This window comes from Zootermopsis nevadensis, unplaced genomic scaffold (assembly GCF_977971745.1).
Source record: "Zootermopsis nevadensis isolate Lab colony 2312 unplaced genomic scaffold, Znev_1.0 Znev_ptg000025l, whole genome shotgun sequence".
Taxonomy (NCBI): Eukaryota; Metazoa; Arthropoda; class Insecta; order Blattodea; family Termopsidae; genus Zootermopsis; species Zootermopsis nevadensis.
This window is the reverse complement of record NW_028259157.1, coordinates 1,508,403-1,752,195: the sequence shown is the minus strand read 5'-3', so window position 1 is coordinate 1,752,195 and position 243,793 is coordinate 1,508,403. Positions and strand designations below refer to the sequence as shown.

General features: G+C 38.4%; 2 protein-coding genes and 3 long non-coding RNA genes across 9 annotated transcripts; 1 reads left to right on the top strand and 4 right to left on the bottom strand.

The window, feature by feature from the left end:
• Nucleotides 1–1,972: 1,972 nt before the first annotated feature.
• Nucleotides 1,973–6,031, bottom strand: LOC147872620 (uncharacterized). 2 transcript variants are annotated; one of them, XR_015537135.1, is made up of 4 exons: nt 5,884–6,031; nt 5,654–5,706; nt 5,388–5,453; nt 1,973–3,515 (listed from the first exon to the last, which is right to left on the bottom strand). It is a non-coding gene; the product is annotated as an uncharacterized LOC147872620 (long non-coding RNA). The 2 variants fall into 2 exon arrangements; XR_015537136.1 differs by having other exon boundaries at nt 1,973–3,511.
• An 853-nt stretch (nt 6,032–6,884) lies between these two features.
• LOC147872619 (uncharacterized) lies at nt 6,885–9,312 on the bottom strand. The gene is made up of 2 exons (XR_015537073.1): nt 8,597–9,312; nt 6,885–8,495 (listed from the first exon to the last, which is right to left on the bottom strand). It is a non-coding gene; the product is annotated as an uncharacterized LOC147872619 (long non-coding RNA).
• Nucleotides 9,313–13,957: 4,645 nt separating this feature from the next.
• Nucleotides 13,958–204,988, bottom strand: LOC147872618 (disheveled-associated activator of morphogenesis 1-like). 4 transcript variants are annotated; one of them, XM_087356182.1, is made up of 22 exons: nt 204,726–204,988; nt 132,822–132,896; nt 67,619–67,762; nt 65,074–65,202; nt 62,168–62,257; nt 57,981–58,052; nt 55,289–55,516; nt 52,814–53,011; nt 51,546–51,760; nt 51,128–51,194; nt 48,093–48,210; nt 45,763–45,895; nt 44,472–44,598; nt 43,554–43,751; nt 41,613–41,999; nt 38,655–38,791; nt 36,581–36,742; nt 35,184–35,487; nt 29,696–29,757; nt 26,414–26,606; nt 24,749–24,919; nt 13,958–20,985 (listed from the first exon to the last, which is right to left on the bottom strand). In XM_087356182.1, the coding sequence occupies exons 3-22, from the start codon at nt 67,661–67,663 to the stop codon at nt 20,647–20,649; spliced, it is 3,375 nt and encodes a 1,124-aa protein (XP_087212308.1). In that variant the 5' UTR covers nt 67,664–67,762; nt 132,822–132,896; nt 204,726–204,988; the 3' UTR covers nt 13,958–20,646. The 4 variants fall into 4 exon arrangements, with proteins under 4 accessions (XP_087212308.1, XP_087212306.1, XP_087212307.1 ...); XM_087356180.1 differs by lacking the exons at nt 132,822–132,896; nt 204,726–204,988 and adding an exon at nt 126,548–126,615; XM_087356181.1 differs by lacking the exons at nt 132,822–132,896; nt 204,726–204,988 and adding an exon at nt 78,861–79,039.
• Nucleotides 191,505–205,351, top strand: LOC147872617 (uncharacterized). Its single transcript, XR_015537134.1, has 3 exons — nt 191,505–191,724; nt 192,020–192,116; nt 204,328–205,351. It is a non-coding gene; the product is annotated as an uncharacterized LOC147872617 (long non-coding RNA).
• Nucleotides 205,352–207,753: 2,402 nt separating this feature from the next.
• On the bottom strand, nt 207,754–223,777 carry LOC110834251 (uncharacterized). The gene is made up of 2 exons (XM_022073203.2): nt 223,649–223,777; nt 207,754–212,449 (listed from the first exon to the last, which is right to left on the bottom strand). Exons 1-2 carry the CDS (start codon nt 223,649–223,651, stop codon nt 209,657–209,659), a joined length of 2,796 nt encoding a protein of 931 aa, XP_021928895.2. The 5' UTR covers nt 223,652–223,777; the 3' UTR covers nt 207,754–209,656.
• Nucleotides 223,778–243,793: the final 20,016 nt, after the last annotated feature.

Sequence of the window (243,793 nt, the reverse complement as noted above, 5' to 3'; positions counted from 1 at the left end):
TTGGCCTGGGAAACCAACGAGTGCCCAAAGGATTCAGTGGAGGTCATAATCAAAATAAAGCAGGCAGCACATCTGTGTCGTTCGCAGAACACGATGGATGAGATATATATATATATATATATGACTGTCCTGGAGTACTTCGGATCAAAAGCCACACCCAGTACCGCCTCCGGTCGATCAAAGCCCAAAGCCAATAAGGACCATAGACCTCTATAACAAAAATCCCGGTCTCCTAGCAAAACACGTAAGAATGGGCGGAGCTAGATCGAGGAGAAATCAAACTCCTATACGACAGATTGTGGGGAACCAAGCCCTGTCTGCGACTAGCTGATCCTGCCACGTCCCAGGAACCAATTTCGTTGGAAATATTCCTGGGAGCCTTAAAACCGGATTAAGTGCGCAAACGGGTGGGCAGGTCAAAGAGGTCGACCGCTCCAGGCCCCGACGGCATAAGAGTGGCTACACTAGCCACTTTGTGCCCTCTACAATCTGATCCTAATAACTGGCATCCTACCAACAGCATTGAGCCACAACCGCACCACCCTCATCCCCAAAGAGGGGAAGGTGACAAACTATCGCCCGATTACAATTAGTTCCCTCCTCAGTCGCCTCTTTTGGGGAATTAGAGGCTGAGGTCGGTGGTGCGGCAGATCTCGAGACAAAGAGGGTTCGTAGCGGAGGCGGGTTACTTCGCTAATGTACAAATTCTGAGGGAGCTAGGGAGGAGAATGAATTCCAACAACGGAGGCGCAGCAATCCAGTTGGATGTCTCTGTCCCTCACGAAGCCTTAGGTCCTTCCCTTGCCAGGAAGGGCATACCGAAATTCTTTGTGGACCTATGAAGGGGTTGAGACCTCCATCTCACACCCCAAGGGTGATATTAAGATTTCCCTCCAGAGAGGTGTCAAACAGGGGGACCCTCTATCACCAATCCTCTTCAACCTGGTAATGGAGGCATATTGGAGGATCTGGAGGCCAAGCCAGGCTACGCCATTAATGACGAGAATATCTCATGTCTTGCCTTCGCGGACGACAACGCCCCGAAGGCCCAAGATCTACTAGACCACACCGTGGAATATCTCGGTGCACTGGGGATGACTATATCCGCCAGCAAGAGTTTAGCATTTCAAATTCAAAAGCTCAAAGACTCCTGGGGTCTAGTAGACTAGACGAGTCTAAACAGAGCTGTGCCACAGGCTGATCTGTCGTGTCGCAAACGTGGAGCCAGAAAGGAGACACTGGTGCCACATGGCAGTGCTTTATGTTACTACTAATCTCATTATGGCGTCGGGATTCTTGCCACTTGGTTGGGTCAGACGTACGCTTCTGAAATTCCGCGTCCATACTGTTTTATGTAATAAAGATCTAGAAGCAAAGGGTTGTGTGAGCATCCCTCAAGAACTGTGCACATTCATTACACTGTTAAAACTGTACTTCAAAGCAGCAGAATTTTTTAAACTTAATTTTTTTTCTTCTAATACAAACTCATTCATTACTGCTTTTTTGCTGGAAATTAGTAAGTTTATTTCTTTTTTTCTGTTAATATTGTTTCCAGTACACACACTGACTTTTGCGCCTGCATTTTTAGGTGAATGGTCGGGTTTTTAAAGGGAATGGACTATCTGAGGACTTAGCCAAGAAAGCTGTAGCTAGGGGATGCTCTCCGTTTTCTTGTGCAGTCAGTCCAAGAATGCTTCAGTTCAGAGTGGTGTGTGTGTGTGGGGGGATATGCATCTTGTAGGCAACTGCTCACTTCAGCCCTGAAGATGGAGGAGGCATGTTCTTCTGAAGCACTGGTGCCTATCATGGCATCACAACCACAAAAACCAACACACACTTCCATACTCTACGTCCACAAATCAAATCTGAATACAAACGGACGTGGCTCACATTAACTACTAATCAATCAAATGAGGTAAATATTAATAATTCCTAGAGTAATTAATAAATTATGAAACACAATTCCATGGTCTCATTTTATAACCTTTATTCCGGACCCAGAATAAAATTCAAATTACTGAATTTGTGTAAGAGACGGTAAACGACACAAGATCAGCGTATAAAGCAGAGATTACTGAAAAGAATGCAACCCAAGTTCCCCTTCTGAGAAAAGTCAGCAAACCAGAAGGGCACGCCCCTCTAAGACATACTCCAAGAACTTCAACAAGCAACAAATAAAACCACTTCATTATTTCTGATTAAATCAATTTCTCTTCACCATTTTAGTAATATTCTCATCAAAATTACTGAACACCGTATTTCTGATAAGTTCAATGTAATAGGACTCTTGTACATATTTAATAACATCATCCTCAGTATAGACAGACTATTCGGTGGGGGTGGGGGGGGTTTAAAGATGATGACAAAAATCAAACTATTCATGAAAATTACTTTCTTGTTGCTGCATGAACGTTATTCCTTCATCCTCTCAGTTGGTACACTGGGGTCAAGTGGTTTTGCGTCAGCAACAGAAATTTGTCAGAATAACAAAGAAGTTTCAGTTTAAATAATAAATCCAAATGAACAAAAAAGGCAGAATATAAGTTTTGGCATTTTTCAATATTCATTTACTGGTACACGAATCAACACCAACAAATGGGAAAATGTTTCATTACAAAATTATGAAAACGCTCGTTACTTTCCCGCTTCAAACCTGATCAACAAAAGCCAGCAGTTGGATGTCGCAGTTTTACGGCGTGTAAAAGGACCTTACGACCATGAACGAGGCGCTTCATAAGCAAGCCGTGGTGACAGTATTACCCATCACATTCCAGTCAGACAACGCAACCACGGCTCACCGTAGACCAACAACGGAAACCCCAACTTAGGCCAGCGTACATTGTTGTTTCTTATTGTTTTTGTTGTCTTACTGTTTTGTTGTGTTTCATTGTTCTGTTGTTTCTTATTGTTTTTGTTGTCTTATGTTTTTTTGTGTTATTGTTTTGTTCTGTCTCATTGTTCTGTTTCTTATTGTTTTTGTTGTCTTACTGTTTTGTTGTGTTTCATTGTTCTGTTGTTTCTTATTGTTTTTGTTGTCTTATGTTTTTTTGTGTTATTGTTTTGTTCTGTCTCATTGTTCTGTTTCTTATTGTTTTTGTTGTCTTACTGTTTTGTTGTGTTTCATTGTTCTGTTGTTTCTTATTGTTTTTGTTGTCTTATGTTTTTTTGTGTTATTGTTTTGTTCTGTCTCATTGTTCTGTTTCTTATTGTTTTTGTTGTCTTACTGTTTTGTTGTGTTTCATTGTTCTGTTGTTTCTTATTGTTTTTGTTGTCTTATGTTTTTTTGTGTTATTGTTTTGTTCTGTCTCATTGTAGGACCACTGCCACCGGGTAAAAACCCATTTGCAGTAAATAAATAATAATAATAATAATTTCTGCTTTAAGGATACATTTCTGTGTCACTCACCTCGGGCGGACGAGCGGAGAGTAAAAGCGATCCAACTCCTGGATATGCAGCATTTTCAACACATTCACCATCCTCGAGAGATGACGGAGAGACTCGCTGCGAGGGCTACCTGCCACCAGGGGCTACACGTTAGAGGGCACCTACCTTCTACACACACTCCTAATTGTTTGTTACATTCTTTCGGGATCTTAACACAGACTAACTAACTACATGGCTTACGGAACTCGAAGGTTCATCACCGAAAGCAACAAACTTTTAAGAGTTTTTGTAATTCAAGGACGAATTGTCATTTGCGAATACATTATCAATATGTACATATATGTTGATAGTTCTTATACTATTTTATTATTACGTAAAAGGCTAATATCAGTTGTTCATATTTTCAAAATTATATGGTTCTTACTAATGAGAGAACAGTTTTGATAAAGCTGGGTGACTTCACGCGTATCATCAAAACTTTTAGTGTTGAACAGTACACAGATAAGTAACCTAACCTAATCTTACCTAAACGTGCATGAGACCGAATGGCGCATTTGTGTGTATTGAAGGAAAATAAAAACATAACAAGCTAAAGAAATACTAAATGTGCATTGCATTTGAGATTTCTTTCAAATTTTTTTTAATTTTTTTTAGTTTATTTAATGAACCTTAAAGCAGAAATGGTTTACTTATTTCTTCGAAAACTCGTAGAAATAAAAGGCAAAGAGGATAAACTCGCACTGTCAGACAAATGTGGTCTCAATAACTGACTTGTTGGTGCAGGCACATTTCAATAACCGCAAACCTAAGCACTTTAACAACTTTCATGATATAACTTAAAAGGCAGTAGACCTAAAATTGCTCAGCGCAGAAAGAGACTGTTTTCAAAGTCACCAATTCAATAAATCATTTCTAGCATTTTATTTTGTCAAATCAAAATCTTGTAGAAATAACTGCAGTGTACTGAGCACTTTAGCACCGAGGACGAGAACAAAGCCTCAAAAGGAAAAATTCTCAGACATTTTAGAAAAATCCCATAAATACAAAACTAGCAAACACCAAAATATCATAAATGAACATAAGGCCTATGACTCCGATGTGACTTTTAAGCTCATCATTATGCAGTTTTCTTAAGACCCCATCGTCTTCTCTCCTAGGCCCAAATATCCTCCTCAACACTCGATTCTCAAACACCTGCAATCCGTGTTCCTCCCTCTGAGTGAGAGACCATGTTTCGCACGAACTTTGTAACTCTTTCAAAGGACTTATTAGCCACCCTAAGATAATTTTGCCCGCCTGTCTTCTGACGACGAGATACGAACATGTACTTAGTTCTAGCCCCACCTGTCCACTAGCCTCTAGTAAAACTTCTGCGTTCCTCTTTATTGTATTCATGTCGTCCCCCAATAAATTAACATCATCAACAAATGCCAATAGCTGATGTGTCCCGTTCAATTGCAAACCCTCCTGCCTATCTTGGACTTTCTTGATGGCATATTCTAGCGCAAAGTTAAAGAGCAAGAGAGACAAAGCATCTCCTTGTTTTAGACCATTCTTGAAGACTCTGATAAATATTTAAGCACACGAATTTTGCTACAGGTTTCATTTAAGCACATTTTTATTAGACTCACTAGCTTCTTTGGTTTACCAAATTCAATGAGAATATTGTGTAACACTTTTCTTTTAAACAGAGTGGTAGGCTTATCTGTAACTTTTAATTGATGTACTGTCCCATCTTTTCTCTAGTATCTGACAAATGCAGAACATCTGATCAATAATTATTGTTGATCTGTTACATCTGAACCCACACTGATCATCCACAAACTCATCAATAACTGACAGGAATTTGTGTATGTAAATTTTTATTTTAATGGCCTTTTATATCAGTTATATATAATTCATATACTTCATTATGAACAATTGTATTCTTTATTCCATTGAATTTGGTGAAATAGTTCCTAAGATATTATATAATTGTAAAAGTTTGCATATAAAAACTCACCATTCTGCATACTCAAAGCAGCTTCCTCCTACACAGGCAAGCACACAGGATAACTGCTGCACCAAACTGAAAAGGAAAACAGATATAGCAAGATAATTCATTATTTTAACATGAAGGAGTTATATTATTTTAATGGTCCCTTATAACAGTTATATATAACACTTTTACTTCATTATGTCGTAAATGACCTCTCTATTCTGTTGAACTTGGTGATATAGTACCTGAAATATTAATTTTATTGCAAAAGCCTACAAATAAAAAATCACCTTTCTGAATACTCAAAGCTGCTTCCTCCCACACACAGGACAGCTGCACCGCACTGGAAACCAGATATATGAAGATAATTAATTATTGTAACAAGACGCTTTTATGCATAAAAGGAATATTAAGTTACAAGTGTGCCAATCAGATTTTCCAGCACTTATGGCGTTCTCTACATATTCACTTTACATAATTCATCAATTCTTAACAATAACAAATGTACGTAAATTCTTACATCAGTTAAATGTAACACTGTTGTTCCTTGATTGGGCGTATGTCCCACTACAGCGCACTATTTCTTTATTAAAACACACTTCAAACTCGCACAGAACTTGCATCCACCTTTCCTCGACGAAGGCACAAGGCAGAAGTGGCCAAGACTACAGTACCAACATTATACACCTAACAACAGCTAAGGTTACAGTCACACCAACTTTAAAACATCGAACATTAGCTAAGGTTACAGTCCTGCCAACATGAACACCGAACATTCCGTCTACTTTGACGGATGTCAACACTTACTACAAATTACATTACTTGTAAATCCAAATTGTTGAAATGTAAACAAAACAAAAAATGATGTGTAAGTTGAACGATATTCGTATTCATTGGTCACTAAAACAAAAACTTATTCACACTTAATTTGTTTAAAGCCCGTTTCACTAGTAATATGGAAGTGGACACAGTTTATTTATGTCTTTTCACCTGACCCCTTGCAACTTTAACTGTCGCCAACTCTTCCTATGACCTTGCCCATTCTCCAGGTAAGGGGTGGCAGCCCGTCCTCTCGCAGAAGCAGGATGAGCCCCACTTTGATGTTACGTTTTTCAAATTTCCATTTTCCTCGTTGTGAAGCTCATTGAGGTACTCCTTGGACCAACAATGCCAGAAATGCTGCCATCTGCTTAGGCGATTTACTGATACTGTCGTTAGATCAGTTTCTGGCAAAGCTATGAGGGAGTCTCCAATTAGGAAGTGACCTGGGGTGATTGGAGATGGGTCAGAATGTTCACTGGGAAACATTGTCAAAGGTGTGGAGTTGAAACAAGATTAAATTTGAGTTGTCAAGGTAATGAGCTCTTCCAGGGTCAAAGCAGTGTTCCCAACCACTCTTCTGTAAAGGCCTCCCATAGCCCACCAACATGTGGAGAACGCAGAGACAGATTTTTGTACCATGGTACATGATACTGGGTTGCGTATTCAATGTTATACCTGTATTTTAGTAAAGTTCTGTGATGTACAAAAAAGCTAGCAAGAAATTTATTTCAAAATACATTTTATAATACAAGAAAGCCTTCTGCATTATCTTAAGTTTATCTCACGTTCTCTTTAGATGTTTTGTACTGTATACTAGAACTGAATTTTCTACTTCCACACTTTGTAAATCTTTAATGTCAACAGAAATATTTGAATTTGAGCCTGCAATTGGTATCACGTTAGTAGGAGTACCACTTCCCCATTCATCCATAGAGGAGTCTTCAAATGTACTAAGAAAAACAACACATTCACTTTCATATTTCATAAACACAAAATAATACATCACTCTGTGATCACTACATTAAAAAAGGAATATATACATTTATCTGCATATAACACACACCTTTATTTTTGGATTTGAAAATTAAAAAATGAAGTATTTGTGTATAACATATTTATGAACAAAATGTTTTTTAGTATAAGATGTCTGAAGATTATGCAGACAGTGTCAGCATTCATTGTTATGGCTGGTATCTCATGAAACCTACGTAGATGCAGTCAGCTGATGGCCTTTCTTTTACAGCAACAGAAAATGCAAAACTCAAAAAAAAAATTGCTGACACACTCCGTTTATCTGCATCCTTCTTGTAGTTTGTTGGTTTTTGTGAGCTGCAGTAACAAATGCACCCTAGTTAGAGGTAACAACATAAGTTTTAAGCTACAAGCTGTACAAATATGCAGAGAAACAAGGCAAAAGACCTGCAGGTCATAAGTTTGATGTGAAGAAACAGAGTGTTAGAGAATGGTGTAAACATAATGAGAAGTCTAGACAATTCAATGACAGAAAGCAGACATTTCACAGTAAGCAAATCAGCTTCTTTCAAATTGAAGACGAACTCTGCTTATGCCGTGCCATGGGGAACGCATGCAGTTTCTACTTAAATTCTGTAGCTGGAAGTTTATAAAATAGCACAAACATTTAACATTCCTGTAACTAAATTCAAGGCCAGTTATGGATGGGTACAGCAAGGCTTGAATCATTGGCAGCTATCAATTTGTAGGATTACAATTTCTCAAAACCTACCTAAAGAGTATGAAGAACTAATTAATTTTCAGAAATCTGTTATTTTATCAAGAAATATGGCTACCTTCTTTCTCAGATCAGAAATGCAGGATGTACAATAGGTTACTAATGTCTTAAGTGCTATTAAGAAACATCAAATCCATATTTTGCCCGACATCTCAGGATAACTACAAGTTAGTTTTCCAATGCAAGAATAATTGTAGACACTGAAAATGATATGATGATGATAAAGTTCCTCCAGCCATTGATGGTTTTCATAACTGGATTATGCTACCCATTGTAGCTTCCCAATTTCCTCGCGATGCTGGGTTGGCACCGGTCCCATACACTGGTCGAAAATCTCATGAGAAATTCCTTTCCCTGAGACTCGAACCAGAGCGCATTCCGTATCACCGGTCCGAAGCATGATGCCTCAGACCGCGCGGCTACGGCGCGGGACTTTGAACAAAATAATTAATTTGAACAAAACAATCACACAGAGCAAAAACAAATGGACAATCCATTAACCAGCTTCTGCAGATTCTTCATCGGATGCTGGTGAAGAGGTCCAGGACTGATTTCTTCTCCTGAAATGAGATGAAAATCACATCAATCATTCTTATAAATGTCTACAAATGTAACCTTAGGAAATGCTAACATTACAAGATATATGTCTCCCCCATCTTACCTTCTTTAAACGAGCTACGCTGAACACATTCCAGGCGCTGGTTACGATGGCTTTTCCATCTGTAGATATGGCCAGGGAGTTTTGCAAGCTTGTCTCAGGCTAGGATACTTCCACATTTGTATGAGGTTCTGAGGGTAGCCATGGGTGCTAACCTAAAACAAACAAACCAATTTCCATAAGAAATGGAATTAAAAGTAACAATCTGGAATAACCTCCAATGACATGACATCCACACCAAATTCCATGAAAATTTGTCAGCCATTCTCGTTTAACAAGTAATGATGCAAACAGTGACACAGTCAATGATGGCATAAGAGGTGATGACATCAGCTACTGGAGAGGATCATGGATATTGGCATCACTGTGGATTGTAATCCAGCTACCTCACAACCTTATCATGTTGTGTTGCTTACCACCATTTTAAAGGTACATACTGCCTCCATCTTCACATTCCTAGAAACAATGGCACTGATAGGATTGAATACTAGATGAATTGCTTAAAAAGCAGAGTCAAAATCTACACCAGCACAGTTCTCCTGAAATAAAGCACTCCACAGACTATAAAGTAAATATAATCTACAAAAACAAATAGATGTTCCACAGGATGTAACAAGCTGTTCCATCACTGTGTACCATCATAGGTTAGCTGGTGTGGGGAACCCCTTAGTCCGGCAACTCGGGAGGCACTCGTGCCGAACGAGGGCTGCCAGAGGTCGCCCAAGGGCAACCGAGGGCGACCGATGTTCAGCAGGCCAGCCGAGGCCGTCCCCAAACGTCGGCCAAGTCGGCACAACGAGTGGTTAGACTACTCGGCTACCCTGACTGAGGTTTTCCGTTCTTTTCCTCAGTTGTAAAGCGAATGCCAGGGTATAACTTAATAGGGGCACGGCCCGCCACCCTCCCCCCCCCCCCGATCATGGAGGCCATCAGCTGAAGTGATCTTCCCCCCATGCCGCAGAGGCCTTCAGCCGAAACGGCCCCTCCCTCTCTGGGTTCAAACCCCAGAGATCCAACCAACCAAATTCCTTTGGACAACTTGCCTGACGGGATAACCTCCCAGCAGCAGCAACAGATCCCAGTTTGAATGGTCGAGGCTCCCGCCACGACGAAACCCCGTTAGCGGTAGCAAAATTTCCGTTTTTTTTATATTAAGACCGTTTACCATTTCCAGCAATGCGCCTTGAGCGCAGGAATGGTTTCACGTAGGTAGGGACGATGCTTGCGCTTGCGCAGGACTCCGCCCTCAGTTAGCTTTTTGGTTGGTTGGTTGGTTTCTAGGTTTTACACTAGCCATTAATCTAATAATATTCTTTTGTAAAGTGAATATCTTTTTGATGTTTGATGAATTACCCCCAAAAATTATTACACAATTCATTATAGCGTGTAAATAGGCAAAATATATTGATCTGAGTGTGTCAGTGTTGCTGACATGCAACATAGATCTGACTGCAAAACATGCTCCACTTAACTTCGAATATACGAAAATTTTTCTAATATTTCAGGTTTTGAACATTTTTTAAAAACATTATTTTAAAAAACATCGACATTTTTTTAAAGTTCTCTCCGCACATCCTCTCTGCCTGAACCGGTCTATGGAGGCCGTTCTGTACCTTATACGGTCTGTGTGTGACACGGTCCGTGAGGCTGGTGGAACGACTTTCAAATTGCAACACTTTTCGAAATTTTGAAAATATTTAAAAAAATCTTAAATGCTATAAAAATGAAGAAAGGGAAGATTTTCGAAATTTTTAAAAATATTTTTGAATTTGAAGTTTTTCAAAAATTTTCAGTTTTGTACTCATTTTTAACATATTTCAACATTTATTTATTTTTCGGAAATTTTGTAAAATTTCGATTTTTTTTTAAATTCTACGCATCCAGTCTGTGTCGGTCCCAGTCTCTGCTGCACCCAGTCTCAAGTGGACGCGGTCTCCATAATACCTTTATTTCTACAAAACACGAAGGAAATAAATAAAATTTAAATTTTTTCGAATATTTTGATTTTTCTCTGCTTTTTTTTAACATTTTCAAACGTATTAGCATTTTTGAAAATTTGTTAAAATTTCGATAGGTTTAAAAAAAAATTCACTGCCAAACAAGTTCTGCGCCCGACTCAGCCTCTGCTCGCTGTGATTTAAGGGCATAAATACTATGCCAAGAGTCTCGGTATCTGAATACAAACTGTACCTCTGGTAAAATATGGGCTGAGGCAGTTTCAGTATGTATTTCACTGACATCTTTTCCAGAAAATGAAAATGTCCATATGTAACAATATCCTGTAATATGTTTCACACTGAATGCCTTGCCTTCATTTTCTCTACTCCTCCAACATAGACGTATAAAAATAAACATATATTGTTCAGACTCTTCAACTTCCACGATGAGAATAAATGCTGAATTTCCGTGTCATATACTTCTTTAATTGTCACATATCCTACACAATTATTATTATGTACAAAAATACAAAAAGCTTTTGTGTAAGATATTTAAATACAAAGAGGCAAATTAAAAAGCAAGAGACACTAAAATTATTCACAAAATTTACTCATTTTCTGTATCTCTTCAGCATGGTTACCATCATTTACAAACTTTACACTACATACGAGTAGACAGTATCAGTCAGAAAGACAACTCTCCATCACACACACGATCGGCCAAAACAGCTTATTACCGAAATTCCAGTTTAACATCAAATTGCTTTTAATCTCTAGAGTTTTAATGTTCATGTACATTTATTCCAAGATCTTCACTTCCGCACATACTCATGTCCCATGGACTACAAGTATTGAATATGGCTATCTTCAGAGGTTCATGCTGCCTCCATCATCAGACCAGCAAGGACCTCTGAAGCATCAGTAAACTTCTACCACATTGCATGGCTCTACAGCTTGGAAGACAGCCATCTTCATCCTCACCGTGTGAAAACCTCAAACCTGACTATAAGAACTGTTTCAAGACAACATAAAGATGAAATAAGTGACTTTATAAATTGGTAGAACTGTACACTGGGTTTTCCAGTAAGTATAAGTACTGTAACCACCATGTGTCACACGAAACACAATAAAAATGCACTAACTTAGCCTTAAATAAAGAAGAAATGTCACAAAATTTATTATGAAGCCTACAAATTAAGGTATAAATGTCAGTTTCTTTATAAAATAAGAATCAGTTTCTGAAATAGTGACTTTAAAACATATAAATATAACTTTCAACGTCTAAAGGACAAAAATGATCAGTTAAATTTTATCCCATAATATCAGTGTTATATAAGAATAGGAAATACAAAGTCAGAGAAGAAAAACTCAAAGTCAGAGATAGCAGTCACTCCATTTCCTTCATGCACTCTTCATACTGCATCAACTAACACATGCAATTGTCTTTTATTAATACTAATGGCACAGATGTCACTACAACAAATTCAGTCTAAAATTTTGCTCCTTTGCAAAACACAGAAATCCATTTATTGCACAAGTCAATAAACACATTTACTTAGAAAGAGATTCTCAAAAAGCCTGAAAATACGATGGACCTCCCTGTCAAATCTAAGATGCCTTTGAAGTGCCCTGAAACATTGTTTGGATAATGTTGCAAACACAACCACAATAACAAATACTGGAGGACGCTACTTTATAACAAATCATGAGATATTATTTGAATTTTTTGTTCTCACTATATGTGACTTTTAGTAAAAAATTAACTATTATACAATCAGAAACTAATTCTCACTTTGATGTGAACAACCCAGAAACCTACTCATGTGAATTTATGTTGACTGCTATTCATCTTGCAAAGTATTAGCATTAAATATGAAAGAAACACAACATTTTTCTCTATCTAATATATACTAGCTACTTTAAATGTTAACCTAAAGTTCTGATCTTGAAGCAGTAACTAATGTTCCGTGTTATTCTGGATTTGAGCAAGAATTATTCTTGTACATGAACAACTACAAGACAATCCTGTATTAAAACTACCAGCTAAATAACCCTGCCTTTTTTGTTCAAGAAATTCTGTGTTATTCTGCATTTTTACACAAATCATTCTAGTAAGACAACTCAATTTATCGAACCATGAAAATTTATACCTGTTTTTCAAATTATGAACATTATTTTCGCTACCACGAAGAACCAACCTTTGTCTGACAGCCAAACGTCCACTTCTTAAGTAATGAAAGTACAGTATGTAGCACACGCAAAATATGAGGTTAATACTTTATGATTATTATATGTACAATAATTAATTTTTCATAAAGAAAATTGTTTATTCTTAGTTTTCGTTGGTTCTGTAGTTTGTACTGTACCTACACTAACTGCTGCATAATATAAAAATGTCATTTAACACTTTAACAGTGCTTTACAGCAGGATGGTCCAACTTTTTTTCTCGCTCAGGCCAGTATAGTTTTCCTATTGGACTCAAGGGCCAAGAAACCCCTGTCACTATTTTTGCATTATTGTTATCTTTAATAATACTTATTCAGAAATGACAACTTACCACTGCGTATGCTGAAGTATAAATTTTATTTAAATGTGCACGAACTACTACTGATTTGTGTATTATTTTAAATTTGCTCCTGGAACAGTTTGTATGTATACAATTTTTACCTGGGAAACTAACACAAATTATTTGAATTCTGCTATTTTAACAGCTTGTACCTGATACAATAACAATTTGTACCAGTAGAACATGCACCTTATTCTTTAATATCAGTGGCTTTAGTGAGAGCAGAATGTTCTTTTACCAGTGACGGAATATCAACTTCAAAAAAAAATGGGTTTGTGCGAACTAGTAACAAATTAACAAACACTTTTGTGGGCCGGATACGGCCCGACAGTTGGACCACACTGCGTTACGAGATTAATCAGGTAGTAATTATAATAAAAAAGAACACTGTTCTTATTTTTATGACTGTACTGTGTTGTAACTTATGTGAGAAAGATACTAGGCAATTTATCTTGGAGTAAGAAACAAATCTGAATTTTCTGCACTGAAATTAATGTGAACTTCATGTTTATTGTTGCCATCACATAAATAATTCATATCTTTTTGTAACTTTTAATATTTAATGTGTAAGTTATTGTAAACTTTATGATTTTAATCAGACAAGGACCTACATTTCAACCGAAACATGACTAACTTGTTCACTGTCAAATAAAGAAATATGAATATAATTTTATACCTTTTACTTTTTTAACTTAAATAGAAGCAATGGCGTCGTAATTTCAGCCCTGATTTAAGAGAAACCAGTGAAATATAATGGGAATTTCATTTATGATTTACAAATTTTCACCTTCTGAACAGTTTTCATTGAACATTCATAAATTGGAGGGTGGTTGCACTACAAATTAATACCAGAAGAAAACTGCCAGTTAAATAACACTATAATTATGTTGTAGTTCAAACCTGTAACACAATCTTGAATATGAAATATGGTCTGTATATCAGTTGGATACCTGACATTTTTTAACTAAATACAGAATCCAGACTGTAGTCAACATTTCGGTGATTTATAATACATTTGGTACATATCAAATCATTTTCTCTCTCATTCATACAAATGCTAATGAAAGTAGATGATTCGTATTCTTTACAAGTCTTCAACATTTTAATATAAATTACATATGGTAACATAACCTGTAAGAAAGAACTGCATCACAGAACGTGAGACAGTCATGATTCTGAACTGGTTTAAAGATTTAAATGTGTATTCAAGTACTTCTCCAATGAAAGCAGTGATAATGCATGTGCCTGTTCAACATTTTTCAAATTAAATTATAAAATGTGAATCATTTTCTTAACATCTTCCTCTGAAATGAAGTTTTAGTCTGAATTTTCTTAGTCAATAATGCCTCTGAGTCAAATACAATAAAAATTCTTGTTGCTGAGAAACATCAGTTGCCCTTTTGTCTAATGACATATTCATTTAATTTCTTCACTCCTTCCTTGTATCATCTATGAATTTTAGGATTTTTAAAACATTTCAACTTAAGATGACGAACTGTCAAATACATATCCTCCTTTATTCTTTATTTTTTGAATAAAGTGTGCACTTTGCGATTTATCAGATATATCTGAGAAAAATTAAAAGAAGAAATGTTTAATTTTGAAAAGAAAACAAAAAAATACTTGGAGAGTATAAATGTGTATTTACTTCTAATAACTTCTTAGTCAACACTGAAATATTACATTTTAAAACACTTTAACCTCACAAAGAGCTTTCACGGCATGCTGAAGATCTGGCATTTTCAACATATCTCACACTTGACAATGATGAACATGGTACAAGGTTTTAAAACCTTATGAAAGAAATGGGAATGATATTGTATCTTCCCAAGTCAAACTTTATAGACGATGCATCACAGCGTATGCACAGCCTAGCACACTGTGGCGCATCAGCAGCATACAGCTGATGTGTTAACACGAATTAAAGTCCACCTGGTAACATTTTTGTATGAGGTAATGATATCCATTTTCCTGTATGATAGATGTTAAGAGACTTGTAACAACACATCATTCCCAATACTTTTGTGTACGCAGAACGTCAGAAGCTGTGTAGTGACACTTAATTGCCAACAGACTGTTCAAGAGTAAAATAAACACAAGTATTCACATTACATCAGCTACATGGACAACAGTAAAGCAGGGATGCACTGCAAAATTGTTACAAGGGGTTTGCACCAGCCAAGCTATATATCTTTTTCATTTTGGCACATAGAATTATGCATAGGAAATACATATATCAGTACATGGATGTATGTGTACTGATACAATGATATTGACATACTGCCTGCATAATATATTTTATATGTCTACAACGGAGGGTTCAGATAATTAATTGAAAATTAACAAGAAACTTGTAGGGGCCCCCCTGCAGTCCACCATTGCAAGTAAGTGTCAAATTTTTAAAAGAGGATGAGAATGCCAAGTACAGAAGCAACTTTATATAACACAAATCTTACCTTAAAATTTGTTTCCTTAAACTAACTTTAAGTACTTGATAGATTCCACTAAAAGTCACAATGTCCAATATGTTAGTATTTGTGGTTAATACAGACATTATGTACATGTCTAGGTAAAAATGATGACAAATACATAATTCTTATTATTTTTATTTCATCATAATTTCCAGGATGCCTCCCAAATGTTCTCTCCTTTATCAATACTTTTATTTCATTCCAGCTGTTACTTTACTGTTATAATAGTAAAATTATCACCAATGTATTTCTGTTAAAAATTTCAGTGGATTTAAACATGAGGTAAAATGAGGGGAAAACAGAAATGGGAACGTGTAAGAATGGTAATAATAAACATTCCAGTTTAACTTACTATTTGTTTATATGACACTGCATTCAAAATATCTGTGTTAACAGGTCAAATCTATGTTTCGTGTTGAAACTCACACCAATAAACAGGAATTTTTTTTAGTTAAAATAAACATTTGTTTACTGTGAGCGGTTGGGAGTGTTTCATCATGTACTACAAGCAATTCTCTTTCCTTTATAAGATTATTCAAAAGCTAGATAATACCTAATAAAATTCAATATACAACGGAAGCACAAAACACAGACTATAATTTGTTATGGCAGTCTAATTACGTTTCAGCTTTAGTGGGTACGTAACACTCGTAACTCTGTGAACATGTGGTAAGAATCAACTGGCACACAATTAATGACTAATAACTTGTCTTTATGAAAAGTCCCTGATGTGTAAATACATTTGTGACTTCACGTAATTTCAAACACATTCTTTGTTTTACAAAATATCTCCAAGTTAAACACATACAAAATGACATAAATAAAAGCTACTGTTTCATTACTTAACTTTTTTATAAATACTTTCCTTACTAACAGAAAAAATGCAGTCTTGTAATTAGCGACACTCCTACCCTTTTTTAAATGCATCAAGTTATTCGAGACAGTGATTCAATTATGGGCTGTGCAGATTCACATATTTCCCCCAGGGATAAACAAAGTTCTATAATCAATCACACATTTGCAATGTACGTATGCATTCTCAAGTGAAACAATAGCAGTAAAATGTAAAAACTCAGGGTTAATTGTAAGTTCACTGTAACAGCAGTATTTTAATGCACCGGGAAAAGGTCCGTAAGCCTAATGTGGAAAGTGGAGCTTTCTGATACGCAAGTGACAAAGTATTTCAGCGGCGAAAGAGTTACAGGGAAGCAAACAGCTGGTGGTGTATGTCTGCGAGATGATTTGCCCGAGAGAGGGCTGAACTATTGGTAACAATTAGCGGAGAGATGGCAGTGTCCTTTCGTGTTCTTTTACTCTCCTTTTTGAAAACATTGTTACAAAACAGACTGTGGGATACCACATAGTGACTCACTGTAGTTCCTCAATTTTAAGATGCCGTTGACTTAGTGATAGGTTTTCTGTAATAAAAGATGTTACAGCGATTCTAAGACACCATGGAATGCAACATGAACCCTGATTTCAGAAATTTTAAAATGTGAAAAAGTGTGTCTTAAATTTGAGGGAATACAGAATATTTTGAAAGAATAAAATAAGTTGTAACATACTCAGAACCATTAATGAAGAGCATATATAGAACACCTTACACGGTGGTCTAGCGCTGGCCTTGTAATCCTGGGGTCTCAGGTTCGATTCCTGGCGGTGCCCGAATTTATAACTTGTGTTGGGCAAGGCCGTGGTCTAGGCAACACGGAGTTTTCCTCCGGGGGCTTCCCCGGTTTCTCCGTGGCATCCCAACAATTACACAGAAGGCAATGGCAAACAATTTCTGGATCATCTGCCAAGAACGTATATGAACAGGTCCCAGTCCGAGAAAAGGATCGAAGGATCCTGTTCATATGGACCTGTCGTCAGACAGAACACTAAATAAATAAATATAAATATATAGAACAAAGTCAGAGGAATGAAAACTAAACTAAGTTAAACTAAAGTGCACAGACATTTGAAATTTAAAAGTTATAAGTACCAACTGTTACAAAATGTTACTGCACAAGACAAAGTAGTTCCCTACACATTTTTATCTGACTTGCTTCCAAGACAGTGCACACTGGACATCTGAAAATGTAGGTTACAGCAACTTTATCTTATAACCTACTCAAATGTGCTTAGTTTTCATCCCTGTGCCTTGTAGTTCATGAGTAATGTTACAGTAAAATGGCATACATTTCATATGTACACTGTTTTTTACATACACATATGTATAAGCATACATATAGTCAAATTAATTATGATGTACATGTTCTTGAAGGTGGCTCTGTCTTCTGAAATACAGCACTGCATATACTGACAAATGTTTCAGTATAACTTACTGCTTCCATCATCATATCACCACCCTGATGATGGAGGTAGCAATTTCCTCTGGAAAGTCCGTCAATATCTACCGGACTACACAGCGTAACAACCCAGAAGACAGCCATCTTCATACCCATCAAGATGAGAACCTCAAATGTCACTTACATGTTTTTGGATCGCAGTACTGTGTCTTACTAATGTGTAGGCTAGATCACGACTGATCAAACACCGAAGGTGGCTGTCTTCTGGGTTTATGTGTTATACAGTCTGGTAGAAGTTTACCGACATTTAAGAAGTGCTTGCTGCCTCCATCATCACCCTGATGATGGAGGCAGCAAGGACCTCTGAAACATCTGTCAACTCCTACCAGACTACATGGTGCAACAACCCAGAAGACGGACATTTTCAAACTAATGACTGTGAAAACCTCAAATCCTACATGATTTGACACCCTTATAGTAGAACTCTTCCAGTGAGTTGTTCTTGAAATTCCAAAATGTATTTCTGCACATAAGCCATCATTTCTTGCTTTGTAGTTTACAAACTTATATTTTTTACATACTAAGTAAACTGCTTCCTATTGGTGACAGCGCAGTTATTGTACAAAACAAATCTGCAACACTTATTATTGATCTCTTTGACTGAGTGGTATGAAGTACTCGCTATGAATTTCTGCCATTATCCTTCTATTTAAAGGAATGTTTTTGCAGATCTGAAAATAATTTGTTTTGTGTTCAGAAACTTAAAGTTTTTTGACTAGCATTAAAGACAGCAAAACTGGCACAAATGCACTCAACTTGTTTGATAAAACAACGTTTTTCTTACTGTAAGTGTCAGATGATAGAAATTTAAAAAAAATTTAAAACTTAAAACACAGAGTTGCTAGTGGTAACGAAGAGAAAATCTAAACATGGAGCAAAGACTCAATATCCACTATCGTTCTTAGAGAGAAATACCGATTAGGCCATATTTGTACATATCTTTAACTGTGAAATATACTGGCATTTCTCAATCTTCTCCAGGTTTCAGCATGCTAAAATATAGTTCAATACCTTACAGCTCAAACTGTTTAAAACTGTGTTTGGATAAAGTACACATTACAGTTCATTTAAAAATGCAGCATGTTAGCTTTGTTACAAACAAGAAATTATGAATGTGGCAGCAAAAATACTTTGGTTAAAAGACGATTATTACGAGGAAGTGCGTGATCAAATATACAGGGCAGCAACAATTCATCAAGGACACTGCCAAATTATGAAACAGGGATGAACAAGATTTTGCTGTTATTATCACAATTTGATAACTAGTGTTACATGTGTAGAATCACATTTTGATTCGCTGTCGTGAGAACCTCAAATCCCACATTTTAATTTAAACGTTCGCAGAAAGCTCGTATACAAGTCACAGCACCTGGTCGAGAGACACTAACGTATACATATATTAATTCGATATCTACTGGCAAATTTTCAAAGGAATATTTTACAGAAATGCATAAGCAACTCGAAGTAATATTTGACTATTGTTGACATTTGAGGTTTCCATTACAGTTACAGTAATTTATGTCTGATAATCATGACTTTTTTATTTTCATAAAAAATATAAAAGTGAAAATGAAAACCATGATAAAGGGAATAAATTGGCACCCACAGCACCACCGCTGAAGAACAGTGTGCAGCGGAGAATCTGCACACACTACATCCATACGACCTTACGTGGTATTTAACTCACTTCAGTGAATAATAAATACTTGGTGCCCTAATAAAGTGTTTGTACATTCATATCAACAAGTACAGAAGATAAATACATTATACTAATTTAGGAGGGGTTGTATATGTACATTTATATAACATATATATATCTAATAATATGAAAACAGTAAGAAAAAGCACAGAACTTATTTTAATAAATAAAATTTTGTTTTCTTATGTAAGGAGGACAATATTTGAAATGAGATTGCAGTTTTCAAATAAATAAGTTCTTCAAACTTAATTTAGTTAGTGAACTACATATGAAATGCACACTGTGGTGATAATATAAGAGATTTCTTAACACTGAAATGCTATCAGATGGTTTTTACATTCTTAGTTTTTGATTACGACCTCCTGGTATGTTGCTCGATGGCGTGTGCGAATGTTGAAGAGAAACTTGCAGCTCCATCTTCGTGATTCACGGCTGAACAACAAAGACAGAGCTAGCATGTTCCTTTGAAAAGTCGGTACACACTCGGCTACGTTATGTTGTACCCCAGAACACGGTAATCTCAATTCATGCAGCCTTGAAAACTTCAAATCATACAAGTGTTAAATTCTTAAATTTTATTATAAATATAATAAAATGAATCAAGAGAATAGCGAAGAACATGTTACATCAGTATAAACCCCTGTAACTATTGACATTAGTCTGAATGTAATAACTGTGTACGTGAAATTAAAAATTCTTGACCACTTTTGTATCTCTTGTTGGAAACTGATGCATTTCAAATGTAGCTTAGGTCTTGGTAGAAATTCAGAACACTAACAAAGCATGCAAATACTGCACTCTGCTCAGAAAAAACATGTTTCGTAAACCAACAGAATATCACATGAATACGAACACTGAACAAACAGCATCTCCATGGAGCTATAATGTGGAGAGTACAATTCAAACGTCCCCACCTGTCGCCTTCATCAATTAGCTAAATATAAGCCAGTATGAAACTATGAAACTAGCAAAATGACAAACTGTCTATAAAATTCAGATACACTGCACTCTGCATGTCACTCCTAAAATTACTGTTCTCTCCTGTTATTAAGAACTCTCTCTCGGCTATCCTCCCGGTTCAGGCTGTTCATCCGGGGAGGTGAATTCCCATTACTCGTGATTCTGGACTTGCGACTACGTTTGAACTTTGCCATGTCCTCCCCAAACACATCCCCTGTGCGCAGAGCTGAGATGAGATCATCAAATTCTCCCTTGGCATCACCACTGTTCTCATGCCTTCCACTGCCAAAACCGACTCCCCCTCCACCAGCTGAAAGTCCATTGGTTAATCCATTCTTAAGGTTGTTCCCCACTTTGGCAAGTATTCCATCCCTGCTGTTTTTCCGCTCCATCGTCCGCTTCTTCAGCTGCACATACGTACACAGAAAAATATTGACACAAGGATATATGTTATGGTTAAGGTTATGTAGCTTTCTTGTTCTTTATTATAGCCTCAGTTTCCAGACCGGCTCTGGGGCCCACCCAGGCTCCTGTCAAACAGGTAGTGAGGTCCTTTCCCAGGTTAAAGCTCACCCCCATCTATTGCCGAGGTCAAGAATGAGTAGGAGCTATACCTCCTCTCCTCTAAGTGCCAACATCGGTACATAATGGGATGACTTTACTTTACTTTTTTACCTTTCTTGTTACATCACATGCAATGTTTAACTTGACTCTGCTTCTTGTCGTTGCAGACTAGGAAATTTAATGCCTATATCAGTGATTCTTAACCCAAAATTGGATCACCATATTATCTCACCAGGTCACCGCAAGTCTGTGTAAAATCTTAATGACAAAAATTGTTTTCTGACAAAGTAGTGAAGGTAGAGAGGTGACATTTGAAATAACAGGCACGTGAGGACAGAGACAGAAATGTGCACACTAAATCTAACAATCTCACAGTCCTGTGGCCCAATCTGCTGATGAAGTAGGGATGGGCATGATCAGAGAAGAACAGAGGAGAGTACAGGGGAAGGGGAAGGGGAAGGCGACGTTCGGAAACAGGCTTCAGCCAGAACATTACCTGTGATGAAACCACGATCGAAAAATATTTTCAAGCAAATACAGAGCCAAGGTTCACACTAAGTTTGTTGTCTATTTTTATTTTTTAAAAGTCATATACTCCTTATGTTTTATTAAATAACTTTTATATTTTATGTTATTTAGCTGCTCAGCAGGTGGTACCAACCTATGTTAAATGTTTAATATTTGCGTCTACTCTGAAAGCTCCATAATCACATCTGAAACAGCTACTATTACAAATGCATATTATTATTAATTGTTAACTGGTTCTGCTGAAAATGACTACCTTACTTTAATTCAACAAATATAATTAACGATTGTGTTGCAAAAGCTGTAAGTTAGGTCATGGCTAACAAAGGTTGGTTTTCCTCTTACTCTTTGCCTGAAACTTTGCAACCTGTAACTATGGATAATATTCATCCATGTGTCTTATCCACCTGGCCAAGTCACACAGAAACCTGTGTTCTATTCACAGTTCACGCCCAAGAGAGCTGCTCTAACATTTTGTAACTGTCTGTGGTATCCCCCCCCCCCCCCTACAGTTTTACCGAACATTCAACGGTGACTTTTTGTTCTAACAATATAGCACAATAACATTTTCTCAAGTGATCAGCTGCATCACCATCTGACAGGGCTGATCACCCAAGAAAATTTTATTGAGTTATGTCACCATGAAAGCTTCAAATCATAAATGTAGCACAAATATATTTGAAACACAAACAGAACACTGTGCCATTGAAACACGTGCTGCAAGCTTGAAACATACTGAATTCCAACACGCAACACAAAGTACTCAATCACGCAGTTGACGCACAAGAATATCGTTCTGGTTATTTATATTCCACATTTTGTTCATCGATTCAGATGCTTTTCTACAGCCTGCCACACTTTTCCACATGCAACAACTTAATAATCAATTAAAGGTCACATAACCATCCCATTTTGTGTGGAGAATATAACCAGAACTTATTTAATTTTTCATTTCGATTCGTTAAGCCCATTTTGAAATTATGACTCACGGCAGTAAAACCTCTGAAGCCTGTCTAAGTAAAATGAAAAATTTCAGTCCATACCACAATCCATCACATACAAAAATTAAATAGTTAATGATTATATAATTTCTGTAGATTCTAATAATAATACAACACCCATAATTACAGTCTATAGGCAAAATACAGAGTTGCTGGATATTAATGCAAGTGGTTGGTCTTGAAAGTTTGACAACATTTTGTCAGCTGTTTATGCTTCAATGAGTAGTGCCAGGACGGACATAAAATTCACAAGAAACTTCTCGAAACATCTAGCCTCCAAAATTAGATTTTAAACCAAAATATGAGGGATAAGCACCGCTACATGATAATCAGAGCAGGTGATGAGGTAAAAATAGGTTCATTTAAACCTATTAACTCAGAAGTCTATATTTGTTAGCCCTGTGTTTGAAATTAATGTGATGTCAGCGTAATGAATCGATAATGTACGATTACAACTTTAAAATAATTTGATTAAGCACGTAAAACAATTTACCTATTCTGAGAGAGGTACTTCAAATTTCTTTACAAATGTGATGACACACACGTCATCACTTTCAAATGCAATGCGGCTGTACTAATGGACAGGCTATCTCTTAAAAACAAAATTAAATTAATTTATTCATGGTTTATTTAATGACACTTTCATATCTCAGACTACAAAGTGTCAAATAAGAGAATGACAGCGAATAATAAATCGGAAAGAACGTGGAAGGAAGCAGTCATGGCCTAATTCATGATACTATCCTGGCATTTGTCTGGACCATGAAAAACCTGTCAGAATAACCAGTCTCTGGGCTGAGATTTGAACCCCGGACCTCCTGAATATGAAGCAGTTACATAATTTTAATGATACAGGTCGCCAACTTGCTGCAGCCAAGAGGGATAGAATAAATTCTGCTACTCAAGCACTGTAAAACTGTCATGAATCTGAACAAAGTGGCTCGTTGAATTGGATAAGATATGGCTGTCTTTTGAATTGTAGTGCTGTGTAGTCTGGTAGAAGTTTACTAATGTTTCAGAAGTCCCTGCTGCCTCCAACATCAGAGCAATGAGTAATGATGTTAGTAAACTTCTACCGGACTACATGGCGCCACAATTCAAAAGACAGCCATCTTCGGACTCACTGCCGTGAAAACCTTAAAAAATGTGAAGTAAAACAGTAGGGCACAACAAATTTATTTTGTATAAGAACAGATAATTAAAATATGTTGATATTCATCGCCCTGATGACGGAGGCAGTATGACCTCTGAAACGTTGGTAAACATCGACCAGACTACACAGCGCAACAACCCAGAAGACAGAAATCTTCATACTCTGATGACGGAGGCAGTATGACCTCTGAAACGTTGGTAAACATCGACCAGACTACACAGCGCAACAACCCAGAAGACAGAAATCTTCATACTCATCGCCCTGCTGACGGAGGCAGTATGAGTTCTGCAACGTTGGTAAACATCGACCAGACTACACAGCGCAACAACCCAGAAGACAGAAATCTTCATACTCATCGCCCTGATGACGGAGGCAGTATGAGTTCTGAAACGTTGGTAAACATCGGCCAGACTACGCAGCGCAACAACCCAGAAGACAGAAATCTTCATACTCATCGCCCTGATGACGGAGGCAGTATGACCTCTGAAACGTTGGTAAACATCGACCAGACTACACAGCGCAACAACCCAGAAGACAAAAATCTTCATACTCACCGCTGTGAGAACCTCAAGTCTTACATGTTGATATCTCTTAAGTTATGGGAATTACACCATATAAATCTCAAGAATATTAACAGGATAACACACTCTAATAAAACAATATTTTTGAGCATATAATTGAAATTCTACAAAATGATGGTGAAACCACTTGTAGGTAATGAGACATGGCAATAGCGAGAAAAGGATAAAAGTGGCAAAAGTGAGAATTTTAAGATTCTCAGCACATGCGCACGTACACGGTGTGCACACACCTTAAAAAAGTCAGAATCATAAGAAATGCTTGTCACAAACAGCCCTGTAAGTGCCTAATTTGTGGAGATGTGAAGACAAGAAGAGAAGAGAATTATCAGAATAAGCGGAGCCTTACCTCCGCCTCCTGAGCAGCACGCTTTTCCTCTTCTTCTCGGCGGCGCCTCATGTTCTCATTGTCTTGGCGAGCCTCGTTGAAAGCTGTGAGGAATGCATCAAAGATTCCATAGAAATCATCTGGCTGAATTGTTGAGTTGTCCTCACCAAACAGTCTTACAGCTCGATCAAACTGAAACAGTTGAATGGAACAAACTTCACAATAACAGTGTTCTACACAGAAGAAACGTTTATGCTGTCAAGTCAAGAAGTTATGACATAATAAAAGTAGGGGTTCAGCTGGTTAGTTATAGTGTTCTTTGCTAGAACTGTTGGATACATTCTTCTCTTTGTTACTGACCAATCAGAACAAGCAGCAGCAAGAATTCAGTATGTTCAGAAACTCTCACAGAAGCGTCGACAGCTGAACTGTGTTACTGCAAGTTAACTCCAGTTCCTTGCGTAATGTTGTAATATTCTTTCCTGGTGGAAAAGAGGGGTGTTCATTTGTTTCGCTAAGATCACACAGTATTAACGAGTCCTTGATCCTATACATGCAAAAACACATAAAAAATAAATCACATTTATTTAAAACCAGCGTTGTACAATGCCACATCTGGCACCAATGTATGTTCTGTTTCCTTGCTTCCCCCCCACCATTACTTCCTTCAAAGACACAGTATGTGTGATTGGTGCATGCTTCAGCTACCAGTTCTAATGAAACGTGCTATAGGCTTGTACTCAATAACAATGCTAAGTTGTAGGCATCAACAATTGGCTTAAAAATAAATATGACAGCTAAGTAAATTTACACAATATTAGTCTGATTTCACCAAAAACAATGAGTCCCTTCTCACATTCCTGCTTATATTTGTAATCTGTACTCTCCATCTTCGTGATACAACACGGCACAAAAACTGTCCCACTTACACGTCCACAGCTTTTAACTTAAACTATGTAAATAACACAAGCTTTTTAATATCTGTTCTTCTTTCTCATATCTGGAGGCAGTGGAATATCTATCAGAACTGTGGCAAAACACTGCCAGCTGACTGATGCTTCATAGACCTACTTGTTTCTGTGTAGGATTTGAGGTTTTCATGGCAGTGAATCTGAAGATGGCTGTCTTCTGGGTTGTTGTGCTGATGATGGAGGCAGCAGTAACCTCTTAAACGTCGGTAAACTTCTACCAGACTACATGGCGCAACGACCCAGAAGACAGCAATCTTCTAATTGTTTATCTTCATTTGTTAATCCTTTAAAGCCAAAGCTCATCTAAATTAGATTACAAATTCAATCTATATCACAAACTGAACACGACATTTCACCATTACGAAGATCAACTGGTTTATGCCGTTTAAGGAAATAATCGCTGTTTACAGTGAGAAAAATACAAAACCCATAAATACAAAATGAAAAGTTACTGCTTGTTGAAGTACATGGGACCATTGCGCTTTAATGGGCTAATACAGTTATTTATTAAGAAACATATTCTATGCAACAATTTGAAAGGGACAAATGATAATCTTGGCCACCTCCAACTGGAACTGTTGGGGGGGGGGGGGATTTTTCCACTTCTGCCACTCCCCCCCCCCCAACTTCAAACATTCCTGTCAAACAGATAAGAAAATATCAAGCTTTGAACTTATCCTAAGAAGCATAAAGAAGAGATAAATAAACAACCAACCCTAGTTTTCATGTCCTGGAAAAGATCCTCCAGCTCAGAGAAACGGCACGTTGCTGACGAGAGAAATTCCTTCATCACGGGCAGGAACCGATCTCCCAGAGCCACTGGCTGCGACCGGTGGAACTCGATCTCCCGCTCCACCTCTTTAAGCCCATTGCGCAGGACACCCATGTCCTTCTCCAGCTCACCCATGCTGCACAGATCACTCGATTATAACATTTACAGACGTTTTAGCCAAAGAGACAAGTTTCTGAAACACAGCTTTAATATTTCTTTACATGTCGCTTATCCATCAGTGAATGTCTTTGATGATGGTATAACATTACTAACTCTTTATTATTTTGAACTTCATCCATCATCAGTTAAAACACAAATTATTCTCAAAAAGCGTAGGATTTCCGTACCATGTGACTTGTTTTGTCTGTGACAGAGTAGCTTAGTTTACTGGATCAAATGGAAGTTAATTTCTTACAGAATGAATTACCATGTAACAATACAATCACAAGACAACAACCGTCTTCTGAGGTGTTGTCCCACATAGTCTGGTAGAAGTTTACCAACACTTTGGAGGTGTTTGCTACTTCCATCATCACCACCCTGATGATGGAGGCAGCAAGCACCTATGAAACACTGGCAAACACCTATCAGGCTACGTGGAACAACAACCCATAAGGTCATCTTAATACATGCCATCATAAAAACCTCAAATCTCACGAAGTATGAACGCAGTTTCAGTGAGAGACTCCGAAGTTTGCATGCCACTGGGAACGAGGACAGTTGTTTACAAATGCAATGCAGCTTGCACTGTGCAACACTGTTTACATTCATTCGACTGAATTCTGTTCGGAAAGCACCTCGTGCCCTTTTATTTAGAATACATGCGTCTACGTCTCACTGGACTAAATGAACACATATGAATACAGTACAACCCCGCTACAATGCGGTTCCGGATATAAAGCAGGTACAGTCATGTCCCCCGTTGTGCAGAAAGAAAAAAAAAAGAAAAAAGTGTGTCAATTATCCTTCACACAGAACTCAAGATTCATTTCTTTACATGTACTGTTACATTACCTACGAAGCAGCGATAATTTTTGTGCATACTGTACTTTTATTCAGAAGCCTTTATTTATATACCATACGTTGTACTGACTCATAACGTAGGGAAGTGTACTGAACTAATTAGGCCTAACAGACCTACTATAAACAGGATGTTTATTTTACAATAGCCATCGTTTTGGGTAGTTCCTGGAAATACTGGTTGGCAAAAATAGTTTATTGCTAAATTTACACCTAAATTTTGATATATAAAAAGTATGTAATAGAGTATAAATAGTGTGTACATAGTGTCTGTTTGTAAATAAAAAATACAGTACAGTAGTATAATATATTTTAGTACAGTATATTAAAATGCAAGCCAAATTAATTATTTATTACTTTTTCCGTAAAAATCAATCGTAACATAGTCAAATAAGTATGTATACTCTTAAATGGCGATAGTCTATCAATACTGTACGTACTGTACAGTACGTCCAGTACTTGTACCGAATTTTCCGATACACTCCCATAATAACGCTGTTTCTCTATAACGCGGGTTTACCCGTCCCCCGCGACCCGCGTTATTGCGGGGTTGTACTGTACTTATATTTAGTTTGGTCTCGCTGTAACTGAAAAGCCACAGTTTTGGTTGTACGTAACTAGCTCTTAATTACTCACATTTCAATAATTGTTTGGTAGTCTTATTTCTATTCTAAACGTTTGTGATGATGGTGCGTTGTTGAAGTAAACAGTTTTCTGGATATTAACCATCCTCCAACACTAAATAAAATCAATAAAAACCCACGACGTTTCGGAGATGGAGTCCAATCTCTGAAATGTCGAGGGTTTTTATTGATTTCATTTAGTATTGGGCGATGGACAATATCCAGAAAACTGTTTACATCAGCAGTCTTATTTGATTAGCAGACAGTTATTAACTCTGCGAAAGAACATTGTATTTAGAAGAACAGGCGATTAAATTCCTGTATTACAGAGCAAAGAACTAGATTTAGTTAAAAGTTTAGTGTAATGCTTCTAAACCTCTCGGCAGTGACCTAAAACTGAGTTACTAATGATCTTAGTAATATTCTAATACTGTTTGAGTTGAGATGTTTTGACAAGGTAGTGGAAACAAAGTGAGAGGAGGAACTTGAGCCTTATTTAAGAGGCTATAGTGAGCGTTGAGATAGGTAGAGGTGTAAGACAGGGATGCTGCTTATCACCAATTCTTTTTAACCTGTACGGGGAATGGCTTGCCAAGGAAGCTCTGGAGGGAACAGGAGACTTCAAAATTGGAGGAAGAGTGATAACGACTGTAAAGTATGCAGACGACTTAGTAGTATTGGCGAAGGAAGAGGAGGAATTACAGAACATGATGGACAAGTTAGTGGAAACAGGTAGAGAGTATGGAATGGGAATCAACATTGAAAAATCATAGTTAATGAGGATAGCACCGAGAAAAGAACCATTGAACGTTGTAATTCTAAACCAACAGCTGGAGAATGTGGAGCATTTCAAGTACTTGGAAAGCATAGTCACGACGGACGCCCTATGCACCAATGAAGTAAAAGCAAGGATAGCCATGGCCAAGGCAGCTTTCGTCAACAAGAGGATACTTCTCACTAGCAAGTTGGGCTTGGAGATGAAGAAGAAACTAGTGAAGTGTTACGTATGGAGCAGAGACTTGGACACTCAGGAAGAAGGAACAGAAATACTTGGAGAGTTTTGAAATGTGGTGTTGGAGAAGAATAGAGAAGATCAGGTGGACGGATCGAGTGACCAACGAAGAAGTATTGAGGAGAGTCAACGAGCAAAGAAACATTCTGCAGGCGATTACACGAAGGAAAGCTAACTGGCTGGGACATATTATGAGCAGGAATGGACTAATGAGTGATATCATCGAAGGCCAGGTTGAAGGAAAGAGAGGACTGGGAAGAAGACTGATACAGCTAACCGACGACCTTAAACAAGGAAAGAAGATGACGTTCCAGGAATTAAAGCGAGAAGCCGAGAATAGGGACAACTGGAGAGCTCTTTTTGGGCAGAGCAATGGACCTGTCGTAAGACAGAACACTTAATAATAATAATAAGTGAATGGTCACACAGTTGTTATGGCATTTTTTCAGTAGCTCTGTTTTCCGAGGTACGTCATTTATCATTTAAACTACAACACAAAGCGATGGATACAAAAGAAAACTCCGTAACAAGAGCTTTATTAAACAGAATTTGATTTTATGTTAGACTTACTTTACTTTGGCAGCTTCTCTCACATGAGGAATGTCTTCCTCCAGCTTCAGAGTATCTTTGAACTGAAACAAACCAGAACCATTTAAATTAACTTCATTTTTTAAAAAAATAATATCAAGATGTAGCATATTTTACTGTGGTCTATATACTGCCTCTGAACAGATGCTGATGTTCAAACACTCATTATATGAGGTGAGTTAAAAAAAACTGAACTCTTGCTATAAAGACTTTAATGCTAATTTTACAACATTTTAAGCTCTGTCCCCTTCAAAGTAGTCCCCTCTACTGGTGACACACCATTCCCAACGTTTCTTCCATTGTTGGAATGCTTCCTGGAACACACTTTCTGTGATGGCACGCAGTTCTCTTATCGCATTTTCCTGAATCTCCTCTATGGTTTGGAAACGACATCCTTTCAAAGTGCTTTTAAGTTTGGGAAACAGGAAAAAGTCTGCTGGAGCTAAGTCTGAAGAATAGGGTGGAAGGGGCACAATGGTTTTCTGATGTTTTGCCAGATAACTGCCGATGAGGAGCAACCCGTGAGCTGACGCATTGTCGTGGTGCAACATCCAAGTCTGGCTTTCCCACAATTCAGGCCTCTTCCTGTGCAAAGCATCCCTCAAATGCGCTAAAACTTCCTGGTAGAACTGTTTGTTTACCATCTGACCACGTGGTACAAATTCATGATGGACAATGCCTTTCCAATCAAAAAACACAACCAACATCACCTTGACATTTGACAGACTCATCCGTGCTTTTTTTGGTCGAGGAGACCATTTCCCCATCCACTGCGAAGATTGCATCTTGGTTTCAACATCATAGCCATAAACCCATGTCTCATCTCCTGTTATGTGTGATGTTCTTAAGAAAGTTTTCATTACCATTTGCATTGACAACCAGTTCCTGACTGATTTCAACAAATTTTGCACTGAAGTTTTTCAGTCAAAATTTGATGGCAAGATCCTATGCTGATGCTCACTTCGTCAGCAACTTCTCGGATAGTTAAACGATGATTTCCACGAATCACAGCACGAACTCTGACGACATGATCGTCGTCTGTTGATGTGGAAGGTCGTCCAGGCCTGGGATCTTCACCGACCTATGTTTTGCCCTCTTTAAAACGTTTAAACGACTCATAGCACTGCGTTCAGCTCATACAGTCCTCCCCGTATGCTTGGTTAAGCAATTGAAATATCTCTGTAAAATTTTTACCAAGTTTGCAGCAAAATTTCACACACACACAAGCTGTTCTTCAAGCCCTTTCATTGTCACTTTGTCACTAATCCGACGAACAGCTTGTGCACGTGCTCAGTTCAGCGGATGTAGCAAATGGCACTTTGTCGTCAAAAACTGCTGCTAGGTGCGCTCAGTAGCCGCAGCACACTCTCTGTCCCGGTTGGCACACTATTTACAAATTTCGGTCTTTTTTTGAATACACCTCTTGTATATATATATATGGATAAAACTACAAACAGTGTCATGGTCTGTTAAAGGAACAAAGTCAGTAATTGATTGCATACGAGGTGCGATCGGAAAGTTTCAAGACTGTGTCAATAGAGGGCGAACCGGATCTAGTACGAGCTTCTGCCTTTAGGGGGTGCGGCCTACATTCATAGTGAATCAGTGTGCCAGCCGGCAACATCGAATTAGGATTTGTTTCTTAGTTACGGGCGTTTTGGTAGTGCATTACACCGACCCTCCTGCGATTTCGGAAAGGCGTGTGCATCAAATTTTGCCAAAGACTCGCCAAAACGGCTACGGAAACCTATGAAATGCTAAAGCAAGCATTTGGGGAGTCCGCAATGGGTCGTGCACAAACTTTTGTGTGGCATTCACGTTTTAAAAATGGCCGAACCTCTGTCGATGATGACGAGCGTTCTGGACGACCATCTTCGAGCATAACGCCCGAAAATGTTACGAAGATTCGGCAGGCCATTCACGAAGATAGACGTCGTACCATCAACGACTTGTGCGACATTGTTGGGATAGGTTATGGGACCTGTCAGCTGATTCTAAAGGAAGAACTCCATATGCGACGCATCATGACAACGAGCCAGCGCACACCGCCCTCAAAGTTCGGCAGTTTTTGGCCTCAAACACCATGGCCGTCATCCCGCACCCTCCTTATTCGCCGTGTGACTTCTTCCTCTTCCCAAAGATGAAAATTCAGCTAAAGGGAAGGAGATTTGAGACGATAGAAGAGATTCAGGCAGAATCGCAGATGGTGCTTGACAGGCTGACAAAGAAAGATTTCCAGGGATGCTTCCAGGCTTGGCAGCGGCGCTAGGATCGTTGTGTTCACTCCCAGGGGAACTACTTCGAGGGTGATGGATGAATTTAATACCTGAGATAAGTGTACGGGTTTTTATAGGCTCAGTCTTGAAACTTTCCGATCGCACCTCGTATTAGATAATCAGAAAACAGGATCAATAATTACAGATGTTATGATAATTGGAGGATATGACACATTACTTGAGATTTGATTTTCTGAAAGCACCTAGTATGAAGATGGTCGTTTTCCACATAATCTGACAAATTTACTGACATTTCAGAGTTGCTTGCAGTCTCCGTCATCGGGTCAATGACTCCATCATGTTATGACATTCTAGTTTACAATGTAACAGTGTGATTGTATGAATGACAGTTTATGCTCAAAAATATCACAATAAGTGAGTGATATATCATGTACTTAACAAAATTTCATATCCTTTATAAAAACAATAAATCTTAGTTTTTTTTTTCCATTACAACAACATTTAATCGTAATGAATACTATTTGACATCCACAAACAAAATAATATTTTTTGAGATGTTACTATACAGAGAAAGCACAACAGAATTTATGGGGGGAAAAAACTTGGGGAGTAATGGTGGGAAGTAAGGGGGAAGGATAAAAACACATATATGCAAATGTAGTGATAATTATATATAACTAGACGACTTACGGAACCTTAAGGTTCATCACCGAATTAACCTAATCCCACCTGAGATTATTCTCCCATCTACGTCTAGGTCTCCCCAGCGGTCTCTTCCCCTCAGGCTTCCCAACCAATACCAGGTGAACACATCTTGCCCCATCTATGCTCGCCACAGGCCCCACCCATCTCATTCTTCTTGACTTAATCACTCTGACAATACTGGGGGAGGAGTACAAATTTTTAAGCTCATCATTATGGAGTTTTCTCCATGTCCCTTCGTCTTCTCTCCTAGGCCCAAATATCCTCTTCGACACCCTTTCTCAAACTGTGTTCCTCCCTCTGAGTGAGAGACCATGTTTCACATCCATACAAAACAATTACAAATAAAAATCACCTGCCCGAGATACAGTAACAAGTTTAATTAAAAATCGCTTATATCTGAAGTTTCAGGTGGCTCTGAGAGCGTATATCTCTTTATCATTCAATAATAACCCTAAGTATGAATCATGTGAAGAAAAACTTTCAGAGTGTAATCCAGAGATTCAGAAAACTGACAACCAGTTACTCTCCAGTCCTTCATACTTCAAACCCCTTCTAATTCTCTATTGTCAATTACTTTTGTTACTACTCATATGAGCCATATCAGCAACAGGGACGAAACATTCGTGACCTGTTTGACTCTGTAACCAAATGTTAAAGCCCAATATTTAAAATACTGACACTTGCAAAGCCTCAGCCAATAAAAAATAACATCCTAACAAATTATTTCAATTGAAAGAAACAAAAAACACCTCATGCGTTTAAAATTCTGAAGCTATGGTAGTGTGTTAGGAAATTGCTACCACTCTAACTTACCATTTTCCAGTACTTCAAAGAATAAACAAAAAATTAGGAACCAAAATGGGAAAAGTATTAAACTAAACTGATAGTCTAAAAGTTTTAAAATTTTGCTATAAGGAAAAACTGATTCATTGTCAATAGTACAAATTTTATTTGAAGATTCACGATTAAAAATTGCAAAAAGCACACTCTGCCCTTACTTTAAAGCATTTAAATGTCAATTTACTCCAACCACAACGATGAGCAAGGAATATTAATTTCCTATAACCTAAAGGTTAATTACTGGTGTAAAGTTATGGCTTTCAATTGACTAAAGTCTTCATATTTGTAACTGAATATGCTTGATTTCACAGTCAAGTGGAAATGTCTGACACTTTACTGTCCTACTGTGTTGATTACATTTATTCTAAAATTTATCCATATAATTTAGTCATATTTTGGAAATAGTTTTTAATTGTATCCATTCATATTTTTGCCCCGGTGCATTGCACAAGTAAAAATCTGTAGCTACAATCTGTTTCCATCAACTTCTTACTTGAATTTTGGGATCCATAAAACACGCATGATTCTTTCTAAGTAAAATTATTATAGACTCCTTGGAGAAAGTAGTTAACATGTCATTTTTCATGAAATATAGTGAATGTAAATAAATATATGTGATTTATCAGGTAACATATCAGAAACACTAAAAATGATTCAACACAGAACGAGTCACGCTGCAGAAAAATGTTCCTTAAAAAAGACTCACTTATTAACCTTTAACGTGCAACATTTACGAGGTGCGATCGGAAAGTTTCAAGACTGTGTCAATAGCGGGCGAACCGGATGTAGTACGAGCTTCTGCCTTTAGGGGGTGCGGCCTACATTCATAGTGAATCAGTGTGCCAGCCGGCATCATCGAATTAGCATTTGTTTCTTAGTTACGGGCGTTTTGGTAGTGCATTACACCGACCTTCCTGCGATTTTGGAATGGCGTGTGCATCAAATTTTGCCAAAGACTCGCCAAAACGGCTACGGAAACCTATGAAATGCTAAAGCAAGCATTTGGGGAGTCCGCAATGGGTCGTGCACAAACGTTTGTGTGGCATTCACATTTTAAAAATGGCCGAACCTCTGTCGATGATGACGAGCGTTCTGGACGACCATCTTCGAGCACAACGCCCGAAAATGTTACGAAGATTCGGCAGGCCATTCACGAAGATCGACGTCGTACCATCAACGACTTGTGCGACATTGTTGGGATAGGCTATGGGACCTGTCAGCTGATTCTAAAGGAAGAACTCCACATGTGACGCATCATGACAACGTGCCAGCGCACACCGCCCTCAAGGTTCGGCAGTTTTTGGCCTCAAACACCATGGCCGTCATCCCGCACCCTCCTTATTCGCCGTGTGACTTCTTCCTCTTCCCAAAGATGAAAATTCAGCTAAAGGGAAGGAGATTTGAGACGATAGAAGAGATTCAGGCAGAATCGCAGATGGTGCTTGACAGGCTGACAAAGAAAGATTTCCAGGGATGCTTCCAGGCTTGGCAGCGGCGCTGGGATCATTGTGTTCACTCCCAGGGGAACTACTTCGAGGGTGATGGATGAATTTAATACCTGAGATAAGTGTACGGGTTTTTATAGGCGCAGTCTAGAAACTTTCCGATCGCACCTTGTACACAACAGAACATGCTAGCCTACAAAGCAGTCAGAGATAGAAGAATGAAGTGAATAAAACAGACAGTACCTTTTTCTCTAAGATCTCGACTAGATAATGCAGTAAGGTGGTGCCCTTTGCTGCGCTGGACTTGGTGTCTGCGAGGCGGTTCAGTGAAGTGAGCCTGAAGCCAGAGGCATTACCTCGGGCTCCCCTGTTCATATAATTACCGAGTGCCAGCACAAATTCTAGCAGCCGCCGCAGTCGACGCGAACGGGCCACTTCCCGAGACGCTTCCATTACAGATTTAATGCGAGGTTGAACTTCCCCAATCCACACACTAAACCGTTTCTTGTAATGTAAACTACGCAGTCTCTGTTCATAATGTGGAATCCTAGCAAACAGAAAGGGCAGGATATTAATAAATGTTCTAAAGACTGAGACATCGATCAACTTAACAAATTTGATTATCTTTCTTTGATCAAAGAAAACTGAAAAAATTCATCAACACTAATGAAGATCTGAGTTTATCTAAATTAACTGCTTATAGTTTAACTGATTCGACTGGGAGACGGTATATCAATAAGGCTGAGATCGTGAATGGGAACATAAATTTATTAAAACTGTTAAAGACCAAAGTTTCTCTACATTTTGACCTTACCTCATAGAATTTTTCTTTTCTTTTGTAATAATACAGCTACTCAGTTGGCACTTCACACATATCTTAGTGTGCATAATCATAATGTGGTAATGTGGTTAATCTCATAGCAAACACAGCTCTAGAATAATTTATATTAATTTATTTTCTGCCATGTACACCTTGAAATCCTTCTGTGTACCACTGGCATACACGTACCACACTCTGATAAATGCTGGTTTAGTGGTATGATACTGCAATGCATGGTCAGCTGGACTGTACATTATCTGATGCAAGTTAAATTAACTGTATCCTGATGCTATGAAACCACTTAATAGAAATTGGTTAAACCCAGCAGGTTATATCTGCATTGGCTACAGAAGAGGGTGAAATTTAAAATTACAGACACTAAGATATGTGTGAAGTGCCAACTGAGCAGCTGTATTATTGACTGGTGTCATGAAACCAGAACTTTATTATGGCACAGAAGAAATCATTTATAACCAGATAATCAGGACTGTGATTTGTAAAGCATCAGGAATTAATTGATAATATTGTTGAATAAATCTATTTCGTGTTAAAAATCCACGGTGAAGTAAAAGTAAAGCTGTCCCACTATATGCCATGTAGGCGCTCGGGGGAGAGCAGTGTAGCTCCTAGTCATTCTTAACCTCAGCACTAGACGGGGGTGAGTGGTCAGCGTCATGCTCCAGCTGCGCTTTAGCCCCAGGAAAAGACCCCAGTGCCCACTGGATAGGAGGCTGGGTGGGCCCCAGAGGCGGTCTGGACGCAGAGAAGAAACCACGGCATATTCACCAATTACGTAACAACATGTTATTAACGTACTCACTTGGAAATCTCATAAAGAAACCTGTCTGCTCTCGCCAGGCTATCAATTTCCTCGCTGTGCTCCTCCAATAGAGCTGCTTCCTCTACACTCGGAGTGAACTTCAGCAGTTGCTCTACCATGTCAATGGGCAGCTGGTCTTTACTGTCCATACTCAAAATTGCTCTGAAAAATCATACATGAGTATGAAAACCTGCAGAAGACAACATTTTACAGTACCGCCAACACAGCAAATCACATGACTCCACTAACACTCTGTATCTTCAAATACCCGCAACTTCATGTCTGCATGGAGCAAATACAGTACACACTGGAATGCATTTCTTTAAATTAACATACAATGTTATTTCTCTGTCACATTTCAACTGTATTTTCAGTGTTCCAATCCCAAGATATAGTAGCGTTTGAGATACTGGTATCTTCTGAATCACACTTCCTTACATAGAGGTACCAACTATCCTACTTGCTATAACTATCAGAAATAAGAACATATTTGACGATGGCTGTCTCCAGGGTTGTTGCAGTACATAATCTGGTAGAAGATTACTGACATTTCAGAGGTCCTTGCCACCTTCATCATCAGGGCAATGAGTAATCAGTGATGAGTCATCGCCCCTATGATAATCATCTCTAAAACACCAACAAACTTCTACCAGACTATTTACCAAACAGTGACATCTTTAATATTACAAAGTATATAAAATCTAAGGTCTGCATGGCAGTCAAGTTGGCACTTCAGCCTTGAAGATGGGCATAGTATGTTCCTCTGAAATGTTGGGTTCAACCTAAGTCCACATGGCATAACAAACCAGAAGACGAGCATCAACATTAGAAATCATGTGACAATCATCTGAAAGAGGACAGGAATGTATCAGACGGTCAATTTTAAATATGTCGCACGAATTACATAGTGAGCACAACAGAATATTATACTTTCAAAATGATATAAAAAACAAATGTGGTGTACGAGGCTCGTCCACAAAGTAAGTTTCCCTGGGGCCGTTTACAGAAACAAAACACAATTTCATGGAAATATTTATTGCAACAGATACAGCAAGTGTCCAGCTATTTTTCAACATATTCGCCACCGGAATTGAGACATTTGTCATACCGTGGGACCAACTTTTGAATACCTGCGTCGTAGAAGTCTGCCGCCTGGGATTGGAACCACTGTGTGACAACCATCTCCGCCTCTCTGTCATTCTCAAAACGCTGACGCTGACCGGACAGGAATTTCTTGAGGTGTAGGAAAAGATGGAAATCACTGGGAACGAGGTCCGGGCTGTAGGGTGGATGATTAAACACCTCCCAGCTGAACTCCTGCAGGAGACTTGCTGTCCGTCGAGCCGTGTGCGGCCTAGCGTTATCACTGACCGCACTTCACAGTCGGCGGGAGCTGGAATAAGAACCTCCATCTTCAACAGCTGCAACGATGCTACTGTGAGAACGCGGGAAGTGCCGTTAGTGCATGTGCCATGCTACATCATTGCTCTATCACGTACGCACAGTCGCTTCGCGCAATATAAGGTTTGCTAGCTGTGGGATGAGTGGGAAACTTACTTTGTGGACGCGCCTCGTACTTAGAATTTCATACCAACACCAGATTATGAAAAGGCTCTAGAGATTTTGTTTCAAATGACCTGGGTGACTGTTGTTGTCATGTGCCTCCACTAGATGCCACTAGCTTTTAAAATGGCTACTCCACAACAGAGGAGTTGGTGTGTTCTGAACTTAGCAAAGGAGGAGTCTGTAACAGATGTGCATCAAGCATTTCACACGGAACCACCCAGGCGAGTATCCATTTACTCTTGGTACAAGAAATTCAAATCACAATTACCACAGCTTGCATCACTAGGGACACACTGCACAAAGTTTGGGATTAGCTGGATTATCATCTCAACATCTGCCATGTGACTTGCAGGGTACATATCGAGTCCCTGTAAGGTGTGTACAAACTTTCATAGTTTTTCTATCAACTGGTGTAGGTGTGAAGTTCTAAGTATACTGCATTTGCTTTCTGTGCAATTTTCAAAGTGCAAAGTTCTTTTGTGCTCACCCTGTATTTTGTAACCCTTACTTGGAAATATCCTCATCTGACATCTTCAACTTGGAGAGAAGGATTGTACAGTTCTGTGCTCTCCTTCCGTCTATTACAGATAAAATTTTGGTTCGGTGTTTTCCGATCTGGCGCAAGTCTTCTATAGATCCATCATTCTGAAGAAAGAAAGAAAAATTGTAAGTAAGCACTGTGAGAGGTATTAGTCGTTCGCTCAGAGATGAGCTGTGGAATGCGCATGAGGAAGGGTACTGACGCTGTCTGCTAGCGGTAGTAAGGCACGGAGGGGAACCGCTTTCTCTGTACTACTGAACATAAAAACATCAGTGCAGATTGAATTACTAACAGCGGCTGACGAACATTTTACAAAGCTTCAATTCCACTTAATTCCCCATCATCTTCTTCTGCATCTTCTTCCTCCCTCTCCTCTTCCTCACTACTGCTACAACTGTTGGTATCACTGTCGTCTCATTTCTGTAACGACTTATATTTCTCAAATAAGACAGTCTTGCTGCACGAATATCATCCTTTTCGATGAGAACTTTTCTATTACTTTCCGATTTCCTCCACCTGAAGCCTAAATCTCTAATTATTTTCTAAAGAGCCCACTTCCTGCCACTGAAGTTAATCTTTTTCTTAATTACTGCCAACAACGATTTTAAAGTAGTGTAGTGTGAAATTCGTTAATCGTTCTTCGAATTACACACTTGTCAAAATCATCTACATCAGTTTCAATTTTCCTTCTTGGCCGTTTCTTGTGAGGTGTGCCGAATTCTTTTCCCACTCGTTTATTATGTTCGTACTCTTTTAAAATGCGTTTCAGAGTACTTATGGACACACCAGTAGCTTCAGAAACACGATTTTGTATTTGATTAACGTTAATCACATTGCCGCTGTCAGCTTCTTTCTTCATAAAACTTTAAACACTTATCACCATTTCTCTACTTTGGCTGTGTATTACTCTACGTCCCCTTATAGTCTTTGCACCTCTGCCCACGTTTTGCATTCTGTTCGTGCTGAGTAGAAACAACAGCGATGAATATGACAGACCTATTATAAATGGGTCAATGTTATTGAAATGCAATTTACCACACGAAGTGAACTCGGTGGAGACTGCCTTGTAACTGAGCTCCGACTTCACCCCACCCACTGTTCGAGTTGCAGATACACTGCACATCTTAAGGCCATAGCTCATGTCCCACCGAACGGCCTATAACAGCCTTTAACATTACACTTGATTCTGCCACATCACCATGAAGTAGCATAAAGCCGACTGAAATTATCTACTCTTTGTAAGGTTTCTAGCCATATCTAGGATACATTTTTACAATTTCAAAACCTAACTCCATGCAGAAGAGTCCTTGAAAAACTGATAATTGCTCAGCTAGTCAAGAAATTATCTGCCTTCATGGAACTTACAGGTTCACTATCATGTTCACAAGAACCTACTGCATGTCGCCATCCTGAATCAGATGAATCCAGTCCACAACAATCACTCTCCTTCCTTTCATTTTAATATTATTCTCTCCTTCCTTTCATTTTAATATTATTCTCTCCTTCAGCCTAACCTTTCAGTACTAGCAGTCATTTAAATGGTGTCCTAGGCAGTTGACAAAGATTTAAACTCCATACACTCAGTGCATTCCACATATCAAAGTTTGCATCATGCGACAAGAGGTTTATCTCGGATATGGAAGCCCATATTGCAGGCTTAAGAATTAGGAGTGCCTGCAACATGCATGCATCCTTTTTGTCATCAATCAATTCTTCCTCATCTTACGACGAAACCTTGTCCATTCATCTCTACCCACTTTCATTTCTCCTGTACCTGCTCCCATTCTTTCCTTAAGCTCATTCTGTCTGTCTTAACCATGGTCTCTGCAATGGCGATTTATCGAACATAATTTCAAGTAACCTAAAGAGGCTCCTATCTCCCTAAGGTCCATCTTAACATTATCCTCCCACCTACGCCTAGGTCATCCCAGCAGTCTTCTCTCTTCAGGCCTCCCAACCAACACTTTGTAAACACCCATCCTCTCCCCCATGTGTGCTGCATGTCCCACCCACCTCATCCTCCTCAATTTAATCACCCTGACAACAGCAGGTGAGGAGTACAGGTTGTGAAGCTCATCATTATGCAATTTTCCCAATGATCTGGCTCCATCCCTTTTAGGTCCAAATATCCTCCTCAACACTCTGTTCTCAAAGACCCTCAATCTATGTTCCTCCCTCAATGTGAGAGATCAAGTTTTGCACCCGTACAGGACACAGTTTTTTGATATGAGACGGGAAGGACAAAGGAATTTGTACCGATTTATAGCAAGCAATCTGCTCTTGATTTCATCATGAATGTCATTATGACTTGTTAGTGTCATCCCCAAGTACCTGAATTTTTTCACATTTTCGAACGATTCATTAGCTATCCTTATACTCTGCTCCTGTCCTGAATTCTGATGCTGAGATTAATATCATCAGCATAGACCAAAAACTGATGTGCCCCATTCAGTTCCATGCAGCCCTGATTCCGTTCGAATTTCCTGGTGGCAACTTATAAGGTAAAATTAAAAAGCATCGGTGATAAAGCATCTCCCTGTTTCAGGTCATTCTGAATAGGAAATGTATCAGACAAATGTTTACCCACATGAATTTTGCTAGAGTTTTCACTTAAACACGTTTAAATTTGCCAGACTAGCTTCTTAGGTACACCAAATTCAAGCAAAGTATTGTAAAGAACTTCTCTTTTAACTGAGTCATAGGCATTCTTGACGTCTGTAAATAGTTTATGGACTGTCCCACTTGTTCTGTAGTATCTGGTGAATGTAAAACATACCTGAGCTATTGATACTGTCATTAAATAAGCCATAAAATAATGTCCACTGGCTTCATACACTGCATCTGAAACTGGTGAGCAAATGATACAACGAATTTTGGAAAACAGTGTTCTTTGACACTGAAGTACAACCAGAAAACCATACTTACTGCTACTCCATTTTTCTGATAGGCACAGAAGAGCTTGTCAATATTCTCTAGCTCCATGGCAGTATACAGCTTTGTGTCATCAAGTTCTGACCATATTGTACCCGTCACCTTAGCATCTGGAAGCTTGGACCAGTTGAAAGACTTGAGGGGATTAGAAGGCTGTGGCACATTCTTCTTGGGCACTTCTGGACGGTTTGGTGCAGACACTGGGACCGAAGGCGGTGCTTGGGGTGGGGGAGGGGGACAACAGCCGGGGGCTGGAGGTGGAAGTGGGGGAGCATGAGACATTGGAGGGGGAGGGGGTGGCACCGGACCATTGGAGAATTCAGATGATCGGTTAAGATCTACACAGGCTGACTCTGCAACGCCTGCCCTCAAGCCAACGGCCTGTAAGGAAAAGAGAAATAAATAAACATGTGAATAAAACACTAGACGTGAACAGAGTTTGCACTGCGATGCTGGCTACTGACATGGAAATGAACATCATGTTTTACATCATCAAATTACTGCTTAATTTTTTAACAGATGCCATACACAATGAAATCTTGGACAATCACCTGCATCAGCTGGTTACACAATGAGACAATTTCAGGAACCACATTTTTCCCTAACATCATGGTTCTGATGTTGAAATCAGACAGAGACAGTTCCCAAAATAAAGGATTTGAGACTTTCGCGCCGAGTACAATCAATAAAATCTTCTCGGTCAATCAGCCACGTTAACTGGTTACCGTAGTAAACCGACGTTTCGGGAACAAACTCTGTCCCCATCAGAACCCTGAAGATGGGACAGAGTTTGTTCCCAAAACGTCGGTTTACTACGGTAACCAGTTAACACGTCTGATTGACCGAGAAGATTTTATTGATTAGTTCCCAAAATGTTGGTCTCTTTTTGAGTTTAGTCGCTGCAAAAACTTCAAATCATATAGATGCCATCCAACTGCCGTAAAACCAACACTTTTAAAAAATGAATGCATGTAACAATATATATATTTCATAGACACCTTTGTTTTCAAATAACATACTTTTTGCTTATCACACAGAGTTACATTTGTATGTCCAACAGTGAATGTGTTATAATTCACTTTCTTTGACTAATATAAATCACGAATAATAAGAGATTCTCCAGCAGTTGCATAACATTACATTCCAGAGGTGTTTGAATACTTCTTCTGAAAAGAGGCAAATACACACATATAAACACAATTCTGTATGTCAGATGTCCGCAGGACAAAAATTTGAAGTATTAACAAAATCCCTACAAATTATCCTTTTCTTCAACCTTAATGTTAAGTATTTGTGTCTGGCCCATGACACAACATTCTCATCCTGTGCGATGTAGTGCAAAACGATAAAGCCACATTCGGCAATTTTTAATACTTTCCACACTGTAAAATTTTAAATTCTTTCAGTTATGTCAACTTTTCATGCAGCATATAGTTTGATATACACTTCAAACTATGGATTGAAATTTTGTAATTTGAGCTGTTGCGTGTTTTAAGAACTACCACTACAAATGAGGAAATTGCTTTATTCTCTCTGTAAATTTTGCAATAAATCAAAGCAGGAACATTCATTACATATACCACTTAGGGAACTTCTGGGAAGTGCCAAGTGCTGCTACGATCTTGACCTATCACTTACAACACAAAGATAAACTTGGCTCTGACAGGGTTATTTCAATAATCACAAAGGTTTTTAAAATAACCTAAAAATTCAAACAGTGAAACAGAAACAGAGAACTGGTTTCGATTGCTCTTCATTTAAAAACTTACACTCGTTCTATAACATTAAAACTAAGAGCGCAGCAAAACGCAGCAACGTCAGAAATTGGGCCCATTTCATATTACTGCCAGTAGCACATACATCAATGTGAAGAGAATTTTCCACCATATGCTAGTCTGACACTTCCCACATGACTAGTAGAATTCCTCTGTTTACCTTGGCATCGTCTGGTAGACTCCCTGAGCTGACAAGCCTTTCCAAGCGATGTCTCTCTCCTCGTTCACAGTTCACTTGTCGATCTAACTCCGAGGCACGATATTCCAGCTCTGAAATGCGTTGTTTGGTCTCCAGATGTGCTGCTGTCTCTTTCTCCAGTCGTTCTTTCACACGCGTCAAATTTGTTTCCATATCTTCCTAAATAGTAGCAACACAAAGAACATTTTCACCACCAACCAATGACTAGTTAACAAGAAAATTGACAGTGGAACCACGGTTCTGGAGAATCTGACGTAAATACATCTCTGTATTTAAATTATATTTAAGCAATAAATACAATGAAAGGAAGGTAGCTGAATGTAATGTCAAAATTATCTAGTCTACGACACACTTCTTCTACAAGCGATTCACAGCTCAGCTCTTTCTGCAATAACGAAAGTGGACTGTTGACGGCAGTAATGTAACAAAACAATGCAGAGTAAACAGATGATGTTTCCTGGGTAACATAATGCACGCAAGCTGCCCATTGTTGTCGGTCCATATTTACACATTGTTGATATGGATCTTACACATTTTCGTTCCACGTTTTCGTTACACATTTTCCTTTCACTTTCTTGCCGAATGACCCTTCCGTATAGACGTATTTACGTCAGAAATATTTAATGTTCAACATAACATATTCTTCTATTTCACTATTCTTCATTTTTTCAAAACAAGTTACATTATACTGGATGAAGAACATCTGTGAGCTTGAGCTGCATCACAGTGAGGGATGACTGGAAGATGGAAATGGCATGGGGGGGAGAAGCATTATGTAATATCTCATTCCCTCCCTCCCCATACCTCAGCTGGCTAGTCACCAACACGTGTATTTGTAACAGTCAATAAAGCTTGGAGACATGTACATGGCTGAAATACCTTTTCTTGTGTCCTGAGATCTAGTTCTTGCTCTTTCATTGCAAGTTTTGTAGCAATTTCCACATTTTCCTTCTCTAATTCTTCAGCCTTGCTCCTTGCTGCAACCAGCTCTTCTTCCTTGGCCAGGCTACAAAGGAAACAAAGTACAATAATGAGCAGATCACAAATAACATGCTCAAACACAGAGATAGGTTGGGTTAGGTTATGAGGTTAGGTTAAGTTTGATTATGTGAGGTTAGGTTAGGTTTGATTATGTGATGTTAGGTTGTTTGATTATGTGAGGTTAGGTTAGGTTTGATTATGTGATGTTAGGTTAAGTTTGATTATGTGATGTTAAGTTAAGCTTGATTATGTAAGTTTAGGTTAGGTTTGATTATGTGATGTTAGGTTAGGTTTGATTAGGTTCGATTATGCGAGGTTAGGTTAGGTTTGATTATATAATGTTCGGTTAAGTTTGATTATGTGAGGTTAGGTTAGGTTTGATTATGTAATGTTAGGTTAAATTTATGTGAGGTTAGGTTTGATTATGTGGGGTTAGGCTTGATTAGGTGAGGATAAGTTTGATTAAGAGGTTTGGTTAGGTTAGGTTAGGTTTGATTATGTGCGGTTAGGTTATGTTAGGTTTTATTAAGAAAGGTTGGATTAATTTGGGTTAAATTAGGTTAGTGTCCAACACATCAGCAAGTGCAGTGTGCAAAACCAGTTACCAAATTTTGTTCCTGTTTGCATCACTACCAACATAACATCAAGAGTTACTCCCTGCAGTCTCTGGTAGCTGGCTTTCATTGCATCACCCAGCATGGGCACATATCTGTGGCACTTGAATTGTTTCTATAAATGTTTGGAATGCAACTGAAAGGCCCAGGATGGACCTCAACAGCCTTTATCCCCTTTGGTAAGATCCAGAACCACTACATAATTATATAAAACTACTGCAGTTCTTGTTTGAAAGTTCAGTTTAATTATGAGTGAATAAGCAAGTGAAATGGTTATGAAGAGTGTGAGCCAAGAGATTTGTTGTGTACTGGTAAGTTTGTTGAGTTGATAGAGTGATGAAGTCAGCAGCATGATGAAATAGAATAGCAAAGGTCACAGTGAATATGAGTACAAAGACAATGAATCAACTATAGGCAAAACAATCAAGATGGTGGTTTATATACTAAAAATACTTAAGTCAAAAAAATAATAACTGTAATAACAGTAATAAATCTATATTTAAACCAAGCTACTTAATTACTGATATGATAAAATACTGAGCTATCTGATTAAATATTGTGCACAACATACTCACAGGTGAACTAGTTCCTTAACATTAATGTTAAGTGGCGAGAGGTCAGGGTTTTCACCGTTCTCACTTTGTAAGATGATCTGCTGGGTGATACGATCAAACAGCAACCAATGCTGGGGATGAGATCCATAGTCCACTGTCAACACACAAGAACATCATACATACCAACTATAGAAAATAAGATAGTGGAATATACAAATGCATGTAATAAGCACTGGCAATACCAGCAGGCAGCGTGCAAGTCAGCTCAGTTTTTCCAGTGACAACGCAGCACTCAGCTCAGCAAGAACAATTTGTATTTAACACACTAGAATAAACAAAACTATAATAGTATCTGGTATTTTATACAAATCTAAATCTATGTTTTTTTCATCTGTCCACCCATCTCTTTCATCTGAATTCAAACATCTTACAATATTAGGCAAAAGTTTATATTATGAAGCTTCTCACGTACAAAATTTCTTACAGTGGTAAACATGTCAGTGTCGTTCACTTGGACAGAAAGGTCTTGTGAACCTGTAGGAAGCCACCAACGTTTCGGAGGAACATGCTGCTTCCAACTTTGGGGTAATTTTCCTCAAAGATTAAACTCAATTTTCTCACAAGTGATTATAATTTGAAGAAACTTTGCTGACACACTGTACTGCTCAAGCCATTTGCTTCTCATTAAATTTCATTTAATTCTGTACACTACCAGGCAGTGCACATTCATCATGGAAGAGGACATCTGATCATCTGAAAGCCCGGAGAAGGTCAGAGGAGCATTCCAAATAAAGTTTGGCATCAAAGCTGGAATGGACAGGCACACAATTTCTAGCTATGTCAAGAAATTTTGCAAGATGTGGTCAGTTTTGGGCGATTAGTCTTACAGCAGCAGGCCTTCAATAGCAAGGACTGAAACCAATATTCAAAACATTCAGGGGCAAACACACTGAACACATCATAATATAAATGCCCTGAAATGCTGATGAGAATGAGATTTTTGTCTCATCATTTAGGTTAAATAATAATAATAAATAATGAAGATATCCGTCTTCTGGGTTATTGCGCTGTGTAGTCTGGTCGATGTTTACCAACGTTTCAGAGGTCATACTGCCTCCGTCATCAGGGCGATGAGTATGAAGATTTCTGTCTTCTGGGTTGTTGCGCTGTGTAGTCTGGTAGATGTTTACCAACGTTTCAGAAGTCATACTGCCTCCGTCATCAGGGTGATGAGTATGAAGATTCACCGCCCTGATGATGGAGGCAGTATGACCTCTGAAATGTTGGTTAACATCGACCAGACTACACAGCGCAACAACCCAGAAGACGGATATCTTCATACTCACCGCTGTGAGAACCTCAAGTCTTACACAATAAATAATGACATCACAGTCTCTGAAACCTAAAACACCAATGACCACCCTTTAAAAAGCAGTTTGTTCAAAACTGAAATATTTGGACATTGTATGGCGAAAGGAATGGCTGCTAGTGGAAACAACTTTTTCTGAAGGTTGGCAGAACTAGTGAGAAGGTGAAGGAAGTCAACAGACTGTGCAGACAAAACAACCATGGGGTATGTACATGAGAAACAGAATCGCTTCTGTGAATGAAAGGAGAAAACTTTCCACTGAGGATTTCCGACTGAAAGTTCAATATTAATTGCGCTACTTAAATTTGTAATTAAAAGGTTCAAACTGATAGTGAGTCAATAAGCAGCCAATAAAAAAGACTTCTTGTTATTAATAAACCTGGAAGTACATCACCATCATAACAGAATCTCATTCTTCATCAGATGTACATCATAATGATGGAGGCAGTATGACCTCTGAAACATCAGTAAACTTCTACCAGACTACATGGCGCAACAACCCAGAAGATGTAAATTTTCTTAACAAGCCATTCTTTTGCCAGTCAGCGACATTCTCGTTTTACCACCTTATGACATGCAGTTACCATATTTATTTAATTGCAGATTAATGATGCTGTCATTAGGTCAGACTATAAAATATCAAATTATAAAGTTATTAGCAAATGATAAATTGAAAAGGATGTGGAAGTGGTCATGGCCTACTTTAATGTATTATCCCGCAGTTTACATTGAGTGGCTGAAGAAATCTATGAACAATCTCTGTCAAGATAAACAGTCTTTCAGCAGATATTTAAACATGGGACCTCCAAAACACAAAGCAAAAGTGCTAAGTAGTTGGCCATAACATTCAGCACAATCCAAAGTGTCCAGACTTTTTATCTTAATTTTAAAGACTAAATCTCCATTTATTTTCTTTATATGTTGAAAATGTGCCCAAGATTCATGCTATGTAATACTGCCTGAAAGACATGAACCTACTTACATGGTAACAATATACAGTGCTGCAGCAGAGAAAGAAGGTGAGGATAGGCCGCTGTGTGGCTCAGCTTCCGCCGCAGCAGGTCAAACATTGACGATGCACTTTTTGTGTCCACATGTTCCTGTAACATATTACATCAGTCATTACATCACTTCTTAAAAGTTAACAGTTACATGAAGTAGAGAAACGCACATCAAAAATGGAACAAATTCCCAATAAAATATTCTCAGGCGATCAGCCGCGTCAAATCAGAACCCTTATGATGGGGACAGAGATGGTCCCTGAAAGTCTGTTTCTTTTAACCATATAACATGGCTGATGGCCTGAGAAGATTTCATTGAGTCACGTCACCGCAAAAGCTTCAAATCATATATCAGGAACAAATGTTGATATCTGATGTTAACCCAGTTGTTAAACACAGAAGTGACACAATCTCTCCAACACCTTCATAAAATCTTCTCCGGCCAGCAGCCGCGTCACTTCGTTAAACTCTGCTGACATTTTGAGGGCCATCTCTGTTCTCATTTTCAAGGCTAGCCTTCAGCAGAGTTTAACCAAGAAGATTTTATTAATGACATCTGCTGTGAAAACTTAACATCATATAATCAATACCTGTTTTTCAATGCTTAAGATACTTGCTATTAAGCATTTGCTTAATTTAACCAGCCCTTAAGCAGTATTTAACATTAATAAGGGGCACCTAGCACTTGAATATCAAATAATGGTAAACCTGACAGCAGTCAGAAGTTTCAGGTGGGGTCTAAACCACAGACTTTTCAGTGTAAATGCACGGCACAGAACACCTACGCACAATTTCTCAGGTTAAAGATCTGTTGCTTCCAACAGAAAAAATAAACTCAATCTGGATTTTCGCTTCCATCAAAAAGTCAAAATTGTGAATGCAGGGGTAAACAATATCAATGTTGATCCATTGGGTTGTTGTGCCATATGAACTTGTAGTTAGACACTACATTCAGCCCTAAAAGATGGAGGATATGTTCCTCTGTAACAATTCATCACCTATCCTGATGATGGAGGCAGTAAGAACCTCTAAAAGGCCAGATATTTCTGTGAAACTACATAGCGCAAAAATCCCAGAAAACAATCATCTTTTTACACACAATTGATCTAGTGTATATATCACATTCACAACAGTCCACCAGCAGTTAGTTCCTTTCTAAGCCACATGAATCCAACCCACACCCTCCCATCCTATTTCCTTAAGATCCATTTTAGTATTATCTCTCTCTTCCCTTCGGGCTTCCTAACCATAATTTTGCATACACTTCACATCTTCCTGTGTCTTTCATGCCTGCTCATTTCACCTTCCTCGATTTCATTATCCAAAAAATATCTCGCCAAGATTACAAAGTATGATGCTTTGATCACGTAGTTTATTCTAGTGTCCAGTTACTTCCTCAATTTTAGGTTCAGACATTCTCCTCAGACACCTTTAATCTATGTTCTCTCTTTAACGTGAACAAGTTTTACATCCATACAAAACAACAGGTAAATTTTTTCTTTTCCTTACATTTTCTGATAGCAGACAGCAATATAAACGACTGTGAATAACATGTTACCAAGCATTCCCTAAATTACATCTGCTTTTAGTTACTCTATAAATACAATTTTAATATGTTACTGTCATTCCCAAATATTTTAAAAATGCTGTATTCATATGTGTATACTTCAAAACCAAAAGCAGACTTCTAGTCAAACCGTTACCATTGCCATGAACTTCTAAATCTTTTCATCAATGAAGGTTCCCCCATTTCATTTTCCCTTTCTGCCGCAATGTATGAAGCAGGAAAACAAACAAACAAACAGAACCACACTAAAAATTATACAAAATTATAACAAATCAAAACTGATAACTTGTACAGAAATTCTCTTCATAATACCAACAATCATTAACTATGAAATAAGATTTCCAGTTATCGTAGTGATGAGTACGAAGGTGGCTGTCTTCCGGCATTTTTATTTTAAAGTGCATCACTCTTGCATGACCAACTTTTTACCATGTCTTCTACATTATCATTAAATGTACATTTTTGTTAGACTACATGTTTCTACAGTACTCAGTAATCATCACATCCATAAATTACTGCAAGACTTTTGCATTATGAAATGTTTCATTAATTTTTTTAAAATACTAAATAATACAAAAATAATATCTCATTTTTGCAGGCAATGTTTTGATTCCAGGCCAGTGGTATATTACAACTGTTCAACTGTTATAGTCCTCATGTGTGTTTGTAAAAACAAGTTATGTTTTTATATTATAGAAACTTATGTAAAATGTAATTTTTATTTGTGTTGAGGTAGCTCAGTCACTACAGTGACTGACTATAGACTGGACGACCGGGGTTCGATCACCGACAGGGGCAAAGGAATTTTCTTCTAGCCTCTGCGTTGCACCCAGCCTCCCGTCCAAAGAGTATCGAGGTGTAACACTGACCAATCACTCGCATCTAGTCCTGAGGCTCTCCCCGTAAGTGCATACATGGCATGTAGAGAGGCCTCTTTACTTTTTTTAGTACATATTATCTGTACTATGTTATCTTGATGGTTCCACGTCATGTTTTGGTATGCAGCTATGGAAGTGTTTCCTGTGCATTCGAGTCCATGAGTGAAGGGAAGGGAGAATTAAGAGGAGGTAGCAATTAGTGCTGCTACCTATTTGGAAAATTCAAATTAATTATTTCAAAGATAGGGTTATTATAGCTAATATTAAAATCACTTTTACGTATCTGGTCTCTACTGATTCAGAACATACAATATCTTTGCAAGTCATTCAAAGCCCCCTACCCCTTTTGATTTGTCTTCTGGGATGAATCGCCCTGATGTTGGAGGCAGCAGGGACCTCTGAAAGGCTGGTAAACTTCTACAAGACTACGTGGTGTTACAACCCACAAGACAGTGATTTTAATTCTTTCTGAGGTTCGTATTTCTACGCTGACAACAACACATACATAAAACTAATACCCAAATTTGTTCTCTAATATCAAGTGACGTTTTTACCACGTACAAAAGCGTACCTTTTCAAACTTCCTTGCCAGTTCCTTCTCATCTTCATTCCTCACCATTTCAAAGAAATCTAAATGCCTGGGGAAAAATAAATAAAGCACAAAGCATTAAACAGCTAAATAGAAACATGTAATATTAAGAAAGCTAATTAATTTGGTTTCATTTTCAGCGTCTGACGAGTCTACTATGCAATTCACAAATTTCTGTTGTAATGTCAATACATTTAACATGCTGCAGATGTAAAATAATGGTGTATCGCATATACCACTATTCTATATTGATCTCCTTTCATAAAAACATGCATAAAACACTTATCTCTTGTAGTCTGTACCACATAAAATATTTCTAACTTTTTAAAATAATTTTAAAAATCACGCTTTCATCCAGCCTTGGCACACTGATGTGCCTGTCCATGTCTAAGACACTGACCTGTTGAGGGTCTCATTCTCATGGCCACGGAGCTTGTCGATAATGGGCTGGATACCAAGCATCAGGAACTCGTAACGAAGATGAAGGCGGAAATCAAGGTTCTCTTGACCTGGTCCATAGTTGAGGACGGCATTCACGAAGGACATGATGGCTGTCTTGAGATTCACCTCATCTCGATAGATCCCCGTACTGCGATCCAAGTCATTCACGATACCCTGCGACAGTTGAAACTGGAGTTGTACGAGCACTGCCTTTATCCCAACAGATTCAGAAAACTTTGATCATGTGGGTTTCAACATGGGATCCAATTCACCACTCTGACTCCATATTTGATCCTCTGCCACATCTAAAATTAACTTTCTGTACTTATTATATTAAAACATAGTGTATAATGGGTATTTAAATTGTCGCTTCAGAATGTCAGAAAGAGAGAATTTAAAAGGTGGCAATGTGCAGAATATTACAAAGAAGTCCAAATCAGTCGCTTATATATATATATTCATAATTAATTTAATAATTCTGAATCAACTGCAAGGTCATCTAACTAGAAGGCTGACACAGTTGGGGGATGCACACCAGATTGAAGATAATCACAGTGCTAAGATTGTTTAATGTTGACACTTCTCGTTCATTGAACACAAATGTGCGGACGATACACTGGGAGGGATTGGGGATAGAGCAGGTGTGTTCTGTGCTAAGGCACTACACAGCCAACCCTTCAGGTTTTCATAGTAAAACTTACAACACAATAACAATCAGGATAATATTAATGCAAATGCACATGCATTTCCTAAAAATTCTCTGCATGTCTATATGTAAGAAATGTAGCAGAATTTTCCAACAAACGAAAACGTTCAGTGTGCTGATTTTTTATTTTATAATAATTAAATTGCTTTTAGGATGAACATAAATTTATGTTTGATACTGCATCTTTGTTCATTGTTCTCTGATATAAGATAGATATGTCCTATGGTGCCACATCCAGTACATCAGCACTAAACATCCTCAACTTAAAATTTTCTTCAGTCCTGTGTTCAGTGCGTCTTCTAAAAAAAACTGTAACCAAAGTTACAACGGCATCTACAAAAACAGCAGAGAAAATAAACTTCAGAAAAAACGCTTTAATGTGGTAGGAAACAAAAAAATAGCTGTATTCATTTTACTACAATTTCTAGTCCCACAGCATCACTGATTCTGTACCCTCTCCTCTCCACCAAGTTTCATCTATTAATTCCTCTTCTTTTTTATTTTTATCTGAAACACGTTACCTGGAATCGTGTTCTCTCGGAAGCAAACTTCTGATACTGCAGCATCGCCTCCAACACCTTCCTGTGACCACCGGGCACCAAGCACACAGCTCCCAAGATTTCCAGCACAGCCACTTTGGTCTTAATATTCTCGGTGCTGAGGCTCTGAGCAATGGTGTTGATGCCTGTTGGATGCGCCAGCACGTGTGCTCGACCGTTCTACAGCAAGAGGCAAACAAATGCAGTCCAATTAATTTTCCTTTTAATTACTCAATTCAATCAAATTACTAGGCAGCAGGGATGCTCAGTGGTTAGCACTGATTCCTGTACTGTAACGTATATTTCTAATGGGATTTTCACATACGAATGAAAGAGGAAATTTTTTTTCACATCAGGATTCTGCTAGAACCATTTCACACCAGACTGCGCAAACTGGTACAAAATTCAAAAACTGATGAAGATGTACCCTGGAAGAAAGTACAGTTTCATTTCAGTACGGCATTTAAATTCCTGGGTCTACGTACACGTATGGATTTAATTGGAATCTAAACCACCAAAAAGTGCTGCATGTTACAAAATACAGTATATTTATTGCATTTTATGCTAAAAAATTTAAATAAAAACTCTATTATTGAGAAAGAACCCATTTACTTGCTCATAAAGTTTCGTAATAATCAGTCTTTATAAACACACCTACTTCAAGCTTATTTCCACTTATTCCAATTTTTGCCAAATTTTAATTAATTATTCTTTAAATTTAACCTCATATCATATATTTACGTTGGTAGAAAATCTTGGAGTCAACCACATTTTGTTTGGTTTGCTAATCCTCATACTGAAATGAACACAATCATTCTCTTCAGTGGTAATTTGATTACAGAATTGTTCAACAACGAATAGTTTCAAATATGAAGAGTAAAAATGGCCTAAGGCATACAGGTTCACATTTGTAACAAACCCCTTTAGCAGACGCAGATACACTTCACATGAATAAGTAAGGGGTGTCTAAACAGGGTAGCCTGAGAGGCCAGACAAACAGAATGAATACGACCAATATCCTACAGAAAAAATGTGATTAGGATGATAACAAGATGATACAACCCCCATCTGCAAACAATGGAGATTCCAAGTAGGGAGAACCCACAGACAGTCCATCAGTTCACTGTTGACGTAGCTGTCAAAAGACAGAATGTGGCACCCCACGTAAACAAAGACTACGTCATACAGCGTTTTCATTACTTCTTGAATGACGCCTGCATAAAATATTAAGTCTACCACTGATGGATGCTAACAAATGAGATGATTAAATGCAGTTAAAAATGTGTTTTGCAGTTTAATTTGACACTAACAATTATTTTCTTTTTCATAACCTCATGTTCCCCTCTGCCACCACAGCAGAGCACATTCCCCAGGTTGGAGATCATTACCCTAGACCAGGGGTTCTCACCCTTTTTCGCTGGCGTACCACTAATTCTAATTTAACACATTAATTGTACCACTAACCAAATGTATTCAGGGAAAACTGTTATTTATGTTAATATTATCTTACTTAGCTCGGTTACCACTCAACATTGGCTCATGTACCAAAAGTGGTACGTGTACCATAGGTTGAGAAAGGCTGCTCTAGACCATCACAAGCACTTTTATCATGGGATGTAGTGAAAAAGACAAAAAAGAATTATATGAAATTTCAAAAGACAAATTTGAAAAATAAATATACTCAAATTTAAAGCATTCCTTCTACTTCAGTTTATATTTCAATTTTTAGGGGGAAGTGTCATTTAATGAAATGTGCACATGTGTGTAGTAAAAGCATACAGCTGTTAATCTTCTAAGGTATGCAGTGTTAATTAACTTATCACTACTAATTGCAGCATTTATTTTTGTAAGAGTTATATAAAGCCTTAACGATAAAATACTGGTTACAGAAAATAAAAATATTTTTCTTAATATGGATGCCAAAAGTTTAATTAGACACCTTTAAAATAAACCTATAATAAATTCCAAAGTGTGATACACCACTGGAAACAGTAGTACATTAACTTATTTTTAATACTCTTTTCACTCCCCACAGAGCACAGGTGCCTCCTTTTGGAGGTTTCTTGATCTATTAGACATTTGGTAGGACTCCTTCGACAAGTGATCAGCCCGTCGCAAGGCCTCTACGTGCACACAGGACAGCACAATACAGAAAGACACAGACAAACATCCATGCCTTGAGTGGGATTTGAACCCACCATCAGCGTCCAAGCGCACGAGACAAAAGGAAAAAAATAATTAAAATTTTGTATGATTATTCATCTCAGCACTCACCAAGCCTCACGAGACAGTCAGTTGAAACGTGTGCCATTTTGTGCTGATCAGACATGAAATTACAATCAGCTTCCAAAAACAGAAACACTTACAATTTTAACTATTTAAAATGTTTAAAATGCCCTCACTTCAAGTCGTCTGTTGTCAGTGTCATGAAAACTACGCAACTGAAGATTTACATACCGAATTGTTCATAAGCGCCTTCACACATCCAATAAGTGATGTGTGAATGGAGCTTTGTGCAGTGGCATAATCCATGGCAGACAGAAAACCAAGCAGGGCAGGCAAGCCATCCAGTTCAATGAACCGCAGCACAAAACTATGCGGCTGGGTCCTCAGCGCAGTCTTCAGCCCATCAAGTTGCCGCGTGCGTGATCGGACCTCCTCCTCCGAATCCACTGGGAACTGCAGCTACAACAAATATTGCAGAAATGTGTACAACAAATAAGAATCACATTCACACATTACTTCAATTAAATTATAAAGTTGTGACCTAGTTTCGTGAATTACCATCATCATTAATGGTAATTTCTATGAAGGTTCTTTCCTCAGGAGGGAACCAGCCAAGGCATGAAGCTGACCAATTACCAAAAGCAGTGGCAAGGTTAAGATTGTGTGGAGTTATATGTCCACTTCCCTATACATCTGCATGGTGTAGCGCTTAATAAAGCACTGAGAACAACTTCGCCTTTACCTTACTACCAACCTCGCTGTTATTATTACTAGTTGTTTACTATGCCTTTGCATACACAGTATCAATTACAGAATGTATAAAGTGAAGCTTTCGTGGCGACAGAAGTTGATGAAATACTCTCGGGTAACAAGCCGCGTCAGGTGGCTGAATGGCGAATGAACCATCTCTTCCGCCAACATTTCGAGAGCCATCTCCAGTTCAGTTTCGCAGCTGCACTGAGGATATTGCATGGAATGTGAAAGGCAATGGTTCTGGCTTAATTGAGGTGCCCGAGTACAGCCACTTCCTACACTGTTCACCAAACCAGAAGCCTCCAGAAAACCAAACATGACTGATAATCGCTGCAGTATGTGACAATTTACTATTCCATCCACAATAAATCTGTGTAAAATGATTGGCTGACCAACTAAGGCCATTAAAATGCAATAAAACAACACTAATTTAATACGAATAAACAGAGAACTAGGTGTAATTTAGGACAAATTAATATAAAATCTGCAGCATGGGTCAGAGCACTATAATTGTTTCTGCAGCTGGGGAATCCCCCCAATCTTCTACACTATGTGTGTGTCATTAGAGCCAGAGGAAGCTGAGCTGTCAGACTGAACTCACATTGCATCTTGTGATGGTTTTACTGTGCACTGCAAAAATTATTGTGCTCACTCAAGATGACTGTCTTCCGGGTTGTTGTGCCGAGCAGTCTGACAGAAGTTTACTAATTATTTCAGAGATGCTGCCTCCATCATCAGATCGCCCTGAGTCATCTTCGTACCTAAGATCTCATCATCGTGTTCACTGATGCACAATAATTTTCTTTACCCGCTATTAATGATGTTCTTCAGCATCCCAATTCACCGTCGTCCATACAAGCAACTCAGTTGTGTTAGTTCTGACAACAGTGTGAATGAAGAGCGACGGCGAGCAGAAGAAAGTGTGGAACGAGGGTGGAAATAAAACTTGACTCGTACGTCTTACATTTTTATGGGTTCTAAGATCCGCCCTGGACGCAAAGGCTAGAGGAAAAATCCTCTGCCCCCATCAGGGATCAAGACCAGTTCATCCAGTCTGTAGCCAGTCACTATACTGAGCTAACCTGATAAATGTTAATAAAGTCTTACATAACAAATATTGTTGAAACCTTTTAACAATGAGAAGTGTGTCAATCCAGTCTTTGAAAAGTGTCTTAACAATATACCCTAAACCTGTCAAATTTTTTGATTATTTTTAAAACATTCTATCAATTTCTGAGATTATATATTAGAATTACTATGAACATCGATTGGTATTCAAACCACTAGCCACTTGGATATAAATATTATGTCTTGTTGGACAAAACTTGCTGGTCCATAAAATTAGTTTCTATTGTTGTAACAGACATAATGGCAGAATTACTATTTTCTTTTCCCATACACTTATGTACCTAGCCAATTTTCAAAGGTAATTCACTGATTACTTGTATTTTATTTATTATTTGAGTGTTCTGTCTGACGACAGGTCCATATGAACAGGATCCTTCCATCCTTTTCTCGGACTGGGACCTGTTCATATACGTTCTTGGCAGATGATCCAGAAGTGGTTTGCCATTGCCTTCTTCTGTGTGTGAATGGAGTAATTGTTGGGATGCCACGGAGGAAAACTCCGTGTTGCCTAGACCACGGCCTTGCCCAACACAAGTTATAAATTCGGGCACCGCTGGGAATCGAACCCGAGACCCCCAGGATTACAAGGCCAGCGTTCTAACCGCTAGACCACCGTGGACTTGTATTTTATAATTGTATAATTGTTCTTTTAATGTTCTGATCCCATTGTTATGCATAACAACTGAACACAAATCATACTGTTAAGTTGGTACAATTATTTTACTAAAAAAATTTCCCTTCCTTTCCCCACAATTTCAGCATGACAAAAATATTCTATCTGTGCTGCTTGTAAGTAATGAGACATACGTTGAATGCAAGACTGAAATGTGACATTACGTAAGTGTGTCATGTTTAATGTTTACTTTTTTGACTTTGTTAAATCTCAATTTCTGCCACATCATTGTTTGTATGTAATTAGCCACAATAATAAATTGGACATGCCATTTTTTAAGAGTAAACACCATCATAAATTTGTGTCGCAAGAAGACAGCAGTAATTTTCATCAACTTCGCGTGCCGTTATCAGATTATAGCCGACTTACCATTGACAAGGCCTGCACTCGTTCAATGTAGAGCTCAGGCGAGTGGGACAAGTCTGTTTCACCATCTTGATCCTGAAAATTATTATTCATGGTTTTAATATTAAATATTATCAGTTCTATGAAAATAAAAATTCTGACTACTGAAAGAGATGTATCCATGCACTACAAAAGCTGCACAATCATATCACATATCATCTCCTTTGGTCTCAAGATTGAAAATGTTTGTCAGTCTCTTTATTGGTTGTCCTCTCTGATGGGTTTGGAGTTAATTTATTGTTTTGGTGCCTAAGAATTCATCCTAAATCCTTAAAGGAACATACAAATTCGATTGCCAAGGAACAGGTGGGATGATAATATTAAAATGAATGTAAGGAAAGTGGAACTGTGAGGATGTGGACAGGGACGATGTGACTCATAACAGGGGCCAGTGGCAGACTGTTGTAAACTCAAAATGGTGGAGAATTTGACTTAATGACTGTCAGCTTCTCGATAACTACTCTGTTCCATGGAATTAGTCAATTAATGTTCTTCACCTTCTATGATGAAGTAACCAGTTTTGTTTTTGTTTTTTTAATTTGATCCATGTCGAGTTCTTCTAAAGTAAGAAAGCAAATTCCATGAACTTATTATACACAGGTGTAACATCAAACCAACGTACTTCACACCCAGTTTTGGTCGACACTAGAGTCTCATTTTTCCACATAATCACTTTGCATAGTGAGAATCATATCTCACTGGTACACCAGTTTGTTGATGCTGTCTTAAAGAAATGGGTGCCCTCAGGCTAGGGTCATGCCCTCATTGCTTCCATGACCTCAAAATTCAGTTTGAACCAATGGTCAGCGAGATTATTCCAACAGTACTCATGCGGTGCCATACCAGGTCTGTGTCGTGAACGATAATGGCCTGACTGACCATGCAGAATCTGCGACACTCAAATGATCAGTTTCTAACTCAAGGCTTCAGTGACTGACAACTTCCCAGGACGTCTTGTCATTCATACTTTACACAGTGACAACTCCCTGATGAATTTTTACTTCCCAATGAATTTGGGAAGGAGAAACAAGTCACTAATAAAACCTCTCCCACAATGCTAGCACCATTTTGAAACAGCTATTGTGGGGGTCTGAAGTAAGCTACTGCTACATACTGAATACCATGTAAACCTCTGCCCTCCTCATTCATGACATGCCCGATGTTCAAACACAGACGATAGTCTAGAGCAGTGGTCCCCAACGCGGTGCCCGCAGGTGCCCGCCAAGGCTTCTTTTTGGGTGCCCGCGTTGTTACGGAAAGTGGTCATAATGAATAATGAAGGCCGTTCAACCATGAACATTATAAAATCAAAGCACAGATCTTGACTTACTGAGGCCCATCTTGACGATTGTTTGTGAGCAGAAACATCATCCTACACTCCCAAATTTAAAAAGTGGCGATGAAATGCAGCGCCAAACATCGCACTAACTTCCCACTTGAGTAATAATAATTGTACTTATAACACTTACGTATTTTTGATTGCATGGTTTCTTGTATCATCAAACGTCGTGTTGTTTTGCATAATATTTGGTGTCCATATCTTATTTGTCCAGAGAAAAGAAAATTTGGCTTTGTTAATTGGTTGGTGCCCGCCACGATCTCATAAACTCTCAAATGTGCCCGTAGGCATATAAAAGTTGGGGACCACTGCTCTACAGTACATTTATGAAAGTAACTTTCTGATGTGCCCCCCCCCCAAATGTTCATTTCTTCTATGGTCTAATAAGTTGTAATTCATTTATCTCTGATATCATCAGTCTTGTCTCATTCTTTTGTTTAAACATACACATTTCACAGCCATATGAAAGTCATGGGATGGATAAAATACTATATTACAATAATTCAATTGAGACCATTCTTTAATTAAATTTGATTTAAGATGACTGTCTTCTAGGAAGCATGTAGTTTGGTACAAGTTTATCAATGTTTCAGATGTGCTTGCTGCCTTCATCATCAGACTAATGACACCAATGACCCTGATGATACAGGCAGCAAGTGCCTCTGAAACATAAGTGAACTTCTACCAGACTACATGGCGCACCAACCTAGAAGACAGCAATCTTCAGACTCACCGCCGTGAAAACCTCAAATCCTACAGAAGATAACATTACAATATGCTGAAACGATGAAGTAGTGTGTCATATGACAGATGTCCCATACTAAAGAGCATTTAAATGGACTTGTGTGATGGTATCGGGGTTAAACACAATCACAGACAATTACTTTAAGATTCAGACCCACACCGTATTAGCATCCACATGGCTGAGCCCTAACTGCATCTTAAAGAGGGAAAAAGATTGTCAAAACTGATAATTCAAGCTTTTGTGATGATTATTAGGACTCCAAAACAGCAATTTGTTCATGGATGGCTACATATAAGGGAATAATGTGGTTAATCTGTGACTAAAAAGTGGGTATTCATAGTGGTAAGCACTTACTAATTTCATAGTTCTCATGTACACTGGTCAAAACATAAAGAGACAAAGTTACCACTTGAAATGTGATTCAGAAGTTTCTGGAAAAAACTCTAACAAGTAGAAGTGACATTACATAAGAATACAAGAATAATATTAGATGTAGATAAGATAATAACAGAAGAATAAGACTGATTTACTCATTTACAAAATTATTACCACTGTGTATATTTACTAAAGACTATATGGGTACATACAATAATCATTTCAAAAATTTGTTCCATAACATTGCAAAAGTCTTCTACTCTGAGGTAAGAACATAAATTATAACTGTCTGAAAACAAAGGATTTGGGAAAATACTTTTATCTGCGGAAGATTCAGTGTATAATTTATGATACTAGGACAGAACGCTCCTTTCGGAGCTCCTCGGAGGGGTTGGTCAAGTTTTTAAAAAGCAACGAACCCCTTCGGGGGGGTTGGTTGCGTTTTAAAATCTTGTGTAAGAAACTAAACTAAACCCCCCGAATGGAGGGTTAAAACACTTGACCAACCCCCTTTCGGGGGAGCTTGATCAAGTGTTTAAAAAGCAACCAACCCCTTCGGGGGGGGGGGGGGTTGGTTGCGTTTTAAAATCTTGAGTAAGACACTAAACTCGGCATTGTTGTGTTGTACTCGGCATTGTCGTGTTCCACAACAATGCCGAGTTTGTTTATAGTTGACATTGTTGATGACGTAATTTATTGACGACGACGAAATCACAATTTTTTATAGTAAGATTACATAATGCGGTGCTCTGTGACATACAAAGGACAGAAAGAATTGTTAAAACACTGGCATTAAGAGGTTATATTGGGGTATACATGCAGATTGAACTGCACAAACAGAAAGTGCTTAGAAAATTTTAGTAAAAGGCCTGCTAGATGGATACTATGTTGATAACTGAGAGACGGAGTGACAGGAGAAAACACTGACATGGGCCTTAGGGAGACATTTTGTGATGTATGATGTGTGGCGCTACGTCAGAATTCTGTGCAGCAGAAAGCAAAGTTATCAAGTGTTGGTCTTTCAGGTTCTACTGCCCAAGAATTAATTATGATGATCCTAAGACCCTACGTACATCTTTCTATCCCAGATACCTGAGAAGTCCTCTAAGTTGTACAAAACAAATTCCTGCATCCATGGAAGACACAAAAAACTATATTTTGAAGCTCTCAGGACTGTCAGTCTCTGAACATGAACTTGTAAACAGGAACAAAGAATGAAAATTATGCGTCAAGAAACTGGTAAGGTTATTAAGAAACAGACTAATCTGGTACCTGAGGTTTTAGAAATGAAAACAACATTAAACATCTGCTTACAGCCCAACCTCCAGGAAGCTCAATCAAAACTTCATTAATCAGGGACATGACCCCAAACATCCTTACAGTGGAATTCTATCAGTGAATCTTCCATACTTGTTCTGATATTCTACACAACATAACAGATAATTTTGAATAACTATTTGGAAGCTTCGGAGCCATACTTTTTCATAAAAACAGAATATTTTGTAAAACCGATTTTAATGCTACTGACTGTGGTCACATGTAACAAACTGCTTGACCATATTTAAGATGTGATGCATTTTTAAAATTACAATCCTTGTACAGACTGCTGCAGTTCAATCCATAAAAATACCACACAAGAATGTCCTTCCTTCAAAAATCAGATTTTGTTTCACAACTTCCTGAACTACTTACCTTTTTCCTACTGCAGTAAATCTGCCACTTTTTTTCAGATGGTAAACTCAGCATAGCAGCCTTGTTCGGAGCAGTCAGATCTAACTCCTCCTGTAAACACACCAAGATACATTGAATCAGACCTCAAGAACACATTTTCTTAAGAAGACAGTCTTCTGGGCTGTAGCACCATGTAGTCTGGTAGAGGTCCTTACTGCCTCCATCATCAGGGTGATTAAGGACCTCTGAAACGTCGGTAAACTTCTACCAGACTACACGATGCAAGAACCCAGAAGACAGCCATCTTCAGACTAACCGCCATGAAAGCCTCAAATCCTACATACATTTTCTTAAACTGCAAATTTAAAAACAGCAGGGGTTTTGGGGTTCTTGCGGCAGCACTGTGCAGTCTAGTACAAGTTTACCAGTGTTTCAGAGATCCCTGCTGCCTCCATCAACAGAGGTGAATGCCATCAGTGATTCTGAAATGTTTTCCTGTTCAATTGGTGCCACAGGCTCTCTCTTAAAAACAAAGTCAGTCACAATGGAAATATGGACTGTTGCCCACCAACTAGCTCATGGTTATTGAATGTGTGGATCTTTTACTTCCATATGCTTCATGGTACATCAGCCCAAAGACAGCCTTCTTTGTCTTTCCTTGAATTTAATATGGTTTTCCTGGAGAAACTCAGTTGCATGGATAAATTTCTTGCACAAAATTAAGAGTGATACTCGGGGTAAAGTTCTAATTACCACATCAAAAGAAAAACAAAGCATTCCTACTCCTCTTCTGAGATTACAATGATATGAATATACAGGACGTACACATAAAATGTATACCATTTTACAGTCACATCACTCATTATCTAAAAGACACAGAAATGAAATCTAAACACATCTGAGTAGGTAATATTATCAAGTTTTTGTGACCTACATTTTACAGATGTTCAATGGGGTACTATGAGTGACTTGGCATATAACATATCTGTATTCAATTGAAGTCCACACGTTGTTAAGCAAGTTGACGGTAAATGTAGGCACAGCACCTCTTACCCTGGCAAGATCTAGTATAGTGGCACCCAATGGTGGTACATACACAGCATCCTTAATATACTCACAAGAAAGAAATCAAGAGAAGTGAGGTCAGGCACATGAGGTGGCCAAGTGATAGTTCCGCCCCTGCCAATCTATTTCTTAAGAAGTCTGTTACTTCCTTGTAGAAATTCTTCCAAAATAAGCATTAGGAATTCATGCAACACTGTAGCAGTCACAGTACATTCGGCAGAGAAATAATACCCAAAAACACCCAGGCAGAGTCCACTAATCAGCACCATCATTACTCCTTACGTCTACTGTTTGCACCATATGAACATTTCAAACATGCCCAACCACCACAGATTCACCCTGAGAATGGCAACTACAATGTTTGTCAGTGTTGGACATGTTTCAATATTTAACCCTACTCAATCACAAAAGCTGTATTTACACAAATTTGATAATTTTTTGTTGGTGTATTCAGCGGTGTGGAGGTATCCCATTCATCATTTCCTTTCTGATCTTGTTGCACTGCAATGTGAACAAAACCTAAACTCCTACAGTATTACATATCTTTGGAATGAACCAATGTAAGAAACTGGGACAGTTTTTAATTAACCTGCTGATGAATGGGTAGACAAGTAAACTAGAGTATGACACAGCAACCATGCTGAATTAAACATTCCTAAGCATATTTCAACTCCATCAGCATGATTAACTTCACAACACATCCCTTAATTGAATTTTATGAAATACAAAAGCTGGAGAGAGTGTGCACTTTAGACAATGCTCAAATAAACAACTCTCATGTTTGTCTGAAATACGAAAAGCTCACTGTAAAAAATTATACAGGTCATAAAACATGCTGTCTGTAAGTTTCACTTGATACATATCTTTAACTTAGTGTTCATTTAACATGATACGAAGAAAAAATAATCTAGCAGAAACTGGACAGGTGAGCTACACAGAAAACAGAGCAACACATATATTAATAAAGTATAAACATATTCAAATAATAAAGTTATAAAATATGTAAGTTAATTTCCTTTACAATGAGGTCTGAAGATACTAAATCGACCATTAGCAAGTAAACATATCTAATGACAACGTAAAGACCATGCAGTATGCTAGCTATGTACAGAGTTCACACACAGACCTGCTATGTCACTTAACCTGAAGTCGGCTGCGGTTGTTCTCCATAACCGCAAAAAAAAAACACTGATCAAAGCAATTAGTATTAATTACGAATCACCCCCACAGTCCTCCTTGGATATCAGTTTAAATCAACTTATCACAGATTTTAGGCTGCCAATGCCAATAAACTGCAATGGCAAAACCGTACGACAAATGCCAGAAAACATACTTTTGCACACACAGCTTGTAAACAACTCTCTCAGAACGCGCCATCTTTAACTGGAGCTGATACATGACCAACCTAACGGCGTGAAACATAATTTCATTCCAGAAATATATTTCGCAGTAACGCAGACGCATCATTTAACCCAGCTGTGTCACCTTAAGCTATATAATCTCCCATATTTCTTTGCGAAGTAAAACATCTCCACTCATCGCCCTTATGATGCAGACAGCAAGAACATCTGTAACGTTGGTGAACCTGTACCAAACTATATGGCACTACAACCCAGAAGACAGCCATCTTCGCACTACCACCGTAAAAACCTCAAACCATGCAATCTCCACTGTTGCCAACAACAGAATGCCTACAAACTGCAGGACCGAAAACGTATGTTTGAATGAGGATGTTACTGCTTTGAAACACACTACAATTTATGCAAAACAGATTCGAACCATTCGTATCTTTTTCCATTAATTTCTGCTGCCGATAAACGGATAGTTAATAATCAACACAAAACCAGTAGTAGGCTACTTACCACGAGCTCGGCGAACTTGGCATTAAGTTCCTCCTCTGCCGGCATTGGCTGCGTGGGGGTGAGGGCCTGCAGGGACAGGGTCCCAGTCTGGTCCACCACGCAGTATGTGATCTCTGGCGGTTCATCATTCTGGAAAACCAGGGACACCAAGACTGTTGGTAACTTTACTATACATTACATTTGGAACGATTCTACCAATTTCCTTTTGCCTGCGAATGGCAACCGCGCACTTCTTAAATATGTAAATCAGTTTCAGAAATAAAAGCATAACTATTTTTTTTAATATCACTTACTAGCATTTCCGTTTGTATTGTGTTCTGCATAATGCCAAAGGATTAGATCCCCTTGGAATATTGTGGTTATATCAAGTAAAAATTTAATTTCACAAAGATTTATTAAGTAACGTCAGAAGGCAATAGATTTCTGTCACCAGAATTATTTTTAGAAACACTGGTCACCAAAAAGGACCCAAAATTTGATCGCTCCAGTAATAATACATCCTAATAAATACGAAAGACCGCAATTTTTATGTTAATTAGTACTAGATAAAGGCCATTATGACGCATGCGTATTTGCACGTGCTAGCAGTGGACACTATGTAATCTCATAATCCTCCATGAGATGGCAGGATCATGCAAATGTTATACCGGTACCCTGATATCCGGAGGCGTAGTCTTCAAAATAAAACTGTTGGTATGGCCCACGTTGAAAGGAATTACCGTGTATAACAAGTACAACCGTTATCGTCTATAATTTGTCTTTGCTTCAGTTTTTTACATGAGGAATGAAGAGATGCCAACCCACAAAGAAACTAACTACATACATTAGGGAATTTTAACAGCAGTGAAAATAGTTCCGTATGCTGACTTTTACACTGCAATTTTTCTATGAATGAATAATTTTTTTCTGAATGTGTCTGCGTTGTATTTTAAGTGGGGCTCACAACGACCCCTCTCCCTTGGGTAGTGTCGCCTACATCTGACATCACTATTTAAAAAAAAAGACGAGTGCGAAGGCGCCGCCCTGGACCACCTTGGCTAAACTGTAGTAACCTTGCTGGTACCTTACAGAAACAAAGAAAACTATCACTTACTCAGATTTTTATCGAACTGTGGGGAAATGTATGTAGGCATGCGTACCACAACTGACATTTTTCAACGTCGACGCAACATTTTAATTAACATTCAGACGATTATGGAGAAAGACTCACTGTGTGAAATATTTTCATAACAACCGTAATTTGCAGATAATAACAATTAGCCTCCACTGTCCAACATTTTGCTGTCTCTGTGAACCACGCTTTGTTTACAACACAGAAATAAGACATCACGCATCAAGTGTCCATTTATCACCGACTGTCCAGCGCAACTGCCCTATCCGTCCTGTTGTAGTAATCATTTTTGACACTTGCAGCGCGGTTGTCGCCGGCAAGAAGCTCTTGTGACGTAGTAAACGTACAATTCGACTGGCAGATGACCCACTCACGACGTATATTAACAGACACGGAAAACACGCATTCATAATGAAACCGAAATGAAATGAAAACTAACAACTACGAGGCAGAGAAAGTCACTTATAGAAGTGGCGATGTAAGAAAACAAACCTGCAATGGAGTAGGGCATGGAAGGAGAAATTTTCGTCGTCATACTTAACGATTATAGCAAGGAATATAAGTTTTCTGTTGACATGAAAATAAAGGTTGTAGGCTAGTGGATAGAACAGCACACAAGAGTCCGATCTGAAGTAGGGCGCACGGCGATTCAACTGTGGTCCACCTACGACTTCACCAACATCAAGTTGTTTAGTTTCTAAGACAGCGCAACCGTGTGTCGGACAGGCTTGAAGGAAGAGGCGTTCGACACCTCGGCCTTAACAGACCCTCCCAACCCTAAAAAAAAAATCGCCAGTTTTCTCACGTACATAACTTTAGTTAACAAAGCTCACGGTCCCACTAACTGACAAAATGCATTCTTTGCTTGGAGTGCATAGCGGCATAGCACGAACGCGTTGTGGGCTGCTCAGGTCTGTCCGTCTGTCCAATCGATTCAACTCGAGAACCACTGGACGAATTTAAACGAAATTTGATGTGAAGGTTGTGCTATTTTGCATGACCTCAAATTAGTAACTTTGAATGTCCTACGAGCGGTGGTAACAAAATGGCGGATGAGCAAAGTCGTGAGGTGGACATTAAGGTGCTGCGATCTGGCGACCATAGCGGAAACTATCAAACAAGGCGGATTTAATATCTTTAAATGCACGCTGAAAAGAACGCATTAAGATATTGTATTTTATTATGGAATAGGTACATTTTGCGAGAATGTTAATCCTGTTAATGTAAACGTATGAATGATATTCATATTCCTGCTCTTTAAATCGATACGTCGAACTGCATATCGAACTAACAGTCTGAAGGACGAATTTAAAACATGTTATTTCGTGAACACGGTGAACTTATGGGTTTTAGCGGTCCTCCATCATCCTCGCCGTGAAGATGCAGGCAGCAAGGACCTCCGAAACACATCTTCAACCTGTGCCGTGCACTCACCTGGAAACAGCCGCAGAAACCCTTCCGACCGCGGACAGCAGGCATTGTTGGGAATTTAGGGCAGTTGATGCGGGAAACGGAGGCGGTCAGCTGTTGGTACAACGCCTCCAGGCCGCGAAGTAAGTTTGGGCACGCCGGCAGCGTCTGCAACACGCAACACACACATTGAATTCAGAGACTGGCGGGAACTAGGAACGATCAGAAGTTCAGGGGTCGGTGAATTGTTCCAAAAGTTACACACTGTGCCTGAAGAAAATACAGGTGTTCCATTTCCACCAACCATAACCAGCAACGTGTAAAATGTATGCCGGGACATTTTTATTTCTTCTCATACATAGTGGAAGGACGTAGTAGTAAGGGCAGAGGGAGGGGTATTTACCGGAGTGGGGGTAATCGTGAAGCTGGTTGAAAATAATATTGTACAGTATCTTGAAACACTGTCACGATAATGCTGTTTTATTTTGTTTTTTTAGTGTTCTGTCTGACGACAGGTCCATATGAACAGGATCCTTCCATCCTTTTCTCGGACTGGGACCTGTTCATATACGTTCTTGGCAGATGATCCAGAAGTGGTTTGCCATTGCCTTCTTCTGTGTGTGAATGGAGTAATTGTTGGGATGCCACGGAGGAAAACTCCGTGTTGCCTAGACCACGGCCTTGCCCAACACAAGTTATAAATTCGGGCACCGCCGGGAATCGAACCCGAGACCCCAGGATTACAAGGCCAGCGTTCTAACCGCTAGACCACCTCATCTTATTATTATTTAGCGTTCTGTCTGACGACAGGTCCATATGAACAGGATCCTTCCATCCTTTTCTCGGACTGGGACCTGTTCATATACGTTCTTGGCAGATGATCCAGAAGTGGTTTGCCATTGCGTTCTTCTGTGTGTGAATGGAGTAATTGTTGGGATGCCACGGAGAAACCGGGGAAGCCCCCGGAGGAAAACTCCGTGTTTCCTAGACCACGGCCTTGCCCAACACAAGTTATAAATTCGGGCACCGCCGGGAATCGAACCCGAGACCCCCAGGATTACAAGGTCAGCGTTCTAACCGCTAGACCACCGTGGCTATAATAATGCTGTAACAGTTGATAATAAGATATGACAACAGCGTACAGCATTTGTACTCTAAATGACTCATATAACACCCTGAAGTTTGTCACGCGAACATCCTGTATATTCGCACATAAAAAATCACACAATGTCTTTATTCATAATTTGTAACTTGAACTAGGGTTATGAAGTCTGGGATGAGATGAATGAGACCTGTAGAAGGCATGGGGTAGTTGCGAAACCTTTGTTCTGAAAGCACACCGCTGTGAATCACCCGGTATACGGGCGATGAATGAAAAACCAGAGATGTGTGTTAACAGGTGATGCACACATTTCGTATAGAAATCCGTAGCCTGTTGGTAAATCATTGTTTTTAGAATGGTGTTCCTTAATGCCTTCTGAGAATCTACATGTCTATTTGGGGGAATCCCTAGCGATTTGAGTAATAACTCCCCTCGGTAGGACAGTGATTTCCTTGTTCTCCCCCCTTGCTCCCCCACTCGGCGTGTGAAAGACAAATTCAATGTCAAATTCGTCTGAAAACTATTTCCAGCTGCAAAATCGTCAAAATCAATCAGAAATTTGTATCTACATCTTAACAAATTTAGAGTAAATTTCAATATATTTCGGCATTATTTATCGCCAAAGCGTCGAGTAACTGTTTCATTAACAATAAAAATAAAACAATTTATAACAAACCGGCGACAGGCGTGTACAAATCTAACGTCATTGTTACACGGTGCAATGGGTGTCCGCCCCCGTGCCCCAACTCCTGCTCGCATCGGTTGACCTTGACTTCACACGGCCGAATCTAACTGCTAGCATTACTCTTTTTACAGAGACACAAAATCGATCCCTAATTCACTTGTTACAAGCGTCTTTAAAACTGTACTTAAAATTCTGCTAATTATATCTTCATAAAGGTTAGGTTCGGACTGTTAAGAAACAACAATGTTGCAAATAATCCGAACACAGCCTTTTGAAAACATCCTAACCTCAATACTAATCTTTTACCCATCGCTTCGACCGAATCTTCAACTTAAACAAAGGGCCACGCCTATCCATTGCATGCAAAAATGTAGGTCGTTCAAATATGCAGAGGGAAAGGAGGTTTTATGGAACCCTGCGGGCTATATGGAACCTCACGGTTCTGAAACCAGTTGGTACCACTGTACGAGGTGCGATCGGAAAGTTTCAAGACTGTGTCAATAGAGGGCGAACCGGATGTAGTACGAGCTTCTGCCGCTAGGGGGTGCGGCCTACATTCATAGTGAATCAGTGTGCCAGCCGGCATCATCAAATTAGCATTTGTTTCTTAGTTACGGGCGTTTTGGTAGTGCATTACACCGACCCTCCTGCGATTTCGGAATGGCGTGTGCATCAAATTTTGCCAAAGACTCGCCAAAACGGCTACGGAAACCTATGAAATGCTAAAGCAAGCATTTGGGGAGTCTGCAATGGGTCGTGCATAAACTTTTGTGTGGCATTCACGTTTTAAAAATCGCCGAACCTCTGTCGATGATGACGAGCGTTCTGGACGACCATCTTCGAGCACAACGCCCGAAAATGTTATGAAGATTCGGCAGGCCATTCACGAAGATCGACGTCGTACCATCAACGACTTGTGCGACATTGTTGGGATAGGCTATGGGACCTGTCAGCTGATTCTAAAGGAAGAACTCCACATGCGACGCATCCTGTCTGAGGACCAGAAGCAGAATCGACTTCTCGTTTGTCAGGAGCTCAAAGATCTTGCAAGAACCGACCCCAACTTCCTTTCTAAGCTCCGTGTGACTTCTTCCTCTTCCCAAAGATGAAAATTCAGCTAAAGGGAAGGAGATTTGAGACGAAGAGATTCAGGCAGAATCGCAGATGGTGCTTGACAGGCTGACAAAGAAAGATTTCCAGGGATGCTTCCAGGCTTGGCAGCGGCGCTGGGATCGTTGTGTTCACTCCCAGGGGAACTACTTCGAGGGTGATGGATGAATTTAATACCTGAGATAAGTGTACGGGTTTTTTTATACGCGCAGTCTTGAAACTTTCCGATCGCACCTCGTAGAGAACAAACACGGTCAAAGACATTCTGATACAACGCTTCGCAGTTCTACATCTGTGACCACTCCAAACAATAGATTCAAGTTTAAAGATTCTTTTTTATGATACTTCTACTCTGCTTACATACTATTAAAATGAATTCTTTGTGTTCTGTCTTCACGGAGTACAATAATATGGTTTCCTTATTCAAACTTATGTCTATCCATTGTTTAGTTAACTAATTTGGTCCTTTATTAAAACGTATAAACTGGGTTTCCATATTAATAGCACCATTGTGTGGGGAAACCTTTTACACATATTAATCTTAATGATTTTTTTTCTGAAACAATGCTACATATCACGATTTTCGTGACAGCGTCTTATAACTAGGCATATTTTCTGTTGACGTCACAAAACGTTGTTTCATAACAGCGCCTTCTTCTCTATAAATATCAGACAATGTCACCATTGAGAGCCGTATAAATCACTAAAACACTGCTTCTTTGAAATGTTTTATCTCTGGTCGTAAGAAACGCTCGTATTTCACCAAGAACTGAGTCACACGACACACTTGAGAATACAAACAACAGTTGTTAGTGTGAGCTTCCAATTTCTCCATAAATGCCATTAAGAAAACATTAGTTCAAACGATGAACTTTATTAAAACTAACCACTTTCACTGCCTTATCCAGTGCAATCCGCAAATTCCTTTCCTGGCATCAAGGATTCTCTAAGCATGAAGCAATGATTGCCATAATGGCTCAAAGATGTGCAATAAGACCATTGTACTTCGCCTATAGGGTGCCTATCAGTACTAACACCCATACATTTTAACCACCATATTTCAAACCCATTATTAAAATTATTCAAACTATTAAAAATTATCTGACCGTTATTATACATTGCCAACGGTCGGCAGAATAGAAGAACTTAATTAATTTTACTATCTGAGTCACACAGTATAAGTGCAAACAACTCCGCTTCAGAGTGACTATTTTATAAACCGTCTACCGAAGTATAGATCCTTTGAAGCCAAAGACAGAATAATATTCAAAAATTCAGTCCGTACCGCAAGGAAAACACAGCCCATAACCATTCAAAAGATAAAACAGTTGACGTAATTTGTAGAAATAACAGCTGTTAGCATTGTGAATCATATTAAATTAATAACCACACTTTGTCGAAAAAACGAATAAATATTTTTCCCCACAAGGTTTGAACGGTGTTAACAGAGAAATTAATTGATTAATTACAACCACATATGTGGTGAAAATAAGCTGTAAACTTACATAAGAATACAGTCACTTAAGTTCTGTTCACTGTTGACATTTCCTGTTACTCTGCACTCAAAATGGCAGTACCTTCTCGAACACACCGGCACTTACGGGACGTATTCCATTAGGGCACTGTGATTACCTGACATGAAACTTCGATTCATCATTCCTACCCCAGAAATTCGTACGACGTCTCAACAGCCAATCAAAGGTTACGCTCAGTGTTGCCACACTGAGATGTTGTAATGTCACAGAGAAAACATTAATGTCTACTTTTAAGTAGCCTTCAAAAATGCTAGTAAACACAAGCGAGACACCAACAAAGTTGTATCTCTTAACACGAGATTATTGCACAAGAAGTGTTTTGCGATTCCCGTCTAAAATACTGATAACAGCCCACGGATCCAAGGATACAGAAACCCCTAAATAGTAACCACTGATAAGGGGCTTTACCATGTCCGAAAATGTTTGAGTCATACGTGTTTCTGTCTTAAAATCTCCAGTTCGGGTTTAAGAAATAACGACGAAGACTTACTGGTGTTAATCGATTGATCGAATAAAGAAACAAGCGATGAAGAATTTTTCGATTAGTCGATTTACATACGATTCGATGCTCTGTATACCACGGCACTACAATTGAGACTACATCAGACAGTCTGTTCGACTGGTTGAGTCGCTTAACAGACGCTACTTAATTAAATACCTAACCCAGTGTGATTAACTGGTGGCGAGCGGGCCAGATCCGGTCCGAGACCACTTGTAACCAGACCAACAAAATTATTTGTTAAAATAATACTAGTTATTATAAAGCAATTATTATTCTGAAGAATTTGAGAAGAAAATACTGATTATTACTTCATTTTCAGCTTGACGTAGAAATGCAAGACGTGCCAGTGACTTTAAAAACCTGCTGTAAAATGTAAGCTTTCCAGTTAAACGTTGTTTTAGATACGACCTGCTGCAGAAAAAAAAATGTTGTTATTATTATAAAATTCTGTAGTCATCTGTGCACATTCAAACAGAATTTATATCTGAGCATATACTAGAATAATCTGTCATTTATAAATATATATTATTTAATATAAAGACAATCAGTTTTCAAAAATAGTGCCAGGAGAGACTTCTTGGCCCTTGGGGTCCAACGGGAAAAATATTCTTGGCCGGAGGGAAGAAAAACTTTGACACCCTGTTTCAGACGTTCGAATCTACAGCCGGCAGCTTAGAAGTGTCTGCCAACCTAACAGAGAATTTGTGTCATTTGTCACAAGGTGGAGGCCGAAAGATAAGGAGGGAAAAGGACGAACGAGAGGAAAAGAAAGATTAAAACAAACAATAAACAGACGGGCGAATACTTTCGCATCCTCGCCTGTCAATTTTTTATTGTCTCCCTCCGTGTTCTACGCATGCGCGAACGCTGTCTGATCAATGGACTGACCACCAATGCGCACCGCTATTCGAACTTCATAACTAACAAAAAACAAAAGAAATGCAAGTAACGGTCGGGGTGCCCCCGTTGCGTTGCATCGCGTCCAGTAACCTAGCCCAGTTCTCGCTGATCGACCTTAGCGCGAAGGACACGTGCACCTGACTCGCCTAAACACTCGCTTCACTACAAGCCCAGCGTAAATTTCATCTTGATCCCCTGCACGGAAACAAATGAAGACGCCTCAATGCACAACAAAAGATGTAGCTTTATAAGTTTTATTAAACACATTTTTATATGTCCTGTTTATTAAATATATACAAAATTAAATTTATGAAAACGATGTATAACATCGTATTAACAGATTCTATAACTTTAAATTAATATATCTTTTACAATTTAAGTTTTTCGTATGGCAGCACTGGTCATCGGCAGCCTTCTTATAAAAATAAAACAGAAGACTGCTAAAAGTTACTATTTTCAAGTAATTCTATTGCTGTAAAAGACTTCTAATCAGTGCCTGAATTAAACGGAGTACCAGCTGAGATATATTAAACGTGAAAACATTAATCCGGTGTTCTGAAGCACCCATAAACTTCATTATGCTAAGTTTAAGAAACGCACAATGTTGGCAGACATGTTGTGACTCAGGACAGGTAGCGTGCTCTTGTGGACACAAAGAAACTTACACGTTACATACAAGGCAGGGAATTTTTATCAGCTGAGTGTGCTCTTATGTTCTCAAGGACTCGGCTCCAAGAAGTTAGTGTGACCGTAAATATTACGAGATCGAGACGCAGATCTGAGCATAATATTAAATTGCATCTTAGAAAAACACAGCGTGACGTGGACTTGATTAATCTGTTTGAACCTGGCTGAGACTTTGACTGGCTGGACGACTACGAGCTTCTCAAGTACTCTCCTGGAGTCAGCTGGACCCATTACGAACACAGCCTGATGTACAAATAAAGCATTTTTTGCTACGAGTACCGACGTTTCGGAGCAATCTGTCCCAAAAACACAACAGACTTTCACGATCTCTGATAGCAGCGGTGCAAATATGATTTTGGCGTCAGGATGATGTTAAACGGTCACCCAACCAAGAATGATTATATCCAATGTTGCTGTCATTTTCAGGCAGTGTTCTCAGCGGTAAATCCTAGTTTAGAACTGCATTTCACAAACTTTTGTTCATCCGCGGCATACTCTAATTTGTAAAAGACGTGACAAAAGGATGGTAAGAAATTACGCACGGCCATGAATATGCCATTTTAACTTAGCTGAAAGTATAAAACTCTCTCATTTGCCTTGCAAGCGTACAAATAAAAATAACAATGCAAATATTATTCATAGCAACACGACTGTTGTGTTATAATACAGGATAGTACAACGGACAATGGACCATACCAATTATTCGCTCAATCAGTGGTCCGCGTCATACTTTACGCCGGTCCGCAAATAATACTTTCATTACAGTAAAAATTATTATTTAGTGTTCTGTCTGACGACAGGTCCATATGAACAGGATCCTTCCATCCTTTTCTCGGACTGGGACCTGTTCATATACGTTCTTGGCAGATGATCCAGAAGTGGTTTGCCATTGCCTTCTTCTGTGTGAGTGTGAATGGAGTAATTGTTGGGATGCCACGGAGGAAAACTCCGTGTTGCCTAGACCACGGCCTTGCCCAACACAAGTTATAAATTCGGGCACCGCCGGGAATCGAACCCGAGACCCCAGGATTACAAGGCCAGCGTTCTAACCGCTAGACCACCGTGGCTGTATGATTATATTAACATTACATATAAGCCCTAAACAACGTAATCAGTAATAGACTTACATTTAATTTACGTAATTAAAATCACGATAAAACCACAAAATTATTCCATGATGAAGTGGGAATTCGTAAAATGTTCTTTCCTTTCCATTTCACGTTATACAGAGTGTACCAGTCAAAATCCATCCAAAAACAATCACTACAACACAATAATTAAATCAAAAAGTGGTGCATCTCCGTATAAGTCTCACCCAACCTCTACATTACAATAGAATTAAGGTCACGCCGGTTACGTCAGATGCGTCAGTTTTGCACAGAACAGCGATCATTTTAACAAATCTTTGGAAAGTGTCAAATTTGGGACATGAGAGTGATGACAAGGTATGATTTACTTTCTGTTATCTGTTGCTACACGAATGTTTAGGCATGCCCCAGGGCATCATGAATCTTTCAGTTCACACCTCACTCCATTATAAAACGCATTTCCTCAGCTGCCAAGTCACGTAGAAATTTTGTCAACTGCTAAATTAATTTTTACATTTGTAAAATTTAAAATTGTTGCAAGTTCTACTCGTTTCAAAGAACTAAACATTTTGAGAGAGAAAAAACAATTCTAATCCCTTGATTGTAAGTCACAGTGCGAGTCCCAATAAAATCTGAGACTTACGTTGGATTGAATAAAAAAAATAGTTCCCAAAATTCACACAGGACAAAGAATCTGTGATAAATGAAGAAAAACTACTGTAAATTTTCCCGAAAGTTTTGGAAACGAGTATCCGAATGAGTAATTCCTGTCACAGAAATATTCACTCGACACACTGCACTGGTAGCGACACTGCGGCAGAGAGTGAAACTAAAGCACAGTTATTGTAACAAAAAAAAAGAAAATTACGTAACATAACGAAAATATTACGTTTGTGTTAATTCTGAAGGTAAGAGTCTTCATTTTCAGAAACAACTGTCGTGTTTAACCTTGAAAATGGATCCTGAGAAGTCTCCAGACTTTTCAAACTTCCAAGAGTTTCCGCAGAAAGAATTTTGTTGGCGGTATACGTACAGCACATAAACCTTATTACTTCAGATGTAAAATTACGTGATTTGAACTAAAAAGCGAGTAAAATCTTAACAAACACATATCCAAGATTAAATGTAATGCACCAAATGTAAGTTTGTACCTGGAAGTCTGGGATTTGTGTCCAGGAATTGGGAACCGAATAAAAAATACTGGACAGAGATTTGAAGCAAATTACGTAGACAACATAACATGCAGATGGCGGATGACTCTGGAAACAACCATGCAATATCACTTAGAGACTTTCGCAGATAAGTTAAACTCTCTGCTTCGTCATTTTTTGAAAGGACGACAGCATGAACTTAAGTTGTAACCCGAAGCTGGAGAGAAAGCTGATTTTTCGGAAAAATACTTCATGACACAAGGTGAAATTATTTATTATTAGTGTTCTGTCTGAGGACAGGTCCATATGAACAGGATCCTTCCATCCTTTTCTCGGACTGGGACCTGTTCATATACGTTCTTGGCAGATGATCCAGAAGTGGTTTGCCATTGCCTTCTTCTGTGTGTGAATGGAGTAATTGAAACCGAGGAAGCCCCCGGAGGAAAACTCCGTGTTGCCTAGACCACGGCCTTGCCCAACACAAGTTATAAATTCGGGCACCGCCGGGAATCGAACCCGAGACCCCAGGATTACAAGGCCAGCGTTCTAACCGCTAGACCACCGTGGCTATATAAGGTGAAATGACGATGATCAATTAACCTTGCTTGCACATTTGCTATCTTTACTACAACTCTGACATGGTTGCCAACTGGCAAATTCACACGGGACTGGGGGATTATTAAAATACAGGCAAGAAATACATGTCTGAAATCCCCAAAGCGGGGGAAATCACGTAATTAAGACAAATTTATGAGTGTCTAATATAAATATTCCCTATCATATCTGAGTACTGAACTGTTCAAGACCACATTAAATGAACTTATGTTAATGTTCTTTTACGGTACTCCGTAGTGTGGAATGGCTTATAGATTCAAACGTCTCCATCTTCAGGGTTGAACCTAAAAGAGCATAATCAACATTGTCAACTGAGAAGAAATTATTACACTCGAAGTCATATTCAGGAAAGCTAACCAAAAAATACAATCTCAGGCAAAAGTGTTATCAGAACCAAATGTGTTCAACATCACACATAAACTGCACTTGCAGGAGTTCGAAGTAGAGTCCTTTATAAGATTTTAAACTTGTGAATACCACGAAGTGTAGCAAATCGTGTTAAATAAATTACACAAAAATTCAACCGACATTTTATTGTATCTCTCCGGCCCCAGTAAATCTTTCATGAATCCATCGACGTCAAATATTTCGTAAATTCGTGCTACTGATACGAATCCAGAGACAACAATTGGTTTCAGAAATGTTAACAATTAAAATTAGTCCTGTTGCAACTCTACGAAACTAAGAAACCAGGTTACGCTTACTGCAAATGGCTACTCTTAGAGGAATAACTTCTTTCTTAAATCAAAAAGTAATTTTAATGAAAACGCTGTCAACTTTCTTTATTTGATTCCTCATTAATGATATGTTTCCCACGTAGCTTGCAGCCATCTTTAATCCAAGTGATTAACGAAAATGTCTGTGACAGTAGACAGAAATATGTATTTTGTCACCAAATTCATATCCCAAAGTGAAAGTTCCTAAAAGCTTAACTTAAAAATCGAATTTTCTTTTTTTGTAAAAACTTTATTACATTCGGCTATACGTGTTTAATATATTAACCCTTACACACCGATGGTAAAGATTTCCCACCCACCTTAACAATCTACGACTTTTAATTTATTTAACCGACTATAAACGTGGATTTACAGCAAAAACAGTGATTATTTCTCTAATCAGCCCTAACAAGTTAATATTTGTAATCGTGAAGTTGTGGATTTACTTTTTTGTGAAATGGACTGCATTTTTAAATACGACGTATAAAACTTTACCACTATTTATTTATATTTACAGTTTATTTAACAACGATTTTCTCAGCATGTCAGAATATATATCGTCGAATTACAGGATCTGGAAGCAAGCGGTCGTGGCCTATTTTAAGATATCATCCCAGAATTTGCCTGGAGGGACTGAGGTAAACCACGAAAATCCCCAGAGTGAGGATAGGCGGCGTCCGGGCCGAGATTCGAATTCGGGACCTCCCGAATACGAAGCAAGAGTTTTAACAACTGGACCACGACCTGTAAGCCGCTGTTGCGTTGTGTAGCAGAACGTTTTTGTTGTATTCCTTCAATTTTATCGATCTGAAGGCAAATTGCCAGTCATGTCGGAGCATTCGCCGATGACAGTTGTGACGAATGAACCGAATTCCAGGATTAACACAGACAATAAACAGACGGCAAAACGTTTTCTTACTTCTGCCTTAAAAACACCGAATTCCTAAAAACGCATAAGAAGTCAGATACTCGAAAAGTACAGCAACATTTTTAAAGTTTGGGAAAAAATATTACGAAGATTAACATGTGACTGTCCTTCACAAAACGTTCAACATCTCTTTTCTCTCTTCCTAGTAAAATAACACAACAGTTAATACTGCAAACAATTAACAACGTTTAATAATGTTTTACAAAGGTGTAATAGCTCAGTGTAGTGACAAAAAAGTAGAACATACCAAATAAATCTTCCCCATAGCGACAAAGTTCAAGATGGCAGCAACGTAAAACACAATGACACTGTTTGCTAGATGAAGCAAATTCTTGCTAATAATCCTTGACGCAGTACATTCTTTAATGTCAAGCAGAACACATTCCGAGCACAGTTGCTACTGACACCAACACACCTCGACGAATGCAAAAGCCATACTAAAGAACTTCGTTAAGAAACGTGCAGGTGAAAGCGACAACTCCGCCACCGCGATTATACCGGCGAGCAGGTGAACTAACCAACGACCTACATGTTTCAGTACGTGCAAATCCATCTTGCTTGCCTCCAGACGTGACTTATGTACTGAACGACCTGTACACCTCCCGCCCTAAGATACCACAGGCATTAGACCGTTTAAGTTTAAAAGTTAAAATTTCTTATGGCTTACTTAAAAGACTGCTGTGCTGCAGAGTTAGTTGCCTAGCGACGGGCTGATTACTCGTCCAATGAGTCTTATTAGAAGTCTAAATAGATTTTAAAAAAACTGCCATTTTAGGAGTAGGCCAAGGCAAGTGATATGGTTTAATTAACAATAAATATTTGGAAGGAAGATTAAAAATATTAATTTAAGCCGTAAAATGTTAAATGCACTGTCAATAACGAAACTGAAAAAGAACATCGCTTACGTCAATATTTTATTTTGAGGTTATGTCTATTAACTTAAAACACGTTTCAGAATAGTAAGGTGCTGCATATCTTATATAGATGGCACTTCATATTCACTGCTGTAATTGAAATCTGAAAATCTATTTGGTTTTATTTAACAATACCTTTAATGTCACTGACGTAACAGTTCAATGTTAACACTCGTGGTTTATCTTTTCAAGAAGGCTGACGATGACCAGTGCTGCCATAATGAATCTCTAACTAAAGATATTGTGCCTCATATTCATACATTTTTTCTCAGCCTTTGAAGGGCATTTTGCTGGAATTTACCTTCACATAAGAAGTCAACTGATGTCTGCGTGTTAAAAAACCTTGTACATCGCTTTCGATAGCAAAAACCTTTTAATGAACCAGAAATTTCTTCGTAATCTGTGTCAATTCTTCAAATATGTTATAAAAATAGCATGACACATTCGAAATCTAATTCAGAACCTTAAATAAATTTGGCCTTAATTAGAGTGAATGAAAATTCGTGCAATATTTTTATTAGTAAAAGAAACAAACCAAGTTTTATATAAAAAAATCAGATTATTCAAAAAATAAATATGGTGGTCCTACGGGTTATTTTGCCGACAAGTCTTCTGGACGCAAATACACGTCTTGGAGGAACATACCGCCTCCATCCTAAGGGTTGCATCCGCACGCTCACCCCCGAAACGTTGGAATACAAATGAATACACGGTGCAAAGGCCCACAACGCCAAAATTTATATTCACACTGAGAAATACGAAGTTTTTTGCTGTCGATATATCGATATGCGAGTCGATATGACAGGATAAACGTAGTCGTAAATCGTCAGCAGTCGAAAATAACTTCTTTATGAGGGAAATAAAACAAAATTTACCACAAACACCTGGTGGAAAAACAGTGCGGAAGACTATACTAAATTAAAATAGTGATTTAAAAATTATAATCATTCACACAGCCCAAAATACCTGCACAATATTACCACGTCAACGAAAATAACAACACACACATTTATAAATATTATTTAATGACGCAAAAAGGCCCTAAGCTACATTTTAATATAACGAACGTTTGTGTGGAACGAATATTTCATTTTATGGGGTCCGCTGTATTTGACTTTTGTGTTTATTTATTTATTGAAACCAGTGGTTCTTCACTCCTCCGCACGTCTTCATGGCGTGACGCTCAATTTAGCACAAGGATAACCTTAACTTTACTTCTCATCATGAGAAAGACACAAAGCATTACATATTGCAGCGGTGAACTGATATCGTCGGATCTGTCGCAACATATGGCGAGTTTTCCCAGACAGTGCAGTTGTTAGTTCCATTTTTGACAACGTGAGCGCCCCATTCAGTCACCGCTCAGAATGTAACAGCGTGAACGCGTAGCAGAGCCATCCAAGCTCTGGCCTTGGACCCCGCACAGAGGAGGAGAGGTCACTCATGGTTAACGCACGTGGCAAATCACGTGTCTCACGTAGACTCCCAGCAACTGTAGTTAGGCGAATTACAATATCATAACTCGTGTATCAGCCAGATTAATCGGGGGATTTCTTCATTACCACTACGTAGACTAACCTACGCACTTGAGACAGGTGTATTTCTGGAAAAAGTGGAGATATTGAATTATTCTAGAGTTATTTAACGACGATGATTCAGTGAAAGAGATCAAATGATGAAAGTTTATAAGAAATAATGGAAATGTAAGAATTAAGGACGGCTTCGTGACGTGTTTGTAGGTCTTAAATCGGCAGTAGCCTTGGGAGACGGAGTAAAACCAGGACAACCTCATTCGACAGGGTTACAGGGTATTCTGCAGAATGAAAGTTGAGATGATTATTGCTGTGTAGATATGTAGAAATGGAAGATTGGAAATGTATGTGGGTTCTTTGCAGATTCTTAACTAAATCAATACCCCCTGCCTCACAATGCTTTGCGTCGCATGATCGAATCCTGATAAAATCAAAATTACTTTTTTCTTTTGTGAAGCATTCATGTTGTCACTGTTTATCGTACAAAGAATAAGTTTACTTTAGTTTCAAACTTTACGAAAATATGTAACTAAATATGGCCCTATTCAAAATGGCGCTATAGTCGATCCCACCTCACAAGTTTGTTCGTCCACCATGTTGTTATTATCGATTGTGGGATATTGAAAATTACGATTTTAGAGTATTTCCTAATGGCATAACAGCCATACAAAATTTAATCCAAATCCGTCCGGCGGATCTCGAATTTAAACATACGGACGGACATAACCTTATAAGCGTTCACTGGATTCGCATGTTTTAAGGATAATAACTATAGAAACAAACAAATAAATAAACATAGCACAGCCTACATACATAAAACATTTTAATGGTATGGTATTTGAATAACTGGAATAAGTTTTGTGCATGTGGTTTTCTGCTTAGCACGACGATGTTTACGGAACCGTATAAATGCACACACACATGGCGAACTATCAGAAACCCAACTGGTGACTGTCAATGAACACAAGAGAACGGAAAGCTAGCGAGCAGCTGTTCAAGCCACGACACACATCACTTTCAACAGTTCACTTGTATGAGAACATCTGTCATCCAATCGAAGAAATTCCATTAGCCATGTTAACGGAAGCGTTTTCATAACGTGTTCCTTTTTCTTCCAATACACAAGCAAAATTCATATATAGGTGGTCCCAGAAACATGTATACACACTGTCATTAAATGAAATAGACATTTCATTAAACTAAATTTTTACATACGTCAGACGTTGGAACTTAGTGAATCAGCGAATCTAGTGTAGGTTTTGAAAATGACCACTGTTACCCTCATGGCACAGTTAACAGGGGTGAGAAACTGACAAAATGTCAATATCACGTATTGTAATACATACACTACTTTTAGGAACACCTGTATAGTTCGTTATTTGCATTTTGAAATTTACATTTTTAAAAACTAATTCGAAATACTGCACAAAAATCAGACTTCTCTTTCTGCAGTTTTAAAGTTTACAGTTTAGGATCCGTTATAACTAATTCGTATTTAAAAGACACAAATACACTATGATAATTTTACGTAAAGTGTGTAACTTTCTGCTAATTTAATTAAAGCTTCCGAATCTGGACAATTACACCGATGTTACACTGTAATAATTTCTAGGTCTTCAGGGAGATTTCCTTCGGAACCCTCAAATCACTGATGTAGCATAAACTTTTGAACCTAGTATTAATTTATTTTAAATCACTTTTTATTGTAGCTGTTAAACGTTTCATTAGCATCTTTCCCCAAACATTTATAAAGCGATATCTTGGAATGTATTTATTAATATTTATAGTATTTAGAGTTTCCAAATTATCGGTCAATTCTTCATAAATTGAATAAAATATTCACAGATTCTAAACGAGGGGTTTACAGAATCTACTTTTCATTAAAGTTTTTGTTCTGCAGATTACAATTAAAAGGGATCCTTTGTACATCTGCATGCCGTTTGCAAACAACAGCAAAAGATCTGGAGGAACATTTAATAAAAATTTTCAAAGTTTTTGTGAGGTGATAAATCTCGAAAGTAGAAAAATGTGGCTCTTCCAACGAATGTGCCTACACACATTTTTCAAAGTCGTTGTGTTCGATGTTGTCTTGGCTTTTACTCCAGACATACTGTGCCTTCCTGTTTTCAATTCATCCCGTTAAGAATTCACCACGTTGGCAAATGTTTGAAATGAAAGGGTCAGAGTTATACTTTATGTTGGACACAACAATTGGTTTTGGAGCAAATCGATTAAATTAGATTTGACTTCAATGTAAAATTTACATTCGTACAAAAACACAATTTCTAGAATATAAATCCAATAATAAACATAATTCCAATTGATAAAGTAGAATACTTTTCTACTATGCACACACTGGTTTAATATCATGAAGAAAATACTTAATTAAACTTCTTTCGTGTATAATTCTAAATAAGAATAAGACACTTTACTCAGTAGTGGATGATAACAAGGTAGAAAAGCGTATTTTTTTACAAGAATGCAAATAATATTCTCATTCGTTCTTTGCAACGTGTATTTAGATGCATTAAATCCAGCTTCGGCCACCAGATCGTAGCACCTTATGTCCACCTCACGACTTTCTTCATCCGCCATTTTGTTACCACCGCTCGTACGACATTCAATTGTTCCATTTTGAGATCATAAAAAATGGCACAACCTCTACGTCAAATTTTGTTTAAATCCGTCCAGTGGTTCTCGAGTTTAATCGATTTGACAGAAGGACGGACAGCCAATACCTGCCGATTATACATTCTCTCTATGTACTTCCTGGAAGGCATTCATAACAATTAACCCCGCACAAAGGTAATTTGGGTTTAGGTAATCTACTTTCACGCCTCACTTCCGTTTTAAATAACCTAGTAGGCAAGCGGACGAACACAACTGATTAATTACTATAGACTTCGCTTAAGCACTTCTGTAGCAAGAGAACGACTTGGGCTGATTAATAATAATGGTTGTAAAATATTGCAACTCTGCTGAAAGACACTAAACCTTGTTGCATCCAGATATTGACAATGCAAAATGAATGTCCTCTAACCTATAAATTCTGATGAATGTATATCGTACCGGGTTTAGAACTGGATACTTAATTACAAGTTACAAGTCTGTAATGTCGTAACAGAATACATTTCTCGCGTCATTAATTAAGTCCAATGTCTTCCATCCAAGCTGTGATTATCCTTAACGCCCTTTCGCATATTTTTCGTAAGACGAAGTAATATAAAAACTGGAATCTTGTGGTCAGCATTGAATTTTAATATTCTGATTATAATTTTAACGAGAAGCAGCTGTAATTACCCACGTCGTCCGCTTTTTACCTACCAACCATACTTGCCCCGTGCTGTGAAGTCCTTGAAGGACCTTGAGCTCCCCATACATGTGGAGTTTCTTTCGCTAATTAGACATGTGGCAGAATTCCTTGGATGAGTGATCAGCCCGACATCTACCGACACAGAAAAACAAGGACAATCTTCCATGCTACGATCCCAGTGTCTGGAAGACCACTGGCGTATTACCAATCTATCAGCCACTAATTAACGAAATAAATAATGTCCAGTCTTTAAAATACTGACAGTCGCTCAGCTGGTCACAGAACACCTTTCTTTCGCAGTTTCTGAGAGTTTATCTCCATTCACAGAAGGGCCTGTCTTTGAACTTTAACCGGAGCCAGTTCAATCCACTTCAAATCGTCATAACCTCTATCTTTGATGTCCGTTTTAATATTATACCCATGTATACAGTTAAATCTCACAAGTGACCTCTTCTTTAAGATTTTCGAGCCAGAAGTTCGAAGTAATTTATATTTTACCATCATCCGTCATTCCCATAATTTATTCTCTATAATATCATTAAGTAAGTAGATCATATTTTTAAACTCGTCATGATCTTAATTTAAAAAGTAATTCTGAACTGGGACAAGCATAATTCGTAACAGTGGAAGATGATGATGATGCCCTTTTTCATGTAATTGTCACCATTCTTTCCGGATTCAAATATTCTTTTCAACACATTGTCCTCATAAGAATTACACAATTTTAATCATTTTACACACGATTACATGTTTATAATCTAATTATGCTTCAATGAAGAAAGAGACTGTATCAGGGGTAATCGACACTGAAACCATATTATTGACGTCATATCAACTGCAGAGAATTTCTTGAATTTACAACAAAATTAATATAAATGAAAACAAACTGCTTCCAGTTTTCGTCTGGAATTACTGAGGAAAAGTACGAAATATCTCAGTCAAGATAAGAGATGTTGCTCTCGAATCAAACCTAGCGCTTTTCCGCTCAGTGAACTTGTTCGCTATTTTGTTTTCGTACGTATTCATAATGTATGAAAAATACAAACAGGTATACATCTGCCATATAATCAATGAATCTACTAATTGTGAGTGGATTATTCAATTTTACATGCAGATTTCCTCTAATTTACAATGATTGAAGAACACGATATATTTAAGCCTTTGAGGATTGAGGTTTGAATTTAAAATAACCGTTCAATTACTGTATCTTAGCTTTTTCCATAATCTTAAACCAAAAATACTGTTGTGGGATATGTATGTGACCCAAATTTTGTTGGAAATTAGCATGTTTCGACGAATGTCCAAAATCAAAGCGTAATTTTTTAAAAAAAAATGTTTCCCATAGGGAGTTATGGAAGCCCTGGACATCGTAACTACACCACAGACTTCTTAAGAGTCAGCAGTGAAATACTGCCTCAGTAACCGACCCTCGTCCAACGCGGTGATACGTTTCTTAGAGCGCGGCACGTTCGGTGACTCCGCGTTAAACGAATTCAGTATTGTGTGGGATTAACGAAGATAGGTGAACTACGCTATCGAAAATCAAAGTAAATAAACAAATTATCATAAATATACTGTAATGGCATTTATATATGAACATATTTAGAAGAAAAATACAATTCCATTTTGATTCGATAATTCTGTCCAAGGACAATATAAGAGGTGCGATCGGAAAGTTTCAAGACTGCGCCTATAAAAACCCGTACACTTATCTCAGGTATTAAATTCATCCATCACCCTCGAAGTAGTTCCCCTGGGAGTGAACACAACGATCCCAGCACCGCTGCCAAGCCTGGAAGCATCCCTGGAAATCTTTCTTTGTCAGTCTGTCAAGCACCATCTGCGATTCTGAATGAATCTCTTCTATCGTCTCAAATCTCCTTCCCTTTAGCTGAATTTTCGTCTTTGGGAAGAGGAAGAAGTCACACGGCGAATAAGGAGGGTGCGGGATGACGGCCATGGTGTTTGAGGCCAAAAACTGCCGAACTTTGAGGGCGGTGTGCGCTGGCGCGTTGTCATGATGCGTCGCATGTGGAGTTCTTCCTTTAGAATCAGCTGACAGGTCCCATAGCCTATCCCAACAATGTCGCACAAGTCGTTGATGGTACGACGTCGATCTTCGTGAATGGCCTGCCGAATCTTCGTAACATTTTCGGGCGTTGTGCTCGAAGATGGTCGTCAAGATCGCTCGTCATCATCGACAGAGGTTCGGCCATTTTTAAAACGTGAATGCCACACAAAAGTTTGTGCACGACCCATTGCGGACTCCCCAAATGCTTGCTTTAGCATTTCATAGGTTTCCGTAGCCGTTTTGGCGAGTCTTTGGCAAAATTTGATGCACACGCCATTCCGAAATCGCAGGAGGGTCGGTGTAATGCACTACCAAAACGCCCGTAACTAAGAAACAAATGCTAATTTGATGATGCCGGCTGGCACACTGATTCACTATGAATGTAGGCCGCACCCCCTAGCGGCAGAAGCTCGTACTACATCCGGTTCGCCCTCTATTGACACAGACTTGAAACTTTCCGATCGCACCTCGTATTCACCATGATAACAGCGAGGGTCAGACCGCGTATAATCTGTCCGCGTTCGCATTTAATTTAACGCGTATAATGGAATCCGCGTTGGGCAAACCCGTGTTTGAGGAGGGTCTACTGTACCGTAAAGTTTCTTAGACGTACTTGAAATAAAGTGAACGCGAAGTTGATTTCGTGAAGTTCAGCAGACAGACTGGAAAAGTAAAATTGATACAATGTAATGATTGGTCAGTCTAGAGATTCTTTAGCCTAAGCTTTTTGATTAACAACGCGTCCTTCAGACAAAGATAACGCAGTTCCTACAAACCAGCTGCCTCACTTCCCTTGAGGCGCAAACCTGGATATTATTTTCCATAATTATTACAGATGAATTCCTTGAAGAAAATTATAGTTTACTGAGAATAATAACTGCTGTTTCATCATTAATTATTTGTAAGACAATCCAATTTGCCAGTAGAAAATAAAAAGTTAAACCCGCTCATAACGGAATCCGAAGTAATCTTAACGTCCAAGTTTGTTTCCTGCGTTGAGTGGACTTCTGGGTCGATACCAGCGATCTGCATTATCATGCTGCCTTCTTCGTATAAGTTGCTACACCAGTATACATGGCGTTACAACCCAGAAGATCGAGAAAGACTTCGTCACCGCTTTGAAAACCAACAATCTCACAACCTAAACGTGTCTTCTCTTCAGGAACATTCTATTTTCCTCTGCATTTTCGTGTGGATATGAACGCTGGCCTTGTAATCCTGGGGTCACGGGTTCGATTCCCGGCGGTGCCCGAATTTATAACTTGTGTTGGGCAAGGCCGTGGTCTAGGCAACACGGAGTTTTCCTCCGTGGCATTCACACACAGAAGAAGGCAATGGCAAACCACTTCTGGATCATCTGCCAAGAACGTATATGAACAGGTCCCAGTCCGAGAAAAGGATGGAAGGATCCTGTTCATATGGACCTGTCGTCAGACAGAACACTAAATAATAATAAGATAAGGTGGTCTAGCGGTTAGAACGCTGGCCTTGTAATCCTGGGGTCTCGGGTTCGATTCCCGGCGGTGCCCGAATTTATAACTTGTGTTGGGCAAGGCAACACGGAGTTTTCCTCCGTGGCATCCCAACAATTACTCCATTCACACACAGAAGAAGGCAATGGCAAACCACTTCCGATCATCTGCCAAGAACGTATATGAACAGGTCCCAGTCCGAGAAAAGGATGGAAGGATCTTGTTCATATGGACCTGTCGTCAGACAGAACACTAAATAATAATAAGATGAGGTGGTCTAGCGGTTAGAACGCTGGCCTTGTAATCCTGGGGTCTCGGGTTCGATTCTCGGCGGTGCCCGAATTTATAACTTGTGTTGGGCAAGGCCGTGGTCTAGGCAACACGGAGTTTTCCTCCGTGGCATTCACACACAGAAGAAGGCAATGGCAAACCACTTCTGGATCATCTGCCAAGAACGTTTATGAACAGGTCCCAGTCCGAGAAAAGGATGGAAGGATCCTGTTCATATGGACCTGTCGTCAGACAGAACACTAAATAAATAAAATGCATACGTACGATTCGAGCCAAACGTCAAAATACACTGTTATTTATTCATTTATTTATATATTTAACGACGCTTTGAGTACCTAGACTGACTACGCTGTTGGTCACGGGTTCTCCCAATCACGTTTAAGGCGAGGACTTCACTGTTTCTTGTTTGTGACAGGAATGTTCAGCTCCAAAAATCCCGTGAATAAGAAATGGACCTCCCCGTTCAACAAAAAAAGTTCTACTTCAGATTTCGCTGCACGCGAGAATCAAATAAGTCTGCCTGGTATAAAAGCGATGTGCGCATGCGCAAACCCATATTCCTTAGCGGAGAAAATTGATCTTTAACGCGTCTTCGTATCTGTCAGCTTTTCGCAGTATCGTTATTCATTTATTTGTTAATTAGGCGCCATTTTGTAACTCCCAGTGTTATAAAGTATTTTCAGTGACGTTTATATAAAGTTATAACACGCACAAAGGTTTTCGTTTACTGCGAACAGGGAACCACGTGACTTCTCGGACAGCGTACGTCAAAATGGACTTCCTCTAACTCCTGCGTTCAACACCCAAATCAGCGCGACAATATTTCTGTCTTTATAATTACCTAAAATTGTGAGATACTCGAAACTCCTCTGGCTTAACAAGAAAGACACGTGTTTATAAAATGGACCGCGGAGTGGGGGGGGGGGTCGAAGGACACGCAACTGCAAAATATTATTACTGAAACTTGTTTTTATGATCAACATAAGAAGCCTAACAGTCTGAGACCAAGAGTGAATCACGGCACATCATATCTATCTTGGTCACGTGTTCGCTGTTGCAGCTGCTTGAACACGTGCAGATTATGAATTAGTCGGTGCTGATCCACCATCAAGGGAAATCGTATCTCATGTCAGGGTTGGGGCTAGTCTTCACGCAGAACGCAATAAAGATTCACACCTTATTTAAGGTCGTCCGTAATAAATATTATTCTAAAAATATCTCTACTTTACAGTAGCGCGCTCCTAAAGTTCGTAAGCAATTTTTTTTAAGAATATTCATATCGATCTCTTACGGCCTATTTGTCCACCGTTTCTATAAGCCAATACTCACACTTAAATTGCGTGGAATTAATTGCATCTTCTGCGAAATGAGACGTTCGTTACAAACATACAAACTAAACGAAAAATTAAATATGAAATGTAAGAACACGGCCCACATACATGCATCACTCCCTCCATAAACCCATCCCACTCCCTCTAATCCCTCCATTCATCAATCAATCAATCCATTGTCAATCCGTCCGTCCGTACACACACATACGAGGTGCGATCGGAAAGTTTCAAGACTGTGTTAATAGAGGGCGAACCGGATGTAGTACGAGCTTCTGCCTTTAGGGGCTGCGGCCTACATTCATAGTGAATCAGTGTGCCAGCCGGCATCATCGAATTAGCATTTGTTTCTTAGTTACGGGCGTTTTGGTAGTGCATTACACCGACCCTCCTACGATTTCGGAATGGCGTGTGCATCAAATTTTGCCAAAGACGCAGATGGTGCTTGACAGGCTGACAAAGAAAGATTTCCAGGGATGCTTCCAGGCTTGGCAGCGGCGCTGGGATCGTTGTGTTCACTCCCAGGGGAACTACTTCGAGGGTGATGGATGAATTTAATACCTGAGATAAGTGTACGGGTTTTTATACGCGCAGTCTGTAAACCTTTCGATCGCACCTCGTATATACATACGTACATACAGAACTACTGAATTAGCTTATAATTTTGGACAACCCTGTTTGGAAATCACAGCTTTAAAGAACAAAAGTGATCGAAATAATAAGTTATTTAACAAATGAGTTCCTACCTCGAAGAAAACACAACTCGTCTCTCCATTTAAAGATTTGTAGGTTAATGTTGTTCAGGGAAATAATCGCTGTTTATAGCAAGGAACGCGTTAAACGCATACAATGCGCTCTGTGGGCAAAATGTAGAGTTACTGAATGCTATACATTACTGTTGTGATTAAAGGAGCTAAGCCGGACGGAACTGGAGACTACGTAAGTCCACACGTCGCACAGATCCACCGCTTCGCTTGGATTTCTAAAATGTCTGAGTCAGTTCCATGCATCATCATGGTTTCCTCACTCTAAAACGATATATTTCTGGTTCCTAAAGAAATGGATTCCGATATGTGTGTCCGCTCGATTAATCGATTCGCGTGTGCAAATATCGAGTACTCGAAATCGTTTGCAACCTACGATTTCATTCGGGTTGCCAGTTTTAATAAAAACGAGCATGTGAAAGAAAATGATATTTTCTAATTGATCAATAAAACTATGAAGATGGCTGATATTTGGTCAGTATCAAATTTCAAGTGTGAATTCAGAATAAAATGTCATCTGCGTAGAAGTTTTACTTATTTGCTGATAAATTCCAACAGCAGATTATAATTAAGAGTCCTCTTCATTCATAAAAGTAAACAAACACTAACACCACCTTGTTCTGAGTGTCGTTAAATACGCATCACAAAGAGAATTATTTATTCACGAAGATTCTAAACTGTCAGTGATATTTTAAAGCGCATCGATCATCATGACTTTCAATTTACTCTTTACCTAAAGAAACTTTTCTAGCGGATCGATCCGAAATAGACCGAAATCTGACACAAAACTTTCACTGCAGACCTTCAAAATCAAATTTAACGCGGACCCGTGAAATAGGTTTATAGATCGTCTGCTTTCATTTACTCAACACACTACAAAAAAAAAATTGTGATTTCTGCTGAGTAAAATTAAAATTACAGTGTTACCATCTGCGCATGAGACCTAAAACCAAATATACCACAAAACTTCATTAATTTTTGAAATGCAAGAACTCATACATCAAAATTTTTACGAAAAACACAAATAAGGTTATGTGGTACTTTAACCATCCTAACCGTAATTACAAATAAAGATGACTTGCGGATTTCTCGCATTGGTAAAATGGTGTAGTGGGACAGCGAGAGACAGCAACACGGTGTTCCACAAATCCCATTGGTAGTAACTACAATACGCCACGAAGTTCAACATTGTGTATAAATATAAGTATATATTAAATCTTGTCCGTCTAATCACAATAATTCTTATTAAATATTAAAATATTACAATAATTAACATTTTAAAACATTTAAAATATTAAATGATGTTCTTTATCGAAATATTCGATTTACATTAGACCATCATTTTTCATGTGTCATGACATGTTTCAGTTCATAAAAGAACCATCCTCAGGTGTATATAATTATACAAAGCTTCAAAACGATAAATAATTTCAAATACAATTTTCATACATTATGCTAGCGTACACTTTTATCAGATTTTTAGCAGACATCAAATGATGTTCTTTTTCAGATTTTTATTCCATTTTTAAAAATAGAAAATTTCGATAAAGAACATCATTTAATATTTTAAATATTTTAAATGTTTTAAAATGTTAAAATGTTAATTATTGTAATATTTTAATATTTAATACGAATTATTGTGATGAGACGGACAAGATTTAATATATACTTATTATATCACAATATGACGCAACTTTACCATCTTATTGGGTATAAAATAAATTTCGGTATGAATCAGCAGAAAACGTTGAAATTTTAGGCTTTCTATTGGGGTTGGTACTAACACTTAAAAGTCTAAGAACGTCCGAGTAATATTTAAGAATTCAGCCCGTACCGCGAAGTAAACACCAAGCTTCACCATTACAAAGATCAACTGGTTAACGCTGATTAATGAAATAATCGCTTTTTATATAGAGAACCCAATAAATATTAAACGAAGAGTTATTATCTGTTAAAAATGTTGGGAAATAAAGTTACCTACGGACATTATAGGGCTAAAAGGACGTGTTTCGTTTGAGAGCCATGACACCTCGGCCTAGGGCGCAGCGGTTAATAACCAATATTTTTAATATCAGTAAATTTCTCACTGTGTTCAAACTTTCATAAATCACAAATTTTTATAGATATCGTGAAATGGATTGTATTTTTCAAAATTTCCATTCTCGACTGAAGAGTATAACACTAATGACATTACATGGGAGTTGTCTGTAAGTGACAGGTTAGAGATAATTCCGATTTTGAGGACAAAATTTCAAGCACAACCAAATAATGTTAAGAAATTTAATTTTAACGTTTAAACTTCTATTAAAATTAAATTATTTGGTATTCCGTCAAATCACAATGCATTTAAAATAAGATAATTAAAATAATTAAAATATCATTCTGTGTTCCATATCGAATAATCGATTTACAATTGGAACAGTTACAACATGTTTCGGTTTTATTAAACCATCATCAGGTGTAAAATTATATTAAATTTAAAACTCAATTACATTTTTTATAATTTTTCGTAGTGTAGTTTTTTGGAGGTCGTGTCCAGATATTTTCATATAATGGATAAACTTTATTGTTTGAAGTGATGCTTTTGATGTTTACATCGGTCAGAGATGAAATAGTAGACAACACAGTTGTGTCTGGAGGTGATCCAGAAGTATTACCGTATCCGATCAAGGTTTATTACTGAATGATATTTTAATTATTTTAATTATCTTATTTTAAATACATTGTGATTTGACGGAATAACCAAATAATTTAATTTTAATTTAATAAATCACAATATGACGCAACTACACTATCTTATGAATAACGTTTAAACTTCTGCTTTCAACATTTCAAAAATAGACACGACATTGTTTTCAGAGCCATCTGTGATTGAGAAAAGTGCTATGTTGTCATCTACAGAACTATAACAACCGAAGGGCATAGCACATGTTATGAATAAGTTACTCTAATGTAAATTCGCTCATTAACAGTTTCATAAGAAATAGAAAAATTGCATAATTGAAATATTCAGACATTTTTACTGTTATCACAAAATAATTTCAGGACTTGAGACGAAGTAACGCTGAATTCCATCCCACTTCAGAACTTCGCAGTCAGTTTGTATTACTGAGGTACAGCAGCCTATATTTTGTACCAAGCTTGATTAAGATATGTCGAATGGTACATTTATTGGGGCCAAATAGAAACGAACAGCCATGATTAGGTTATGCCAGTGATTCTCAACCTTTTTCTACGGAGACCCACATAAAGTTTGCTAGTCAGTCTCGTTCGTTCAGTTCTCAGATAAGAGACACTAACATTTCACTATAAAATAAAAATATTATCATTTAAAATATTTATTCAGACATTAGTTAATAACACAAAATTGTTTTACAAAGGCAGATTAATTTTTTTTTTAAAAAATTTTATTTAGAGTTCTGTCTGACGACAGGTCCATATGAACAGGATCCTTCCATCCTTTTCTCGGACTGGGACCTGTTCATATACGTTCTTGGCAGATGATCCAGAAGTGGTTTGCCATTGCCTTCTTCTGTGTGTGAATGGAGTAATTGTTGGGATGCCACGGAGGAAAACTCCGTGTTGCCTAGACCACGGCCTTGCCCAACACGAGTTATAAATTCGGGCACCGCCGGGAATCGAACCCGAGACCCCAGTATTACAAGGCCAGCGTTCTAACCGCTAGACCACCGTGGACGAGTTTTGAAAGTTCTTCAAACTATGATTCATCTTCAGTCACGGCCTATTTGAATCTGCTACGAAACTCGGCTTTTGCGATGGTAAACGCTGAAAAACACATACCTCACACAGATACGAAAATTATCAAAGGATAAAATGATTTTCAGAGCATTTCCCAGAATCCGTTTCTAATTTTTCACTTTGATCTAAGACGCACTGAGTTATTTCATTATTTCAACTCTTTTTGTTCAAACGGTAACTACATGTCCCTCTGGCTTAAATAATTAATAACTCTTCAATTTCTATTTACGATTCTTAATATAAACAGCGATTATATCCCTAAACAGCATTAAACGGTTAATTTTTGTAATGGTGCAGTTGTGTTTTCTTCGCGGTACGGACTGAATTCTTAAATAATATGTATCCGAGAACGTTTTAAATATGCAGTTACAATTAACGTACCTTAACCTTTTGAAGCATAAGGTAACTATATATACCACCTGATTATCAATCAGAAACACTCCATTTTGTATTTAGGTGTTGCGTATAATTCTCGCTGTAAACAGCGATCACTTCCTTAAACAGCGTTAATCAGTTTAACTTTGTAACGGTGAGGAGTTGAGTTTACTTTGCGGTACGGACTGATTTCTTTATTCAGATAGGCTTCTGGTTCAAAATGTTAGATAGATATAGATAGATAGGATTGGATCTCACTTTTCGGCCCTGGTCGAGAGAATTGTCTGGTTCAACACTCTCAGCGCTCGGCGAGGTATGGACGGAGGTGACCTGGCCTTTCTGAAGGCCCACCTCCCTGAGCTGCTCCAGCAGGTGCGGAAGCAGCTTCTGGACGCCATCGACGCCGAAAAGCAGCGACAGCGGGCGGCAGCAGCAGCAGCAACAGCAACAGCCGTAGCCGTGGTCGGAGGGCCTACTCGAGCCAACGCTGGCAAGAGGAAGGCCAACGAGTTGGACTTGTCCAACTCGGGCGGTTCGACGGAACCCGCATCTAGGCGCCCGGCGCCCGGGCCACTGTCCGGAGCCGGGTCCACTCCTCTGCCGGCACCGGCGAAAGTCCATCGGCCGGATGGCTCGGCGGCGGCAGCAACAGCAACCTACACCAACGCTTCCACGGGCGAACAAGCCACCTCGTGTGGCCGGCAACTCGGCAGTTATGCTGAGGTCAGCGCGGCGTACACCGGGGTAGTGGCCGGGCGACCGGTTAAAGGGGCGACTGCTGGGGTGGATTCCTCGGCACCGCTCCCCACTAAAGCCGGGGCCTCGCAAGAGGTTAAAGGAGTGAGGGACGTGAAGTCGTCCCGCGGACCTCCCCCCGCTCACCCCGCCGCGCTGAAACCGCCAAGCGGGACAGTGAAGCCCTCAGCCAAGGGACCCGGCTCCCAGCCGGGACCCGCTTCCTCGATGGAGGAGGCACATGGGCGCAGGTCTCCCCGGGCTTCCGGGGACCTGTCCGGGCCGCTCACTGGCGTGTCATCTGACGCCGCTTCTTCTTCCCACGCTCAAGTGGACAAAACGGCTCCGGGGGAGCGCCGTAACAAAACCCCGGTGTACGTGTCTGGGGTGAAGGACGTACGCGGTTTCCTGCAGAGGATTCGCGCGGAGTCGGCCTGCGGGATCGTGGCGCAGATGAAGGGAGAAAACCTGACTCTTGTGCCTGAGACCGCCGACGGATTCCGGGCAACCGTCAGGGTCCTGCGTTCCCTCGGTGAGGGCGAGGGTGTGAGTTTTCACACATTCTCCCTCCCCGAGGATCGGTGCGTGCGCCTGGTGATTAAAAACCTGGGCGTGCGCATGCCCGAGGCCGAGATACGCGAGGAGCTGGCCGCCATGCACATTACTGTGCAGGGTGTCCTGCAACTCCGATCAACGCGCCGGGCCATGGACCAGGACGGTGACCGTCCCCTTACGCCACACTTTATAGTGTCGGTAGCACGGGGCCCCGACGTCGCGAAAGTGCGTTCCCTTACCGAGATCTGCGGTCTGCGGGTCAAGGTGGAGACGTACGTCGCACCGAAGGGGCCCATGCAGTGCAAGCGGTGCCAACGCTTCGGGCACACGCAGCGGAACTGCGGTTATGCACCTAGGTGCGTGGCCTGCGGGGACGCTCACCCATCCGGGTCGTGTGCCACCCCCAAGCAGCAGCTTAAGTGCTGCAGCTGCGGGGGCAACCACACTGCGAACTATAGAGGTTGCAGAAAGTGGAAGGAAGCCAAGGCGGCCGCTGCGCAGCGTGCGAAAGGGGATCGCGGCAGAAAGGACGGCGTCTCCACGCGCCTGCCAGCGCCCAAATCGGCGCCAGCTAAGCCTTCTCTAGACCAGGAAAACTTGGGCCCTGGGTGGAACCACGTGGTCCGTGGTGGCCGCGTCGTCAAAGCTGCGGCCATGGGGAACTCCGCCCCAACGCCATTTAGCGCCATTGCACGGACTGAGCGGCAGGCTGTCTCCAAGAGCGGCCGTGCCAAGCCCGCTCGTCCTGCGGTGCCGGTGGCAAATCCCACTGCACCTGTTCCCAACAAGCCCGCACCTGCTCCCAAGAAGACTGACCCCACCCCACCCAAGGGTCAGTCACCGCTCCAGGACATCGCAGATATCCTGGAGACCCTCTCACCACGGGACTGCGTCGAGTTGACGCGCCGTCTCCTCGCCGCGATCCACTCCCTCCCACCCGGCGGGTCTCGTCCGCGAGCCCTCCTCAAAACCGTTCTCCTCTTCATGGCCGACAATGACTGCACGGCCTAGAGGACACGGTGGTAAAGCCTTGCGGCTGGCTTACTGGAACGCCGACGGTGTTCGCGGCAGGAAGCTGGAGCTGGAGCAGTTCCTCGGTGACTACGGAGTCGATGTTTGCCTCCTGAACGAGACGCACCTCACGTCGGGTCGGGCCTTGAGGTTCGCGAACTACGTTTGCCACCGTACGGACCGCCCGACGCTGGGGGGCGGCACAGCGATCCTTGTCCGCAGGGGCATTGATCACTACCCTGTGCCGGTCTCGGGTCTGCAGCAACTGGAAGCAACCGCCATTCACCTGGTGCTGGCAACTAGGAAAGTTAAGCTCGTGGCGGCATACCTCGCACCCACCCGGCCCTGGATTGAGTCGGACTTGACCGAGTGCTTAAGCGGGGGTTTCCCGGTCCTCTTGGCTGGTGACCTCAACGCAAAGCACACGGACTGGAATTCTAGGCTGATCTCTGCTAGGGGCTCGCTCCTGCGTGATTACGCCAACAGAAATTCCTGCTTGATCTACGGGCCGGATTCCCCAACCACGGCTCCCTACACACACAACGCCACACCCGACGTCCTTGATATTGTTCTCATCAAGGACTTCGTTCTACCGGTGCACCTGACTGTATGCCCCGCACTCAGCTCAGATCACCTGCCCGTCCTCATCGACACCACGTGCCGATCGTCCTTTCAAAACCTGCCTGATCGCCCGGACTTCGCGAGAATGGACTGGGCTGAATTTCAGGCTTGCCTCGAAAGCAGACTCCCGGGGAACCCCGTGGTAAACGACGAGGAGGCAATCGACAAGTGCGTCGAGGAGCTGACCAGTGCTATCCTGGAAGCCACAGCAGCGTCCGCTCCCAAGCTTCGACCCCGCGTTGACAGGCGACCGCTTCTGCCCGCTAGTATTCGGGATGAAATACGCCTGAAGAACCGGCTGAGGAGGCGGTGGCAGGTCACGAGGGACCCCGCTCTTAAGACCCAGGTCAATCGACTCCAGAGGTCGGTGACCTATCGTCTCAACGAGTGGCGGAACGAACAGTGGAGCGACACGCTCGAATCCTTGGACTGCGAGGACCAGTCGCTTTGGAAGATGACCAAGCGGGTGATGCGAGTCCCCACTCCGTCGCCCCCCTTGATAGTGCCGGGAGGACTGGCTCTCTCGAACCCCGAGAAGGCAGAAGCCCTGGCCGACAGCCTTGAGGTCCAATTCCAGCCGGTAGACAACCCGTCGGACCCGGCTGCAATTGACATGGTTAACGAGGAGATGCGAGCATACGAGTATGCCCCTGCAAGTGAACCGAAATTAACCAGTCCCTCGGAGGTCGCCCAGGCCATCAAGGGACTCAAGGTTGGCAAGGCTCCGGGCCCCAACGGTATACCGAACAGGGTCCTGAGACATCTCCCACGACGAGCGATAACCTTTCTCACGAAAGTGTTCAACGCGGTCCTCCGCAGGCAGCACTTCCCCTCGGCATGGAAACACGCTCGCGTGGTGTCCATACTGAAACCGGGGAAGGACCCCACGCTACCTTCTTCCTATAGACCCATCAGTCTTCTCGACACGGTCGGCAAGCTCTGCGAGAAGATCCTTCTAACGAGGGTCCTACACGAGGTCAGCGAACGCGGGCTGCTGCGCGACGAGCAGTTTGGGTTTCGACCCAGACACAGCACGTCGTTACAGCTGGCTCGCCTCGTCGAAAGGGTCAACAGAAACCTTGATGAGAAGCGGCTAACCGGCGCGGTCTTCCTGGACGTGGCCAAAGCCTTCGACACAGTCTGGGTCCAAGGCCTCCTATACAAACTGACCGTCCTCAACTTCCCGTCGTACTTGGTGAAAACCATCTCTTCCTACCTCGCTGACCGGACATTCCAGACGTCCTTCCAGTCGGCCGCGTCCACACGTCGAGCCATGCGTGCTCTTCAGCCTGTATGTCAACGACATACCCACTCCGTCCCGCCACGTCGAGTTAGCACAGTACGCGGACGACACGGCTCTAGTAGCCACGTCCCGTAGCCCAACGCTTCTCGTCGGGTATCTGGAGACCTACCTCAGTAGACTTGAGCTCTGGCTCAGGGCCTGGAGGATTGCTATCAACGTCTCGAAGAGCACCGCGGTTCTCTTCGTTTCGGCGAGAAGACGCATCCAACAGCCCAGAGCAGTGCAGTTTCTCGGACAGCCGATCGAATGGGTCAAAACAGCTCGGTATCTGGGGGTCACCCTTGACGCCGGGCTTACCTGGTCGGCGCACGTCAACCAGGTGGGAAAGAAGGCGGCGCAACGATTAGGTGTGCTAGGCCCGCTCATCAATAGGAGAAGTGGCCTGTCCATCAAAAACGGTGTGCTGCTCTATAAGCCGCTCATCCGTCCCATAATGGATTACGCATGCCCGATCTGGAGGTCAGCTGCCCGCAGCCACGTCCGGAAGCTGCAAGTTCTGCAATCCAAGTGTCTTCGCATTGTTGCTAACGCGCCCTGGTACGTTAGTAACAGGCAAATACATGAGGATCTGGCGGTCCCGTTCTTTGCCGACCACACCAGAGCACTGACCGAGAGATTTGACTCGAGGTTAGCTGGTGTGGGGAACCCCTTAGTCCGGCAACTCGGGAGGCACTCGTGCCGAACGAGGGCTGCCAGAGGTCGCCGAAGGGCAACCGAGGGCGACCGATGTTCAGCAGGCCAGCCGAGGCCGTCCCCAAACGACGGCCAAGTCGGCACAACGAGTGGTTAGACTACTCGGCTACCCTGACTGAGGTTTTCCGTTCTTTTCCTCAGTTGTAAGGCGAATGCCAGGGTATAACTTAATAGGGGCACGGCCCGCCACCCTCCCCCCGCGATCATGGAGGCCATCAGCTGAAATGATCTTCCCCCCACGCCGCAGAGGCCTTCAGCCGAAACGGCCCCTCCCTCTCTGGGTTCAAACCCCAGAGATCCAACCAACCAAATTCCTTTGGACAACTTGCCTGACGGGATAACCTCCCATCAGCAGCAACAGATCCCAGTTTGAATGGTCGAGGCTCCAGCCACGGCGTAACCCAGTTAGCGTCAGGAAAATTTCCGTTTTTTACATTAAGACCGTTTACCATTTCCAGCAATGCGCCTTGAGCGCAGGAATGGTGTCACCTAGGTAGGGACGAGGCTTGCGCTTGCGCAGACCTCCGCCTTCAGTTAGCTTTTTGGTTGGTTGGTTGGTTGGTTGGTCAAAATGTTAATTACTTATCAGAATAAAGAGCGATTATTTTCTTACGGAATAGCCACTACTAACCAAGGATCCGGAAAGTTTGTGTCTTAATACAGATGTCCCCAAAAGCGTATGTGTGTACACATTATAAAACGGAATTATTCGCTCCGTTAGTCAGCTGTTTTAGGATGGCATGTGGTCAGGGCGTATCCTGACAACACTTCTTCCAACAGATGTGTAGGAAGCAGACGACCACCAGATTTAACCCCACCTGACATTTTCTAGCGGAGTTACTTGAAGTACAGCAACGCTTCAAGAGCTGTAAGAAACTGAACGGTCTTGCGCAGGCGCCGCTCGTCAGTCAGCTGTTCACCGCTGTCAACAGCGCCACGAAGCTAACAGCGGAAATTTTTAACACCTACACCAGATTCGCTAATCAACCAAGTGCCAGTTCTAACGTATTCAATGATTTAGTATATTATAATGCATTTTATCAATAAATAAATTACGTTGAAATATAAAAAACAAAATAAAAAATAGCATGAAGCATATACGAAGAGTTGGAAATGCACTCATTCGTCTAAACAATAGTCATCTGACGCCTAAGATCGACAGGAATGGTTTATGTCCTGTGTCACGTAAATCACCAGATGTGATATTGTCAATTTATTTGGTACAAGAGAATCGAGAAGTGTGTCCCTAAACTCATTTCGGTAAGTTAATTAACACGAGTTGCACTTTGCATTTCGATTGTTGGAAAAAGTAACTGACGGACTGGAACGAGCAGGTTAAATGACATGACCTTCGTTGTCTCTTGTAAGTCACTGCGATGTTGCCTGTTTTTATTAATTCAATCGATTTGTACTGCGTCGCAAACATTAATCGATATTTTTACAAGAGATGCGTGACTTATCGATCAGCCCGTTGATACACATTCTAGCAGTGATACAGAAATTCCTGGTTTATATAAATAATTTCCAAGGCACGTTTTCTGAAATTCTGCTCTGACATGTCAACGTATTGTCCAGGAATGCTGGCCTTCCGTACGCCTCCTTCCCAAGACTACGCCTGTCGTGTGTAGGAATGAACTGTCGTCCCTCAAGGCGATTTCGAAGTGAACGTCGTGTTAATTAGGTTATACGCCTCGACGTATTCAAACTGTATCTAAAATTGCAGAAGGGAACTTGTAAAACTCTAAAGATGGTCGTCTTCTTGGTCCTTGAGAGAGAATTACTCATCGCCCTGATGATGGAAGCAGAAAGTACCTCCGAAACGTCGATAAACTTCTATCAGTCTGCACGGCGAAACATTCGAGAAGACAGCCATCTTTACTGAATTTTTAATAGCTTCTTATATATTTATTTTATTTCTTATTGTGAACAAATTTACAAGATTATAAATTCAAATATAAACGACTTGTAAATGCATATGTGGTGATAAATAAATCTGTAAGGTTATGATAATATTAAAATGAAATTAAAGAAGAGTGGGAAAGACCGTTAATTTTCTTGGGAAAAACCCACGAGTGGATGAGGAGGTTACAATGAGAATTAAAGTTATAAAAGCAGGTTATGGAAATGCGAACGTGGCTAAAGATTTTGTGTTTCGTAAAAATGCGCTCAAGGACGAGCGAACTTATGGCGTGGGATCGACAATACCGCCACTTGTGAGTGGTCATATAATGATTTATGATTGAAGATTTTCGTAAAATACAGAACTTTGATACATTAATGATGACTGCGAAAAGACAAAAATATTAGAATTGAAGAAGGTCCCATGCCTATGACAACAGCGAATTACCACACAGCAAAACGCTTTATAACACAGCGGTGTTAATTTACGTTACCTAAAGAAGGCATTAACATTACATAATTTGGAAAGTTTAATATTAATGTTGTCTGAAAAAGATAATGTTCTAAGGACCTCTGAAACGTCGGAACATTATATAATTTGTATAGTTGAATATTAATGTTGTCTGAATAAAACAATGTTTCAAGGACCTCTGAAACGTCGGAACATTATATAATTTGTATAGTTGAATATTAATGTTGTCTGAATAAAACAATGTTTCAAGGACCTCTGAAACGTCGGAACATTATATAATTTGTATAGTTGAATATTAATGTTTTCTGAATAAAATAATGTTTCAAGGACCTCTGAAACGTCGGAACATTATATAATTTGTATAGTTGAATATTAATGTTGTCTGAATAAAACAATGTTTCAAGGACCTCTGAAACGTCGGAACATTATATAATTTGTATAGTTGAATATTAATGTTGTCTGAATAAAATAATGTTTCAAGGACTTCTGAAACGTCGGAACATTATATAATTTGTATAGTTGAATATTAATGTTGTCTGAATAAAATAATGTTTCAAGGACCTCTGAAACGTCGGAACATTATATAATTTGTATAGTTGAATATTAATGTTGTCTGAATAAAACAATCTTTCAAGGAACTCTGAAACGTCGGAACATTATATAATTTGTATAGTTGAATATTAATGTTGTCTGAATAAAACAATCTTTCAAGGACCTCTGAAACGTCGGAACATTATATAATTTGTATAGTTGAATATTAATGTTGTCTGAATAAAACAATGTTTCAAGGACCTCTGAAACGTCGGAACATTATATAATTTGTATAGTTGAATATTAACACATTTAACATCCTTAAGGTCGCAATTTGCACACAACGTCCGCGTAATAACCGAGTCTAGTTCGTTATAATGACCCTAAACGTACGCAAAGTCACGTACTGCAAAATTCGGTTTTGTTAAATCAATAAATATGGCCGCGGTTTGAAATTATTAGTTTATAACGGTCATTTTCCTCGTATTAGAAGTTTCTATCAGCACAGAAATATGTCATTCAGGTTTATACTCATTGACATACACAAGGAAATTGCAGATTGGTGTAAAAATTAGTTCCAAATTATTAAATACGAATTCAAGAAAGAAGACAAGTTGGATTGGTAACACTTTTGCTATATTTGCAAAATCCACAAAACATTTCAACAAAGATCTCTAGTGTATTTCCACTAGCTTCAAAACTCGATATTATTAAGTTATCTGGAAAAATATTGTCTAGAATATATCCAAATTCTTGTATGGAAACAGATTCCGATGATGAATATATCGGACACGGAGAAACTATTAATCAGGGCACTGTTCTAAAAGAAGCCATGGAAAAATCAATTCATAGGTTTCTTGAGGAACCTGAAGAATTAATATCAAATCCGAAGACACCGAAGGCCGAATTTTCAGTATTTGAAGCAACCAATAAAAAAACAAAGAATTTAGATTTATTATTTGATGCCCTGAAAACGATAAAACCAAGTTCAGTAGCCAGTGAGAGAGTATTTTCTATTTCAGACAATTTTGTATCTAGAATAAGAACAAGATTAAGTAATCGTTCAGTGGACAATTTGTTTTTTGAAATCATATTTCCTGAAGAAAAATACTAAATGAAATAAAAATTTATAATCACACGTGCCCGAATTTATAACTTGTGTTGGGCAAGGCCGTGGTCTAGGGAACACGGAGTTTTCCTCCGGGGGCTTCCCAACAATTACTCCATTCACACACAGAAGAAGGCAATGGCAAACCACTTCTGGATCATCTGCCAAGAACGTATATGAACAGGTCCCAGTCCGAGAAAAGGATCGAAGGATCCTGTTCATATGGACCTGTCGTCAGACGGAACACTAAATAATAATAATAACGGATTTTAGTTAATTTATTTTTATTTGGTTTTGTATGTAGTATATTTTATTTTGTTATATTTTGGTAGTTCCATAAATATTAAATAAACTGAAATTTTTTAAAATAAGTATAAATATTTTTTTACTGTTTTAATTATATTTTGTTTTTCTGTAAAAATTCGAAAACTGTTTTTTTTTCAAAAGTAGGTTTTTGTATAAACCCTAGCTTCAGCGTTCATTTTGAATTTTAAACTGGTGGTTGCTGTGATTTTCCACCACGTCTCTTTCGGCAGACCAACGGTCAGAGGACTTTAAAAAAAACAGTTGATTACCTCAAATGGATCTTCTTAAGAGTCCAACCAAAGAAAATTTGACTGTTGTCTTAAATTTGCAGGTAAGAAATTCATGAATTCAGAAAAATTCTTGCATTTGTCATTTTATGATTTTATCAAGAGATTAACAAAGATATTGTGAGTATGTACAGCAACGCGGTGTACTCGGATCATTGCCCATGCGCGCACAAAGAATGCCTCTGTTATTTACCCCACTCCACACATATTCCGGTTCTACAGATGACATATGACGGTTCAGTTAACCTGACCTCTGTAGTTAATTTAAGATAACTTAGTTAAAATTACTCCATTTTTCGTTACAGTCTACATCCTGACATTTCCTAGGAGGTATAAATGACCTCCGAAACGTTAAATTTCTGCTCCGATATGAACGGACGATCTCCTGAGACGTTTTACAGCTCTCAGTCGCCGTGAAAGCTTCCAGTTTACAATTATCAATCCCTACAAGTAAATTGCCACGGTCGGTCAACACTTTATCGACGCTTATTCAACTGTATTGCTACCAAATGACTTCATTAAGGCTGAGTCCTTCTTAAGAAATTAATACGTACTAAGCTCAAATCGTTAACAGTTTTCCATCCTTCATAAAACCGGAAGTTTCAATACAGCCCGCCACCAGTCTGTATCGTGAGCCCATTTAATTCAATCTGAATCCAACCCTATCTCAGATCCTTTTTAATATTATCCTCCCATCTTAGGTTTTCCTAATGATCTTCTTCCCATGAGTCCTGAATACCCTGTCCATCCCATTCTCTCCTAATATTTGGTAAAAAATACAAATTATGGAGCTCCTTGTGAGATAATCCTCTGCAGACTCCTGTCAGGTCCAAATATTCTCCGAAGCATCCTTATCGTCTCAAATTTCTCACTCGAAACAACAGATGAAATTAAAGTTTTTGTGTACTTTAATAATATTTTAATCAGCAGTCAATGTAAAAAGTCAAAAAGTGAAATTTTCCCTTTACACGCCATGTAGTCGCTTGAGGGGAGATTATGTAAGCTGTATTAATTCTCGTCCTTGGCGCTAGATGGGGTGAGTGGTTAGCGTCACACCCCGGCCGCGTTTTACCCTCGGGAAAGGACCCCGGTACCCATTGGATAGGAGGCTGGGTGGGCCCCAGAACCGGTCTGGACGCAGAGGATAAAAGAAAAAACCCTATCCAAGTCCCGGATCGAACCCCGGTCGTCCAGCCCGTGGCTAATCACTTTACCGACTGAGCTACACCGGCTATGTTTACTTCTAGACAAACATCTTTTGATGTAATGTAAATATTTTCCGTGGTTTTCATTATGATCATTGTTTCTAGTCACTAGATGATGATGACATCAGCACAAATCAGAAATTGACGTGCCCCATTCAACTTCAAACTTCTTTGCTTTCCTGGACGTGCATTGTTACATAACCTCACATAAAATAATGGTTATACATGACGATTTGGGAACTATTTTTCATGTTGATACATGCTATTATTTTGTGCGTTTATCTAACTGAAAATTGGATTCTTCTCAACGCGGACTTTCAATATACAACATGATCTAGTAGTCTAATAATCTAGAAATGGCGTCAAAGTTATTTGTCATTAAGAACGATGATCTGAGAACAATGTGGTCCATTTTGAATCAACTTTTCTAGCATTGAGCAGGCTTCGAATATCACAATGAGGATTGCCAACCTCTGATCTCAAAGAAGAGAGTTGTGATTGGTCAACCTCGAAGCTCGGTGTCATGATATGGGTATGAATCATTTCTAGGTTATGTAACGACGTTGTTTCAAATACGAACGTCATAGCTTTAGAAGTTTGGTAAGTACGGCATATATCAACACGAATAACGTTTGACATACGCCTTTCTTGTATGTAAATATATATATATATAAAAGGATAAAAAATCGAGGAGGTTCTAATACGAACATAATCTGGTAAGAATTTGAGCAAAGACAGTCGTGATACATTTAAAGGTTCATTCTTTAGGAGAGACTGAGAAAAACTCATCATGACAGCCAACAACGCGGTAGAAATTCGAAAAGACACAATCTTATTCACTACGTTCCGATGTTCTGCTTAAAGTGGGTAAGATGGCCTCGTTTGTTTGTCTGCGGAAGTAAGTCGTCTTTTGTCTACGCGATAGGCCTGGTATCTATCCGGGCTAATGAACACGTCGCATCTATCTCAATGGCTCACATTCAAGTACACAATGTTTGCACGTGTTTCCAAATTGCTTTCAAGATATTTCACCATAAATTCTGTCGGTTAGAAAGTCAGCAACATTTTACAAAATACTAAAGTATCTTCTTTAAGACACGTAAGAAACAAATGGGATTTTGCGCACGTTTCTATGGGTTCAGAACATTTAAATGGATAACCCACGTAAGAACCTAAGTCGGTAAACTTCGCACGCAGAGGTTACTACCCCTGGTCCAGCTCATGTAGCTACTTTATCGAATTACATCACTGAGTATCGCTTGTAGAATTCGAGTGTCACATGCTCTAAACATTCTCGCCGTAATTAGGGCTAAAATTACGGTAGGTAGTGTCTCAATGACGTCACGTCTTCAGGAACACCATTTTCTATGTGGTTTACATGTCAGTTGGCAGACCTGAAACAGCAACACGTGACTAAGTACTTGTTTAATGGTACCATATAGTTGGCAGCCCTGAAAAGCGATTGCAATGTTGAAACAACCGTTTGTTACTGGCGTGTTTATTATGCTGTTATAATTTATGGATATATTTACTTCAGACTTTATTAATTGCCTAGCTCCCTCGGTAATGTAACATTGAAGAGCATTTATGGAGCTTCCATGGAGTGTGTTATGTTTATTGCAGTAGCAAAGGTGTAAATCTCACTGTAAACGAGAAACGTCTCGTTTCTTAAAATCTTTGTTTCCATATTATCTACCTTAAAATATCAGCAACCTCATAAATATTAGTTTTATTAAACGTCTGATACTTTGTGTTTAAGAGAATCTTGTTTACGAATTATAAACTTCACAGCACTTCTAACAACTTCCAAAAAATTATATTTGTATGACGTTAAAATATACAATTTTCCGTGGTACATTAAAATGTTTCGGTGTTTGGCAGCACTGCTGACGCAAGATGGCGTTATTGTCAGCACATTAAAAACCCCACCCCAAAACAAATATGGCGAAAATGCGCTTTCCAGTAAAATATTAAATCAATTCCCTGCCTACTAAATTTAAGATTTAACAAAACAATCATCTTGAAACTAGAAACTGCGTGAGGCCACCCAGCCATTAAATAGTTGTTATGTACCATGAATTCTTAAATCCTTTAAGAGATCTCATTATTTGTAGGTTATGTCCCTCACATCTTCAGCCATCATTAATATATATAGGGCACAAACCGCGTGTTACAGTGTCGAAATTCGACAAATGTTAACATTTATTGCCAATCTTTGTTTCCCGACAGAATATCTGAATATCATAGGACCAACCCTTCAGGACTGCATCTTGCTGTGTGTTAATCGTTAGGTTGGCAGTCCGTCTGCGCAAGTTCAATAATTACAGTCTCGATGTTTATTAAAATAACACATGTTTCGACATTAATTGTTCATCTTCAGGTGGTTAGTTTCGACCACTCCAAAGAGAACCACCTGAAGATGACGTATTGATGTCAAAACATGTGTTATTTTAATAAACATCGAGACTGTAATTTTTTATATATATATATATATATAAAACCAAAGACGTGAATTCGAAAGTCTAATTTTGTAATTTTTCGAAAGAAAAGTTTCACGACAGAAAATGTTATATTACATAAGATATACAGTTAGCCATTAAACCCGGAAATGGACGAAAGGCGAAAAACATAGGCTAGGAACTAACATTTAAATAGAAGCCAATGTGTTATCCTAACAAGGCATATTGAAAGAAACCCTTCCTCTGGGATCCAGCTACACGTTCTCGCCCGCATCAACCGGTTTGGCACACTTCCTTGCCTTCACAGAAAAGCAGAACTCCGTGCGATGTGTGACAATCCCACCCACAACACCTGAATTCGCATCACGTGAACAGTGCTGTCCAAAGTTCTAGGGAGACGCACGTTACACGTCCACTAAAATGTCTTAAAACTTTCCCCCGCGTCATTTTCATAAGATGACAAAGCTGGAGGTTAGGTTATGTCTGGACAGAATGTTTCAACCCCCTCCCCCAAAATTGCTAGACGTATTTCTTTTAAAAAAAAATCACATTCAAAGAGACAGCGTTAGAAAATCTAGATAGGATTTATTAATCATCCAGAGTGTCTACAAAACTTTATAAATGAAGCTCTAAATTATCACGTGTCAAAATGTAGCATGACATGGAACATAGATGTCACTGAGATACGCGTTCGTCTTCCGGAACAGACGGTCTCGAGGGCTCAGCCGTCTTTAACGCACTCTTCACGCGATGTGCATGTTCAGACATGACAAAACGCACGAGATATTTTCCAAACGATGTTGTAAACCTGTTAAACCACGTCCATACGACCCCAAAACTGTTTTTAACTGCCGAAAACTGTCATGGTGTGTTCTAATCAGTGGCGGCTCGTGAGTCTGAGCAGTGATAGTTCTGGGCAAGAGGGAAAACTCAGAATAGTTTTTCAACACAAAACAATATAAACAAATGAAAAGTAAATTTACATCAGGAGAAAACCCATACGTGTTCGACGATGTTCTAACTATTTGTAAGTCCGGAACCATGAATTTTTACATCACTTTTTTCAGTCAAAGACAATTTAGAAAAAGTAATTTGCTGTAAATATGATACACTTCCTTTGGTCATTGTCATTATCATAACAAAAAATAGTCGGAACACAGAATTATTGAACACTCATTAACACTAACACGAAACAGATTGGGATACAGAAACCATGAGCCGGCTGCGGGGACTGCAGCCCCGATACGCGCTGTACCAGTGAACTGCCCCTTACTCTACCGCCCGTCGCGCTCAAAACTTTTGACCGGCTAGCCGCGCTGAAATCCTTGCAGCCGGATGATAGCCCCGTTCTGCTTCGCACTCCTCGCCCGCGGACTTATTGTCAGTTCAGCCGATTAGTGGATAATGACAACGTAAGGGACAAATTATATAAACACAAAAAATATTTTTTTCAATTTCTGAAAAATTATAGGGGGGTGCTGCAGCTTTGCAGCTCTTGTGGACGGGCCGCCACTGGTTCTAATATTTAATAACAAATCGCCCTAAAAAAGGAGTTACGAATTCTATCGGAAACATGATGGTAACCGACCTAACCATACTTAGTACAACACAGCGGAACAGCGTAAAATATTTTCAAAATTTCTAAGCTCCTTCTTTACTTCCATGTCTGGCGAATGTCAGTCTCTGTCTAGACTCTGTCAGTCAAATCTTCAATTGTGATCTGTCCTATCGATTTCAGATTTTGGTGCTGCAAGTTGTGACACTGTTCATTCTGACGAACATACTGCCTTAATCGTCAGGGTAAAATTATTACTCAGGAAGGTTATACCCAAATACTGAAATACACAGAGCCAACCCAGAAGACCACAAAGTGAGCTTACTTCAAATCATAAAATCACCTCGTATTATACAGGGCGAGTCTAAATGATGTTCCCGATTTGAAACACATGTTACTCGCGTTTAATAAAATTCAGATGCACAAAATTGGTACCGATGGAAAGAGAAACTCTCCAAGTTTATGTTGGTATACTTCGCGGTCGCGTAGTAACACTGTTCGCCGCCAGGAGCGATATGAGAGAAAATGGCTGCCATCGATATAGGGGAGCCTTTTGTGTCCTGGATTTCCATGTTCACCGGTCTATTATTAGTATGCAACGGTATTTCTGAACCAAGTTTGCGGCAGATCCATCCAGTGGGCATACAATTCGTAAGTGGTATTCCCCATTTAAGAGAAGGGGCTGCATCTATAAACAGTGGAGCGGGTCCGTGCAAGTTTCACACGCAGCCCGCATAAATCCACCGTCAGAGGCAGCACGGAGCTTATTATCCCGCAGAAGACAAAACTTGTAGAGTAAAGTCATAATGAGCATGATGTACATATACAGAACAACATCGAATATGTTATTAAAATGGAATAAAATCTGGAAAAGAACATCGTTTGATATCTGATAAACATCTGATAAAAATGTACGCTAAAATAATATATAGAAATTGTATTTAAGAAATTGTATATAAGTTATTATTGATTTGAATCTTTATATAATTATACACACCTGAAGATAGTTCTTTTAGGAACCGAAACATGTCGTGAAAAATGATGGTCTAATGTAAAATAGAATATTTCGATAAAGAACATCATTTAATATTTTAAATTTTAAATGTTAATTATTGTAATATTTTAATATTTAATAAGAATTTATTGTGATTAGACGGACAAGATTTAAATGAATTAAGTAAAATAAATAAAAACTTGTAGAGTTTCTCTTTCCATCGGTACCAATTTCGTGCATCTGAATTTCATTAAACGTGAGTAACACGTATTTCAAATCAGGAACATCATTTAGACTCGCCCTGTATTTACGACAAACCGCATTGACACAAACGAGAAATCTCGAAAAATGATGATCCTTTTTCAGAACATCACTAATTAGTGCATTAGATTATAATCAGTGCGATCCGAGTATGTACACCCCTGACGTAAGCAAACAGGAATGAAGAAACTTAGTTCCGGGTGAACCTCGGTGCCTTATCGATATACGAACCAGGCCATCGACTTTCATGTTGGACAACGTTCTAGTGTGCACCATTACGTTGATACTGCGTATCTCCTCAGGCCTACAGCGGACGTGAAACGCAGAGCTAAAGGAATTTAACCCAACAAGACCGGAAAAGTGTATTCACACACGTGTGTTCTTTGCTAAATTCTAATTTTTAATAAAATATTATGAGGGTTATCTTACTTAAGCAATTTTATTTCGAAACAATTAAAATCACGAGGTCTTAATGTATTTTTCAAGAAATCTAAATCAATCCAACACGCCACAATCCGATCCAGTTCTGTAGTAACATAATGGACGCAAGGGATCATCAGTTCGAATCCGGGGCAAAGTCAAAACATTTATATTTCTTTCATGCAACCGCCATGTTGCTTTTTCACATCATAGAAAGAATTATTACAACAAAAATCTTTCACCATACGTCACTTTATAGCTCTATAGAAAAGTAACACTAGCGTAGATCCCACCTCATACATTCGTTCGTCCGCCATGCTAGTATTATCGGTAGTAGGGAGCTGAAATGTACGATTTTAAGGTAGTCCTTAATGTCATAACATCCGCACCAAATTCAATTAAAATCCGAACAGCGGTTGTCGAGTTGAATCACGCGGACGGACAGAAAAATATAACCAGCCCCATATGCGAACAAGCTGGGAAAGTGAATTCCATATAATATCCCCATGCGTTCTTTAAAACGTGCATTTAGGGATATTACATTCGCCTTGTTCGGTACTTCCAAATTTGGCCACCAGATTGCAGCACCTCAATGTCCACCTCGCGAATTTCCTTATCCGTTACTGTGTTATCACAGCTTGTAGGATATTAAAAAGCAGGATTTTTGAGGTTTTGCAGAAGAGCACAATCTTCAAAGTAAATTTCGTTCAAATCCGTCCAGTGGTTATCGAGTATAGACTCGACTGGACAGACGTACGGACACACACGACAATCCCATAACGCGTTCTCACTACGCACTTCGTGGAAAGAACGTGTAACATCTAACTTAACCTAACCTAACCTACCCTAAACTAACGTAACCTAACCTAACCTAACCTCACTGCATTTGAACCACTGTGGTCTTTATTCTCCGTTCACGAGTTGGTAAGCAATAACTAACTAACTAACTAACTACTTGGTGGCAAAACCCGCAGGTCCAACACCAATAACACCAAAGCTCGCCACCGGCCACGACCTGAGTCGACTCCATCCATTTACCATCCACACAGCCATAACATTCCAAGTTGACGCCGGGTATTAAAATAAATTCATTAATTTCCATCATTAACACCAACATGACGATTGTTCTAACTTCTGAAGTGAGATCAAAATTATCGTCATGACATACAAGTGGCTGAAAACATGCAAATATGCTAATTCTAACAATAATTTTTCTGCAATTAGAGAATTAAGACATGGTTACCATTTATAAGATGTGGCTAGCAGAGTTCGATACCAAAAATTGTTTATAACAACAGATTATCTATATTAAGATATACATTTTATTGTATACTATATGTTTCGGCTAAGTACCATCTTCAGGTTAGAAATCATTTATCTCGAGAAAGTGACTTCAGTCGTGAAAATGTTATAGCAGCTGTTCCATGAGCTAAGAGTCAAACCAGGGACCTCTAAAAACAAAACAATGCTAACCTGTTCATAACAAGGAAATGTATCAAAGAAGTATCTAATATTCTGCGTTAAACTTTGCAGAAAATTACAAATATGGCAACTGAGCAAAATCTTAATGCTTGGAACAACTGGAAATTTTTATCAACTAGAGCAGAGCGCTCCTTTCGGAGCTCCTCGGGGGGTTGGTTGCGTTTTAAAATCTTAAGTAACACACTAACCTAACCCCGCTGTCTCTATCTGATGTCTTAGTCCTTTACGTCGCTGTTCAGAGGCCAACTGTTTTTGGTCAGTAAACTTTCTACGTCCAACCCCACCCTTGCATATCTTCGTATTAAAATCGATCATAATAGTTTTCGTAATCGTAATATATCGAATGAGTATCACTTTACCTTGTTGCAGTTCTTGGACTTGGTACTTCAAATAGTTGATAACTTTTTTTCACTTTTCTGATGTTTAGGCCAACTGTCAGTCAATTTTTAATAATGCGACTGGCTCGGTAGTGAAGCGTTATTTGTTTACTCGGCATTGTTGTGTTCCACAACAATGCCGAGTAAACAAATATCTGTTGACATTGTTGATGACGTCATTTCTTGAAGACAACGAGGAATCACAAATTTTTGACGTAAAAAAATACGTCTATATTTTAGGGTCAGTGTCATTCGGCAAAAATGTGTTACGAAAAAGTGTAACTCCATTGTTATGTTACCTAGGAAACGTCAAACTTCATTGTTTGACGTTTCATAACATAACAATGAAGTTAAACTTTTTCGTTACATTTTTAAGCAATGTCTTAATCAAACTTTACTCAATTGTAAAGCAGGTATGACGTATTTACGTCAAATTATCCGGAACCATTGTTCCACTAACAACTTTTATAGTAGATAGGAATCAAGCTTGGGAATAGTGTTAGATTGTGTGATCATCACTTCACAAGCATCATCTTGTTCTTCTACAGCTGCTACGGATAAGATATATTTAAATTCAAAGCCACTTCTTCGATTATAAATACGTTCTATTTTATAGTACTTCTTAGACGAGTCATCAGTACGTGACAAGGCCTCTACCTACAAGGTATCAACGCCCACAGCTACTGTGATTGGCCACAAGCCTTTCTAACGATTAAAATACGCGAATGAACTTATTTAACATCAACTTCAAGCAAAGTACGTAACAATCAAACCTCAAGATAACTCTGAAGTTGCTACTTTCTAAGGAAAATAAATATCGTACAACATTTGTAAGAAGTTTCCTCCCACAACGGAAGGCGGCGCGTGGCACTTAAATCGTTTTCCCCGTGAATGACGTAACACAGCGTTAGTGCACTTAACTGCATTCAGATGGCAGTCCAACTGTCCTCTTCACATTTACTGTTTGTCATATTCCATTAGTACCCGTAGCATAACAATCATTTTCGCGAATGGATCTTAACACCTGACTACGCATTGTTTAAGTGGCGAGGCAAACAATGTCCCCACCTTCCTCCTGCGGTCCACGTGACGGTGTCTCCCTGTACTACCAGTTCTAAATACGCTAACCTGACAATAAAAGATATTTTACTATCATAATACTAATCTCTACTCTGTAAACAAGACTCCTTTCACAATAAATGAACAGCAGAACAATACATTAACACCACAGCATGCAACTTCTGAGTTGGAATCATTCAAAGTGATGTACGCGGAACGATCTGTACGGTAGACACGTCTTACGTTAGTAGAAGCCTTTGCCATTCCAAGATGCATCCACACCCCCTGATACTTCTGAATACATAAATACATTTACGCCCCAAAAAGAATATTACTAAACTTTTGGCTAACATAGCGGTTAATGGCTTTATTTAGTCCTGTACCTCATCGTAAGGAACAAAACAAAGACAGATTTCTTACTATAATATTTTTAAAACAAAGAAAATACTGTGGGTGTGTTCTGTTCCCGTAACAGCCCTCACCCACTCCACTGACCGACACTCCGTATCATTGTATTGTGTACTTTGCCGCTCAGACATCGTGGAATATGGTATAACAGCTGTGATGTGGCGGACTTTGCGAGGTATTTAGTTCGAATCTTGGCCTGAGTAACAGCTACCGCAACTTAAAGATGGCTCAATTTAAGTAGGATTTTAGTCATCGCTCTGATGACTGAGGCAGCAAGGACCTCTGAAACGTTCGTAAACCTCTGCCAGACAACACGAACTTCAGTATAACCTAAATCTCATCTGCAGTCCCTTAATCTTACAATAGATGCCACTACGATCGGCCATTAATAGCGAATTTCTGTGACAAACTATACAAACAACATGTCACTGCGAGAGGCTCAGTCGTTATCGGTTTTAATTCCGTGTTTTAGATAAGAACAGTGTGGCAAGCTTGCAAATTTCTGGGGTGGGAACACAAGCTCCATTTAATACTTAAACTGGGATTATTGAAATTTTTTTTATTAAAATCTGTTGTTGCAAACGTTCACGAAATTAATGATAAATGACGTTACGACGACATTTGAATATTTTTTGGGTGTACGAAAAGTAGAAAATATTACTGAAAGTTTCGAACATCGCTACGGAAAGACTAGTTACAGGTTTTATTCCAGACCATCACATATTTTATCCGCGTAAATCTAAAACGTAGTTCAAAGTACTTTAAAGCTCCTAGAACCTAGAAAATTTCCACTCTCTGTTACGCGAGAATCTTATCTTCTGGGTTGAGACGCTTTGTGGACTTCTAGGAAGACACCGACGTTTCGGATGAAAGTATTGTATCATCAAGATTGAAGCAAAATCTTAATCAGAATCATTTGTGTATACAATGGACGCAAAATAACTCCGAGCTTTACGTATGCCACTGAAAAAGAATGGAAGATAAAAAATAGTTAGATGGATCAAGATGGCGCAGAATCTGAACATGTATAGCGTAACTAAAAACATTGACTTCCATTCTTAATTTCAACACAATCGTTGGCATTTTCATACACAAACTTTAACACTGCTCTGTAATTTAACCAAACTACAAAACACTATTACTACTACAGATTAAACGTAATAATTTCACATCCATTAATATGTAAGGAAGGACCTGCGCACTGTCGATGTCCTCCGTCGCACGTGCGTGTTTATAACGGTCAACTAAACTCGGAGATATTTTGCGTCTGATGTAAATCAGCAATAACAGACGTTGCGTGTTCAAGGGGATCACACAATGAAATAAGATTCTGAGCACGAAACATGTTTTGGTATTCAGGGCGCGGTGGAGAGTTGTCTTTGTGCCAGACAAACCCACCCTCGGTGTAGATGAGTCGAATACAAAATTTTCAAGGTCACACCGCGCATTACAATGTCTGGCCTCAGGTTTACGGATATACTAAAGGAAAACAAGGTGAGTCCGAATATGGCTGTCTTCTGGGTTGTTGGCGACGTGTGATCTGGTAGAATTTTTACCGACGTTTCAGAGATTCTATCTGACTCCGTCATCAAAGACTGCAACGTCGGTTAACTTCAGCCAGATTTCACGGCGCCAACAACCCAGAAGAATAGAAATTTTGAGACTTTCGCGGCGAGTACAATGAATAAAATCTTTTGTCGGGTAATCAGCCGACGTTTCGGGAACCAACTCTGTCATCACGGAAGGTAAAAAGATATGTCAAGCTTTTATGAAAGATTTTAAAAGACTCAAAATTGTTAGTTTTGATTAAACCCAAACCCTAATATCAAACCATACAAGACGCTCAACGGAAAGTTTAATTCGAGAGAAAATCGATTCGAATCCAGAACGTTGCACCGGACATAATCTCGGTTTCCGTTACTTTCCTCAGTCACTTCTGACAAAACCGAAGACAGCTGCACGTAAATAAGCCATGGTCTAGTCTGTTCCGTGTATAATTTCCCTCTCGTATCTTTTGAATCAAAATAGCTTCTCTAGGTGTAAAACAGCGTCATTAAACAACCCATGAAGGAACATGTGTGAAATACATGAAGGAAGAAATGAATTAATAATATGAATAAGTGTGCTTAAAAGTGAAGACCATTAAATCACGACTATGGCACTTGAAAGTGTAATAATTTAAAGAGTAAATAGTTTCCATTTACTCACGACAACCATAATGGATGTATTTGTCTTATACCATTGAGTACAACAGGCAAAGATAAGTGATGGAACGCGAGAAAGTCGAAACACCTTTACGTAAATCAAAATAAACAAGCGAAAGTCTGATTTAAGATCGTCGTCTGAGTTGTACGCAGCGCTTAATGTCGAGATTAGTTCGGGCATGGAACAGCTCGCAGGTGTGGCGCTGCAGTGCTTTTAAGTACAAACAAAGTCACGTGTTTCCTTACAGCGAAATACGTCTTCTGCGCCGGCCACTTCGCGCAGAAAGTGACATCGGGCCTTGTTTCGCTGTCTCTTGCCTCATTTCGCGACGTTCATCGACCCAATATATTCTTTTGCGTTGGATTTATAGGTTATGTTTGCTGTTCTCAGATTGGATTACACTGTTCTTGTGCATTGCGTATTGGATTAATCTCAATTAAAACATGGACAAGTGGCGGGCTCTTGTGAACGCGTTAATGAACTCCCTGGTTTTATAAAAAACAGATACAATTTCTTGTTTAGCTGAGCGGATAACTCCTTAAGATCTCAGCTTCATGATTAAGCGGAAACTGGTATCAGCCACTGTGCATTTATTACTTGTTCCACTGAACTGTTTCTTCACGTTCATAATAACGCCTAAAACTGTTTAAATTAACGTCTCTTGTTCTAAGGCTGTAGACGACGTGTTTTAAAAAGCAAGTAATGATGTCACGTGTGTGTACTGACTGCCCCATAAACCAAAGAATGGAATCATTAAGACACTAATTGTTTTTCACTTCCTGCGTACATACTTTAAGAGGTCGAAACACTCAGTATGCAAGTGGCGAGGTCACTCAGTATGGTCGCGCCCAATTCCAGACCATTGGGTGGGTCACTAAGACGTGCTCGCTTTTGTTACAGGCTTTGTTCATAGATGTCAGTAGCGTACGTGTTTGAATGTCGCCCATTTGCGTCAATCACTTTCTGATTTGTCCACAATACGTTATGACCGTTCTCGACCGGTAAACCACGACATCCGAGCGACTACTCCGTGTTTACAAATCAAAACAAATTTCACATTAAAATTACATCTCCATATAGCATAAGCCCGTGTGTGTATCACGTCGAAGTATTTATAAAACTGTTTTCTGGAACTTTGTCCATCGTCTAAACCAGTGGTTGTCAACGTGGGGTACGCGTACCCCTGGGGGTACGCGAAGACATCTTAGGGGGGGTACGTGAAATTTAAAAAAAATATATTATTTTATGATAAAAACTGAATAATCAGTAATGTAATTTATTTAATTTATTTTAGATGTAGATTATATACTACGTATAACTTGAATTATACACCAACAACTTTGGGGGTTCAAAGTTGAAGAGAAATTATATCTGGGTGTACGCGAACAAAAAAGTTTGAATACCACTGGTCTAAACTATAAAATAATAAAATCACAACGTTCCGGAAGCTGGATTCTGCCTCCGTTATCTGGTTAATGTAGAGGGGAAGAGGGCAGGATCATATTCACTGCGTCCGTTGGATCACAAGACCACAGACCCAGGTCTCAGACTAGCTGAGCCAGCCAACATACGCTATCTTTCCTTATCCTCCTGTTCTTTTACCTGAAGATGGAAGCATAAAAAGCTTCCGAAACAAGTTTTTATTTTATAATTTAGACGATTGACAAAGTAAAAGAAATGCAGATATCACATCGTCTTCAAACGTTCAGTTTGACCTTGAACTATTATTTTATTAATTTGTAACAATTCTTGAGTCATATTTTAAAGGATTTTTCAGGGGTTCAATACATTTACAGGCGACTGCCTGTCCCTTATAAACAATGATCTATAAATTTCATTAAAAAATATCTCAGTCGATGTAGTGACTAGGCTCTAGGCTGTACGACTGTTGTTTGATTCCCGGAAGGCGGGATCTACCCATAGAACCCGGCCTACACTCCGGTGTGAATCGAAGTTATTTCTCGGCCGATTAAATGAAAAAATATATATACAGAAATTTTCTTAAAATTTCTTCGATTTTCTCTGTACAGTTACGTAACATTTATTTACAGACATTTATCTTCTAGGAGCTTGGCTCGTCTTATCTGTTGGATGAATTGAAGAACCTATCGTCATCTGTCTTTGTAAAGACCCCCCCGCGACGGAAAACAGGAAAATCACTTCACGAACCATGTAACAAGGATCAAGAGATATCTAGGAACTATTTATTCCAGGAACTCAGTGCCTGTTCATAAAACCAGTTCCCTTTCAGCCGATTACCTTGACTGCCTTATAAAATATGACTCTCGAAAAGCAATGGATTGTATCAGCTACGTAAAAAAACTGAACTAACCATGACGCAATCTTTGATCATAATTATAAACTTATTTAATTAATCCTACAACAAATATTTATCTTAATATTTTAATATTTAAAATTTTAATATTTTCCTTCAAATCACAATTTTTTATAAGATAATAAAATATAAAATATTTAAAATATCATTTCACGTTCCGCATCGATTGATCGATTTACAAATTGGAACGTTTTCTTACGACATGTTTCGGTTATATTTAACCGTCCTCAGGTATAAATTAGATTGGTAAATTTAAAACTCCAATTACAATCCTTTACAATGTTATGCAGTTTATTGAAGATGTTCTTATCAGATTACTCTTATATATTAGAACGAAGGTATTGTTTTTTATATATGGCGTGGTTCATCTGATGTTCAATATTAGTCTGTAAAGCAATGATTTAAGGAAACATTAATAAATATGGAGTAATATAGAAAACAAAATGATGGAAGTAAATAAATAGTAGAATGTATAAGTAAAATAAATTAAATTAATATAATATATAACCGAAACATGTCGTAAGAGACGTTCCAATTTGTAAATCGATCAATCGATGCGGAACGTGAAATGATATTTTAAATATTTTATATTTTATTATCTTATAAAAAATTGTGATTTGACGGAAAATATTAAAATATTAACCTAATTCACAATATGACGCAAATATACTACCTTATAAATATTTATCTATCGAAGCTAAAGTCCATTTACGAAAATAATTTTCACGTCTAAACCAAGTTAAGTTATTTTTATGCGCTCAGAAGACGTATTATTGTTAAAATTTTCTAGTCTAATTGTAAATTTAATAATTTCGATAACTTCTCGTTAAAATTATGAATTAATAAACTACAATTAAAATCGGTGAATTCGTTCTGGAGCTGATCAACGCTCATGGTAGGCGATGATCACGTATTTCGTCACACAAACTGCACATGAACACATCTTTTGCATCATGACAATAAAATTGACGCAAAATATCTGCGGGTCTGTGTTACGTCACAGTAAGAGGCGAAGGGAACATGAAAAGGAAGGAGGGAGGCATTTTATACGCTATTACTCCCCATCCCATAACGCACTTCGGCTGACTGCTCACAGCGTATTTGAAGCTCGGAGATACTTTGCGATAATTATAATTCAGAATATTAATTATTGGTCTTGTAATCGGAAGTAATGTACTTACACCGACATTCAAGGAGACTTTTGAAAATCTGAAACAAGATGAAGAAAATTTTGGCAGGTTGAATGAACGAAATTAAAGACAGAATTTCTTAATTTCTACTCTTTACCTGATAATTTTACAGTAATAAAATCCAGACATTTGATATAGACTATTTAAAAACATTTCTCAAAACATTATACACTACAAAAATTCTTTTCTTCAGACACCATTCTACATTTATTGTTATGTTATACTTGCAATTGCGTATCTACTAAAAATATTATTTTTAAACACCCTGTACCACAAGGTAGAACCGTGAGTAGTGAACAGACTTGGCGCACATGACAAGATAACGTAAGAAAAACTATCAAAAACAGAACGTAAAGACGTAAAGTGGATTCAGCTGGCTCATGCCAGGGCCCAATGATCTGCTTTTCTAACACGTGTTCTACATATCAGGTTTGACCCGAAAAGTTAGTTCTTCGGTTATTAATACCTTTTAAAATATTCATTTAAAGAAAGTCCATGCAACGTAGAGTCGGTTGGTTATGGGGTTTGTCCCCCGTTGACAATCGAGTGATTTCGTCTGCATGGATTGGGAAGGGCTCAAATCCGTGAAGGGGGTGGCGTGGAACGGATTGTATCGATTACTCGGATGGAAACTTAACAAAGACAGATCAAATCTCAGACTGTGACATTGACATAGTTGTTTATGATCTGTGACAATGGGACGGATCCCTGGTTATAGGAACCGGAAATCTCTGAAAATACGATTTCATATTCTCACGCCGGCAACTAAAATCATGGCTGTCTCTCATGACGTCCGGTTTTAAAACGTACTGTGATATTTCTAGGTCTACATTCAGTTTGGTAACAATTGTTATCGAGCAATCCTGCCAACATTGTGGTCGAAATAATAGGAGCGGTAAGTTGGCACAGTTCCGAGGGCGATGTCATTATGTACGTGTGTCTGCTGTCGTCTTATTGGTGGGCACCGAAGGTGTGGGACGATGATCAGTCCTAAACTTTACATCCGTGTTGACAAACTGCCAATACAGCACTGCTCATTTATAGTTGCCGATCAGAATAAAGCTTTGTAAGTGTGAGGTTAAGGGAGGGGGGTGAGCCGATTGAGTTCGTGAGATTCTCGGACGATCTCGGTCGAGTCACGTGGTACAGTCGCCGGTGTTGCCACGTATAACCTGAGTTGTGGTTCAGGTCACGCTCTTAAATGACAACACTGAACTGCTCTAGATACAAACGTCACGTAACCTCTGCCAGGCTGTAGCTAGAGGCTTCGGCTAAAGGCTGTCTTCACTCTGCTGTTGTGATTGGACGTTTTACTTTCCAGCGAAGGTAAAATTTCAAAAGAAAATAAATGGACTACAATGCAGTATGTACTATCCTATAAACATTATTTCTCAGTGGCAGTACTTTGTAACTCGATTAGTTCCTGTATCGATATTTTCCTTCTACCCTGTGACAGAAGCCAACCGATAAATTTGGCATCGAGTACAGCAGAATGTTTACTGCTGAGTGGCTGACTGGATATTTCCGTTGTAGTTAACACAGCAAAACTGTCTTATTCCTCACTAACGAAACTAAAAGTGACTTATAAAAAGCCACGGATGACACATGGCGTCGAATAATCCATGCGATAAGATATCACAGATAAATATTTGATAAAGACGTGGCAATGTTTTTTTTAGCTTGAAACGTTTGTTGTTTATAAATAAATACTCTGTTGACGAGAATAAATTTAACATTAAGTAAGGAATTAATATCTTTGCTTCTACAGCTTAAGGACGAATGAGGAAAATGCAGGCAGCCAACAATTAAATATAACTTGATCTCATCTCATGTATGTAAACAGAACGTTTAAATTCGTAGTAGGACAAAAATTTGAAATACAAACAATGGCAAAGCATGATTTTAAGATCTAAGCTAATTCTGTGCTGGAACAATTAAAATGTTCTAAACCCTTAGTTTATTATTATTATTATTATTTAGTGTTCTGTCTGACGACAGGTCCATTTGAACAGGATCCTTCCATCCTTTTCTCGGACTGGGACCTGTTCATATACGTTCTTGGCAGATGATCCAGAAGTGGTTTGCCATTGCCTTCTTCTGTGTGTGAATGGAGTAATTGTTGGGATGCCACGGAGGAAAACTCCGTGTTGCCTAGACCACGGCCTTGCCCAACACAAGTTATAAATTCGGGCACCGCCGGGAATCGAACCCGAGACCCCAGGATTACAAGGCCAGCGTTCTAACCGCTAGACCACCGTGGCTCTTAAACCCTTAGTATGATTCGATAATTTCATATCGATAGACATTCATAATAAAAGCATAAACCTCGATCGATACCGAAGTGTTTATACACGAAAATGTCCGTGTGTCATTTTAATCGGAATAAAAAGGGAGAGAGGTCCAAGGCAGCTAAGAGGGCGAATTAAAAGCGTAGTTCACTACACACCAAAGGCTTGTAATTCTCGTCACATTCAGTGCAGCGTCCGTAGTATAATTCTAATATCTTGTGAACATTTGCTGTGTAGTAGGAATATTTCTGAACATAGTTCATCTGTCTGATAAGATGGACTTTTGCAACAGTCCGTACCGGGGAAGAAAATAAATACACACAACGTATCAACTGGATAATGAAGTTTAAAGAAACGCCATCTTACATTCAGTAGACAAATCTCAGAGTTAGGTTAGGTTAGAGCTCGGCTTTAAACTGTTAAACAAAGAATCATACACACAAATTACGTGCTATTTTTCAACTTGCCTACGGATTTAATCTTGAATCACTGTCTGAGTTCATCAACATGAAATCCTATCATAAGTTTCTCTTCTTTGTCTAAGATAATGTTAGCAAAATTACAAATATTTACAGTTACCGTATTTCTTATATTGATTTTTGAAGAATGTATACAAAGATAATGTTGTAATTTGTATCTCGGCAATAATAAATCTGGAATATTTATGTATATTTTCCTCAGGTACTCCATTTTCGTCACATTGCCATTTTATCAAACAGTAGAGACTTATTTTCTATACGTTTTCTGAAATCAATTTTTTCCACGTGTTTCCTACACACACACACAAATACATAATCCCTTATTTATAAACTTGGGTTCTTCAAGAAATACCTCTAGCTTCTCAAATACTGTAAAAGTTCCATAAACCTGTGATTAATAGTTTCTCATATAAAGGTATATTTGTCTGAAAATGAACCTTCAGTCAAATTATGCGTAAAGTTGGCACTACGAAAAACGAGACATTAAAATCAGCATTTTAATCCTTGAGAAGTGCTTCAGACACAAAATGATACCATATTTCTATAAAACAAATCCGAAACTAATAAAATTAGAAAACTAATTGTTTTTTCACTCCAAACCATCCTTTAACGTCTGGAGGATTATCGTGCGCATCCATTTACCTGTAATATTTGACGTTTACAGGTTCCGTTCTCGGTGGTACAGAAGGAAACTTAATTTTGGTCAGTAAGATTAACATAAAAACCTTGCTCGACTTCAAGACGACTTCTTTTTACTGTTTAAAATTTCTGAAATAGGGATGCGTCTTATAACCGATGGCGTCTAACAATCGATATAGTGTCTTTCTTCCTGAAAACTTATTTCTAAATCAATGTTACAATCGATAGCGTCTTACAATCGATACAGCGTCTACAGAATCGAATGCATCTAACAATCGATACAGCGTCTTTCTTCCTGAAAAGTATTTCTAAATCAATGTTACAATCGATAGCGTCTTACAATCGATTCAGCGTCCATAGAATCGAATGCGTCTAACAATCGATACAGCGTCTCTTTCCTGAAAACTCATTACCTAAACAAGGGCACGTCTTATATTTGATGGCGTCTAACAATCGATATAGCGTCTTTCTTCATGAAAAGTATTTCTAAATCAATGTTACAATCGATAGCGTCTTACAATCGATACAGCGTCTACAGAATCGAATGCATCTAACAATCGATATAGCGTCTCTTTCCTGAAAACTCATTACGTCTTACATTTGATGGCGTATAACAATCGATATAGTGTCTTTCTTCATGAAAAGTATTTCTAAATCAATGTTACAATCGATAGTGTCTTACAATCGATACAGCGTCTATAGAATCGAATGCATCTAACAATCGATACAGCGTCTTTCTTCCTGAAAACTTATTTCTAAATCAATGTTACAATCGATAGTGTCTTACAATCGATACAGCGTCTATAGAATCGAATGAGTCTAACAATCGATACAGCGTCTCTTTCCTGAAAACTCATTACCTAAACAAGGGCACGTCTTATATTTGATGGCGTCTAACAATCGATATAGCGTCTTTCTTCATGAAAAGTATTTCTAAATCAATGTTACAATCGATAGCGTCTTACAATCGATACAGCGTCTACAGAATCGAATGCATCTAACAATCGATATAGCGTCTCTTTCCTGAAAACTCATTACGTCTTACATTTGATGGCGTATAACAATCGATATAGTGTCTTTCTTCATGAAAAGTATTTCTAAATCAATGTTACAATCGATAGTGTCTTACAATCGATACAGCGTCTATAGAATCGAATGCATCTAACAATCGATACAGCGTCTTTCTTCCTGAAAACTTATTTCTAAATCAATGTTACAATCGATAGTGTCTTACAATCGATACAGCGTCTATAGAATCGAATGCGTCTAACAATCGATATAGCGTCTCTTTCCTGAAAACTCATTACGTCTTACATTTGATGGCGTATAACAATCGATATAGTGTCTTTCTTCATGAAAAGTATTTCTAAATCAATGTTACAATCGATAGTGTCTTACAATCGATACAGCGTCTATAGAATCGAATGCATCTAACAATCGATACAGCGTCTTTCTTCCTGAAAACTTTTTTCTAAATCAATGTTACAATCGATAGTGTCTTACAATCGATACAGCGTCTATAGAATCGAATGCGTCTAACAATCGATACAGCGTCTCTTTCCTGAAAACTCATTACCTAAACAAGGGCACGTCTTATATTTGATGGCGTCTAACAATCGATATAGCGTCTTTATTCCTGAAAAGTATTTCTAAATCAATGTTACAATCGATAGCGTCTTACAATCGATACAGCGTCTACAGAATCGAATGCATCTAACAATCGATATAGCGTCTCTTTCCTGAAAACTCATTACGTCTTACATTTGATGGCGTATAACAATCGATATAGTGTCTTTCTTCATGAAAAGTACTTCTAAATCAATGTTACAATCGATAGTGTCTTACAATCGATACAGCGTCTATAGAATCGAATGCATCTAACAATCGATACAGCGTCTTTCTTCCTGAAAACTTATTTCTAAATCAATGTTACAATCGATAGTGTCTTACAATCGATACAGCGTCTATAGAATCGAATGCGTCTAACAATCGATATAGCGTCTCTTTCCTGAAAACTCATTACGTCTTACATTTGATGGCGTATAACAATCGATATAGTGTCTTTCTTCCTGAAAACTTATTTCTAAATCAATGTTACAATCGATAGTGTCTTACAATCGATACAGCGTCTATAGAATCGAATGCATCTAACAATCGATACAGCGTCTTTCTTCCTGAAAACTTATTTCTAAATCAATGTTACAATCGATAGTGTCTTACAATCGATACAGCGTCTATAGAATCGAATGCATCTAACAATCGATATAGCGTCTCTTTCCTGAAAACTCATTACGTCTTACATTTGATGGCGTATAACAATCGATATAGTGTCTTTCTTCATGAAAAGTATTTCTAAATCAATGTTACAATCGATAGTGTCTTACAATCGATACAGCGTCTATAGAATCGAATGCATCTAACAATCGATACAGCGTCTTTCTTCCTGAAAACTTATTTCTAAATCAATGTTACAATCGATAGTGTCTTACAATCGATACAGCGTCTATAGAATCGAATGCGTCTAACAATCGATACAGCGTCTCGTTTCCTGAAAACATATTACCTAATTAATCGATCGCGTGTTAAAATCCAAATACAGTAATATTCGAGACGCGTTATTTGTCGTGCCATTGATTCTTAATACGACACATTCCGGTGCAAAATTTGCTCATTGTTATACATTACTACTCATACATTATTTGATGGCATTAATAGAATTCCTAATAAATGTATATTATTATATTATTTTACTGCAGAATATTAATAAAATGTCTGTCTTGTGGTGTATGTTCTATTGTGTTTTGTCAAGTTTAACATTAACTGGATGGTTGCAAGTTTCAATTCGCTGTCGATGTGTGAATCATAATGATACCGTATATATTTCCACAACATGTCGTTAAATATAATGCAAAATTAAGAGTCTTTTATTGTTGAGGTGTAATAAATAGTTGACACTTGGCATTAAAAGAGTTAAACACAAACCAAACATTGCCAACATTCTCAAAAAGTAACTACTACAAAAAAAATTCCAGGATGTAAAATATAGTTCTCATAATGTCTTTAGTTCTTATAGTCCTCAGTTCACGACCGACTGCATGAATATTATTAGGCTTTTGGTAGTCATGATAATTACTTTAAAAATGATAGCGGCCATTCGAGCAGACTGACCAGAAAACAGAATAAGCGACGTGTGATGGACTGGCTACGTGATTTTTAAGTAATCCAAAACATGGCCTACCTTGAAAACTCTTCGAAAAAATACGGCTGAAGGAACGAAGACTGTCCTTGTGCAGTACGGAAACATCACACACTGAAACTCTCTCTCTCCGTTACTATCTTCGGCACACAGGAAACCCCAAGGGAATTTCCGTTTGCAGGAGTTGTCATTTCGCGGATAAACAGAGCAGGATGTTTCAATGTTGTTCTTAATCGGAATTAATTCAGGGGCGTTGCATTGTGTAAACACGAGGTAAGATTCCACGTGGGACAGCTCATATTAATGGGAGAAGATGGCGCTGAGAATATCTGAACCTAAAAGGATAAAATTATCACGACGATGGATAAATTTGCATAACGCGGAGATCCATGATTAGTACTCGTCACCAAAAATTAACCATTTCAAGCTTAAAATAACCTGAATAATATTTAAGAATTCAGCCCGTACCGCATAGAAAACACTTCACTTCACCATTACAAAGATCAACTGGTTAACCCTTTGAAGCCTAAGCTCGTCTAAATAATGTTTACGAATTCAGCCCGTACCGCATAGAAAACACGTCACCATTACAAAGATCAACTGGTTAACCCTTTGAAGCCTAAGCTCGTCTAAATAATGTTTAAGAATTCAGCCCGTACCGCATAGAAAACACTTCACCATTACAAAGATCAACTGGTTAACCCTTTGAAGCCTAAGCTCGTCTAAATAATGTTTACGAATTCAGCCCGTACCGCATAGAAAACACTTCACTTCACCATTACAAAGATCAACTGGTTAACCCTTTGAAGCCTAAGCTCGTCTAAATAATGTTTACGAATTCAGCCCGTACCGCATAGAAAACACTTCACTTCACCATTACAAAGATCAACTGGTTAACCCTTTGAAGCCTAAGCTCGTCTAAATAATGTTTACGAATTCAGCCCGTACCGCATAGAAAACACTTCACTTCACCATTACAAAGATCAACTGGTTAACCCTTTGAAGCCTAAGCTCGTCTAAATAATGTTTACGAATTCAGCCCGTACCGCATAGAAAACACTTCACTTCACCATTACAAAGATCAACTGGTTAACCCTTTGAAGCCTAAGCTCGTCTAAATAATGTTTAAGAATTCAGCCCGTACCGCATAGAAAACACTTCACTTCACCATTACAAAGATCAACTGGTTAACCCTTTGAAGCCTAAGCTCGTCTAAATAATGTTTACGAATTCAGCCCGTACCGCATAGAAAACACGTCACCATTACAAAGATCAACTGGTTAACCCTTTGAAGCCTAAGCTCGTCTAAATAATGTTTAAGAATTCAGCCCGTACCGCATAGAAAACACTTCACCATTACAAAGATCAACTGGTTAACCCTTTGAAGCCTAAGCTCGTCTAAATAATGTTTACGAATTCAGCCCGTACCGCATAGAAAACACTTCACTTCACCATTACAAAGATCAACTGGTTAACCCTTTGAAGCCTAAGCTCGTCTAAATAATGTTTAAGAATTCAGCCCGTACCGCATAGAAAACACTTCACCATTACAAAGATCAACTGGTTAACCCTTTGAAGCGTAAGCTCGTCTAAATAATGTTTAAGAATTCAGCCCGTACCGCGTAGAAAACACGTCACCATTACAAAGATCAACTGGTTAACCCTTTGAAGCCTAAGCTCGTCTAAATAATGTTTACGAATTCAGCCCGTACCGCATAGAAAACACTTCACCATTACAAAGATCAACTGGTTAACCCTTTGAAGCCTAAGCTCGTCTAAATAATGTTTAAGAATTCAGCCCGTACCGCATAGAAAACACTTCACTTCACCATTACAAAGATCAACTGGTTAACCCTTTGAAGCCTAAGCTCGTCTAAATAATGTTTACGAATTCAGCCCGTACCGCATAGAAAACACTTCACCATTACAAAGATCAACTGGTTAACCCTTTGAAGCCTAAGCTCGTCTAAATAATGTTTAAGAATTCAGCCCGTACCGCATAGAAAACACTTCACCATTACAAAGATCAACTGGTTAACCCTTTGAAGCCTAAGCTCGTCTAAATAATATTTAAGAATTCAGTCCGTACCGCATAGAAAACACTTCACTTCACCATTACAAAGATCAACTGGTTAACCCTTTGAAGCCTAAGCTCGTCTAAATAATATTTAAGAATTCAGCCCGTACCGCATAGAAAACACTTCACTTCACCATTACAAAGATCAACTTGTTAACGCTGTTTAATTAAATAATCGCTGTTTACAATGAAAATCGTACAAAACCCAAAATAATTCGTTACTGATCGTTAAAGCACGTGGTATATATATATATACCACTCGGCTTTAAAAGGTTAATACGATGATCAAATACAAGATTATAAAGTTGGGGAATGTAGCACGCATGGTCCAAGTGATAACTACAGATAATATTCTAGTTAGAATCCTTAAATGAAGACAACATTTAGAATATTAGGCGTAGATAAATTTATATTATTAAATTACGTCTTTTTAACGACGATTTCAGTGGCACAGATAATTTACACACGGGCCCGGGGTAGGATAATTTTAAAAAGACTGGAAGTAGCAGTGGTTGCCTAATTTAAGGTGCCGATCCTGCATTTGCCTACAGAAACTGAGAAAATCCGCGAAACACCTCAGTCATGAGTGACGTACTCCGGGTTGGAATATGAACCCGGTAATTTTGAATATAAATTAGAAAAATTGGATATTGAAGGAGTTTAGGAGGGTGTATAGTGGAATATTTTGGATTAGGTTAGGTGCTAGCGTGGTTTCTCTACACTATGGGGTCAGTGATATGATTTAATGGATACCAAATCACGTACCTTAAAATATGGCACAGGATGAAACAGAAATATTAAGGATATTCACTGGTGATAGATCGCAGAATCCCCATTTTTCAAGGTCACGTCAAAATCGTTCAACGTTGCAATAGAAAACAAGCGACTGAAGGTAGTTCAGAAATCGCAGCGTAGCGACGCTCTACAGTTGACATAGAGCAGCTCGGAAAGGCCCTACGTTGCCATGAAGTATGCGAAAATATTAATTTTCCCCGTAACTTTTCGACTGGAATCAGTAGTTGATAAAGCAACTTCGTGGTACAAGATATTCTATAACAGTTGAGAGTTGCTCAGCTTTCCAAGGAATTTTCATAATTTCATACAACCCAAAGATTCGCCACAGTGATTTATATACGAGGTGCGATCGGAAAGTTTCAAGACTGTCAATAGAGGGCGAACCGGATGTAGTACGAGCTTCTGCCGCTAGGGGGTGCGGCCTACATTCATAGTAAATCAGTGTGCCAGCCGGCATCATCCAATTAGCATTTGTTTCTTAGTTACGGGCGTTTTGGTAGTGCATTACACCGACCCTCCTGCGATTTCGGAATGGCGTGTGCATCAAATTTTGCCAAAGACTCGCCAAAACGGCTACGGAAACCTATGAAATGCTAAAGCAAGCATTTGGGGAGTCCGCAATGGGTCGTGCACAAACTTTTGTGTGGCATTCACGTTTTAAAAATGGCCGAACCTCTGTCGATGATGACGAGCGTTCTGGACGACCATCTTCGAGCACAACGCCCGAAAATGTTACGAAGATTCGGCAGGCCATTCACGAAGATCGACGTCGTACCATCAACGACTTGTGCGACATTGTTGGGATAGGCTATGGGACCTGTCAGCTGATTCTAAAGGAAGAACTCCACATGCGACGCATCATGACAACGCGCCAGCGCACACCGCCCTCAAAGTTCGGCAGTTTTTGGCCTCAAACACCATGGCCGTCATCCCGCACCCTCCTTATTCGCCGTGTGACTTCTTCCTCTTCCCAAAGATGAAAATTCAGCTAAAGGGAAGGAGATATGAGACGATAGAAGAGATTCAGACAGAATCGCAGATGGTGCTTGACAGGCTGACAAAGAAAGATTTCCAGGGATGCTTCCAGGCTTGGCAGCGGCGCTGGGATCGTTGTGTTCACTCCCAGGGGAACTACTTCGAGGGTGATGGATGAATTTAATACCTGAGATTAGTGTACGTGTTTTTATACGCGCAGTCTTGAAACTTTCCGATCGCACCTCGTATTTATTTATTGTAGATTAATTCAGTTTACCCATAGCACGGACAAAATATTTGGAAAATATTTGCAAAATTTGCGTCAAAGACCCAGAAGGGAAAAAAACAATTTGGAAGACCTCGTTGTAGATGACAGGATCCGCGTAATACTTCTTTATACCAGGTGTGACCAAAAACTTTACCGGAATGTCCGCTAATATGTCGCGTCGATTAGCGAGTGATCGATAACTGAGTATCGACGTATTAAGACGTCTCTAAGGTTGAGTCTTGTGTGTTAATGAAGTAATTAAGGCTGTTGTCACGAAAAGGTCTCAAAATTAGTTTTCATCCCGGCGTAAAATGAGCTGTATTTTATTGGAACAACGCTTTATCAACTAGTTTTGTGCAAAAGTGCAACATAAATTATGCTGGAAAGATTATGATAATTTCAAACTTTCACTCACAGATTTAGTGACCAATATCATCAGGATGGCCAAATCAGGAATAATGTCTGCAGGGGACCACGGGAAACATGAAAAGTGCGTACAAAATTTTGACCGTAAAACCTTACGAGAAATAAACAATTGGAAAACACAGACACAGATGGATAATATTAAAATGGAGTTTGTGGAAACAAATCGGGGACTTGTGAACCTTGGCATTCCATAAAGACAACGAATTTATCTCCTAGTTAAGCGTCCATTAGCTTCTCAATAAGGACTCTGCTACATGTAGTTTTGTTGCAAACCAATTTACTACAAAAATAATAAGCTATTACAGATCACGCTTTGTAATGAGAATTTTTAACATTGCGAAACTTTCCTACAGCGCCTCTAATTAAATATATACAAATAAGGCATGGAATCTAGACAGATTTAAGACTGCATGTCTCTGCTGATAAGGCAAAGACATGTAGAATTCCGTGTACATTTATGCCGGCTGCATGTTTTAAGGATGACGCGTCGCTGAGTATAATTACATAACCGTGTTATTATGCAAGAAAAGAGAGGATCGCCGAGCAACTGATAAGGACAAGGTGCGTTGTCGTGCAAGCCACTGATCCCAAGAGCTGCATCTAAACATAAAAGGTTCCCAGGTGACGCCCGCTCATCCTTCTGGTATGGATTTAAAGCCAAAGCTCACGTAATTATTTAAGAATTCAGCCCGTACCGCGAAGTAAACACCACACTTCACCATTACAAATATCAACTGGTTAACGCTGTTTAAGGAAATAATAGCTGAAGATTTCTGTCTTCTGGGTTGTTGCGCTGTGTAGTCTGGTCGATGTTTACCAACGTTTCGGAGGTCATACTGCCTCCGTCATCAGGGCGATGAGTATGAAGATTTCTGTCTTCTGAGTTGTTGCGCTGTGTAGTCTGGTCGATGTTTACCAACGTTTCGGAGGTCATACTGCCTCCGTCATCAGGGCGATGAGTCTGAAGATGGCTGTCTTCTGGGTTTTAGCGCCGTGTGGTCTGGTAAAAGTTTGCCGACGTTTCAGAGGTCTATGCTATCTCAGTCATCAGTGTCGGTTAATTTCTACTAGACTACACGGCGCAACAACCCAGAAGACAGAAATCTTCATACTCATCGCCCTGATGATGGAGGCAGTATGACCTCTGAAACATTGGTTAACATCGACCAGACTACACAGCACAACAACCCAGAAGACAAATCTTCATATTCACCGCTGTGAAAACCTCAAATCATACGAAATAACAACTGTTTGCACTCAGAAATAATTATAACCCATTAAAACAAAATGAAGAGTAGCCGATTGTTGAAGCAGATGGCAACAATGGGCTTTTAAGGATTACAATAGTTTATTCTCTCCTATAACGTGATTTAGCCACGGTGGTCTAGCGGTTATAACGCTGGCCTTGTAATCCTGGGGTCTCGGGTTCGATTCCCGGCGGTGCCCGAATTTATAACTTGTGTTGGGCAAGGCCGTGGTCTAGGCAACACGGAGTTTTCCTCCGTGGCATCCCAACAATTACTCCATTCACACACAGAAGAAGGCAATGGCAAACCACTTCTGGATCATCTGCCAAGAACGTATATGAACAGGTCCCAGTCCGAGAAAAGGATGGAAGGATCCTGTTCATATGGACCTGTCGTCAGACAGAACACTAAATAAATAAATAACGTGATTTAAAGCATTTTGGTCAACACCTCCTTAAAACACGTCAGTTTGTTTCGACTACTTAAAGTTTGTGAAAGATTTCAAGCAAATTATTTCGAAGTACTTACCTCAAAATGTTTTAAGGATTCTGTAAATTCTTCATTGTCGATCGTTCGTTAAATCCGAAACGGGTAGAACTGCATCTGAAATAAACACAGCTTGAGTTACTACTACTACTAATAATTAAATTAAATTAAATTCTTTTATTTTAACGTGCTAAATCAACAGCTACAGGAACCAATTACAGGGCCAGCACAAAAGTAAAATATATATTAATGAACATTAAGAAACGTAGTAATTGAAACAAGTTATTCAATCCAATTATAATATTCAATTCCTTTATTAAAGTGTTTGCCAAAGTCACAGATAGCATACGTCATTTGCAACACTGGCGCACCTAGCGGAAGGACCATGTATCATCTCTCTTCTCAATATAATATATAAGATATCTGGAAAACCAAGGTGAATGGATGGAATTTTTGGGTTTAGAAGGGGAATAGAGAGGTTAAAGCCTCCGACACAGTAAGCGAAATATATTGACGATCAAGATGATAATAATATTTTAACATACGCAGGAAAGTTGGTTTAAAGCTAGAAAAGAAACATTGGTATGAACACATCCCGAAGACAGTGGAGACAAGTCAAGATAGCGAAATAACTATTTTATGGAACCATTCAACTAATCTAAAATGAAATACTATAAATATAAATCGATTAAACACATTACCTCTGATTGTATGACTGCAAGCTTTCTGTGATGTCTGAAGTGTAAAGAAATGCTTCTTACAAAAATGCACCTAAATTCCGTATCAAAATTTATAAAAAAAAAAAAATGTTATCAAAATGCCTACAGTTTGTTGATCTTAGGCAAGGCCCTGGGTATAATGATACACTTATTATCCTTTCGTGAACTATTATCATGTTTACCAATGCAGATTACAGAGCATGTAATTTTATCAAGACCAGCAAAGATGAGCTGAACGGAAAACGGAAATATTACACAGTAAATTCATCATTATCTTTTTATTAATAAAGTGTAAACATATTCCAGTAATAATCAGGCTCTGAAGGCACTAAATCGAGCATTAGAGAGTAAACACATCGAATTACAAATGAAAATGCTCTGTGCTATTAAGTCTGTGTACTCTGATTGCAATACAGATCTGCACTTCTTGGCATTACCCTCCCATCTCCTTCTTGGTCTGCCCAGTGCTCGTTTTCCAGGATTCCCTACCAAAATTCTGTGTGTACCCTTGCCTACCCTACTATGCGTGCTACATGTCCAGCCCATCGCAGCCTCCTAGATTTCACTATCCTTGCGTTCAATTCACGCTCATCCTCGTATGCGATATTCTAAATTTCCCAAATATTACGTCCCGGTTTTTCAATCACTTGTAATCTACGTTTTTCCTTTAACGTAAGAGACTACGTTTCACAACCATACGAGACAACAGGTAAAATTATTTTTTTATGTTTTGGATAGCAAAAGAGATGATGACAGTTTTTTAACTGAATAAAAAAGCGATCCCCGAATGAATTCTTCTCTTAATTTCGTCATGGACCTCATTTCTACCTGTTATTTCTGTTTCCAGATATTTAAATTTTGAAACATTTTCACACGATGTTCTGCCCTTCTGGATGGTGCTGATCCCGTATTACGTCCATGTATTTCCGTGCTAGCCAATAGGAAAGCTTCTGCTTTCTTGGTTATGGAACCCATAAACAATCCCCCAGCAAATTGACATAATCAGAACAGACAAGTGCCTGGTGCAGACGATTCAATTCGATCCCTTCCTGATGACATGTCCTGGAGCAGAATTAAAAAGCACTGGGGACAAAGCATCCCCCTCTTTTAGGCCATTGTGCACTGGGAAGGGATCCGACGAAAGGTTACCCATACGAACTCTACTAGATACCTCGTCCATACACATCTTTATTAACGTAACAAGTTTCTTTGGTATTCGAAACTCAACCAAAAAGCCACACAGTACCTCTCTTCTGAGCCACGTGCCGTCCTAAAGTCCACAAATAGTTGGTGTACTGACCCATTATATTCCAACTGTTTCTCTAATATTTGTCGAATGCATGAGATCTGATCAACAGTTGACCTGTTACGGCGGAATCCACATTGACTTAATATTGGATACAATTCTCTATGACGATGTCGAAAGAGATACCTCGGAAGTTAATGTACTCAGTTTTGTCACCTGCTTTATGGATGGGGATAACAATCGATTCTTTCCACTTCCTGTTTCCAAATCGATACTATAAGCTTGTGTATCTCTGAGTGCAATGTCCTACCACGAGCATGGATTAGTTCAGCTGGAACTGAGTCGTTGCCTGGAGATTTATAACGTTTTAATTTCCCAATGGCAATTTCAACTTCGTGAAGTCTCGCGTTCTGTATCAAGGGCTCTAACGGCAAGAAATTTGAAACTATTCTATCAGGTGTCATTTTAGGCTAGTCTCCCCTAGAAAATATCGACGAAAAAGGAAGAGAGATAAAACTCAAGAAATCTTTCAATCCGCCAACTTTACGTAAACTAAACTAACCTAACCTAACCTAACCTAACCCAACCTAACCTAACCCAACCTAACCCAACCCAACCCAACCTAACCTAACCTAACCCAACCCAACCTAACCTGACCTAACCTAATCTAATCTAACCTAACCTAATCTAACCTAACCTAATCTAACCTAACGTAACCAAAATCTCCTAACCTAACCTAACCTAACCCAACCCAACCTAACCTGACCTAATCTAACCTAACCTAATCCAACCTAACGTAACCAAACTCTCCTAACCTAACCTAACCTAACCCAACCCAACCTAACCCAACCCAACCCAACCCAACCTAACCTGACCTAACCTAATCTAACCTAACCTAATCTAACCTAACCTAATCTAACCTAATCTAACCTAACCTAATCTAACCTAACCTAACCTAACCTAACGTAACCTAATCTAACGTAACCTAACGTAACCTAATCTAACCTAACCCAACCCAACCCAACCCAACTCAACCCAACCCAACTCAACCCAACCCAACCCAACCTAACCCAACCTAACCTGACCTAACCTGACCTAACCTAATCTAACCTAACCTAACGTGAATTTACAAAACTGGGCTTTGTCATTTAGGCCCTCTGGGCTACTCAGGGTGTCAGAAGTATGTTTACAAACTTCGTGTGCGTGTTCCATTTTCAAGAATAAGAAAAAATGTTCTTACGAAAATTTGGTCACAAATGTTTCATTTTCGAAATAATAGCCAAAAATAAGTTTCAATGAATGACGTCATGTCAAAGTGAATCCAGCTTCCAGAAAAGGATTTTAATTAAAATTTGTGCAGTACTTGTTGGCGACATGCTTATTGTTCCACGCACGCTTCCATCTCGTCTAAGAGGATTCTTAAGAAGACACTTGCCACGTCTCCTTGAAGATGTACCACCGAATACAAGAAGACAAATGTGGTTTATGCACGACAGAACTCCAGCACATTTTCCCATCGCGTCAGATATCATCTCAATGAACAGTACCCTCAGCGATGGATTGGGCGTGTTGGCCCAGTAACATGGCCGCCGAGGTCACCGGACCCCATTAGACTTTTATTTGTGGGGTCACTTGAAGCTCGTCGTTTATGCAACGCCCATAAACAATGAATACGACCTATCGGAACGCGTGCAGAATGCATGCCAGATGATTCGAGGACACCCTGGTGTGTACGAACGAATTCGTCAGTCTTGTGTACGTCGTGCTCGGACATGTGTAGAGAATGGAGGAGCAACCTTTGAGCATCTGTTACAAAGAAACATCCCTGTCCTTATACTTGGCTTTAAAGGCAAACATTGAGACTTATTTTTGGCTATTATTTTGAAAAATAAGCTTTTGAGGCCACATGTTCATAAAAACATTTTTTCCTATTTTTGATCGAGGAATACACACACAGTTTGTAAGCATACTTTTGACTCACCCTGTATATGTATAAACACATCGATAACAAGGTTAATATTCCGAATTATAATTTGTACACATATTTTGGGACACCTTATACGCGTATCTCTTTCCGGATCTAGACTCTATCTGCATACCCTTACTCCTAATTATATTAATATCAGATAACTACGGTTGAACCACATCGTAATATAACTTAAGGAGCGAACTAAAAGATATATAAATTAAGCTAAGGAAATGTATGGAAACTTACGAGCTCTATCGGTATTAAAATATATGAACAATTTCCTTTCGATCAGAGTTCATCTGACAGCAAACAGAACTCTGAAACACTTTTTCGTGATTTATTTCATGTGGCGTACCCCTTGAACTCCTTTACACAATTTACGACCTGATTACACTTCCGTAATGCCAGACGTTAAAATAGTTTTGTCCAAGTCAACATCTGCGCTTACATAACTACGTAACATAACAATCGATATTTGAATATTCCGAATGTGATGGCATTTGACTGTTTCTTGTAAATGCTAAATATATTTTCCTGTGCATGACAGTTACGACACAATAAGATGTCAGCCTTCAGGGGCAGGAAAGACGAAAGTTATTCTTGTTTTCATAACGATACATTAAAATGAAATGAACTTTAACACAGATTAGCCCTGCTTTGAATTCATCGACCTTTTTCTCAGTCCCGCGAGTAATCGAACTGAAACCTGGAAACTGACAACGAGTGACATCTATACAGCGTCTAATCCAAGTTGTTCGCATGAATTGCCGCTAGATAGCACAAGCGTCCAGCGCAACACTACAGCGTTCTCTTAATGACATACAAGATATTTTACGTACAACCCAAGGGGAGCTATTTCAGAAATATAATGGCGCACAGAAATTGCGTTTGTTTCTTATTGCCAACTATGAAACAATAATATTTCCCAAAACATTTTAATTACGGTAATAAACAGCCGAGTGTGTAGGGTGTCTCCCCTCATCTGGGGTTTGTAAATGTATTCAAAGAAATTAATCTTATCGAATTGCTCGTTTTTCCCATTCCGAAGCACTGCTTTACACGTTATAGAATCTGCCTACACAGGGACTACACATTTCCTTCTGTTCGCTCTTGTTTGCTTTGATTGGTACATGGGCGCTTGAAGAGCGTTGGTGGGAGAGTGAGAAAGCTTAATTTCTGTCGCCTGACACAAATCGTTAGGGCGTTATTCCTTCGGGAGGTTCCTTCGGTGCACAACATTGCTGCTAGAGAAATTACGTATTGTAAAGTGAGATCAAAAGTCTTGACATGGGATTTGCTCTCCTTGCTAAAAACAGCACACGGTTTTTTTTTAAGACTATGACGTTACATGTGAAAAAGCTTGACACAAGAGTTAAAGATAGCGGCTCTCAACAAGCGGACCGTCGGTAAGTTTAGTGTGGCCCGCGTATTTTTTATAATATTCCGTCACTCTGTATATGATGAAAAATACTGACCTCATATCAGAAAACACGTACTGGATTTTTTTTCAAAGCGTCAGTTACTGGCTTTCGTGAAGATTCTCGTAACAAACATTGGTTTCTCCCTTAAGCAACATTAATCAACTCATCCTAGTATTGATATGTACTGTCCTGTCTTTGAAGTGAGAACTGAACTGAACTGAACTGAACGTAGGCTTCAGAAGGTTAATGCAGTGTGGGTGGGGCTATGAGAGCGTTGTTAAGCATCGCTGTCAGCAACTGCAGAGCACAAGGGAGAACATGAAATCAAGAACTAGGATCCATCTCACTGCTAAACAGTTATAAGGATGATACTCCCATGAAGTCAAGCCAAGCCAAGCAACCTATTAGCAGAAACGTAATGTACGAAGACTATAAATTTCGAAAGACGAGAATTTTATATTAACTTTCGCATGACGATAATTTTATATTAAATTTCGCATGACGAGAATTTTATATTAAATTTCGAAAGACGAGAATTTTATATTAAATTTCGCATGACGACAATTTTATATTAAATTTCGAAAGACGAGAATTTTATATTAAATTTCGAAAGACGAGAATTTTATATTAAATTTCGCATGACGAAAATTTTTATATTAAATTTCGCATGACGAGAATTTTATATTAAATTTCGAAAGACGAGAATTTTATATTAAATTTCGCATGACGAGAATTTTATATTAAATTTCGCATGACGAGAATTTTATATTAAATTTCGAAAGACGAGAATTTTATATTAAATTTCGAAAGACGAGAATTTTATATTAAATTTCGCATGACGAAAATTTTTATATCAAGTTTCGAAAGACGAGAATTTTATATTAAATTTCGCATAACGAGAATTTTATATTAAATTTCACATGACGAGAATTTTATATTAAATTTCGCATGACGAGAATTTTATTAAATTTACTACTAGTGAACAGTCCGACAAACATAAAACCACCTAGTTCCCCCTAACTTTACCTCCTCTAAGTAATATTTAAGAATTCTATTACCAGACTGAGAAACGTAGTGCTTTTCTAATTGTACGTAAATTTTAATGGTATGTTATGAGTCAGTTCATATCCCAGCTTCTACTCAGAAGACAAAGGCGACACGTTCCTCGGAACCACCCATAAGAATACATAGCGTCACAATCGATTTTTCACCGCCGTAAAAAATATCGGATAATACGAAAAATTTAAAGAGTTCCGTCCGATTAAAAATGGTAGACACAAGTTTCTTCCGTCATACTATATGACACGCCTTTTACAAGCCAATCACGATCATTGTTCAGTCCGTTACCATTATTTGCAATTGAAATCTTTATGTCACTGTCTCGCTAAGAAATCTAATTGCAGTTTCGCTAGTTCCGTTTCTCGCCACACAATCACTCGCCTTTTCCGTGGTTTGTAGACCACAGTAATGAGATCCGAAGTAAGAATATTTGTCCCTAGCGTCCTCTGACGTCAATCGATTAACAAGTCGATCTTTAAAGGCAGTCAACGATTACTCGAAGACAAAGCGAATGAGACTTAATCCACCAAAATATCCGGGGGGCACAAACGCCGTTTTGAGAATAACAAAACAAAATATTAAGGGGGGTGAGGTCAGGTTGTGGTTTAATAAGTCCGTCACAAGTGTGGAGGCGTGTCATCGGGATCCTATTGTTCTCCAACCGGGAGGAAATCAAGGAGAAAATGGAAATATAATTTTGAGGTTAATACAGGACTTAAATTGTCTGCAAGGGCCAGTGCTTTTAATTGCCATGGTAATCCATCTTCTGGTTGGAACTTTTTACTAACCGGGGCGTATTCAAGAAAGATTCTACTTCATACAGTTACTTACATCCCTGAAAATAAAAGACTTACTACTGACAAAGCTTATAAGTAAGTCCTTGTGAGTTAATAACTTTGCAAACAAATTTTATGTCAGAGCAGAGCGAAATGTTTTATGGACGCCATGATGAAATGCTATGGAAGCTTCAAAACGATAAAATTTGTACGTAGAATATCTTTCAATGTCTGTTTAACACATTATTTAATCGAATACGAAACCTAACAGACTTAACCTTGGGTAGGATTTCGACAACAGCGTATAACAATTCTCTTGTTCACATTAATTTGCACGTGTACCTGAAAGCGTTGTCTGACAACGCCTACACAAAAGAAATATCAGCCTATAATTAGGAAAATGTAATATCTTAGGCTATTTTTCCTCGTGATAAGGCCAAATTAATCAGCAGTCTTCCTAGTTCAGTGATCGATTTCTACGAATAATTTGCAACATAAGAAATTACGCGATATAATCCCAAATTTCACAACGGCGTTGATAATTTTTTTAATCTTAAGACATGAAGACAATTGTTCAGACATCGGACACCGAATATTCCGCGTGAAGAGAGAAATCACTTTGACCAGACCGCCTCTGGGAGGAAATGTGTTGTGTAGTGAAGCATCTCGACGTTTTATATTGGTTCTTGATGATAAATCATGTTTGACTCCAATGTGGCTATCATCACGTAAAATATGAGTTCAAATTCATTGCAGAGACGGCCATATTGGGTTGAGACACGTAGTTGAACAAGTATAAAGTAGTGAAAACGTGACATTCCAAATTCACACGGTTACAATAAATGAACCTTCTTCTGGTAGAGGCCTTGGTTCAAAGAGGAACACATTAGTGTTTGGTAGGAGTTGAGAAGCCACGGTGGTCTAGTGGATAGAACGCTGGCCTTGTAATCCTGGGGTCTCGTGTTCGATTCCCGGCGGTGCCCGAATTTATAACTTGTGTTGGGCAAGGCCGTGGTCTAGGCAACACGGAGTTTTCCTCCGGGGGCTTCCCCGGTTTCTCCGTGGCATTCACACACAGAAGAAGGCAATGGCAAACCACTTCTGGATCATCTGCCAAGAACGTATATGAACAGGTCCCAGTCCGAGAAAAGGATGGAAGGATCCTGTTCATATGGACCTGTCGTCAGACAGAACACTAAATAAATATAAAATAGGAGTTGATAATCCAATAATTCTGGCAGAACAGTTGCAGATCTACCATTTTTTATTCTGTTTGAAGGACTCTGCCCTAATCAAACATTTCTTTACATGTTGAGTGACTTTCATCATTGAGGATAGAGAATATTACAAAAAAGAAATCCCACATAGCTCAGTCGGTACAGCGACTACGCAAAGGGCTAGACTGGTGTTTGATTCTCGGTACAGATAGCCCTCGATTTACGTCGGGGATGCGTTCCTGGACAAACTGACGTAAACGGAATCGGCGTAAATTGAAACTCTTTTATAATGTAAATCAATGGGAAGTCAATGACTTGCGTTCCCAGCACCCAAACATTGACGAGTAATACAATGGATTACATTTAAAGCTTTGAAATAATGTAAATAAAATAAAGGGAATTTAAAAAAATAAATACATTCGTTGGTCCCCGCGATTGAATGCGATTTTCTCTGCTGTTATGTGATAGTTGTATTCATAAGACGCCGACCTATAGAAAATCGCGTAGTAAAAATAACCCCGGGACCTCCGCAGAGATTAAATTAGTCCTTTGAAAGTTTAAAAGCGCCTGGAATGAAACTGCAAAAGAGCAAACTCGCATATGCAAAGGTTTTCATTTCACAAACAGATTTTACCGATTCATCGATCTCATTGGAGCAAATTCGCGTTGACGAAACATACGTAATAGAAGAGAAGACTGTATTTATAATTTTTATTCAAAATCAGCGATGTAATAATTACGATTTAGTACGGTATACATTGTAAAACGTTATAAATAATAGTAAAAAATATTTGTTTTTAAATTTTTGACTTGCTGGTTTCAAAATCGGCGTTATTCTGAATCGGCGCAAATCGAGGGCTACCTGTACATCCTTTCTACTTTACTGCAACTTCCAGACCAGCTCTGGGGCACATACCACCGGTGTGTACCGGGTTCTTTCCTAAGGGGTAGCTTAAATCTGTCGGGGGCATAAATCTAACCATTCACAAAAATGGCTGTCTTTTGTGAAGTATCACAGTGCCGTCTGGCACGACTCGACGTTTCGGAGTGTACTACCTCCAAACATATTCCCACCTATTGGCTTGCCCTCATTTTATGTCAAGGTTTCTTAACAGACCAACCTTCATCCCGATACGTGTTAAGAGCGGTAATTAAGCACACGGACGAATTTAACTTTGGGTTGTGCTCCAAATTCACAGTCGCTTGGCTAGAACCAAATTTGGCTACGCCTTACATTTGATACTCCAAATTCGCTTCATTCACAGACAATAAAGTTGGGACGACGAATTCTGAACTGAACTCTTGTGAAGTAGCCATAAAAGACATTCATAAATGAACCCGTCGACTATGAGACGTTTGCCTAACGTGGGATCAGACTAGCAAAGCGATTATCGATTATCGATTATTCCATACAGCGCCTTCATTTTCTTCACTTGTGACAATTTATAATCGTAACTTTATCATCTAAACCCTTTAATGACTAGTGGGAACTATATGCACCACTTACTTAAACAATAAGCAAACGGTGATTTTTAATTTTTTTTTTGAGACTTGTATAATTCTTGCTGTAAACAGTGAATAATTCCCTGAAAAGCATTAACAAATTGATCTCTGTAATGGTGAAGTGCAGTGTTTTCTTTGCGGTACGAACTCAATTCTAAAATATTACGTAGATAAGCAACGTCTTTAAGGAATTCGGAAAATTAAACTGAAATGGCTAGGGTCAGTCCCAAAATGTTGTCATTTTGTTTTGTTTTTGTTTAATTTAGGTACTATACTGTTATCTGCCTGGAAAAACTGACGAAAATCACGAAAAAATGTCAGTCAGATTTTATCTCGGATCGCCCGAATGCGAAACAGGAGAGACAACCACTAAAATCACGGCATTTGATAAAATAAATAAATTTAACATAACAAATTTACCACTTTTATACGCTGTTCTTGGCGTATTTTCACCTCACCAAAACGCGTTTCGGCCCTAACGGATCATCACCACTGGTGAAATTCACAACACTTAGTTTAGATGTACAAAATCACATTATTAACAATGCACCCAAGGCAGTTATAAAAACCTTACAATTCTTTTTTTACGCTGGATCGTTTTTGAGACGCCGTAAAGCGCTCAGTAGACGGTTATTTGGGATCGTATTACGTTTTAAATCCCGAAGCATGTGACGTTGATGTTCTGGGAAGTTAGCCATGTGGATTTATAGGTAGATAACGTTTCGCGAGAACATTTTGCCACCTTTCTCAGAGCTGAAGATTGATACAGAATGTTTCTCCGAAACAAAGCTTACAACATTCACCCTCAGAAGTCTTGACGAACCTCGGGTGACCGGAAAAAAAGATGGCTAAATCTTTAATATACGTTCTGAAGAAGTTTCTTAGTAAAAATTACTGCCGAACAGTCGAAAACAGCAAAACGGGAGACAACACGTTAGGTTATCACGACTAAAACTATGAGCATTGCATGAAATGGAATTTTTCTACACGTAGTCTGGTAGACACTGGCCGACTTAAGACTTAAACCCCCCCTCCTCCCCCACGTGTGGCTCTAACATGACAGTAGGAGCTTTGCTACGCGGCGAGTTCTAAGTTGTCTTCATTCGCCTGGGCTCAGCTGTGACCTCTAGCAAAATTCATTTGCCCGCTATATTTCCTATTCAGAATGACCTGAAACAGGGAGATGCTTTATCGCCGATGCTTTTTAATTCGAACGGAATCAGGGCTGCTTGGAACTGAATGGGGCACATCAGCTTTTGGTCTATGCTGATGATATTAATCTCAGCATCAGAATTCAGGACAGGAGCAGAGTATAAGGATAGCTAATGAATATGACAGGGGTGTCCCACATCAAACAGCTCGTAACTTCACAATTTCATGGGCACATTCGAGTCAAACAGATAATAAAATTAACTCTGATGGGGAGAGGGGTGCAACATGCAGAGATGAGTCGTAAGAGGACCCGACAGATGGTGAGCCAAGTTCCCACAACAGCCTGTTCACAAACTTCCTACTCGGATATCTCATTTTCAGAAACCTTGTTTAATTTGTTTAAAATGTTATGTAGTTACTCAGAAACTAAAATTCACATAATCTGTACGGTACCTTTTTATCATCTCTCTGGATTTTACAGGATATGTCATAATTGTCTGAACCAACTCAAAATGACTTCGGTTATTACTGAACCATTTAGATATTTGGCAGGATTGTTTTGAGTGATGATCAACCCAAAGCTTTAAAAAAAAAAAAAACACATCCACGCCTCAAGCGGGTTTCGAACACGCGGCTCTTCTGTTCCATACGTAAAGACCCTTGCCTTAACCCACTCTGCCACCGCGATCAACACCAAAGCAGATTGTAAACACATATAACATTGCTGTCACGTGCCTTTGTGAGTCTGTTAGGTTCGGAAAATTGTTGGCTTCAAGCGTAAAGCAGACGACAATCACTTTCATTCATTGGCTGTTATAATTCATAAGTATCATATTTCAGTTTCTCAACGACGTAAAATTTCAGTAAATATAATAATAACACAAACTAATTTTTTTAATGACATTATTAGACAGTTTAAATTATTAAGGATTTGTAAAGTAACAAACTGCACAGATAAAACATTTTTTTAAATTGTAATTTTCCGTCATAAAACTAACTTCAACTTAGACGAGTCAGTATGTACACACAGTGTGATTCAAAAGTCCCTACGTGACTGTACGATCTTCACTATCACTTTCTCTCTCCCAGCCATACGATCAACATGAGTAACATAATTACGGTGTTACAGCAAATTTTGAATCACCCTGTATATTGCAGATGTTATATCAGAGGAGTTGAAAAAATATGTAGGTATAGGTTGACTGGAAGGATTAAAATTAATAAACAATTCTAAGTGACTGAGGAAAACCACAGGGACCTCGGCAAAGATAGCCGGTCTCTGGGCCGAGATTTGAAACCGGGACCACTAGTCCACGGCAGAATTTGAAATAAATTACGCGTGACATATACCACGTCCTGCATTGTACCTTGTTGGAATTGTTTGAGGTTAATGGGTACCTGATGTTATTGTAATTTGTGAGACACGTGATGGTTTGTTCTAAACAAACTGATTCGATTCCAAGCAGAAGATATATGAGACAAAGTAGATCCCTAATAAGGGTTCAAGGGTGAGTATTTCAGCAGACATCGACAGCTTTACATGACTGAGACACGTAGTCCGCTATTTGCGAGCGTCATCAAATTCCAGACACTGCGCATGTCAGTTCTCGTGTTCATTTACTTCTGATAATTTATACGCTATCGGTAGCTCAGACTACGTATGGAAAAATGCGGTTTATGCCTAATTTAAGGAAGTACGAGGAGATTTCCCTGCAATGATTTACGAAAAACACGAAAAATATGTTTTGAGGGCCCCTTTTCAGATTTTTATTTGAACCTGAGACTCCACGAATACAAAATAGGTGTCAACCATTTCGAATGGCTAGGATAATTATGCTTGTTCATCTCTGTGACAAGTGTTTTATTTATTAGGCGACAGATGGCACTGCCGGCGCAGAATCAGAAACAGCGTTCGAGTAACAGCTGTTTGATACTGATCGTGAAGAATAGCAACCCAAGATGGGATTTGTTACCCGATGGACGCAGCAGATGTTCACCTACGCCTCCAACTATCTTTCAGAGTAAATTATCCCTGCTATACCATATTCCACGATGTTTGAGAGGCAAAGTAAACGATACAATGATACGGAGTGTCGGTCAGTGGAGTGGGTGAGGGCTGTTACGGGAACAGAACACACCCACAGTACTTTCATTGTCTTAAATATATTATAGTAATAAATCTGTCTTTGTTTTGTTACTTACGATGAGGTTCGAGTCTAAACAAAGCTCGAACCTCAACTGTTATTCATAAGCTTAGTAATATTCTTTTTTGGGGGCGTAACTGTATTTATGTATTCAGAAGTATCAGGGGGTGTGGATGCATCTTGGAATGGCAAAGGCTTCCACTAACGAAAGACGTGTCTACCCTACAGATCGTTCCGCGTACATTATTTTGAATCATTCCGACCACCACGTTGTTCCAGAGTTAATTTTTGTGTGAGGGGTAGTGTTTACAGAGTAGTTATTGGTGTTATTTATTTATTTAGTGTTCTGTCTGACGACAGGTCCATATGAACAGGATCCTTCCATCCTTTTCTCGGACTGGGACCTGTTCATATACGTTCTTGGCAGATGATCCAGAAGTGGTTTGCCATTGCCTTCTTCTGTGTGTGAATGGAGTAATTGTTGGGATGCCACGAGGAAAACTCCGTGTTGCCTAGACCACGGCCTTGCCCAACACAAGTTATAAATTCGGGCACCGCCGGGAATCGAACCCGAGACCCCAGGATTACAAGGCCAGCGTTCTAACCGCTAGACCACCGTGGCTGTAGTTTTTTGTGTATATAACAGTAAAGTAAGTTCCACTGTCACTTCGATGTTTTTAGAACTGTTAATACAGAGACTCGCCTAATTGTTTGCCTCGTCGTGGAATCGGGTATACAATGATATTAAACTTGCCTATCATACATCTCTGTGCATGGCTGTCTTCTGTAATATTGCGCCGTGTAGTGTGGTAGAAGTTTATCGACGTTTAAAAAGTGCTTGTTACCAACTTCCCAGAAGACAATTATCTTCATACTCGACGTCATGAGAATCTGTAATCTCACCCCGCAACTTTTACGTTTCATCAAAGTTATATTTAACAACCTCGTTTTCCAATGCGTTAAAACAATCAACTGGTTTTGATACTGGTGAGATTTTGACAGGTTAGTCCTTGAATGATGTTCATTTATAACATCTAAGAACACACAAGACATTCTTAACCAAGTTATCTTCGGTTTCCCTTGTCTCAGCAAAGATGATAGGACGTTAAAACAAACTATCCTTCCAAGTGGTACAAATGTTACTATCTGTCCTGCAAACATATGCTGATATCGCTTTAATATTTCTCAGTTACTTTACTAATTGCCTACTGCACGTTATAAATATACAAATAATTGTTCTCGACACTTACAGACTCTAATTTGACGAAAATTACAGTTACAAGTCACACAACTGATACAAAAATATTTCTTCATGCGTAATACTTGAACTGGATGGATACCACGCTGATCCAACGAATGTGCACCCACCCCAAATACAGAAAACACTGGAGCTGCATTTATAACTATAACAATTTTGTTTTAAATGAGCTTAGCAATACGACACCAAATCGTTAGCGATGGAAAGAATAATATAACTGTTATTTCATCCTTTGGAGAGAACAAACAAATAATAATATGACGTGACAACGGATAAGGGAGGAGGTTTTGAGGCAGTAACAGCGCGACTTTGTTTACATCGCCTCGCAGATTACCTGGAATGCCTGCTGTATATCAGCTGCTGACAATCGAACACAGCTGCACGTTGCTCTATAGTCAACAACGGGCAATGAAAACAAACTTGAGACCCAGGACGAATAAAAAATAAGGAACACAATTCAAACATTTTCCAGTCTTGTTTAAGGCTTTGACCGGGATGTTCTTTTGTTAAATCTTATGTGGTACGGCCTGATTCGACTTCTAATGGTTAAGTGAAGTGTTTTCTTCGCGGTACGGACTGAATTCATAAATAATATTCAGACGATCTTCGGCTTCAAAGGGTTAACGATCGATTCCACGATGTGGTCCACGTGATGGTGACTGCTCTGAAAATATTTAACTGGCAATGAAATTGAATTTCACTGATATACACTTCAGCTAGTTAATTGTCAAAACTCTACAAACATGACTCGTTTCACACACAAAAACAGTACAGCAACGTTTTAACACCACGTGATCAGAATGATTCAGAAAACTGACGTACATGGAACGGTCGATAACGTAGCAGGAATCCTTCGCTATTCCAAGATTCGACCGTACCCCCCTGATACTTCAAAATATATAAACACAGTTACGCCCCAAGACTAATATTACTAGCTTGTAACTCAGAAAAACGGTTAATACATTAATTTAGCTCGGTTCGTCGACAAAACGGCTGTAATAATTACATATTCCTTGTTATAAATTGTAAAACTTTGAAAGGACATGGAATGTGTTTTATTTCGAAGAGCCCTCTCCCACTGCACTGATCTACACTCCCCATTCTTGTATTATTTTGTTCGCCTCTCAAATATAGTGAAATAATATTGATTTGAGTGGTAGAACAGAAGACTGCGTTATGAAGGCTCTCCAGTGTAAATACTGCAAACACTTAAAGAAACAGATGACTCAGTTTGTATTGCAGTGTGAAGATGACTAATGCTGACTTACAAGGTCACGGTTTTAGATCAGACGCACGTACGAGCCCAGATAACGACTCCTAATTACGTCAACATTGGAAGTCTAATTAAGGGATATTTGCACTCTGAAGTAGATTTGTATTGTACATGAAAATGGCTTTAGAAAAGCCTTCTTATGTTTAATGAACTTCAGAGTTTATTATCTTAAACTCCCGGCGAAAATCCGGCAGTTACTCAATTGAATAACTTCATAATAATCTTCCTTGATAGGAAGAAAATTATGTAACATGTCAAAAATTCCCTGTTAGTATGAAACTAGATATACCCACAAAATTCTGCAGTTGAAATCTATCCCGAGAAATGTTTATGTCTCCAAAAAATAATTTTCCAAAATCCAATTTCACATTTTCTTCAAAGCCTCCGTTTAAGACATATTTGTCGCCCTCGGTTGGACTAGTGGTTAGGCCACTGGACCCAAGGTTCGCGGGTTCAACCCCGGCCGAGGTCGATGGATTTTTAAGGGTGATGAATATTATAGCGTAGCATTGTCATAGATTTACGGCATGTAAAAGAACCTTACGAGCCTGAACGAGATGTTTCGTAATCAAAATTCAGTGGCTATTTCTCACCAAAGTCTCTCCTGATTCACTACTAGATGGCTCTGGCAGGCAAATCACGATTGAGTAGAAATTGTGAAGAGGCAGTGGGCCTGTCACTCACTACTCATAAATGAACTCTTCAAAACAGACAAAGAAACCTCCCACAGGGGAGGAGGCCGAGGATCGGCTTCGGGCTGTCGCGCCACAGGGTCGATCAGTCACTTCTCAAACATTTACTAACCCTGTGGACACTCTCGCAGACCATAAAGTTTTAAAAGGCAATTTATTGAAAGGCCATCTCAATGATGATATTACATTCCATCTACCACGATAAATGCTATTGATAATGTTCAATAAATAAAGTTATTATGCGTTCTTCGAAAATATGTGCATTAAATAAATGCATTTTGGTCAGGTTATGTCTGTCAATTTGTGTATCTGGCTGTTTTCACGATTAAACTCGAGAACCGCTGGAGAGATTTTGATGAAATTTGGTATGGACGTTATGCCATTGGGGACTACAATAAAACAGTGATTTTTAAATTCCTACAATCGGTAATACCAACATGTCGAACGAACAAACTTGTGAGGTGGAATCGATATTAGCGCCACTTGCAATAAGGCTATACAACGATGTACTGTTTTTAAATTTTTGTAAAATACAAAATTCTGGTACGGTAATTCTATGACATTGATATAGAGTGTTTTTGGGTGTCAGGTAAATATTATTTCCATAAGGGCCTACATAGTGGCAGGATATTAAATGATATCCTGAGGTCAAGCATGAGCGGATACATACCTCCGTTTCCCCATACGCCTCTACGGCGTGCAGTTCGATAAAGAGAGAAGTTCATTTTTACCATAAACTTTGTCTCGTTTATGCAGTTTTTCTGTTGTGCGGTTAATTTCGCATCGACATTTAGTAACTGCAATTAACATACATCAAGATGAGTGGGATATTTAACAACGCAAAGCACGTACATTAAACCCTCCTCCAACGCGGATTCCATTATACGCGTGAAAATAAATTGCGACCAATTATTTGCCGAACGTGGACAATTGTATTATACTCAGTCTGCCAAACACGCTGTACCAACGTACGAAAAATAGCACTGCTGTTTAAAAAGGCAAACGCGCGTTTAATTGAAAACCAAATTGGTTTATTTTATTCAGCGTTGGTAAACGTGTATATGTTCAGCTCAACTGCCATCCCGATTCTTATGCTCGCTGGTATGAGAATATCAGAGGTTCATTCCATTGGTATTTTATTTCAAAGCAATGGTTCTCAACTTTATGGTGTTCAAACACCAATGAGAAACGTTTTCTGAGATATACAAGAAGTTTAATGTAAAGTAAATCTGTCTCACTATACGCCATTTAGGCGCTTGGGGGGAGAGGAAGTATAGCTCCTACTCATTCCTAACCGCGGCACTAGATGGGGGTGAGTGGTCAGTGCCACGCCCCCGGGAAAGGACCCCGGTACCCATTGGACCGGAGGCTGGGTGGGCCCTAGAGCCGGTCTAGACGCAGAGGCTAGAGGAAAAATCCTCTGCCTACGTCGGGGATCGAACCACGGTCGCCTAATTCGTAGCTAGTCACTATACTGACTGAGCTATGCCGGCTTATTACTAAAATTTTAATAGACAATTTTTTTAAAATAATATCCTATATTTTATATATAAAACAAAATTGTCAAGTAAAATATCAAATTACTAAAACATAATTATGGATAATAATACGGTATTACCAATTATTTCATTTTTCAGACTGCAATATTTAGTAATAACTAATCATCTTCCATTTAAGCTCGCGGCACATCGGCTGAAAAACTACTGTTTCAAATTTAAAGTATCCGTTCATATTTTACTTTAATGCTTAACGTTTCGATGATACTTCGTACATTTGCACAGCCTGTCCATAAACAAACATCATTACAGCATTATTTGTAATTCTTTGTTTATTTAATTCGATTTACCGCGTTCCCGTTACACTATCTTTCCCATACTATATTAAGTTCGTCCAACGCGGATTCACCGAACACATTTCTTTCGAGAAATACATCCCCCGCGCTGGACGAAAGGGTTTTATACATTTCAAAACCTTGTCCTTACATCAAACACGCTCTGGTCCTCAGATATTCCACTCAATCATCGGTGACTTGAGTAACACTTTAACAAACACCTTATAAAATGGCGGCGGTTGTCTGGCACGTCCCAACATTTTGTTCAGCAGCAACCCCCAGCACCTGGCCCCCAACAACCCCTATAACCGGTTTGGCGACCTTTTCAACGTTCAAGAATAGAGGGCGATTAGAACGAAACACAGCGTTAACAGAATAAGTGAACATTCAGAGAGACACGTAATGCAATGGAGCCAGTTCACACAGAATCCTGCCTTAATCGGAAAATTTGTCTCGCCCTGAGGAAGGAAACGAAATAAAAGTTGCTATGGTACCTGATTATTGAGTGAGGGGCAACTGGCCACAGGCCTGATCGTCCTTGGAATAGCACCCTGATGATGGAGACAGAACTGTTCTCCGAAACGTTGCTTTGTAACTCAATACTGACATGGCAGATCGTCAAATAGGATTTTGTAACTAGACTTGAAAGATTCAATCCGTATCAGAAATACACATGCGTTCTTTGCAAATCATGAATTCTAATTTTTCCTCTAACAAATATTTTTTAAAATCGTAATTAGTAATAAAAAATAGCGTTTGTTATATTTCCAACTATACAAATCATACGGTCTCAATGTCTTCTTTAATTAATGTAACAAAGGATACTTTATAAGACGCGTTAGCTCTCGGGGTAGCACACTAGACTTACATATTTATAGTCAGGGGATCGAATCCTCGTGAAGTCAATTCTTCTATTTCATACGGCTGCCATATTATTTTACATTACACAAAGAATTACTATACAAAATTGTGTACGGCCCTATTGCTAATGGCGCTAGTGTCGATCTCACCTCACAAGTTTGCTCCTCCGCCATATTGGTATTAACTATTGTACGAAATTAAAAAATTCGATTTTAGGGTTTATCATAATGGCATGACATCCATACCAAATTTCATCCAGATCTATCCAGCGGTGGGGTTGCGGATAGACAAACATTATCAGCCCTATACGCGTCTATTGCACGACCGCCATGTTATTAAAATTGCCATTGCGAAATAAACGCGAAGGAAAAGTGACAGTCAGGAACACGGACACACGAGGAATAACAGCGCAGACGAACCTGCTCCTAACGGAACACCAACAGATATGAGCATACCCTTTCATTCATGATTCGGTTTGCTATGGTTATGCAGAGTTTAAAACCTTTTTCGTATATTTTAAAAATGCACACATTTTTATTCTTGAACCAAAACACAAACCAGAAATTAACGACACCTAAACTGCTTGATATTTCCCTGTAATTTTGCATAAGGATCCGATTCTTTCCATCATTTTATTTATCCCAGTAACCTATTAAACTTCCCTGCGCAAATTTTGTCCAAAGTAAATTTTTAATTCCTTTCGTCACTGTAACGGCAAAATTCCTGCTCAGATAAATTCCAGGAGAAAAAAACTCAATTAACAGAAAACAGCATTCTAGCAATTATTTTGAGAAATAATTAATTTTATTTTAATTTCCACTACGGCATGTGGGCTCATTACAAATTATATCACTTCGTTTTAACTTTTCCAAGACAGAAGAAATCCGATAAAGGTAAATTTTCCTCTTTTAAAAAGATTCCATTTCAGGGTTAACTATACCACGATCTTCAATTCTTACAAACTCTTATGTAGTTACCATTACTTTACGGAAACTTTTCTTCATCATCTTCACATCTTCCACCCTGAAAATGAAAGCGATACGTCCCTCCGAAACCACGAACAAGACGGCGTCAACGTAGACAAAGCTCTAAATTTAATCAGGTTTCGTGACGCGGGCAATAATTTTACAAGATTCTCGTGGGTACAAACTATAAAGAAAGCAAACTCTTAAATATTTACACAGCTTAAGTACGCAATAAACGAAGTAGCTCATTTGTATGGAAAGTGACTCAATAGCACCAACCCGCAGGGGGAACGCGTCTCATTTAACCCTATCTTTGATCTTCTATAGAATGACGTATTTCTCTTTTAAAGTAGTCAATGACTGCTCAGAATAGAAAGTGGTTGTGTACTACAGCACAAAAAACAGCTTAGAAACTGAATTAAAATTTCCCACTCGGAAGGTAGACGAGAGAATATAACATTAAAGTACAACTTAAAGACTTTTTTAAGTGGAATAAACAATAAGACGGTGTCTAATTAACAACTTAAGTAAGAAAAATGATGGATGCTGGGGTTCTAACAAACAGTGAGACGCATTTTTTAAAAATAAATTAAAAGACGTAACCCTGTATTTATTTTTATTTACTTAGTGTTCTGTCTGACGACAGGTCCATATGAACAGGATCCTTCCATCCTTTTCTCGGACTGGGACCTGTTCATATACGTTCTTGGCAGATGATCCAGAAGTGGTTTGCCATTGCCTTCTTCTGTGTGTGAATGGAGTAATTGTTGGGTTGCCACGGAGAAACCGGGGAAGCCCCCGGAGGAAAACTCCGTGTTGCCTAGACCACGGCCTTGCCCAACACAAGTTATAAATTCGGGCACCGCCAGGAATCGAACCCGAGAACTCAGGATTACAAGGCCAGCGTTCTAACCGCTAGACCACCGTGGCTATATAGGCCGTCGTAATTAAAAGTGAAAAATCTTTTTCCAAAAAAGTATAAAATATCTTTGTGTTTAAAGTATATACCTCCTTTCGAATGGAAACCGGGGGGTTCCTTCCCCAGTGGCGCTGTTGTTTTGTATGGGTGCGAAACATGGTCTCTCACTCAGAGGGAGGAACACAGATTGCAGGTGTTTGAGGAGGATATTTGGGCCCAGGAGAGAGGACGATGGGGCGTGGAGAAAACTGCACAGTGACGAGCTTAAAAATCTGTACTGCTCCCCCAGTATTGTGAGGGTGATTAAGTCGAGAAGAATGAGATGGGCGGGACATATAGCGCGCATGAATGGGACAAGAGGTGTGCACCGGGTACTGGTCGGGAAGTCTGAGGGGAAGAGACATCTGGGGAGACCTAGACGTAGATGGGAGGATAATATCAGGCGGGATCTATGGGAGATAGGAGTTGAAGGAGAATGGATTTTGTTGGCCCAGGACAGGGTCCGGTGGAGGGCTTTGGTTAATTCGGTGATGAACCTTCGGGTTCGGTAAGCCATCTAGTTAGTTATAATCATTCTAACCGTCATGTTTTAAGCAACGTAACTGTTAGAATTAAAATACAGTGGATTCGGGTTAATTGGGACACATCGGGATTAGAACATTTTGGCCCAATTAAGCGACGTTCAACGTAAAGAGAGTTAAAAAGGTTTGTTCTTTTAAGATTTATACCAAATAAACATCTGCCCCGTTTAACCTTTGGTCCATTTAACCGGAATCTACTGTAATCTAGTTATTCAGTGCTACCAGCATGATAAATGAAGTAAATCATTTACAATTCAGGTTTTTTTTTCGGGTGATGAAATCATCTTATTTCTTGATTGAACTCCCATATATTTTACTGAGTTTTTAACCGGTGGTAAAATTACTTAAAATACGCGGGAGACAAAAACAAATCAGAAAAGAGGTCACAAGGAAAGATTTGTCAATTCGCCGAGGGGTAGACGTCGTTTACGTGCCTGCAGAACATAATTCGAGGAATTGAAATCAATAAACGTTTAATGTAGCGTGGAGATGGTAACAGTATGTCTATCCGAAATGTTGGTATCTCCCGACAAATTCATAAAGAACGACATCTTTATCCTCAAAGGCGTGAAAAATATTTTGAGCTGCTCCGTAAAGAACCTGCTGGTTAAAACTTGTTTAACAAACCTGCCGAGGTTTAAAATGCAGATACGTGTTTCCTCAAGGTAATAAGCCACCAGACAAATTTTTTACCGGATTCAACGCCAGAGAAAGGATGAAAGTAGTACCACGAAGAATGTTTTCGTGTTCCAGGCGAGAAGTACTTCGTATGTATTAAAATCTTTACATACGAAGTACTTCTCGCCTGGAACACGAAAACATTCTTCGTGGTACTACTTTCATCCTTTCTCTGGCGTTGAATCCGGTTTTAACTGGACATGTTTAACCTCTTCTTATATTTTCAAATAAATATTTTAAGTTCTTTATCCTGAGATATATATAACGCACATGCATTTATTTTTAGCAGGTTTTTACCAAATCTTCCAATAAAATATTTTATTAAATATTAAAATATTATTATTACAATTAACATTTAATATTTAAAATATATTAAATATTAATTGTAATAATAATATTTTAATATTTAATAAAATATTTGATTGTGATTAAACGGTTAAAATTAAACAATTATAATCATCACAATATGACGCAACATTATCATCTCAAATCTTCCAAATCAATTTCGATCGAATCGTTTCAAAAAAAATTGTTTTTTGGGGGGAAACGTGCGCAGTTAATGTGCGTTTTTCAGTGTCGCACTATTTTCAGCATTAATATTACAAAGTGCGATATTTCAGTTGATAAGATATCATCTGCTTTTCGGGGCTGATGAACGAAAATTATAGCAATTTTTAAATTTAGTGGCCAGATTTAAGCTGCTTTAAATACGTCCTTGAGAAATACCGTGTTTTACGAGACTAAGACATTACGATAAATCGTGGGTTAGGAGAACAGTTACCGTTGTTAATACTCAAGAAAACCGCTTTCTAAATGGTTTAAAAATCTAATCCAACCAAACAATATTAAACATTAAACGCAAATAAATTGTCACAAAAAGTCGTAATATCTTAAAACTAAAATACTATTAAATACTAACATAGAAATATTAAATAGTTCAAAGGTAAGAAATAACTCAAGATTAAAAACAGGATGCAAATGAAATTATGTTACAATCTTTGAATCTTTACCAACTGCACTTAATAGGATAATTATTTAATCTTTACAGCAAAGATAATGGGATTTCATTATGGTCTTCGTCTGTCTCAACATATTTTATCATTTCTGATTGAAAACCACGAGTCTCATACGTATCTTTATCTGCTTCATTTTCACAGACGCTGTAACCTTTCATTTCCGACAAAAATTCAACACTTGACAAAGTTCTTAATAACAAGATTACATAAAAATAAATAAAATCAGCGCAAAATAAACAATTAAAAATGGCGCCTGAACGCGATTAATGCTCGCGTGAGAAAAGAAATATCGATTTCATTAATTACGAGGCGCGTCCACAAAGTAAGTTTCCCACTCGTCCCACAGCTAGCAAACCTTATATTGCGCGAAGCGACTGTGCGTACGTGATAGAGCAATGACGTAGCATGGCGCATGCACTAACGGCACTTCCCGCGTTCTCACAGTAGCATCGTTGCAGCTGTTGAAGATGGAGGTTCTTATTCCAGCTCCCGCCGACTGTGAAGTGCGGTCAGTGATAACGCTAGGCCGCACACGGCTCGACGGACAGCGAGTCTCCTGCAGGAGTTCAGCTGGGAGGTGTTTAATCATCCACCCTACAGCCCGGACCTCGCTCCCAGTGATTTCCATCTTTTCCTACACCTCAAGAAATTCCTGTCCGGTCAGCGTCAGCGTTTTGAGAATGACAGAGAGGCGGAGATGGTTGTCACACAGTGGTTCCAATCCCAGGCGGCAGACTTCTACGACACAGGTATTCAAAAGTTGGTTCCACGGTATGACAAATGTCTCAATTCCGGTGGCGAATATGTTGAAAAATAGCTGGACACTTGCTGTATCTGTTGCAATAAATATTTACATGAAATTGTGTTTTGTTTCTGTAAACGGCCCCAGGGAAACTTACTTTGAGGACGCGCCTCGGTCACATATGCGCGATTCGACCAATCGAAAATCGAACGTTGTCAGATCTTATCGAAATATACATATCCCCCCACCCCACCCCGGCGAAAAAACTGTTTCTAAATCTGGATGGTGTCTTAGTATCGTAGAAATTCAAGTGGTTCACGTATTGAGGTCAAAATGTCTTTTGAATGACTAGTAGAGTCGTTATCAGTTTCCTAGAATCTGTAATATCACCCACGCCTAGTTGTTTATCTACGTCTGTTGTAACAGCTGAACTCTTGCAGCCCGGAGCACAGACGACAAGCAAACAATGCGAGATGTTAAATGAGAGACGTAGACAGAACCCCGACGAACGGAACAAAACACGCGTGCCCACGAGAACTGAAGTTGAAATAATGACGGCAAAGATGGAAAACTTTAAAATACGACGCCAAGAAAACAATGAAAAGAATGCAATAGGGCTAAATGTAGCCCACGACTAGAATTTAGCGGAAATTGTGAAAATAACGAACTAGCGTAAGCGGATAATTTACGTGACCTTGAATCCGTGACGTCATGCTAAATACTGTCCCAAAAACATTGCCCCTTACAAAAAATTTCCCCAATATTGAAGCAATCTGCATGATATTTGATGCTTTGGGTGTGTTAGCAGTGATCCGACCGTTTAAATTCTGTATTAACTATATTTGTTTAAATCTTGTCAGTCTAATCACAATAAAATTCCTATTAAATATTAAAATATTACCATAATCAACATTTAAATATTTAAAATATATTAAATGATGTTCTCTATCGAAATGTTCGATTTACATTAGATCATCACTTTTTACACGACATGTTTCAGTTCTGAAAGAACCATCTTCAGGTGTATAAAATTATATAAACTTAAATATAATTTCTTAAATGCAACTTTTAGTCAGATGTTTATCAGATTTCAAATGATGTTTTCTTCCAGGTTTTATTGTATTTTTAATATCGTATTCGAAGTTGTTCTGTATATGTACGTCGTGCTTAATATGATTTTGTGTGGGTGAACGTTTTGTTGTTGGTTTTGTATCATCCAGAAATGAAGTTGTGGAGGAGTTACGTCCGTCTGGAAGTATTGCCGTGTTTGAACTGAATCTAATGTAAATCGAACATTTCATTAGAGAACATCATTTAATATATTTTAAATATTTAAATGTTAATTATGGTAATATTTTAATATTTAATAGGAATTTTATTGTGATTAGACTAACAAGATTTAAACAAATATATATTTATCACAATATGACGCAACTTTATCATCTCTGTATTAACTGTTAAATATTTAAAATACAATAATTACACGAGCCATTAAGAAGCTGGAAAACTGAGGGTTAGTCAATGTTTGTGTACCATGTAGTAGAACATCTGCGCGCCTGCGCAGATGGATACTTTTATGTCAAGGTCTAGTTGTTTGAGCACAATAACTAATGTATAGGATAAACTGACACCTGTCGGTACAAGCAAACTACTGAGGTGTTGTGATCAGGAAGAGAGATACACAAATGCAATTAAGGAAATTTCTCAATATTTACATATAATTAATCGCAGTAAATAAATAATTATTACAGTAAAGTATGTACTTTTAGAACCCATTTACAATCTGAAGTATTCCTTATCACGAAGCCGACAGCCCAGGCTTTTAGGTTAGGTTTCGTTTACAGAACACATCTTGAACGTAAAATCGCTAAATCTCGAGGACGGGGGCTTCGTGCGTCGTTATTCAATGAGGTAAGCAAACACTTCTTGGGGGACGAGATTAAAGGCGGCGTTGTTTTATTCTTTATTTTATTTTTCCCACCAAAGATAATGTTTTCCTACTAACAGCCATATCCGTGTTAACACGACGTATTTACAGACGTATAAGGCGGAATATCAAAAGTCACGGCAATTAGCTTCAAACAGGTCAGACAAACATAGAAGTCTCATGATAAACAAACTTTCGTGGATAATGGACTCTCATTCATTCTCTTGATTAAAATAATACAGCTGAGTTAATGAACGCAGCTTTGTTCAGCGTTGGGTCACAACCTAATCTTCTCAATGACGTGTTTCATTGTGCCCGCTTTGACCACAAAAAGTTTAATTCTCATTTATCTTATTGTACAGGGTGTCCTAAAAAGTTGTGTATATGTTACCAGCAAACTATGATATTCAGCAATGTATAGAATGCCTAAGGTCAGCAGGCAAAGTATTAAATTCAGGCATTCTATAAAATGCCTAAAACGTTTAGGCAATATATGAAACTAGCAGTTTATTTTATACTTTGTCTAGGTATTCCAAATAATACCCTTAGGAATTTTATAAAATGCCTCAGATTCTTTAGGCAAGGTATATAACAAAGAAGTTTCTATAATAAGATTTGTACAGTTTTATTTTATATTTTAAATTGGACCTGTCGTCAGACAGAACACTAAATAAATAAATTCAGACCTGCAGGTACCCGCCATATCTTAATCAACTCACAGATCGCTGGATTATAGGCGATAACAATTTTTTAAAACCTCATGGCAATTTTCAAGAATACAACTAATTTACTATCTGAAACAGTTTCGTACTTTCCTCAGTAATTTTCCTTACTTTTATTAGCCTGGCTAGCAGAGATCTTTACTGCCCAAAAGCTTTCCATAGGCTTGATCATTCGACAATTTTTTTTATTTATTAATGTTCTGTCTGACGACAGGTCCATATGAACAGGATCCTTCCATCCTTTTCTCGGACTGGGACCTGTTCATATACGTTCTTGGCAGAGATGATCCAGAAGTGGTTTGCCATTGCCTTCTTCTGTGTGTGAATGGGGTAATTGTTGGGATGCCACGGAGAAACCGGGGAAGCCCCCGGAGGAAAACTCCGTGTTGCCTAGACCACGGCCTTGCCCAACACAAGTTATAAATTCGGGCACCGCCGGGAATCGAACCCGAGACCCCAGGATTGCAAGGCCAGCGTTCTAACCGATAGACCACCTCATCTTATTATTATTTAGTGTTCTGTCTGAGGACAGGTCCATATGAACAGGATCCTTCCATCCTTTTCTCGGACTGGGACCTGTTCATATACGTTCTTGGCATATGATCCAGAAGTGGTTTGCCATTGCCTTCTTCTGTGTGTGAATGGAGTAATTGTTGGGATGCCACGGAGAAACCGGGGAAGCCCCCGGAGGAAAACTCCGTGTTGCCTTGCCCAACACAAGTTAAAAATTCGGGCACCGCCGGAAATCGAACCCGAGACCCCAGGATTACAAGGCCAGCGTTCTAACCGCTAGACCACCGTGGCGGTCATTCGACAAATATGGTCGAATATTATATACAAATAAAAATTATGATTACCTTCAAATCCAACATGTTCAGCGAGAATCGAACCCAGGAAAGTTTTTGGGTATGTGACATACGTTCTTGTAACCTCCTCGCCGAAACAGACAACTTCAGTTTTGGCACTGACATACACGATTCGTCTTTACCGGGTCTCGAACTCAGGACACTTTTTCGGAATTTTGACAAGTCTACATTTTCTTTCTAGTCTCATGAAATAAGCGTGCCAAGTTTGGTGCGAATCGGATAACCTTTTCTCGAGCTAGAACTCAAAATACACTACCAACATTTTAATTTTATATACAGGTTGTTCCAAAAATGAATAAATTAATGTACCAACTTTCATGTTGCTTTGTGTGATGGAAAGTTTTCTGAATCGATTGTATAAGTCTTGGATGACATCTGACGTCTGTTGTTTTCAACAAATTCCTTTGTTGTAGTGTTCCTCAATAATGGCGAACACTTGTCTTTCAGTTTACATTATTTTTAATAAATTTTAATAAAATGTGGTCGACTTTTGTAACTTTATAAACGACGAATAAAAGCTAACTCACCCTGTACCTTCCTCCAGAACACAAAGAGTCGCGAACAATTTTTATCCGAAAAGAAATTATTACAACTGAACTGCACATTGGAGAGGTGAATCGCTTCTCGCAGCAGCTCTCAGCGTCTTTAACACTTGCAGAAACAATCGTCAGCGAAAAGATCAAAGATTTTTCAGCCGTCAGGGCGAGAGAAAGATTAGGGCGTGCGCACTTATAAAGCGAATAACATAATGTCCTCAAAGTTACCAATCATTACACTTATGACAATATAAAAAATAGAGTATTAAATTATTTATTTATTTAAATATCGTGGTATGACGTTTAAAATTTGACGAAAATAAACCCTTTTTTGTGCTGAACAGAAAAATAATTTATACAAACATTATCTCTACAAATTGCATTTGAGCGGCGAAATTTATAAAATTTTTAAATTAAATTAAATTAAATGCGTACAATTCTCCATGGGGGGCTGACGTCACATTCCAAACGCAGACTCAGCTAGACCCCACCATAGACTTGTTTGTATTTCTTGCTACCTGAGTCGCTAAGGTCAGAATTAATTTAAAATTTGTCTCGTATCTTACGAACGGCGTATTTGTCTGTTCATTGGCTGTTTCGTCAGAAGTTGATTGATCAAATGAGCGACTTGCTTCTTAAATCAGAATGCGGTAGGGATGTGGAAGGAGATGAACAGTGAAACACGAACAATTTTCAGTATTAATTGATATAGCCTATGGCGAAATGCAATTACGGATAGAAATTACAGCTCTAAATAAATTAACAGCAATTAAAAAACGCATTCAATTATATTTTGTTACTTTATCGACAAGTTATCTGGGCCTAATTCGTGTATTAATTTCATTTAATAATAATAATAAGTTCCACGTAATAATAACTGTTAGTATGGAACACGTTCTTTTGAGCAGTTAGCAGTTATTCAAAAAATACCTTGTGTGTTTGTTGTGGACTTCTCGATTCTGAAGCCATGCCGTCTTTTAGGTGGTTACTTACATTCCGGAGGAACACACCGCCTCAATTTTCACCGCCATGAACATGATGGTGACGAGAATGTTCAGATGTAATAAAGAAAATATTAACAAGACGAATAAACCTGCGTGGGAGAGATGGGATATGCATACAGAATTATAATTGGAGAAACCTGAAGGAAACAGGCCACTTGGGAGAACTAGGTATAGATGGGAGGATAATATTAAAAAAAAAAAATAGGCTATGGGGATGTTGAGTGGGTTCGTGTGACTCAAGACGGACTTTCAACTTGTTCAATGACTTTCGTATTACACAAGGCGTGGGGAATTTTTTTAACAGCTAGACACGGAACCTAAATATTCAACATCATCCAACTTTGTATTTTGAATTTGTGGGTTTCGTATGATTTTCACAGCGATTACTTCTTTAAACAGCGTTGACCACTTGATCTATGGTAAAGAGCTGTGTTTTCTTTGCGGTACGGACTGAAGTCTTATTTAGACAAATTTCGGCTTCAGACGACTAACGCCAATCAAATTAAAATAAGGAAATAAAAACTTACATTACGTCATTTCATGCCTGATTTTTTAAAAAACCTTCTACGTACTATATAATTTTTATCGTTGAAAAATCAGGAATAGTTGGTTTTAAATGTTAAATGGACAGGACATCAAGTTTGTTTACTAGCCTTCATTAAATACATACAAATTACAAGGGCCAGTGGTTGATCGAGTTATCTTGTGCATAGTAAGGAAAGGGTTAAAAGAGTCATCTTGCTTGTTTACGCTGTTCCAACTCTTGTAGTATGCAAATTCTGAGTTGCCTGGAAATTTCTAAAATCGTTTCACGGTCTGTTAAACGCGCACTGGGTTATGACCTCCAGACTGCGATACAAAATGTGTCTTCTGTTTCAACCCAAACCGAGACTAATCGATAGGTCGCCGACCCATAGAGCCCACAACGAAGCGTCAGCCAGTCCTGATGGAGGAACGGTCCGGTCAGATACGCGCTGTTTCTCAAGCATTAAACAATTTTGAAGTCTTCTGACAACAAAATGTACCACCTGCTCTAACAATAAGTAATTCTACGTTTGTAATCTGCTGAACTGTTTTCCTGAACTTTGCCCGTATAAATTATGAATAAAATGACTATCAGATTCATCTTCCGTCTTCAGATACAAAAGATAAGGACAGGAAATTCATCAGATACGCCACCTGTTCAAGCAAGTGTGTCCAGGTGCTTAGCTAGCTCAACCAGAGTGCTTCTGCACTAAACACTTTCTTAATAACTTTCAGTACAACATAACCTCCTTACATTCATGTTCAATATCGATATATCGATATATCGATAGTAACGTCGTATAGAAGTCCACGAGGCGTTACAACCCAGTGGACCAGCATCGACGTTTTCACTGTCATCAGGATTTAAAATCTCAAAACGTAAATTATTTTAACGAGACTAAAATTGGAGAGATTTCACGTTCTTACAGCGGCGAATACGAAGATGACCAAGATGGCTGTCTTCTGGGTTCCAGTGCCGTGTATTCTGGTAGTTAATCGACGTTTCAGGGGGGTCCTTGAAGCCTCAGAAACTTCTTTAAACTTAAATCATCTCCACAACCTGAGTTTTGTCTTCGGGTTGTCCTCTATCGTGTTTATGATGAAATGGAAGGTTTTAGGTAGACCTAGACTAACTTTTGAACAAACCCACAGATCAGATACGTCTTATCCAACAGTTAGCAGTCATTATGCCTGGGACCTACAGAGACTAAAGTTTCTGACACAATGCACATACGTGACCAATATATCATAAACTTTATTTAATAAATATTATTTTAGAACACCGTTTTTCTATTCGAAAAAAATTTCAATATAATTTTCATCACCTATCTACCCACAGAAATCGATACACCTTTAAAAATTTATCACCAAAACATACGAAACAGGAGTTCCTACGACCACAAGCATCTTAATCCAGCCCCACCATAAAATAATCTGTTTGTAAACTGAATACTGTGTATATTTACAAGTGGTTTAAAAATACACAGATAAAACACGTCCCGTTATGTACTTAACGCTTGTTTATTTAACAAAGAGTGATCATACGTGTTCTTGTGTTTGTCTTGTGTCCATAATAATTACGGAAGACTTCCGAAGACAATAGGATGGATGAAAGACCTACTTGAGGGCTCCGCCCCAACATATAACGACATGTATTACATCTTTTCTGATGTGTTATTTTTCTTTCGTAGTCAGTTACAAGGGGGAGAGGCTGGCAAGCATTGCGACTGCGCGTAAGGACAGAAAATATGATGGTACAGAAGGAAGGACTGGGTTATCTCTCCGTCCGTTTTGTACCGGAGAGATTTTGCGTCGCTGTACGAAATAGCTGAGATATCAATTTCATCTCTTTCGTATTGAACGTTATGCTTCATAAAGCAACACCAAATACATTTTCTTTCTGTTATAGGCCCTGAAGGTTCAGGTCTTCAGAAAATCCCGACAACGGATACTAACATCAGCCAGAAGAATCCAATCCACAGGTCACAACCTACATCTTAACGATCCAATGAAAAATCTTCCATCTACGAAAATTTTGTGCGCGTATTAAATTTTCATAATTGTGTTACGTCCTTGTTGTGACACCCAAATTCTTGGTGAAGTGTTCAAATTATGTAGTTCCTACTTGTTAGATTTTACCTCTTGGCTACAAATATTAAAATTTTCAGAACCCCCTTCTAAAACAGCCTCAATGTATACTCCTTCATTAGGGCAGGAGGCCAAGTTTCATACCAATATAAAACAGCGGGTAAAATTATGCTTTATTTATTTCATAGAGTTCTAAAACTTCATTCATAACTAATGATTCACTCGAGGTAGCAAGCGAAATGTTTGGAAATTTGTAAAACATAATGTATATAACTCAAACACCATGGCCGTCATCCCGCACCCTCCTTATTCGCCGGATTTAGCTCCGTGTGACTTCTTCCTCTTCCCAAAGATGAAAATTCAGCTAAAGGGAAGGAGATTTGAGACGATGGAAGAGATTCAGGCAGAATCGCAGATGGTGCTTGACAGGCTGACAAAGAAAGATTTCCAGGGATGCTTCCAGGCTTGGCAGCGGCGCTGGGATCGTTGTGTTCACTCCCAGGGGAACTACTTCGAGGGTGATGGATGAATTTAATACCTGAGATAAGTGTACGGGTTTTTATACGCGCAGTCTTGAAACTTTCCGATCGCACTTCGTATGTTAATTACAAGAGACATAACCGCTATGTGAAACTTTGAGGTTATGTGTAGTAATTTTGACGTATATGAATCTCTATTCGACAAAAATTAGAGAAAAAGTGGGAATATAATGGGTCAGTACACCAACTATTTGTGGACTTTAGGACGGCACGTGGCTCAGAAGAGAGGTACTGTGTGGCTTTTTGGTTGAGTTTCGAATACCAAAGAAACTTGTTACGTTAATAAAGATGTGTATGGACGAGGTATCTAGTAGAGTTCGTATGGGTAACCTTTCGTCGGATCCCTTCCCAGTGCACAATGGCCTAAAACAGGGGGATGCTTTGTCCCCAGTGCTTTTTAATTCTGCTCCAGAACATGTCATCAGGAAGGGATCGAATTGAATCGTCTGCACCAGGCACTTGTATGTTCTGATTATGTCAATTTGCTGGGGGATTGTTTATGGGTTCCATAACCAAGAAAGCAGAAGCTTTCCTATTGGCTAGCACGGAAATACATGGACGTAATACGGGATCAGCATCGTCCAGAAGGGCAGAACATCGTGTGAAAATGTTTCAAAATTTAAATATCTGGAAACAGAAATAACAGGTAGAAATGAGGTCCATGACGAAATTAAGAGAAGAATTCATTCGGGGATCGCTTTTTTATTCAGTTAAAAAACTGTCATCATCTCTTTTGCTATCCAAAACATAAAAAAATAATTTTACCTGTTGTCTCGTATGGTTGTGAAACGTAGTCTCTTACGTTAAAGGAAAAACGTAGATTACAAGTGATTGAAAACCGGGACGAAATATTTGGGAAATTTAGAATATCGCATACGAGGATGAGCGTGAATTGAACGCAAGGATAGTGAAATCTAGGAGGCTGCGATGGGCTGGACATGTAGCACGCATAGTAGGGTAGGCAAGGGTACACACAGAATTTTGGTAGGGAATCCTGGAAAACGAGCACTGGGCAGACCAAGAAGGAGATGGGAGGATAACATTAAGATGGATCTTAGGGAGGTGGGCTGTGAGGATGGCTCAGGATCGTGTTTGGTGGCGGACTCTGGTGTTGTGGCACCTTCTGGGATGGTGGGTAGACGCCAACATTTCGAAGAAACGTAGTGTCTCCATCTTCAGGGCTGAAGTAACTATGCCAGCCAATCAACCACGGTTGCATCGTAACTTCTTGCCCCGAAGATAGAGACAGTACGTTTCTTCGAAATGTTGGCGTCTACCCACCATCCCACAAGATGCCAAAACTCAAAAGAACATCATTATTAGAGCTGAATTAGTTCATTCCATAACACGATTTATTTATTTTGCATTTTCTGCTACTGATCGCTGTTAAAGACAGTTTAAAAGCATTTTTAAAACGTCTTTCCAAGAACTCTATGTCTCTAATTATACGAAGCAACTGAGAGGTTGTCAAGACCTCTCCGAGTGGATAAAACGTCCATGGCCAGACGAACCAGGGCAGGAGCTTTCAAAACAGATGGAACGCGGTCAGAAATAAATTATAAACGTCACTGAAAACTTTGATCAGCGAACACACTGTCAAAACTGCTCAAACATCTCAGCAGATTGTGGTCAGATCGCAATTAGCGAGTATACTGTCATATGATAGAAAAGGGTTCTCAACCCACGGCCTGTGAGCTGTATATGGTCCTCCAGTGTGTTCACATTCAGTAATACCGCGTCAGAAATTAGACAAATGCCTGATACTGTGACGTTACGGTGGTCTAGCGGTTAGAACGCTGGCCTTGTAATCCTGGGGGTCTCGGGTTCGATTCCCGGCGGTGCCCGAATTTATAACTTGTGTTGGGCAAGGCCGTGGTCTAGGCAACACGGAGTTTTCCTCCGTGGCATCCCAACAATTACTCCATTCACACACAGAAGAAGGCAATGGCAAACCACTTCTGGATCATCTGCCAAGAACGTATATGAACAGGTCCCAGTCCGAGAAAAGGATGGAAGGATCCTGTTCATATGGACCTGTCGTCAGACAGAACACTAAATAATAATAAGATGAGGTGGTCTAGCGGTTAGAACGCTGGCCTTGTAATCCTGGGGTCTCGGGTTCGATTCCCGGCGGTGCCCGAATTTATAACTTGTGTTGGGCAAGGCCGTGGTCTAGGCAACACGGAGTTTTCCTCCGTGGCATCCCAACAATTACTCCATTCACACACAGAAGAAGGCAATGGCAAACCACTTCTGGATCATCTGCCAAGAACGTATATGAACAGGTCCCAGTCCGAGAAAAGGATGGAAGGATCCTGTTCATATGAACCTGTCGTCAGACAGAACACTAAATAAATAAATAAAATAACAGCCAGTCATGTGACAGAGTACCACACTTCCTTACAAGCCACTCACAGAACTGAATTTCCATTATACGGACGTCAAATATTTGACAATCTACACCTAATTCATTCTTATACCGAAAGATGGCACTGCAGTCCCGAGACGCTACAGTTACTGCTGTTATAAACAAATCTCGCGTCTCACAGTGCAACACTGAATCATTCTGTCTCGCCCAGTGCTCGTCAATTGTTCTGTATCTTTCCCGATACAATCAGGGGGAGAATTATCACAAAACTAAAATGTTTCGTGGGAGGTGTAATAAAGTTAACTGAAAGAAAGTGTATTAATAATTATCTCTTCGTGACTAAGACTCTCTTGACAAATGTAACAGATGCCCAGGTATCGATACTAGATGTCGTAAAGTAATATACACCAAGAATGAATGAAAAAGAACTAGTAATGATTTATTTTTAAAAGAATTCATATAACATGTAATTATTTGGATAAATTTAGCCTGCGAAGTTTCCTCGGTATTTTAACGATGATGATAATAATAAATAGAACCATTCCAAATAACAAACCAGATATTATAATCCGAAACAAAAACGGAACTTGCCTCTTAAAAGGGGAGAAGATCTTGAAATACAAGGACCTTCTCATTGAAATACAAAGAATGTGAAAATTAAAGCAAAATTAATCCAAATAATTTAGGAGCAACTGGAACTGTCTCAAAGTCACTCAGAAAATATTTGGCCAACATTCCGAGTGATCACGACATCAGGGAACTGCAGAAAACTGCCATTTTATGATCTTCGTACGTCATTCGAAAAACTCTGTCGTAAAAGTCATCTCTCACAATAAAACTATATAATATATGTAACGCATATTAAAAACAAAATGTATTTCGGAAATAGCTGCTACTTGTTTACCTCAGGGGCAAGGTTTGTCTCGGCTACATACGAGGTGCGATCGGAAAGATTCAAGATTGCGCCTATAAAAACCCGTACACTTATCTCAGGTATTAAATCCATCCATCACCCTCGAAGTAGTTCCCCTGGGAGTGAACACAACGGTCCCAGCGCCGCTGCCAAGCTGATTCACTATAAATGTAGGCCGCACCCCCTAGCGGCAGAAGCTCGTACTACATCCGGTCTAGAAACTTTCCGATCGCACCTCGTAGTTTACAATCTTCACAAAATTCTATTATGATATCAAATCGATAAATATGATATGGGGGAGGGCACGAAGCACGAATGGCGGACATAATAAATAAATATAAAGTCTTAACCGTAAACCCTAAAGACAAAAGGGTCACCTGCAAGATTTAGCTGTAAAATATAGAATAATATTTAATTAACCTTAAAACATTGTGTAAAGAATTTTACTCGATTCAACTGTAGGACAGGGAACAGTTGCGGGGGTTTTAACACTACCAAAAAAATGGCGGACTTAAGTAAATAATTAGGTTCCAAAGACGCTCTGCAGAGTTCGTCTTAACGTGATTGAATCTGTGATCAGAACAAGGCGTGCGACCGTCGCCTTGGGGTTAGGAGCTAAAACACTGACCTTCACATACCTGTGGACCAGAGCCGCAGTTACGATGCTGAAAGGAGATGAAATGGCGCATTAAGAAAGCTCAGTTAATGCTTTAAGGTGGAACACACAACGGGGAAGAGGGCGTATTACTGTGGCTTCGTTTTCAAGCTGAGGGAGAACACTCGGGCGATGTTCTGATGTTTTACACTCGTCTCGAAGCGAACAGTTAGATGGATGCAGTATCGATATCAAATCGATCACAACACACGGACTGAGCGAAAATTTGTTTACCAGCATGGAGCTTACGGACATTACAAACGCAATCCTACCAATTTTACATTCATAAGTGGCCTTTATATTAATTAATTGCATATACGAACAATTAACTTACTGAAGTTCGTATTTGTAGATCGATAAAGATGTGTTAAACGACCTAGCGTCATTAAAGATGAATTCTCTTTAATCGTGTCTTGCTAAGAAATATTTATAGTAACCGTTAGAATTTATTATCACAAAGAACTAAAGGTCACAGCCGAGTTATTAACACCAAGGATTCCCATTCAAGAGGTCCTGGGTTCAAATTTCGGTATTCAAACCGGATTTACTTCTTTATTTTCGTCAATTCTTCTAGAGCAAATGCCGAGATAGTACCTTAAAATAGTCCACGACCATACCCTTTACAATTAATTATTACTTAATTCGATTTTCACAATCTTCGTTACTGACAACGATGATAAACAACAAATAACTGAATAAATTACCACAAAGTACCCTGTCTTTATGGAACTCTTTTTGTTACATAAAACGCCCAGAATTATCCTGCAGTCGAACACAAATCTTGGATTGAATTCTTCCTTTCCGAAACTAAAACTGATTCCACGATGTTTGAGAGGCAAAGTAAACGATACAATGATACGGAGTGTCGGTCAGTGGAGTGGGTGAGGGCTGTTACGGGAACAGAACACACCCACAGTACTTTCATTGTCTTAAATATATCACAGAAAGGGATGACTTTGTTTCGACCCTTTAAGTGAGGTTCGAGTCTAAACAAAGCTCGAACCTCAACTGTTATTCATAAGCTTAGTAATATTCTTTTTTGGGGGCGTAACTGTATTTATGTATTCAGAAGTATCAGGGGGTGTGGCTGCATCTTGGAATGGCAAAGGCTTCCACTAACGTAAGACGTGTCTACCCTACAGATCGTTCCGCGTACATTATTTTGAATCATTCCGACCACCACGCGTTGTGTTCTGTGGTGTTAACGTTATTCTGTCATTCACTTTAAGTGTAATAAATCGCATTTACGGAGTACTGACACCTGTAAAAAGTTAAAGTATTTATAACAACAAAATAGGTCCCACTGCCAGTTAAATGTTTTTAGAACAGGTAATACGTACAACCGCCATCACGTGGACCACTGGAAGAAGGGTGGGGACATTGTTTACATTGCTTTCAAACATCTTATAATCGTGTGTAATCAATAGCACATATAAAACTCTCCATAGACGTTCAAACTTTAACTAAATATCAATTTCATTACAAACACCGATTTTTGTAACGAAAACAGCTTTAAAAGAGATCTATTTAGAAGACAGCTTGTCTTCTGGGTTGCTGTGCTTGGTTTCAAAGATCTAAATTATCTGGTTGGTAACACTTGACAATTATAAAACGCTCTTTGAAATATAAAGAAGATTTGTCGATGTTAGGCTTCTTGTTAGTAAGAACGAGTGAACCACAAGCAGATATAAACATTTCAGATGAACGCGAAACACGGCGTTATACGTGTACTTCTGTAAGAAATCACATGACCTTGTGTGCGCAGAAGTTGAAAATGCATTGTAAGGTAAAGCTACGCCACTATACTCCACGTAGGTGCTTATGGGGGAGAGGAGTTATAGTTCCTACTCGTTCTTAATCTCGACACTAGATAGGGTGAGTGGTTAGCGTCTCGGCCGAGCATTGCCCCACGGGAAAGGACCCCGGTACCCATTGGATAGGAGGCTGAGTTGACCCCAGAACCGGTCTGGACGGAGAGGCTAGAGGAAAAATCCTTTGCCCCCTTCGGGGATCGAACCCCGGTCGTCCAGCCCATAGCGTTGTAATAAGTCGGTATTGGAGCTGTTCGCGTGGAAACAAATTCGTCTGTACGTAGACACATAAATGACAATCCGAACTTCATGTCTGACAAGACATTTGTAATTATCTAATTTTTTCCTCCCGGACGCCTCATTTCGAAACCTGCTTGCCGGATTTCGAAGTCATTTGGTAATGAAAGTCTAAAAATCTGTCTGGGATAATTTAATTTGGTTTTTATCAATCAAATTTGACTCAAAATTGAGAAATACATTTTAGATGCCGGGTTATCTCAACAGACCTTTGGCTCTTCAAAGTGTTTTCGCCATTACTAACTGCACGTCGGGACGCTGCTAGCATCACCACATGTGACGAGATGGGGTCTCACACGGAGAGAAACCCCTGCGAGACACAAACCCCAAAGCGAAGCAAACCCAAGGGAAAAGACCACGGGGCATAATGATGGATTCGCTTCACCCCTTGGGGGAAGCCATAGGGGGGGGGGGGTTGTCCGTTTCCTAGGGTAACAAATTCGACAGACCAATTCATAAACCGTCCTTGTCTCACGCTAAAGCGAGATCAACCAGCACGACACGTGACTTTCCTAAGGACCTCGGATTCTTAAAGGTCTTACGAAACCGTGAAGAATCTTACTTAGCTTAGCGTGTCATTAGATTCTCCAGAAGAAATCTTGTTCATGAAGTTAAGGTTTACTGCTCCGTGCTTGTCAAACTTAAGGCTCAGAGCCACATTTAGTTCCACTGTTCTCTGATTGGCTCATTTTTCAGACACGCACAACGCATCTCTCTGTAACCAGCCTTGTGTATAAGTCTTAAGCCGTGTATCGACTGCGCGCGGCTGCCGCGCGCGGCAAACTCGTTCGTTCGTTTATTGTTTAAAACCGTGTTTGTGGTTACCAGCATCGAGCGCGGCAGCCGTGTTCGGCTGTGATCGACGCTGTTCGTCAGTTCTCGCAAGATCACCATGACAACAGCACGTGCAGCGGCTGCCTTTATGTTGATGTTCAACATTATGGAAAAAAATAAGAAACCGAAACGAAAAGTGCGTTGGTGGATTAAGGAATTGTATCGTCAGCGAATGCAATATGGAAATATGACATTTGAATTAGTGGAGGATACAGTTAAAAATTTTACTCGAGCGTCATTATCGGATTTCGAACACATAACCTCATTGATCGAGCCAATTTTTGAATTCCACAACACCTCTTTAGATTTATAAATCTGTATGAGAGCTACACACTTTTCATTCTCCATTTTGCTACGACGGAACGCCACAAGACCGTCTCAACTGAGAGAGCACAGCCGCGGGACAAAGAACCGCTCCGATTTGGCTCGACGCGCGGCAAGTTCGAGCGCGGCATTGTTCGTTCTGCCGCGCGCGGCAACATGGTATCGACTTTGCGAGGCAAAGCAACGAACATTGCCTTGCGCGACAGCCGCGCGCAGTCGATACACGGCTTTAGCAACGCGAAATCTGGCAGCGACGACGAAAAATCCTGACAGCAAAACATCCCTTCTTGATATCCCTTTCTAAGCTTCTTGGAATTGTACCAGACATGGACCACATAACTATTTTTTCCTATCTGCGTGACAAAGGAATTACACCAATGCACAGTTGATAATGTGACGGTAAATATTTACTGCATTATTCGTCCGGCTTCTAACAACGCCAGGATTACTTTCAGATTGTGCAACTGATGGTAATAAAATTTCCCTTTGGTTTGTTTCTTATGACGCGAATGGAGTTACGTGCCACATGGAGACTTACTTTCCCCTAAGGCCATTCGCTTAGGGCGAGTAAGGGGTGGCGTTGTGGCGAAGAGGTTGAACAGGGAAAAGGAGGATATAATTACACAAAAGAAGGAAAAAGAAGAAGAAGAAGAAGAGGAACGAGTGTTCGGAGCGGTAGCTGCAACGTTTGTTAATATGTGGACGAACGCAAGGCACATCCGTCCGTCTCTCGATTTACAAATTTCCCATTTGCGAATTTTCGATACAACTAAGAACCAATTACGGTATTATCGATTATTTATTAGTATTATACTTATATTAATTAAGATTTAATTGATGTTTACGTTGTAACTAAACAAAGTTCTGCACATTTTAAACGTTTGATTTAACACTTTAAGATAATTTTGCAGGGTTAAATAGGTAATAACTAGGGTTTGGATGTTCATGACATGTCATATTTTGATTGAGCTTTCTATTTTCATTCTAAACTAAAATTAAACAGTAATTGGGTTATTCTAATCACAATTAGACTGTATTTAATTTGCATATAAATGCATATTTATGTCATTTTTATGTTTTCGGTCATATTTGTAGTTAAATTCATATTTTGGTTATATTTTGGGTATAAAATTCTTATCTAAAACTACATTTCTCAGGCATTTACAGTGAATACTTCAGTTAGTTAAGATGCCAAAAGTGAAGTGTTCTAAAATCGCGAAGTTAAGAGGTTTCGTTAAAGATTTTGGCGAGGAATATTTTAGTTTTGATGGAACAATTCTGTTCTGTAAATTTTGTGAAGTTAAAGTTACAGCTGGTAAGCGATTTAATGTGCAACAACATTGTGATACGCAAAACATGTAAATAATTTGAGCTGAGAAACAGTCATCAAAGCGAGCAACGACTTCTGTTCGATAAAACTGTAACAACTTCAACATCAAACAGGACATCGGAATTTTCAAATGACCTGTGCGAAATGACGGTCTGCCAACATAACACCGAACAAAGTGATCAATGAGCAGTTCAAAACTTTCTTGAAGAAATACACGACTCATTTAATTCCAGACGAATAAACACTACGAAGAAACAATGTACCTGCCTGTTATGAAGATGTTCTGAAAATAATTACATATACTGTGGGCGACGATAAGATTTGGGTTTCGGTTGATGAAACAACGGATGTCTACAGCAGATATGTAGGGAATATCGTTATTGGAACGCTCATTGCAGACCACCCTGGTGACTTATTAAACCACTCCTCTTTCGCTGTAATTTTCGATAGCGCCATGGAACATTTGTGATGTCGAAAGGAGCTTCTCTAGTTACAAGACCATATTGTATGACAATCAGAAGATTTTCATTTGAGACCTTGAAAATGCACATCGTTATATATTGTAATGCTACTAAGAAAGGAGAATGAATAAAGGTATTTAATATTTTGAATTTTGTTTATTTATTTGTAATTAATGAATTTGAAATGCATGAAAGGCTCTTTCTTAAAATTTATCATATTTTTATAGGAGCACGTATACTCAACATCTGATGTTGATCCAAAACAAGGCATTTACAACTTAAAGCGACTGAGGTTTCTAGATTAAAATTGCTAGATCAAATAATGTAATATTTGTACATGCATATGTGAATAAATAACATGATTGAAATACAAAACGCTTTTTTTAAATTTTAGCGAATATTTTTTCATAACTAATTAGGTCATATTTTGCCCTTTTGGGTCATATTTATCTATTTTGGGGGCATATTGCATGCATATTTCTCGGGTTTTTAGGTCATGAACAACCGAATCCTAGTAATAACTGTCGTAGAAAGTAATACTGTTCTTATTAATATTTTGTTGTATTCTGATATGTGGATAAAGTTCTGGGTGATTTTTTGGGAGCCATTAACCAGTTTTAATTATGCACTGAAATAAACGGGAATTTAAATTTCGATTTACAAATTTTCAATTTACGACAAACACATGCCATCGGACGTGTTACATTCATAAATTGAGGGATGGGTGTTTTAAGATAAAGCAGATTTTTATGTTATGCACACGTCCATATGTCCATCTGTCCGTTCTTCATTCGATCGCAGGCAGTAACACTTTAAAACTCACCAGACGGAATATTTCCTTAAATTTTCACAAAATAGGATAAGGAAAGTGCAAGACAGAAAATATCAGAAGCCTAAATTTGGCACGACCTTCCAGGTGACTGAGGTGCCCCTGATTTGTATCGAACCCTGAACCCGTAGGTTCATCACCCTGTTCACAAGGCCTCTAATCTCAGCGAGATGAATCCCGTCCACTTTAAGCCTATTTCCCCTACATCCATTTTAATATATCCCTCCGTCTACATCTATGTCTTCCGAGTGGTCTCATTCCACCAGAATTTCCAACCCAAAATTTTGTACACATTTATTATATCATGCATTCATTCATGTCTATCTTTCGTTGACACAATGCAGCTCTGGTCCCCTACACAATACACAGCGAAGTGGTTTCAGGGACCGAGATTAATAAAAAAAAAGTGATATTTTCTTAGTGTAACAAGTCAGCAACACAATTCCGTCTATTGGTAGAATTTCTCGTTCAATGAAGGTATGATACCATTAATAGATTGATTTGTTAAGTTTACAAACCTGTAACATGTGCTATTCCACGTTAAAAGTTCTACCAATGTGAATGACATAGCAACTATTTTTGTTTCGCTGTTATATTATAAATAAAATCAAAATGAAATCATTAACTACGTTCTTAAATTTTACACCGGGTGTTAATGTGAGGCGTTGCATTAATTAACTGGGATATCAAATCTAAAACTTCTTGACGATGGTGAAGAGTCAATTGAATAAAAATTTCCTTGGATATTATCCATCGTCTAGTAAAATATAAAACGTAAAAACGACGTTTCGGAGATGGGACTCTATCTCCGTCTTCAGGTTCTGAAGAGTCATTTGAATAAAAATTTCCTTGGATATTATCCATCGTCTAGTAAAATATAAAACGTAAAACGACGTTTCGGAGATGGGACTCTATCTCCGTCTTCAGGTTCTGAAGAGTCATTTGAATAAAAATTTCCTTGGATATTATCCATCGTCTAGTAAATATAAAACGTAAAACGACGTTTCGGAGATGGGACTCTATATCCGTCTTCAGGTTCTGAAGAGTCATTTGAATAAAAATTTCCTTGGATATTATCCATCGTCTAGTAAAATATAAAACGTAAAACGACGTTTCGGAGATGGGACTCTATCTCCGTCTTCAGGTTCTGAAGAGTCATTTGAATAAAAATTCCCTTGGATATTATCCATCGTCTAGTAAAATATAAAACGTAAAACGACGTTTCGGAGATGGGACTCTATCTCCGTCTTCAGGTTCTGAAGAGTCATTTGAATAAAAATTTCCTTGGATATTATCCATCGTCTAGTAAAATATAAAACCTAAAACGACGTTTCGGAGATGGGACTCTATCTCCGTCTTCAGGTTCCTACACAGATAGAGTCCCATCTCCGAAACGTCGTTTTACGTTTTATATTTTACTAGACGATGGATAATATCCAAGGAAATTTTTATTCAATTGAATTAACTGGGATACTGGGAACGACCCGTTCTTCAAGTGCCTGAGCACTGCGGGTCCCAACTTTTCGTTGTCTCGATCTATAGACATTCGGTAGGACTCCTTGGATGAGGGATCGGCCCGTCGCAAGGCCTCTACCTGTACACAGGACAGCACAACACAGACATCCATGGCTTGAGTGGGATTCGAACCCACGGTCCCAGCGACCGCGCGGCCACTGCGGACCCTGCATGAACTAAACACGACAAAGTGACGTCTCCGCAATGACTACGTCTGTAACCAATAAGAGACTCTTTTATGAGGTCGTTCGAAGTGGCGATAACCAAGAATAACCGCGGAAAGTTCAATTTTCCACCACAAGATGGTACACATGTACTTAATTATAAAAATCAGAGGGGGTTTTACGGGATTTCAAGTATAAAAATAGCTGTCTTCGCACTGATGATGAATTTTTATATGTTTTACGGGAACAGGAATTGTGATTATGAACTCGCGTTAGGGCGATGTATGACTTTTATTGATCGACACTGCATCGACTTACGAGGTTGATGAATTGTACATAAAACTGTTTATGACAAGACGTAAAATAGTCTAGGATGATAAACGTACACTAATGTCGCTTTCAAACTTAATGGGTTCTTAACACTTTAAAGCCTAGTGGTAATATATTACCACAAAATTTATCCCTTATTAAGGAGGATACTAAATTACTTGTTTAAATCTCATATTTTCAACATTCATCAATATATTTTTTTTATTTAGTGTTCTGTCTGAGGACAGGTCCATATGAACAGGATCCTTCCATCCTTTTCTCGGACTGGGACCTGTTCATATACGTTCTTGGCAGATGATCCAGAAGTGGTTTGCCATTGCCTTCTTCTGTGTGTGAATGGAGTAATTGTTGGGATGCCACGGAGGAAAACTCCGTGTTGCCTAGACCACGGCCTTGCCCAACACAAGTTATAAATTCGGGCACCGCCGGGAATCAAACCCGAGACCCCAGGATTACAAGGCTAGGACAAGCGGGCATTGCCTGGGTACCTTAAATAAACTATCACTTACTCCTCCCCACAATTTTGTCTTTGCTCTCTTCATAGGATTAATTCACGACGACATACATTTTCGGTTTCTACAGCTCAGGACGTTTCGGTAGTCTGGTAGAGCTGACAAATCTGAATAATAATATCAGAAGTGTACTTACCACTATGGGGTTATGTGTGTTTTGCGTATAGAATGATCGGGGATAGGTTTCTATCAGTACGTCCGTAGGATTAAATTCTGTATATTTCAGTAGAGTTATAAATATTACTTTGTGTGAGTATACCTTATAACAACACAAAACATTTTACGTGTCTCAGTTTACAATAAGTCATCATTTATCAGCAACAGCCCAATTTTCTAGTGTACAGTTTTCAAACCTCTGTTATCACACACATTTTTAAATTAGTGAACTGAAAGGCGCCCAATTCACTAAGATGGACGCAGCCTGATGGCCCAGATAAAAATAGTAATAAAATGGCGTCTTCTTCACACTTAAAATTAGTGTATACTTACAAATGCTCTTAAGCTGGCTCGCTCATGAAGGCACGTGACGGAAACGCATAGAATCGGCCAAAATTCAGTCACCACCGTTTGTTCGAATTTATCTATTTTCGTGGTACGAATGATACAGGGCGGTAAAAAATATACGTATGAAGTTTAAACTGAATTTTGTTCATAAAGAGGGATTATAATTTGAAGAAACCTTGGTGACACAGTGTGATACTCAAACTATTTGTTTATATTTTATTTTCATTCGATTTTGTATAGTGCGAATCATCGTCGAGAGTACAGTCGATTATCTGATGGCCCAGAGGAGGTCAGAAAATCGATCGAGACAAATAATGACATCAAAGTCTGACCGAACAGGCACACAATTTCAGATCTCGTCAAGAAATTTCCCAAGATAGAATCGATTTTGGAACATTAAGGAGCTGGAGTTCAACAGCGAGGACTGAAGCCATTATTCATACTGAACAAATCGTAATGTAAATGGCATGAGATGTTAGTTTGAATGAAATTTCTATGCGCTCATGGGCCAGGCGAAATAAAGTATTAAATATGGTACGTACATTCTGGGACATCTGTATATATAACTTCGAAACCAGAGGTGGTATATGAAACAATGTCGAAATGTTCAGCTAAGAATCTGCAGAATAACGCTAATTAAAATTTTAGCTACCACAAAAATACAAAACAATATTATACAGGGTGAGCACAAAAGCAGTTCACACTTTAAAAATGATACAGAAAACAAATGAGACGTACTCAGAACCTCACACTCACAACAGTCGATTTAAAAAATCACAAACTTTGTTTGGTGTTGAGCCCTACCGTTTTAAAGATGGCTACCCCACAACAAACAAGTTGGTTGTTCTGCAGTTAAGGAAGACAGAGGCTGTAACTCCCGTACAACGTGCATTTCACACATGGCTCCAACCAGCCGAGTGCCCATTCGCGCCTGATACAAGAAATTAGAATCACATCTACGGTGACTTTCATCACTGGGGACACGGCATTAAGTTTTGGACGACGTGGACTATCATCGATATCTGAGGAGAAAAACGCGAGCCCGAATGGATGAACTAATACTCCACGATGTTTGAGAGGCGGAGTAAACGATACAATGATACGGAGTGTCGGTCAGCGGAGTGGGTGAGGGCTGTTACGGGAACAGAACACACCCACAGTATTTTCTTTGTTTTAAGAATATTATAGTAAGAAATCTGTCTTTGTTTTGTTACTTACGATGAGGTACAGGACTAAATAAAGCCATTAACCGCTTTGTTAGCCGTAAGTTTAGTAATATTCTTTTTGGGGCGTAAATGTATTTATGTATTCAGAAGTATCAGGGGGTGTGGATGCATCTTGGAATGGCAAAGGCTCCCACTAACGTAAGACGTGTCTACCCTACAGATCGTTCCGCGTACATCACTTTGAATGATTCCAACTCAGAAGTTGCATGCTGTGGTGTTAATGTATTGTTCTGCTGTTCATTTCTTGTGAAAGAAGTCTTGTTTACAGATAATGTTCTTAGAAAAGGTAGTACAGACAGACACCATCACGTGGACAACTGGTATTGTATGCCTCGCGTCTAGAACGTCATGTGGTGAGGTTCAGATAGACATGACTTCAAAATTACAACGATGGACAGGCTTTTAAACGCGCGGTACGTGGCAAGCTGTCAGTCGCTAACCAAGCCCACCAGTAACTCATTAAAGAGGACATATGGACCATTGCTTAATCCTCGTTGGGAATCGAATATTTGTTCAGCTTGTATGTTTTATGAAACACTGCTGGTCAGTATCCTGTGCCAGATGAATCCACTCCGCACCACTAATACCCGTTAAATCCTATCTCTCTCTCTCTCTTTGGGTATTACAAACAAATACATCTGTCATCTAGTCTGGTCGTCCTGATGATGGATGTAGCAAGCACGTTCGAAACATCGGTAAACGTCTACCAGACTACACAGGGCAACAACCCAGAAGACAAGTCATCTTCTGGGGTCACAGGATGGGACTCGAGAGAGACTGTAGTGGCCTATTTTAGGATATTCCATGATTCACCTCAAGGGACAGATTCAATGTACGATAACATGAAGTAAGGAGATCCGTGTGGGTTACGAGCTTATTTAATTACTTTAGAGCTTAAATTAATTCCACGCTCCGCCAGTGGAAGGCTCACATTGACGACTGCTAATGGCGTATGAAATTATCAACCGCCCGCTGAGGCCTCAACATTAATTTTGCTACGTATAGGAGCTGACATGTAATAGAAATTTCCAACTCTAGTGTAATTCATCATTCTCTGCATTACGGTATTCGTGTTCAGATGCGATTATCGTAATTTTTAATGCCCTGTAGAACAGCCGAACTCTTCTGAACACATCTCAACTGATAAATCTTACTTTTCTACTGCACGGCTTTACATTAAGTTAGGCAGTTTCGTCTAAAGTTTAAAACCCTTTAAAGCTAAACGGACAATAATGAGTAACTTAGCATTTTTCTCACAGAGATTTATGGTTTTGTATGATTCTCAGTGTACGCTGTGGTAATTTTCTTTAAAGAGCCTTAACAAGAAGATTTTTGAAAGAAATTGGTGTTTTCTTTGAGGTACGGACTAAATTAAACATTATTTTGGCGAGCTTCAACTTCTACTAAATTCGGATACTATTTTTTGGTAATGAAATTTATGTTCCGAAAATAATATGCGATTTACCCGACGGGATAGTTTGCGGTCATTAGTTCGAATCCCACTTCATTCAGTAGGTTCCCGCATTGGAAATAGACGTGTTACATAAAGAGTATACTAGAAGGAGGCCTATTGTTATTATTTTGTCTTTTACGTATAGATTCTGGCTATATTAAATTGGGGGACATATCCTCAGTATTTTGTAACTTCGCCAAATTTCTAAGTTTTGATTCATAAACAATGTTTCATAAATAATTTGTAGAAACTTTAATAATTTATCAAATTCAATATTCCTAGCGCGCATGTTTTTTGGTTAGAAATAAAATCCAAAAGAAAATTCTCGCATGAACGCCATCTTGTTGTTTTAAATTCTCAAAAACATCGTCTTAATAGAAGTTACATAGTTTCTCAAATGTTTCCGTACATAATTTCAGGATCTCCCATTACGTGGCTCTAGTGTCGCTCTACCAACACACACGCCTGCATCTGCCATGTTTTTTTTTATTACTGGTTGCATATCAGAAAGTGTGAGGTTAGAGTTACTTCCAGCGGCTGTAAAAATGAACGAGTTTGGACACAAATTGAACTGGGGACATGTAAACACACACAGAACATGGCGATCTCATAAGCCTTCTTTTTCATTAGACCCTACGACTAAGAAGGTATATCGTAAATACGAGGTGCGATCGGAAAGTTTCAAGACTGTCTCAATAAAGGGCGAACCGGATGTAGTACGAGCTTCTGCCGCTAGGGGGTGCGGCCTACATTCATAGTGAATCAGTGTGCCAGCCGGCATCATCAAATTAGCATTTGTTTCTTAGTTACGGGCGTTTTGGTAGTGCATTACACCGACCCTCCTGCGATTTCGGAATGGCGTGTGCATCAAATTTTGCCAAAGACTCGCCAAAACGGCTACGGAAACCTATGAAATGCTAAAGCAAGCATTTGGGGAGTCCGCAATGGGTCGTGCACAAACCTTTGTGTGGCATTCACGTTTTAAAAATCGCCGAACCTCTGTCGATGATGACGAGCGTTCTGGACGACCATCTTCGAGCACAACGCCCGAAAATGCTACGAAGATTCGGCAGGCCATTCACGAAGATCGACGTCGTACCATCAACGACTTGTGCGACATTGTTGGGATAGGCTATGGGACCTGTCAGCTGATTCTAAAGGAAGAACTCCACATGCGACGCATCGCAGCCAAGTTTGTGCCAAGGCTCCTGTCAGAGGACCAGAAGCAGAATCGACTTCTCGTTTGTCAGGAGCTCAAAGATCTTGCAAGAACCGACCCCAACACTCTTTCTAAGCTCCGTGTGACTTCTTCCTCTTCCCAAAGATGAAAATTCAGCTAAAGGGAAGGAGATTTGAGACGAAGAGATTCAGGCAGAATCGCAGATGGTGCTTGACAGGCTGACAAAGAAAGATTTCCAGGGATGCTTCCAGGCTTGGCAGCGGCGCTGGGATCGCTGTGTTCACTCCCAGGGGAACTACTTCGAGGGTGATGGATGAATTTAATACCTGAGATAAGTGTACGGGTTTTTATAGGCGCTGTCTTGAAACTTTCCGATCGCACCTCGTACCATTCTGTTTAGCTGTGGCTCTTTTAGGGTGGAAGCCATAATTTACGTTTGATATGAGCCAACAAGGCACATGCCTTTCCGATGTCAAACATTTCTACCTAATAAAAACAACCTGAATTACAGATGGCTTCCCTCTACGTGACTCTTCATAAGATACGAGACTTGGAGTTTCTTTACTTAACATTCCGTTACGTTTCCGAAGAAATAAATGTCTTCTCGCAAACACACGACAGGCGACTTTTTAAAGAAACTTCGTGTCCCCGAGAACGTGAAATTTGTAATTCGTATTCATAAAGCGAGTCGCTACTTCCGACAAGGACAATTGTTATAATTGAGGGCAAGGTTCCAGAACGACCAAAAATATCCAAACGAGATTGTAAATCGCCATTTACAAAACTTCCTCATCTTATAAGCCATGATTTAAACCATTTGAACCAAACGCTTTTATCAATTTTATTAAATAATGAGCTCTTAACTTAAATAAAATAAAACCCATAATTATTATTATTATTATATCGGTCTGTTAATGCTGTTTAAGGAAATGATTGCTGTTTGTACTTGGAATTATATTTGACCGACGAATATGCCGACAATATATTCGCTGACGCCGGATTAAATTAGGAGGTGCAAACAGTTACGACTAAGCTTTAAATTTTTAATAGATTTATAAGAACAGCAAAAGTCTTAGACAACTTACGATCCAAAGCAGAGAGTAAGGCAAAATGACTGAATTATTTCCTGTGATTTCACTGATTTTCGGAGCGATGTTACGTCTTTTGTGTTTTCGTTAGAACGTCTTTGAATTACCTGATGAAGGAGGCAGGGAGCAGCTCCGAAACGCGGGTAAACTTCTACCAGACTACTTGCAGCAAACAAACCAAAAGACAGTCATCTTCGGAGTCGCCACCGCGAAAACCTAAAATTTATTCGGGAGATTTCGGATTAGCGAGATCAGGTTCGGATGATGAGTTCAGTTGAGGTACGGACTTAGCTGTAAAAGTTTGTAGGGGCGAAATTTCGTAACGCGAATACTGACTATACGCGATATACCTGTAGCCAATCATAGAACTTTTAGGTAAATTATAACGAAGTATAAAAATATAACCAGGTAGTTTATGAATGCAAGCAAACATTAGCCTATTTACATAAGGTAAGCCGGCGTAGCTGAGTCAGCACAGTGACTGGGCTAAAGACTGGACGACCGGGGTTCGATCTCCGACGGGGGAAAAGGATTTTTCCTCTAGTCTCTGCGTCTAGACCGACTCTGGGGCCCACCCAGCCTCCGGTCCAATGGGTACCGGGGTCCTTTCCCGGGGGCGCGGCGCTGACCACTCACCCCCATCTAGTGCCGAGGTTAAGAATGAGTAGGAGCTATAACGCCTCTCCCCCCAAGCGCCTACATGGCGTATAGTGGAACAGCTTTACTTTTTTTTACTTTTTACAAAAAATATATACCATATTGTTACAAACAGCTCGAGGGCAGATGTACCAATTTGCACCTAAACTGGCATGAGACCACGAAGAGATTTCAAAAATGTTAAAATTCTGAAAATAACTGTCCTGGGTTTAAGTCAAGGTCTAAAGCTTTTGTTACTCGGAAACGAAGCATGAACAAAGTTTGTTTGCGTCGGCAATGATGAAAGTCACAAACCGAAAATCTGTCCTAGTTTTGTGTCTCGTTAAAGATGTTGAGATTTCGGCTAGGTTTAACCAAGGCCCGAATTTATAACTTGTGTTGGGCAAGGCCGTGGTCTAGGCAACACGGAGTTTTGCTCCGGGGGCTTCTTCCCCGGTTTCTCCGTGGCATTCACACACAGAAGAAGGCAATGGCAAACCACTTCTGGATCATCTGCCAAGAAAGTATATGAACAGTCCGAGAAAAGGATCGAAGGATCCTGTTCATATGGACCTGTCGTCAGACAGAACACTAAATAAATAATAAGATGAGGTGGTCCAGCGGTTATAACGCTGGCCTTGTAATCCTGGGGTCTCGGGTTCGATTCCCGGCGGTGCCCGAATTTATAACTTCTGTTGGGCGTTGGGCAAGGCCGTTGTCTAGGCAACACGGAGTTTTCCTCCGTGGCATCCCAACAATTACTCCATTCACACACAGAAGAAGGCAATGGCAAACCACTTCTGGATCATCTACCAAGAACGTATATGAACAGGTCCCAGTCCGAGAAAAGGATGGAAGGATCCTGTTCATATGGACCTGTCGTCAGACAGAACACTAAATAAAATAAACCCAACGATACGTATCAAATTATCAAGGCTATGATACGCTTGTGGGCAATGATACCGATATGAAATGTTGAATTTTCCGGCAGTGAAACAGCGGGTACTACGCCAGTATGGTATTTACCATAGTATGTTCTGAAAAACATCGTCAACATAGAGAAATTTCTATTGTGGGATGAAGAAAATATATAATCGTCACCGTTAATAAACTGTAAATAAAACTGTTCTCGAATGTCCATAAAAATTCGAGAGATTATTTATCGAAACTTAAACAGGTATGCGAGGGTGTGGCGCCAGATGGCCAAAAAGGAAACAAATTACTTGGGACGAACGTGGGCGTCGCGTTCCCTAACAGATTTCTGTGTGCGTACCAGCGACGTCATGAATTCTAAGAGACGTGGAAAATGAAACTTCTCTCAGACAGATGAGGATGGCTGCACTGGCAAAGATTTTAGATCTTTATCGGCCCGGCCCGAAGTTTATCTTCAAATATTTTAACCGTACCCGACCGAAGCCCGATCTATTGTCAATCCGTCCTGAGTGTCTAATTATTAATACGTGTTAATTATAATAAACGTAAAGCCATCCCACTGTACTCCATGTAGGCGCTTTGGGGGAGAGGCGTTATAGCTCCTACTCATTCTTAACCTCGACACTAGATGGGGGTGAGTGGTTAGAGTCTCGGCCGATCATTGCCCCCGGTAAAGGACCCCGGTACCCATTGTAGAGGAGGCTGGGTGGGCCCCAAAACCGGTCTGGACGCAGAGGTTAGAAGGAAAAATCGTGTAAGGTAGATTAGATCAAAACAATATATTTTTATCTTGTTATTAATAAAATTTAAGAATAATACAAACATTTTGGTGCTGCAATGGATAAAAGAATAGACTTCTGTCGTGTGTTAAAAGTTGCAGATGGCACTTCGATTCAAAAAATCAAAACAGGGTTGGGGTAAGTTTCAAGTGTTGTTGAATACTATTTTCGTTTGAAAAGTTCTTTTTTAGCTTAGTGACGTGTTGTATTTTGTATGATTTGGGGTTTACACAGCGGCGAGCATGAAGATTTCTGTCTTCTGGGTTGTTGCGCTGTGTAGTCTGGTAGATGTTTACAGACGTTTCGGAAGTCATACTGCCTCCATCATCAGGGCGAGATTTGACGTTATCACAGCGGTGAGTATGAAGATTTTTGTCTTCTGGGCTATTGCGCTGTGTAGTCTGGTAGACGTTTACCGACGTTTCAGAGGTCATACTGCCTCCGTCATGAGGGATATGACATCTACCAGACTACACAGCGCAATAACCAGAAGACAGAAATCTTCGTGTTGTATTTTCTTCGTAACTTAATAGCTTAAACAGAGTTATAAATCAGTTGATATTTTGCTGCATAATTCATTAGTTTTCTGTATTACCACACTCTTTTTATATCTTCGGTCATATTATTAATAATAATATAATTTCTCAAACATTGATTAAGATTCAACAACAGAGCGTATCTCTAAATACTCTCTCTTTATCGAAGTAAATATTTACCCGGTTATTAATTATTTATACTGATAAATTTATAATATATATGTCAATACAATTAATTTACATTTGGCAGCTTATCTTCAAACACGAAAGTCTTTATTCAGCCCCAATGTTCTTAAATATTCCATTTCGTCACAGAGAATTCTGATATAAAATCCCCCACGCAGCCAGAAAGACAGATTAACCTTGTGACCCAGACGTGACAAAGAATACAATTGAAGATTAAGATACTTGAGGTCTATTATGCATGTCCTTCGACAGTCTTTCTAGACAGCTGTCGGCTGCCACGTGCTGTTCCACACCCGAGGTGTTCAAACAGAATAAAACTAATGCAACGAACCTTAATTAGCAATATTATTATGATATTCACATAGGATACTCGCAGTGATTGCAGTGTTACTGTGGAGATGTCTCACAAATGCTCACATGTCTTATCAATCTTTATTGCCTAAAAGGTTACTCACACGCTTATCATTTAATATGTATCGCTGAATATCAAATTAAAAAAATATCCCTACACCCAACATCTTCACCGGGACTCGAAATCAGAACAGATTTTTAATTTCTTACCTACGTTCCTGTAATCTCTTCGCCGATGCAAACACTTTTTGTTAAGAAACCGTTCTTCTATCATTTTTAGTTTCCAAACTCCAAAAGCGTTCTCGCTGGGACTCAAACCCAGGATAGTTTTTAGCTGGCGGCGGCATTTGATTCTGTAATATCCTCGACGAAGCTAACAACTTTGGTCTTTACGCAGTTCTTCCATCGTTCTATCGAGGTACAGGAACTGCCCTCACCAGGATTCGAACTCAAGACGCTTTTCCGGTGTTTTAACTTTTCTAAAATCGCTTTCTGTTCTCGTAGAATGAGAATACCAAATTTGGTGCAAATCAGGTGTCTGAAACTATGTAACAAACGACGACGCTGCTGAAAAGAAGTTTCCTTCTTCGGATATTTTTTCCTTAGGTTTTAATATGCAACTTTGGCTTTCAGTGATAAGCCGAGTCGAATGTTGGTAGTTACCCGGCGTTTCGGCAAATATTTCACTTTCCTTCCGGAGGGTGAATGCCGAGTGGTCGGGCGTATTTGGAAGCGTCAAACAGGGCAAGCACTATGATAACCAACTCACAATCTAGAGACCGAGCGAGAAGTGCGCAAAGGACTGATTTTGGTCGTACGAGATGGACCCGTCCGAAGCACGCGCTAGAGGGGTGTCAGCTTCAGTTGGTGTGTAGCTCTAGCCGTGTTTAGTTCGGTGCGTCACCGCAGCTGACGCTGTGCGACCCCCACTACTACTGAACTCCCCTCTCTCGGCTTACACATCGCGTATTTAAAGGCCATCACTGCTCGCGCGACCTCTACCGCCTGTAACGTGTTCTAATGCTCCTGTTCCTCCAGGCCATATAAAGAGTGCGAGTGATTACAGTCAGACTTTTCACGCGTGTAAACTAAATGCGCAGTGGATTTTGCCAAGTTCACGCAAAAGCTGTGAACATTACATACAGTCAGACTTTTCACGCGTGTAAACTGAATGCGCAGTGGATTTTGCCAAGTTCACGCAAAAGCTGTGGACATTACATACAGTCAGACTTTTCACGCGTGTAAACTGAATGCGCAGTGGATTTTGCCAAGTTCACGCAGAAGCTGTGAACATTACATACAGTCAGACTTTTCACGCGTGTAAACTGAATGCGCAGTGGATTTGGCCAAGTTTACGCAAAAGCTGTGAACATTACATACAGTCAGACTTTTCACGCGTGTAAACTGAATGCGCAGTGGATTTGGCCAAGTTCACGCGAAAGCTGTGAACTATTCCTACTTTACCTGCACAGACGCAAGAAAACTACCAGAGCTAAAAGGACACTTCGGTAAACTGTAGTTGCCTCTCTGGAAAATAACAGCGAGGAATGTCTCTGGCAATCTTAAGCTGAGCCTTGTAGTTCCAACGACGAATTCCCACGGATACCTCAAAATTTCCAGCGTTTCTTTTGCTGTATATCAATCAAAACGTGACATGAGTAGTGACGGCTGTGGTTCTAGCTGTTTTATGTTGTCATAAGAAAGCAATAATGTGACGTAAACCTACAGTGACGCACTGAAATTAAAGATCTGTCGTAAAACGTTGGCTGTAACGACCCAATAACATTGACTTACCAGCACCTTGACTAATTACTCGCGTTGATAGCCAGATACACATGAGGAAAACTTGGACAGAAACCGTGCTTGGTGAGGGTCCACTGTAACTTATTAGTGGTTAATTAAAACTGTATAATTTCATTATCAATTCTGTTTACTCTGTTCAACAAACATCAAGCGCTTAAAATCATCAGAAAGCCTCGCAAGGGAAGTGATGGAAATCACATCCCGGTGCCATAATTCGTATTTTCTTCAACCACCGAACTCACTCGTCTGGGTGTAAACTCTGGACATTCTATTAAAGATTCCATGTCTTGAAAACAGCCCATTTATGGGTCCACACACAAATTCATGTTTTGTATCAGTAACTGGCACATTTTAAGAAAAAAAGGCTTCTTAAGTACTTATTTTTCGCAAATAAAATTGCCTGTCTTCAGTAATATTCGAAAACGGATATCTTAAATCTGAATTCAACTGAACAAACAAATTACTACTCTGCCAAATACAGCACAAATAACACAACGATGTATTTTGTTCGTTAACAGAAGTTGTTTAACTCCATACGTTTTCGCCTGCAGACAAATAACAATTTGTAGCCTCCGACCTATTATAAAGTTGTCTACAAATGGTCTCCATCTTTGTTCTGTCGTTGAAACTATTCCCACGTGTCGGAAAATTCAACAATATTAATATTCATTTCTTGAAATTAGGCAGACATGCTAGCGCATTTTCTCAACAAATATCTCGCACGAATAATCGTACTGTACGTTACAGCCAGGTACGAACAGCGGGGTTACGCATGCGCTGTACATCACTCGTTTAAGTCACAGGTATTCCACCCAACTCGCACAACAAACCAAAAGACGGAAATGACAACTGTGAGCAAATACAAAGAAATTACGAGTGATCTCAATCGTGGAACTGATGTATCCTCATGTCACATCCGGGTTCGGACTAGAAATTTTTAAAGTCTTCATTAGTGGGGCGCTGAGTGTACTTTCAACGTCCCACATTAAATGGCTTTTGCCTGAGGGTTCAGACATGCGCAGTAGTATCAAGACTGCTTCTGTGACATGATGTTTATATCCGCCGCCTACAACATTCTTTACGACGTCGCTTTCAATCTCTGAACCGTCCAGACCAATCACAAAGCGACGTGACTAGGGTTTCACGTTCCTTAAATATAATTTTAACTTTTGTTCGTGTGGGAGTGAAATTTCGTATGGTTCATTAGTTGGTTACATCATTTCCGGTTTGGGAATTAGAAAGTACGAAACGCCTGATTTTTGTTACAGACTGTACAACAAAAAAACTTGCCACTTCATCGCCGAAGTGCCTCGTTAGAATTTAATTTTTAAGAGATTTATCTCCAGGCAATCTAAAGGAATCTTTACTTTACCTCGACAAGTAACGTTCGTTAAAGTCTCAAATTGCAAGAAAGTCTTCTTTTAACGTATCTTAGTAAATATGTCTAAAGGCATTATGAAAGTATCCCACTTAAAATAAAATACGTCACTTTTCTTCATTGGCTGACAGATACAGAGCAGTTTCTACCACAACTTTCATTTTATTCTTTTTTTGACAAACATAGAATATTTCTGGGTCAATTCTGGAAACTTCTCTGCAATACATATATACGATTATGTAGCAAAGAATTAAAATCATGACATATTAACGTTCAATCGAAACATTTAAGAAATCTTTATGGCCTATCTGAGATAATACTGATGGCCACAAAGGACTATTAACTAACTAGATGGCTTACCGAACCCGAAGGTTCATCACCGAATTAACCAAAGCCCTCCACCGGACCCTGTCCTGGGCCAACAAAATCCAGTCTCCTTCAACTCCTATCTCCCATAGATCCCGCCTGAGATTATCCTCCCATCTACGTCTAGGTCTCCCCAGCGGCACAAAGGACTATTAATCTCAATAATAGGTATTATACTGTTATGGACCTTGTGTAAATTTTTACCATACTATAGTCATAGCAATGCTTCTTGGCTGGTGAAATTTCTGATCAGAAAGCTAGGAGCGAGTCTCTTTTAGACATTAATTTTCCGTCGTCAGCCGCCAGGAGGCTACAATATTTACAATCGATTTTTAAAACAAAAACATTTTGCGTTTGATTACACTAATCACAACGTTTATAATGAAACCGCACCGGCCTCCAGCAGAGAGAACGCCGACTGGCTTAAGTGATTTTCGATGAGGACCATTCTGTTGTTACCGTCTCTTTCCACAGAAATGTTCGGCTGTTCGAGAAACTGCACATTCAAATCAGTTCCCTCTGTTGACAGTTCCGCTAAGCAAAAGTTTCGTATGGAGTTCGTTCTCGGTTGAGAGACGAGTCACATGACGAACGGTAGGCTCGCGCGCCAGCTCCGCTAGCTTCTTATGTCGGCCGCATGGTTACGCTACTGACGTTCGGAAGGGCAGACGGACATTAGTTAATATCCACAGCAAATTATTAATCTGTCACTCAATTGTGGCCGGTGAATGACTATTGACTAATACGAATATTTTTGCTGGAACCACAGGCGTAAAACGCGGACTTGCAAGACAAATTTATTATTACAGCCCTATTTATATTTTATTTTCTCAGTTTTACACTCGCATTAATGTACAAGCGTTCCAAACATTTTAAGAACGCCATTTTGTACACCGGCGATTATCTTCTAGCCCGTGATACCACGTACTCTGATTTGTATCTTGGAGCTGCCCGGTTCGAATCTGTGATGGGACGCTGACTATCCTTAATAGTTTCGTAGTTTTCGTCAGTCTCTTCAACCAAATTTCGGGATAAACATTTGACCCTTTTGAATTTAACAGAACACAGTATTTTTATCACAAAATTGGACGCTACAGCCGATACAGCGTTGTAAAATAACTACAGCAAATGCATACATCCGATGTATCGAGCTGCTTAAAAAAATATTTATGGGTCTTGAACACTTCGATACTGGGATCGTGAGGTCAAATCCCGCTCAAGGCATGGATGACTGTCCTCGTATTGCTCTGTTGTAATACCCTGCATAGGTAGAGACCTAGCGCCGGGAGAATCCCTCGCACTAGGATTCCCACAAAGTGTTCAAAATAATTCTGAACTGGAATAAGCCACAAGGTCTAATCCGTAACAGTTTACGATTGAAAAACACCCAACAAATATGTATTACTCATCTAGAGAATGTCCCAAAAAGATTTACACACTTTATAATACGGAATATTAATCTTCTTATCGCTGTCGGTTGTGTTTATGAAGCGAACCTAGTGTGGTATACACCTAACAGATGGCACCGCAATATCTTTTCCCACGATTCAAATACGATTGAGTACGTCCCACGACCACCAGATTTAACCCCACCTGACATTTTCTTACGGGGTTACTTGAAGTACAGCAACGCTTCAAGAGCTGCAAGAAACTGAACGGTCTTGCGCAAGCGCCGCACGTCAGTCAGATGTTCACCGCTGTCAACAGCGCCACGGAGCTAACGGTGGTCATTTTCAACACCTACACTACATTCGCTATTTAACAAAGTGCCAGTGCTGACGTGTGTAATGAAGTTTAAGAAACGTAATTTCTTTAGTCATAGTTTGGGACGACCTTGCGCAGTTCGCTACTCTTCTCTTTTGAAGATAAAAATCTTATCTTTCACTTGCGATGGAATTCCGTTCATGTGAGCTGCTATTAATATTAATGTCGTGCTTTTCTTTAGTCATTCATGGTAAGTGTTTGGACAGTACATCGTTCCCTATTCATAAAGCCTATATATGTAGTCCATTTCTTTCAACGTGTAATTTACATCGACTCCATGACAGTTCTTAAAGTAAAACACGAAGCACTGGCCACGTCATCATTCAAAAATTCCCCATTGTGGTGTTCATTTTCATGTGCTTTTTATAGCCCATTGTTCTCCTTCTTATCAAGCACTGAGTCGTAATAACTTCGTATTCTTTTCACTGCATCACAAACGAAAGCAGAGGTTGATAAATATTGAAACAAATGGCGTTTGCTTTCAGATCCAAGTATCAACTCTCCGAAGCTGATTGTCTGACGAGATCAAGTGACAGTCGGTACGCAGAAGCGTCCTAAACTCGGTAGCCTTCATTCGAGTCGGTTGGTATTACTGATTATAGTTTTCAGAGGTAATTCACGAGACACGCAGAACAAACTGGGGTCACGTGTCAGTATGACGTGGTTTGTGGTGCTCTTCTGTAGAACGAAATAGTTTTCTTATTATTTAATTGGTAAACAAATATAAAATCTGATACGACTCGAAGCTTTCAGGGCGACATAACTCGATAAAATATCGAAGTTCTTACGGCGACAGAACTCGATAAAATATCGAAGTTCTTACGGCGACATAATTCGATAAAATATCGAAGTTCTTACGGCGACATAATTCGATAAAATATCGAAGTTCTTACGGCGACATAATTCGATAAAATATCGAAGTTTTTACGGCGGCATAATTCGATAAAATATCGAAGTTCTTACGGCGACATAATTCGATAAAATATCGAAGTTCTCACGATGATATAATTCGATAAAATCTCTCTTCAATGCTGTATTAAAAGATTTTATGAAGCTTACAAACAAAGCACTTGGAACGCTTAGTGCTAGGGTTAAAAGAGAGGATAATATTAAAATTAGTATTAAAAAATGAGATAAAATAGTAAGGACTTGAGAAATCTGGCTACACGTTATATAAAATTCTTCGTTATGTAATTTTATACTTAGATCAAACATTCTTTTCAGCATTTGGAGCATCAATCTGTTTTTTTGCCTGAGGATAACAGCACAAGTTTCACAATTCTAAATAAGATAAATTCATTGAATCTCCATGGCAACTTCTTGCAATATTACTGACTTACGTGATTCGTTATTATTCACCTGAAATTAAAAATGTATTGAGCTAATTCTCGTCTTCATGTTTTCACGGCTGTAGTTCAATATGCAAATTCGCCTTTCGGAAATGAACCTCGTCAAATACTGACAATTATCCAACGTTTCGACAAACATTAAAACTGCCATCTTCAGAGAGAATAAGTAAAGGTCTGACATTTCCGTAAGTCTTATATTAGACAGGGAGTAGGTGGCGGGATTTATGGGTTCTGATTGGTGGACCGTAACGAGGCTAATCCTCAAAAACCGGAAGTTGAATATTTATTTACGTAATAACTACGATCAATAACAGTATTACAGAAGTTTTTGGGTGGAGACACGAGACGGCTACTGGTCGCACGCGACCCCCGTGCCGTGGGTTGTTATCCCTGATATAGACGAAACAAACGTGTTGGAGGAATATAAGAAATAGTATTGAAACAGCTGCACGCTGCGAATATCAGCTGCTGTGGTAATTTGTACGTCTTCTTGCGAAGGGGAGATGAGGAGGGGAGGGAGTCCGTAGTTTTCTCGAAACGTAAGTCACGTCGGGCGTGCAGGCAGGGACTCGGAGAGACCCCAAGGGCTGTTCCCACACACAGCTCGTCTATTCCTCCTTTGAAGGCTCAAAGCAAATTCTCAACGACGTAAAATAGAATACACAACTGTAAAAGATGTAATCCCTACCGTCAAATACAACACAGGCGTTCTCTGAAAAATCATAAATTATTAACAAAAGATTACGTCCCTTATCTCACTTTCAACAATTTTGCTTTCAGACTATACAAATCACGTGGTCTGTCTTTTTTTTTAAACACTGTAAATTAATAAGAATGCGTCATAAGGCGCGTTGGCTTCTTGGTACAAAACTGGACTCATAAAATCGAATCGCAGTTAAATCAAAACTTTTCCCTCTCGTTATTTTACATCAAAGAATTATTATAATAAATTTTACGTCTTCCGAACATTTAATATCATATTTCCCTTCATGACCAAATTGCAAGTGGCACTATTTTTGATCCCACCCCAAAAGTTTCTTCGTCCGCCATGTTGGTATTACGTACTGCACGAAATTTTAAATTTCGATTGTTGGGCAAGTGTCTTTCAGTACGCTGTTGCAAAGCATTGTTGCAAAAATGTGAACAGAGGTTGTTCCTGGAGTTCAGTGCGAACCAAGGCCATTATTAGATCACATTTTCGCAATACCGTGCCACGGTGGTCTAGCGGTTAGAACGCTGGCCTTGTAATCCTGGGGTCTCGGGTTCGATTCCCGGCGGTGCCCGAATTTATAACTTGTGTTGGGCAAGGCCGTGGTCTAGGCAACACGGAGTTTTCCTCCGGGGGCTTCCCCGGTTTCTCCGTGGCATCCCAACAATTACTCCATTCACACACAGAAGAAGGCAATGGCAAACCACTTCTGGATCATCTGCCAAGAACGTATATGAACAGGTCCCAGTCCGAGAAAAGGATGGAAGGATCCTGTTCATATGGACCTGTCGTCAGACAGAACACTAATTAATTAATAAATAATAGTAATAGTAGTCTGATAGATATTTACCTACGTTTCAACAGCACTTACTGCTTCTGTCATCAGGGAGATGCAAGCACCTCTGAAACGTCGATATACTTCTGATCTGCGACAGGGTTAAATTAAGAACTAACAGCCCATAAGATGACAGACTTTTCTCAACGCTGAAGCGCTGAATACATCATCCGTTATATCAATGAAGACAGTGAATAGTTTCTTGAACCACGTTCTCATGCGATGTAAATGATACGACGTCCTTAACCTGCAATTCAAGAGATGAGTTTAAACAGAAATGCTCGCTCCGCGGGTCACAAGATCAGTATAGACTGAAGTGCCTTCAGGGTCTAAGTTATTTTAATCAGAGCCAACGTCCCAAATAGCGCCCTCTGTCGGCTGGTCAACAAGTCGTATATAAAGATCTCGACTGTAGTGGCAGACGTCACTGAACCCACGTTCCGCTGGGCATGTGCTCTGCTCTGCAGGGGTGCACAATTTCGACTATTTGATTCCGTTATACGCAAGAAAATGTTCGCTGCATCTTGTGTTGAATTTTTTTACGTAAATACGTCTATAAGGAAGGGTCATTCGGCAAAAAAGTGGAACGAAAAAGGGGAACGGAAAAGGGAAACGAGAAAGGGGAACGAAAAAGGGGAACGAGAAAGGGGGACGAAAAAGGGAAACGAGAAAGGGGAACGAAAAAGGGGAACGAGAAAGGGGGACGAGAAAGGGGGACGAAAAAGGGAAACGAGAAAGGGGAACGAGAAAGGGGAACGAGAAAGGGGGACGAAAAAGGGGAACGAGAAAGGGGGACGAAAAAGGGGAACGAAAAAGGGGAACGACAAAGGGGAACGAGAAAGGGGAACGAAAAAGGGGAACGAGAAAGGGGGACGAAAAAGGGGAACGAGAAAGGGGGACGAAAAAGGGGAACGAGAAAGGGGAACGAGAAAGGGGGACGAAAAAGGGGAACGAGAAAGGGGGACGAAAAAGGGGAACGAGAAAGGGGGACGAAAAAGGGGAACGAGAAAGGGGAACGAGAAAGGGGAACGAACAAGGGGAACGAAAAAGGTAAACGAAAAGGGGAACGAAAAAGGGAATCGAGAAAGGGGAACGAGAAAGGGGAACGAAAAAGGGGAACGAAAAAGGGAAACGAAAAAGGTAAACGAAAAGGGGAACGAGAAAGGGGAACGAAAAAGGGAAACGAAAAAGTGTAACAAGTGTACCTAGGGAACTTCGTGTTTACTCGGCATTGTTGTTACCTAGGAAACGTTACATTACATTCAGCTACCACAGACCCATCTTAAGCGAACTAATTCAAGTTAAATAAGCAAAGTCTTAATCAAACTTATGTCAATTGTAAAGCGTGTATAAAGGAAATATTTAGAATAAAGCCAATATATAAACTTCCTTTCCGTATAGACGTATTTACGTCAAATTTTCCGGAACTGTCTCTTCCCGGCTTCCGGCAGGAGTTGCATTACTCATCACCAAGCAACAACAACTGACGCTAAAATTATTCAAATAACAGTGAAAACTGTGTTTAAATTCGTGTTTTGTGCTCGTGATGGCTTTGTTTGTGTGGATTGGTTTCGATATGTTGTTCAGCGTCGTGCTTTTTTACGAATCCTTCCGCTAGGAGCGCAGAATTTCAACAAATTTTAATGGTACAGAGAGTGTGTGTGTGTACAGAGACAATTTCCAGCATATCCCATGGAGCGATACTTTACTCATACCGGGAAACTCTTGTAGCGCTTGGCGGTGACTTATGCCGTTCCTGCCCGGTACCGAGAACAGAAAATTACGTTTAACTATGTCAGCGAACGCACTGTAATTATAGTATAGACAGAATAAGGCAAACGACATCATAAAAGATCTCTTGTAAGAGCGGAATTTTGCAACTACGAGGTGCGATCGGAAAGTTTCAGACTGTGTCAATAGAGGGTGAACCGGATGTAGTACGAGCTTCTGCCGCTAGGGGGTGCGGCCTACATTCATAGTGAATCAGTGTGCCAGCCGGCATCATCAAATTAGCATTTGTTTCTTAGTTACGGGCGTTTTGGTAGTGCATTACACCGACCCTCCTGCGATTTCGGAATGGCGTGTGCATCAAATTTTGCCAAAGACTCGCCAAAACGGCTACGGAAACCTATGAAATGCTAAAGCAAGCATTTGGGGAGTCCGCAATGGGTCGTGCACAAACCTTTGTGTGGCATTCACGTTTTAAAAATCGCCGAACCTCTGTCGATGATGACGAGCGTTCTGGACGACCATCTTCGAGCACAACGCCCGAAAATGCTACGAAGATTCGGCAGGCCATTCACGAAGATCGACGTCGTACCATCAACGACTTGTGCGACATTGTTGGGATAGGCTATGGGACCTGTCAGCTGATTCTAAAGGAAGAACTCCACATGCGACGCATCGCAGCCAAGTTTGTGCCAAGGCTCCTGTCAGAGGACCAGAAGCAGAATCGACTTCTCGTTTGTCAGGAGCTCAAAGATCTTGCAAGAACCGACCCCAACACTCTTTCTAAGCTCCGTGTGACTTCTTCCTCTTCCCAAAGATGAAAATTCAGCTAAAGGGAAGGAGATTTGAGACGAAGAGATTCAGGCAGAATCGCAGATGGTGCTTGACAGGCTGACAAAGAAAGATTTCCAGGGATGCTTCCAGGCTTGGCAGCGGCGCTGGGATCGTTGTGTTCACTCCCAGGGGAACTACTTCGAGGGTGATGGATGAATTTAATACCTGAGATAAGTGTACGGGTTTTTATAGGCGCAGTCTTGAAACTTTCTGATCGCACCTCGTATATAGGACCTACTGTACAGGAATTCGTGTACAGCTGACAAGGGGTGGTCCTCTAGCTTGACGGCTATTGGCTTTAGGATACATTACGTGTTTTCGGGTTACAAAGAAGGTGAAGGATTTCTCAGCTCAGCGACTCTCAGATTCTGTACAAGAAAATTTCTCTGTTTAATTGGTAGAAAGTTTCGTGTAGATGCGAACGGATTTAAGTGGCTAAGAATATAAGGTGAAAGGACTTCTGACGACGGTAATCAAAATCCAGGTATCGTATTTATTATTTATTAGTGTTCTGTCTGACGACAGGTCCATATGAACAGGATCCTTCCATCCTTTCCTCGGACTGGGACCTGTTCATATACGTTCTTGGCAGATGATCCAGAAGTGGTTTGCCATTGCCTTCTTCTGTGTGTGAATGGAGTAATTATTGGGATGCCTCGGAGAAACCGGGGAAGCCCCCGGAGGAAAGCTCCGTGTTGCCTAGACCACGGCCTTGCCCAACACAAGTTATAAATTCGGGCACCGCCGGGAATCGAACCCGAGACCCCAGGATTACAAGGCCAGCGTTCTAACCGCTAGACCACCTCATCTTATTATTATTTAGTGTTCTGTCTGACGACAGGTCCATATGAACAGGATCCTTCCATCCTTTTCTCGGACTGGGACCTGTTCATATACGTTCTTGGCAGATGATCCAGAAGTGGTTTGCCATTGCCTTCTTCTGTGTGTGAATGGAGTAATTGTTGGGATGCCACGGAGGAAAACTACGTGTTGCCTAGACCACGGCCTTGCCCAACACAAGTTATAAATTCGGGCACCGCCGGGAATCGAACCCGAGACCCCCAGGATTACAAGGCCAGCGTTCTAACCGCTAGACCACCGTCGATAAAATTTCTTGATCATTTTATTATCCGCTGATAAAGGAAAGTCGTCTACTATGGAACAGAGGTTCACGTCTGTCTTCTGTTATCCCAAATTATACGCGGTGTAGAAACACGTTTTGTGTTGATAAACGAAGCACAGGTCCGACACGTGGCGTTTGGATTATGTGATGGATGGGAAATGAACAGCGTATTTATATATATATATAGACTTCCTATATACATAGGATATACTGATTCCAGATAAGTTGAAGATTTTAACCGGTCTGAGAAGGTCTGGTGAACTTGAGAAATGAAACGAGTCAACGCTATGAAACAGAATTATGTTTCCAGTGGCGGAATGCCATCCTCTTGAAGCCGCATCGATCCTTCTCCGTGTCTGGAAACAGTTAAGCTAAATAAATCCGCCATATTAATTAAACCGTTCTTAAAACACCTCAAGATCAGAACTTCCAGTAACAAGCCTTTTACTCCTTCTCTGCTGTTAGGTACAGATATTCTATTCTGCATCCTGATGATGGCAGTCTTCCGGGTTGTTGCACCGTGTAATTTCTTAAAAGTATACCGATGTTTCGGAGGTGTTTGTTGCCTCCATCATCAGAACGATAAGTGATTGTCTTCTATAACCTGTCCTCAAAGACCATGCGTCCTTCCCAGCCAAAACAATTGACGCTCTGCGTTCTTCGCATTTTAACCTCCACGTCTCTAAATAGCGGATATTAGATCGTCGAAATATGTCAATATCACTTGTCAAATATCGGCACGAAGACTGAATTAATGTCTCGACTGCTCTTTCCAGGATTTCATCAGTCTCTTCGAGTAACTGCTATATAAAACCTTAAATTAGGCTCGGACACTCCATCAGATTAACCACTAACTAAATCATCATGTCATTCAACGCTGTATAATTCGAACTATGGCAGCAGCGTCGTTAAACAATCCATAAATAAATAAGATCCGAATGGAGTACACTCACATTCCATCATATCACGAGTGCTGATTTCAACAGCGAGCCATGGTAATAACAAATGCAAAGTTTAGTGTCAAAGGGATCTTAGGTCATTACATCAAATTACAACCTCCGTTACATTGTCGTAACAATGTAACCCATTGTTAAAACAATTGTTGCAACAGTATGTTCCAGCAATGGCCTTATTTCGCACAATTGCAACAATGACGTCTAGTTCCACGGAGAAACGAGACAAACAGAGATGATTTGCTTTCAAAGTTCAAAGAAAACTGAATAAATAAATAAATTACTCCTTTCCCGCAATCTAGTGGCGAGGTCAAGAATTAGTAGGAGCTATACCACCTCTCCCCCCAAGCCCCTATATGGCGTACAGCGGGACGGCTTTACTTAATTACTTTTTAATAATAATAAATATAAATAAACAAATGAATAAGTAAATGTGCGTAAATACATGAGGTGAGTAAATAAGTATGCCTAAATAAATCAATATATGAGTAATAAATTAATTAAATCAATAAATAATTCGATAAATGAATAATTAAACAATTAAATAAATACAAAAAGACAAACATTTTGAACTGAATGTTTACGAATAATTTATTCGTGAATTCTGATTTATAACTGTCGTTATTTGAACTTCACCACGTTTTCAAAATGTACCGAGGTCCGTAAAGCGTAGATGTCAGGTGCACATTTACCTTTATTTTTCACTTCCGGAAAAAAAAGTTAACGAGCCGCCACTGAAAATGCATGTTCGTGAGTCGGTACAAGTGATGACAGAAATTCTTAGTTCTTGGAAAACGTGGATTCCGTACACACGCACTGCACAGGCAGAGAGAGAGACAGAGAGAATGCTGAACATTTCTGTTCTCTGTCTTCGTCTCGCTCCATCCAGACTTCCGTACGTAACGTTTCGTTCGAAAAATATTTCTCTAACGAACCTGTTCGTCTTCAGTAAAGGCATGAGCAAACAAACAGCTTGGCGTTAGGATAATGTAGCGATTGTAGGAAAATGACAGAGATTCTACTACCCATTCAGAATGTATTCACCCAAAGTAAACGAAATTCTGCAACAGAACTGGATCACACGACGTGAACGATGGTCCTGAGACAAAACATTTTCAAATGACCAAGACTTACGTCATAACCCATTACAATCACGCGCCAAGAAGTCTGTCCCTACCTTTACCCGATTCTAATAGACACACTTCATTTAACGACGACGATGACAGTGAATCGGCAAGGATGTGGAAGGAACCGGTAGTGGCCTAATTTGAGGTACTACACTGGAATTTGTCAGGAGGGACTGACAAAAACCAGGAAAAACCCAGTCAGGATAGCCGGTTTCCGGGCCGAGATTTGAACCTGGGCCTTCCCGAATACGGAGCAGAAAAGGTGATTAGCAGTTCATTGTTCACCACTCTTCTCCTCCCATATCATATGTAACCGAGATAGCATTGTTAAATAAACAAACCATCTGTATTTGAGGTCTTAACAACGGTATAAATGTGGTTTGTGGCATTCTCGTCTACGACGCCGTGTAACCTCGTAGGTGGTTACCGGAGTTTCGGAGGGACGCATCGCTTCCATCTTCAGAGCGTACTGTAGCATCTACTTCAATGCATTCTAGCATGAAGACGGAGGATGTGCATTCCACCGTAACATTAACCTATGATAAAATTACATTGTTTGACACTCTCAATAACACAATCATAACAACCGTATTAATGGGTTGAGTTCTTTAATTAATTAATTAATTTTCGAGCGTGTTTAATTCGAAAGGGAATCCGACAGTATTTTTCAAGGCCAAAATGATTTTAGATCGATTAGGTTTGAGAAGTATCGACTGGCGCTTATGTCACTCGTCTCATAACCTCAAATCCTAAAACACTTCGCCATTGCAAAGATCAAATTGTTGAAGTTTTTTAAAAGAAAACATCAGTGTTTCCAGTGAGAATCATACAAAATGTAGGGTTAATGAAATGTTTGAAGCTGATTGGGGGGACGCACATTTACCACTGAGCTTTAAAAGTTAAATCAAGTCGATCACTGCTCAATACGAATGATGTCATCTGAAAATAACAGTCGAGGTGAAGGAAAGATTTATTATAAAACTTAGAGCCATTAGAACACATGAAAGCCTGTCGTCTGTTGTTCGTTCAGTGGTTGTGGAACGAATGCTTTTAGGATCGGTCGTCACTCACCGCGAAATCTTGCGCATGCGCGTATATCGAATTCCTAGCAGGGATTTTATCCTGGTCTGTGAACTGTACCCTATCCGCGCGCCGATAGAGATCAACTAGGAGCTGGGTTAGGTTAACATTACTGTCTGTCCTCATTCACAAAACGTAAGCCCTTTCCCTGTCGTACTTCTCACACACAACGCACTGCATTACTGGAGTCGAACGTGCTTGGAACACGAATAGCCGGAGTGCGCATGCGCAGATAGATCACCTCTTTTGCCTGTTAGGCTAGAGACCCACTGGCGCGTCTAGCCGCGTGCGGCGTGTCGAGTGTTGTCGCGCGCGGCTGTGGGTTTCGCACGTATAAAAAGCAATACAAATAACGGCCGAGCGCGACAACACTCGACACGCCGCACGCGGCTAGCCTTACTTTAGACGAGAGTTCTGTTGGCGCGTTGGCAACACGTTAAGTAAAGGACAGGTAACTGAAGCAGTGACCCTGCTTGTTTCTACTCAAGGTATGACATAAAATGGACATAGTTTAGTAATGGATGACGAGGAACTGATAATTCAATTACACTCAACTGAAACGACAACCTTGAATAGAACCCATTAGTACGTGTATATAGATATTGAAGGTCGACTTATTTACACGTTTTAAAGCGTGGTTCTTGTAAGTTTTCACAATAAATAAATAAATAACGAAAATGGTTGGTTCGGTTGCTTATTTTTTAAGACGCCATCTACTGGACAGGGTATTGTGCTTCACAGCGTCGAAATGTGGGAGGAATTACGAATGACGTGAAATAAAATGTAGAGATCTGCAGGGCTGAAATTTTAAAATTTTCCTTTAGATGCATAAATACCAGTAACAATCGAAATAAATACTTAACAACGCTCTAAAAACATCCGAAGTCATTATGGTGTTTCAGGAACTTCACAAATAAATCGGGTACCAGATTTGTAAGATGCCATCTGGAAATATTTCTCTGAAGGGGGGCGGGGAAGCAGCTAAGAAGTTCCCCGAGAAAATCATGTAAGTGGGATTTATTTCCGGAGACCGACTGTGTCACAAGCTAAAGACCACAGCAACGATTAACTTTTCTTTTTCGATAAAAATAATTCCCCGAGAAAAACCCAAAATGTTCTACAAAATACTTGATTGTTGTATTTTGAAATAGGCGGTACAAGGCCCAGGCCCAGGCCTGCCCCGTCCAAGATATCTCAGCGTTAATCCAGTAAAGATCGAGTCAGGGACGCAATCGATAATCGAACCCAGGACCTCCGACACATGATGCAGGCACGAAAATCATGTCAAGTGAGGCTTCTGGTTGATTATGGGCTCTGAGGTGACGAGTTTAGACGCTGAGCATTTGGGTCTTCGGGGGTCCGGAAGGGTACAGGCTGATCCAAAGGTCACGTAACCCATTCCTACTTGACACGTATTGAATTTGTTAAAAATAAATCACATTCACATCAGATGAAAGACAAAAACAATGCCATGTGAAGTGTCGTAAATGTGCTCAGCGTTAAGAGATATTGTCGAATCGTTTGGCACGAGAGAATCGAGAATTCTATCCCTGATCTCGTTCTCGAAAGTTGAACTAGAACGAGACGCCAGGTAGCGTTCGACAACGAACATTATTTTCACTTCGACTGTTAGTTAAGACAACTGACATTACGAGACTTAAGTGGGCCCCTGTACAACCACATCTCTGCATATCGTATTGCATTGCATCCATCAATAAATATGCTAACCTGAATTTTTTAATCAACCTGTACTCCGGAATGAGACTGAGGAAAACCTCAGTTTGGGAGACACGTTAAACCAGCCGAGATCCTAAACCACGTGCCTTCAGAATACAAAAACTTCCTCGTGGTTTCCGAGCTTATTTATGGATTTATTTTATAACTGTTTAGTGAACAATGAATTAGAAAGGATGTGGAAGGAAGCGGTCGTGGCCTGATTTAAGATATTATCCAGGTATTTATCTCCGAATTCTGAGTAAAACTACGAAAAACTCGGGATATCTGGTCTCCGGGCCGAGATATGAACCTGGGACTTCCCGAATAAGAAGCATAAGTCTTATAAAATAGCTGATATACGACTTACCGAGTTCTTGTTCCGGGTTTATCAGACACTTAACAAACAGGATTCAGATACCACAAGCAAAAATGGGAAAGAAAACAATAAAATATTTGACTTTTTTAATGTGCTCCACTCTCGGTCAATGGCTGCCCACTAAAATATATTTCCCGCTTTGACTGTGTCAGACGGACAAGCTGCCAGTCCTATAAGTTCCACAACAAGCTACTTTCAATTACTCCACAGAATACAAAATTCTGTTGTTAACGTTTCACCGTTGATAAAGTCCGGTGTGGGCCAACACAAGGTTATTTACGTCGAAAAGAACTTAAATTGGGAAAACACATTCAATACGTCATGCCTGAACTAAGCATTCTTTGCTATGAAGACTGTCACAGCATTCGTAAAAATACAAACTTTAAAATTAGTCCACTTTGCTTATTCAATCACGTCACATATAATTATTTTCTAGAGACAGCCTCATGTAAGGAACTGTTTAAGAAATCTTCCACTTGCCAGCGAATTCTTGCCCTCATTATCGTCTGTAGTGGACTACATAGAAAAGTTTTAAACAAATGCAGTATCCATAATATAAGTACAAGATAAACACTGAACTAAGTAAATATCAATAATTAAACTATTCAAAGCTTCCCCCACTATAAGAATTCTGAATCACGATATAAAGAAGTTTAAGCCAACTCTAAATGAGTATCTCGCGTCTCACTCACGCCTCCATAGAGAAAATTACTTCTCAGCTATAATAAATAAATGTAAGCAATATGGGTTATATTTCTTCTTTACTTATTTAAATTACTGTCATAACTGTATAATTTATATTTGTTTTAGAAACGAGTATTATATTTGTTCTATGTTCTGCATCCTCGGTTTGGGGTTACGAAGGATCTATGGAATGTAAAATGTAAGCAACATTTAAATTTAAAAGCCTTCCTTGCTGTTTGATACTCGCATAGTGCATGGAAATTGATTTCTCTGTCACAGGGTATGAATCAGTATGATTCCAGTTCCACTGACGTTACGAGAACACTGTATCGCATCCAAAGCCCAGGAGACGAAGAATTTATTCAACAGATCAACACATTAAAGTCTCTGTATGACATTACACTCATTTCGTATAAAATTCCGTTTCTGCAACAATAGATTCCTAAATTGTGGCCTCTTAATGGTAAAACGTATGGATATTTCCTACTTTTCGCCAACGATTCGTAGTAGTTTTCAGTACAGCACTGCTATGTGTCAGAATGAACATATTAACAATATGACACACGTTTGCACTGCTCTGTGGAACACCAGTTACTAGCATTGTTTCAATAAACAACCATAAATGCACTACATAACAAACTTATGTTTACGAATGAAAGAGGCTATTGATTACTTACCGGGCAAACCCCTCTCACAATTCTGCTTTGACAGGCTGAATGTTTGTAGTAATTATTAGCGATTTTCCTGACAGAAACACATATCAGCACGTATAGTATAACTTCCACGAGTGATTAAGATTATGAAATCAAGCACAACTTAACACAATACAGCACTCGCTTATGTAAAAAGAACACAGACATGCTAACTGAGCCCGCTGCCATTGAATACCATCGGTTGGACCACCACAAAAATTCGTCTGCTCTGTAGAGCGAGATGTATTGACTTCACATCCGAAAGATAGGCTATGCTCTTCTCAACGTGATTCGTGCACTTTCTCACTAGATGCCACCTACTACCGCCCACAGCGACGAAGGCGACATCTCTGCCAAGTATGTGGAAGCTATTCTGCCGGATGATGTTATCGAATTGGATGTTTATAACTTCTGTATTTGAAACGTTGTGTTTTTCTTTGCTTAGGGTAGATTATTTTTAAAAACTAAAACTTATACCCAAAAAATGTGTACACATAGTTGCAAATTGTAGTACAATTATTTTGTCTATTGTATGTCCTAATTTTAAACTACAGTATTTTGTTCTGGTTGTAAACTTTATTAAATGAATATATTTTCCATATAAAGGACAATGGGATTTTCACTTATGTCATCCTTCTGTTATTAGGATTAATGTGGAGTTTCACAATCTTGGATTTTGCAATGTCACTTTTAACACATGACACTGGATAAACGTCCTTAGAAATAAACATAATAGCATTGAAACCGCTACTAGCTTTGTGTTTAATTTCTAATCTATTTATTCCGGTCCTCTTGTATTGGATACAAAACACTGTTTAAGAAGTCCTGTGACCAGAATATATTTGTGATATCTACAATATTCTTATGTTCTTTAGTTACTTTTCCATTCCAATCCTTGCAGTGTGCACAGTTTCCCTCACCGACAAACAACTTGTCATGTTGTGTCCGAGAGGTAACCAATAAATTATGAAATTCACTAACTGTATGTCTCACCTACTTTAAAATCAGTAACTCTGCATGTTTTATGTGTTTTGTATGATTCTTGATGTAAACAGGGATTACTTACAAGTTGACCTTTGGAATGGTGAAAAGTTTTCTTTGTATGAACTGAATAATTAAATACTACTGAGGTGAGCTTTAGCTTTAGAGGGCGAAACCTTTGGCATACAAGAAAATGCTATTTAAATTCACATACTATGAGGTTGCCAAGTGAACTTTAACTATGGGTAATAATATGACACAGTTATTTGCCATCTGAATAAACTAGTAAAATGGGTTTAAAGTTTACTCACCTATAGTTGTTATTCAGTAAATGAATAAAAATTAAAACTTGAAAGTTAAACTTAAACCAGCACATCCAAATTTCTGACAGTGGTATTTTCTCCATCCTAAATATAATGGATGTATCACTAAATCAGCTTCAAGAGCCTTGTTTACATTGTGAAAGTGAGGTTAGAATTGAAGAGATTCAAAAATGCATCCTAACGCTTAAAGTCAGAAACAGTGGATTTAGATAAGCAGAAACATGTAAGCACTGTCTTGATTTCAGCATCTCAAAGGACTAATATATATACTATAAAATCAAAATAATTTCATGGAAGTGATGGATTGGACTGTAGGAACACCATGATTTGAAAGTAGCGACTTATTTCTGATCATTTAATGACACTTCTAAAGTGTTGTAGCATGGAGTGGTCAGATCTGAATAATTAATTTGAAAGGATGTGAAAAGCCTGCAGTCAAGGTATATTTTGCTATTTATTTGAGAGAACTGAAAGAAAAAACAAAACCTGTCAAGATTGACGGTTTCTGTTGATATTCAAACCTGGGACATCCTACATATGAAGGAGTGCTAATCATTTGACCTCGATGCCTACTATGTAGGTATTGGACTTTACATATATGCACCTGCTCACTCTCTTCATGAATGTGTCTCTCAGTGGGCAAGAAACCTCTTCCTCATTCCTAACCTGTTAATCCATTTTTGCAACCAGTTCTTAAAACCTACTTCATGGTAGAGGGTAACGTAGCTGCCCAGTTACAGCAACATTGTGCACATTAACCTCTTTTGTTGAAGCATTTGTAATTTTGCAGTGCATTTTTAAACAGAGAAATGCTATGAAGGTGAAGATAGTCATCTTCTGGATTGTGCTGTGATACTCTGGTAGACGTTTTCCTGATGTTGGAGGCAACAAGCATCTCTGAAACTTTGGTAAACTTCTACCAGATTACTTGTTATAAAAACCCAGAAGAGGAGACTAAATTCCATAAATGCTTGCTACTTCTTAGTTCAAAATATTTTTGTCTTCCTGTCCGATTTCTAAGAACCTAAAGATTAAAATATACAAAACAATAATTTTGCCTGTTGTTTTGTATGGATGTGAGGTGTGCACCGGGTATTGGTTGGGAAGTCTGAGGGGAAGAGACTGCTCGGGAGACCTAGACGTAGATGGGAGGATAATCTCAGACGGGATCTATGGGAGATAGGAGTTAAAGGAGAATGGATTTTGTTGGCCCAGGACAGGGTCCGGTGGAGGGCTTTGGTTAATTCGGTGATGAACCTTCGGGTTCCGTAAGCCATCTAGTTAGTTACTTAACAACCCATAAGACAGCCATCTTCATACTATGAATAATCTGTCCATCACCTAAGCTCAGAGAATAAAATAAAATGAATTACCTAGATCGTAAGATAAATTTCAGAATGTCACAGAATTTGTGCCCTGCGAGACTTGCTTGAAGGCAGAGTGACATAATGTTCTACAGAACTTACGGTGCAATGTAAGTTATGTGGGTTGCCTTTTTAAAACAATCAATCATGAAGGAGGGCACTAGGAAAAACACAAACCTCAGTATAAACACAGTATAAACCGAGATTTAAACCCAGAACTCCTGAATATGAAGGAGTAATAATGCTACATTGTGATATTCAGTGAGATGGCTATTCTTCAATATGATTATTACATTCTGTGTTTGGTTTTCTTCTGGGTAGGAAATTAAATAATGAACTACATAATTTATATTAAACACAAATATATTTGACATAAAAACATATTAAACATATAAAATACATAAGTAATATATATACATGGATTGTAGTATTGTGGGTTGTGATGTCTTGTAGTCTTTTAGGTTGGTTTGCAATATTTAAGAGAAACATATGTTATGTTTTATGAAATATACTCTGAAAATTGAGGCAAAACATTTCTCCACAATGCTGATAATGATCCACAAGAGTATACAGTGTCACAACCCAGAAGAACATAACCCACATTTTTAGCTGCCGTAATAACCTCAAATCTCATACTTAATATTACTTTCACAGTAACTTTACGTACAATCCGTAAAGAAACTCACTGCATTATTGAGCATTCATTGTTAATCACGAGTTTCAATTAATCACAGTTCTTAAGTTTATTTTATATAGTTTGACACTTTGAATTTAGGAAGACAGTTGACGCTTAGAAATTTTTACCTGAGACGGTCAGATTTTATACAGAAAAATTGGATTCTTCATAAGAACAGAATAAATAGTGTCAGATATTTAACAATGCTGCATGAACTGCTTAGATCACAGTGATAAATAGAAGAAATATGAAGATGCTTATGAATAGTGATATGGGAGTCCTCGTCATGGAAGTGATTGTAATAACCTCCATTGCCATGGGGAACCAAAAATATTTTTAACACTTTATTGTGCATGAAGAACACCTACAATATCCTGCCCATTCCCCTTTCAAAACGACAGCTTGTGTCGTATATGCGAGTGATACTAAAGACGCAAAATTCTGCATTTAACTGAAGGTAACAAATTAAAATATCTTACACATCAGGAATGGAACAATGCACGTATATAAAGAATTATGTATAAACTTTGTGTCTTATTTCACTTGTATATCAACGCGTTGTTGAATTTTACCATAATCTTATATAAATACAATATAATTCTGTAGTCTTATAATCTTGTCATATTATAATTTGAAGTAAACTAAAAAACTAAAATAACGAAAAAATTTCCCTGTTCCTTGGTCACGTTTTCTGAAGGTTAGGGAAATAAAAATGTTTTGAACATTTGTGAGATTTCCTATTACTTTTTCATAAATCATCAGTATTAACTTGAGGTATGAATCACGTCTTAATCTTATTTTAGTTACCAGTCATCTAAAGATCTTGTATTTCTGTTGGACTCCATGTAAGCTCAATGACTGTACGTATTCTCGAGATTTCAAAAAATGGTTGGTTTCATCTGATACATTATCTTCTCTTTCAACTAATGATTTCCTTTTGGATTTGTATAGCATCCTTGTATGGCGCAAACTTAAGTTTGCATCTGTCATTTGGAAATATCATTAAGGTTTGAGAAATATGACTTCATTCTAGGTGGCAGCATGTAGATGCCCTATTCCTCATTCAAAAACAATTATTTGCACTTCCATTCTCGATTCTGTTAGTGAATAGAAACTTGTGTGAATAATTCAAGACCCTTATAATTTTAATGTATACATCACTTAAAAGTAAGTCCCTCAGAAATGTTTCTGCTGTTAATTTAATCTGCATTACCATCGACATGTTCGAAAGATCTCATATTGGGCTAATCATTTTTTTAATTATTGCGTGACGTCACTTTGTAAAACCTGTCACCATCTTCAAGATGATCCGAATAAATGGCCTTCTGCAATATTTACAGTTCATGCCACAAACAGCACAGAAGTTTGCACTCTGGCATTCTTAGGTCCCCATTGGCCAAAACTATAATAGCTGGTGCTTTACCTCGAAGATGGAGACAGCCAGTTTTTCCAAAATAACAGCAAACTTTCCCACCCAAACATTTTTATCATTCAAGAATGAAAATTTATAAACTGCTATTACAGTCTGAGGATTTTTACATTATACTGATGCGAGTTCTGAATCAAGCACCGTCATGGGACTGTCACAGGTAGAAAATCCCTACTATTACCAACTCTGGGATTAAAACCCAAATTTACTTTCCTACCAGTTAGATCATCGCCAACATCCAAGAAAGTGTTCCAATCAAGAAGAAAATAAAGTCCATTTGGCCTCTTTGCTGGTAACGCATCAACCACACTGGTATCAGCGGATGCAGTTTCACCACCACCAAATGAATCTGCAAGATCTGTTAATGATGGCCCTGGATCTTGTGTACTTTCTGCAGTGGAACTGTTGGAGGTTCCATTATTTGACTGCTGGCGTTTAATTTCATTTTTTATGTCTGCTGGTACTAACAGCAACTCTTCTAGAGACAGTGGGTCAGGCACATCTTTTATGTTACCAAGAGACAATGACTTATTGGTCTGTTTCTTTGGCACAAACAGTACCGGTAGAACATTGGCTACGTCTCCCTCAGAAGTCACCGTTTCATTGCTGCGTTGGACCGGTGGAAGAATGAAGGAGATCGACGCATTCAGGGCATCGATCTCATCTTGAGTGATCGTTCCATTATCCTTCATCAGCTTTTTGATGGTGTCCAAGAGTTTTGTGAGTCTCTGTGCTTCCAGATCTGTCAGATTGAGTGATGCCAAATGAACTGAGGGATTAAAAACATGGCCTTCAAAACTATTTGTCTTCTTCTTGGATAGAGCAGTTGTGAAGTTTGTATTAGGAAGAAACCCAAGATTTCCTAAAATTTCTTTCATTTCATCAGTCAAAATATCCATGTTGATATGAGGCATAGTTTCATTAGACTTAAACGCATGAGCAGGTTCTTCATCAGCAATGTTATCGCTGCTATTTTTCAATGATTGTGCTTCCATTTTAAGTGATTTTTGTGATCTAAATCCATGGACATCACCATGCTCAGTAAAGCTTCCTCTACTTGGATAACCTTCATCAGAATCAGATGTAGAAACCAGGCCAAAAGATGCAAGGAACTGTTTCATGTCGCTACTCATCAGATACTTGTCTTCATCATCTTCTTTGCTTTCATTTTCTGCAAGAGGGAGCGGCTTGAAACTGAGGTATGAACTCGGATCGACAACTGGGCTTGCTGCCTGCTGATCATAGGCTTGTGCAGGGCCCTCGGTTGCCGATTCTTGGTACGAGGCCTGGCGAATATCATTTTCTGATGGGAGGAGCCCAAAAGATATCAGGAGATCTTTCATTTCGGATGACAGAGATTCTGCTGCTGCTGCTACATCTGGCATCGCAGTTGTTGTAGAAGTTGTCGTTGGTACAGTTTCTTGTCTCTCTTTGTCTGGAAAGAGTCCTATGGATGCAAGCAGTTCCTTAACATCATCGCGCATGACTGTCTTTTCTGTTGTAGTTTTTCCAAATGTTAGTTCACTAGCGGAATAGTGACTACTAAGTTTGGTTGATTCTGGAAGAGGATCAGCTGTTGGTGGCGTCACAAACATGATGACTTTATCTGATGTGTTATGGACTAAAGGTTCAGGATCTGATAGATGATCTTCCACATTGAAAGATGTTAGCAGATTTTTCATGTCGTGGGGTAAGTCAAGTCCAATGCCTGTTGGTTCTGGAGATGAAAGCGGTTCATCGGTAGTTATTGTGCTAGCTGGTTTAGTTCTCGTTTGGCTTGGGTTTGGCCTGAGTCCATTGGGAAGCTGAGTTTTATTTTGTAATGACGACTGGAGTTGTACGTTGTAGCCCAGATTAATATGATCGGGTGACGTATTGCCTTCTTGTAGATTTATCATTTCTGGATAGACTGTAGTTACAGCCTGTTGTAATGTTGATAGCTTGGCTGATTGATAATAATGATCTGTCGTCTTGTAATTACTAATTCTTTCTGGATACACTGTTGTTACAGGCTGATCACTTGGAGATAACTTTGTTGTTATGTAATGCTGACTGATGAACTGTTCTGGGTCTGGCGTTGAAGTTGTCGGACGTCTTCGACGATGATAGTTGTGCTTAAATCTCTTTGTTGTTGAACTCTGTTCAGTTGTTAATGTCGTGTGCTGTGTTTCTGTTTCATAATTGTAATTTGTATCGGGATGTATGAATTGTGTGTCATAAGGTTTATGATAAACTTCATGATTGTCTGGACGTTCTTTTTCTTGTTGAAAATGCTGTTCATTAAACTCTGACTGTTCAGTAGTGGTTGAAGCAGATATTGTTGTTACTGAAGGATTAAATTTTGTCCTGACTGTAGTGACAACTTCTTTTGAGTTGTCTTCAATGAACTGTATTATCGGTGCCTTTGTGTATAATTCTTGAATTTTTGTTTCGCTGAGATTCTTAGCATTGTAAGGCATCACTAGCATCAAAGCTCTCATAGCCCTTAAATATTCCTCATGTGTTTTGTAGTTTTGTGGCTGTAAACCATTGATGCTTTCAGATTCTCCTGCTGGTACCAGAGTCTGATCCTGACTCGTGATGTTGTTCAGAATTTCAAATATTTCACTTCTTGAGAGCCGCGGCAGTTCAGGATTAACTGCTAAGATTTCTTCAACTTCTTCGATGGTTCTATTAACATCTGCGACCGTTAAAGGATAATTATCTATTTCATTAAAGTCCTCATTTTTTGATTCTGTTGGTCCATCATCGTAAGAACCTGCTAATGCTTCATGTAGTGGTTCATTTTGGGTTTCATTTTCGATATATGGTTCAGGTACATAATTGGTGTCTTCTGTTGTGTGATCCTGTCCTGAAGCTGTTGGTTCAGTAAATGAAGTCTCTTCTGCTCTTGCAGTCAAGAAGAGAGCCCCAATAATGCAAAAACAGATCAGGGTCTAAAACAGAGAACACTACGTCATTACACTACATAGACTGAAGAACTCGTACTTATATGCAGTTGCCTACAAACATTTAAATGTTAACCCAACTGTACAGGATCTACTGAGCATTTTGAAATCGTCTGGTAAAATCAAATGTTCTTACATAACCTAAAATGTCAGCATTATTTTTACAGAAACCCACCACTGAATAATATCTTAAGGCAGTTCAACTCAGTCATCAACTTTACACTGTTTCCTTAAGAACTAGTTTAATATTATTCTCCCATAAAACTAATCTCAAAATCTGTATCTTCTATTAAGTTTCCTGACTAAATTTTGTATACGTTCTCATTTCCAACACGTGTTCTGTGTGTAATACGATCTCATCCTTCTTGATTTAATCGATGGAACAATATTTGATGAAAAGTATAAATTATGAAGCTTCATTCTCCATCCAGTGTTTTGTTCCTTCATAACGCTTGGTTCTGTATATATTTCTTAGATCCAAACATATTTCTAATCCTTTATCCTTACTTTCCTACTGTGTATATAGAATTTGTGGCTCTACAGTCCTTAAAGGACCTTAACTCCTCACACATGCGAGCTGTTTCAATCTATTTAGACGTTTGGTAAGACTCCTTGGACGAGTGATAACTGACCAAACCCCCAGACTGGGCAATCACTGTGCCCGGCAAAGAATTGATCCACAGGTGTCCCAAAAAGACGTATATATACAAACATTCAATAAATAAAAATATACATTTTAACAAACTACAATATTACTTAGGTACATCAGCAGTAGTTCTTGGTGCATTAGCGAATCTAGTTTAGTGTTCAAAATGGCCACTTTTATGTTCTCCTCGAAAACAAAACACGAGGAGATTGATAACAAGGTTAATATTCCGTATTATGTGTATTCATCTTTTTGGGACCTACTGTGGTTATTGTTTATATATATATATATATATATATATATATATATATATATATATATATGTTTTGCTTATAATTTAATAAAGAATTTCTTGTTGACTTCTTCATCTATCATTAAATAGGTTCTCTGACCTATTCATTTATGAATCATTTAGAATTTTGGTCACAAATTTGTTGTCTTCGCTTCAAAATATTTTAAACGTGTTTTTTATTTCAAAATATGTTTCAGAAGTTCAAAAACATATAATAATAACAATAATAATTTATTTATTTATTTACATTCCATGGATCCATAAGACAGTCAGATGAGAATAGGATAATAATTAAAATAAAATAATATAATACATGTAATACATATTAAAAACAAAATGTATCCCGGAAATAGCTGCTGCCCTATGTACCTTAGGGACAAGGTCTGTCTCGGGTACATAGAAGTACATACCCCATAAAGTGGTGAAGAGATGGGATAATAATAATAATAATATTAATAATAATAATACAATATATATTATAAAGTACAATTCATACTATTATATAAATTTCACATAATACAAAACAAAGGATTAACCTAAAGAAATGATAAGCTACAAATAGATCTGCCCATTACACATAAGAAAATTTTATCACTTATTTGTAAAGAACATGAATTCATTGACAGAGTAAAAGGAGTGTGTATAAGACAATGCTGTATTAACTCCTGAGAATACGCAGTGCAAAATGAAATATTGGAAGATTATTATGAATCAGAGTGGATGTGGTCGTTAGAAAATGCAAAAAACCTACAGACATCAGTTAAAGAATTTGATAGTCAGTTGCATTACCGCTGTGGTAACATCCTCAATGTGTTTGCATTGGAAGACTGTTGTGCGTACACAGTTTTATTTATCAAATGTACTTGAACGTGCACAATTCTGTAGTTATAAGAGGAAAGACTACAAAAGTCTTGTAGAATATCCCAGATTCATTGTGTTGTTCATATTGAGTTCTGGTTTACGTAATGGCGCCTCATTTAAAAGTTTTATCATCAACTTTATCATTATCATCTACAAAGATTGGATCTTTTGGCCCGCTCTGATCCACCATCAGTCCAACTGGTCCCTCCATCTCTTAAATGTTCTTACTTTTCGATAGTAATCCAATAATGTCCGAGGAATTCGAACAGTTGGTATTCATTATCGACGTGTGTTCACAGTAATTCTGTTTACATTTGTCTGATTCTCTTCCGCTCATGTCGAATGTATTAGTTCCTGTCTGACGTAGTCACTTCTCATTTGATATGTTCTTCGGTAACTCTCCTCTGGTGTCTGAAACCTCATTTCAGCAGCTTCAATTTGTTGTAGAGGTCGCGCGAGAAATGTTTGCACATGCGCAAAGGACTGATTTTGGTCTTACGAGATGGACCCGTCCGAAGCACGCGCTAGAGGGGTGTCAGCTTCAGTTGTTGTGTAGCTCTAGCCGTGTTTAGTTCGGTGCGCCACCGCAGCTGACGCTGTGCGACCCCCCACTACTACTGAACTCCCCTCTCTCGGCTTACACATCGCGTATTTAGAGGCCACCACTGCTCGCGCTACCTACAGCTGTTTTAGCCAGGTTGAAGCATGCACTGCCATGAAGAAGTGATGTTATGGCCATTATTTTGTAGAATTTTTGGTATTATTTCCTGTTGGGATTTATAAAGTAGTGTACGTTTAATAGTTCCATAATGTAATTAAAACTTTGTAATTTATTCTGTATACCCAAATTTCTGTTACTGCCAAACTGGCGAGCTAAACAATTAAATTCTAACTTTTTCGACTGTATAATTATTTATTATTATTCTTGCCCTTCTTTTCCTTTCATGGTTAGGACTTTTGTCTTCGATGTGGGAATAAATTATATAATCTTCTCTACCATAAAAATTTGTGATTTGTCGTTGTCAAAAATGACGTCATCAAACAATGTCACGTTATATTTGTTTACTCGGCATTGTTGTACCAACACAACAATGCCGAGTAAACAAATGACTTGTGTAACACACTAAACTACCCCCCCCCCCCGAAGGGGGGCTTAGTTTAGTGTCTTACACAAGAATTTAAAACGCAACCAATCCTCCCGAAGGGAAGGGGGGTTGGTTTAGTTTCTTACACAAGATTTTAAAACGCAACGCGTTTTAAAAACTTGAGCAGACAGACAGACTCAAGAGACCATAAACCTCTCCTCAAGATCCATATGCAACCTTTCTTCAATTGTTTCACAAAGTTTGGGAATTCATGAAAAAGATGGCACCCTAAAAGAACCTTTATCAACGCATATAAATATGTGTCAACTTGATTATCATCAAGAAAATGATTATCACGTTCTGAGAGCAATTATAAGACTTCGAAAATGGTTGTCTTCTGGGTTGAAGCGCCGTGTAGTCTGGAAGAAATTTACCAACGATAGACTCAGCAAGGACCTCTGAAACGTCGATAAACTTCTACCAGACCACACGGCGCTACAACTCGAAAGTCAGCCATATTAGAATTCACCGCCGTGAAAACCTCAAATCCTACTTAATTTTAAGAGTTACTTATTTCTCAACATGAATGGAACTGAAATGTATTTGTAGTTGTAATCAGTGAAAAGATAAATTCCATTTCTATAGAATCCCAAAAATCCTTCGTGGAACTTTGGTGTGATGAGTCCCTTAAAATTATGTTTACGCTCTGCGTCTGACTGATTTTTGGATTTGTGTCCGAAATGAGTAGGTAGACTCTTACACCTAACCACTGATTTATTACAGCTTTTTTCGCAAAGTACCCCTGTGATTTTTTTTTCAAGCGATGACAGGAAACGAACCAAGTACCACTTGAAAGTGGATTAAAATTAGCTGTATTAACGATCCACCCTACAACCTATCGCCAAGTCTCACATAAGCGAGTCTAGCTTTCCCACTACGTCAGTTTATTTGTTAGATATACAGGGTGATTCAAAAAGGACTTTACAACTTTGAAAGTGTATAGAAATTTATTCAGAAGGCTTATAGAATCGGTTGAGGTGTCATTTTGTAGCAAAACAAATCAAGTTTTACCTCAAACAGTAATTTAGTTCGATGTGATTGCTATTGGTGATACTGCAGACATCCCACCTGAAATCAATTTCTTGCCAAAAACGATCTAGCATATCCGGTGTCACTTCTGCAACTGCGGCGGTGATTCGAGCTTTGAGCTCAGTGAGATTGGCAGGTAAGGGTGGAACAAACACACGATCTTTAATGAAACCCCACAAGAAAAAATCTTGAGAACGAGGTGGCCATGTTATCGACCCTGTTCGACCAATCCACCGACCTGGGAAACGGTTATTGAGGAAATATCAGACTTCTGTGAGGTACTGAGATGTTGCGCCGTCTTGCTGGAAGTGAATGCGTCATTTTTGGTCATCTTCGTCTAACTGTGGTATGAGAAATTTTTCGAGCCATTTTCAAATGCACTTCCGCTTGCGCTCGAGGTGACGGAATTCGGTACTAAAGCACAACGTGAGTCAAACTTGATTTATTTTGCTACAGAATGACACCTCAACCGATTCTGTAAGCTTTCTGATTAAATTTCTATACACAGCCGAACGTCGTTTTCAAATCTCGATCCAGAGATTGACTATCCTCATTGGTGTTTTCATGGTTTTCCTCAGTCCCCCCAAGCAAAAACACAGATGGTACTTGATCGCTTCCGTGGCGTTCATTTTAGAGTTCATGCCATAATATGACATTAAATAACTGCTGTAGTTGATACATCGTCGTGGTAATAGCTAGTGGGTTGGTATGGATGGGGTGTGCGGGATAGCTGACTCGACGTCTCTGTTTAACGGCGTGTTGTCGTAATCAGATTTACAGAGGCGTCTTGTGAAAATTTCGTATTATTTAGTTTAGCCTTTCATGAAGATCGTGGGTATAAGCAGCGTCGAACATTGAGTATTAACCAACGTTTCGGCTAACAATGTAGTTGCCATCTTCAGGGTGAATTCTGGGAGCTTGAAAATGGCAGGCAGTAGGTGGCGAGTTTGAATCACCCTGAACATGACAACTACATTGTTAGTCGAAACGTTAATACTCAACATTAAACAGAGCTCACACTCGAAAGCCAAAGGATGATAACTTATTGTTAATTCTGATCAGAATTATAGTCGTATTCAAAACAGCTGTTCATCATGGATATTAGAAATCAGTGCCTTACCAGTGCTATTCTAAGAACAATAAATTAAGATATGATATGCGCCGCTTTGTTGGTACCACTGATCTCTGAAGTGGCCCAAATTTCCAGTAGTGAAAGTCTGTAACAAACGCATTTCATAATATCGTATTTATCCTTTGAAGCCGAAGCTCGTGTAATATTATTTAAGAATTCAGTCCGTACCGCAAAGAAAACAACACTTCTTAAAGCTGTTAAAGGAAATGATCGTCGATTACAGTGAGAATCTTACGAAACCCGCAACTGCAATTTGTATTTATGGGCGGTACACATAGTTCCGACAGGGATTTAAATTCTTAAAGGCTGCAGCTTTTGTCTGAAACATTTTGCAGTCTTTCTCTGCTCATATACGAAGACACAGATGTCCCAGAAAGATGTGTGTATGCATTTTATAAAAGTGATTTGTTCTCGCCTTTCGTCAGCTGCTTGTAGATCTGGACATGCTGTACCAACAAGACGGGGAACCCCCACATTACATCGTCATGTGGGGGGCCTATCTTTATGACCATTTCCCAGGCCGGTGGATAGGCCGATAAAGAGGAGAGAGAGGTTAGGTTAGATTAGGTTAGGTTAGATTAGGTTAGGTTAGATTAGGTTAGATTAGGTTAGGTTAGATTAGGTTAGGTTAGATTAGGTTAGGTTAGATTAGGTTAGGAGAGTTTGGTTACGTTAGGTTAGATTAGGTTACGTTAGGTTACGTTAGATTAGGTTAGGTTAGGTTAGGTTAGATTAGGAGAGTTTGGTTACGTTAGGTTAGGTTACGTTAGGTTAGGTTACGTTAGGTTAGGTTACGTTAGATTAGGTTAGGTTAGATTAGGTTAGGAGAGTTTGGTTACGTTAGGTTAGGTTAGATTAGGTTAGGAGAGTTTGGTTACGTTAGGTTAGATTAGGTTAGGAGAGTTTGGTTACGTTAGATTAGGTTAGGTTAGGAGAGTTTGGTTACGTTAGATTAGGTTAGGTTAGGTTAGATTATTTTAGGAGAGTTTGGTTACGTTAGGTTAGGTTAGATTAGGTTAGGTTAGGTTAGATTATGTTGAATTTTTCGTGTGGTATGTTAATTGAGGCGAGGAAAATAATAAGTTGAAAAATATATGTCTTGTGAGGGCTGTATAATGCTTCAAAATGCAAGTTGCAAAGAACGCATGAGGACATAATTGGCTTGCTTTTGTTGGCACAGGTTAGGACGCGTTAGTTTAAATTATGTTCATTTAGGTTAGGTCCGTCAGGGCTAATCAAGACATGTTAGGTTTGAATTGTTTATTTTCGGTTAGGGAAGCTTAGTTTATGATAAATGTTTAGTTTCTTGTGAGTGCAGTTTTAGCAAACCCAAACTTATAAAGGACTATATTCGGCCAGCGTAAAACCACGAACACACTTCCAACTTGGACATTACATCCGCAAACCTTGACAGTTAAACTGACGACGTTATTGATATCTTCACTGATGCTAGAGCGAGAAAATTAGCCATGTTTTTGAAGTGAGCTTTACAATATCGTATCCTTGTTTCTATTGTTTAAGCCAGAACCAAAAGACTGTTGCTAGTCATCAGATGCAATCATAGAAGTAGTTAATTGCAGTGAATTATTTTACTATGCTTGTTAGCCAAGTGAAGCTTTGTTACTTTTTGAAATTAGGCGTATTTACCAACAACAATGAGACAATTTTTATACATTTTGTCGTGATAACGGTTTGTCCATTTAAAGCTAAGTGGCAATTATATGCACCAGCTGCGAAAACATCCAGCAACTCTGCATTTTGTGTTTACGAGTTTTGTATAATTCTCATTAACCAGTTTCTATTTGTAACGGCGCAATGTTATTTTCTTTGCGGTACGGCTTTCGCTCTATCGGCTGAAACATGGATGTGAACAACATTGCGAAGCTCGTTTCCTCTCTTTAAATCTATATTCATGTGTTGCACCTAAACAAAACCACGAAAATATCATTCGGTTGGATGTTTTCTTCCTAATTCCAAGCAAGACTGATGCCCCTTAGAACGCTACACGCACGGCTGGTTATATATTTTAAACATTTCGCACTAGAAAAGATCCTTTTGATCTCGGATTTAAGTCATGTTGTAAATCGTAAGCTGCCTGCCTGTGACATTCACTCACTTTGCCTATTTGTGACGTCTCTGATACCAACCCAGATTCAAAACGACGTGATAAAAATGAACGCTTGTAGAGGTCGCGCGAGCAGTGATGGCCTCTAAATACGCGATGTGTAAGCCGAGAGAGGGGAGTTCAGTAGTAGAGGGGGTCGCACAGACTCAGCTGCGGTGACGCACCGATCTAAACACGGCTAGAGCTACACACCAACTGAAGCTGACACCCCTCTAGCGCGTGCTTTGGACGGGTCCATCTCGTACGACCAAAATCAGTCCTTTGCGCATGTGTCAGAACTTCTCGCTCGGTCTCTATGTTCATTTACTCGCACAACCGCTAGGTGTCATGAGCGTCAGTTCACCGTACAAACGGGCTTTCAAAAACGGTGTCAAGCGGTGAGCGAGCATTCGGCGTGCCTCGTTAGTGCGGCGAATGACGTATTCTGTTTGACGGAAGTTGTATCTGTGTGCGTAGAATACGTAAACGTTCATAACTCATCGTAGACTTCTAGACAAAGACGGAACAAGGCCCTTTTCAAAATGACTGAATTTCGAGGCCTAATTTACGGTGGTACCCCGCCAGTTTCTAAAGTGACTGAGAAAAATCACGAAGACCTCTATCAAGTAGCCGGTCCAAGCCGTGATTCGAAACCAAGACCTCCCAAATATGAAACAGTCACCTGACCGTTACGTTCGAACCTGAAGAATGTAATTCTCCTATCTTTCGACAGCTAGAAAGGCGTTGTTAAACATTGGCCCTGCTCACCCCTCAATCAAAATTCACTTATACTCTAGTAATGATCTTTAAGCAGAACGTCATGGTGGCGTACAAGCGTCGCAGATGTAAAGCTCCATGCGTTGTTAACCTCAGAAATTAAAGGCGATGAGAGGTTAACAACAATTTCCAACAATCGAAATGCGAGGATGAATTTCATTGTCGAAAAGTACTTGGCATCTTGTTCTTGCCAGAATACGTTTACGGATACATTTATTTTCTTCTGTGCAAAAGAAATCGACATTATCTCGTCTCGTGAAAAGTTTACACGCCAAAGAAATTCTTCACCGGGTTACATAAACATGAGGAAATGAGTGAATACACGCATCACTGAACGCAGTGGATATTTCTAACAATTAACATTTTTTTATTTTAATTTCAATGTTTTTTTTACAGATAGTATATGTCACGAATAAGTTGCGAGATTTCCCGATCATGGCGCTGCTTCTAGAGCAATTTTGCACCGAGCAGCAAGGAACTTTGGTTTTGTTATTTTTCATATGAGAAAACAAAAGAAAAGGAAAATGCTGAGGACAAAATACCTGTGGTGGATAGTTACAGTAGGTTTCTAGATCAATGCATGCCTTGTGGGTCTGAGCGAGTGTGTCCGGGAGAAAGTGGATAAACTTTTTTATATAAACTGAGGAATATCTTTGCCGGAACCAAATACCAGGTATTGTAATTGGAAAAAAAAGTTCGATAAGCAAGTATAATAACTGTTTATGTGACATCGAACTTAAACAGAAAGCTCAAGCTATCTGATTTGTCACGAAGCATTTTCAGTGTCTCATTTTAAACTACCAAGGACGAATGACACTTCAGTGCACTCTCTGGACGATAATCGGAACTACACTAATTCTTCTTTCTTTTGTTTTGTCACAGAACCTTCACAGATAATACAATAAAGTATGAGGGGGAGGGGGGGAAATTGCATTGTTTAGGGACATCGCTTAAAAGTGTTTTCTTTAATCGAGATCACGTGAATTTGTTTCGCCAGGATTCGCTACCTTCACATATTTCAACATGCATTTAAACGCCCAGCAGTGCGTTAACTGCCCTCAGGCCTGTACAGACGAACAGGATATTATTATTATAACGGGGCTTCTCCTACAATTCGATAACACTTCAGCGAAGAATGAATCTGAAGAAGGAAAAACAAAGCAATCGAGAATTCACCTGTATGGAACGAGGGACATGAAGGCACAGTCTTAAATTGGAAGATAATATTAAAATGAATAACACATAAATACGGTTGGAGGGTGTCGAAAAGATTCTTGTCGCTCAGGTAAGGAGCCGATTGGGGGGGGAGGACTTTATGAAGACGGTAATGAACCTTTGGGTTAAATAAAAGGTTACCAATTTCTGATTAGCTGAGCGTACTATTAGCGTTTTACGAAGGACTCTGCTCTACGTAATTGGTTACTTCGTGTGAAATGGGTTTGTGTTAATTTAGAAAGAAAACCTGAAGATGAAAGATCATTTGGAAGACGTAATCGTACATGGAAAAATAATATTAAAATGGATCTTCAAGAAGTAACTGAGGTGGTATGAACTGGATTAATCTGGCGCAGGATAGAAACAGTTTGCGGGCTTTTGTGGAAAAAAAAAGGAAATTAACCTTCGCGTTTTTGAAGGTGGGAAATTTCGTGACTAAGCCATACTTTCTGAACTCACAACGTATCCATCCACGGGATCACCGTCCGGGTAATTTCACATTTTCTCGTGCACCTCCGTCAGTGCGTGTGGAGCCCTTAAATGCCAGATCACCAAACGCGAAATCTGTCTTACAGTTTAAATGCTTGCAAGACAGATTTAACCTCGCCCTGACATATAAATAATTTTTAAATTCTTTCTTTATTTCGCAAGGGAAGTCTCAAGAAAAACTGGCTGACCTGAATGGCTAATCACTGCTACCAACACATGTTTATAGGTTACGTTAAGCAGGCTTTTTTTTCTAATCATAAGAATATATTATACGTGAGTTTATTTGGTTGTAACTCCATGAAACAGAGTCCTTTCTGTAAAATTTATAACCGCTTAGCTTATCAAGAAATTCGACGGTTATATGAAACCCGAATGTTCATTATCGTGTTAACAAGAGCCAACAAAACCTTCAATTCTGTCCACACACACACACATATTTCATTATATCAATTTTAATATTATCATCTCACCTATGCATACGACTCCCGAGTGTTTTATTACATTCCGATTAAAACTGTGTACGCATTTCTTGGCAAGTGCGTGCAACATGCCCTGTCCATCCCAACCGCCTTCATATTACCACCGTAACAGATTCTCATATGGTACAAATTATTCATTTATCCTAATGCAATGTTTTACATCTTCCAGTTACGTTTCTCGTTTGTCTAAACACACAAATAAAAATTTTAGTTACCTAAAAGGTCAGAAATACGAAATTTGGTGCCCAGAAGTAGTCTTTTCTCTAAATCTAGCGATGAAAATTTTATAAATAGTATAAGTGCAATAGTCTTGGAATTATGATCTCTAAAAGCGTCTTTGAAATTATATATAAAAAACTTACGGAATTGCATTTAGAAAACTGAAACTTTTACCAAGTGTAAACAAATGTTTAATCTATTTTAAAAAGAATAATTTGGGCAGACTTTTGACTCATTACCAAGAAATTAATATTTGAAGTCACGTTCCATGATGACTTGGTTAGCAGCACTGTTTCATTTCACACGGAATGACCCTTATATATACCACGTTCCGGCCCTATTCGACCGAGTCTACGCTTATCGAACCCAACGTAAGAAAACTGTAGGCCCATTCAAATCTTCAGTACTGTAAATTCGATTTTCGACTTCTTTGCCGGTTCTGTGTTTCTCTGTCTCCGTGCTATAGTCAAATAGGCCTCGACTGCCTTCATCTACATCCCTACCTGCTCACCGTTCATCACCATCATCCCATATTATAAGTAATCTATATTATACCCTAGGGAAATAAAAACGAATTTAAATAACTCAATTATAACCACTACAAAGACGAACACACTTATTGAACGTAATATGTTGGCGTGTTATAAAATGGCTGTTAATTTCTGTACTGGTTACCGTTATTTTGACGAATGTGATGACGGACTAATTTTCAAGCAGCGCACAAATCACTTGAAGCAACTTTATCTGGTCTTGACTGAACGGTTAACACTGTGTGTAAGCTAAAATGTAAATTAATTACCATATCAGAATGACAGAGAGGAGGCCTCGGTGCTCGATGATGTTTCACCTGGCACGCACTGCACACACCTGCTTTCGCAACTACGACAACACAGCTACTGGCGGATTCGAACGAGGCCTCAGCCCCTCTCTCCTCGGCCCACTTTCAGCGGCTGAATGCAGTGCTAACTGACAGAGGCTACGAGATCGACCGCTCGACCGACCAGTCGAACAATCGACCTGCATGCGAGAAGCACCGTTGTGGAAAGGCAGTTTCTAGACATTCCACAGTTTCTCTTTCTTTCCTTTCATTTTCTCTATTCCTTCCATTTCTTTATTTGTCTTTTATCCAGTATTATCTGTTCATTAATTATCCCCACTGTTTCGTTCTTCCAATGTTTTCTGGTAACAATTCCTACATCAATGCAACGCAGTCGTGTAATACGACACTCGTGTAAACCTTCTATGCTCGACTCTGAGCGCTAGGTTTGAGGTTAAACAATCACGCGTGCTTTAGTGATTTGGGCACAAGCCTTTACACCTTCCTGCATTAACAGCAAGGAATTGTTGTTATGGGTAATTGAAGTCTGTTAATGGACGAATCGAATGCCTTTAAAATTAATGTTTATTTAATTCTGGATGCACTGCTTAAAAATTTCTTGGTTGGTGGGTATAAAACCATGAAAATATGCCATCTGTGATTATAAATCAGAATCAAATGACGTATGAAATTTATGGTTACATAATGATGAATGTAGAAGTTAGAAATTTACTCATCGCCCTGATGATGGAAGCAGCAAGGATCTCCGAAACGTCGGTAAAGTTCTACCAGACTACATGGCGTAAAAATCCAGAAGACAGCCATATTTAATGATAAATGGTGAACAATTATAACTTGATATGTAAAATATGACATAGTAAACTTTTGGAAAGACGAGTGCTGGTAGTAATAATAATATTAGAAATATAATGTTAACCATTCGGAACCCTAAAATTATCTGCTGTGACGAAGAGTGTCTATCTGCCCCATCTTCGAATTGCTTGTCACAAAAGCAACAGATTTTAGTCACATCTAATTCAGACGTTTTGAAAGCCCAGACATTTACCTTGTTACGTCACGAACGACAGTGCTGTTATTTTATAACAGTTGTAGAAGTTCACTAAATATTTCCCATATCAAGTGACCGAAATTCTGCATGTATTCCACATCTCTCCCTTACGTGCTGTATACCCCTCCCATCCAACCCCTCATTTGATCATCCTTTTAATATTCAGCAAAGACTAACTAACTAACTAGATGGCTTACGAAACCCGAAGGTTCATCACCGAATTAACCAAAGCCCTCCACCGGACCCTGTCCTGGGCCAACAAAATCCAGTTTCCTTCAACTCCTATCTCCCATACATCCCGCCTGACATTATCCTCCCATCTACGTCTAGGTCTCTCCAGAGGTCTCTTCCCCTCAGGCTTCCCAACCAATACCCGGTGCACATCTCTTGTCCCATTCATGCGCGCTATATGTCCCGCCCATCTCATTCTTCTCGACTTAATCACCCTCACAATACTGGGGGAGCAGTACAGATTTTTAAGCTCGTCATTGTGCAGTTTTCTCCACGCCCCATCGGCTTCCCTCTTAGGCCCAAATATCCTCCTCAACACCCGATTCTCAAACACCTGCAATTTGTGTTCCTCCCTCAGAGTGAGAGACCATGTTTCGCACCCATACAAAACAACGGGCAAAATTATTGTTTTGTACACTTTAATTTTCAGGTTCTTTGAAATCAGACGGGAAGACAAAATATTTTGAACTGAGAAGTAGCAAGCATTTCCAGAATTTAATCTCCTCCTAGCTTCCTCATGAGTGTCATTTTGATTTGTTATTGTTGTTCCCAAATATTTGAACTTTGTAACCCTTTCAAAGGATTTATTAGCCACCCTAAGATAATTTTGCCCGCCTGTCTTCTGATGACGAGATACTAACATGTACTTAGTTTTTTCTGAATTTACTTCCAGCCCCACTTGTCTACCAGCCTCTAGTAAAACTTCTGCGTTCCTCTTTATTACAGTACTCGTAATTTAAGATACGAAGTTTCTCCTCCGACATCACCCTCTTAGTTTCAGTGTTTTCCCATCAGCACCCTGCTCTAACCCCCCCCCCCCCTCCCCAAACTTCCATCAATTTCACGGCCACTACCAGCGACGGAGAAAGTCTTGTTCAAAACCGTTAGCCATGTTCGTGGGTCGTAAGAATTTTGTCAACTTCAACTTCCGCGATGTTGTCACGTATAACAATGGTACGCAATAACATCGTAAAAAGAGTGAAGAACTCTGCGCCCCTGGTAACCCACTGCCCTTAAAAAAGTCCAAGCCTAAAGCAAAGACAACAATTACATTACCGTAAGCAAATCTCCAGTCACTGCGCGCGTCAGCGTTGACACTTGGTTAATTAGCGAATCTAGTGCGGGTGTTCAAAATGGCCACCGTGGCGCTGTTGACAGCGGCGAACAGTTGACTGACGGGCGGCCGCTCTGTAGTTTGCAAGGCAACGCTTACCTGAGCGTTTCGAGCGTAGAAATGAACTAACAGAGCTTACGCTAATTCCTTCAGCATTTTCACTGCGTACTGATCAAATTTCACTTTTCACACTAAGTCTATAACGAGACAGTGTTATGACGTTCAAGAGGTAATGCACGTTGATTGTAATCCGGCGTGTCCCTTCTCCCAAGTTTGTGCCTTCTAATAAAAACTTCTCGTCTTTTACCCCCAGCCAGGCCTGATTTTATTACGTTTTAAACTCAAGTCTTCATGCGTAATGAGGCGTTCGTTTGTTTCAAATACGACACAGTTTAAGATACAAATCAATTTGTTTTAAAAAAGTACAAGAGTATATTATTATTATTATTATTATCGCTGCAAATGACGTATGTAAATCTTTGGACGTATTTCGTATAAACATTGTCTCCCTTGAGGGCACGTTCTCAATAGCGGAAAGATCTAGATAGGTTGTCTTCATAGATGATCTAGCTTGTTAATGTTTTTGTATTTCTTTAACGTTTTACAATTATATTAGTGTTCCCTATGTGGATTATTTGTTTTTATTTATATTTCTTCATTTATTTTGCTTTGTGTATAATATTGTTTCTATTTTGGGCTTGCCTGTATTGGCTGTTATATTTAATACTGTACATGTATAAGTTTAATTAATCTGTTTATGTACTATTTTTCATTATTATTGTATCAGTGTTTACCTGTTATTGGCTTCTTGCTGTTGGCAAACATGTAAATAAATTAATTGAATTGAATTATTATTATTATTTTGTTTTTGTATTTTAATGTTTGTATTGTTGTTAGTGCTTGGCTGTTATTGGCCATTTTTGGCTGTTGTCAAGCACTTTAATAAACTTTATATACATTAAACAGATTAAACATATTTTACAGCAGCGTCTTTCGAATGATGTATGAAGTTCCCAAAATGGCGGTCTTTTGCAGTTCCCTGATGTCGTGTTCACCCGGGATGTTGGCCAAATATTTTCTAAGTGACTTGAAGATAGTTCCATTTGCTCCTATAATTATTGGAATTATTATAATGCATTCAGCAGACGTTTGTCGCCTTTTGCCATAACTGATTCCTCCTCCTCGTCTATAACTTTGGTAACAAGAGGCATTGCAATGATGCGCTGTCCTTTATACAAGTTTACCGTGGTTTGAAATTCAACCCCTCCGTTCTGATAGGTGTCCGTCTTCAAATACCTGCTTCATTTCCGATAGACTTTTCTGTGTTTAGTTACGGAATTTCAAGTAAAAACTGTCCATTTGCTAGACCACTAATGTTGTCTGCAGTGACATCGATATAATTTAAACAAAAATCATTTCCCTTATCACACAATAAATAACTGTGTTACTATCCGTATATTAGATATTAATTACATTCAATATCAGTTAATATTTATATCTCCACCTTCTCCCTTACCTTAGCAACACTGGACGTGTTATAATTGTAGTTATGTAAATTCTCTGATCTAGTATCTTGTACGTTTTTCTTCTGATTTTAATCTAATCGACTTAATTGCATTTAATTATTATTACAAAGATTTTAATGTATCCAGTAGCAAGTTACCTTTATACGTTTTTCTTCTGATTTTAATCTAATCGACTTAATTTCATTTAATTATTATTACAAAGATTTTAATGTATTCAGTAGCAAGTTACCTTTATATGTTTTTCTTATGATTTTAATCTAATCGACTTAATTTCATTTAATTATTATTACAAAGATTTTAATGTATTCAGTAGCAAGTTACCTTTATACGTTTTTCTTCTGATTTTAATCTAATGGACTTAATTTCATTTAATTATTATTACAAAGATTTTAATGTATCCAGTAGCAAATTACCTTTATACGTTTTTCTTCTGATTTTAATCTAATCGACTTAATTTCATTTAATTATTATTACAAAGATTTTAATGTATCCAGTAGCAAATTACCTTTATATGTTTTTCTTATGATTTTAATCTAATCGACTTAATTTCATTTAATTATTATTACAAAGATTTTAATGTATCCAGTAGCAAATTACCTTTATACGTTTTTCTTCTGATTTTAATCTAATCGACTTAATTTCATTTAATTATTATTACAAAGATTTTAATGTATCCAGTAGCAAATTACCTTTATACGTTTTTCTTCTGATTTTAATCTAATCGACTTAATTTCATTTAATTATTATTACAAAGATTTTAATGTATTCAGTAGCAAGTTACCTTTATACGTTTTTCTTCTGATTTTAATCTAATCGACTTAATTTCATTTAATTATTATTACAAAGATTTTAATGTATCCAGTAGCAAGTTACCTTTATATGTTTTTCTTATGATTTTAATCTAATCGACTTAATTTCATTTAATTATTATTACAAAGATTTTAATGTATCCAGTAGCAAATTACCTTTATACGTTTTTCTTCTGATTTTAATCTAATCGACTTAATTTCATTTAATTATTATTACAAAGATTTTAATGTATCCAGTAGCAAGTTACCTTTATATGTTTTTCTTATGATTTTAATCTAATCGACTTAATTTCATTTAATTATTATTACAAAGATTTTAATGTATCCAGTAGCAAGTTACCTTTATATGTTTTTCTTATGATTTTAATCTAATCGACTTAATTTCATTTAATTATTATTACAAAGATTTTAATGTATCCAGTAGCAAATTACCTTTATACGTTTTTCTTCTGATTTTAATCTAATCGACTTAATTTCATTTAATTATTATTACAAAGATTTTAATGTATCCAGTAGCAAATTACCTTTATACGTTTTTCTTCTGATTTTAATCTAATCGACTTAATTTCATTTAATTATTATTACAAAGATTTTAATGTATTCAGTAGCAAGTTACCTTTATACGTTTTTCTTCTGATTTTAATCTAATCGACTTAATTTCATTTAATTATTATTACAAAGATTTTAATGTATCCAGTAGCAAATTACCTTTATACGTTTTTCTTCTGATTTTAATCTAATCGACTTAATTTCATTTAATTATTATTACAAAGATTTTAATGTATCCAGTAGCAAATTACCTTTATACGTTTTTCTTCTGATTTTAATCTAATCGACTTAATTTCATTTAATTATTATTACAAAGATTTTAATGTATCCAGTAGCAAATTACCTTTATACGTTTTTCTTCTGATTTTAATCTAATCGACTTAATTTCATTTAATTATTATTACAAAGATTTTAATGTATCCAGTAGCAAATTACCTTTATACGTTTTTCTTCTGATTTTAATCTAATCGACTTAATTTCATTTAATTATTATTACAAAGATTTTAATGTATCCAGTAGCAAATTACCTTTATACGTTTTTCTTCTGATTTTAATCTAATCGACTTAATTTCATTTAATTATTATTACAAAGATTTTAATGTATCCAGTAGCAAATTACCTTTATACGTTTTTCTTCTGATTTTAATCTAATCGACTTAATTTCATTTAATTATTATTACAAAGATTTTAATGTATCCAGTAGCAAGTACCCTTTACACGATTTTCTTCTGATTTTAATCTAATCGACTTAATTTCATTTAATTATTATTACAAAGATTTTAATGTATCCAGTAGCAAGTACCCTTTACACGATTTTCTTCTGATTTTAATCTAATCGACTTAATTTCATTTAATTATTATTACAAAGATTTTAATGTATCCAGTAGCAAATTACCTTTATACGTTTTTCTTCTGATTTTAATCTAATCGACTTAATTTCATTTAATTATTATTACAAAGATTTTAATGTATCCAGTAGCAAATTACCTTTATACGTTTTTCTTCTGATTTTAATCTAATCGACTTAATTTCATTTAATTATTATTACAAAGATTTTAATGTATCCAGTAGCAAATTACCTTTATACGTTTTTCTTCTGATTTTAATCTAATCGACTTAATTTCATTTAATTATTATTACAAAGATTTTAATGTATCCAGTAGCAAATTACCTTTATACGTTTTTCTTCTGATTTTAATCTAATCGACTTAATTTCATTTAATTATTATTACAAAGATTTTAATGTATCCAGTAGCAAATTACCTTTATACGTTTTTCTTCTGATTTTAATCTAATCGACTTAATTTCATTTAATTATTATTACAAAGATTTTAATGTATCCAGTAGCAAGTACCCTTTACACGATTTTCTTCTGATTTTAATCTAATCGACTTAATTTCATTTAATTATTATTACAAAGATTTTAATGTATCCAGTAGCAAGTACCCTTTACACGATTTTCTTCTGATTTTAATCTAATCGACTTAATTTCATTTAATTATTATTACAAAGATTTTAATGTATCCAGTAGCAAATTACCTTTATACGTTTTTCTTCTGATTTTAATCTAATCGACTTAATTTCATTTAATTATTATTACAAAGATTTTAATGTATCCAGTAGCAAGTACCCTTTACACGATTTTCTTCTGATTTTAATCTAATCGACTTAATTTCATTTAATTATTATTACAAAGATTTTAATGTATCCAGTAGCAAGTACCCTTTACACGATTTTCTTCTGATTTTAATCTAATCGACTTAATTTCATTTAATTATTATTACAAAGATTTTAATGTATCCAGTAGCAAATTACCTTTATACGTTTTTCTTCTGATTTTAATCTAATCGACTTAATTTCATTTAATTATTATTACAAAGATTTTAATGTATCCAGTAGCAAATTACCTTTATACGTTTTTCTTCTGATTTTAATCTAATCGACTTAATTTCATTTAATTATTATTACAAAGATTTTAATGTATCCAGTAGCAAATTACCTTTATACGTTTTTCTTCTGATTTTAATCTAATCGACTTAATTTCATTTAATTATTATTACAAAGATTTTAATGTATCCAGTAGCAAATTACCTTTATACGTTTTTCTTCTGATTTTAATCTAATCGACTTAATTTCATTTAATTATTATTACAAAGATTTTAATGTATCCAGTAGCAAATTACCTTTATACGTTTTTCTTCTGATTTTAATCTAATCGACTTAATTTCATTTAATTATTATTACAAAGATTTTAATGTATCCAGTAGCAAGTACCCTTTACACGATTTTCTTCTGATTTTAATCTAATCGACTTAATTTCATTTAATTATTATTACAAAGATTTTAATGTATCCAGTAGCAAGTACCCTTTACACGATTTTCTTCTGATTTTAATCTAATCGACTTAATTTCATTTAATTATTATTACAAAGATTTTAATGTATCCAGTAGCAAATTACCTTTATACGTTTTTCTTCTGATTTTAATCTAATCGACTTAATTTCATTTAATTATTATTACAAAGATTTTAATGTATCCAGTAGCAAATTACCTTTATACGTTTTTCTTCTGATTTTAATCTAATCGACTTAATTTCATTTAATTATTATTACAAAGATTTTAATGTATCCAGTAGCAAATTACCTTTATACGTTTTTCTTCTGATTTTAATCTAATCGACTTAATTTCATTTAATTATTATTACAAAGATTTTAATGTATCCAGTAGCAAATTACCTTTATACGTTTTTCTTCTGATTTTAATCTAATCGACTTAATTTCATTTAATTATTATTACAAAGATTTTAATGTATCCAGTAGCAAATTACCTTTATACGTTTTTCTTCTGATTTTAATCTAATCGACTTAATTTCATTTAATTATTATTACAAAGATTTTAATGTATCCAGTAGCAAATTACCTTTATACGTTTTTCTTCTGATTTTAATCTAATCGACTTAATTTCATTTAATTATTATTACAAAGATTTTAATGTATTCAGTAGCAAGTTACCTTTATACGTTTTTCTTCTGATTTTAATCTAATCGACTTAATTTCATTTAATTATTATTACAAAGATTTTAATGTATCCAGTAGCAAATTACCTTTATACGTTTTTCTTCTGATTTTAATCTAATCGACTTAATTTCATTTAATTATTATTACAAAGATTTTAATGTATCCAGTAGCAAATTACCTTTATACGTTTTTCTTCTGATTTTAATCTAATCGACTTAATTTCATTTAATTATTATTACAAAGATTTTAATGTATCCAGTAGCAAATTACCTTTATACGTTTTTCTTCTGATTTTAATCTAATCGACTTAATTTCATTTAATTATTATTACAAAGATTTTAATGTATTCAGTAGCAAGTTACCTTTATATGTTTTTCTTATGATTTTAATCTAATCGACTTAATTTCATTTAATTATTATTACAAAGATTTTAATGTATTCAGTAGCAAGTTACCTTTATACGTTTTTCTTCTGATTTTAATCTAATCGACTTAATTTCATTTAATTATTATTACAAAGATTTTAATGTATCCAGTAGCAAATTACCTTTATACGTTTTTCTTCTGATTTTAATCTAATCGACTTAATTTCATTTAATTATTATTACAAAGATTTTAATGTATCCAGTAGCAAATTACCTTTATACGTTTTTCTTCTGATTTTAATCTAATCGACTTAATTTCATTTAATTATTATTACAAAGATTTTAATGTATTCAGTAGCAAGTTACCTTTATACGTTTTTCTTCTGATTTTAATCTAATCGACTTAATTTCATTTAATTATTATTACAAAGATTTTAATGTATCCAGTAGCAAATTACCTTTATACGTTTTTCTTCTGATTTTAATCTAATCGACTTAATTTCATTTAATTATTATTACAAAGATTTTAATGTATCCAGTAGCAAATTACCTTTATACGTTTTTCTTCTGATTTTAATCTAATCGACTTAATTTCATTTAATTATTATTACAAAGATTTTAATGTATCCAGTAGCAAATTACCTTTATACGTTTTTCTTCTGATTTTAATCTAATCGACTTAATTTCATTTAATTATTATTACAAAGATTTTAATGTATCCAGTAGCAAATTACCTTTATACGTTTTTCTTCTGATTTTAATCTAATCGACTTAATTTCATTTAATTATTATTACAAAGATTTTAATGTATCCAGTAGCAAATTACCTTTATACGTTTTTCTTCTGATTTTAATCTAATCGACTTAATTTCATTTAATTATTATTACAAAGATTTTAATGTATCCAGTAGCAAATTACCTTTATACGTTTTTCTTCTGATTTTAATCTAATCGACTTAATTTCATTTAATTATTATTACAAAGATTTTAATGTATCCAGTAGCAAATTACCTTTATACGTTTTTCTTCTGATTTTAATCTAATCGACTTAATTTCATTTAATTATTATTACAAAGATTTTAATGTATCCAGTAGCAAGTACCCTTTACACGATTTTCTTCTGATTTTAATCTAATCGACTTAATTTCATTTAATTATTATTACAAAGATTTTAATGTATCCAGTAGCAAGTACCCTTTACACGATTTTCTTCTGATTTTAATCTAATCGACTTAATTTCATTTAATTATTATTACAAAGATTTTAATGTATCCAGTAGCAAATTACCTTTATACGTTTTTCTTCTGATTTTAATCTAATCGACTTAATTTCATTTAATTATTATTACAAAGATTTTAATGTATCCAGTAGCAAATTACCTTTATACGTTTTTCTTCTGATTTTAATCTAATCGACTTAATTTCATTTAATTATTATTACAAAGATTTTAATGTATCCAGTAGCAAGTACCCTTTACACGATTTTCTTCTGATTTTAATCTAATCGACTTAATTTCATTTAATTATTATTACAAAGATTTTAATGTATCCAGTAGCAAGTACCCTTTACACGATTTTCTTCTGATTTTAATCTAATCGACTTAATTTCATTTAATTATTATTACAAAGATTTTAATGTATCCAGTAGCAAATTACCTTTATACGTTTTTCTTCTGATTTTAATCTAATCGACTTAATTTCATTTAATTATTATTACAAAGATTTTAATGTATCCAGTAGCAAATTACCTTTATACGTTTTTCTTCTGATTTTAATCTAATCGACTTAATTTCATTTAATTATTATTACAAAGATTTTAATGTATCCAGTAGCAAATTACCTTTATACGTTTTTCTTCTGATTTTAATCTAATCGACTTAATTTCATTTAATTATTATTACAAAGATTTTAATGTATCCAGTAGCAAATTACCTTTATACGTTTTTCTTCTGATTTTAATCTAATCGACTTAATTTCATTTAATTATTATTACAAAGATTTTAATGTATCCAGTAGCAAATTACCTTTATACGTTTTTCTTCTGATTTTAATCTAATCGACTTAATTTCATTTAATTATTATTACAAAGATTTTAATGTATCCAGTAGCAAGTACCCTTTACACGATTTTCTTCTGATTTTAATCTAATCGACTTAATTTCATTTAATTATTATTACAAAGATTTTAATGTATCCAGTAGCAAGTACCCTTTACACGATTTTCTTCTGATTTTAATCTAATCGACTTAATTTCATTTAATTATTATTACAAAGATTTTAATGTATCCAGTAGCAAATTACCTTTATACGTTTTTCTTCTGATTTTAATCTAATCGACTTAATTTCATTTAATTATTATTACAAAGATTTTAATGTATCCAGTAGCAAGTACCCTTTACACGATTTTCTTCTGATTTTAATCTAATCGACTTAATTTCATTTAATTATTATTACAAAGATTTTAATGTATCCAGTAGCAAGTACCCTTTACACGATTTTCTTCTGATTTTAATCTAATCGACTTAATTTCATTTAATTATTATTACAAAGATTTTAATGTATCCAGTAGCAAATTACCTTTATACGTTTTTCTTCTGATTTTAATCTAATCGACTTAATTTCATTTAATTATTATTACAAAGATTTTAATGTATCCAGTAGCAAATTACCTTTATACGTTTTTCTTCTGATTTTAATCTAATCGACTTAATTTCATTTAATTATTATTACAAAGATTTTAATGTATCCAGTAGCAAATTACCTTTATACGTTTTTCTTCTGATTTTAATCTAATCGACTTAATTTCATTTAATTATTATTACAAAGATTTTAATGTATCCAGTAGCAAATTACCTTTATACGTTTTTCTTCTGATTTTAATCTAATCGACTTAATTTCATTTAATTATTATTACAAAGATTTTAATGTATCCAGTAGCAAATTACCTTTATACGTTTTTCTTCTGATTTTAATCTAATCGACTTAATTTCATTTAATTATTATTACAAAGATTTTAATGTATCCAGTAGCAAGTACCCTTTACACGATTTTCTTCTGATTTTAATCTAATCGACTTAATTTCATTTAATTATTATTACAAAGATTTTAATGTATCCAGTAGCAAGTACCCTTTACACGATTTTCTTCTGATTTTAATCTAATCGACTTAATTTCATTTAATTATTATTACAAAGATTTTAATGTATCCAGTAGCAAATTACCTTTATACGTTTTTCTTCTGATTTTAATCTAATCGACTTAATTTCATTTAATTATTATTACAAAGATTTTAATGTATCCAGTAGCAAGTACCCTTTACACGATTTTCTTCTGATTTTAATCTAATCGACTTAATTTCATTTAATTATTATTACAAAGATTTTAATGTATCCAGTAGCAAGTACCCTTTACACGATTTTCTTCTGATTTTAATCTAATCGACTTAATTTCATTTAATTATTATTACAAAGATTTTAATGTATCCAGTAGCAAGTACCCTTTACACGATTTTCTTCTGATTTTAATCTAATCGACTTAATTTCATTTAATTATTATTACAAAGATTTTAATGTATCCAGTAGCAAATTACCTTTATACGTTTTTCTTCTGATTTTAATCTAATCGACTTAATTTCATTTAATTATTATTACAAAGATTTTAATGTATCCAGTAGCAAATTACCTTTATACGTTTTTCTTCTGATTTTAATCTAATCGACTTAATTTCATTTAATTATTATTACAAAGATTTTAATGTATCCAGTAGCAAATTACCTTTATACGTTTTTCTTCTGATTTTAATCTAATCGACTTAATTTCATTTAATTATTATTACAAAGATTTTAATGTATCCAGTAGCAAGTACCCTTTACACGATTTTCTTCTGATTTTAATCTAATCGACTTAATTTCATTTAATTATTATTACAAAGATTTTAATGTATCCAGTAGCAAGTACCCTTTACACGATTTTCTTCTGATTTTAATCTAATCGACTTAATTTCATTTAATTATTATTACAAAGATTTTAATGTATCCAGTAGCAAGTACCCTTTACACGATTTTCTTCTGATTTTAATCTAATCGACTTAATTTCATTTAATTATTATTACAAAGATTTTAATGTATCCAGTAGCAAATTACCTTTATACGTTTTTCTTCTGATTTTAATCTAATCGACTTAATTTCATTTAATTATTATTACAAAGATTTTAATGTATCCAGTAGCAAATTACCTTTATACGTTTTTCTTCTGATTTTAATCTAATCGACTTAATTTCATTTAATTATTATTACAAAGATTTTAATGTATCCAGTAGCAAATTACCTTTATACGTTTTTCTTCTGATTTTAATCTAATCGACTTAATTTCATTTAATTATTATTACAAAGATTTTAATGTATCCAGTAGCAAATTACCTTTATACGTTTTTCTTCTGATTTTAATCTAATCGACTTAATTTCATTTAATTATTATTACAAAGATTTTAATGTATCCAGTAGCAAATTACCTTTATACGTTTTTCTTCTGATTTTAATCTAATCGACTTAATTTCATTTAATTATTATTACAAAGATTTTAATGTATCCAGTAGCAAATTACCTTTATACGTTTTTCTTCTGATTTTAATCTAATCGACTTAATTTCATTTAATTATTATTACAAAGATTTTAATGTATCCAGTAGCAAATTACCTTTATACGTTTTTCTTCTGATTTTAATCTAATCGACTTAATTTCATTTAATTATTATTACAAAGATTTTAATGTATTCAGTAGCAAGTTACCTTTATACGTTTTTCTTCTGATTTTAATCTAATCGACTTAATTTCATTTAATTATTATTACAAAGATTTTAATGTATCCAGTAGCAAATTACCTTTATACGTTTTTCTTCTGATTTTAATCTAATCGACTTAATTTCATTTAATTATTATTACAAAGATTTTAATGTATCCAGTAGCAAATTACCTTTATACGTTTTTCTTCTGATTTTAATCTAATCGACTTAATTTCATTTAATTATTATTACAAAGATTTTAATGTATCCAGTAGCAAATTACCTTTATACGTTTTTCTTCTGATTTTAATCTAATCGACTTAATTTCATTTAATTATTATTACAAAGATTTTAATGTATCCAGTAGCAAATTACCTTTATACGTTTTTCTTCTGATTTTAATCTAATCGACTTAATTTCATTTAATTATTATTACAAAGATTTTAATGTATCCAGTAGCAAATTACCTTTATACGTTTTTCTTCTGATTTTAATCTAATCGACTTAATTTCATTTAATTATTATTACAAAGATTTTAATGTATCCAGTAGCAAATTACCTTTATACGTTTTTCTTCTGATTTTAATCTAATCGACTTAATTTCATTTAATTATTATTACAAAGATTTTAATGTATCCAGTAGCAAATTACCTTTATACGTTTTTCTTCTGATTTTAATCTAATCGACTTAATTTCATTTAATTATTATTACAAAGATTTTAATGTATCCAGTAGCAAATTACCTTTATACGTTTTTCTTCTGATTTTAATCTAATCGACTTAATTTCATTTAATTATTATTACAAAGATTTTAATGTATCCAGTAGCAAATTACCTTTATACGTTTTTCTTCTGATTTTAATCTAATCGACTTAATTTCATTTAATTATTATTACAAAGATTTTAATGTATTCAGTAGCAAGTTACCTTTATACGTTTTTCTTCTGATTTTAATCTAATCGACTTAATTTCATTTAATTATTATTACAAAGATTTTAATGTATCCAGTAGCAAATTACCTTTATACGTTTTTCTTCTGATTTTAATCTAATCGACTTAATTTCATTTAATTATTATTACAAAGATTTTAATGTATCCAGTAGCAAATTACCTTTATACGTTTTTCTTCTGATTTTAATCTAATCGACTTAATTTCATTTAATTATTATTACAAAGATTTTAATGTATCCAGTAGCAAATTACCTTTATACGTTTTTCTTCTGATTTTAATCTAATCGACTTAATTTCATTTAATTATTATTACAAAGATTTTAATGTATCCAGTAGCAAATTACCTTTATACGTTTTTCTTCTGATTTTAATCTAATCGACTTAATTTCATTTAATTATTATTACAAAGATTTTAATGTATCCAGTAGCAAATTACCTTTATACGTTTTTCTTCTGATTTTAATCTAATCGACTTAATTTCATTTAATTATTATTACAAAGATTTTAATGTATCCAGTAGCAAGTACCCTTTACACGATTTTCTTCTGATTTTAATCTAATCGACTTAATTTCATTTAATTATTATTACAAAGATTTTAATGTATCCAGTAGCAAGTACCCTTTACACGATTTTCTTCTGATTTTAATCTAATCGACTTAATTTCATTTAATTATTATTACAAAGATTTTAATGTATCCAGTAGCAAATTACCTTTATACGTTTTTCTTCTGATTTTAATCTAATCGACTTAATTTCATTTAATTATTATTACAAAGATTTTAATGTATCCAGTAGCAAGTACCCTTTACACGATTTTCTTCTGATTTTAATCTAATCGACTTAATTTCATTTAATTATTATTACAAAGATTTTAATGTATCCAGTAGCAAGTACCCTTTACACGATTTTCTTCTGATTTTAATCTAATCGACTTAATTTCATTTAATTATTATTACAAAGATTTTAATGTATCCAGTAGCAAGTACCCTTTACACGATTTTCTTCTGATTTTAATCTAATCGACTTAATTTCATTTAATTATTATTACAAAGATTTTAAAGTCTGTCTGATGTTACGACTACAAAACGTCCCGTCAAGATGACGTGAAAGTATGAAGTAGTACTTGTAAATATATTTTTATTGAACAATATAAGAAAGTAAGGTATGAATATTTAAGTTTCTAATCTTCGCTGAATTACTAAAGCGTCGAAGTCGCGTGTAGAAAGTTTGGCGTGGTGATATTAACAAACATAAAAACATCAGTTCAGTATCAGGCGAACTGGAGGACAAAACTTCTATGCGGTGACCTTTCAGAAGTCAAGCTAAATTTAAAAAGGTAACTGTTTTTCAGCAGAAGTTCGCATAGTTGCAATGTTGGCATAAAGTCTGTGTCTGTTGTTATTTATATTACTGATTCGTATTTTAATTGGTGGATGAAAAGACGAGTGGATATGATATTCGTTAGTATGGTTCAAAATAACTTCCATCAATGTAACATTCACTGTAGGTTTCGTGAAAAATCGCTGGTTTTTTGCAAAGGTATCAGACATACAAAGCAGGCGCCATCTTATAAATCTGTTTTGACTCCCAAAATCAGTGTAAACTTAAGAATATCGTGCATCAATACTAGGGTTTGTCGATTTTTAAAAACCGAGTTTAAAAACTGGTTTTTTTGGGATAAATTTGTAAAATTCTAAAACCGGTTTTTAAAATAAAAAAGATCAGTTTCAGATATTAGAATTAATATGTAAAAATTTCTGTTAAATGAACTAAAAATGTAAAGACTGAAATTAGTTCGAAATTATTAAATACGAATTCAAGAAAGAAGACAAGTTGGATTGGTAACACTTTTGCTATATTTGCAAAATCCACAAAACATTTCAACAAAGATCTCTAGTGTATTTCCACTAGCTTCAAAACTCGATATTATTAAGTTATCTGGAAAAATATTGTCTAGAATATATCCAAATTCTTGTATGGAAACAGATTCCGATGATGAATATATCGGACACGGAGAAACTATTAATCAGGGCACTGTTCTAAAAGAAGCCATGGAAAAATCAATTCATAGGTTTCTTGAGGAACCTGAAGAATTAATATCAAATCCGAAGACACCGAAGGCCGAATTTTCAGTATTTGAAGCAACCAATAAAAAAACAAAGAATTTAGATTTATTATTTGATGCCCTGAAAACGATAAAACCAAGTTCAGTAGCCAGTGAGAGAGTATTTTCTATTTCAGACAATTTTGTATCTAGAATAAGAACAAAATTAAGTAATCGTTCAGTGGACATTTTGTTTTTTGAAATCATATTTCCTGAAGAAAAATACTAAATGAAATACAAATTTATATTTTGTACGGATTTTAGTTATTTCAGTTTTTTATTTGGTTTTCTATGTAGTATATTTTATTTTGTTATATTTCTGTATTTCCATAAATATTAAATAAACTGAAATTTTTTAAAATAAGTATAAATATTTTTTTACTGTTTTAATTATATTTTGGTTTTTTGTAAAAATTCGAAAACCGGTTTTTTGGAAATTCTGGAATTCGAAAACCGGTTTTTTCAAAAGTCGGTTTTTGTATAAACCCTAATCAATACCATTCCATCACAGCACTTCTCGTTAGTACCCGCGTCGTGTACGAGACAAAACAAATGAGGCACACATTTTCACTCACTGCTGGACATAGGCCTATTTAGCACAAAAATCATATATTACGATGTCGGCCTCCAATATGTACAGCTACTGTTATGGTGAGTTCAATATTGGTCTTGGAGCTCAGAGATTATGAAGTAAATGTAATGTTGTCCCTTGTTTTTTAGGAAAGACGGCTAAAATTACATTCCACAAATATAAATCCGTTTAACACATTAATACAGGTAGGACTCGATTTACGCCGGGGTTATTTTCCTGAGATTTCCGGCGTAAAATAAAGCGGCGTAAATAGAAGCTGAAATATAATGGGAGCACATATAAATACATTAGGTTGCGTTCCAAGATTTTCAGTAATCAACACAAAATACTTGGAAAATGTTTTATTTTATTAAATACACGTATTGAAAATTGTATAATGTTTAAGAAAAAGAAAGAAAATTTACTGCTTTAAAAACAGATGTCTATTTTTCATCTTTTCTGATAATAAGTTATAGTATGGCTGTAGAACAATATCAATTCCTCTCCTAACGGTTCAGCTCCACTTCCAGTTGGGGTCGTTGCTACAGAGGATCTCTCATCCCTTATTACTAAGAACATTGGCCTCTTGCATTGACCTTTCGGGGTCCTGTTCTCTAGAAACCAGTGAATGTTTGTCAATTCACTTGCAGTTCTTAGTCCGTGGTTAATGTAATTTGTTTTTTCTCGTCGCATTTTATATTCCGTTTTTTAATTATCTAAATTTTAGGCCGTAGTTTATCATTTAATATTATAATTTTATTACAATATCGGGACCATCTGTGTCTAGGAAGTCGGGTACAGTCATTACTCGTCACCCCCACCAATCGTGATCTCCGAGAGGCGCAAAAGTGAAGCGGCGTAAATTGAAACGCCGTAAATTGAAGCGGCGTAAACCGAGTCCTACCTGTACTGGCATCTGCATGTATGACTGCATGCTTTCTGCAATGTTTGGAGCATTATAGAAAGGTTTGTTATATATGAAACTAATCTCTCTATGGGCACTAGAAAATAAATGTTATCATAACGTCAACAGCTTGTTTTTAGCCAAGGCTCTGGGTAAAATGATATATTTTTCTGGTAAACTATTATTAAAATTACCAACACAGGTTACAGCCCATGTAATTTTATCAAGACCAGCAACGTGTTTGGCAAAAGATGAGCTGAACGGAAAACGGAAATATAACACAGTAAATTCATCATTATCTTTTTATTAATAATGTGTAAACATATTCCAGTAATAATCAGGTTCAAAATACAGTAAAAACCCTAATTTAGTCTGAAGCCACTAAATCGAGCATTAGAGAGTAGACATATCGAATTACAAATGAAAATGCTCTGTGCTATTAAGTCTGTGTACTCTGATTGCATAGACACGCACTGTTATTTAACCCGAAGTTGGCTGCACTGACTTTTCAAAACATAGACGCAACGCTGATCGAAGCTTCCAAAGTATTCACTGGATATCAGTTTAAATTAAGTTATCGCAAATCTTAGACCACCAAAGTTGTAAAATGTGACTTAAGAAATGTAATATACGCGGCAGGAAACCAGTGGCGGCTCGTGAGTCTGAGCAGTGGCAGTTCTGCGCAAGGGGGAAAACTCAGAATAGTTTTTCAACACAATATAAAGAAATGAAAAGTAAATTTACATCAGGAGAAAACCCATAAGTGCGAGACATTGTTTCAAATATTCGTAAGTCCGGAAGAGGAGGCCATGATTTTTACATCACGTTTTCAATCAAAGACAATTTAGAAAAAGTATTTCTGTCTTCTGGGTTGTTGCGCTGTGTAGTCTGGTTGATGTTAACCAACGTTTCAGAGGTCATACTGCCTCCGTCATCAGGGCGATGAGTATGAAGATTTCTGTCTTCTGGGTTGTTGCGCTGTGTAGTCTGGTCGATGTTTACCAACGTTTCAGAGGTCATACTGCCTCCGTCATCAGGGCGATGAGTATGAAGATTTCTGTCTTCTGGGTTGTTGCGCTGTGTAGTCTGGTCGATGTTTACCAACGTTTCAGAGGTCATACTGCCTCCGTCATCAGGGCGATGAGTATGAAGATTTCTGTCTTCTGGGTTGTTGCGCTGTGTAGTCTGGTTGATGTTAACCAACGTTTCAGAGGTCATACTGCCTCCGTCATCAGGGCGATGAGTATGAAGATTTCTGTCTTCTGGGTTGTTGCGCTGTGTAGTCTGGTTGATGTTAACCAACGTTTCAGAGGTCATACTGCCTCCGTCATCAGGGCGATGAGTATGAAGATTTCTGTCTTCTGGGTTGTTGCGCTGTGTAGTCTGGTTGATGTTAACCAACGTTTCAGAGGTCATACTGCCTCCGTCATCAGGGCGATGAGTATGAAGATTTCTGTCTTCTGGGTTGTTGCGCTGTGTAGTCTGGTTGATGTTAACCAACGTTTCAGAGGTCATACTGCCTCCGCCATCAGGGCGATGAGTATGAAGATTTCTGTCTTCTGGGTTGTTGCGCTGTGTAGTCTGGTCGATGTTAACCAACGTTTCAGAGGTCATACTGCCTCCGTCATCAGGGCGATGAGTATGAAGATTTCTGTCTTCTGGGTTGTTGCGCTGTGTAGTCTGGTCGATGTTAACCAACGTTTCAGAGGTCATACTGCCTCCGTCATCAGGGCGATGAGTATGAAGATTTATGTCTTCTGGGTTGTTGCGCTGTGTAGTCTGGTTGATGTTAACCAACGTTTCAGAGGTCATACTGCCTCCGTCATCAGGGCGATGAGTATGAAGATTTCTGTCTTCTGGGTTGTTGCGCTGTGTAGTCTGGTTGATGTTAACCAACGTTTCAGAGGTCATACTGCCTCCGTCATCAGGGCGATGAGTATGAAGATTTCTGTCTTCTGGGTTGTTGCGCTGTGTAGTCTGATCGATGTTAACCAACGTTTCAGAGGTCATACTGCCTCCGTCATCAGAGTATGAAGATTTCTGTCTTCTGGGTTGTTGCGCTGTGTAGTATGGTCGATGTTAACCAACGTTTCAGAGGTCATACTGCCTCCGTCATCAGAGTATGAAGATTTCTGTCTTCTG

Excerpts from the sequence above, each read along its gene's own strand:
- LOC147872618 (XM_087356180.1), bottom strand. The coding sequence starts at position 126,613 with ATGTTTCCGTACTGCACAAGGACAGTCTTCGTTCCTTCAGCCGTATTT. Across the intron at positions 58,053-62,167 it reads TTTACTGCAGTAGGAAAAAG|GATCAAGATGGTGAAACAGA; the intron begins GTAAGTAGTTCA and ends AATAATTTTCAG. Across the intron at positions 55,517-57,980 it reads GAGTGCAGGCCTTGTCAATG|CTGCAGTTCCCAGTGGATTC; the intron begins GTAAGTCGGCTA and ends TATTTGTTGTAG.